The sequence below is a fragment of the Dasypus novemcinctus genome, chromosome X, assembly GCF_030445035.2.
Source record: "Dasypus novemcinctus isolate mDasNov1 chromosome X, mDasNov1.1.hap2, whole genome shotgun sequence".
NCBI lineage: Eukaryota > Metazoa > Chordata > Mammalia > Cingulata > Dasypodidae > Dasypus > Dasypus novemcinctus.
This window is the reverse complement of record NC_080704.1, coordinates 162,673,383-162,961,740: the sequence shown is the minus strand read 5'-3', so window position 1 is coordinate 162,961,740 and position 288,358 is coordinate 162,673,383. Positions and strand designations below refer to the sequence as shown.

The 288,358-nt window shown below is 39.8% G+C and overlaps 1 protein-coding gene across 1 annotated transcript; it reads right to left on the bottom strand.

Annotated features, from left to right (window-relative positions):
- Positions 1-106,338: 106,338 nt before the first annotated feature.
- Positions 106,339-264,932, bottom strand: LOC101438175 (melanoma-associated antigen 10-like). The gene is made up of 21 exons (XM_071213154.1): positions 264,886-264,932; positions 262,986-263,021; positions 262,545-262,649; positions 262,123-262,188; positions 258,017-258,186; positions 239,471-239,595; positions 231,019-231,075; positions 196,864-199,243; positions 196,012-196,767; positions 188,173-189,562; positions 186,859-186,927; positions 170,011-170,161; positions 163,475-163,558; positions 151,686-151,851; positions 129,499-129,703; positions 116,199-116,307; positions 113,167-113,434; positions 108,982-109,067; positions 108,303-108,396; positions 108,076-108,140; positions 106,339-107,998 (listed from the first exon to the last, which is right to left on the bottom strand). The coding sequence occupies exon 21, from the start codon at positions 107,928-107,930 to the stop codon at positions 106,920-106,922; it is 1,011 nt and encodes a 336-aa protein (XP_071069255.1). The 5' UTR covers positions 107,931-107,998; positions 108,076-108,140; positions 108,303-108,396; positions 108,982-109,067; positions 113,167-113,434; positions 116,199-116,307; positions 129,499-129,703; positions 151,686-151,851; positions 163,475-163,558; positions 170,011-170,161; positions 186,859-186,927; positions 188,173-189,562; positions 196,012-196,767; positions 196,864-199,243; positions 231,019-231,075; positions 239,471-239,595; positions 258,017-258,186; positions 262,123-262,188; positions 262,545-262,649; positions 262,986-263,021; positions 264,886-264,932; the 3' UTR covers positions 106,339-106,919.
- Between the last annotated feature and the right edge of the window lie 23,426 nt (positions 264,933-288,358).

Below are 288,358 nucleotides of genomic sequence, written 5' to 3'. Positions count from 1 at the left end.
TTTAAATAAGAAATAATTATCAATATTTAAACATAGCCAAACCATCCATACAGGTACCTCTATTTTTTTAAATATAAGGATGAAGAAGTTGGCAAGGCAATACAACTCTTTCTATAGTATTTTAATACTGCATGCAAAATTAATATTTTTTCCAAAGAGCATAAAGAATAGACAAAATAGCAAGTCAGTAAGGTTAAGTTCAAGGAACTGCCTAATTGCCTCTGCTCCCACAAACTTCCACTATTCCTTGCAGAGAAGATATAGAAAAAGAACAACTCAGGGTTGAATCCAGGATAACAATTTGGAAGAAGAGGCCATAAAATGAGAATTTTATAATAATGTTTGATGCTGAAGCCAGACTCCCTCCCAGAACATTTCTTGCTTGGAGGAATTAATGTGGGGACTCATTTTGGAGTAGAATCATGTGCAAGGAAAATCAGTCATTATATATGTATGTATGTATGTGTGTATGCACGTATGCATGTATGCATGTATGTATGTAGTACATACACGTATATCTGTTTTATATATATTCTTATACTTAATTCATTATTTCTTTCACTTAATTCTCATTTCTGAAATGTGGCTTGTATTAGTCAGGGTTCCCCAGGGAAACAGAATAGGATACACACACACACACACACACACACACACACACACAAATATGTTTTAATTTACTAAAAGCCACCAAAAGTAACATCACAGAAATGGCTTTTACAATGGGAGAATACTGGCTTACAAGCTTACAGTTAAAGAGCTGATAAAAGTATCCAAATCAAGGCATCATCAGTCTATGCTTTCTCCCCAAAGAAGAGCTGCTGGCCATCCTGGGCTCCTCTGTCACATGGCAAGGCACATGGCAGCATCTGCCAGTCTCTGCCTTCTCCTCCAGGCTCCATTGCTTATAGTTTATAGCTTTGTGGCTTTCTATCAGCTTCTGTGGATTTCTCTCTCTGCATTCATCCTATTTATAAAAGATTCCAGTAAGAGGATTAAGACTCACCCTGGGTCACACATACTGAACTAATCTAAGCAAAAGGTCCCACCTCCAATAAATAGGTTTACACCCACAGAATGGATTAGCTCTAAAGACATGATTTTCTGGGGTCCATAATAGCCTCAAACTACTACAGTATATATGTAAATATTAAGAGATTTATTATAGGGCTTGGCTGATGCAACTGTGGGGGATTAGCAAGTACAAATTTTACAGGGCAGTCTGCAAGTTGGGAACTCCAATGAAAATTTAGATGAATTTCCCAGGAGAAGCTGGCTGGTTTTTTTCTGACTGCTGAAATCATCAGGTCTCCCTTTAAGGTCTTCAAGTGATTGGACAAGACTTCTCTCATAGCTGAAGGCAATCTCCTTTGTTGAGTATAGGTATAATCAACCATAGATGCCATCAATTGACTAATGATTTAAATCCACAAAGTACAGTCACAGAATCGTCATAGTAGCTATCAAGCCAGTGCTTGCTTGACGAAACAACTGGACACCATAACCTAGGCCAGTTGACACATGAGCTTAACTATCATTTGGGTTTATTAGGCTGCAATATTCACCAACATTTATAGAATCTAACTTTGTAATTTCTCTTCCATTTTCAAATACAGCCATTTTGAAAATATTCTTGGACCTTGGGCACATGCAAGAAACTATCTTTTGGGTTCACACAAACAGTCAGTGGTAAAGACATAGTTCCTCAGTAAAAATCCCATGGTTTTCAAGTGATGGACCCCACTCCCAAGACTGTGCATATTTAACAGAATCACCTTCTCCCCTCCACTTTTGCAAATGGTTTCTAACCAAGATTTCTCAAACTTGCTTGCTAATAAGAATTACTTGGGATGCTTACTAAACATACAAATAATCAGGCTGATTCCTTAGCTTGAGTCAGGACAAAGAAATCTGAGTTTATAACAGGCACCCAGGTAACTGTTATGGTCACACTACCTGAGACCAACACTTTGAAAAACACTTTTAAGGAAACCATCATTCATTCCAAAAGTGAGGGATACAATTTAAGGACCGCTTTCAGCATTAACCCTTACTAAACAGAATCAGTATAAATAATTATTTATCACCCTTTCATAGGTGGTTCAAGAGGAAATATTTTCAGTGAAACACTTCTTGCCTATTGAAATATGCTGCATATTTGACAGCAGTTGATATAAAGTGTGGGATTAGATACTGTTGTCAACTCTAGACAGCTGTGGCTTATACCAGAATTTTCACTAATACTATCTTGCCTGCCATAGGTAGCCTTATCCCAATTTTACTTATCTCCATTACAAAAATCTCACAGGATCTAGCCTGATTAGAAATCATTGCTTCAAAAAAAGGTCAGGTTTCACTTTGACTTAAATTAGAATCATTGAGGCATTTCTAGGTTCATAGTGGTTTGTTTGAACAAATCAGGTATGAAAGAGGACCAGGCAATAAGAATCTCTTCCAGTGCTGCAAGCTAGGTGATAGAGAAATCAATAAATGAAGTTCAGCTCTTTCTTGCAGCGGAGGTGGATCTGTTGAAAGGAACCATAAGACTGAGTCAGAATGGCTAGATGTATTTTGTACTACATGTAGGAGAAGGAAATGTCTATCCTAATGGTATGAAAAGAACTCAGATTAGTATAAAAAGATAAGCATATGCTGTAGATGCCTGGCTTTATTAATAGTTGCAAAACATATGAAAATAAAAGTATTATACGAGAGTCTCAAAACAACTGTGTGCCATCGATGGCTTCTCTAACGCCATCATCCCCTCCATATTATTTTTTTTTTACCAAACCTTCTCACACTGCAGCAGAAATAGTGAGCTATCCCTGACCACATGCTTAACAGTTTTCTCAGATAAGCTCTGCATCAGGGAGGTAGTTACCAGTGTAGCCAAATCAGATTAGAAAAGTCATAGTGAAGAGAAAAATTGTTATAGCACAGTTGGCACTATAAATATTATTCTTATCTCTAGAGATGAAACTGATTTTTAAAGAACTAGAGGTTGCAAATTGGTTAGCTGACAGATAACAGGTGATAGGAAAGCTCCTGCAGAATAACAAATCATAGCAAATCATGGAACAGCCTAACTTTTTAACCTCTTGCCATGTATGTGTTTCTTTAATTCGTCATTTATATTATTTTTGCACAATTATAAAAGCAACATGTGAGTTTGGTAAGAAACTTGGAAAATAAGGAAAATTCAAAGGGAAAAATAGCACTACCTTAATAAAACTATGGACAAACTGCTAACCCTAGTGTGTTCAGGAAAGTGAGGTGGGAAAGATCCGTCACAATTCAAGAGCTGGAGGAAAGAGTAGAGGTTGAGAAAGCAGTCTGAAGGGATATATGTGTCTTCATCTTTCTGCTGCTCTGTTCAACCTCTTTGTTCACTCAACCTTCCCTGCCTCATTTCCCACCACCAAACCCTTCCAATATGTCCTTTGGAACTCCCAATTTATGCTAATGCTTCTCCAACATTGATGTGTATCCAAAGCATATGGCCATCTTTTTAAACTTCAGACTCTAATGCAATAGGTCTGAGGTAGGCCCTGAAATTCTGCATTTCTGACTCATTCGCAAGTAATGCCCATACTCCTGGTCCCTAGCACAGATTTTGAGCAAAAGTTCCTAGTCCACTTCTCAACTGATCCTTTCATCACCTGAACTTCACAGGAATTTGGCTGTCCTCTGAGGACAATGTCATCCCTGGAGTCTATTCAGGTGGGAGCTATTTTGTGTCTCACACCCCATATACCTCAAGGGCTACTTCAAGACAATTATCTTCATCTACCTGTCCTGTGGATAATAGTAAAATCCTCTCCCTTTGAGGCTAATGTCTTCAAGTTATACCAGCCCTTCACCCTCTTCATGGAACTCATTCCCCAATTCCTGGTCATTTTTGCTTATTCATCGAAGACTTTGACACTTAGCATGAGGTGAAGTAGAGAACAAGGACAATGAGGAATTTCACAAGATCAGGTGAGTGTTACTGGAGAAATTCACCAAACCTGCCTACCAGGTATATATCACTATAAATCTTAATAATTATGTAAGAGATAAATAGCTGTTCACAGAAATGTGTCTGCCTTTACAGTGTAGAATTTGAGAAAGAGAAAAGCATCTCCAGAAATAGGGAGGTGGCCTGGTACTATCAGCAGGGATGTAGCCTCGCCCTCACAGCTGGGCCTTGGTGTTTTCCTAACATAATTTCATAGAACATCAACATAAGACAAGACCACTCTGACTGTGATGGATCAATCTTCATAATCATGTCTGAACATGGACAAAACAGGAATATTGTCCAAGCAACAAAAATGAGCAAATAGTCCCCTATTCTGGCTAATGTCAGTGGCTAGAGTGACTGCTGGTGTTTTTATTTATTACAGCTTTACCTTCATTCTAGTATTTACTCCTTTCAGATAAGAGTTACTAAAACACCTAATCATAAAATGATCCACTCCCTTACAGAATCCAATATAGAGCAAAGCAACTCTTCCATAACCTTTCCTGCAAATAGCCTAATTCAAGCCCAAGTCCAATTATGTCTTTTCTAACCCCTTCTCCCTGAGAGGTCCCATGTTCCCCCATGGTGTGAGTTCTCTCTCTCACTGCAATCAGTAATAAAAACCAATTTTGTCAAATGCAGGTATGTTCCAGTGGTCTTTGGCACTAGCAAGTTTTATATGAGAAGCTGCTCCTTTGTAACTAAGTGTGGCCATGTGACTAGATCTTGCCATCAGAATGTGAGTGGAAATAATTAGTGCCACTTTTAAGTCAAGGATTTTAAGAAGCGTGTATGCCACTCCATGCTCTTCTTTCCATTTTTCCTGGCTAGACTTTATGAAAACCACGAAACTCTAGGGAATGGCAGAGCCATAGACAGAAAAAGAGGCCATGTAGAAGAGAGCTGCCTCCTAACTGGGACACCTGACATGAGCTAGAAATAAATGGCTATAATCTTTGAGTCACTATACATTTTTGGCTCTGTTACAGCAGTTCAACCCACCTTACTGGATATAATCGCCCTACATAAATGAGTCCCAGGCGGAGGGGCAAGATGGCATCAGATTAAGTGCACTGACATCATCTCTCCTACAAAAAATGGCTGAGGGGGGCAAAATTCTGCCTGAATGAGCTGTTTTGGAAATCCACAAAGCAGGAGGCTTCAGGGCATTGATCTGGAGAGAGTGCAAAAAGAAAGAGTGATTGCTCAAGGTAAAACTGTGAGTTTCTGGTGCTTGAGGCTGGAGCTGTGGGACAGCTAAGCCCCTCCCTGAGGGCAGGAAGCCAGGGTGTTCCCTGACCTTGCTGGTCACCAAGCTGGAGGAGATAAACTCCAAGAGTGGGAGGGTTCTGATGAAGAGTGGAAAGGGGTCCCCTGAGAGTGAGTTCAAATGTCTGGGCCCCCGTTTTTGAGCTTTGAGGAGCAAGCATACCAGCTGGCTTGAGGAGAAACAAGGAGAGGGGAGAGATGAATTTGCTGAGGCAGCCTGATTTAACTAACCTCCCTGGGATAGGGAAATTGGTCTGGGAGAAGGTGGAGTCAGGCAATTAACTAGCCCTGTGCAACTCACCTAAGGTAGGAGGACTGTAGGAAGCCCTTAATAAGCTTCTAAGAGCATATTTAGGGTTCCCGGCAAGGTGTGGTTGTTCTCTCTCAAAGAGACTGAGAGTCATTATTTCCTGTGGGGAGTTAAGTCGCCAGGATCCTATTTTGAATTTCAAAAGGGAACTCTTGTTAGGGGTTTAAGATATATTTAGGGGATTTGAATCTCTGGACTGACAATGTGATAGCCAGGTCCTGAGCCTCAACAGTCTCCAGCACCTACAATCTGACTTATTGGGCTCACCACACTCAGCTAAGATGGAGTTGAAGAAGGACAACCACCACACCATGGAGCCTAGAGTGATTACAACTGAAAGTGGGAGGATTGCATCCAGCATCCATGTGGAATCTGAGCCTCCTCTTGACATAGAGGTGCAATGGACACAACCAATCCAATGTCCACATAAAAAAGGTGGCATTGGATTGAGAAAAGTGGACATGATGGCTGATGGGTATGGGGAAAGGCAGGAAGAGATGAGAGGTGGAGGCGTCTTTGGGACATGGAGCTGCCTGGATGGTGCTTCAGGGGCAATCACCGGACATTGTAAATCCTCACAGGGCCCACTGGATGGAATGGGGGAGAGTGTGGGCCATGGTGTGGACCGTTGACCATGGGGTGCGGGGGTGCCCAGAGATGTACTTGCCAAATGCAATGGATGTGTCATGATGATGGGAGGGAGTGTTGCTGGGGGGGGGGGGGGGGGAGGAGGTGGGGTGGGGGTGGTAGGGTTCAATGGGAATTCATATATATATATTTTTAATGTAATATTATTACAAAGTCAATAAAAAAATTTATTACTAAAAATAAAAATAATAAATAAATACAGCAAAGTATCAGGGTAAAAGATAAAAAAAATAAAATAAATAAAATACTACATGCTGTTTGCCTCTATTTATATAAAATGTAAAACCAAAGAAATATACAGACAGGAATAGATTAGAAGTGACATATGGCAGGAGAAGGATAGAGAGATTGAGAGATGACTACTCAGGTGTATGGATTTAGGTTTTCATTTGTTTCTGTTTTGTTATTTTTCTTCTTTCTGTTTATTTGTGCTGTAATGTAAATGCTCTAATCAGGGTAAAAGTGATGTATGCACAAGTCTGAAGTTATACTAAATGTCACTGATTGTACAATTTAGATGGATTGTATTGTTTATGAATATGTTTTCTTATCAATACAGTTAAAAAAACAAAACACCAAAAAAAAAAAATGCAATAGAAAATACTAGGTGGGATCTAATAATGGAGGAGAAAAGACTCAAAGAGACTGTATTGGGGACATATTAAAAAACTGGAATATAGGAAAAAAAAAAAGGGAACTCTTACACAGGCTATTGTTTCCTGCTGCCCTGGGAGAGAAAACAGTTAAAAAAAAAAAAAAAGCGGGGTGGGGGGGGCAGGCAGATTCCTAATCAGCAGTTTATCCGATTGCAAAGACTCAATCCTGCCCCAGGGAAAGAGACTCTTTCTTTTTTTTTTTTTTTAATTATTTATTTATTTTTTAAAATTACATTCAAAAAATATGAGGTCCCATTCAACCCCACCGCCCCCACCCCCCACTCCCCGCACAGCAACACTCTCTCCCATCATCGTGACACATCCATTGCACCTGGTAAGTATATCTCTGAGCATCACTGCACCCCATAGTCAATGGTCCACATCATAGCCCACACTCTCCCACGTTCCATCAGTGGGCCCTGGGGGGATATACAATGTCCTGTAATTGTCCGTGAAGCACCACCCAGGACAACTCCACGTGCCGAAAACGCCTCCACATCTCATCTCTTCCTCCCATTCCCCAAACCCAGCAGCCACCATGGCTACCCTTCCCACACCCATTCCACATTTTCTCTGTGGGCATCGGATTGGTTGTGTCCATTGCACATCTATGTCAAGTGGGGGCTTAGATTCCACATGGATACTGGATGCACTCCTCCTGCTTTCAGTTGTAGTCACTCTAGGCTCCATGGTGTGGTGGTTGACCTTCTTCAACTCCATGTTAGCTGAGTGGGGTAAGTCCAATAAATCAAAGTGTAGGAGCTGAAGTCTGTTGAGGCTCTGGGCCTGGGTGTCATATTATCAGTCCAGAGGAACTAATCAACCCAACAAGAAAGTTTAACTCAGTAGAGGAGTTTCACACTTGAATATACGAGGTCTCTACTTCCATTCCAGGCTCCTCTTAGAGTAGTGACCCACTGGGATATTAGACATCTAACTGATACTACAGGACAGGGAAAACATAGACATTATCCTTCTATTAGCTTCCCTAGGGTCTGTCACTTTTCCTTAAAAAAAAAAAAGGTTATGTTTGTTATATAATTTCACTTAGTCTACTCACTAAAACCCACTTCAAAATCTGCAGTGAGAAAATTGCACAGTAATTGATGAACACTGGCACCCTGACAAGCTACACAGGGGCTTAAGAAGGAAGTCTGTTTTTTCTTAGTGTCTGGTTGACTTCTTGCTTGTGGGTTTGTCTATTTTATTGTTTTCCTGTCTTTCCTTCCTCTTCACCCCCCCCCCAATTATTTATTAATTAGGTGCTGCCAGCTTGATTCTGGTTTGTTGTGTTTCCTCTTCCTCGATTTCCTCTTTTCTGTGTGTACTGATTATGGCTACCAATACTATCTCTTTTCCTTCCTACATCTTTCTATCTTCCACCTTCTGTTCTTGCTCTTACTTCGCCCTCTCTTTGTTTAACCCCCAATTTTGCTGGCTTTTTTTTTTCTAATACTTCTATTCTGTTTTCTATCTTTTATTAAATCTTTCTTATTGTCCTTCTTTTCTCTTGACCTCTCTCCTGATCATACTGGCCATACTATATTCTTCTCCATCTTCAGTTTCCCATTTCATTGTACATACTCCATTTTTTTATTCCTATAACTCTACACTCCCAACATGAGTTTAATATTCATTCTCAGAGGTCTTATATATATCTTCTGCTAAATTTTACTATCAATATTACTATTATACATGTTCTTTTCTTACCGCTTTTGCTTTTCCTGGCCCTAATCTTTTTCTTAAAGGGAACTTAGACAACAACAAGGAAATAGAATAAGAAGAACAAAGTGTCAAAGAGAAAACTTAACAAACATGCAAAAAAGAGCAACTAAGTAAAATCGGAGACTAGATGGAGAAGCTAATCAACTGAACAAATACATCAAGATAAAATGATGACCAGATAGCAACAAAAAAATTACAAACCATATCAATAATCATGAAGACATGGCCCAGTCCCATGAATAAACTAAAAATAATGAATAGGAGCAAAACATCAAACAACTAAACAAAGCTGCCCAAACAAATATTATGAAAATACTTGGAGACCATACTGAAGAAATTGTAAATATATGCAAAAAGATAATATATATGATGGTGATGAATAACACAATCCGAGAAATCAAAAATACACTCTGAGCAAATAATAACAGATTTGAATAGGCAGAGGAAAGAATTAGTGATGTGGAAGACAGTACATCTGAAATCAAACAGATAGTAGAATTGATAGATAAAAAGAGAGAAAAAATCTAGCAGGGACTTAGGGATTTGAATAACAAAACAAAACACACAAACATATATCTTATAAGATATAAGACACTGAGGAAGAAATGGAAGAGACTGCTTTCCCACTATAAGTACAGGACAACACCTGTTACAGTGATGAAAGGAAAAAGGTAAAAAAAAAGTTTATGATATTTTTCATTTTTTAATATCCCTGTTTATTTTCTACTTTATTTTAGTTTTTCTAAATTATTATGTATTTTATTTCTAATCTTTAAACATATCATTACTATTTCATTTTCCTATTAATTGAAATTGCAATATATTAGGCTTTATTTTTTTTTATTTATTTTTCATTTATTCCCCCACCCCTTGCAGCTTGTTTGCTGTCTGCTCTCTGTGTCCATTTGCTGCGTGTTCTTCTGTGTCTGATTCTCTCCCCTTGTTGTGTCATCTTGCTGCACGTGGCCCAACAGTTCTCCACATGGTACAGGCTGTCAGCCGAAGGCCAGCTTGCCTTCACAAGGAGATCCTGAGATGTGAACTCAGGGACTCCCATATGGTAGATGGGAGCCCAATCAATTGAGCCACAGCCACTTCCCTTAGGCTTTATTTTTTAAGAAGTTTTGGATCACAAAGGGGTTCAACTATGGCAAGAGAGGAACACTGGTGTGGGGTGTCATTGATGAGGGATGCATGTGTGGGAATTCTCCAGGGCATGCATATAGGGTATATAGACATGTTCAGATATTCATTGGGTATTGTCACAGTGGATAGAGTTACACACAACTGAGGGAGTGCTGAGTTCCCATTCTGGAAAACTCTGTTGTATTCCCCAATGGAATAGCAACAATCGCCCAAGTGCAAGGGTAAAGACCAGTGAAGAAGGATGGTCCAATGATGGGCCATTGATACTGATGACTATGCTTGTGAGCCTGTGTGCTTGAAATTTCAACTAGGCCTAGAGATGTAGGGTACCTAACAATTACCTCCTGAGAGCCTCCATGTTGCTCAAATTTGGCCACTCTCTAAACTAAACTCAGCATATAAATTTATTAACTCCCCCCACACACACGTGGGACCATCGCCTTGCTGGCGATGAGGGATTACTATGAAGGTGATGCAACTAGAAAAAGACCTTGAATAAAAGGGAGAAATGGTAAAGACAAATTAGTTTATATGGCTAAGAGACTTCAAAATGAGTCAGGAGGTCATTGGAGGGGTCAAGCATATGCACATCTCAGCTGGATCTCAGAGGGAGCCAAAGTAGATACAACCCCACTTAGTGGTGCCCCTGAAGGCTACAGAGTCACCCAGGTCCTAGGGTAATGGCAGATGGTTCTGGAGTTCAGTGCCTTGCCAGTGGGTCCTACTTTGGAACATGTGCTCCTGAGTGTGATTGAACTAGACTCAGATGTGACCTCTCTACACATGCCTCTTCTGTCACATTTACTGAACCTGTGGTTGGCGCTGGGGTTGGTGTATACCCAGGAGACTTGAATCTCTGGATGGTCCTTGTGCCAGCTGGGCCTTGAACCTCAGCAGAGTTGCAACACCACTCTCCAGGTCATTGGACTTACCTTGGTCAGCTAACAAGGAGGTGAGATTGATCAAACACTACACCAAGTAACCGAGAGAGTCTACAACTGAAAGCAAGAGAATCTCATCCATCAGTCAAGTGGGATCTAAGCCCCCTCTCAATTTAGAGGTGGAGTGGGCATCGCCATCCAAGGATCCTCAGGATGGAGGAACAAAATATGGACTAGAGTGGACTTGCTGGTATTCTACTATAGAATTATTGTGATTCTAGCAATGGAAGAAATTATATCATTGATATGGAGACAGTGGCCACGGGAGTTGCTGAGACAGGGAGAGGGAAAAAGAGGTGTGATATGGGGGCATTTTTAGGACTTGGAGTTATCCTGAATGATATTGCAGGGACAGATGCAGGACATTATATATCCTGCCATAACCCACTGAATCAACTAGGAGAGAGTGTAAACAACAATGTAAACTATAATCCATGCTGTGTAGCAATGCTCCAAAATGTACTTATCAAATGCAATGAATGTGCCACACTAATGAAAGAAGTTGAGGGTGTGGGAGGCATGGGTGGTGTGGGAAGTGGAGTATATGGGACCCTCATATTTTTTAATGTAACATTGTCATGTGATCTATGTGTCTTTAAAAAAAAAGATAATAAAAATAATCTGTAAAAAAAAAAAAAAGAGTCCTAAACACTACTGGGCCTTCCATTATATCTCTATTAAGCCTGCTCTCTCAGACTCCAGAAGAATGATTTCATACTTTCTCTCATCTACTCCAGTCATTCACAGCTCCTCTGCCCCACTCTCTCCCATTGCCATGAGACAACACTGGTTCTTATTCCATACAGAAAATAGAAGCCTTCAAATTGGAGCTCCCTCTCCTTCTTGCTACTAAACTTATAAGCCTACCTATTATCTACAGTCATATCTTTCTCTCCTCCAATAACATCAAGAGAAATACTCCTTCACCCATCAAAAAGCACTCTTTTTTTTAATTCACTCATTTTCTCTTCAGTAGCATATAATCTCTTTTTTTCAAAGATTTATTTATTTACTTCTATCCCCTTCCCCCCTGCCCCAGTTGTCTGTTCTCTGTGTCTATTTGCTGCATATTCTTCTTTGTCCGCTTCTGCTGTTGTCAGCGGCACAGGAATTTGAGTAAGGAGCTCCTAGAGTCAGCTCCTGCTACAGGAGAGTGTAATCAGCCAGAGCTATCTAAAGCATCTGTTTGGAGACCCCAGGAAACCAGAAGAGCATCATGCAACATCCTTGAAAGAATGGAAGAAAGAGACTGCCCATTTGCAAAGAAGATTCATGAATAGAGCACTCCATACCACAGAAGATAGTGCCCATCCTCACTGATGGCGCAAGCTGCCTCAGGAGCTATTTCATAGCTGGATTTGGAAGCTCCATTTCCCAAAAACAGAGGAGGAAGGGACAGTCATGCACTGACTTCAGCTACTGATTAGTAAATTCAGCTGTTTAACATATAATATTAAAAATAGCTAAAGTTTGAACCTGTCCAAGTCAGAAAGAGGCTGGTAGTCTCCATTTTAACTCGACCTCTGGCATGAGGGGAAGCAGGAATGATTGAAAATCACAGTGACAGTAAGGATATGCTTCTTTCCACCCAGATCGAACTGTAGCCCTAGCCTAGGCCCCAGCGCCACCTGTGACAGAGATGAAGCTGGGAAGACCTGCACCAGCCTCTCAAAGAAATTGTAGGCGCTTTTAGCTGGCACAGACTGGATAGTCAGATACCTGGGGCGCCATACCCCAAACTCCAGTAGAACAGGAAGGGAGCTGTGCTTCCACAGCCTCTGCACAACTGCAGATGTTTTTGGCAAACAGGGATTGGTTTGTTGAGTGCCTTCAATGCCACCACTTCCATCCACCATAGGATAGGAGGGCTTGTTGTTTCCTAAGCCTCTCTGGGAAACTGCAGCCGCTTTCAGCCACCATGTACTGGCATGTTTAGTGACTACGGTTCCTTCCCCACCCCCCTCCCACATAGGATAGGGGTGGCTGATGTTTCTTCAGTTTCTCTGGGCAACAAGTGCTTTCAGCCTACATTGACTGGAATATTGGGTGCCTGTGCCTCCACACACACTCCCAATAGGAAAGGAGGGGAGCTATGTTTCCTTAGCCTCTCTGAGCAACTATAGGTACTTTCAGCCTGCACACACTGGTTTGTTGGGCACCTATGGTTCCATCCCCACCCCTCAAAGGGCAGAAAGGACAGTATTCCCTCAGCCTCTCAAGGCAACTGCAGGCGCTTTCAGCACACACGGATTAAATTGTGGGGTACTCCAGAAGGTCCATCCCCACCCCTGGCAGGGGAAGAGGGGGGCCAGTGCTACGTCAGTCTACCTGGGCAACTACAGTCAGTTTTGACCTGCATGGCTTAGTTTCCTGCCCACACCTGTAGCACCATTCCCACCCAAGTCAGGGAAGGAAGGGGGGTGAAGACTTCATCAGTCTCTCCAGGCAATTATGGGCAATGTTGGCATTCATGGCTTGGATTGCTGCACACAGCTGCAGCTCTGTCCCTAGCCCTGACAGAGTAGAAAGGTGGGAGAAGGTTCATTGGTTCCTGGGGCAACAAGGGCAGCTTCAGCCTCCACAGCTTACAACACCAACTACATCCTCAGCTCCTACAACACAACCAACAAGGGAGAAAGGGCAAGAAAGCCCTAAATTAAAGAGAGAAACTGTGGCTGGAATAAATACATCCAGTAAGCCAGATACAAAAAGACCAACAAAAAATTACAACACATACCAAGAAACAGGAAAATACAGCCCAAGCAAAGGAACAAGATAAGTTTCCAAATGACACACAGGATTTGAGACAACTAATCATAGATGTTCAAACAAATCTCCTTAATAAATTTAATGAGATGGCCAAAGAAATTAAGGATATTAAGAAGACACTAGGGGAGCACAAAGAAGAATTTTAAAGCATACATAGAAAAATAAAAGATCATATGGGAATGAAAGGCACAATAAGTGAAATTAAAAATAGACTGCTTGAAGACATGGCCTCAAAAAGTAAACACACAAAAGAATAGATAAAGAATGGGAAAAAGTTAACAGGGTCTCAGGGAACTAAATGATGGGAAGAAACCTGCAAGCATACATGTCATGGGTGTCCCAGAAGTAGAAGAGAAGGGAAAAGGGACAGAAGGAACACTTTAAGAAATGATGGCAGAAAATTTCCCAACCCTATTGAAGGACATAGATATCTATGTCCAAGAAGCACATTGTATTCCCATCTGAATAAATATGAATACTAAACAGAATGTCAAATGCCAAACACAAAGAGAGAATTCTGAGAGCAGCAAGCGAAAATGGTGCATCACATACAATGGATACCTAATAAGATTAAGTGCTTATTTCTCATCAGAAACCATGGAGGCAAAAAGGTAGTGTTATGATACATTTAAGATACTATAAGGAAACACTGACAGCCGCAAATTTTATATCCAGCAAGACAGTCTTTCAGGGGAGTGGGTGTCGCTCAGTGGTTGAGCACCTGCTTCCCATGTACAAGGTCCTAGGTTCAAACTCCAAAACCTCCTGAAAAAAAAGAAACTAAATAAATACTGTAGTTCTAAAATTAGGTGAAATTTAGGATATTCACAGATAAAGAGAAACAGAGTGAGTTTGTAACCAAGAGACCAGTTTTGCAGGAAATACTAAAGTGGTCTACAGCCTGAAAAGAAAAGATAGGAGAGAGGCTTGGAAGAGAGTCTAGAATGAAAATTATATCAGTAAAAGTAACTAAAACTGTAAAAAATGTGGTGAAAATAAAATATGAAAGATAAAGCTCAAAGGTCAAAAGTAAGAATTACGTTTACAGTAATAACATTAAAAGGAAGGCATTGGATTGGGAAAAGTGGACATGGTGGACGATGGGTATGGGGAAGGGCAGGAAGAGATGAGAGGTGGGGGCGTATTTGGGACGTGGAGCTGCCCTGGATGGCGCCTCGGGGGTGATCACCGGACATCGTGGATCCTCACAGGGCCCACTGGATGGAATGGAGGAGAGTATGGGCCATGATGTGGACCATTGTCTATGAGGTGCAGAGGTGCCCAAAGATGTACTTACCAAATCCAATGGATGTGTCATGATGATGGGAACGAGTGTTGTTGGGGGGGGAGAGGGGGGGTGGGGGGGTGGGGTTGAATGGGACCTCACATATATATTTTTAATGTAATATTATTACAAAGTCAATTAAAAAAAAAAAAAAAGCTAATGGATTAAACTCCCCAATCAAAAGACACAGACTGGCAGAAAGGATTTTTAAAAATCTGAGCCTTCTATATGCTGTCTACAAGAGACTCACCTTAGATCCAAGGATACAAATAGATAGAAAGTGAAAGGCTGGAAAAGGTTATTCCGCTCATGCAATAACCCCCAAAAAACCTGGGGTAGCTATACTTATATTGGATGAAATAGACTTTAAAAGCAAAACTTATCAGAAACAAGGACTTTATATATTCATATGAAGAATAAACACATGGCACTAAAACCTAGAGTATAGGTTATTAGGAGATAGAATAAGGCTTAAAAGGGGTACTGATGTTTAACGTATGTAGCAAGTTTAATTAGCTTGACCACAAAAGTGTGTTAGTGGATAGAGTAGGTAACACATCATAGTGAGTTAAACTAACACAGCTGGTTTATAAATAGGATGTCGCTTTAAAGGGTAGTGTAGGGATGTAAATGTCAATTGAAGGAAAGCTAGAGAATAATCTAGAGACTGAATAACATAGTAAACTGAGAGGTAGGTGAGAATTGTGGTTAATTGTACAAAAGCAAGAATGTCTTTTTGTGAAATAGAATGGATGTACATCACTATTGCAGGTTGGTGGGAATATGGAGAAGCATGGGAAAATACAATTAATGTAACCTGTGGACTATAGTTAATAGTAATACTGTAATATTCTTGCATCAAAGCCAAAGATGCACTGTGTTAATAATAGGGGATATGGAAAAAGTATACCAAATGTATGCTATAGGCCATAGTTAGTGGTAATAGTCTGATGATACTATCTCATAATATGTAACAAATGTTCTGCAATAATGTAGTATATTGGTAGAGAGGTGTCTATGGAAGTTTCACACATGTACATAATTGTTTTTTAAGTTAAAATCTTCTCAAAAATACATTTTTAAAAAAGGAGTGTTTCCACATGTGTTGAAGGTCCTATCCCATCCTGTCTTCTCACATACTGTCTGGGCCCCATCTGTTATCCCCTGTCTCTCGTGCCTCTTTATTCTATGTTCCACCACCACCCTTACCCTCCAATATTTAAACACACTCTAGTATCTTCCATTTATAAAAACTTTCCATCTGGTTACCACCCTATCTCTCAGATCCACTTTAAAGGAAAAGTTTCTGACCTGATTTATCTATAATTGCTGTCATTTTCTTTCAGTCCACGTTCTAACCTTCTCTAGTTTTTTTTTTCCTCCACCGCTCCATTGCAACAGCTCTTATGTGTGTCATCAGCTGCTTTATTTTGGCCAAATCCAGTGACTGCTTCTCTGTTCTCACTTTATTTGTTCTCTCAGAAGCATTCCATGTAGACCAGTTCCTCTGTTTTGAAACACTTTCATTATTTGACTTCCTTGATACCACACCCTCCTTCTCACTGCTCATTGCTTCTCAGTATCCTTTGCTGATTCTTCATTATCATCTTCTCAATTTCTAAGTATAGGAATACACCAGAGATTAGTCCTGGGTCTTCTCTCTTTTATTATCTACACTGTCTCCCTTCTCTCCCTGAATGACCTCATTTCTTACATGGATTTAAATATCATCTATATTCATTGTTAAGACATACTGATTCTACTTAGATTATAAAAATGATAGATTATAAGAAGGTAGGTACATATAAGATAAAGATAGATGATTGATAGAGAGCAAAAGATGGAATTGAGCTACTTCTCCCTGCCCAACTGCCACCATCATGGTCTAGGCCATCATCATCTCTCAGCTGTACTCTTCTGTCTCCATTCCTGCCCCCACTCTAATCAATTATCTCTGCAACAGTAGAAGTGGTCTTTTTAAATATAAATTCTACTTCCACTCATGACAGAGTGGTAAATTTAATACTCCCATGAGCCTACAGTTAGCCCTTGCATAAAATGATATTTCTAATGTGTTTCTGGAATAATGGGAAGTAAGGAATATTGTCCAAAATCTCAAAAAATAAAACAAAAAAAGCAAAAGAAAAGGCAAAATTTGAGCTGAAATCAAAAAGAAGCAGGAGGTCTTAAGCAAGAGAAATTCACAGTTATCCTGGTGGCAAATATCTATGCCAGTGCTGGGGTCTAGGTACTAAACCCTGATGCACTACAAAATTGGCAGTGGGGAGGGTGCTAAACTTAAGAATACCTTAAAAACACCTTAAAATCCAGTACTTTTGAAAAGGGCTAAAGAGGTCCCTCTTAATCGACACCCCTTGGCTCACAATAGAAGCAAATACAAGCATTCTCTGGAGGAAAGTGTCCCCAATATAGACCATGTTCATTCCCACAGAAGAGATAACTAAATATGATATTAATCAAATATAACTAAACACACAACAAAATAAGCATCCATAAGTGAGAGTCATAAAAAGCAACACACTATAGATTTAGATGCCACTCTATATTACAAATGGAGAAGAGTAATAAAAAATAATTATGACTGAATTGTTTAAATAAATAAGAGATAGAAGTAAAAGTTAAAAATCATGAAATGGCCAGGCAAATATGAACTAGAAATAAGATTTTAAATGAAAAATATACATAATCATTGAAGTTAAAACTCATTGGGGGAAGGCGGATTTGACCCAGTAGTTAGGGCATCCGTCTACCACATGGGAGGTCCATGGTTCAAACCCCAGGCCTCCTTGACCTGTGTGGAGCTAGGCCACGTGCAGTGCTGATGCGCACAAGGAGTGCCCTGCCATGCAGCGGTGTCCCCCGTGTAGGGGAGCTCCACACGCAAGGAGCGCTCCCTGTAAGGAGAGCCGCCCAGCACGAAAGAAAGTGCAGCCTGCCCAGGAATGGCACCCCACACACAGAGAACTGATGCAGCAAGATGATGCAACTAAAAGAGACACAGATTCCCGTGCCACTGACAACAACAGAGGCGGACAAAGAAGAACACACAGCAAATGGACACAGAGAACAGACAACTGGGGAGGGGGGAGAGGAGAGAAATAAATCTTAAAAAAAAAACTCATTGGGAGAGGAAGCAGATGTGGTTCAAGCGACTGAGCTCCTGCCTACCACATGGGAGGTCCCAGGTTCAGTTCCCACTGCCTCCTAAAGAGAACATGAGCAGACACAGAGAAAAGACAGCAAGTGCAAATAACAAAAAATTGATTGGGAGAAATAAATAACAGATTAGACCAACTTGAATGAAGATTTTTCAGTGAGCTGGATGATACATCTGAAAAATGCATATAATGGAAGCCAAGAAAAGATAATAAGTAGAAAATATAAAATACAAGTTAAGAGGCATAGAGACCATAATAAGACCTAATATACATCCCTCTCAAAAGGTCCATGGAAAAGAGGAAATATTTGAAGGGATGATGACTGAAACTTTCCATAATTGTTGAAAGATATGAATTTATAGATGCAAGAACAAGTTATTCCAAAAGAAAATATACTTTCAAAAATCCACACCTAGATACTTAGTAGTGAAATTGTAGAGCACCAAGGAAAAGACAAGAGTTTAAAAGCAGCCAGGAGGCGGCAGACTTGGCCCAGTGGTTAGGGCATCCGTCTACCACATGGGAGGTTCACGGTTCAAACCCTGTGCCTCCTTGACCCGTTTGGAGCTGGCCCATGCGCAGTGCTGATGCACGCAAGGAGTGCCCTGCCACGCAGGGGTGTCCCCCACGTAGGCGAGCCCCACGTGCAAGGAATGCACCCATAAGGAGAGCCACTCAGCCTGAAAGAAAGTGCAGCCTACCCAGGAATGGTGCCACACACACGGAGAGCTGACACAACAAGATGACACAACAAAAAGAAAACACAGATTCCGGTGCCGCTGACAACAACAGAAGTGGACAAAGAAGACGCAGCAAATAGACACAAGAACAGACAACCGGGGGGGGAAGGGAAGAGAAATTAATTAACTAATTAATTAATTAATTTAAAAAGCAGCCAGGAAAAAAATATTGATGAACTACAAGGTTAAAAAAAATCAGGGGAAACGGACTTGGCCCAGTGGTTAGGGCAGCCGTCTACCACATGGGAGGTCCACAGTTCAAACCCCGGGCCTCCTGGACCCGTGTGGAGCTGGCCCATGCAGTGCTGATGCGTGCAAGGAGTACCGCGCCACGCAGGGGTGTCCCCCGTGTAGGGGAGCCCCATGTGCAAGGAGTACACCCCATAAAGAGAGCCACCCAGCGTGAAAGAAAGTGCAGCCTGCCCAGGAATGGCGCCGCCCACACTTCCCGTGCCGCTGACGACAACAGAAGCGGACAAAGAAACAAGACACAGCAAATAGACACAGAGAACAGACAACCGGGGGAGGGGGGGAATTAAATAAATAAATAAATCATTTTTTTTTAAAAATCAGAATGCTTCTTTCTCAGCATCAGAAGCAGAAACCAGAAAACAGTGGAATAATACTTTCAGAGTCTTGAAAGAAAATACCAATCAACCTAGAATTGTGTACTCACCCAGTGCAATCATCATTCAAAAATGAAAGTGAGGGAGTGGTTCAAGTGGTTGAGTGCCTGCTTTCTACATGGGTGGTCCCAGGTTCAGTTCCTGGTGCCTCCTAAAAACAAAAACAAACAAACAAACATAAAAAAAAGCAAACAAACAAAAAATCCAACTCAGGGGACCAATGTGGTTCAGTGGTTGGGCACTGACTTCCCACATACAAGGTCCAGGGTTCAATCCCCAGCCCCAGTACCCCCCCCCAAAAAAAGGAAGGTGATACCTTCAGATTTATTTTATTTTATTTTTAAGATTTATTTATTTATTATTTCTCTCCCCTTCCCCCCCACCCTGGTTGTCTGTTCTCTGTGTCTATTTGCTGTGTCTTCTTTGTCTGCTTCTGTTGTCGTCAGCGGCACGGGAATCTCTGTTTCTTTTTGTTGCGTCATCTTGTGTCAGCTCTCCGTGTGTGTGGCACCATTCCTGGACAGGCTGCACTTTCTTTCACGCTGGGCAGCTCTCCTTACGGGGCGTACTCCTTGTGTGTGGGGCTCCCCCATGCAGGGTACACTCTTGCGTGGCAGGACACTCCTTGCATGCATCAGCACTGCGCATGGGCCAGCTCCACACAGGTCAAGTAGGCCTGGGATTTGAACCTCAGACCTCCCATGTGGTAGATGGACGCCCTAACCACTGGGCCAAGTCCACCGCCCAGATTTATTTTATAAGAAAGAAAAAATAAACTTCACCCCTGAGCTGGAGAGAGATACAGACGAAATAATGATTATTACAAATTTTAAAAACTATTGTTTACCACCAATAGATTTTCCTTAAACTGATTACTAAACAATGAACTTAAGCTATAAGGATAATGATCACAGAAGAATGTCTGATATGTGGGAATATACATTAGCAATTGTTAAATATGTAGATAAACCTAAACACACATTATATATAATATTGATGATGTTATTAAATCATGGGGGAAAACAGTGCAGAATAAAAATACAAAATCCTGGTAATCAGTGTTGTGTAAGTTTGAAGGGGGATTGTTAAATCTAAAAATGAGCTAAAATCTATGTATTATTGTGAGAGCAGCTAACATACTGATTAAAGTTTGTGTTGGTGTGAGTCTTTTGTGGACCCCCAAAAATTTTGTTCTTAAAGGTAATCCATTCCTGTGGATGCAAATTTATTGCAGGTGTGACTTTTTGGTCATATTACTTCAGTTGAGGAACATTGATTGGATTGTAGGGCCCAGGGTGAGTCTTAATTCTCTTACTGGAGTCCTTTATAAATAGAGGAATAAAAAGTCATAGATACAGAAAAAAAAGCTACAGAGACAGGACCCCAGAAGCTAAGAGAGAAGGCCCCAGGAGTCAGAATCTGAAATCAATAGAACACAGAAGCTGTGAAGAAGCCACTTTAGCCAGAAGCTTAAAGTAAGGCGGCTGGTAGGAGAGGTGAGAGAGCATTCCTCACCACCACGTACCTGATCATCCGCAGCCACACCTCAGTGAGAAAGGATCTCCTAATGATGCCTTGATTTAGCCACCTTCAGGGCCTCAAAACTGTAAGCTTTTAACCTACCAAATCCCCATTGTAAAAGCCAACCCATTTCTGGTATATTGCTCTGAAAAATTTTTAGCAAACTAAATCAAAGTTCATCAATGATAAAATTTCCTGTGTAAACACTAAAAGAACAGAAACCACATTTTATAAATTCTCAACCCATAGAGAGAGAAATGAGAAAATAAACAAACCAGTAGAAAAACTCAATCAATTTAAGAAAGAAAAAAATTGAAGTACAAAAATGTGGGGCAAATAGAGAGCCCTAAATAAGATGGTAGGAACAAGTCAAATATATGAGTAGTTGCAATAGATGTAAATAGGCTAAAAATTCACTAGTTAAGTCAGTTTGTAAGACTGGATATTTAAAATAAATATTCCAGCTACATATCATTTACCAGAGGCACATGTGAGGCAAAGGAATATACAAAGATGAGGTCAAAAGATACACCATGCAAAATTTATTTTTAAAATACAACTGAACTAGCCAATTTAATATGAGAAAAACAATAAACAACTTTTCCCCGCAGACGGTTGCTCTGCTGCCTCCCCCACAGCTACTGCTGCCACTGGCTAGAGGCCGTGAGGCGAGCTGAGACCTCCCCTTCCCCTCCCCACCCCAGCGCCCCCAACCTGCCTGCCCCTACCTGCCTGGCCTGGAGCAGTCTGCCCCAGTGCACTCCTCCTCTCCCTCTCCTCCTGCACCGCTCCTCCTCCCCCTTTCCTCCTCCTTTGGCGCCCACCACCTTGGCAAGGTGACAGAGGGTAGCACGGCTTCGGGCCCTGCCAGTGGTGGGCGATATCCTGGAACAATACTCACGGAAACGCTGAGGAAACTATCCACAGTGAGAACAGACACCTTGTCAGCCCCAAGACCCTAGCTTTTCTAGACATACCTCTCCGAAATGACCATCAACAGAGACTGGACCACCAAGGAAGCCATGGACCGCCCATACTTCTAGCCTATGATGAAGGAGCAGTTCCAGACTTGTGCAGATAACGCTGTGCTTTCCGGTGCTCTCACAACAACGTGGTGAAGACTGGGAAGCGACGGAGTCTGTTGCAGTTTCTCCCACTTTTCCTTAAGCGGAAAAAAAAACCTAATAGGCTGCTGGGTGTGGGGAACGGGAGGAAGAGATGAGATGTAGAGGCGTTTTTGGCAGGTGGAGTTGTCCTGGATAGTGCTTCACGGACAATTACGGGACATTGTAGATCCCCCCAGGGCCCACTGGATGGAACGTGAGAGAGTCTGGGCTATGATGTGGACCATTGACTATGGGGTGCAGTGATGCTCAGAGATGAACTTACCAGGTGCAATGGATGTGTCATGATGATGGGAGAGAGTGTTGCTGTGGGGGGAGTGGGGGGCGGGGGCGGTGGGGTTGAATGGGACCTCATATTTTTTTTAATGTAATTTAAAAAAATAATAAATAAATAATTTTTAAAAAAAAAACGTCTTAAGGTGTGTAGAAAGATCATGTTCCATGAGCAGACACGAAACAGTGATATCCGATTTTATATGTGTGACCAACTGAACTAGATCAACTGAAAGGCATCCTGCTACGGTATATCAAACTCACTTTCTTTCTTTCTTTCTTTCTTTTTTACCATTTTTATTTATTTGGGGGGGCTTTTTTTAATTCATTTTTTTAAAAAATATCACATTCAAAAAATATGAGGTCCCCATTCACCTCCACCGCGCCCACCCCACCACTCCCCCCACAGCAACACTCTCCCCGATCATCATGACACATCCATTGCATCTGGTGAGTACATCTCTGGGCATCGCTGCACCCCATGTCCCGTGGTCAACACCATAGCCCACACTCTCCCACATTCCATCCAGTGGGCCATGGGAGGACATACAACGTCCGGCAATTGTCCCTGGAGCACCACCCAGGACAACTCCAAGTCCCGAGAATGCCTCCACATCTCTTCTCTTCCTCCCATTCCCCGCACCCAGCAGCCATCATGGCCACTTTTTCCACACCAATGCCACATTTTCTCGATTATTTACCACAATAGTTCATGAATAGAATATCATTAAGTCCACTCTAATCCTTACTGTATCAAACCTCACTTCCGAATGTAAATGGTTCAGAGGCCTTTGACTTCCTGCTGACTTCCTCCTGACCCAGAAACCATGGGAAATGTGAAGGGTGCGAAAAATGGTTATTGATTGCTACTGTTCACCTGATGTCCCCTGATTGTGAAATGATCACCTTTTTCTCCAGCAAACCACTTTAACTAGCGGACCACAGACTCCACAGCACAGGAGCAGGGACAATATATAGCACAACAGGCAGTTACATATAATAATTTTTAAAGTATATATTATTAAACAAAAGATTTTAAGAGAAAAACATTAGACAATGGTCAGAAAAAACAATAGAGTGATTAGGGATAAATGAGATCACCACTACACAATGATAAAAAGATAAAAAGATTAAAAAGCAAAACAATTTTAAACTTGTATACAAGTAATAACAAAGCTTCAAAATAAAAGCAAAAGCAAAATACCTACACGGAGAACATGACAGATCCACCATCATAATAGGAGATTTTAGCCCATTTTTCTCAGTGACTGAGATATAAAAGATTATCAACAAAATTTTAAATCCTGATTTAGTAGATATAAATACATAACCCTATAACCCAAAATTATATACATAATAAACAGTCTTATCAAGTACACAGAGTATATATAAAAAGCGTGCACTGAGTCGTGAAATAAATTTCACCAGATTTTAATATCATACAATCCATATTCTCTGACCATAATGCAATTAAGTTAAAAATCAGTAACTCTAAAATTTTAAAATTATTCCAAAGAAGAAATTGTAATTTAAATTTTAAAAAATCCTTGGAACCGAATAGTTCTATTACTTTCAAAGATTTGCAATCAGTAATTTAAAATGTTCTCACCAAGAAAACACCAGGCCCAGATAGTTTTACCAATAGCTCCTAACAAACTGTTAAAGAATAAATCTAATTTTTTCCACAGAACTGAAGTAACTCATTCTATATGTTATTATTATGAACATTATATAAAATCCAAAGTAGATAAGGGCATTGAATTTATAAAAATTGTATGCTACTCTCTTTCATAAACATTGATGTGTAATGTACACACACAGTACATACTGAATTTAGCAGTGTGAGACAAAAAAATAATTGGTTGTATCCAAGGAATAAAATAGTCTGATGGAGAAACACCATATCAGCACCAACAGATCCAGAAGGAAGCCTTTAAAAAAATTAAACAAAAAAAAAAACTGGCTAACTAGCAATGGAAGGGAATGTCTTAATCTAGTATAAATTGTGTCCTTAAACAGGAGCAAAACAAAAGTGCATTATCACTCCTATAATCAATAAAATACTGGAAGTCTGAGCCAGCACAATCAAAGGAAAAAAGTAAGTCTAAAGTTCTTGAAAGGAATAAACAAAGGTGTTGTTATTTACAAATAATACAATCACACCAATAAAAAAGCATAAGAATGTACGCAATAATTATTATAATTATTTTTTAATTAATTTATTTTTAATTCATTTTTTAAATATTACATTAAAAAAATATGAGGTCCCCATGTACCCCCCACCCACCTCACCCCACTCCTCCCCCCATAACAACATTCTCCTCCATCATCATGAGACATTCATTGCATTTGGTGAATACATCTCTGAGCACCGCTGCACCTCATGGTCAATGGTCCACATCATAGCCCACACTCTCCCACGTTCCATCCAGTGGGCCATGGGAGGACCTACAATGTCTGGTAATTGTCCCTGCAGCACCACCCAGGACAACTCCAAGTCCAGAAAACGCCTCCATATCTCATCTCTTCCTCCATTCCCCACACCCAGCAGCCACCATGGCCACTTTTTCCACACCAGTGCCACATTTTCTTCGATTACTAACCACAATAGTTCATGAACAGAATGTCAGTATGTCCACTCTAATCCTTACTCTATTCCTCCATCCTGTGGACCTTAGAATGGTTGTGTCCACTCCACATCTATGCCAAGGGGGGGCTTAGATTCCACATGGATGCTGGATGCAATCCTCCTGCTTTCAGTTGTAGACACTCTAGGCTCCATGGTGCGGTGGTTGACATTCTTCAACTCCATGTTAGCTGATTGGGGTAAGTCCAATAAACAAGAGTGTAGGAGCTGAAGTCTGTTGAGGCTCAGGGTCTGGCTATCATATGGTCAGTCCAGAGATTCAGATCCCCTAGATATATCTTAAACCCCAGTACCAACTACAGTTCTGATAAAGTAACAGGAAAGGCTTGTGAAAAGAGGTCACATCTGAGTCCAGCTCCATCACACAGAAACACCAACTCCAAAGAAGGGCCAACTGACATGGCAGTGAACTCCATCTGCCATGACCATAAAACCTGTGGGTCTCTGTAGACCTCAGAGGAACCAATACCTGGGGTTGTATCTACATTATCTATCTCTGAGACTCTGCTCAGGTGTGTATAAGGGCAACCCCTCTGATAACCTCCAGGCTCTTTTTTAGAGACTCATAGCCATATAAACTCATTTGTCCTTTCCATTTCCCCCTTCATTTAGTTCAAAAAGCATTTTTAACTCCTGTTATTATATGTAGACAGGGATATTCTGCTGTTCCGAGTTGAACGTTTTATTCAAGGTCATTTTCTAGTTACAGCATCAGCTGGTACTTGGTAGTGATCCCTCGGTGCCAGGGAGGCTCATCCCCGGGAGTCATGTCCCATGCTGGGGGGAAGGCAATGCATTTACATGCTGAGTTTGGCTTCCAGACAGGCAACATTTGAGCAACACGGAGGCTCTCAGGCAGGAATTCTTAGGCACACTGCTACTCTAGGCGTTTTTCTTATTTCAGGTGCACAGGCTCACAAGCATAGTCATTAGTATCAGGGGCTCATTGTTGGACCTTCATTCCTTTTTGATCTTTGCCATTGCACTTGGGGAATTGTTGCTGTTCCTTTAGGGACTGTGATAGAGTTCCCCTGGCTAGGAACTCAGCACTCCCGCAGTTGTTGTTTTTAATTGTTTCCACTATGAAAATATCCAAACATTTTTATGTACCCTGGATATATGCCCTGTAGAACTCCCTGTCAACCATATGTCCCCTGTCAATAACATCCCACACCAGTATTCCTCCACTGCCATTGTTGAACCACTCTGTGATCCAAAACTTCCTGAAAAGTGAAGCCCAATATATTGCCAGGTTCCCTTAATAGTAAAATGGAATATAGTGATGAGTTTAAAGGTTAGATACAGAATACATATTAATTTGGAAAAATTCTACATCCTGTCTTTTTCTTTTCTTTTTTCTAATTATTAAGCTTATCTTCACAAGAGTTTTAGATCACAGTAATTCATATATACAATATACAGTACTCCCACATATCCAACATAAAACCTTTTCTCTTCCACAGCAATAATCTTTTAACATATTCATACCATATTTACTGAAACTGATGTATAGATATTGAGACAATAGCTTTCAAACAAGGTAATATTTGTGTTTACATTGTGGTTTATACTTTAGGCTATGCAATTTTCTAAATTTTTAGTTATCTTATGTTTTACATTATGATTTACATTTTAGCCAATCATCCCCTATGTATCTTTGGTGTAATTTAACGTGTTTTATATTGATCCTTGCGTACTCTTGTGAAACCCTTCAATTGCCCTCACAGTTATGTTGGTTCCATCTATTAAATACCTATTTCCCCCTCCCCTTAGGGACCACAGTGACAGTCAATCTTCATTTCTTGAAGAGCCATGTTCAGAGATACTTGCAACAGTGTTGAGAGCTTGACATGCTCAACTGCCCTAATGCCCTGGGAGCCACCATTTCTCTTGAGAGATGCAATTCCCTCTATTTGAGGGCATCGGTCCTCCCCAGGATGTGGGTATACCTTCTCTATCATTATATGGGTCACTATCCAATGATATAACCTACTGTGGCAAAATGAGCATTCACATATTCCCTAGGAGTCTCTCCTGCATCTATTATCCCCTTTAAGTGTCTTAAACAGGTAACTTTCCTTATTATATTTTTGAAAAGGTTTTCTCAGCATTATACTCTCAACGAACACCTGCCAACTCCCTATGATCGTATGTTGCCCCACCCTCCCCACAATTTCCTGGGCAATATTACCCATCCACCCATCCCTAGCCCACCTCAATCCTGCAAAACCCCACCCAAATGTAACTCTATGCCCCCATTTTATCCTTTCCTTATACACATACTTACCTCCAGCTCTGTCATAGATTTCACCCATGTAGATGTCAGCTTACATCCTTCCTCTACGCCCCGATTTCCTGTAAGCCTATTATCCAGTCTCTAGCTCTCTGAGGCAGCTTGTTTTACTTATTTCATATCATTGAGGCCATGTAGTATTTGTCCTTCAATGCCTGGGTTGCTTCACTGAACATAGTGTTCTCAAGATTCATCCATGTTATCACGTGTGTTTGTAGTATATTCGTTCTTAAAGTTGGGTAGTATTCCATTGTATGTATATACCACATTTTATTGATCCATTTATCTGTTGATGGGCATTTGGGTTGATTCCAACTTTTGGCGATAGTGAACAATGCTGCTATGAACATTGGTGTGCATATATCGGTTTGTGTCCTTGTTTTCAGTTCTGCTGGGTATATATCCAGTAGTGGAATTTGCTGGGTCATATGGCAAATCTATGGTTAGTTTTTTGAGAGACCACCAAACTGTCCTCCAGAATGGTTGGATCCTTTGCATTCCCACCAGCAGTGGATGAGTGTTACCATTCCTCCACATCCTCTCCAGCATTTGTATTCTTCTGTTTTTTTCATAGCTGCCAATCTTATGGGAGTAAGGTGGTATCTCATTGTAGTTTTGATTTGCATTTCCCTGATAGCTAGAGATTTGGAGCATTTTTTCATGTGCTTTTTAGCCATTTGTATTTCTTCTTTGGAGAAGTGTCTGTTTAAATCTTTTTCCCATTTTTTAAATGGGTTGTTTACCTTTTTATTTTCAATAAATAGGAGTTCTTTATATATGCAAGTTATAAGTCTGCTATCCAATATATTGTTACCAAATATTTTCTCCCATTGTGTAGGTTCTCTTTTTACTTTCTTGACAAACTCCTTCGAGGTGCAGAAGGCTTTAATTTTGTGGAAGTGCCATTTATCTATTTGTTCTTTTGCTGCTCGTGCTTTTGGTGTGAAGTTCATGAAGCCATTTCCTATTACAAGTTCTTGTATATGCTTCCCTACACTGCTTTCCAAAGTCTTTATGGACTTGGCTCTTATATTTAGGTCTTTGATCCATCTTGAGTTGATCTTTGTATAAGGTGTGAGATGGTAATCCTCTTTCATTCTTTTACATATGGCTATCCAGTTGTCCAGGCACCATTTGTTGAATAGGCCACTCTCTCCCAGCTGAGAGGGTTTGGTGGCTTTATCAAATATTATATAGCTATATATATAAGGATCTATATCAGGACTTTCAATTTTGTTCCTTTGGTCTGGGTGTCTCAACTTATGCCAATATCTTGCTGTTTTCACTACTGTAGCTTTGTAGTATGTTTTGAAGTCAGGTAGTGTGATTCCTCCAATTTCTTTTTTCTTTTTCAATATGTCTTTGGCTATTCGGGGCCTCTTTCCTTTCCAAATAAATTTCATAGATATTTTTTCTAGTTCCTTAAAGAACACTGTGTTGATTTTTATTGGGATTGCATTGAATGTGTAGATCAGTTTTGGTAGGATAGACATCATAATAATATTTAGTCTTCCTATCCATGAACAGGGAATATTCTTCCATTTATTTAGGTCTTCTTTGATTTCCTTGAACAGTCTTGTGTAGTTCTCTGTGTATAAGTTCTTTACCTCTTTAGTTAAATTTATTCCTTGGTATTTGATTTTTTTATTTACTATTGTAAATGGTATTTGTTTCTTGGTTTCCTCCTGAGCTTGCTCATTATTGGTGTACAGAAATGCTATTGATTTTTGCACATTGATCTTATAACCTGTGACTTTACTAAACTCATTTATGAGTTCTAGAAGCTTTGTTGAAGACCTCTCAGGGTTTTCTATACACAGGATCATGTCATTTGCAAATAATGAAATTTTGACTTCTTCCTTTCCAATTTGGATGCCTTTTATATCTGGTTCTTGCCTCAGTGCTCGAGCAAGTACTTCTAAGACAATGTTAAATAGAAGATGAGAGAGTGGGCATCCTTGTCTTGTTCCTGATCTTACGGGAAGGATTTTAGGATTTCACCATTGTAAACGATGTTGGCTGTGGGTTTTTCATATATACTCTTTATCATGTTCAGAAAATTTCCTTGTATTCAAATCTTTTGCAGTGTTTTTATCAAGAAAGGGTGCTGTATTTTGTCAAATGCTTTTTCTGCATCTATAGATATAATCATGTGATTATTTTCCTTCAGTCTCTTTATATGGTGTATTACATTGATTGATTTTCTTATGTTGAACCATCCTTGCATACCTGGAATAAATCCCACTTGGTCGTGGTGTATAATTCATTTAATGTGCTGTTGAATATGGTTAGCAAGTATTTTGTTGAGGATTTTTGTGTCTAGGTTCATTAGAGAAATGGGTCTGTAATTTTCCTTTCTTGTGGTGTCTTTGTTTGGCTTTGGTACTAGGGTAATGTTGGCATCATAAAATGAGTTAGGTAATGTTCCTTCTGTTTCGACTTTTTGGAAGAGTTTCAGCAAGACTGGTGTTAGTGCTTTCCAGAATGTTTTGTAGAATTCACCTGTGCAGCCATCTGGCCCTGGGCTCTTCTTAGTTGGGATGTTTTTATGACTGATTCTATCTCTTTGCTTGTGATTGGTTTGTTGAGATCATCAATTTCATCTTTCATCAATATTGGCTGCTTATGTGTTTCTAGGAATTTGTCCATTTCCTCTGAATTGTCATTTTTGTTGAAATGTAGTTTTTCAAAGTATCCTCTTATGATAGTCTTTATTTCTGTGGGGTCAGTGGTGATATCGCCTTTCTCATTTCTTATTTTGTGTACTTGCATCTTCTCTCTTTTTTTCTTTGTTAGTCTCACTAAGGTTTTGTCAATTTTATTGATCTTCTCAAAAAACCAGCTCTTGGTCTTGTTTATCTTTTCAAGTGCTTTCTTATTTTCTATTTAATTTAGTTCTGCTCTTATCTTTGTTATTTCTTTCTTTCTTCTTCCTGTGGGGTCTCTTTGTTGTTTTTTACTAATTCCTCCAAATGTGCAGTTAGTTCTTCAATTTTTGCTCTTTCTTCTTTTTTGATATATGAATTTATGGCTATAAATTTCCCTCTCAGTACTGCTTTTGCTGCATCCCATAAGTTTTGGTATGTTGTGTTATCATTATCATTACTTTCAAGGTCGTTATTGATTTCTTTTGAGATTTCCTCTTTGACTCACTGTTTTTCTAAGAGTGTGCTGTTTAATTTCCGTATTTTGGTGTGAAATCTGGGCCTCTGGCCCTTGCAGATTTCCAGCTTCACTCCACTGTGGTCAGAGATATTATTTTGTACAATTTCAATCTTTCTGAATTCAGTAAGCCTTTCTTTGTGGCCTAGAATATGGTCTATCTTGGAGAATGATCCATGTGCACTTGAGAAAAATGTATATCCTGCTGTATTCGGGTGTAATGATCTGTATATGTCTATTAGATCCAACTCCTCTAACATACTGTTCAAATATTTTGTTTCTTTAGTGATTCTCTTTTGAGATGTTCTGTCTAGAGTTGATAGTGGTGTATTAAAATCTCCCATTATAATTGTAGAGGCATCTATTCTTTCACTTAGTTTTTCCAGTGTTTGCCTCACATATTTGGAGGTGCCCTTGTTAGGAGCATAAATATTTATGATTGTTCATTCTTCTTGAGAGATTGTCCCTTTCACTAATATGTAGTATCCTTCTTTGTCTCTCACAATTGTTTCGCATTTAAAGTCCATTTTGTCTGATATTAATATAGCTACTCCTGCCTTTTTTTGGTTATTGTTTGCTTGTAAGGTTGTTTTCCAACCATTCACTTTCAGCTTCCATGACTCTCTGGGTCTAAGATGTGTTTCTTGTAGACAGCATATAGATGGGTCATATTTCCTTATCCAATGTCCCAGCCTGAATCTTTTGATATGTGAGTTTAATCCATTGACATTCAGTGTTATTACTTTCAAGGAATTACTTACATTAGTCATACTTTCTTTGGATTCATGTTTGTCTTATGTTGTTTGATTTTTTCCCCTCTTTTTGCAGTTTTAGTTATTCTTACACTCTCCTCCCACTGTCTCTCCTGTTTTTTTCTTTCTTCCTGCAGAACTCCCTTTAGTATTTCTTGAAGGAGAGGTTTCTTGTTGGCATACTCTTTCATTTTCTGTTTATCTGTGAATATTTTGAACTCTCCATCATTTTTGAATGCTAGTTTAGTTGGGTAGAGTATTCTTGGTTGGAAATTTTTTTCTTTTAGTACCTTGACTATACTATACCACTGCCTTCTTGCCTCCATGGTTTCAGATGAGAAATCAGCACTTAATCTTATGGAGCCTCCCTTATATGTGATGGTTTTCTTTTCTCTTGCTGCTTTTATAATTTTCTCTTTGTCTTGAACATTGGATAATTTGACAAGTATATGTCTTGGGGTGGGCCTGTTGGTGTTTATGATGTTTGGGGTGTGTTGTGCTTCCTGGATATGTACATCCATCTCTCTCAGTAGATTTGAGAATTTTTCAGCCATTATTTCCTGCAACACCCGTTCTGTCCCCTTTCCCTTCTCTTCTCCTTCTGGTATGCCTGTAATACATATGTTTGTGCATTTTGCATTGTCATTCAGGTCCCTAAGTCCTAGCTGGATTTTTTCTATCTTTTTATCAATCAATTCTACTATCTGTTTGATTTCCAATGTACTGTCTTCCACATCGCTAATTCTCTCCTCTGCCTCTTCTAATCTGCTGCTATTTGCTACGAGTGTATTTTTGATTTCTTGAACTGTGGTGTTCATTCCCATCATATCTGTTATCTTTTTGCATGTGTCTGCAATTTCCTCTCCAAGTGTTTTCTTCATATTGTTAAACTCTTCCTTTACTTCATTAAGTTGCTCTCTAATATATATTCTGAGATCTTTAATTACTTGTCCGATGTTCTGCTCCCCTTCCTTGTTTTTAGTTTGTTCATTGGATTCAGCCATGTTTTCCTGATTATTGGTTTGGTTTGTAGTTTTTTTTTGCTTCTGGTCATTATTTTATCTTGACGGGTTTAATCAGTTCCTTAGCTTCTTTGTCATTTCTTGGGGATTAATTAGTTGTTGTTCTTGCATAAGTGTTATATCTTCTCTTTGTCACTTTTTTCTTCTTATTCTAATTTCTTGTTGCTGGCTTAGTTCACTTTGAAGGAAAATATTAGGGCCAGGGAAAGGAAATTGTCTAAGAAAAGAAAATGTGTTAAGTAGTATTGGTAATAAATGTTAACAGAGCAACAATATGAGATTGGGAGAATGGATATTAGGTTCATGTAAGTTGTGTAGATTTATAGCAGTAAGTAGAGTACCTATAATGGGGAGGAATATAGTATGAATTAAAAAGCCAGTGTTTTCATGAGGGATGGAAAGAGAAAAGAAAGACAATAGTATCAAGAGTGGATAAAAGACAGAAAACGGAACAAAGGTATTAGAAATTAAAAGTTAGACAATTTGGGGGTCAAGGAAAGGGAGGTGGAATGTAAGAGAGACAATAGATGATGGAGGATAGCAAGATGTGGGGGAAAGGGGATAGTGTAGGTAGACAAAATCAATTCACACAGAAACGAGGAAATGGAGGAAGAGGAAACACAGCAAATGTGAGGCATTCCATGCAGCACCTATTGTATAAATAAAATAAAATAAAATAAGAAGAAAAAGAGAGAAAAGGAAAAAAAAGAAGAAAAAAGGGGGGTGGGCAAAGAAAAGGGAGGGAAACAAGCAAGAAAAAGAAAAGAAGAAAGAAAAAAAAACTAAATAAACAAAAAAGGACCTTGGGGGATACAATGGGAGAAAAGACCAGGAGAAAATGCAATATTATCAACCAAGACAATAAAATTAAAAAAAAAAAGAAAAAAGAGAAAAAGGAAAAAAAAAAACACAAACGCCAAGGGCTAGGATAATCAAGGATCTCAGATTGCCTTCAGGGCATGGTGGATTCAGGGATGGGAAGTCTGTGATATTGCAGACTCAAGAGGTGTGAGTCTCTGGGGTGTGGGCCACCAGGGTTTAGGGGACACAGACCTGGGAACCATGAATCCAGTTATAACAGGGAGCCTGGGAGCACCACAGTGCAACACAACCTTCAGGGATCCCTGTAGCTGGGCACTAGCCCTTGGGGGAGGGGTCACACCTGCAAACTCTGACCTCTGTGTCAGAAACCCAAAATTCCCCCTCTCACAAGAGTCTCTTCTGTCACTGTCTCACCAAGTCAACTTCAGGACACCTCCCGCCCTGCAATCCCCCGAAGCAGCCTGCTGGGGGCACCACTGTACTACAGACAATTCGGGGACCGCTGCAGATGGACTGCCAGCCCTACAGGGAGGGGCTCTAGCCGAAAGCTCTGATCTCCATGTCAGAAACCCAAAATTCCATGTCTTGCAAAAATCTCCTCCGTCTCTGTCTTACCAAATCGGTTTCCAAACACCTCCTGCCCTGCAAGCCCCCAAATAGCCTGATCAGGGCTTAGTAATTCCCCAGCACAGCAGAGCCTCCAGGAATCGCCACCGCCGTGCCTCCTGCCCCAGGGGGAAGCGTCCTGTGCGCAGCCCCAATCTCCGTGACAGAGACCCAAAATTCTAACTTTTACACGAATCTTCTCTGTCACTGATCCACTAAATCGATGTCCAGACACCTCCTGCCCTGCAAACACCTGAAACAGCCTGGTCCAGAAAAATTCCAACCCTGCTCAGCTGCTTCTTTGCAGGAGAGATTATAAGGTGCACTCACTCAGACACCATCTTGCCCCACCTCCAATTATTATAATTAATAGGAGTGGTCAAACAAGATGGCTAAAGAAAACTTCAGTATGTAAAAGTCTATTATGTTTTACAATCAGTAACAGAAAGAAATTTTTAAAAAGCAAAATGTAAAGCCAATAAATACCTTAGAATAAATTTAACAAAGTTGTGTAAACTTTTAAGCAGAGAATTCTAAAACTTTTAAGAAGTCTAATTAAATAGAGAGATATACCATAGTCATAGATAGAAATACTCAGTATCAAGATGATGTTAAAACTCTGCAACTTAAGTTATTTAGTCTATTTCAATCAAAATCCCAAAAAGATTTTTTGTGAAATTTGACAAATTAATTGTAAAATTTATGTAGAAAATCAAAGATGTAAAACAAAAAGGCAAAATAATTCTCAAAAGAATAAAATAAAAGAAATGCCATCCTGACTTTAAGACTTACTATGAAACTATAGAAATTAAAACAATTTGCTGCTGCACAGAGTTATACGGGTTGACCTATGAAACACAATGGAAAAATTAGACGTACACACACACATACCTTCATTAAGGTGACTTAAATTAAGATGAACTTAAATTATAAGGAAAATGATCAGAGAAGCTCTAAATTGTGAGAAGATACAGTGAGCAATTGTTAAATGTGAGGTGGATTCAAACACATACATAAAATAGCAGTGACTAAATTTGTAGTGCAAAAAAAAGAAAAGACAAAATTACAGAATGCTGGTAAACAGTGCCATGAAGATGTATATAAACAAAATGAAAAGAAGAAGAAAGTATGGGCCTGATTGGGTGAACTTGGCAGTCACTAACCTTTCTAAATCCTGTTTTGCTTTCCTATAAGCACTCAATAAATATTTGTTTAAAAAAAATTAACCTGTAAAATGGGGAACTGTCCTTTCCAGGACTAACATTCTATGCTTTCTTAAATTGCATCATTGAAAATGCTCACCTTTTCGACAATTGACCTCAACAATATTTCCAAGTATCCTTATAGTAAAATTTATTTTCCAATATTCTTTTCTCAAAGCATATATAAAAGCACAAATGAGAACCTGTAAAGTGGGGTGGGGGTGGGAACTTGAGAAATAACAGCATAAAAAACTGAAAAATGAAGTGGGTGATAGAGGATCGCATCTTTCAAAGTTAAATTCCATCCAAATTTTAAAAGGATTTTTTCCTTCTTTAAGGAATCACCAAAGTCTTCCTTTAATGAAGAGAGTGGTAGTGCCTGGATGTTAGCTCCTGCTGCACTGCCACTTGCAAGCAATCATTTCTCTCCCCCTTTTATTGTCTTTCACCAGACACTAAGCAAGCATATCACCAGGATGGCAGTCTCCGAAATGCTTAATGAGCTCACATGCCCCATCCCCCAATTCTGAGTCAAGGGTTGGCCTGCTACTCCCTACCCATGGCCATCTTTCATAATTACCATCCCTTCTGACCAATCTGGCAGGAGCATCACTGTTTACTCCTAAGGCAGCCCTGGCCTCAGCAGAAGTACACAACTTTTTGTCTTGCATATTTCACTTTCCGTTCTCTGCAGTTAAAGACTATTACGCTATTATTGTGTCTGACAAATATAACCCAGCAGGTATCGTGACACCCCTCAGCGATGAACATTTTTGAAGGATTTATGTCATAAGAAAACACACTAACAAATATAGCTGAACAGATGGATCCTGATCACAGATTCAGAAAGGTTGAACACAGCAAGTACTGAAGATTGATACCTACCTACAAAGTAGCAATCTGGGCTCAGAGAACAGCAGGCTACCACAGGTATTTGGCATATTTATTGAAGCATTAAAAGACTTTCACAATTTTCCTAATTAATATACCTAGCTCTGGTTACAAAGAGCTAGTCTATAGTGAGTTTTCCTCTGATTTATTTAACTCTTAAATATCATAAACTCCTCAGCATATCCATGTTCATATAGAGGCATAAATTTGCTGCCATGCTATTAAACATTGTTTGCACTTTAAAAATGTCAGTGGTATTTGCAGTTCTAAACACTGCTTTGTGCCATTTCAAAGGTGTAGTTGTGAGCTCCAAATATATTCATGTTTTAAAAGCCTTGCCCATATAAATGGCTCAGGGTCAAAAGACATGAAAAATCTCTGTTTCATCTTTAGTCTTTTCAAATGCATTCTCTAAAAGAATATCAGAAAGAAAAATATGTCCTGGAAGACTTGCCTGCTTTGCAAAATGAAAGGAGGCTTTAGATTCCATTTAAAGTTTGTAAAAGTCTTTTTCCACTAACAAACTTTGATACATCAGTAAAATCACTCCATTCAATCTATTTAGCTAAACACTGAGGATAACATTGTGATTTTGATGGATGGTAAGAGGAAAAACATCCCCCTCTGTAGAAACTTGAAGATGCACATTTTTTGTGTGCCAAGACACACCCTCAACTCCTGAGTCCATGAAATCCACTTAAATCCAAGACCTTTAGAGAATTAACTGAAAATGAAAGCCTTTCAGCGAGTCAAAAAATCCAAGGTGATGACCAGAAGCCCCATTACCCAAACTTATGCATTCACAAGATGCTAAACCATTGGAGCCTAGTAGCTCATTAATGTTTACTGTATTTCACTAACCAAAACATTGTAAAAAACAAATATTAATTCATTCAATATTTGTTGAGTAACTACTCAATGCCAAATGTAGCATTAGGCACTGGAGAGAGAGCTATAAAGAAGATGTAGTTGTATAATGACCATGCACCACAGTGGTAACTGTCATTAGCCATTGTGAGCAGGGAGCCAACTACACGAGAGTTAAGCAGAATCCAATCAGATGGCATCACAAAATCTAAGAATTTCAGTTCAGGTAGAAATGTACAAAAAGAATACTTAATTCACTCAAGTAGTGAAGGAAACCTCATGGGGTCCTTCTAGATTCTTGTCCAGAACAGATGAATTGGAATCCATACCAGGTCTTGAGCAGATTTTTTAATGCCAGCAGAATGTGAGGAGACTGGGACATCTCAAATCTGCCTTCCCCAAACCAAGGGAACAAGTTTTCATGGATTCAAACAGGGGAGAGCGCAGTGGTTACCATCACAAGTATTCTTATAGTAAAATTTATTTTCCAATATTCTTTTCTCAAAGCATATATAAAAGCACAAATGAGAACCTGTAAAGTGGGGTGGGGGTGTGAACTTGAGAAATAGCAGCATAAAAAACTGAAAAATGAAGTGGGTGATAGAGGATCGCATCTTCCAAAGTTAAAATCCATCCAAATTTTAAAAGGATTTTTTTTCCTTCTTTAAGGAATCACCAAATTCTTCCTTTAATGAAGAGAGTGGTAGTGCCTGGATGTTAGCTCCTGCTACACTGCCACTTGCAAGCAATCATTTCTCTCCCCCTTTCATTGTCTTTCACCGGACACTAAGCAAGCATATCACCAGGATGGCAGTCTCCGAAATGCTTAATGAGCTCACATGCCCCATCCCCCAATTCTGAGTCAAGGGTTGGCCTGCTACTCCCTACCCATGGGAAAGGTACCCACAGGGCTCACATTCTACTGGGAAGTTAAACATTAGACCAAAATGTTAAGTGGGATGCTAAAAGAGAGATATCAAGATTACTTTGAGAGTATGTAACAGGGGGACTTGGCCTGACTTTGAACAGCTGAAAAGAATTGAAGCACCTAGGTTTTCTTTTAACTAAGGGGAATATTAGTCTGTTCAGATTGAGTTGATTTTATATTAATCAAAGTTTGTCTTGAAAGTGATTGACAAAATATATGAGATTTGAGGAGAAGACTAAGATTTTTAAGTTGAATTTACAGACCAAGAGAAAAATATATTTTAGTTTATAATTTAATAAAGTAATTTAAGCCCATCTAACTGCAAATAGTGTTTCCTGTACTCAGAAGTTACCTTTGAGACATTAAAATAGTTCACCTTGATGGAACCTAGTCATTCTCCCACAGACCATCTCAGAGAGCAATATATATTGCCTATATCAAGAACCAGACGATTAGTGGAAGATACCAAAGTCTGGCCACCCAATGTGTATTTCTCAGCATTGTCTTTCTTGTTTGTCTTCCACATAGAGGCTGGAAAAACCAAAAAGTCACTTTCTTTGTCTTCTTCACAGTGGTAGCCTGTAACTCAGGTCTGGCCAAGGAGACAGAAGCAGATGTTTTTGGGGACCCTGACAAAAGAGGAATATGCAAGAGGAGAGCTACTGATGTAGTCCTTCCCCTTCTTTCCGCCTTGGAAATCTTATGTGATATTAGGATCTGCAGCAGCCATCTTGTGACCATGAGGTAAGAAGCACGCAAACAGAAAGCCGGCACACAAAGAATGGCAGCGCAGAAAGATAACAAGAAGCTGGGTTGTTGAGCTGTCACACCAGTGTTGAGGTCAACTGCCTCTGGATTTTACTACCTATGTCCACTATGTTTTAAAGCACTGTTGGTTGGATTTCTGTTACTTTTGTGGCAGCAGATACAATCTAATGGACACACTAGAGAAGATACATTTGATAGGAGGACCTCATAGGATCAAGACAGAAGAGAATCGAGAAGAGAGATATGAGCTCCGCCAGCCAAGATCCCACAACCAGTATCACAATTCTCAGAAGCTTAAAATAAACTGCAAGGAGATATAGGGGAGATCAAGAAAACTTGAGAGAAGACGTTTTAAACCTGAATGTGGCTAAATTTTTAATTTGTATTGACTAAAACATCACAGATTTACACTGAGTTTAACTGGAAGCAACTAGATTACAATTTTTATTGGTGTTATTCTAGTGGTTGTTATTGTCTTCTGATGCCATAAGGTAGACTGAACACTTGAGAAATAGCAGGAATTCAGTAACAGGAAAATGAGGAAAGTTATATTTTTGCATATTTAAGTATGAGATTGTGAAATTCACACTGGCGATAGGTCTTCTATGGCAACTCAGATTTTAGAAGTCTACCTTACTGGTATTAAACATCAGGAGAGATGAATATGTATCTGAAAGATCCCAACGAATTAATATCAAATTAACAAAAATATTGAGTCCCTACAATGTGTCCAGCTCTACTCAAGCATGATTTTTTTTTAATTTAGTGCCTTTTAATATTTGATTAAACAGTTGCAAGCCTCTACAAACCACAAGAGGTGAGCATGACTTTGAACTAGGGGTTGCTTTCCCAAGGCTATTGGAAGTCTGAACGCTCTGAAAAGAATTAAAGCACTGATCCAAAAAGAAGGTGAAAAAGAAATATTCTCTTCCCTCCCTTTTCCATCACTAGAGTAGTTAAGATTTTGCCTCTTGCCATATTGATCTATTCAATGATTTCTTAATTGCCTGAAAGAGAATAAATGCTGTCTTTCTTTGTGACCTAATGAACATCTCTGCCTATGTTCTGTGATACATTCTTGGAATATAAGAAAAGCACTATGAAAGGAAGAGGTATTTCAGATATTGTGGGGGTGGGAGCATGAGAAATCAATTACATCAGACCTGCTTTATCAACAGGGAGTGAAAGATGGAGCTCCACAAAGTCTAGCCCAATGGGGTCTTACTCTTTTTAAATTTGATTAAAATCAAAGCATCTGGCTTAATCATCCTCATCATAGATATCATCAACTGAGAAAGAAAGCATGAAAGTTTATCTATTGATTTTGCTTTGGCTTTAAAAGTAAATTGAAATCTCTTGTTTAAGCATTTCCAAAACTGCAGAGTAAGCAAAATGGAATATAAACCATTTTGCATTTGGATTCAGTTCATTCATTAACTTTGATAAGAGCACATCTTATTTTGGTTTCTGCCAGGAATTCATTCAAGAACAGTTCAATAAATAGAGTAGATGAAGCAATGAATCGATACAGTTCATTGTAAAAATGTAGAAGTGGCTATTCACAATTATTGCAAAGCACTTTGTGTGGTCTTCCATGGGCTCAGATGCTTTTTAATTATTAACTTAACCATTCCCAAATGAGGATCTCTTTTACCGACACCACTTCTGGCCCATACTTCCCATCCTCTGCAGGCACCCTTTTCATTCCACCGATGCCTCCTATCTACTACTCCATTCACACATGATGTATTTGTTCTTCAGTAGGAATGGAGGTTGCTTTGCCTTGAATAGCTCAGCCTCATATATGTATTGTACTAATTTTCAGTCCTGCCACATCAGCCATTCCTTGAGGTGAGTGTCAGTATCTGTAAGCCCCCGACAGAGAAGAGTGACCTCAAAGAACAAAAAGCCTTCTTAATCAGTAGCACCTTGCAGTCTGCTTGTATTCCCATATCATATTTATCTTTCAAATCAACATTTAGCATTTCAAAGTACATATAAAGCATATGGCAAAATTTATTTTTTCCTTTATCCTAGGGAATAAAAGGGGTAAAATAGGGTGAGTTTCTGATATTAAAAATATATTTAGTATATAGTAAATAGAAATAGATATAGAAAGGCATATTTCACAGCATATAGACATATATACTGAGAAAAAAACTAATAGATTAACCAGGATAAATGTATAGAGAATTTTACATCTTATAAACATCTTTCAAACCTCTTATTCCTTAATTTATTTCACAACTAATTTTTGATAACCTACTATGTATCAGGCACTGTTCTTGGCATGTGGGATAAATCAGTAAGCAACAAAATGTTCGAAGATCCCTGTCCTTGTGAAGACCAGCAAGAGGAGACATATAATAAAAATAAGTATGAATTAATTAGCCTCAGTTTATACCTGTTGCCTTGGTGTAATTATTAATAGCATCCACTTTCACTCTCAAAAATTCCCGTCAGTACAAGATTTTATATGGTCACCCCGTAAATAAGCAAGGTATATATTATGTCAAACAATGAATAGTGCTCTAGAAAAGAAAAAGTAGAGCCAACAAAAGGGGCTGAGAAGGTAGCAAGTGAGCAGAGACTTGAAGGAAGTGTAGATGTTAGCCATACAGCTCTCTGGATGAAGAATATTCTTAGCAGAGGCAAGAGCAAACAAAATCCCTGTGGTGAGATTTTGAGGTTAAGTCAGGATAATGATAACACAACATACCAAAATTTATGGGATGCAGCAAAAGCACTACTGAGAGGGAAATTTATAGCCATAAATTCATATATCAAAAAAGAAGAAAGAGCAAAACTTGAAAAACTAACTGCACTTTTGAAGGAATTACAAAAACAACAACAAAGTGACCCAACAGGAAGAAGAAGGAAGGAAATAACAAAGATAAGAGCAGAACTAAATGAAATAGAAAATAAGAAAGCACTTGAAAAGATAAACAAGACCAAGAGCTGGTTTTTTGAGAAGATCAACAAAATTGACAAAACCTTTAGCGAGACTAACAAAGAAAAAAAGAGAGAAGATGCAAATACACAAAATAAGAAAGGAGAAAGGCGATATCACCACTGACCCCAAAGAAATAAAGACGATCATAAGAAGATACTTTGAAAAACTATATTCCAACAAAAATGACAATTTAGAGGAAATGGACAAATTCCTAGAAACACATAAGCAGCCCATATTGATGAAAGAAGAAATTGATGATCTTAACAAACCAATCACAAGCAAAGAGATAGAATCAGTCATTAAAAATCTCCCAACTAAGAAGAGCCCAGGGCCAGATGGCTTCACAGGTGAATTCTACAAAACATTCCGGAAAGAACTAACACCAATCCTGCTGAAACTATTCCAAAAAATCGAAACAGAAGGAACATTGCCTAACTCCTTCTATGATGCCAACATTACCCTAGTACCAAAGCCAAACAAAGACACCACAAGAAAGGAAAATTACAGACCAATTTCTCTAATGAACCTAGACGCAAAAATACTTAACAAAATACTTGCTAATCGTATTCAACAACACATTAAACAAATTATATACCACGACCAAGTGGGATTTATTCCAGGTATGCAAGGATGGTTCAACATAAGAAAATCAATCAATGTAATACGCCATATAAACAGATTGAAGGGAAAAAATCACATGATTATATCTATAGATGCAGAAAAAGCATTTGACAAAATACAGCACCCCTTCTTGATAAAAACACTCCAAAAGATTGCAATACAAGGAACCTTTTTGAACATGATAAAGAGTATATATGAAAAACCTACAGCCCACATTGTTTACAATGGAGAAATCCTGAAATCCTTCCCTCTAAACTCAGGAACAAGACAAGGATGCCCATTGTCTCCGCTACTATTTAACATTGTCTTAGAAGTACTTGCTTGAGCACTGAGGCAAGAACCAGATATAAAAGGCATTCAAATTGGAAAGGAAGAAGTCAAAATTTCATTATTTGCAGATGACATGATCCTATACATAGAAAACCATGAGAGATCTACAACAAAGCTTATAGAACTCATAAATGAGTTCAGTAAAGTCGCAGGTTATAAGATCAATGCACAAAAATCAGTAGCATTTCTGTACACCAATAATGAGCAAGGTCAGGAGAAAATCAAGAAACAAATACCATTCACAATAGTAAATAAAAAAATCAAATACTTAGGAATAAATTTAACTAAAGAGGTAAAAAACTTATACACCGAGAACTATACAAGACTGTTCAAGGAAATCAAAGAACACCTAAATAAATGGAAGAATATTCCTTGTTCATGGATAGGAAGACTGAATATTATTAAGATGTCTATCCTACCAAAACTGATCTACACATTCAATGCAATCCCAATAAAAATCAACACAGCCTTCTTTAAGGAACTAGAAAAACTAACTATGAAATTTATTTGGAAAGGAAAGAGGCCCCGAATAGCCAAAGACATATTGAAAAAGAAAAACAAAAATGTAGGAATCACACTTCCTGACTTCAAAACATACTACAAAGCTACAGTAGTGAAAACAGCATGGTATTGGCATAAGGAGAGACACACAGACCAATGGAACCGAATTGAAAGTTCTGATATAGAACCTCATATATATAGCCATATAATATTTGATAAAGCCACCAAACCCTCTCCACTGGGAGAGAATGGCCTATTCAACAAATCGTGCCTGGAGAACTGGATAGCCATATGTAGAAGAATGAAAGAGGATTACCATCTCACACCTTATACAAAGATCAACTCAAGATGGATCAAAGACCTAAATATAAGAGCCAAGACCATAAAGATCTTAGAAAGCAGTGTAGGGAAACATCTACAGGACCTTGTAATAGGAAATGGCTTCATGAATATGACACCAAAAGCACGAGCAGCAAAAGAACAAATAGATAAATGGCACTTCCACAAAATTAAAGCCTTCTGCACCTCAAAGGAGTTTGTCAAGAAAGTAAAAAGGGAACCCACACAATGGGAGAAAATATTTGGCAACCATATATCTGATAAGAGACTTATAACTTGCATATATAAAGAACTCATATATCTTGAAAATAAGAAGATAAACAACCCATTTAAAAAATGGGAAAAAGATTTAAACAGACACTTCTCCAAAGAAGAAATACAAATGGCTAAAAAGCACATGAAAAAATGCTCCAAATCTCTAGCTATCAGGGAAATGCAAATCAAAACTACAATGAGATACCAATTACTCACATAAGATTGGCAGGATGAAAAAAAACAGAAGAATACAAATGCTGGAGAGGATGTGAAGAAAGGGGAACATTCATCCATTGCTGGTGGGAATGCAGAAGGATCCAAACATTCTGGAGGATAGTTTGGTGGTTTCTCAAAAAACTAACCATAGATTTTCCATATGACCCAGCAATACCACTGCTGGGTATATACCCATCAGAAATGAAAACAAGGACACAAACCGATATATGTACACCAATGTTCATAGCAGCATTGTTCACTATCGCCAAAAGTTGGAATCAATCCAAATGCCCATCAACAGATGAGTGGATCAATAAAATGTGGTATATACACACAATGGAATACTACTTGCCTGTAAGAACAAATACACTACAAACACACGTGATAACATGGAGGAATCTTGAGAACCTTATGTTGAGTGAAGCAACCCAGGCATTGAAGGACAAATACTACATGACCTCAATGATATGAAATAAGCAACCTGTCTCAGAGAGCTAGAGACTGGAAAAGAGGCTTACAGGAAATCGGGGGGTGGAGGAAGGATGTGAGCCGACGTCTGCAGGGGTGGAATCTATGATGAGATGGCGGTAAGTATGAGCACAAAGAAGGGACAAAATGGGGGCAAGGGGTTGCCTTCGGGTGGGGCTTTGCCGGTTTGAGGGGGGCTGGGGATGGGCGGAGGGGCAATATTGTCCAAAAATTGGGGGGAGGGAGGGGCAACATACGAACATGGGAGAGTGTCAGGTGTTCATTGAGAGTAAAATGTTGAGAAAATCATATCAAAATATAATTAGGAGGGTTACCTGTTTAGGATGCTCAGGGGGGATCGTCTGATGCGGGACGGACTCCGGGGGAATAGCTGAAGGCTCATTTTGCCAGGGTGGGTTGTACCATTGGGTAGAGACCCAAGAAGTGAGAGTTGGGGTGGACCCAAATCCTGGGGAGGACTAATGCCATCAAATAGAGAGAACTGTATCTCTCGTGAGAAAGGGTGGCTCCCAGGGCGTTAGGGCAGTTGAGAAAGTCAGGCCCTGAACACTGCTGCAAGTATCTCTGGACGTGGCTTCTCAGGAAATGGCGATTGGCTGGCACTGTGGGCCCCAAGGGGAGGGGAAAATGGATGTGGAATGGATGGAACCAAGGTAAATGTGGGGGCAAGAGAGGAGTTTTGCAAGAGTACATGAGGATGAATATAAAACATATAATATTACACCAAAAACATATAGGGGACGACAGACTAATAATGTAAACCATAATGCAAAACATAGGATAACTAAAAAATTTAGAAAACTGTACATCCTAAAGTATGGACCACATTGTAAGCACAGATGTCACCTTGTTTGAGAGCTATTGTTTCGGAATATGTACATCAGTTTCAGGAAATATGATATGAATAAGTTAAAAGATTATCGCTGTGGAAGGGAAAAGGTTTTATGGTGGATCTGTGGGAGTACTGTATATTGTATATATGAATTACTGTGATCTAAGACTCTTGTGAAGAGAAGCTCAATAATTAGAAAAAAAAAGAAAGAAAAGAGAAAGATAGGATGTAGAAATTTTTCCAAATCAATATGTACTCTAGATCTAACCTTTAAACTCATCACTATATTCCATTTTACTAGTAAGGGAAACTGACATTATGTTGGGACTCACTATACAGGAAGTTTTGGATCACAGAGTGGTTCAACAATGGCGGTGGAGGAATACTGATATGGGATGTTATTGACAGGCTATATATGGTTGACAGGGAATTATACAGGGCATATGTCCAGGGTACATGGTAATGTTTAGATATACTCATAGTGGAAACAATTAAAAACAACAGCTGGGGGGGTACTGGGTTCATGGCTGGGGAGTCTCTGTCGTGGTCCCTGGGGGAGCAGCGGCAGTCCCCCAGGTGCAATGGTAAGAACCAGGAAGGAATGAGGGGGCCCAACAGTGGGCTCCTGATACTAATGGCTATGCTTGTGAGCCTATACACCTGCAATAAGAACAAGGCCTAGAGTAGCATTGTGCCTGGGAGTTTCCTCCTGACAGCCTTCATGTTACTCAAATGTGGCCACTCTCAAAGCCAAACTCAGCATATAGATGCAGTGCATTCCCCCCAGCGTGGGACATGACACCCGGGGATGAGCCTCCCTGGCACCGAGGGATCACTACCACATACCAGGTGAAGAGGCAACTAGAAAATGACCTTGAATGAAATGTTCAATGCAGATCAGAAGAATATCCCTGTCTACATATAATAATATGACTTCAAAATGCTGTTTGACCTAATGTAAGGGGGAAATGGAAAGGAGAAATGAGTTTATAAGACTACGAGTCTCTAAAAAAGAGTCTGGAGGTTGTCAGAAGGAATGCCCTTATGCACAACTGAGCAGAGTCTAAGAGACAGATAAAGTAGATACAACCCCAGGTATTGGTTCTTATGAGGGATAAAGAGACCCATGGGTTCTATGGTTATGGCAGATGGGGTTCACTGCCATGTCAGATGGCCCTTTTTTGGAGCTGGTGTTTCTGTGTGATGGAACTGGACTCAGAGGGGATCTCTTTTCACAAGACTCCCATGCTACTTTACTGAAATTGTAGATGGTGCTGGGGTTTGAGATATATTTGGGGAATTTGAATCTCTGGACTGACAATATGATGCCCGGGTCCAGAGCCTCAACAGACTTCAGCTCCTACACTCTGATTTATTGGACTTACCCCACTCAGCTAACATGGAGTTGAAGAAGGTCAACCACCACACCATGGAGCCTAGAGTGTCTACAACTGAAAGCAGGAGGAGTGCATCCAGTATCTATGTGGAATCCAACCCCCACTTGACATAGATGTGCAATGGACACAACCAATCCAATGTCCACAGAGAAAATGTGGCATGGGCGTGGGAAGGGTGGCCATGGTGGCTGCTGGGTCCAGGGAATGGGAGGAAGAGATGAGATGGGGAGGCGTTTTCGGGACTTGGAGTTGTCCTGGGTGGTGCTTCACGGTCAATTAGGGGACATTGTAGATCCCTCCAGGGTCCACTGGATGGAACGTGGGAGAGTGTGGGCTATGATGTGGACCATTGACTATGGGGTGCAGTGATGCTCAGAGATGTACTTACCAGGTGCAATGGGTGTGTCATGATGATGGAGAGAGTGTTGCTGTGGGGGGAGCGGGGGGTGGGGGCGGTGGGGTTGAATGGGACCTCATATTTTTTGAATGTAATATTTTAAAAAATAATTAAAAAAAAAAAAAGTCAGGCGAGCAGCCCGTGTAACTAGCGCAGCCACCCGGCACATTGTCGGATGAGTTAACTCTCCGGCAAGCACGAGCTTTGGGGAACATCCTAAAGATGGCGCCGAAGCCTGAGGCGAAAGCATCCGTGTCTGCCCCTGTACTTGCCTCTTGCCCCAGCAACAAAGGCAAACGAGCCTACCAGCCTTGCTGAACTAGCATAGCCAATTAGCTATAAGCACGCTTGCTAGCAGCATATAAAAGCTATAACACTTTCTGAATAAACCAGACCTGCGTCCAGAACCAGTGTCTCCGGAGCGTTTACTGAGTGGTCTCTTGTTCCATTGTCCTTACCTCTGCTAGCTTCCTGTTCTACAACAAGATTATGCCTACTGTGGTCGTGGAATAAGAAGACCAGAAAGCCTGAAGCAGAATGAGTGAGTCATAAAGATCTTTCAACATTATTATTCCTCCACTGTATATGAGGTGAATGAGGTCAGAGTGGTAACAGTCAGGGGGGCCGGCCATAGAGGAAATTGTAGGCCAATAATAGTACTTTGGGTTTAATTCCAAGTGAAATAATGAGCCACTGAAGGATCTGGAGCAGAGCCACTAAGTTCTGATTTTACCCTGGTTGTTCCTTTCGAAATGGAGCTGGGAGAAGGAAGGTATAGCAGGGTCAAGGGAGCAATAGGAAGACCAGTTGGCCTGCTGTGGCATTAATCCAGGAATAGAAATGTTGGTGGTTGGCCCAGGGTGGTGGCAATGGAGTTGGTAGTCAATTATGGGTATAATCTGAAGGTAGAGACTTTTTTTTTTAATTAGAGAAGTTGTGGGTTTACAGAAGAATCATGCATAACATATGGGATTCTCATATATCACCCTATTAACAACTTGCATTGATGTAGAACATTTGTTACTATTGAGGAAAGTATATTTGTTTAATTATACAATTAACTAGTCTATGGTTTAACTTAGGCTTTACTATTTGTGTAGTGCACTACCATAGATTTTTTTTAAATTTTATTTTAGAGGCAACATTTTAATTGGAAATTCACAACAATCCTGAGAAATAGACAATAAAGATAGAATTTTTATTCCCATTTTACAGATAAAGAAAGCAGAACTCAGGGAAGTTATATCTTGCCTAAGGTCACACAACTAAGTGTATACATAGAGCGTAAGAGCCCAAGTCTCCTATTAATCTTGGACTCTCTATGTTACATGGTGATTTCCTAAAAATACCAGAGAATATTCAACAAGCTTGGAATTTCTTCATCCCAGGTTCCAAAGGAGATTCTCCAGCAAAAAGTGGTGAGAATGCCTTCATCGCCTTCAACTTGGGGCTCAGCCCAGAAAACATGCTAAAAGGTATGTCTACTCTTAGATGGAATGATTTTAACTGAAATGATTCAATGACTTGTACATATAAGGACATGGCTTAATACCTTCTAAAGATGCAGCACAGTATAATAGAAGAGGAAAAGAGTAGACAGACCTGGGTTTCAATCCTACCCTGACACATGTAAGCTGTGAATTTATCCCAATTTACCTTGTAGATACAAACCTCTTGTGGTTATTGAGGGCATTAAATGAAAGAAAGTATCTTTTTAAAAACCACACCAGGTGTCTTCTCACCGGCTGATCCCACTGCCTGGAATTCTCCTGCCCCAGATCTTTGACTGGCTTTTTCACATCTTTTGGGTATTTGCTCTCACCACTCAGTTTCACTTTCTTCAGAGTACTTACCACTACAGGAAAGTAAACTAATATCTATATATGTAGTCATACTCTCTCTGACCAACTAGAACGTAAGGTCTGTAAAGGCAGGAAATTTGGGTTTTTCCTCTCAGTATCTGCAGTACCTAGATCAGGGGCTGGTACACAGTGGTTCTCCAGAATAATTACTGAAAGAATGAGGCTTACGTCCTTCTCCTGCTCACTCCCTAGATCAGGACATATCAGTCTCCTTTCTAGGCTCTAAGCTCTTTCCCACTTCAAGATCTTCCTACCTACTTTTCTGTCTGTCTAGAGCACTCTTCCTCCCACTCTACTGATTTTTCTAGTCTTAACCCAATGGGCACTTCTTTAGAGAGGTCTTCCCTGAGCCCAGCCTAGGTCATTTCCACCTATTATAACCTCTAAGATCACAGTATACTTTCTCTTCAGAGCATTTACCGCAATTCATGATTATTTATTCACTTGGGTGACTAATTGTTTTCAATCTGTGTCCTCCACTGGAATGTAAGCTCTGTGGGTTCCCTGCTGTTTATATCCAACACTTAACAAATAGTAGACACTTAAATAAATGTATAATAAATAAAGGAGGAAATGCATGCATGAGCAGGAAACTCAGCACATATTATAGTACCTCTGCATATTTATTAGAACCCAGAGAATTGAGTTTAGATGGAAAAAAGGATCCAGGGAATTGAGTTTAGAGGGAAAAAGGATCCATTTCCAGAAAAAAAATATAAATTGTGAAAATACAAATCAGGGCCATTCTTCCTCTTGCACAAACAAGGATTCACTTACCATCAAGGCAAAGGTGTTACAGCCACATGAGTAAATAGGTAATCCAAAGTTCATTTCAAAATATTGTCCAATGGGCACACAAGTAATTTCCCCTGAAATTGTTTTTCCTGTTCATCCCATTTTCTTTTAAATCTTTCAGAAAATTCACCAAGAGGACTTGCACTCTCCATGTAACTTCTTATAAACAGGTATGTGGTCCATTGACTTCAACTCTGAAAACAGTTCCAATTTCATTGTGAGGCTGCAGAGTGAATATAACAGCTAACTAGATAGCTATGCCTCTAGCATGAGAACAAACTCCATTAAGATTTGGAATCCCTGAGTCTTACGTCTTCCTATGGTGCTTTCTACACTTCAGTAGGAGAGGATATGGGGAACTACACAGTTCACTTGACATTTATGTGTGCACTTGACATTTTTAAGTGTACTTGACATTTAAGATTAAAATCTGGCCCTTGGCACTAAATTGACTTAAAAATGAGAGATACTACGAGACAGAAGTATTTTTCCTAAGTAAGGAGAGTCATGACAATCAAACTTTATAATCCAAGTGCTTGCTTTCGTTAGCAGAAAAAAAAGAGCAGTGTTTGCTGGATTCTGTCCTTCACGCCTAATAGTGATAGAAGCAAAATAAATCCGTTTTGTCATGGTTACTAAAATTGCTGTCCTTTGTTAGAGAATAGAAAATTTAAAAACATTGGATGTCCTACAAAATTCATATCCATGTACATTAGTCAAAATATATCAGATCATTCTATCTCCTTCAAGCACTCCCAGGAACCCTAACCTACTACTACCTCCTCTGTCCCACAAGATCCTATGGTATGCTAGCACAGTGAAGAGCAGGAGGGAAACAAAATAAAGACATTTAAGAATGCCAGAATTGTTGAAAACATAGAAGAGGCCATAATTTAGGCTGCTATTTCCCCTTCACCAGATTGGAATGACTGACTGACTTTATCTCTTTGATTTTTACAGCTTATCATCAGAAGTGAACTGGTTCAATTAAGGATTTTCTTATCCCTTAGACTAGGGTTCAAAAAACCATGGCCTACCTGTGAGCTAAATCCTGCCCTCCATCTATTTATGACAAAGTTTTATTGAAGTACAACCCACCCATTCATTTATGCAGGGTCTATGGCTGCTTTCTTGTTACAAAATCAGAATTGAGTAGCGGCAACAGATATGCAACAATATGTCCTGAAAAGCCTAAAATATTTACTCTCTGGCCATTTACAGAAAAAGTTTACCAACCCCAAAATTAGACTATGGTTACCCGACAACTGGGAAAAAATTATGGACAATTTAAAATATTAAATTGTATTTGTAAACAAAATATATTAATATCTTCTCTATTTTGGTCAGTCCTTCAACAAAGACACCTTTAACTTTTAATGACAAGTTGTTTTTAGCTTCACTTCAAATTTTTCTAAAACTTAGCCAAATTGTCCTCACTCTACTTTAAAATGTATGACACTTTAAGCAGAAGATATTAAGCATAATTTAATAATATTATTTAACAGAATAAGCCTGGGCTTTGAATTCCAAACAGAGGATTAACAGGGTGTGTGCTAATTCCATTAATTTATACCCCAATGAGAATTTAAATAACGATTTACAAGCTCTGGTGCCTGTTGGGTATTTCCTTTTTGTATTCCTCTGTTTTAAACAACTGCTGTGTTCCCAAGAACTTGTCAGACATGCGTCCTCCCTGCTAAAGGAAAACTTGAGGTCACATCCTCCATTTGGTGGCAAATTTGCTTACCTAGCCTGCTTACCAGCATTGTTTTTAATTTAGCTCAAGCCTCATGCCTCCTAGTAAAAACCAATGAACAGTGGAACCAGAAGTATTGTCCCTGCCCTGTACAACAGAAGGCCAGAAACAGAAGTTGAAAGAGACATTACAAAGAACTAAAAAGTGATTATACATCGATAGAAGAACTTTTACCAATTTATGGAAACTGTTAATGACTTTCTTTTTACATCAAGGAAACATCTAGAGTGTGGCTATTTACTGTATGAATTGGAAGGGCTGGCAAATAGAGTTGTGCCTCATTGCACTTTTACAAACAATGATAAATGAGATTTTTCATATCAGCCACAAGGAGGATCTTTTACTACTAGATTTCCTGAAACAGTTGGAATTAATGGCCTTGGCATATTTGAAAAGCTTTTCTGATTTTTCTCTACTTATGTTTGTTTCTTTCCTTGGCTTTGTTTTGGGGATAATATATGGAACAAATTGTGGTAAAGATGCATCTCTGCTGACATGAGTATTCAGAAGGTATTTGGATTTTCTGTTATCTATGGAAAACCAAAGAAAATATATTCTAGAAATTTATTTGCTCTCCTGATAAGCGCTCTTCTGCAGAAAGGCTCCCTAGATTCCTAAACTCTTCATCTAATGAAATTAGCGTCATCACTCACTCGGCCACGCCAGACCCAAGGATTTTTTGCCTCATGGGCCAGGATGAAACTGTTCTTTTGAAACCTCACACCAGGCTTCCCATAATCAAAATCCCATTGTCAAGGATGCAGTCTTCCTCTCTTCCCCTTCACCCAATGCTCAAAGAGAAAACTCTGGAGAAGGAAATCCCATCTGAGTTATGGAAGCCCACTAGGGACCACCCTGGTTTGGTCCCGAGGAAAACTTGGAATTGGAAACCAAACTCTGCCCCTGTTCTCCACAGGGTGAATCCCTGGGGACTCCAACATTCTGACTCCCTCTCAGCTCCTGTGGAGCTAGCTAGTACTTTTAAGCAGAAACCAGCATTACCCTGTTTTCAAAAAGATGAGTGTTGAAAAAGTTGGACTACTCTCTTTCCTGACAGGCAGTATGTTCAGTGGCTGCCTTTAGGCAAGTTGGTCCTTGGGCAACACCTCCACATTGCATTACCTCAGGAAGCACTATTCAAATAGTAATCTATGCGAGCAGTGTGCCCTTGGAATTGTGCCGCGCACAACTTGCACAACCAATCTGTGGTAGGCAGACTAATGGCCCCCAAAGGTTTCCCCTTCCGAATTCCAAGAATTGAGAATAAGTTAGTTTCCTTGCAATGGATGGCATGGAATTAAGGCTGGTAATCATCTGACCTTGAGATGGGGGAAGATTATCCTGGATTATCCAGGTGGACCCAATGTAATCAGCAGGACCCTTTAAATATGGAAGAGGGAGGCTGAAGAGATGATTAGAGTGAAAAAAAATAATAAAGCTAATATTACAATAAGGGAATGGAACTTGTTTAAATAATTGGGTGAAGATTTAGGCCTAGGTAATCAGACTTTGGATTCCTTTTGCATTTTATTCTTATGAATTCAGTATCATCAGCATTTAAAATTGGAGGCAGAATGCTTTTTAAATCCTAGCTCCAACCTTCTCTATATGCCGTATTTGAGGCTGGTTTCTTCATCTACAAATGATGATGAAATATAATAATGAAGTTAGGAAGTTTTGTGAGCATTGAATTAAAAAATGTAAAGCATATAGAACCCTGCCTATCATATAATAAGTACTTAATCCATACTAATTATTACCATTGCCTTCCTCATGCTCATAGCCAACATTTTCATTACTATTACATTTCTGATCTGTAATAACAAAGGGTAAATGTACAAAGAAGAAAGGACTAAAGGCTAAAAATGTTAAAAATATTTTAGGAGTAAATTCAAAATGTTTTCAAGACACAAAGTCTGGAATATGATCGTGTTCATGAAAAAGGTAGATGATCATTTATTTGGATGAAAAATAGCTCTTTAAATTGTAATGGGACTTTTGAAAGCAGGATTAGATGGTCCTTACTTTTGGAGTTGTTATAAATTACTATGATTATTTCTTCAACATTCTGTTTTAATATTTAAAAAGGGAACTATTCTGTACTACCAAATTATTTTGTAAATTTTATGTAATTTTTTAAAATGCATTAAAAAAGGCTTGATCCACTATGACTTGCTTTGAAGATGAAAAAAGGGAGTCACCAGCCAAAGAATTTGGGCAACCTCTAGAAGTGAGAAAAGACAAGGAAACAGATTCTCCCTTAGAGCCTCTAGAAGAAACAGCCCTGCTGACACCTTGATTTTAGTCCATTTAAGACATTTCGAGTTAGTGATTGGTGGTAATCCCTCGGCGCTAGGGAGGCTCATCACCAGGAGACATGTCCCACACTGGGGGGAAGGTAATGCATTTACATGCTGCGTTTGGCTTAGAGAGTGGCCACATTTGAGCAACATGGAGGCTCTCAGGAGGTAACTCTTAGGCACCCTGCAGTTCTAGGCCTAGTTCATATTTCAAGTACACAGGCTCATAAACATAGTCATTGGTATCAAGGGCTCATCACTGGACCATCCTTCTTCACTGGTCTTTGCCCTTGCACTTGAGTGATTGTTGGTGTTCCATTGGGGAAAGTGACAGAGCTCCCCTGGCTAGGAACTCAGCACTCACTCAATTGTCGTTTGTAACTGTATCTACTATGAAAATAACCAACATGTATCCAAACATTTTTATGTACCCTATCCTATATACATGCCCTGGAGAACTCCTTCTCAATCATGTGCCCCCCATCAATAACACCCCACACCAGTGTCCTCCCCTGCCATAGCTGAACCTCTCTGTGGTCCAAAACTTCTTCAATAATGAAGCCTAATATATTGTCAGTTTCCATTAACAGTAAAATGGAATAATAGTGATGGGTTTAAAGTTTAGAAATAGAATACTTAATAATTTAGAAAGACTAAAATAAAGTAAAAATAAATTGGTGTATTAATAAAATGAAAAATATTACAAAAGCTTTGTTTCAAACATTTTGCCTTTCATCACTGTAATAGGTGTTGCCCTGTATGTACAGTGGCAAGGCACTTTCTTTTCTTCCTGAGTGACTACATTGTTTCTTTCTTTTTCTGATTTTTAAGTTTGTCTTCCAAAAAGTTTTAGATCAAAGTAATTCCCATACACAATATAGGGGACTCCCATATATCCAACATCAAACCCTTTTCCCCTTTCCCCAGCAATGATCTTTTTACATGTTCACGATATATTTGCTACAGCTGATGTACAGATTTTGAAACATAAATATCAAACATGGTTCCATTTTGGTTTACATTATGGTTTATATTTCAGACTGTACAAATTTCTAAATTTTTAGCTTCCTTATGTTTTACATTATGGTTTACATTTTAGCTTATGGACTTTTATACATTTTTGGTGTAAGTTAACATGTCCTATATCCATCATTGCATGATCTTGTGGAGCACTTCCATTCCCTCCCAATTGCCCTGCTTCCATCTATTCTATACCTCTCTTCCCCTCCCCTCAGGGCCCACAGTAACAATCAATCTTCACTATTTGAGGGACCAGATTTACAGAAACTGCAACAATGCGGAGGGATTGACATACTAGACTGCCCTAACTATTGGAAGCCACTGATTCTCTTGAGAGGTACAGTGCCCTCTGTTTGAGAACGTCAGTCCTCCCCAGGATGTGAGTACACTTTCACACTCATTGTATGGGTCTCCACCCAATGATATAACACACTATGACAAAATGAGCACTCACACACTCCCTGGAAGCTTCCCCTCTACCAGATGCCTCCCTCCAAGCACCTTAAACACATAATTCTTCCTTATTATATTGTCTAAAGAGTTTTCTCAACATTATAGCTTCAAACATATACCTGACATTCTCCCATATACAACTGTTCCCCCAGCCCTTTCCCCAATTTCTTGAGCCATCTGACCCATCCTCCCCACCCTAGGCCCCCTCATGCCCACAAAGCCGCCCAAAGTTATCCCTATGTCCCCATCTTATCCCTTCCCTGTACAAATACTTACCTCCAGCTTATCATAGACTTCATCCATGTAGGCATCAGCTCGCAACCTTCCTCTCCGCCCCCAAATTCCTTTAAGCCTATCTTAATACTCCATGTAGTATTTTTCCTTCAGTGCTCGGCTTGCTTCACTCAACATAAGGTCCCCAGGATTCATCCATGTTATCACACGTGCTTGTACTGTATTCCTTCTTGTGATGCAACTAGAAAGAGATCTTGATAAAAGGGTCAACTCAGACCAGCAGAATATCTCAGTCTACATATTGGATCAAGTGTTAAAAACTTTTTGACCTTAAATAAAAGGGGGAAATGGCAAAGACAAATGAGTTTATATGACTAAGAGTCTTCCAAAAAGAGTCGGGAAGTCATCAGAGGGTTCACACTTATGCACACCTCAGCAGGACCCCAGAGAGAGCCAAAATAGATACAAGACTAGGTGCTGGTTCTCCTGAAGGCTATGGAGATCCACAGGGTGTATGGTCATGGCAGATGGATTTGGAGTTCTGTGCCATGTCATATGGCCCTGCCTTGGAATTTGTGCTCCTGAGTGTGATGAAGCTGGACTCAAATGTGACCTTCCTACACATGCCTCTTGTCACTTTTACTGAACCTGTGGTTGGTACAAAGGCTGGTGCATACTCAGGGGACTTGAATCTCTGAACTGCCCACGTGCCAGCTGAGCCCTGAGCCTCAGCCGAGTTGCGACTCCTACTCTCTGGTTCATTGGACTTACCCAGGTCAGCTAAGAGGGAGGTGAAGATGGTCAACCACCACACCAGGGAATCAAAAGTGCCAACAACTGCAAGCAGAGGAATTGTATCCATCATCCATGTGGAATCTAAGCCCCCTCTTGATCTAGAGGTGGAGTGAACATCACCATCCCAGGGTCCACACAATGAATAAAATATGGGTTAGAGTGGACTTACTGATATTCTACTATAAAACTATTGTGACTAGTAATAGAAGAAATTGTAGCATTGAGGAGGAGAAAGTGACCACAGTAGTTGCTGAGGCCAGGGAGAGTCAAGAAGAGATGTGATATGGGGGCATTTTTGGGACTTGGAGTTGTCCTAAATGATATTACAGGGTCAGATGCTGGACTTTATATATCCTGCCTTAACCCACTGAATGTACTGGGGGAGAGTGTGACCTCCAGGGTAAACTATTATCTATGTGGTGCAGCAGTGCTCCAGAATGTGTTCACCGAGTGCAATGAGTGTGCCACAATGATGGAGAAGGTTGTTGGCGTGGGAGGACTGGGGTGGCGGCATGGGGGGTATACAAGAACCTCTTATATTTTTTAATGTAACATTTTTTAGGTGATGTATATATTTTCAAAAAAATTCAATTTACAAAAATGGGGTGGGGGTGTGGGGAGCGGGGTATATGGGAACCTCTTAAGGTTTTTATTTTTTTGTTGTTTTTTAATGCAACGTTCTTTGTGATCTATTAACTTTAATAAAAAGTGTAAAAAATAAAAGACTCATTTCAGACACCTGACGTTCAGAGCTGTAAGGTAATAAATTTGTGTGATTTTAAAACACTAAGTTTGTGGCAATTTTTTTACAGCAATGATAAGAAACTAATACAGTAAGATAGTGACCCTGCTGTGGAGTCAGAAAGATAGAGGTTCCCACTAGTATCTACCACATACCACAGGCCTACAGTCCTGTATCAGCAACCCCAAAATTCAAAGAGTTTTGGAAAACAAAAGTATTTTGCAGCTTACCTGGCAGCAAAACCTGACTTGACCTGAAATACCAGGGAGCTATTTATAATGTTTTTTTTTCACTAGGTATGAATATTCATAGATTTCAGTGCATAAATATTAATGTATTTGATTATGTCGTGCTACCACCGACCCTGCTGATGATATTGTGCAATACGTGGAACATATACCATATATATTTCCAAGATCCAGCAGTTTCTAAATTCTGAAATACATCTGGCCACAAAAGCTTCAGATAGAAGACTGTACCTATATCAGAGAAACCTGAGGTAATTTACTTGACTTCTGTAAGCCTCAGTTTCCTCATCTGCATGTACCAAACATTCAATTACTATAATAAACATTAACTAATATTATCAACCCCCTTCCCTCTTTGCCCCATCCTTTTTCCTTCTTGCTTATGCTTGTACCTCATCTGCATCTAATACATTCTACATATATTTTAGGGCCCACTATGTACCAGGCATGGCTCCCTCTCTCTTCTTCTTACTGAAATATAGTACCTTCCTGATAATCATAAAGTACCCTGGTCAAAATTGTCTGCAACAGACAATCTCTGTACCCAAGAGACAAATGACATTGAGGAATATACTTGTCAAAGGATTGGGGTATCAGTATGAAGAAGAAACGTATTTTCTAAGCAGAGGCAAGAAAAAAGCATTTATTAAAAGCCCTATGCAAACTATGTAGAGCAGACAAAGAATTGTGTAGACATGGTCTCTGGTCGTAGTTGCTTACAAAAACTCATCTTACAATAAGGCAGAAACATCACAATGATCTTAGAATGTCATGAGGAAGAAAAACCTGTTAGAATAGCAGTTGTCTCAAGTAACTCAACAAACATTTCTTAGTCACCTTTCACATGCATTCTTTCATTTAGTTCACATATTGATATGACACGGCTCTTATGAGGTCAATATTCAATCAATAGGAAACTGTGTTGCATTCTTTTCATTTCCCGCAGTCTTCTTCCCATGGCATCATGCACTTAGCTAAGAGCTACATAAACTCACTTTCCCTCAAAGTAAAAATTTAAAAAATGTTCATCTTCCAATTCTTAGAAAGAAAACTCTCACTCTCCTTGGAACTAAAATGCAAAATGTTAGAAGACATTCTTTTTAACCATTAAGCAAAACTGAAAAACAAGGCAAAAGAGCCTTTCCTGTGAGTGTCACTGGCTTCCTCTTTACACATGCAGATCACACTCCTTTGAGATGCTGATCTTTTCCCATGATGCACCCAGCTGACAGAAAGACAAGCTTACTGCACAGAAATGCCAGTTGAGTTGACAAGGAAATTCCATCAGTATGCAATGTTTACCCAGTACAGTTTAGCAACAGCAGTTCACACAGTCTGCTGTCTTGGATCAGAATTCTAATTAAGCCTTAAATCTTCTGAGTTCAGATTCATTCTTATCACTGAGGTTTTAGACATTTTGTTGTACCGATCTGAAGCTTTCTTTGTCTGCAAAGAAAACAAAATATAATGCATTACCAGCTTGGTCCCGGTGATGGTTTATAAACACCCTGGTACTGTTTGTGGAATGAATATAATTTTTTTAACACATCTAGGCTTTGGTTCATTAACTGCAAGCTTTATTGTTGTGAGGATCACAGAACCGTACTTTCCTGGAGTTTCATATCTTCCAACTGACATACAAAATAAGCGGGTGTGTGAAACAAACTTTGCTTGTTGGTGGTAATGACTAATGAGCTCAAGTTACAAGCATCTCCATAGGACACCAAAAAAAGGACTATATTGGTAAGTGTAGAGCAAATTGTATCTAAATTTGAACAGTTTCTACCTATTAAAATTTCTGAAGTGTACTTCAAAAGAGACAGCTGGAAAGCCAAGTGCCAATTCCATCTCTTTGAGCTTTTATCTCTTCAACAAATTTCACCACCTCCTTCACAAAGGCACAAATGAAGCTTATGAAATACCAATTACTGAGGAGCAGCCCCATTGAAGTCAATGTTTTCCCATCCCGTCGATCAGACTAGATATCATCAACATTATCACCTAAGATGCTTTATTGGAAATTAAAAAGACATGATTAGCACTAATCCTTTTCCAGAATTAGAAGTGGCAGAAAAATAACATATTTTAGAGCTCCAGTCTTAAAAAGCAATTTTGTTTCCATTGCTATTCTTAAACAATGCACTCTGATGACAGTTCCAAAGGCATGGCGGACAAGGGGGATGGTGATTATGCAGCTCACAAAAGGCTTGTGATTTCCTCTGAGACCAAAAGGAAAGATTCCAAAGATTCAGCCCATCCACAGGACTTGGTGCCAGGGCTTGCTGGAGACATTCCACTCAAGGAGTTGTGCAAGGCCAACAGGAGCTTCTACAGTTTGAGTTCCCATTGACTGTCATGGGCATCTATTAGGACCCTCACTGCAGGGAGGCAGAAATGCTAGTTTGTTAAAGAGAGAGCAGTAGTTGAATGGTAACACATTATAATGAGTAGAACTAATGAACCAGGTTTATAAGTGAGATTGTGGCTGAAGAGAGTAGTCTAGGGATATAATGTCATTTGAAAGAAAGCTAGAGAATAATCTGGGGTCTGAATATTACAGTGAATCCAGAGGTGGATGAGAATTGTGGTTAATAGTACAAATCCAAGAATGTTCTTCTATGAACTAGAACAAATGTACATCACTATTACAAGGTGGAAAGAATGTAGAGAAGCATGGGAAAAATACAATTAATGTAATGTGTGGACTATAGTTAACAGCAGTACGGTAATACACTTGCATCAATGCCAAAGACGCACTGTATTAATAATAGAGAGGTATGGAAAAATATACCAAATGTATGCTATAGACCATAGTTAGTGGTAATAGTCTGATGATATTGTCTCATAAACTGTAACAAATGTCCTACAACAATTTAGTATGTTGGTGGAAAGGTGTTGTATGGGAAACCCACAAGTGTGCATGCATGATTGTTTTGTAAGTTTACAGCCTCTTTAATAAAAATGTAATTTTAACAAAGAGAGAGCAGCAATCAGCAAATAGGGATGGGGGAAACTGGAAGGAGACCCATTGCAGAGAGATAGAAGACTTGTGATTAAGTTTTCCTCAGACAAAAAAGCATAATTTCATACCTGCAAAGACTGAGTTAAGAGAAAATTTCAGAATCATTCCCCTTATGCTGGACACTGTGAAGCATTTCATACTAAAGCAAAAATGAGTTTGGATTCCACAGAACCAAAGTGGGAAGAGGAATATTCAAGTTATAAAAGAAGGGTTTGAGGGTTACGGACTTGGGAATTAGTTACATTCCTCAGGTAAGTGTTAGTGAGAAGAAAAGGAGGAGGTTCCTGGACCACCAGACAGATGACAGATCATAAACCATCACTGTTTTTCCAAGTGGGCCAAGCACAGATTCTTGTTTCCACCAGGAACTTGATAATAATCTGGCAAACCAAAATGTTTAAGTTTTTGTTTGTTTTATTTTGTTTTGTTTTTAGGAGGTCCTGGGGATTGATCCCAAGACCTCTTACATGTGAAGCAGGTGTTCAGCCACTCAGCTACACCCACTCCCCCAAAATATATATGTTTTTAATCAGGAAAGTGATGTGATGAGAAGTAGCTTTAGAAACATTTACCTGACAGCACTGTGCAGTATTACTTGGATCTGGAAGAAACTGGAAAAGGTAAGAACAGTCAAGAGGCAAAATGATATAAAATGGACTATAGAGAGAGATCAACAACTCAACAAAGAAGCAAGCAATTCAATTAAAAATGGACAAAAGACTTAAATAGACATTTCTCCAAAGAGGAAATACAAATGGCCAAAAAGCATTTAAAAAAAAAGTTCAATATCATTAACTATTAGGGAAATACAAATCAAAACAACAATAAGATATCATCTCACACCACATAGAATGGCAATTATTTTTTTAAAAACCAACAGTAAGTGCTGGAGAGGATGTGGAGAAATAAGAACACAACTACACTGTTGGTGGGATTGTAAAATGGAGCAGCCTCTCTAGAAGACAGTTTGGCAGCACCTCAGGAAGTCAAATATAGAACTGCCATATAATCTAGCAATTCCTCTACTAGGAATATATCCAGAAGAAATGAAAACTGTGATGCAAGCAGTCATCTTCACACCGATTTTCATAGTGGCGTTATTCACAATTGCCGAAAGATGAAACAACTCAAGTGTCCATCAAACAATGGATAGATAAACAAAATGTGGTATAGACATATGATGGAACACTAAGCTGCTGCAAGAAGAAATGAAATTGGGACTCATATGATAACATGGGGTGAACCTTGAAGACATTATGTTAAGTGAAATAAGCAGGGTATGAAAGGACAAATATTGCATCTCATTAATAAGAACTAAATACAAAGAATAAACACATAGAGATAAAACCTAGAGTAAAGATTACTGGGAGATAAGAGGAGGACTGAGAAGGTGTACTGATGCTTAATGTATGTGGAAGTTTTAATCAACTTGAATGTAAAGGTGTGAAAATGGATAAAGTTGAAGTAGGTAAAACATTATAGTGAGTAGAAGTGACACAGCTGGTTTCTAAATGGGATTACGGCTAAAAAGGGTAGCCCAGGAGTGTAAATGTCAATTGAAAGGAAGCTAGAGAATAATCTGGTGACTGAATATACAGCCACTTCAGAGGTTGATGAGAATTGTGGTTAATGTACAAATATAAGAAAGTCCTTCTATGAACTAGAACAAATATATGCCACTTTTGCAAGGTGATAAGAATGTGAAGAAGCATGAGGAAAATACATTTAATGTAATCTATGGACTATAGCTAACAGCAATACTGTAATATTCTTGCATCAATGCCAAAGATGTACTGTGTTAATAATAGAAGGTATGGAAAAAATATACCGAGTGCATGCTATAGACCATAGTTAGTGGTAATAGTCTGATGATATTATCTCATAATCTGTAACAAATGTTCCACAACAATGTAGTGTGCTGGGGGAGGGGTATTGTATGGGAATTTCACACATGTTCATGATTGTTTTGTAAGCTCACAACATCTCTAATAAAAATATATTTATAAGATGATATAGAATAGAAAATATGTGTGAAAAGGAAAGCAACAGGTCAGCCCCTTTAATAATCAGGAATATACAAATTAAAATAACAATGAGCTCATTTTTCCCTTATCAAATTTGCAATAGTTATTAATAAGAAGTCCAGCCATACCAAGTGTTGACAAAGATTTGAAGTAAGAGGCCTTGGGAGAGCAACTTGATTGTATCTCTCAAGATTTAAAAAGTTTAAGTCCTTTGGCCCACGAATTTTGCCTCTAGAAACAATAATACTTATGCACAAAGAGATGGCTGTGTAGAATATGCATAAACACAACAATATCAAAAGCCACACTGTCCTAATTTCCTGGGGCTGATAACAAATATCATTAACTGGGTGATTTCAAACAACATAAATTCATTGTCTCTCAGTTCTGGAGGACGGAAGTCCGAGATCAAGGTGTCAGCAAGCCCCTAGGGGAAGATCCTTCCTTGCCTCTCCCAGATTCTGGTAGCCCTCGGCATGCGTTGACTTGTGGCAGCATCCATTTGATACCTGCCTCTGTCCTCACATGGCGGTCTTACCTCTGTGTGTCTGAGTCTTACTGGATGTCAGGCCCACCTTATTCTTTGCAGGACCTCATCTTACCTTCATTACATCTACACAGCCCCGATGTCCATATCAAGTCATATTGACAGGTTCCAGGGATTAGATCTTGAACCTGTTTTTTCGGGGAGACAATTCAACCCACAACATCTGAAAAAAAAAACAACCTGTAAATCCATTGGTAAGAGACTGGCAAAATAATATGGCATGTCCTTCTTTTGTAACACTAAACAGCAGTTTAAAAGAATGAGGAAGCCCTATATGTACTGACATGAAATTATCTTCACAATATGTTAAGGGAAAAACAAATTTAACAGAATAATGCAAGTAGCATGATCCAATTTACATATATTTTTAAAAACCAGTACGTATAAATGTGTACAGAAAAAGGCCTGGAAGGTTATATACCAAACTATTATTGACTAAAGCTACCACTGGAGAGTGGGGGGCTAGGATCAGGGGACTCTCATCTACTGTTCTTTTAAAAATTACTGAGATGAAAAATTGTAACAAAAGTACCACACTAATGAAAAGTATTAATAGGAAAAACTGCATGTGTGAGGGAGATGTATGGGGACTCTGTATTTTCGGCATGATTTTTCTCTAAACCTACAACTTTTCTAATAAATTTTTTAAATGACTGAGATGGCAATATATCTGATATATTGTTAAGTGAAAACAGCAGGTCATAGTGAAATATGTGTAATAAGATCACTCCTGTATGTTGTGGAAAATCCATATACAGTGATATGTTTGTATGTTTCTATTTAAATAGAAAGATGATCTGGGAGGACACCTGCCATGATGCCTAGCAAGTATCAGCGATTACCTCTGGGCAAGAAGGGAGGATGGGTGGTGCAGCCTGGATGGGGTTGATTGGTTGGTTGAAGGGGTACTTCCATGGTTTACTATGTATAATTTTTTTCTATGCAAGTATTGTATTTTTTTTCATTTTTTATTATCTTTTTAAAAAAGATACATAAATAACACAAATTGCTACATTAAAAATTATAAGAAGTTTCCATATACCCCACTCCCTACATCCCCCACTGCCACCACATCTACAACTTCTTCCATGAGTGTGGTACATTTATTGCATTTGATGGATACATTTTGGAGCATTGTTACACAGCATGGATTACAGTTTATTTTATAGTTTACACTCTCTCCAAGTCCATTCAGTGGGTTATGGCAGGACATATAATGTCCTGCATCTGTCCCTGCAATATCATTCAGGACAACGCCAAGTCCTGAATGCCCCCATATCACACCTCCTTTTCCCTCTCCCTGCCTTCAGAAACTCCCGTGGCCACTGTCACCACAACAATGATAGTTTCTTTCATGGTTAGAGTCACAATAATTCTATAGTAGAATACCCGTAAACCCACTCTAATCTATATTTTATTCCTCTATCCTGAGGACCCTGGGATGGTGATGTCCACTCCACCTCTAAACCAAGAGGATGTGTATGATTGTGTACTATTTGCATTTTTAATAATAGCTGCATATAAATTTATGAAATTTTGATTGTTTTAAAAACAAATCTGAAAAGGAACAACCCCAGGTTTGTAAGTTTCCACTCTAGACCCATCTGTGGGTCATTTGCCAACCACCCCAGAGTAGGACAGCTGCAGACCTCCACTTGAAGGACAAGTTGGCTCAACCTGCCTAGGGCCAAGTCCATTCACTGAGGCAGTTCATCAGGCCCTTCTGTTGCCTTCACATGCAGAGGCTTGCAGGGAAGAATCAGTAGCTGAGGGCCTGATGATAGTTGCTGCCCAGCCACTCCCCCAAACACATGCACATGCACACAAACACACACATTCCCTGCAACAGTTTTCTGGGAGCACTAGAAATCCTTGTACAAGATCACTGTGGCTATAAGGCTTTGGTGCCTTAGTCTGCTGGCGCTTCAGATGACTAGTTAAACTGCAAATCTGTCTGCCCTCATTTAAACACATCCCTAGGCAATGTCTTGCTACAATACATACTGTAGATCAAATGGCACATTGCTTACACAGATAGCTAAGGCACAAGGTAGGGTTGCCTCCAAGCAACTGTAATTTATATCTCTTCTTCTTAAATAAAGAACCTGTGTGTTTCCTATAGGCACACAACTCATTTAAACTGGGCATACTTCTTTTGGAACTGTCCATATTTGAGGCACTTGGTGCCTCCTGGGGATAATTGTAAGTCAACAATTTGTACTCAGTGAAGACGGGTTTAGCACCACCGTTGGCTCCAGTTGTTTTATGATGTGTCACGCTTTCAGACAATACACTTCTGGGGAATTGGTATAAACAACGTAAAGCTTACACTAAATAGAGGCCAAACTTTTTAGAAGGGCACCAAAGAGTAGGCTTTCTTTATAATCCTTCATAGAATTTTAAAAATTATTTTAAGATAGAAAATTGAACCATGTGTGCTCATTCTATCAAAAGACATTCATTCGTCCAATCATGTAGCTCTTCATTCATCCATTCAGCTAATGTTTTTTGAATACCATCTATTCAACAACATTTACTAAACACCTCCTATATGCCAGGCACTGAAATGCAGTACTCTCTGTGGGTTACAGTATAAGTGATAAGTGCTGGGATGGTGGGAAATGTTTCTTCCCTGAGTCCACTGCTATCCCATTTCTTCATGCATGTCTTTATGGATCTGGATTAATTTCCAACATTTATGGCTTTCTACAGGGGCTTGGAAACCACAGAGATATCAACACCTAGCCAGCTTGTTTCAGCTAGCTTTCTTGGCTTTCCCACTATCCATTCATTCATCAACAAAATCATTTTTATATATATTGAGTTACGGACACTATGCTAGTGACTAAGGATGTAGTGGTGAGCAAAATCGAGCAAGGAGTACCATCTAGTGAAGGAAACAGCCATTGATTAAATAATCACACAAGGAATACAAATCACGACTGTAATAAGTGCCAAATGTGTGTTGTGCCACTTATCCCTACTCCTACCTTCATAAAGTATATTCAAAGCAGCTGCAATTTAATCTGTTTTATGTAAGATAATTCCAGTAAGATTTATTTAAGGGGAAGGGGGATAGGTATTTGATTTTTTTAAAGTTGTAAAACGACTACTATATGACATTTAACTTTCTTCTATTGAATCTTTACAAATAATGTCGCAAAACTGAAACGTAACTTCTTAGAAGTTATTTTTCTTAAACTTGTTAACAGATCCTTATTTCCCTAGGATCTCAGATATCACATATGTTAAAATCACTTCCTCCAAGATTTTCATTTATCATTACACCTAAATGAATTCTTTTCAATGAACAAAAATCAAGCAAGAAATAAATTCATCATGTTTACTTACCTACTTCCAACACTAGGAGTTTGTCTGCAATGCAAACCAACTTCATTTTTTAATGGATTTTTAATTTTTTTTATTTTTAAAGAAGCTTTTGATTACATAAGTGTACATAAAAAATATAGGGGATTCCCTTATACCCTTACCTCTTCCCCTCCTACACATTCCCACATTAACAACATTATTCATTAGTGTGGTACATTTGTTACAATCAATAAATGCATACTGAAGCATTGTTACTAATCATGGACTGTAGTTTACATTATAGTTTGCACTTTGCCCCACACAATTTTGTGTGTTTGGACAAAATGTATAATGGCTTTTATACGTTATTGCAATGTCCTGCAGGAAAATTCCAATGTCCCCAAAATGCCCCCATGTTACACCTATTCTTCCCTGTTTCTCCCCTCAGAACCTCTGGTTGTCACTGCCTTTATATCAATGATACAGATTCTTCCATTGCTAGAATAAGTCTACTTTAGTCCATGGCTGCATTTCCCCTTATGTTTGTTCATTCCTCAATCTTGAGGATTTGGGGATAGTGATGCCCACTCTGTTTCTGATTGAGAAGGGACTTAGATCCCATTGGGCAGATGGATGCAAATGTCTTGCTTGTAGTTGTAATTCTTGATGATGGACATATCCTGTTAAATTGCTTTAAGAGCAGACAATAAATCCCAATGGTCACCCAGTCTAGGAGCAAACCCGTTTGGTCTATAAACAAAAATGTCTTCATTTTCTACTTAGTGAGGATTCTTTGACAGAGCCCAACTACACACGTTCCTATCCCCTTTGTAAGTAGCAATGATAATTCCTTGCACTAGAATGGTATAACACAATTTATAAATCACTTGAAATGCACCATCTCATTTGATCCTTAACAACTCAGTAAAGTACAAGTAATCTTTGGAAATGACACAATGTAACTAGCTAGATACTTTCGTCCATGGTTTACTCTTTTAAATTTTGGGGGCAGTTTTCTAGAGGTGTTATCCAAATGTTAAAATTTATAAACTTCTAATGAACAAAAATGGATGGAGTATTAATATTTATTTTATTTTCAATTGTGCTGTCGCCTGACTTTCCACTTATTACATTGCTATAAATGGGATAATACTAGTTACAGGCAACCTTAAATAAGTGGATGCTGGTTGTTTATATTTCCTGTTATGACCAAACATGCTGCAATAACTAACCAAACTGCATCCATATCTTCATTATTTAAATAGGATACTGAGAAAATTCCATGTTTCCCTTAATTGTTTTAAGGTTTCTGAGAAGATAATACAACCTGACTCCTACTGAAAGTAACACTAGTAAGTTGAACAGTCCGTCCCCCCACAAAAAAGCTATGCCCATGTCCAATTCCCTGGAACCTGTGAATATTATCTTATTTGGAATAAAGGGTTCTTTGTGGATATAATTATGGTTTTTGAGTTGAAATCATCCTAGATTATCCTAGTGGGCCCTAAATGGAATGACAGGTATGTTTATAACAAAGAAAATAGAAGACACAAAGGAGAAAGTGATGGGAAGAGAGAAGAGTTTGGAGTGATGCATCACAAGTCTAGGAACACCTGGAACCACTAGAAGTCAGAAGAGACAAGGAATGGAATCTCCCCTAGAGTTTCCAGGGGGAGTGGAGCCCTAGGGACACCTTGATTTTGGATTTCTGGTCTCCAGAACTGTGAATGAATACTTTTCTGTTGTTTAAACCTTCCCAGTTGATAGCAATTTGTTACAGCAGCAATAGAAAACTAATACAACAACCAAGTGAAATTTTCAAGTCATTATGTTGAAAGAGTTGTAGACATTCTTCACATTAAAATCTGGACATTCACCCTGTGCTTACTTGTAAGACTTATCAACTCTTATCACCACTGAGCAAGGGAGAAATTTAAGTCATACCAAAGTTGTAATTCTACTTTGGAAACATTTTTCAATATTTTAAAATTCATGCTAGGAAAAGTTTAATTTTCCACTGTTAAATCACCACAAAGAAATTACGTATTTCAAAGTACTTGAATAAATCAACATTATTTTGGTTTGTTGTAGAAAAATGCAATATGTGGTGTCTGTAAACATATAAAGAAAAAAACATCTAAAATAATCACATTAAATCTTGATGCAATACCAGTTGTGTGCACTTCTGAAGTATTCTCTATTTAATCTAAATAGTTTTTATTGCTCCAGTTCAGTTAGAGTGTTTTATGTTTAGATACTGTATGGGAGGGGGAGTTATTTCAGTAGATCACTAGGTTATCCAATGTGTATGCTTCCACTGTAGCTGGGTTGCATATGCAATATTATTTACCATATTACTTGTATGTTACATAAAATAACAGTGGAAAGATAAAAATGATGTTCACTGAGCATCACTAGGATAAATTTGAAAAAAGAGCAGAAAACCTATCGAAGGTCACTAAATATTAAGCCCTTTGTCATATTTGTGCTATTAGACACTTATTCTGGGGGGGGGGGAACCCTTTTTATATTGTTTATCATTGTAATCCAGTTATTAGAAAACATTTCCTATTATGGGGAGAAATGTGAATGTAAATTTCATCTGCATAAAAAAGGTCAGTGTATTATTTTACTTCAATATTTACACAAAACATCAAGTGACTACTTTTACTTTCAAACGATGCAGCAGCTCTACTTGAATTCTTATCAATTACTCCAGTCCTTCCTATTCTTGATATGTTGGAGTTGCTGAAAGAGCAGTGGCTGTCATATTAGGAGACCTGAATACTATTCCTGGTTCTGTCACTGTGTGATATTAGTGTCTCAAAACCCAAGACTCTCAATGCAAAAACATGAAGATAAAAGTTTCCACACCACATACCTCAAAGACTTGTCACCAGAATCTCCACCTATTGAAATTCTACTCCTCCTTCACTAGTAAGATCATCACAGCTTTCTCTCTGTAAAGCAGTGGTCTTCAACCAAGGTTGCACATTGGAATCACCTGGGAAGCTGAGGACACTCCTGTATGTGAAGCTGGATCCACTCCCAAGATCGTGAATTGATTGATTTGGCATAGGCATAGGTATTAGAAAACTTCTAGTCTCCCCCCACCCACCTGTGATTTTAATATATAGCCAAGGTTTAGAACCCTGGCTGCAGAGCCTTTTTCAATCCATATTAGCAGAATCCATGCCTTGTTGATACTCTAAGACTAATCAAACTCTATTTAAGTGACTTGCCCAAACAATTGAAGCACTTCATACTCTCTGTAGAAAGTACAGGCTAATATCCTCAGGAAATTCACATCTAATAGGCTACTCTCAGAAAAACAGCAGTAATAGCTATAAAGTTTATGTAAGGTACTGTTCCAAGCACTCCACAACTCATAAGCCTCATACTAACACTTCCAATATTACCATTTTATTGATAAGAACATGGGGGCACAGAGAGGTTAAGTAAATTGCCTATAATCACAGTCTGCAAGTGGTTGAGCTGAGATTCAAACCCAGGCCACCTGGTTTCAAAACCCAACCTTTTGGTCACAAGGCAGCAAAACGATGCTGTCCCACAGTAGAAAGGTTTCCACCAAGTAAATTGTATATGCTTACGGAAACTCAGTTGGGTCTGTACCCAAACCTGTTTATGCCTATTGTATTACAATCACATAATTTATTTAAATGTACACCGTCACACCACCAACTCCAAAAAATAAAATGAAAACAGGTGAGTGCAAAAAGAAAGGATTACTATTTCTCTGAAAACTGAGATCTTTGCTTTGGAAGGGAAATCATGCAAAAATCTGATTTTAACTAAATGTGGATCAGAAAACTTTAAATTACATATGAGAAATCATTAAAATCTAAGATTCCATGCCCAGATTTCTTAGCAAATACTTTTCATTTAGTTTCTCATTCCAGTTTGAAGAAACTGATGCTGTAAGTCACAGTTGAGGATTATGGATCTGATAATGCAAGAAAAAGGAAGGAAACTTCATTCAGCAGACACATAACCAAAGAAAAGGCCTCAGACCTGTATCAAAAGATGCGCAAACTATGTGCAGTTACATATTTAAAATAAAACAAAGTGTTTCATGAATGTAATATGATTTTTATGATTCCACAATTTAATCAAACTTTTAAGCTAACTCACCACCTGCTAGTACATATCATGTTGGATAGAAATCTATAGAATAGAATATCCTTTATTGTTTGGTATTGTACCTGTCTGCCTCAAAGTCTGTTTCCCTCACCAGATGATGAGTGACTTGAGGACAGGAGCCCTGTATTAGTCATCATATTATGATCAGACCTAAAACACTATCTGGTACGGAATAGAAACTCAGTAAATGTTTGTGGAAATTAAATAAGATCATGTGTGTGGGAGCACTTTGAAGCTGCAAATTTCTGTAAAACCGTGGTTCTGCTTTGAATGGGCACAGGTGTCAGGGAGTCATGGTTTCTCTAGGTAGAAGCTCAGGAACACAACCACTGCCAGGATTAACCAGCAATTACAATCGAGCCTACTGGTTAAAAAGGCAGGCAGGCCCCCAAGTACGACAGACCTAGTTTTGCATCCTAGCTTTAAAACTTACTAGCTGGGTGAACTTGGGTAAGGTACTTAGCTGTTCTGTGCCTCCAATTTCCCATTTCTGAAATAGATAGCATTATATAAATACCCATATCAAAACATAAAAATGCCTATCAATTGGGTGTTGAAATGGAATAAACTCCATGCTATATTTTAGGTGAAAGTAAAATGTAAGTAGCTTAAAAAACACAGTATGACCCCATTACTATAATAAAGAATATCAACGTAAGCTTGAATATGCACAAGAAATTTCTAGGAATATAGGAAAGAAACTATTAAGAGTATGCTTTTTATGGCTGAATAATATTCCGTTTTGTGTATATAGCACATTTTGCTTATCCAACCATCTTTTGATGGACATTTAGGTTGCTTCAACCTTTTTCCTATTATGCATAATGCTGCTATGAACATTAGTGTACAAGTATCTGCTCAGGTCCCTGCTTTCAATTCTTTTGGGTATATACCTAGTAAGATCGTTGGGTCATATGGTAAATCTATGAAGTGCTGATATATGCTACAACTTGGATGAAACTTGAAGACACAATATTAAGTGAAATAAGCCAGACACAAAAGGAAAAATATTGTATGATTTCATTTATAGGAAATACCTATAATAAGTAAATTCATGAGGACAGGAAGTAGATTACAGGTAACCAGGGAAAAACTGAGAGTTATTGCTTGATGGGTCCAGAGTGCCTGTTTGGGTGGATGAGAAAGTTTTGGTAATGGATGCTGGTGATGGTAGTACAACATTGTGAATGTAATTAATGCCACTGATCTGTACACTTGAAAGTGGTTAAAATGGGAAATTTTAAAGGTGTACCACAACAATAAAAAGTTTTTAAAAAGATAAATCATTGACTTTCTGTCAGGGACCGTAAATAAAATAGTTCATTCTGCATTAGATAAGGAATTTTTACTTCTGAGATTGCATGATTACAAACAAAATTTCTAGCTATCTGAAGTACAGGTGCCATGAAGTCAAGGGCTATGCGTTGTCTTGGTAATCATTCTATCTCTTAAATGCAGACCAATATCTGGAACTAAAAAGGAAACACCATGAATGTTAGCTCAATGACCCCTACTTTGGAGAAGGTACTCTTTTACATATTGTGTGGTTACTCACCAATGTAGCACTTTAAGAATATAAAAATAGGGAAAAAAATACATGATTATATCTGTGGAATAGTATTAGGAGGGGGGAAGGAAGATCTTTATTTCTCATTTTCTTTATTGCTTGAAGTTTTTAACATGTATATCATGTATAAAAATGTATAACATCTGTATCTATTGTTATGTTAAAAAGCTAGTTTATTTTTTTAGTTTGTACTTCATAGGTTTGCTGTGAAGATTTTGCAAATAAGATGATGCTTATAAAGTGATAAGCACTATGCTTGACACCTCCTAAAATCTCACCAGTCATGGTGGTAGTGGCAGCAGTGTAGCATAATGGGACAATTTGAACTTGAACCAGGATCCAGTGTTCCTGACATTCAGCCAAAAGCTCTTGCATTGAATATGAATTCTATTGGTGGATGGCTGACTGGGAACAAAGCTGGTGGGGCAAATTACAGTGAATGAGAACCCATTTTGTACCCATAGAGTGGTGGGTCCTGCGGATATGTGTTAGTGAATGACCAGACACTAACTATGTGCTAGGCGCTATGCTGAGCATTTTGTTTATTGTCTTGCTGAAGATTCTTGTTTCTCAGGCCAAATACCAGGGGGTCTCCTCAACTCCACTCTTCCCCTCACTAGTCTGTTAGAAAATTTGGTCAGTTCTGCCATCAAAATATATCCAAGTTATGACCACTTTTCACCCCCTGCAATACAACGTCCCATCATCTCTCACCAGCATTATGTCAATCACTTCCTCACTTGCTGCCCTCCTGCCATCCTTTTCCCGCCTCAGTCTATCATCAGCACAGCAGTCAGATCTATCTTTTGAAACCTGAAATCACACTATGTCCCTACCGTACTCAAAAGCATGCCATGGCTCCTCATTTCACTCTGCAAAAGTGCCGAACTGTTGACGGTAAGCTATGAAGCCTACATGATCCACCATACTGCCTTCCTCGTGGTTCCTCTAATATACCAGATACCTTCCCACCTTTGGCCACCTTTGGCATGGGCTGTTCCCTCTCCCTGGGATACTCTTCTCCAATAATCTGCATGGTCTTTCCCCGAATCTCCTTCAGGTCTCTCCTCAAATGCCACCTAATCAAAGAAGCTTTCCCTAACTACCCTATTTTAAATGGTCTTCTTCTCCCTATCCCTGTGCTCCCTAATCCTCTCTGCTTTTTTCTTCTCTAACACTTAACACCATCTAACAGAGGAAACCACTTCTTACAAACTCTGGTTCTTTATGTGTTTCCCTATAAGAATTTAAGCTCCATAAGGGCATTATGGTAACCACAACACTTAGAACACTGCTTAATATAGAGGAGGTACTCGAGAACAATTAGTTGAATGATTTTTAAGTTCTTTGAAAGGAATACCATTATTTTTTCTATTTTACAGAAGATGAAATGTAGGGTCACAGAGCTTAAGTGATTTGCTTAGGGATACTCATCTAGCAAGAGGCGAGTAAGGAGTTGAACACAGGTTTATCTGCTTCTATAGAGATACCATTCTCTCTTTCCTTCTCTCTCTCTTTCTCTCTCCTCCTCCCTCTCCCTCCCTCTTGCACACCCAGAGATATGCCTAAACACACACACATGCCTACATTCTTCAAATCCTCAGTGTCACTGTAACCAAACCCCTAAAAATATAGCAAAGACAACTGGAATAAGCTCCATCAGCAGGAGAGAAAGAAACAAGAAGCTCAAGCATAATATGATGGAGAGGAAAACTAGGAGGTAATGCAAAAGAATCCAGGAGGCTTTAGAGGGTGGGACCAAGCTTTTTGTTCTACTTGTGGTAAAATATTTGACTGAGATATTATTGTGTGTTTTGTTCCTTCTGCTACAAAGTTCAGAAAGAACAAAAGGTATTTTCTCTTCCTTCTCCAGCAATGGTTCATGGTACACCATTGTGCCCTGGTACACTATTTGAGCTAAGCCAAAGGTATCTTGTGGGTAACTAGAACTGGAGAATTGGAGGGGCACTAGTGAAGCCAGACTTAAAGAGGTTAAGCAGTGGTCGCTAAGCTCCACTGTGTACTAAACACCCCATGATAATTAGCAAATGTGAATGATTTTTTTCATTTAAAAAATTTCTTGAATTATATCATTCAAAATGAACATAAAGAATAACTCTATAGTAAAACTTATGAATTTGCAAAACAAACATGCATAACATCGTACAGGGCTCCCATACATCACCCCACAACCAACACCTGCATTGCTGTTAAAACATTTGTTACAAGCTATGCAAGAGCATCTTCTAAGCATTACTACTAACTATAGTCAATATTTTACTTTTGGTGCATTTTCCCCTAACCCACCCAGTTAACACCCTGGGTATTGTATATTTGTTATGGTTTTTGAGAGAATGTTTTCATCTTTGTTCCATTAACCATGGTTCATCTTTCACCACTGGATTCCCTGTATTGTACAGTCCCGTGCATACAACCATTCAGGGCTGTATTAGTCAGTCAAAGGGATGCTGATGCAAAATACCAGAAATCTGTTGGCTTTTTAAAAGGGTATTTATTTGGAATAGAAACTTGCAGTTACCAGGCCATAAAGCATAAGTTACTTCCCTCATTGTAGTTGGCGCTGGGGTTTAAGATATATCTAGGGGATTTGAATCTCTGGACTGACAATATGACAGCCAGGCCCAGAGCCTCAACAGACTTCAGCTCCTACACTCTGGTTTATTGGACTTACCCCACTCAGCTAACATGGAGTTGAAGAATGTCAACCACCACACCATGGAGCCAAGAGTGTCTACAACTGAAAGCAGGAGGATTGCATCCAGTATCCATGTGGAATCTAAGCCCCCTCTTGACATAGATGTGCAATGGACACAACCAATCCAAGGTCCACAGAGAATATGTGGCATTGGTGTGGGAAAATTGGCCATGGTGGCTGCTGGGTGCAGGGAAGGGGAGGAAGAGATGAGATGTAGAGACGTTTTCGGGACTTGGAGTTGTCCTGGGTGGGGCTTCAGGGACAATTACTGGACATTGTAGATCCTCCCAGGGCCCACTGGATGGAACGTGGGAGAGTATGGGCTATGATGTGGACCATTGACCATGAGGTGCAGCGATGCCCAGAGATGTATCACCAAATGCAATGGATGTGTCATGATGATGGGAGAGAGTGTGGCTGTGGGGGGAGTGGGGGGGTGGGGGCGGTGGGGTTGAATGGGACCTCATATTTTTTGAATGTAATATTTTTAAAAAATGAATAATAAAAAAAAAGAAGAAAGAATAAAAAAAAAAAAAGTTACTTCCCTCACCAAAGTCTATTGCTGTGTGTTGGGGCAAGATGGTTGCCAACATCTGCCAAGAGTTCAGGCTTCCTGGATTCCTCTCTTCCTGGGGCTCATTTCTCTCCAGGCTCAGCTGCCCTGCTCTCTCCACAAGGCCAACTGTAGACTATCAGGTAACTAGTTCTGTCTCTTTCCTCACGGCTCAATTCTCTCCAGACTTAGTTGCTCAGCCCCTCTGCGTGCTTACTTCCTGAGCTCCAGCCCAAATCTCTAACTAACTCCTGTGCCTTGACTTTTTCTCTGTAAGTCCCTGCCCCCTTGGTAGGTAGGAACTCAACATTCTACTAACATGGCCCAATCAAAACCTTAATCATTATTTAATCAAGTAAAAGTGAAACCTCTGAATCTAATACAACCTACTAATATGCCCAGACTAGTTCACAGACATCATCCAATATCTATTTTTGGAACTCATAAATAATGCCCAAACTGCTACAGTGGATCTCATTTTCATCACAGAGTTGTACTGTCATCGCCTCAGTCAATTTTAGAATGTTTTCATTACTCCAAAAGTTAAAAAATCCCATACCCACTTATACCCCCTATTGTCACCTCTTAGAATTGATATATCTTCTTTACCATTGCTGCAAAAATAATACAGTATTACTGTTGGCTCTCATCAATAAGTTACATAAGTTGTAATTTCCCAAATGCTTAAGACTTTGGAAAAGAAGAGTGTTCTTATATTTATACAATTAACCACAGTCTTCACTCACTACTGAAAAAATGTGAATGATTTTTTTAAAAAGAGGAAACAAGCTCTGAGCTCAGTGAGCTCACTACACCATGACTCTTCCACTCAGGTGGAATAGGAATATGATCACAGAAATAAACGAGCTTATATTCTGAGCAGGGCAGGGTCTAGGCCAGGAGTCCACGTACTTAGTGGGAAGCCTAAACACAGTTTTGAAAGTTGTGTAACTAGACAGGTATTATGTTTGGAGAACATGAGAAATGAAGTAAATCTATTTTGTCAGACATCCGTGTTACCAACCAGATCCTTGCAAGCATTAGAATCTGCCACCATAGAGGTTCATTTTAAGCAGACTTTTGTGTCTCCATATACTCCTTATAGCTTATAATAACAATGCCTGATAGTCCTCACTTCAGTATAGGGCTTCCATCTCAGAAGGACTGTGTGCTGTGGCTGTCTCGAAATTCTTAATAATACTATCTGTGAATTTGTGCTTTGTGAGTGAAGTTTGGTGCTGCAACCTTGCATGACAAATATCCACAGGCTTAGAAGAAGTGATTAAATTTAAAGACCTTCCCATTCAATAGGAAAAACATCATCTTCATATGAAAATCCTTATGAATCGATTATTAATGAGGAAGACAATTTTTAAATTAAATTTTCCTTGCAACTGAAGATTAGGTGAAACATGTATAAACAGGCATTTTTAGTTATGTACAAATAATGAAGCTACATTCAGTTACTCATACAATCTCCACAAGTTACCAGAAAGTCAGAGAAACAATTAAAATGTCTTTGTTTAAATTTACATCTAAAATTAAACCTTGAATTACATGAAACTAATTTGTATGCAGAGTAAAATCTTTTTAGAAAAATTATTCCTGGAGGATCATCATCTCTAGATGTCCTAAATTATATATTTGGAGATAGTTTATTAGAAATTTACCCCATTGTTGTTACAGCCTATAATATATACTTAACAACTCTATTAACAATTATATTAACAGAAAGATATTTCCTAAAATTAAAAATTATCAAAATTTATATACACTTTTACATTTGCAAAGCATGAATGATGGTGCTTCAATTATATTGATCAAAAATGAAGTTGCTGAAAGTAAAAATTTTTATTGCACAACAAATGAATTTGCAAAAAGCAAAGCAGAAAATTCTTGTGATCAATCAATATATCACATTAGCAAAGCATTACTATTTACTGTTATATGCAATTATGATGCCAAAATATTTTTTAATTTTGTAAGATTATGTTGTTACCCATGCATCACTATTACCTCTAAATTTTATATAAGTAATAAACCATTTTTAAAAGGAAAAGTTTTATATTTTTAATGGTAACTTTTCCCTGCTTTGTGAACAAGGTCCCTGAAATTTCATTTTACACTGAGCCTTGCAAATTATGTAGCTGTCATTGCTTTGGGACTATTCTATCCCTTCCCCACCTCTACCACACACACACACACACACCCACCCAGTAAAACTTGTCCTTATCTTATATCTCAGTTTTCAACCAGGGACTGATCACCTGATTCATGATGAGATGTTCTAAACTATTAGTGAATAGCATTTGAAGTACAAGTAATAGATAAACATGCATATAGAATTGAGTGTGAAAATAAAATGATTCAGATTATGGTACTTCAAGAGTAGCAAGGTATAATGAAATACAAATCCCTATGATGGATCATATCTGATACCTATGGAAGTAGATTCTAGTCTATGATATTCCATGGTCCACACTTCATTGTGCACTCCAGTGTTGAAGAGGACATGCTAGGTGCTGGGTTCTGTGAGAGACAGACAGGGGTCTGCTAAGTGATTGACTGGTTGTTGGTCATTCAGTAGAGAAATAAAAGTCATTTCCTAGTGAACCTTGTATTTAATACCCAAATAAGTCAAGCTAGATTATTTTCTTTCAAAAATGGTGATCATTTATTATGTTGTAATTACATATAGAATGTTATATCATCAAGGAAACATATTTGAATCCAGGGTTACATAGTCAAAAAAAATACATGGAAAAATCACCCTAAGATGCTATTTCCCCTACCAAGTTGGATAAATGACTACTTTAACAAAAGCTCATGAAATGAATTACTGCATGAATGAGATATTTTATGTCAAGGTCTAGCCAGTAGCTGACAACACCTCCAAAGCAATGTTAACAATTTTAAATATATTGGAATAATTTTATAAATTAATACTGTAGCTATGAAATGTCTACTCCTATAATCATTCTTCTCTGGAAACACCGCATACCATCTTATTTATCTCAGCACTTTATATGGAAATAGGATATGTTGTTCCTGTTAAGCAAACTACTTTAGAAGGAAATAAATGGTTTTGTTAAATAATTAGCATGCAGATAGAGGGAAACTATGTGACTTGCAGAAGACCTAAAATTGTTATTGGGGGCAAAGTGATATTCATATTATTAAAACTATGTCAGAAATTACAGATGCCAACCACATATACAATAATGGTGCAATTCTGCCATTAATTAGATATGGCTATGGTGCTAGTATTTTAGTATGAGGATAATTTTGGGAATGTAAATGTGAGCAAATCTATGAGGATTTAGAAAGGCCAGATAAAGCATAAAATAAATCCTGGCTATGGAAGGGTAAGAGAGTCATTCTTGGAAAAAGATACACAATGTAGATTATGCATGATCTAAGAGAAGACACACAGAAGAATCTCGGTAATAAAAATGGAGATGATGATACACACATTTACTAAATGCCCAGAGGGTAGCAAGTATGATATTGGACATATAAAAAGGCCAAGTGCTTCTTTCTTGACATAAGAAATATCAGAGTGTCTCTAAAGATAGATAAAGTATAAGGCAGTGAATTTTATTTTAATAAAAGGTGTGGTTATAGAGATGATGGAAATTGATGACCAAATAAGGTTGTGACTAAATTGGCTCCTCCTCAACTACAACCACAGAGTATCTCTGTCTCTCTGGAAAAGAAAAACAAACAAACAAGCAAACAAACAAGAAATCTTTCAGGTTTGGGATGACATCAAAATTATTTTTGCTTTTATTCTCCCTCAAAATAGCCAGGAAGGAGAAAACATGAAAATTTGACAATAAGCTGAAGTTTCAGAGATGAAAGAAGGTGATTATCTCAAAGTGCTTTGCTGGTAGTAAAGAACTACAAGAAAAATAGTTAATGATTGTAATTCAGTCTTGTGATTTCCAAAGTGCTTTCAGATTCCTGTTTCAAATTGAAGTACATATCTGGCGTCTCATCTAATGCACAAAGTGTTAACCATTCCCATTGGAAACATAAGTTCCAAGAGAATAAGTCAGTTGCCAATGGTCACACGATCCAGTAAATGGGTGGAACTGGGGGTTAGTCTCAGGTACCCTGATTCCAATTCCAGGCACATGGCTATTAGGATCTCTACAAAGTTCTTCATCAATCATCTCTCTTCTCACAGAGAAACCCTTCATTTGCTCTAGTTAGTGGTCACCCCATGGTAATGGTCTACCCAGAATGTAGACACTGGCTTGAGATACAATTTTTTCAGATTCTTCTAACCAGTCATTCTTCCCCATTTAATTATTATTTTGCCCTTCTCCCAAATAGTTCAAATCTTTTTTCTTTTCTTTATTATATTTTTAAAGATACATAGATCACAAAAAAAGTTACATTAAAAAATATAAAAGGTTCCCATATGCCCCACACCCCCACTCCTCCCACATCAATTACCTTTTTCATCATTGTGGCACATTCATTGCATTTGGTGAGCACATTTTGAAGCACTGCTACACCACATGGACTGTGGTTTACATTGTAGTTTACACTCTCTCCAATCAAGTCAGTGGGTTATGGCAGGATATACAATGTCCTGCATCTGTCCCTGCAATATCATTCAGGAATATTTCAAGTTCTGAAAATGCTCCCATGTCATACCTCTTCTTCTCTCTCCCTGGCCTTAGCAATTCCTATGGCCACTGTCTCCACATCAATGATACAATTTCTTCCATTGCTAGAGTCACAATAGTTCTATAGTAGAATAACAGTAAATCCAAGCTAATCCATATTTTATTCCTCCATCCTGTGGACCCTCGGATGGTGATGTCCACTCCACCTCTAAATCGAGAGGGGGCTTAGATCCCACATGGATGATCCTTTTAATCTTTTTCTCTCAAGAACAATTAACCATTAGCATTAATTAAAATTCTGGCTTAAAAATCCAGCATAATTTCAGTCAATACAACAAACAGAAATTAGTTGATTTCTGAGACAATATGTAACTCCTAATGTGTCTTCCCCTGAGGATTCAAAACTACTCAGTGTAGAACCCAATGCAAATAAAAATGTCTCTAAGAAAAGGAGATACTTTTTACTGAATGTATGGCATGCTAAATAAAACCGCATTTTTGGTGACAACTGCTATTCAGATCTTTCCTTCAAGTAATTTAAATGCACTTAATTCCTCAACTTAAATTTTGGTACTGTGTGACTTTCTAGTTTCCACATTTCATGTTCAACTTAGTATGAAATATTAGTTATATGCAAATAGGAAGAGAGATAAATTATTATTTTAAGGCTCTTGGCATGCCACTGAAGTGTGAAAATATGCTGATTACCATAAAAAAAGTCTCCCTAGCAGCTGAAGGAAGTATCAGGTATATAGGAATATATCTCCTATCCCTGATAAGAATGAGAGTCAGCAAAACTTCAGGATTTCCCACATGTTAGTATTGGCATTCAGAAATAGTCTGGGATGAGCAAGTGACAAGTGCATTGAAAGGGGAATTCTTCCTCTTCCTCTACTGAGAAACAAAAAGCTGAATTTCTTCTTAAATGAATTAACCAATTAAATGTTTATAATACTACCAAATTTGGATCAATGGATTCTACTCCTCTTCCATGATATCCATATAAAATAACCCCATAAAAGATAATACCAAAAAATAAGATGCAAACCCAGGCATAACTTTTTCAGATATTCCAGGGAAAGTAAAGAAGAAAAAAGCTAAGAAAAATAAAACTGAAGAATATCTTGACCAACCCTTCAAATATACCGAAGGTTTATTCAATTGGTACACTTGGCTGAAGGCCCAAGTCATGGCTTTTGTCTCCACATGGGTAAATTAGGATTTACTCATTTCCCAGGTTTCCAACTACTTCTAACCCCAGATGGTTCTCTTTCAAAAGTGTGCCCAAGGCCAAAAAGGCTGAGTCAGACAGAAGGAAACGCTCACAATGAGAAAAGAAACCAGAAGCAGAAGTTATAGAGTAGCTAGAGGCATAGCCTGGAGGTATCTGTCACCCAAGTCTCATATCATCTTCTATTAAACTAATCAGAACACAAATCTAATAATAAAAAGAACGTGAAAGTATATCTTTCTGCTACAAAAATGTCAAAATGCCAAGCTTGCATCTAGAACCAAAAAATGTCTTTTTGATTCCATTAACCAAATATTTATTCAGTGTCTAGAATGGTTCTAAACTCCGTCCTCTACATTAATTATATAATTATCAATAAGTCAGAGACCCTGTCCTCAAGAAGCACACAGCCTAGTGAGAGGTAGAAGTTGTAAAATCTAAATATCTTTATTATAAAGCAGTGAGAAATGTTCTCCTAAAGGTGCAAAAGGTAGTCAGAACACAAAGGAAGGGAGATCCAGGAAGAATTTCGCCCAGAAGAGACACACACAGACTACTATTTGAAGCCAATTTCACTGTAGTAAAGACATCAATCATACACAAAATAACCCAGAGTACAGCAGGGGTTTCCCTGAATGAAAATGGAACACACTTACTGTAGCATTTTTTATACCTGTTAGCAAGATCAAGTCCAACCCTGGGGTCCCTAGACTCTGTTTGAAACTATTATGCATCACAAGTACTTCTGTGCCCTTGAACTTGCTATGCAGTTAGAACCACAGAGTGACAGGGCAGGGAATAACTTAGTGGAAATCATTTATCTGCTTAGCTATCAAAGAATTGGGTACTCACTGTCTCATGTTTAAAGGGGCAAAGTGTCAGGGAAAGTAAAACTCCCTGATGGGCAGTTGATTACATAAAAGCAAGAGGACAGTTTGCCAGAAACTTCAAATCCATCTTGAAAACCAGTAGGACAATATGTAAAACTAACACATAATAAGGACTTATCCCAGCACTTACAGAACAGTAGGGCTCCCTCGACTCATAGATCAGGATCTCTGAAAAGATCCATGATTCTTAGAGCATTGAATGAAGAACCACAAGGACATGTTCGCTTGGCCTTGAACATTTTATTGTCTCAATTTAAGTTTTTCTATATGTAAAAGAAGTTAGTAATACCAACCTCTCTGAGTTATCCCAAGCACCAAATGACTTAATAGATATTCTGAAATATTGGTTGATGTATTTAGAAATGCAATATAACTTCCCTGCCATAACACCTCTTCAAAAACTTGCCAATTTCCTCAGGGGACAGGCTTTACTGTCAGCTCTGCCTCACTAAGGAACATCACCAACAATGGAAAATCCTCCAATAAATATTGGAGCCTCTTTAAATTATTAAGTCCTTATAATCCAGTACCTTCTAGAAAGTCTGATTAGTATCCTTAAAAATTGATCCCAGTGTTCTGGATAAAACACTAACTTTTTACTTTAAAAAAGTAAGACGTATCCAGTGAATTAAGGCAGGAATAAGAAATAAAAGGCATATAGATTGGGAAATAAAAATAAAACAATCTTTATTCACAGATCAAATAATTGTCTATTTAGAAAATACTAAGGAAATTTTTTTTTAATTCCTAGAACAAATAAGCAAGTTTAACAAAGTTGCAGGGTAAAAGATGATGTAGGACAATGTACAAAAGTTTACTGCATTCCTATATATAATATCAATGAACAACAGGAATTTTGAAATTTAAAAAATTTCATTTACAATATCACCAAAAAAAGAAGTATTTTGCTATAAATCTTTTTTAAAAAGTAAAAGATCTTTATGCAGAAATGACAAAGCACTGATGAAAGAAATAAGATTAAAAACTATGTAATGGACCCCCAGATATTGGTTCCTTTGAGGGCTAAAGAGACCCATGGGAGTTATGGTCATGGCCGATGGGGTTAACTACCAGGGCAGATGGCCCCTCTTTGGAAATGGTGTTTATGTGTGATGAATCTGGACTCAGATGGGATCTCCCTTCATAAGACTTTCATGCTAATGTGCTGGAGGTGCAGTTAATGTTGGGGTTTAAGATATATTTAGGGGATTTGAATCTCTGGACTGACAATGTGATAGCCAGATCCTGAGCCTCAACAGACTCCAGCACCTACAATCTGATTTATTGGACTTACCACACTCAGCTAAGATGGAGGTGAAGAAGGACAACCACCACACCATGGAGCCTAGAGTGATTACAACTGAAAATGGGAGGATTGCATCCAGCATCCAGGTGGAATCTGAGCCTCCTCTTGACATAAAGGTGCAATGGACACAACCAATCCAGTGTCCACATAGAAGAGGTGGCATTGGATTGGGAAAAGTGGACATAATGGACAAAGGGTATGGGGAAAGGCAGGAAGAGATGAGAGGTGGAGGCGTCTTCGGGACATGGAGCTGCCCTGGATGGTGCTTCAGAGGTAATCACCGGACATTGTAAATCCTCACAGGGCCTACATGATGGAATAGAGGAGAGTATGGGCCATGATGTGAACCAATGTATATGAGGTGCAGAGGTGCCCAAAGATGTACTTACCAAATCCAATGGATGTGTCATGATGATGGGAACGAGTGTTGTTGGGGGGGCGGAGAGGGGGGGTGGGGGGGTGGGGTTGAATGGGACCTCACATATATATTTTTAATGTAATATTATTACAAAGTCAATAAAAAATAAAAAAATTAAAAAAAAAAATCAAAAAAAAAAAAAAAACTATGTAATGGAGAGATATTCTATGTTCATGGATTGGAAGACTCAATATAGTTAAGAAGTCAATTTTTCTTCAATTCTACCTATATATTCAACACAAACTCATTGAAAATCCCAGTTAACCCTTTGTAGTTATCAACAAACTGATTATAAAACTCATATAGAAATGCAAAAGATTTAGAATAGCCAAAACAACTATGAAAAAGAACAAAGTTGTAAGAGTAATATTACCTGATATCAATATTTATTAAAAATCCACTTTAATCAATGCAGCTTGGTATTGGAATAAAGATAGACAAGTAATTTAATGAAACAGAATAGAGAATTCAGCAATAAACCCATACATATTTGGGCAACTATTTTTAACAAAGACACAAAGGCAATTCAGTAGTGATAGCATCATCTTTTCCACAAATGGTGCAGGAACAATTGGATATCCATATGCAAAAGAGAGAGAGAGCAAGAGAGGAAGAGAAAGAGAGAATTTTTAAAAAGAATTTAGATCTAAGCTCACACCATGCACAAAAATTAGCTCAAAATAAATCATAAACCTAACTGCAAACACTAAATCAACGAAACTTCTAGAAGAAAGAATAGAAGAAAATCTTTGTGATTTGGGGTTATGACACCAGAACAACAAAGGTATAAGAGGAAAAAATGATAAATTGGACTTCATCAAAATTAAAAACATTCTCTCTTCAAAAGACAGTTTTAAGAGAATGGAAAGATAAGTCAAAGATTGGGGGAAATATTTTAAAATCACCTATTCAATCCAGGACATGGATCCAATGTATATAAAAAACTCTTGAAACTCAACAATAAGAAGAAAAAAAAACAATTTAAAAGGGGGAGGGAATATTTAAACAGGTTCTTCATCAAATAAGATACATGAATGGCCAATAAGTACATGAAAAGATACTGAACATAATTAAACTAAAACCATAATGATATACCACTACACACCTAGTGGAATGACTAAAATTAAAAAGAATGACCATTCTAAGTGTTGGCATTTGTACTCTAATCTTTTCACACTTCCATTCCCACAACCATCCTAGTTCAGATTGTCATGAACTCTTGCCTCTACTGTTAAAATAATTTCCTAACAGGTTTCCCTACATTTACTCCTTTCACCCTCCAATTGTTCAACACAATGCAACAGAGTCATCCTTATAAAATGCAAATCCAATGGTTTCACACTCCAGATTAATATTCTTAATTGACTCCCCATTGCTCTCACAAGAAAAGTCCATACTCCTTCATGTGGTTGTCAACACCCGTCCATAGTCTGTCACATGCCTATTTGTCCAGCCCCATCCGTGTCACTCTGCTTCTTTATCAATATGGTCGACCCACACTGACTTCTTTCTACTTGCTTTTAAAATTTTGTGTCCTAGAACACTTTCCCTTTATGTATCCTATGTAATCACCATGCAAAATCAAATATTTCCAGAACACACTATTTCATTTCAAGCCTGTGAAACTTTTAAAATCTACCCTTCCCTCTGTCTGGAATGTCCTCTCTCCTGCCAGCTTCTGACCATTTATCAAGATTCTGTAACAGCATCAATTCTTCTGTGAATCAATCCTCCAAGCATCATCTCTTCTGTGATCCTATAACACTTTCCATTTCATCTGTCTGTAGCACCTCTTTCAATGGTTTATAAGAATTAATTTACATGTCTGCCTCTTACACTATGCTGTGAGTCATTTAAAGGTGTGGATTGTGACTTTTTGTATTTTAGTGTCTACCATAGTGCTGACGTCAAGGTGGGTGTTCAGTAAATATTTGAGAAAGATGGAATTTTCTTAAAATAATTTCATTCACTTTTACTCTAAAACATTCTTCCTTTTATATGCCTAGATCGTCCTCAGCATAGAAACGATGTGCTATAACTAGTCACCAGCCTGAAGAACAAGCATAATTATCTGAGAGTTTGTTGGTTTACAAATAAGAAAGAACAATTGAGTATCATCTTGGGACATGCTCACTCTTGGTACTGTGACTTGGTACTGAGCAAAAACTGCAGATTTAATGAAAACTAAATAATTCTCAAATCTAAAGGGGAACTTTTTGACTTGTGGTTCCTTTCCATGGGAGGTGAAAGGCAAATCCAGTGATTATTTCAAGGCAAAGTTCTTGGGTTTTTGTTTTCCCTTCAATTTTCTTTTAGCCCAAACTGCTTTTATTTCTGTGGCTCCTTAACATCATTCCAGTCAGGTTCAAACAAGTGAAAAAAGAGGAATTTAAGCCACCCTTTTCCCTGCTGGGGAATTTTCATAAAGTTCTGGCTTTCAATTTCTCTTGCTATTTTCAAAAGCCACAGTCATTTATAAGATGTCTGAACATCTATGTTGAGGAAGTTACATAAGAAAGAAGGCCAAGTGCTGGAAAGTCAAGAAATTATTTTCAGATGAAGAGTAATGGTATAAAATATTTGTAGCTTGATTGTAGCTCTGAATGGATAATTGTTATCTCAAGGAGACTTCTGAGTTTTTTGGCATAGTTATATATTACCTTCAAACAATTACCTTAATAGTGCTCTGAGGAGATCCACCTCATTCTCCCGAACATTTTTGCAGTGTTTGTACAACAGTGTGATTTGTGTTGTTAACATAAGTCTGGCCCCTGTAGCATTGTACTTTAGATTTTCTTGCCTTGATGAATGGTTCTCCCTGAAGTTTATATTACTAACTTAATTGTTCCAGATGCTCCTCCCCGCCTGATTAAGAGAACACAGTTAATTGTGAATGGTTACAAGAAGTATGATCCAACCTTAGATCAATTAGACAAAATTATGTGGCCCATGCCCAAAATTGTCATTTCTTGCATGCCACACAGGTTCATTTTAAATTATTCTTTGAAACACATGTAAGAGTTGAACTTTAAAGGAGTGAAGGACTTTGAGAGTAGAAAGATCAGGTTCATTTGTGCCCAGCAACCATATTATTAAGAGTGAAGTGAGAATTGTGGGAAGATGGCACTGAACTAACAGGCAGTGCTCAATGCTTTCCCGAAACCATGCAGAAAGAGCCAAAAACTGAGTGACCTGCTGTGGAGATCAGCAGACCAGAACTGTGCTACACAGAAAGGTACAGAATAGAGAGATGAAGAAGCCAAAATAACAAATGTGAGTTACCAATCCCTAATGGCAACTAGGAAGGTCTCCCCTCCTACAACCCAAAGATATTAAGCTGGGGTAAAACCCACAGCTCACAGCAGCTGACTGAGATGGAATCAGACATTGTCCTCCCTGCCAACTCTTTCAAGAGAAAAGGGAGGGGGAGACAAGAGGCTTTTCTTCAATGAATTTGACCAGCAGAGCCTGCTTTGAATTGCTGCTCTGGAAATTCAACACAAGAACACAGGAAAGCTGGACTGAAACACCTCCAAGAAAAGCACACTGACATCTTCTACTGGCCAGTCTGGAAATTTCAGGACAAAAACTTCTTGGTTTTCTCTGTAGCCTTACCTCTGAGAGAAAATCTGTGTGGATTTGGTTGCCAGCTTACCAACTGGCTTGGGGTGACACCAGGAAGAGGGGAGAGGTGAACATGCTGAGGCAGGCCCATTTACCTAACTGCCCTGGGATAAAGAAACCTCGGATAGAATAGGACAGAGTCAGGCAATTGACTAGTTCCATGCTAAAAACTCAAAATTTTAACTCCCCTAAGGGAGGTGGGCAGTAGGTAGCACATAATAAGCTTCCAAGATCTATTTAAGACCCCCTGGGAGGAGGAGTGGTCTGGAAGAGGGTTTAGAGTCAATTTCCTGTGATAAGTTCAGTCACCAGGGTCCCATTTGAATTTCAAAAGGAAACTCAACCTGACTTGGAGAGGTGAGGGGAGATTCCCTCACACAGGCTATTGCATCCTGATGCCCTGGAAGAGAAAATAATAGAAAGGGGGCAGGGGCAGAATCCTAATCAGCAGGAATCTATCCAAATGCAAAAAGTCAAACCTTCCTAAGGGAAAGTGATTTTGTAACTTTCTGAAGAGCTAGCTGAACCAATGAGAAAGTTTAGCTCAGTGGAGGAGATTCCACCTTGAATATATGAGGTCTCTAGTTCAATTCCTGGATCCTCTTAGAGTAGTGATCCACTGGGATATCAAACATCCAGCTGATACTTTAAGACAGGGAAAACATAGACATTATTTTTTTTTGATTTTTTTTTTATTGATTTTGTAAAAATATTACATTAAAAAAATATGAGGTCCCATTCGACCCCACCACCCCCACCGCACCCCTCCCCCCCCCAGCAACACTCACTCCCATCATCATGACACATCCATTGCATTTGATAAGTACATCTCTGGGTATCTCTGCACCTCATGGTCATTGGTCCACATCATGGCCCACACTCTCCGCCATTCCATCCAGTGAGCCCTGGGAGGATTTACAATGTCCGGTGATTGCCCCTGAAGCACCATCCAGGGCAACTCCAAGTCCCAAAGGCGCCTCCACATCTCATCTCTTCCTGCCATTCCCCATACCCAACAGCCACCATGTCCACTTTTCCCAATCCATTGCCACCTTTTCTCTGAGGTCCTTGGATTGGTTGTGTCCGTTGCACCTCTATGTCAAGAGGAGGCTCAGATTCCACATGGTTACTGGATGCAATCCTCCTGCTTTCAGTTGTAGGCACTCTAGGCTCCATGGTGTGGTGGTTGCCCTTCTTCAACTCCATCTTAGCTGAGTGAGGTGAGTCCAATAATTCAGATTGTAGGAGCTGGAGTCTGTTGAGGCTCAGGGCCTGGCTATCATATTGTCAGTAAAAAGATTCAATCCCCTAAATATATCTTAAACCCCAATACCAACTACAATTCCAGTAAAGTAGCATGATAGTCTTATGAAAAGAGATCCCCTCTGGGTCCAGTTTCATCACTCAGAAACACCAGCTCCATAGAAGGGCCATCTGACATGGCAGTGAACCCTATCTGCCATGACCGTAGAACCCGTGGGTCCCTTTAGCCCTCAAAGGAACCAATACCTGGGGATTGTATCTACTTTATCTGTCTCTTAGACTCTGCTCAGTTGTGCATAAGGGAAATCCTTCTGACAGCCTCCAGACTCTTTTTTTTTTAGAGACTCATAGCCATATAAACTCATTTCTCCTTTCTATTTCCCCCTTACATTAGATAGACATTATTTTTATATTAGCTTCTCTTGGGTCTCTTATTTTTCCTAAAAAAAAGGTTACATTTTTAAAAATTTGACTTCATTTACTCACTAAAACCCACTTCAAAACCTGCTGAGGGAAGGCTGCAGGGTAATCGATTGATGAACACTGACTATCTGAGAAGCTCCATGGGGGTCTAAGAGAGAAGGCTATGCTTCCTTAGGTTTTGTTTGATTGCATGCTTGTGGTTTTGTTTTCTATTATTTTTTCTTTCCTCTTTCTCCCCCACACCTTTTTTTATTAGGTGCTCGTGGTTTGTTTCTTCTTTGTGGTGTTTCCTCTATGATGATTTCCCCTTTTCTGTGTGTACCAATTTTGTCTACCAATGCTATCTCTTTTTCTTTCTGTCTTCTGCTTTCTGTTGCTGTCCTTACATTCCACACCTATTTGTTTAATCCTCAATTTTTTTTTGGTTTTTATTTCTATCTCATTATTGTTTTCATTCTTTTATTTTTTTTCTATTGTCCTCTCTTTTCTCTCACCCTCTCTCCTCATCAGTCTGACCTTTTAATACATTCTATATATTTTTATGTAATCAGTTTCCCATTTCATTGTAGGTACTCCAGTTTTTTAATCCTATTACTCTACACTGCTTACATGAGTTGAATATTTATTTTTCCTAGGTCTTATATGGTTCCTCTTCTAACTTTTACCATTATTATTACTATTATCCTTTTTCATTTCTTACCTCTTTCACTTTCTGGCCCTAATCTTTTTTCCATTAAGAGAACATAGAAAACAATAAGGAAAAGGAACAAGAAGAACAAAGTACGAAAGACAAAACTTAACACACATTCAAAAAAAGCACTAAATAAAACCCTAGAGTAGAGAGAGAAGCTAATCAACTGAATAAACCCATCAAGATAAAAAGATGACCAGAGAGCAACAAAAAATTATGAAAAACACCAAGAAGCAGGAAGACATGGCCCAGACCATGAACAAACTAAAAACCAGGAAGAGATGCAGAACATTGAATAATTAATCAAAGCTGTCCAAACAAATATCATGGACCAATTTAATGAAGTGAAGGAAGAGATTAAGGATATTAAGAAGACACTGGGAGAACATACTGAAGAAATTGCAAATATACATAAAAAGATAATGGATATGATGATGATGAATGGCACAATCCAAGAAATTAAAAGCATGCTGGAAGCAAATAACAACAGATTTGACCAGGCAGAGGAAAGAATTAGTAATGTGTAAGACAGTACATCTGAAATCAAACAGAGAGTAGAATAGATAGATTAAAACAAAAAATCCAGCAGGGAATTAGGAAGTTGAATGACAACACAAAACACACAAACTTATGCATTATAGGCATCCCAGAAAGAGAAAAGGAGGGAAAAAGGACAGAAGGGGTGTGCTGCATTCAGCTCACAATAGGTTGGCTTGAAGGGAAGGCAATGCAGAAATAAAGGTAAAGCCACAAGAGGGGATACAAACCTGGGACCAGGGGACTCACAGCTTCTGGAACTGAGAGCCTCAACCCTAGTTTTCCCATCACATTTATTGGGAAACTACCAAAAAGCTGTTTGCTACCTGAACGGCAACATCATTTACAATAACAGGGAACAACTGCAACATCTAACAACAGCTACATTTAACAGGTGTAACATTTACAATAACAAACAGATAAGGCAGTTTCCCACAACAGGGGTGTTTGAGGAAATAATGGCTGAAAACTTCCCAAACCTATTGAAGGAGAAGGATGTACATGTCCAGGAAGTACAGCACACCCCAAATAGTATAAATCCCAACAGGCGAACTCCAAGACATATACTTTTCAAACTTTTCAATGTTCTAAACACAGCAAGAGAAAAGAGAACCATCACATATAAGGAAAGCTCAATAAGATTAAGTGCTGAATTCTTATCTGAAATCATGGAAGTAAGAAGGCAGTGGTATGATATAACTATGGTATTAAAATGACAAAACTTCCAGCCAAGAACTTTCTGTCCAGCAAATCTGGACCGTTCAAAATATTCACAGATAAACAGAAATTAAGAGAGTATGCCAATAAGAAACTTGCCCTTCAGGAAATACTAAAGGGAGTTCTGCAGGATGAAAGGAAAAAACAGGAGAGAGAGAGCTGGAGGAGAGTGTAAGAACAACTAGAAAAACTAAAAGAGAAATTAAAACAACATATGGCCTCTGGAGAATGGTAGAGACTTGAGGAGGACTCCATAAATGCTGAAATGAAGAAAGAAAAAAAAATGTGAGATCTGGTACCTTCAACCTGAAAATGGACATGTAGTGTTAAGGTAACTTTTTGGAGACATGTGGACTAATACTTTGCTCAATTTTTGCTTGCATGGTTGTGAGTGAAAATCCAGAGGAAAATAGATGCCTGCTAAAATATTGACAATGCAATCACAGGAGTTAGTGACCTTCAAGGATGTTACTGTAGACTTCACTCAAGAAGAGTGAGACCTGTCAGACACATCTCAGCAAAAGCTGTTCAGAGAAATGATGCTGGAGAATATTGATAACCTGGTCTCACTAGGATATCAAGTCTGCAAAACAGATTTGCTTTCCCAGTTGGAACAATGAGAAGTGTGGAGAGAAGGAATAAGATTTCCTCAATATGAGAATTCAGGGAAGAAAAGTGTCTTTAAAACATGTGAAATGATAGAAATGATATTCAACAACATACCTGTAGGAAAGACACTTCTAAAATCAGAGCATTGGTGAGCTTAATTTTGTGAACCCTAGTATTCCAAATAGATTGCTAGGTATGGAGTGAATTAAGTATTCAGTAAAATCATGAAATTGTATTTAATGTTGGGATTAAGTGCTAACCCAGCAAAAATCTGTGATAGTTTAAAGTAAAAATTAATCTAATCAACAAAAAAATGGCATACATAAATACAAAGAAAATATAGCTAATATGAATAATTCCTTGAGAGTAATAACACTGAATGTTAATGTATTAAACTGACCAGTCAGATACAGATTGGCAGAATGGATAAGGAAATATGACCCATCTATATGCTGTCTACATGAAATCCACCTTAGACCCAGGAATTCAAGGAAGCTGAAAGTGAATGGCTGGAAAACAAATTTACAAGCAAACAATAACCATAAAGTGGCAGGAGTAGCTATAATAATATCACAAAAATAGACTTTAAATGAAAAACAATTATAAGAGACAAAGATGGACACTATAAATTATGAATGCACCTAGCCAGGGGGCCTCAAAATACATGAGGCAAACACTGGAAAAACTTAGTGGAGAATTAGATGCCTCTAAAATTATAAAGGAGACTTTTAATATACCTTAATTACCATTAGATAGCTCAACAGAAAATCAATAAAGAAACAAGGTCTTTGATTAATACATTAGAGAATCTGGACCTAACAGACATATACAAAACACTACACTCAAATACAGCAGCATATACATTCTGCTTCAGTGCACACAGGTCATTCTCCAAGATAGACAATATGCTAAATCACAGAAAAAATTCACAAAAATCAGAAAGATTGAAATTACACAAAGTAATTTCTCTAACCACAATAGAATAAAGTTTGAAATCAGTAAGGGCCATAAAACAAGATTAGGCACAAAGATTTGGAAGTTAGGCAACATACTGTTAGACAAACAGTGGGTCAAGGAGGAAATTTCAAAAGAATTCAATAACCACCTTGAAATGAATGAAAATAACAACACAACATTTCAAAATATATGAGATGCAGCAAAAGCTGTACTGAGAAGGAAATTCATAGCCATTAATGCATATATCAATAAAGAAGAAAGAGCTAAAATTGAAGACTGAAGACCTAACTGCACACCTGGAGGAATTAGAAAAAGAACAACAAACTAACCCCAAAGGAAGTAGAAAGAAAGAAATAACAAAGATTAGATCAGAACTAAGTGAAATAGAAGATAAGAAAGCACTAGAAAAAATAACCAAAACCAAACATGGTTCTTCAAGAAGATCAATAAAATTGGCAAACCCTTAGTAAGACTAACAAAGAAAAAAAGAGAGAAGAGGCAAATGTGCAAAATAAGAAAAGAGGAAGAAGATATCACCACTGACACCACAGAAATAAATAGTACCATAAGAGGATAATTAGAAAAATTGTATGCCAATAAGAAAGATAATTTAGAAGAAAATAACAAACTCATAGAAAACACAAGCAACCTAAATTGACAAAAGAAGAAATTGATGAACTCAACAGATCAATCACAAGTAATAAGATAGTATCAGACATCAAAAACCTCCCAACTAAGAAGCGCCCAGGACCAGACAGCTTCACAGATGAATTCTACCAAAATTTCTGGAAAGAACTACCACCAATTCTGCTTAAACTTTTCCAAAATGTAGAAGTAGAAGGAACATTGCCTAACTCATTCTATGATGCCAACATTACCCTAATACCAAAGCCAAACAAAAATGCCACAAGAAAGGAAAATGACAGATCAATCTCTCTAATGAACCTAGATACTAAAATCCTCAACAAAATATTTGCTGAACATATTCAGCAACACATCAAATGAATTACACACCATGACCATGTGGGTTTTATAATGGGTATGCAAGGATGCTTCAACAAAAGAAAATCAATCAATGGATATATCGCATAAACAGATCAAAAGAAAATAAATATCACATGATTATCTATATAGATACAGAAAAGCATTTGGCAAAATACGGCACGCTTTCTTGATAAAAACACTGCAAAAGATAGGTATAGAAGGAAAATTTCTGAACATGAAAAAGGGTATATATGAAAACCCCACAGCTAACATCATATATATAATGGTGAATCCTAAAATCTTTCCCACTAAGATTGGGAAAAAGACAAGGATACCTAAAATCTTTCCCACTAAGATTGGGAGAAAGACAAGGATCACCCCTCCTATTTAACATTGTGTTAGAAGTACTTGCTTGAGCACTGTAGCAAGAAAAAGATATAAAAAGCATCCAAATGGGAAAAGAAGAAGTCAGAATTTCACTATTTGCAGATGACATGATCCTATACATAGAAAGCCTGAGAAATATGCAACAAAGCATCTGGAGCTTGTAAATGAGTTCACTAAAGTTGCAGGCTATAAGATCAATGCTCAAAAATCAATAGCATTACTGTAAACCAATATTGAGCAACCTGAGGAGAAAATCAAAGGGAAAATACCATTTATAATTGCAGCTAAAAGAATCAAATACAGAGGAAAATTTTTAACAAAAGATGTAGATGACGGCAGCGGACTTGGCCCAGTGGTTGGGGCGTCCGTTTGCCACATGGGAGGTCCGCGGTTCAAACCCTGGTCCTCCTTGACCCGTGTGGAGCTGGCCCATGCACAGTGCTGATGTGCGCAAGGAGTGCCCTGCCACGCAGGGGTGTCCCCCGTGTAGGGTAGCCCCATGCGCAAGGAGTGCACCCCATAAAAAGAGCCACCCAGCGTGAAAGAAAGTGCAGCCTGCACAGGAATGGTGCTGCACACACGGAGAGATGACCCAGCAAGATGACGCAACAAAAAGAAACAGATTCCCGTGCCGCTGACAACAACAGAAGTGGACAAAGAAGACGCAGCAAATAGACACAGGAACAGACAACCGAGGTGGGGGGGGGGGGGCGGGGAAGGGAAGAGAAATAAATAAAATAAATCTTAAAAAAAAAAAAGAACACTGGAAAAACAAAAAGGTGAAATAAAGATTTTTTTCATAAATACAAAACCTGAAAGAATTCATCACGAACAAAAGCCCACCACAAAAAATGTTAAAGGAAGTCCTCCAGGCAAACATAAAATGATACCACCAGGTAGAAATCTGAATCTACACAAAGAGCTAAAAAAAAAAAAAAAACAGAGACAAAACCACATGCATAAATATAAAAAATATTTTCCTTATTACATAAATGTCCTTAAGAGAACATTGAATGCTTAAAGTAAAAATAATAACAATGTATTTAGGGGTTTCTAACATATGTAGAAGAAAAATGAATACCAACAACATACTAAAGCCTGAGAAGGTAGAAATGGAAGCATGCTGTTGATGTTTGTGTGTCTGATTATTCTGAGTTCCAATGCCTAGGGCTGGCTATTTTCCAGTTTATATCTGAGGCCCTATTATAGCACAGTGAACTGGTTGTTTTCCACTTTATACCTGAGGTCCTAGCACAGTGACCAGGTGAACTCACCTATACAAGAAATTTTTTAAAATCTCATTATTTAAAGTGTAAACACAGGTTGATTAGAGGGTTTCTAGGAACACCAGACAAATTATTCTTCTCTCTTCCACATAAGGAACTCTTATATGACAACTTCCCCTTCTATTCTCCACAGGAATTAAACTATATATCTTTAATCAATTTGACTGAGATTAAGCAGTCTGAATATCAGTCAAGGGGGTTGTGTGTCATATCAGGGGAACAAGGGTAACAGACGAAAGTAAACTGAGTTAAGTTCCCCGCTCTAGATGAGGGGGCTTGAACATGACCTGAAAATACTTTCAAAAGAAGGAAAAATGAGTGAAAAGTCATGTAATGCCCTCCAAGTTCTTGAGTGCTGAGAAGCTATAAGGGAAAGGCGGTAGCAGAGACATCTTAGCTTTTGAAGCACAGCTAAGAAGAAAGAAAAGACAGGGATGGAGGTCAGCAGGAAGGAAGCACCTGTGCAAAGTCGTAAGGGGGTTGATGGCGGGCAGGGTTGGAGGAAAGGAAGCCAGTCCTATGCTAAGCATAGAGTATAGATTAGTAGGGAAGGACAGTATGTGTATATGCATGTCTAGGTCTGGGGCGCGGCCAGCCATGAGAATTTGAGGAGTTTGGAAAAATCAAGAAATGGGATGGAAAGGTATGCTACAAATGCAGAGGTTAGTTTGTTACAAGGTGTTGGCAGTGCTGGCAAGCCAGGCAGCATAATTGGGATTCAGTGCATTGGACGGAATGGAGTCCACAAAATATGCCCATACAAGGGCATGATGAAGTCCATGTCTAAGGAAGAGTCTTCTAGCACAGAGCTTTTACAGTGGTGCTCAAAGGTTGGTGGGGGGACTCCAGAGTTCTCTTGTTAGGTGTCAAGGCCAACTGCCCCAAGGGGGAAGAGAATGGATTGAGTGGGCAGGACTCTGGACTTAAAATCCTTGCTTCATCCAGACTCTTCTACCTTTGCCATGTTCATGGATCAGATTTCTGTGGAAGGCAGTTGGAATAGGAATTCCCACATCTAAAAATTTGACAATCACTGCCCATAAGTTAGATACAGGATGCTTGATAGAGTACTGGCCTCCAGATTCCTGGGCCCAAGATTGCTTCCAGTGCCATGCTCTGCTTGTCTTAAGAATCTTTAATTACTGCTTTAGTTACTACTTTAGCCAGCTGCCTACACTAGACGGGCTGGGTTAGAAGAGATAAGTGTTTGTGTATCATGGGTGTGAGCTCAGCCCTGGACAAAGGATGTAAGACTAGAGTCCTAAAAGTGGCCTGAGATAATACATGAGAGATTGAAAACCTCACGATATGTAACCATACATATGAGCCACAAATATAGATATATGCTTGGACACATACATATATATATATGTGTTTGTGTGTGTTTATGTATGCAGGAAGTTTAAGGAAACACAGGAAAACTTTGATTGGATTTATGGATATTTTCTGACTTTAAAGTCTTTGCTGGATTTATTAAGCTCTGTGTGGTTGCAACCATATTTGCAGGAGAAGATGGCATCCTATAGCGACTATCTACGCAACACTGAATTATACCTATATTTATAGCCTCAAATGATCTCTGACACAGCCTATCCTAATCTCCACCCCAGGCCCTTCTCCTGGATAGTCAGTCCCCCTGGACAGCTCCACCTGGGTAATGACAGAACCTCACCACCTACCATGGTCCACACTGATTTATCCTCCATACCCTTCCTCATCTCTACCCTTAACTCAAATCACCACCAACTCTTCCTACTTTATCCTCCATCTCAGCATAGAGGGACAGCTTCTACCTAGTCAGAAAACTTCAGAACTCAAAATCATTAAAGAAATCCCCATCATTTCACAATTTCTAACTTCCCTAAACACCCTAAAGTCTGTCTCCTCTTCACCTTCTCCCACCCACAGCTTGAATTAAGAGCCTTGTCATTTTCCATAGTTTTAATTGCTTGGTGTTTTTACTCAACTCATGGTCGATAAATGTTTGCAGAAGAAAGGAAGGTAGTTAGATATTATTTATGAATTCCAAAAAGTAGATATTGATTATATTTGTAAACAGGTCGCTCCTCTGGGTGTGTTAATCCTTTGATTGGATTATATTCAGCTGAGACGTCTGTTTAAATTATGTTATGATTAGGATTTTGAATCGACCGTGTCATTAGAGTGCAACACAGCATTGAGTCCCACCCCCATGGTGGGCTGATAAAACTCTCACATGGAAGTAGACACACAGAGGAAGAGAGACAGATCATTAGATATGGCAGAGGCCCCAGGAAGAGATGAGCCTGATAGTCTACAGCTGACCTTGTGGAGAGACCAGAGCAGCTGAGCCCAGAAAGAAATGAGTCCTGGGGGGAGAGAGACGAGCCTTATGCCACCCTATAGCTGAGATTGGAGAAAGCTGGGACCACGGAGCCTTAAGAGGAAGAAGGAAGGCTGAACCCTCACAGACATCACCCACCGTCTTGCTTCAACACATGGCAACATACTTTGAGTGAGGAAGTACCTCTTCACGGTGCCTTGAGCTGAACTCTTTAGGCCCTTGTGACTGTAAGCTTTTACCCCAAATATATACCCTTTATAAAAGCCAACAGATTTCTGGTGCTTTGCATCAGCACCTCTTTGGCTGACTAACACAGAATGAAAGGAGGAGAAAGGAGGGAGGAAAGAAAAAGAAAATACCAGAAGGCACATTCACTGATTGAAAATATGAAGTCTGCCCCCTGCCTGGGCCTTCTGCCTCCAACGAAGAAATCCAATCAGTTTAACAAGGAAGTGTACAATATCCACAGGTTTTCCATCCATCCTGTAAATGTCTGCAGCTGGGGCCAGCCCTATGTTCCAGACAGTATCTGGTGGCAACATAGACCAGCAATCATAGCCAGCAGATACCTACCCACTGGTGTACCAAGAGCTCAGAAACCATGGGAGGCAGTCTGAGCTGGGGACACCATTTCAATAGTTTTTGAAGACATTTCTACTTGCCCAGTACTCAGAGTCACTGGGATCATTAGTCCCAGGGCATTCTCCCTCCAATTTCCTTCTCCATATAGCTGCACACTCCCTTACACTGCTCATTGGTGTTCCTGGCCTGTCTCTACTGTAGGTTTTCAGTCACCAACCCACTCACACAGCCCTAACATCTATGGAGGATGTCCATTGTACACAGAGGGAAAATACCCTTCAGTAGACATCAAGACAGCTGCCAGCCTTGAAACACTGCCAAGAGAGCACTGGACCACTAGAGTAGTCAAGAAATGTAGCTCATCTAGAATGATGCAGGGGAGCCAGCTATAATCATCTGGAAGGGGGGATTCTAAGGTAGGGTAGGGTGTCTGGCCACTGCTCTATTCAGTAGACACGGCACTCACTTAAATCATCCTACAACTTCCAACTGGTAATGATGCTCCAGAGATTTCCCAAGTCTAATTCTTTTAAGTTGTTCTATACCTGCCTGTATTAGTTTCCTACAGCTGACATAACAAACTACCACAAACTTGGTGCTTTATAGCAATAAAAATTTATTCTATTACATTTCTGAAGGCCAGAAGTCCAAAATCAATGTATTGGCAGGGTTGGTTCCTCTTGGAATCAGCTTTATATAGGTGAAAGATTAAGTTAATAGTCTGCTTAACACAATCAGAAAACAGGGAGATGAAAATTAAAATAACAGTGAGATGATATTTTTCATTCATAATTTTGATTAACAGTAAAAGATTAATAAAATCATTTGAAAGTATAAGATATTAATATATATTGTTTTGTGAGAAATGTAATGGGTACAGCATTTTTTAAAATAAAATTTTGGCAATATTTATAAAATATTAAATATTCACACTCTTTACATTTTAACACAAATTTCCATGTTACTATGTCTTTCTTATAAGAAAATACACATTTGATGAAAAGTTCATTTTCAAATAGATTGATTTCAGTTCTGTCAATTAGAGCAATAAATGGAAAACAATATATGTGTCCATCAGGAGGAGAATGGTTTAATTTATAGCAGCACTTAAGAATTCCTAGGGAGTCGTTACACAAGTGAGGTAGATCTATAATGTGCTGTCAGAGAAAGAGCCTGCATCCATTTTATTAAGGGGCAAAGGCAAGTGGCAGATCAATACATGCATTATTACCCATGCATACATTAAAAAAATCATACAATATATTTTTATAGTGTTTCTATTTATGAAAAATCCTAGAATAAGTTTTTGAATAATATACACCAGATTGTTAATTATGGTTAACTCTGAGAAGGGTGCTGAATTATCAAGGAATTTTGTAAAGGGGAGAATTACGATTTATCTATATTTTTAGAATATTTTCAGCAAGAATATAAGCTGTCATAACAAAGTACCATAAACCAGATGGTTTAAAACAACAGCAGTTTATTGTCCACAGTTTTGGAGGCTAATTGAAGTGTTGGCAGAGCCATACTTTCTCTGCAGTCAAGAGGATTCTTGCAGTGATTTGCTGGCAATCTGTGACATAACTCAATCTCTGCCTCTGTCACATGGCTATATTCTGTCTCTGAGCCTGGGTCCAATTTTCTTCTTATTCATATTCTTATTCATATTGGATTAGGACCCACTCTAATCCACTTTGGACTCCTTTTAAGTAAAAACATCTTCAAGGATCCCGTTTCCAAATATCATCACATACACAGGACCTGCAGTTGAGACTGCAACTTATTTTTGGAGTATAAAATTCAACCCATAACATATGCAGTACTAGCTTTGTAAGTAAAATATTTAAATATGCCTTACAGCTGAAAAAGTAGCTATGTATTAGTCAGTTTAAGTAACTGCTAGTTGATGGAAAAAAAACAAACCCTGAATTTGACTGGCTTAACAGAACAAAAGTTCATTTTCTGTGTACATGAATTCAGGAGTGGATTGGCAGGGCCTCTCTGCTATCAGGTGACCTAAGGATCCAGGCTGTATCCATATTCATTCTTTAGTTCCACCATTTCAACACCAAAGTAGCCATATTTGCTGCTGTGTGGAGGAGAAATCACAGAAATGGTTTTCTGGCCCCTTCCTACCTACAAGTGGACTGCCCATGTACTCTTCTCATGTGCCCTGGAAGGAGGGGAAGACAAGATATGGATGAACACTTGTAGGGTCCTTCCATAAATTGTTACATTGTAAGTGCTCAAGAAAAAGCAACTATTACAATATGTTATGACAAAAATCCTCTTCATTTCTTGCAAGAGTTTCTAAGAGGGCTAAATTTGCCTTGAAATTCTCTGTTTTCCAGTGCTTCCTATGTGACAGGTGTTTTCAAATACAGGCCAGACCTAATTTTCAAATAATCCTTTAAATATTTACTCAATAACACTTTTATGTACTGTCCTTTTAGAATGTTCTCTTTCCTGTTGATGCAAGGTCCAATCAGTGTGTGTGTCTCATCTAACCTCCATATAATTGAACATGACTGTATAGGTGCCATCTAGTACACTGAAAACCAAGATATTCCTGTGGGGCAGTGCTTTTAGTTTGCTAAAGGCTGTTGGGAGCAATATACCAGAAATGTGTTGGCACTTATAATGGGCATTTATTTGGTTAAAAGCTTACAGTCTTGAGGCAGTGGAAGTATCCAAATCAAGGCATCATCAAGAGATGCTGTCTTACCTAGAGGCAGCTGTGGGTGATCAGGTACATGACAGGGCATAATGGTGGCTCTGCCAGTCTCTGCCGTCTCCTCCTGGCTTACCTTCTCCCTGAACTCAGCTGCAGGCAACCAGGCATATGGCTCTTCCCTCTCCTTCAGGGATCCTCTCTTTCAGCCTTTCTCTGTCCTCCTTCCATGCATCTGTGCTCTGCTGATTCCAGCCTCTGGCCTCTGGGACCTCTATCTCTCAGCCTTTCGTGGTTTTTCTGTCTCTGAAATTTTTTTTCTGTGTCTTCTGCTTTTAATCCTTCATTTACAAAGGACTCCAGTAAAAGGATTAAGACCCACCCTGAGTCACACAATCTAACCAAAGGCCTTAACAAAAGAGATTTAAGCAAAGGCTCCCACCGACAATGGCTTTAAACCCACAGGAATGGATTAGCTTTAAGGACATTATCTTCTGGGACCCACCCAGCTTCATACTGTCACAGGCACATTTATAGACAAGAAGCAGTGGAAAGATGGGTAATCATTTTTTTCCTCTTTAATCAGAGCTAGAAGATCCACTGAGGAATCATTGTTCACCTCCCAGGAGGACTCCAGTAATTTTAGGTACTCAGTCTCTGTAGATGTTTGCTTGCACAGTGATTTCTATAGTTTTTCCTTATCTTCCACTTAAAAAGGTAGCTTTAGTTTTTGACTACCTAGGTAAACTCATTCTTCTAGGTGTGCGTTCAGTGGCCAGTTTGAAAGAAATCATCCCATTAAAATCCTACTATAAGTATCAGGGTGGTTTCAAAAACACTTTATCTAACTTCAGGATTATCTACCAAGAACCACAGAATTACATGCAGAATCAAACTCTGCTTATCAGCCCATTTAGATTTCAAGAGTGTGTTAAAGATGCTCAGGGAAGGGGAAACAACCTTGTATTAATTTCCTAAGGCCGTTGTAACAAATTGCCACAAACTGGGTGGCCTAAATTAACAGAAACTTATTCTCTCACATTTCTGGAGTTTTCCATAGAGTTGGTTCCTTCCAGAGGCTCTCAGGTAGAGTCTGTTCCACGACTGCTCCTAAATTCTGGTGGTTGCCAGCAATCCTTGGCATTCCTCAGTTTACAGACACAGCACTCTAATCTCTGCTTCTATCTTCATATCTAAATCTTCCCTGGGTCTTTGTGTGTGTTAAATCTCCCATTCCTCTCTCTCTCACAAAGATACCAGTCATTAGATTTAGGTTCTACCCTAAATCCAGGATGATCTCATTTCAAAATCCTTAACTTAATTACACTCACAAAGACCCTATTTCCAAAGAAAACCACATGCACAGGTACCAGGGGATAGGACTCGAGCATAGCACAGAATGCTGGTTCCTTTTTGCTTAATAGTCTGTTGGGGATTGAATTATGTCCCCCCAAAATGGCATGTTCAGGTTCCAGTCCCACAAAAGGCATGTTCAGGTGCTGTGGATGTGAAGTTATGAGTTAAGGTGTGCATAAATTGAATGAGGGTGGGTCTTAATCCAATATGCCTGAAGTCCTTATGAGCAAAAGAAACTGGACATGGTGAGAGAAGCCACAGGAAGCAGCAAGAAGCTGGAAGTCAACAGAACTTGGAAAAGACGCCGCCACGTGCATTGCCATTTGAGAGAAAACCAAGGAACCCTAGATTGCTGCCCAGCCAGAAGATGGCTAGGCCAGGAAGAAGCAAGCCTTTCAGCCTCTAAAACTGTGAGCCAATAAATTCCTGTTGTTAAACCAACCAAATCTGTGGTATTTGTTTTAGCAGCTGGGGAACTATTATACTGTTACTTCTTCAATGTATCTCATTCCTTTCACATTTGACTATAAACAACAAAGAGAAAGCAGGTCTCACCTTCTACCTTCTGTTTGGAAATCTCTAACTAAATACCCTAGATCACTGCTTACAAGTTCTACTTTACTTTGAACAGTCAATACTTTGTCAGTCAAGATTTCTCCCACTTTGTAAGGACTGAATTTCCTCCAGTTTACAAATTTGTTCCTAATTTCCTTCTGAGCCCTCACCAGAATGACCTTTAATGTCCATATTTCTACCAATCATCACTTAAGTCAATTTAGGCTTTTTATATAATGCAACTCAACATTCTGCTGGCTTCTCTCTATTACCCAATTCCAAAGCCACTTCCACATTTTTAGATATTTGTTAAGGTAGCAGCCTACTTCCTGACACTGAAGTCAATATTCATTTCCAAAGGCTGCCATAAAAAATTACCAAATGCAGAGCAGCTTAAAACAACAGAAATGTGTTCTATCACAATTCTGGAGGGCAGTAGTCTGAAACCAAGTTGTAGGCAGAGTTGGTTCCTTTAGTAGGATTCTGAGGGAGAATCTGTTCCATGCCTCTCTCCTAGCATCTGGCGGTTGCCAACATTTCTTGGCATTCCTTGGCTTATAGACCCATCGCTAATGTCTGCTTCCATCTTCATATCCATTTCTTCTCTGTATTTGTATATGTCAAATTTCCATTTCCTATCCTTTGATTTTAGGTCTTACCCTTAATTCTTTTTTTTTTTTGAAGATACATACATCACAAAAAAATGTTACATTAAAAAAATATAAGAGGTTACCATATACCCCACACCCCTCCCCACCCTACTCCTCCCACATGAACAACCTCTTTCATTACTGTGGCACATTCATTGCATTTGGTGAATACATTTTGGAGCACTGCTGCTCCACTTGGATTATAGTTTACATTGTAGTTTACATTCTCCCCCAGTACATTCAGTGGGTTATGGCAGGATATATAATGCCCTGCATCTGTCACTGCAACATTGCAGCAGTTTGATATGGTTATGAATTCTAAAAGTAGATATTGGATTATGTTGTAATCTGGTCTGTATGTGGGCATGATTAAGTTATGATTAGGGCTTTGATTGGACTATGACATTAGGGCACTGAGTCCCCACCAAGGGGTGGGGACTCAGATAAAAGGCATGGCAAAAAACAGTTTTGGAGGGTTTTTGATGTTGGAGTTTGATGCTGAAGCTGGAGCCCTGGGAAGTGAAAAACCATGAACCCAGAGAGAAGCAAGACCCTGGAAGGGAGGAACCCTGGAAGCCTGAACCTTTGCAGACATCGGCAGTCCTCTTGCTCCAAATAGACTTTGGTGAGGGAAGTAACTTATGCTTTATGGCCTGGTATCTGTAAGCTCCTACCCAAAATAAATACCTTTATAAAATCCAACCAATTTCTGATATTTTGCATCAGTACCCCTTTGACTGACTAATACTAATATCATTTAGGACAACTCCAAGTCCCAAAATGCCTATCATCTCAGGATCCTTAATTATATGTGCAAAGGCCCTAATTCCAAATAAGGTCATATTCACAGTAACCAGGCATTAGGGCTTGTATACACCTTTGTGGAAGCCACCATGAAACCCACTACAGACCAGAGGTTTCAAAATCACCGTCCCAAGTGAACTTCTACGACAAAAGAGCTGTTGCTATCAGAGACATTCCAGGGTGAGAGATGGAAGAGCCAGAGGCCTTCTGCAGGGAGTAGGAATGCTCTAGGCCAGGCAGAGGACAGGTGATTCTGTTTTTTTCCACTGGGTGTTGCTTTCAGAGGAAGTGGCAGCAATGAAGAGCTGGTCAGCAAACTAGGTTCCAGAGTTGGATAGGAGGGACACGGGGCAAGACCAGGAGAAGGCACTGCAATGTGGGAATGTGCTGGGACTGGAGAAAGATGTTACCTGGGCTGGGACCGCTCTCCAGGAACCTCAAGGCTCAGGGAAGGAGAACTTTAGGTAAATAAAATCACAATCTCTGAGTTGTGTTTTGTTCTTGTTGTCACCTTCCTCCTTTAAGTCTGCTTTTAGTGCTTTGGTAGCAGGGTGTTTCTTCATCACTTGAAAGACGTTACAGAGTAGTGAGCAGAGAAATTAGTTAAAATACAGAACTTCGGCCTCGGGCAAGGAGGTATGGGAACTGCACATGCTCTCTATGAACTCAGACCAGGGATCCAGTCACAGACCTGTCACTTATTAACCACATGATCTTGGGCAAATTACCAAGTAGTATGAACCCTATGTTCTTCATCTATAAAACAGGTTTAATAAACCCTGTCTTGTAGGACTCTTGTAATATACATTATGTAAAGCACCTGGTACAGCAACTGGCATACACTGGATCTCTACTGTCTGTCTGGCAGTTGTTTCTAGTAATATTTTGACCCCAGAACTACCACCCTTTCCTCGGGGAAGATTTTTTGTTATCAGTGATATCTCAGAGAATATGCAGCCCAAAAATGCTGCTTGGTAAATAAAACTCAGTAAATTTTCCCTTAGAGTCTATATTATTTAATGAGGATGTGGGACAGTCTTCCCCAGCTGGCTGTAAATCAAAGCTCCTAGAATTTGAGTCTAAGACTAACTCCTTCCCTCCCTCTGCTCCAGAACACTATTTTCTTTCATTTCACCCTCACCAAAAATCTAGCCCTTGCTTAGTATTAGCCAAATTGCAAATAAGATAACCTAATTACAATATCCTTTTAATGGAGTGGAATCTGACTCCCAGGCCACGGAAAACCATGCCAGCCTAGTGGCTTCTGGGCACCACTTCAAGGGGGTATCACTGTTATTTCTCAGAGAACACTTGCAGATGTGTATAAACACCTAATTCCTGTACTTTCAACTGCACTAGGACATGAACACAGGACACGTTCTGTAGCAATTTGATGTTATTGACGTATTCCAAAAAGTATTGGATTATATTTATAAGCTGGTCTTTTCCTCTGGGCATATAAGTGTGTATTGGATTCAGAGGTTTTTACTTTCACTTGATTAAATAATGATTAAGACTTTGATTGAGCCACGTCAGTAGGATGTTGCATCCCCACCCACAAAGTGGGTGGGGACTCAGAGAACCCTAATGGCAGAGAAGGAAGGTTGGGTCTTGAGCTGGAGCCCTGGGAAGTAAGCACACAGAGGAACTTCATTGTGAGGAAAGAGAAGCAAGCCCCAGGAAGAGAGGAACCCAGTAAGTCTGAACCCTGGCAGACATCTTGCTCCAATACATGACAAAGAACTTTGGTGATGGAAGAAAATTATGTTTTATGGCCAAGTAACAGTAAATGTCTACCCCAAATAAATGAATACCCTTTCTAAAAGCCAACCAATATCTGGTATTTTGCATCAGCACCCCTTTAGCTGACTAATACACCTTCTATACTTGCCTCAGGTGGAGATTGCTCTCTGGTATAGCCATAATCCAAAGTCACTGCCAAGGGAAAGTTTTTCATTCCAGGCTTTTCTTTAAACTGTATGACACACCCTCAGAGAGTCTGCCCCCCTGCCAATATCCAGCTTAGCTGAAAACTCCCAATGAAGGAATTAGTTTCCCAAACCTGAAAACTGCCTTACCTCAGGGAATTTACACTTGACTGCTCTCATCTGGAGGTCCCAACTCCTCAGTCCTTCTTTTTACTTGTTTCTTTGAGTCTAAGAGGACATCTCATCTTCCATATCTGATTGCTGTTTCAAAACTCTACCATACTATGGACAGGAAGTGTCCTTATTCAGACCCCTGACCCACCCCCCCTTCCTCCTGCCAGGATAGGGAATTCCCTCTGCACCGGATGATCCATCCCTGAAAATAGCTACTGGCCCAGCAGCCTTGACAGGAAAGATGATTTTACTATAGAGTGTCATTTCTTTTTTTAATTTTGTGTTTTCCCTGGCAATGGAAAGTAAGCAGGCTGGTGACATGTGGCTGGGCTGGTAACTGCAAGTGCTATTTACAAGGGTAAATTACACACTGCCCCCCCCCATCCTTCACGGCCCCCCCATCAAAGGGCCGTCTTCTTCCCTCCTGCCTGCTTGCAGGCCGCATCTCTGGAACCCAGAGTGTGGAGAAAAGACCAAACCAGGAACAGCAAGTGGCACTTAGCCCTCCCCCCGTCCCCTCCAGCCCCCTACCCTGCCCACCCCCGCTACCAGGCAGTTGGCTTTGGGGCAGGTGGGCCAGCTCACAGGGCGGGAGAGGGAGGGAGACATCCTGCTCCAGCTTTCCCCTCCTGAATAAATCATTGATCCTTCAAAAAAAAAAAAGTGCCTTCTAAAGAGCAGATGCTTGATTAAGGGTGGAGGCATAAATAAGCCAATGAGCAGAAGTTCTAATTTATTAAGGTTTTATTTATCCTATATTCTCGAATAAGCCATGTTAAACCAGCTATATATCTTTAATTTTGCAAAACAGACTAAAAGCAATATAAGAATCCAAGAATTAACCAGCTTTTTACATTTTTTCACATTTCCAAGGAAATTCCTATTCCAATTCCATATTATCTTGTTTCAGATCTTAAAATACAATGGAAAATTTCCAATTTGTTTTAAAAAATAGCAAGTTTCTTTTGCTTAAATCTAATAAACAGTAATAAATGTACAATCAATGTTATATATTAATTTAGATTCTCAAGTTAATAAACCTTCTATTAAAAGGAACAACATTTTAAAAAATACCAAAAAGAAAGAAAGATGAACCTCCAAGTCGCCCATACAGAAGAGGGAAAATAGATATTATACACTGTGGTCACCTAGCTCCGCCCTGACCCTCCATGACTTAGAACAATGGCTGCCCTCTTCAAACAAAGACTGAAGAATCTGCCTCAGTCTTCATTCCTGCCAGGAGAAGCTGCTGGCCCACATAGAGCATCAAACATGGCAGGAGTACTCTCTGTGGGGACAATTCTGCCCTAGGCTCTCTCTTCCTCATCTTTTAACGCCTTCTCATACCAGGTAGAGAAAGATCTGGGGTGAGTCCCATTGACTTTGGCAAAAAACTCCAGCACTTTCATCTTGCTGATTTCCACAAGGGCTTTTGGACCCCACAGGAACTCATAGCGAGCAGGATCACTGCCAGGCACCTGCCGGTACTCCAGATACTTTTTCTTCACCAAATCTTGGGTGATGAGCTTCCTGGGCTCCCCATAGATGAAATGCTCCTTCCCTTCATACACTCCCATCATATTCAGTAAATCCCAGATCTCCTCCTCTGAAGCAGAGTTGCCCTCCATGAAGATCACACCCAGGATAATTATCAGGAGGCCATTTTTGGGTATGCCCTGGTCACCACTCACCATCTCATCACAAGTGAGGTTCAGTGAGTTGACAAAGATGTAGGAGTGGGTGGTGGGGTCCACTTCCTTCATGTCAATGCCACAGACCACCTCCATGCACTTACAAGCTTTCCTGAAGATTATAGGGAATTGGATCTTGTACCTTTTTTTGACAACTTTCAGCATTTCTTTCTTTGTAACAGGCAACCTCAGTCGATACTTGAGAAGCAGAAACTTCACCAAATCAGTCACCTTCTTCTCTATTGGGTCTTTGGATAAAGATACAGTATCTATTGTGTCCTGAGAGGTGCTTGTACTTTCATCTTCTACTTCAGTGTTGGAGCTCTCATCTGATGTTCTCAAAATGGTGGAGAAGGAGGAAGAAGAGTGTGAGGAGGTTATCTCAGGACTCTGGGGACTACTCGGTATCACATCAGTAGGCATCTCCACCTCCTCTGGGGTCTCTGGAAGCAGAGGAGAGGAAGGAGGGGAGGAGGACAGATAGGAGAAGTGGAAGGAAATGGGAGAGGAGGAGACCTCCTCCTCCTCTGCTACAGCAACCTGTGCATCTATGAGATCATGTGTTTCACTTTCGGCCTCCAGGTCTTGCTCAAACATGTAGCGTGGACACTTTGGAAAGTGAGACATGATGAAACTTGTGTGGGGACAGCACGCAGGAGTATGAACAGGAGGGCAGGTGGTTGGGATCCACAGGCCTGGGGGAGAGAGGGAGAGTGTAAGCAGCCTTGGTTGAGAAACTCAACCTTTGAGGCTCTGACATAGGCTAACTTACAGGTCTTCTCTTTCCGTGGTACTCAAGAGCCTCACAGGTTTCCTGTTCTCCTGCTTGGCCTGCCCCTAAGAAACAAAAGGAGGAAGTGAGAGAGCTCCTCAGGATGCAGCCTGCTGGAACTACCCAAAGCTTCCAGTGTTGACAGTAAGGTAAGTGGGGTCAAGTGCTATAGGGTCTGCTCTTTTCTGGGGTGGACAGTGGCCATGGTAGACAATCAGGAGTCTCACCTTGACTCTGGGCAGTGCTTGGGTCTCCTCCACTGTGCTGACCTGAGGACACGTGCCCCAGATCAATGCCCTCAGCTTCTCACTTCTTGAGTGCCTGTAAGAGGAAATGAGGGGTTACTTCAGGCTATAGACTGCAAGAACAGTCCTGGGTCTCCCAGCACTGACACAAGGGGCAGGGCCTGACTCTGTGAGGTTCCCACTGTTCTGGGGTACATGATCCTCTCAGTGTTCACTCAGGGTCCTAACCTTTCCCCTGACAGGGCCTGAGTCCCACCCCTCTGTTGACCTGAGGCAAAACTCTCAGAATAAGAGTTGACATTCCCTGAGACCCAAGAGGAGAAAGTGATGGGGATGTCACACACTGCCAACCTGTCCAGGGCCTCTCAGGGCTGAAAGGGTGGCCAAACTCTGTGGTAGCCCATCTGTCCTGGAATGGAGGATGTCTCCTAAGTCCTCACACTGATGACTGGTAGGATCTTTGACTCCTCTTTGCTGTCCTGAGTCTGGCCCCTCAGACCAAGGCCGTCAACTCCCTGAGACCACCAAGAAGGAATGACAGCACACCACATCTGAACATCATGCCCCAGAACCTCCCAGGGCTGTCAACAGGGGCAGGGTAGAAGTGGGGACCCTGCTCTCCTAAGATAAGATTCTCTCAGTCCTTCTTCAGTGTCCTTACCTTAATTCTCGATGGGCTCTGGAACTTTTCCTTCTGCTGACCTGATGTCACTTCCTCAGACCAGGGTGGTCACCTCCCCTGAGACCCTCAAGACAAAAGTAAAGAAGCACCACAATGGGTCCACCTTTGCCCAGGGCCTACTAGGGCTGACAGCAGGAATGGGCGGAAGGGGAAAGGTTTCTGTGGGGTTCCATCTGTCTGGTGTAGGGGTTAACCTCACTACTACTTAATATATTCATATTTAGACACAAGGCCTAGACCCCACCCCTTCTGCTAACCTGAGAATATGTTCCTAATTACAAGCCCCCAATCTCCCTGTGACTCCAGATGAGGAAAAGGCTCTGCTTGACAGACCTGCTCAGGGCCTTTCAGGACTAAAAGCTGGGGCACGTTTCTGTGGGCCCTTCTCTGGCTGGGTGGGAAACTCCCTCAGTTCTCTTAGGACTCCGGCAGGGCCTGGGGCCCCTCCCTCTGCTAACCTGAATCTGCCCCACTCAGACAAAGCCTCACCTCCCTCAGAGCCCAAGGCCGAAGTCAGGAAACAGCATATCTGAGGACCCTGCCCGGAGCCTCCCAGGGCTTACAGGGATGGCGGACTGTCTTCCATGGCAGCCACTGTACTGGGGGGGGGGGGGGGGGGGAGGGTTCAATTCTCTTCAAGTATGCATATTTATTTACTCCTGACAGCGCCTGGGGCTCCTCCCTTCTGAACATGCTTCCCTTTCGGGCCAGGGCCGCCATCTTGAGGAGAGGAAGGGAGCCTCTGGGAATCCTGCCCGAGCCTAGCAGGGCTGACGGTAGGGGTGCCCCTCCCTCTTTCTAAATGGGTAGTTTCCTCAGCGTCCTCACCTTGACTGCCGGGCAGGGCCTAAAGCTCCTCCCTCCGCTAAGCTGACTTCGCCTCCTCAGACCAAGCCTCGGACGCCAAGTCGGAAGTCAGAGAACAACGCTACATCCGGGGACTTTACCCAGAACCTCTCGGGGCTAACAGCAAGGAACAATGTATCTTAAGTCCCTAATTTCTGGGTGGGAAGTACTTTCAAACTTCTCTAAGTGTCCTCCCCTTGATACCTGGCAGAGTCTAGGGCCCTTCCTTCTGCTGACCTGAGGGTGCTTCCCTCAGAGGAAGCCTCACCTCCCTCAGCCCCCAAGGCGAAAGTCAGAAAACACTACATCTGGGACACTGCAGTGGGGGATGGGGTGCCCCCAGAGCTGACAGCAGGGGGCGCAAAGGAGAGCTGGATGTGACAGGGTCTCGTCGCCGAATTCTGCTGCCCTGATAATGCGTCCCTCAGGCCCAAGGCCTCCATGTCCATGAGAATCCTGAAATGGAAGTGAGGGGGGCACCTGTGCCAGAAAGTCCCAATCTGTACCTTGCAGTGCTGGCAGTAGAGTTAGGTTTCAGTGGTGCCCTTCTCTGTGTGCTAGGGGACCCTCTCAGTCCCCTGTAAGGGTTTCTCACCTTTATGCCTGGCAGGGGCTCCTACTCTTCCCTTTACTGACCAGAGTCCACCCTCCTCAGAAAAAGCCTCACCTCCCTCAGTCCCCAAGGCGGAAGTCAGGAAACACTACATTTCGGACACTGCAGTGGGGGTGGGTTGCCCCCAGAGTTGACAGCAGGGGGCGCAAAGGAGAGCTGGATGTGACAGGGTCTGGTCGCCGAATTCTGCTGCCCTGATAATGCGTCCCTCAGGCCAAGGCCTCCATGTCCATGAGAATCCTGAAATGGAAGTGAGGGGGGCACCTGTGCCAGAAAGTCCCAATCTGTACCTTGCAGTGCTGGCAGTAGAGTTAGGTTTCAGTGGTGCCCTTCTCTGTGTGCTAGGGGACCCTCTCAGTCCCCTGTAAGGGTTTCTCACCTTTATGCCTGGCAGGGGCTCCTACTCTTCCCTTTACTGACCAGAGTCCACCCTCCTCAGAAGAAGCCTCACCTCCCTCAGACCCCAAGGCGGAAGTCAGGAAACACCACATCTGGGGACAGCTTGGGCCCTCCTGGGGCTAATAGCAAGGGCCAGTTTCTCTGAGGACCTCTCTGTCTGGGTAGGAAGTCCCTTCAGTCCTCCCTAAGGGCCTTGACACCTGGCAATGCCTGGGACTCTTCCCTCTGCTGATCTGAGTCTCCCCCCTCAGATAAAGCCTGGCCTCCCTCAGACCCCAAAGCAAAAGTCAGGAAACACCATTTCGGTGGTGGGACCTCACGGGGTTGACAGCAGGGGCAGGGGCAGAACAGAGACAGAGCAAGAATCTATGGGGGATGCTGTGTTCTGGTGTGGGAGGGAGCCTAAGTCCTCAATTTATTCTTTTTTTCTCCTGACAGGGCCTAGGCCCCTCCCTTCTGAATGTGCTTCCCTTGATGCTTCCCTCCAGCCAAAGCCCTCCATTTCCAAGAAACCTCCAAATAGGAACTGAGAACAGGGGGATGCCTCTGACTGAGAATCCTTCCCAGGTCCTCCGAAGGCTAACAGCCTTGTTCTGGAAGGGACCAGACTCAGGGTATTTAAAAACACTGTATTGGGCCACCCCTGCCTGGGGCTTCGCAGTGCTAACAACTGTGGCGGGGGGGGGGCACTGCGGCCCCCCTACCTGGGATGGAAAAAATAGTATTGCTCAGGGTCTTCGCCTTGACTTATGGCTCTCCCTGGGCCCCTCCCTCTGCAGACCTGAGTGTGGTCCCTTTCAGAACAAGGTAAACACCTTCTCTGAGACCACCAGGTAGGAGTGAGGACTCAACACATCTGTAGACTTTGTCTCTGGGAATCTCTGAGCGGTCAGCAGAAGGAGGGCAGAGCCGGCCACTGGTCTCTCCTAGGATTAGAGTTCCCTCAGTTCTCACTCGGGTGCCTCACTTTGATTCCTGACAGAGCCTGGATCTGTTTCCTCCCTCTGCTGACCCGATAAAACTTTCCCTACTGAATTGACTTCACCCCCACAGACGACAGACCAAGTCCTTCACCTCTCTCAGATTCTTTTGGGGAAATTCAGGAGACACTACATAAAACCACCATACCCCAGGGCTTTCCAGAGCTGACTGCAGGGACAGAACTGGATTCTGTGGGCCTCCCTCTGTCTGGGGTGGGGAGCTCCTCAGTCCTCTCTTAGGGTCCTCCTCTTGATGCCTGACAAGACCTGAACCCTCCTCTCTCATGACCTGAAGTCGAGCCCCTTAGACCAAGGACATAGCCTCAATCTGACCCCATGTGGTGGGTATCAGGAAACACCACATTTGGCAACCATGCCGTGGGGTCTTCCAGGTTGACAGCAGGGACAGGGTGCTGTTGGTGCCTGTTTCTTCTGAGGTGGGACGTTCCCTCACTCTTCTCTCAGGGTCCTCACCTTGACACCTAGAAGGGCTGGAATTCCTCTCTCTGCTGCCCTTTGAGTCTGCAGCCCCTCAGATGAAGGCCCCCTGCGATGGCTTGTTTTGTAAATGTTCATGGCTCAGCATTTGGGACTTGGATTCCAAGGAGGAGGGCAAGCCTCGCACCTGTGCAGGGAACACAGTACCTACCGCAGGTGTGGCCATTAGATGAGATGAGACTGCACTCAATGCAGGCCTGAGTTTTTAACAGTTGGTGGGGGGTGACTAGAAATAGAAGAGAGGCAGATCTGGTAGAAGTCTCCCTGTGTAGAGTGAATGTAAACCCCCTTTGCTGCTAAGCCCCCACCCCCAAAAAGAATCTATGTAAAGATTAAACAAAACCACACACACACACAGAAACCAAAAGATTTATAAAGACACCCAGCAGCTCATGAGCCCTAGTATTGTGAAAGATGTGAATCCCAACATTCCTGAAGCTTCATTTGAAGCATGGCATCCCCCAAGTTGAAAATTAAGGGGATTGTGCTCTGCCTGTTATCCCTGCCTGCAGTCACTCCATGCTTGCCTCAGGTTTGGAAGGTATTCTATTTGGTCTCCTCTGTTTTGGGGAGAGAAGACCTCTCAGTCCTCACTGTTGAGGCTTCTCATCTTGGCTCCTGGCTCCTTGGTTAAATGCTGCCAGAGAGCTGCCCTCTTCCTTTCAGCTCTGGGCAATTGCCCAACTTCAACCTTTGCAGAAAAGGGTTTCAGGTCCAAGGCTATCTAGCTGGATGTGGGGAGGCAGGGGAGGGTATGTGCAGGATTGGCAAGCCTGAATTCCATAGGCAGGACACAAGCTGAGAACAATGAAGGTTTTGATGAATTACCTGGAAAAACTGGCTGGCTCAAGTAGAGATAAAAACTCTTCTTCTCTCCTTAGGCCTCATTGCTCCAGAGTCCTGCTGCTTCCCTGATTCTCTGGTCTCTCTTGCAGCATCTTGGGGTTTCTCTCTCTTTCTGTGGCTGTCAGAGTTCCTGGAGTCCTCTCTCACTTGGCAGGGTAAAATGGCAGTCCACAATCTGTCAGCAGCCAACTTTTATGTGACACAGCATCTCTGATGATTCTTTGATGTAGACATTTTCACAGCCTCTGAACTGTAAGATTTTACCTTAATAAAGCCCCATTATAAAAGCCAAAAACAAAACAAAACTCTTCTTCCTGACTGCTGAAATCAGCAGTTTGCCCTTTAGGGCCTTCACATGATTGAATGATCCTTTCATTGCTGAAGGAAATCTCCTTTGTTAATTATAGATGTAATCAACTAGCTAATGATTTAAATCCACAAAATACCCTCACAGTAACAATCAGGGCAGGACTTGCATGTTCAAATCACTGGAAACCATAATCTAGCCAAGATGACACATGAACTTAATTATCAAATCATGTAAGGATGGCTTGAGCTTTGAACATAAGTTCAGTTTATATTGTTTGAAAGGGACCAGTTTGGTCTCTTTTTTTTTTCCCAAAAATGTGACCCATTTCACCTAGGATTTCAAATTTAATGGCATGATATTTATAATAAAAATTGTATTATGGAAATCCTAAAATATATATACTAGTAGAGAAATTAATATAGTGAACCCAATGTGCCTGACATGCAGCATCAAGAACCATCAACAAATGGCCAATCTTGTTCCAACTATACTCCCATCCCTACTTTTGGAATAATGTAAAACAAATCCAAGACATATACCAAGACTTCATCTCCAAGAACTTCAGGGCACATTTCTAAAAGATAAGGACTCTCTTATAAATAATAAACTCTACCATATCATTACTAGAAATTTAAATAAATAAGTCATTAATACCATGAAATGTTCCATTATTTTTCATAGTTATTGGACGGTCTTTTACATTTAAAAAAAAATTAGTTTCCTTGAATTGGTGTCTAAATATAGTCTATACATTGTAATTGTTCTATGTCCCATGTAATTTTGTTTTTTGTTTTTTTAAAGATGTATTTATTTATTTTATTTCTCTCCCCTTCCCCCTCTCCCCCACCCCCACCCCCACCCCAACCCCCACCCCAGTTGTCTGTTCTCTGTGTCTATCTACTGCGTGTTCTTTCTTTGTCCACTTCTGCTGTTGTCAGCGGCACAGGAATCTGTGTTTCTTTTTGTTGCTTCATCTTGTTGTGTCAGCTCTCCATGTGTGTGGCACCATTTCTGGGCAGGCTGAACTTTCTTTCGCACTGGGCAGCTCTCCTTACAGGGTGCACTCCTTGCACACATCAGCCCTGCGCTTGGGCCAGCTCCACACGGGTCAGGGAGGCCCGGGCTTTGAACCACGGACCTCCCATGTGGTAGACGGATGCCCTAACCACTGGGTTAAGTCCACTTCCCCCATAAGTCATTTTGAATCTATAGATTTCTGCTACATCACCCTTTTTTCCTTGCTATTTTTTGTTGTTGTTGTTAAAAGTTCTTATTTCTCATAGTCTGGATTTTGCTGATTGCAACACTTTGGTGTCCTTTAACCTGTACTTTGGCCCCTTGTATTTCTTTAAATTGGTAATTAGAGGTAGAAGCTTGATCAGATTATGTTTACTTATTTGTTTTGTTGTTGTTTTGCAAGACCATTCCATAAGTGAGGCCGTGTACACCACCAGGAGGCACATAATGTCTGCTCATCATCCTTTGTGCTCATTTTGGCAGTCATTGATGATAATCACATTCATACATTAATCCATTAGAGGTTCCAGAATGGTAATTCTCTCATTCTGTCTTTCCTTCTCAGTTTATTAGCTGAGGTACCTCTACACATAGAAATCTTTGTCCACCATTTGCTTATCCTGAGGGAATGGTATATTTGTAATGTCTCTTATAAGATTTAAATCTCTGCTGCATCTGTATTTTGTAGAATACTATTTAACTTATTTTTGCATAGTTTTCCTGTTAGTAATTGATCATATTTGCAAGCATTGTCTATTAGATAAGTCTTTTCAAAGAACTAGATTTCAATATTTGGCTCCACTGTTTTCTATTTCATTATTTCTGCATTTGTCTTTTTTTTTACCTACCTATCCTGTTTTTAGGTTAATATGCTATTGATTCCCTAGTTTCTTGAATTTCTTGAATGTTTTAAGTATTTCTTCTTGTCTAATATATCTATTGAAAGCTATATATTTCCCTCTGAGTATCACTTGGGCCTTATCACTCATGTAGTGTTTTATAAGTTTATGCATATTGCTTGAATTTTTACGTTAAGTATAAATACTCTATTACTTATGTTATTAGAGTTTTTCTATATACATACAGAATATTTAGGCTGCATAAAATTCTTTTTGAGAAGGCTGTGAAGAAAATGAGAAAGATAGAAGGTTATCTGGAGGATGCTTAAGGGTCCAGTGGTATTTTCTTTTATTTTGTCTTTGTTATTAATTATAGAAGAGACTTACGCAAATTTAACTGCTTGACAGTTAACAGTGTTGGCTAATCCCAGGAATGCAAAGAGTTTTAACCCTGGAAAATCAATCAGTATATTTGGCACAGGTAGCAGTCAGGGATCATCAAAGAAAATAGAAACCACTGCAAATATTTAACACAGAGGAAATGTAGTGCAGGGAATTGATTACATAAATGATGGAGAAGCCAAGCAGGGGAGAATTTGGGCACACAGCAATTAACAACATGGGGAAGTCACTCCCACCTCTAGGCTGCAAAGACAAAGAGGGGAGATAGTGTTACTGGAGTCCAGGTGTTGAGTTCAACTGAATCTGGAGCCATGATGGAACAATTTGATGGGGGCTGGAGCCACAGAGAATATGTAGCCATTGAATGAGAAGCCAGCTAATACAGAGGAAGGAGAAAAACTCTGGCTGCTCCATACTTCTGGACTTTAATTTCATGCTACTCTCACCTGTTCACTGAAAGGAGATGGCAGCCAATGTCAACAATCCTAGAAATTGCATCCTGCAGGAATCAGTCACTGTATGTTGAGCAGAGACGGGGATGAGTGAAGGGTGGATCTGAGGGCAATGAGAAAAATCATATCTAAATTGATTTATGAAAGTATTTAATAATCTATCCTGCTCCCATTCCCACCTAGCCAAGCCCAGGCTAGGTTAGATGCCCTTCTCTCTGCTCCTACTCCCCCTCCCAACATAGCATTAATTTCCAAGCTGTGATTAATGGTTTACTTGTCTATCTCCTCCAATGGCCTATAAGTTCCACAAGTGCAAAAACACCATTATATCTGCAGTGTCTGTATATTGCTTGGAGTGTGTGTACATAGAGAAAATATTTATTGATTCATTTAATTTGCCAATGCTTTTGAGTTGTTAAATAAAATACTTAATTCTTTTAACAATATAATTTTAACTAAGTGGAGTATCAAAAGACATGATTGTACAAATGTAAACAAAGAAACTGATGATGGTAACTCCTTCCATCTAGTCATGTTACTCTCTTACATGAAGTAGTTTGCATTGACCATCATCTAACCTAGTAATTGCATCATCCTCAGTGTTGATTTGACAATATTGTCGCACATAATCTTAGAAACCCATCAAGGGTGGGAAGGGAAGGATTATGGAACATATGTTTATAGCCTCAAGGAAAAGGTCTTAAATGTTGTTTTCTTTTTTCACACAAATTACTTTAGCAATGGAATTTTCACAACTATACTGAGTAAAACAATACAGTTAACAGAACTATTAATTTCAGACACTGACAAAGTATATTTCACCTGAGATTTAACAGAAAAATGGAGACAGCCACCTAACATGGATGTCCGAAGTGACCTCAGTTTTGCATGTCTATCTAGCTGGAAATGAATTCTCTCTATGGTACCCCATTTCCAATATTTAGATAATGTAATCATAGGTTCAGATCATTAGGAAAGGGACCTTGAAGGTCATCTGAGCTAGTCACCCCTTGTACTTTTAGTTGCTCTAGCTGTTAGAAAGTTCTTTGTATAAAGTCCCAAACTGGTCCCCATGTAACCATTTATTCATTAGTTCTAGTTCTGCTTTGTGGAATCACACTGAGCATATCTAAAGAACCTATGAAAACCCTTCAGGTGTTTGAAAATAGCCAACATGCCCTTCTCAGGTCTTGCTCATCCAAGATAAACATTCTCATTGCTTTCAAGGATTCCCCACATATCATAGTGTCTAGACCATTGCTGTCTATTACGGTAGCCACATGTGGCTATTAAAATTAAATTTTAAGTTACTTAAAACTAAAAATTCACTTCCTCGGTCATACTAGCCAAATTTGAAAGTGCTAAATAACCATTTGTGGCTAATAACTACTGTATTAGTAAGCACCATCATTATCACTGCAAAAGGTACTACTGGTCAGCACTGGTCTAGACATTTCAGTATCTTGGGATCTCTCTTAGTTCTAAACCTTCTGTATTTTCCCCATAGACCATTGTATCACCCATAGTTCAACTAGAGAAGAGGGAAAACTAGTATATGAATGAAAATAGTGGTTCTTTCTGTGAAATGTGATAATCTATACATTTAATTTCTACTTCTAAGCCTATGGATATTTGCTATGTTATGTTGCAGCAGTTTTCAAAATCAGAGATTCTAAACTATTGGAAGAATTCTAATAACTTCCTGATATGCAATGCCTACATATGTGCTTTTACCTTGTAATAATTTATTGACAAAATTTGCTGCCTGAAAACAGACAGGTTCTGCATTGGTATTCAATCCAGAAAGTTAATATACGTGCAGATACTGCAGGGACAGTAACTGAGGACAGATGGGCAAGCCAATCTCCAGCCTCGGGTTTGAGCACTCTCTCCATGTGGATCACTACCTCTCTCCCTAACTGGCAGCTGCTGCCACAACCAGCACTGTCTCCAGTCTAGGCCCAGATTTAGCCCAGCCACCTCTATGGGGACTAGTAGTCCCCTGACAGCACTGGGCATGTACTTGTGTACTGGACAGCCATGTCAACTGCCCCTTGTCCTTGGAGCCTTTGTTCCTGTGCCCACACCTGGCATATCTCTACTGCTCATGCACATGCTCCATCATCCCATAGGGTTTCACTTACAGAACACAAGGTCAAAGAAAAAATTTTAAAATTCAAGTTAGCAGGAGCAGAGCATTAAAGCAAGCACAAAGGCCCTTTGAAGAGTGGGGCCCTCAGCAAGTGCCCAGGTCACATACCCATAAAGATAGCCCTGCAATAAAATTACATAAAATGAAATACCTCCTAGGTGAATATGGAAAGGTTTATCAGGAAACTATTTTAACAGTAGAGACAGAAGGTCATTAGAATATTAAATAGGGCAGTTGTGAGAGGAATGAAAAAGGGTGGATAGATTAGAGTGTTTTGGGGAGTGGATTTTTTTTAATAAGCAACAGAAACCCAAGTCTACCTTTGTACAAAAAACAAAGTTAATGGCTCACATAATGAAACAAACAGATTTATCTGGTGTCAGAAAAGTTGGAACCGAGGCCTCAATTCCCTCTCTTTCATTTCACATTCACTGTCTTGTGTACTAACCCCTGAGACCAAGACACTTGGCTACTCTACTAGGACAGCTTTCTTTGATTCCCAAGAGGGAAAGAGATGCTGGACTAATAATCGACAATATAAACTATAGAAAGATAGTCTCTAAACAAATGGAATACTCTTTCCAACATCTAAAAAATTTGGAACTAGAGAGAAGGAAACAGAATAGCAGTTATGTATAGCAGGGGAAGCATAGAGAGATTGAGAGGTGATAGGTTTTGTTTGTTTGTTTGGTTTTCATTTTTCAGTATTGTTGTTTTTGTTACTGGAATGATGAAGATGCTCTAAGAATGACTGAAGAGATGAATGTGCAACCACGTGATTATACTAAATACCATTGATTGCACACTTTGGATGGATTTATGCTTTATTAATATGTATCAATAATATTGATTTGTTAAAAAAATCATGGACCCAAAAATAAAATAAAATTTTTGGATGAGGCTTCATAAGGCAGTATCTTATTCTTGATATGTGGAAGAAGGTTAATTTATACCTTGCTCTTAATGTTCTGGGGCTGTTTTTCTGATGTGAGGAAGGGACATGTCAAGAATGATTCCCAAAGTTTAGTAAAAAGGTGTTATTATCTGACTCTTCAGTTTATCCACTATTTTGTTCACCACCATTAAAACTGATAGTTGTTAACTACAAATGCCAAAAAAAATACCCGAATAAAACAAAAAACCAATAGCAGAAAATTCCACAAAGAAAACCTACATATTTTGTACTTTCATTAATTATTAATACTTTTAAAATATATTCATAGATAAGAAAGATGAATGCTGGAACCAGAAACTTTGATTTTCCTGCTACTTTTTAAAAGATGTTTGGTCATGTTTTCCCCCTTGGACCCACAGAATCCAAATATATGAGAATCTGAAGAATGTCATAGTATATCAAACACTGGATGCGAGATAGAGCAGGGTGAGATGCTAAGGTTTTTTAATTCATCCTGATTAAACAAAATGGAGGCATTTTTGAGCCAGTAATAGGGGTAGAGGGTTACCAACAAAGGATAGGTTTCTATTATTGTCTTTTACCCAGTGGAAATCATCCGAAAGGGCTGAGCATTCTTCTGAGAACCCAGTTCTGACCAGCTCGGTCTCTGCTTTGAAAATCAAATTTCTTAGTCTGGTGAGATAATCAAGCCTCAACTTAACTTTCTGGGTCCATTACTTCCTTACCTCAGAAAGTCATATATGGTCTCTTTAACAGACCATGAGCACACATCATCCTTCAAGGCACAACTCAGATGCCACTCCCTCAGTTTCCATCCTCCAAGCTTCAGTCCCTGTTTATCCTCATTTCTTGGCAATATTTTATCCTTCTATTGCTTATTACAGTTTGCTTGGGCTTGGCATGATTTGTGAATATGTAAGTCTTCCCTTCTCAACTACATATCAGCGTTAAGAGTACAACTTGGCACATAAGTACTCAGTGGTGGAAATTAACTGAGATGGGGACACTAGTGATTGACTTCATTATCAGAATACATCTTTGTATTGAGCTCTAAGTCTGGATTGCACAGTGTTGGGCAGAGGGGACTAGGACAAGCCACCTAAGGACAGGGCAACTACAGAAAGGCGACATCCTAGTTTCATTCTAGCATTTACTAGTATTTTATTAAGAGCAACTGGATTCTTAAATGTTGTACCCACTGGTTGTTACAGCTTTTGAAGACTTCACTTCCAATTTTCTGTCTATACTAAAATGCAACATTTTTTATTTCCCTTGGAGCATCTTATAAAAATTCTGCTTTTTTCTCATGCAAATTCAGTTTCTGTGGCACATGTACATAATTATACTCTATCAATTTTCACTTGAGTGCATTTTTTTCCTCTTATTTATTTCTGATATTTTACGGAAAATTACTTAAGTGATTCAACACTCTATTTCCAAGTATATATCCAGGTGAAAAATGAAGGAGTGAATTTACAGACAGTGTATAAATCCAACATTATGAATATCTCCCAAGACGATGTTTACAATAAGCAGGCAACTTTTGCCATGCTTACAAGATGACATAAAATTCTCTAGAACCCCAAACACATCATATGGACAACAGAAAAAAACTCTGGGCAGCTGTTTTCTCATGGCAGAGAGGAAAAACAACAAACTAAATTCCCATTGGGACATCAAAGTAATTACACTAGGACAGGATATTAATTTCAAATGTAGTTCAAATGTTACAACTGTCAGAATAATGAAAAGGTTTTTATGGTAAATACTAAATAATTACCCTGTTGTCTGGGCTACTTTCTCTCTCCCATGTTATTTTCACTGTATTTTTACATAACAAAATTATAAATGCTTATTACAGAAAATGCAAAAACATGTAAAGAAAATAAAAATCCACCTGTAACACACTACTCAAGGATTAAATTCTTTAAAATATTGATATATTTATTCCCAGTCTTTTTGTCAATGCAAATACAAGAGACCCCTTATTTAATGTAATCTGTCAAAAAGTCCTTCAAAAATGGAATCCAAAGTTATTCTAAATATTTTAACATAAAACATGAAAGTGAACATTTCTTTGCCAGTTCTTTGAAGAACTAAGGTATTTTTAAAGTGCATCCAGTGAATTTCCAACAGTGAATTCTGTTGCTCTTTCTTATGAAACCCACATCCACAATGAGTTCACTAATATTTCTGATTACATTTCCTTTGAATTGGAGAAAGAGCTTAAAAAAAGCAACTACCAAACAATCTGAAACACACCTTCTAATTTTAAAAATCATTTTCCCTAAATATTTTTGTTTCCTTGCTCGTATCTAATTATACAGACTTTTTTAGGTGCTTACTTTTACTGTCTTTCCAAAGTTTTTCACTCTAGTTTTCTTACAAGAAAAAAACTTTCTTTTTACAGTTCTATATCATTGGTTTCCATGACATTTAATTAAGTCAATAATTATATAAAGCTTAACTAGTATTAAAAAGGTTTGGGAACAGATAAGAATGATTCTTAGTAAACATGTGACTCAACCAGTAGGAAAACAGACATAATGGCACACAGAGAGTTACCTACCAGCTGTGAGCTTTACATGTGCTGCAGGTATTCTAAGTTTCATAGAGGAAGCAGAGAACACTCAGAGGTCACCTAACAGAACTCCTACTACTTATTTTTATTATGAAACTGTGATCAGAATATATATATATATATATATATATATCACTTTCCTAATTGGATCCAAAGTTTGTTTTAGTCATTAAAGTCATCAAATAACATTTTAAAAGCAAAGAGTAGCAATATGATCATTGTTGAGACTTGTAAACAGAGAATAGTCATTAAAAAAAGGGAAAAGGGAACTACTTTATTCAGCATACTATTATAACTGCCAAACAAATAAGTTTTTAAAAGGACTGTTCAAAGTTTTCTTTGGGGGGGGGGATGAGGATTAGTGATGTTTATAATATGTTTTGACATATTTTGCAGTTTCTTCTTCAATTATGAAATATTTTATACATACAAAGAACATAGAGTATTAAAATGAACACCTCTGTACCCACAACCCACTTTATGAAATAAAACATTATAGATAAATATGAAATCTACTCTGCATCATTTTGTATCAGTCTGGGTCCCAAGAGCAAACACGATGACACACTCTGCATAGGGTCATTCCAAGAGGATTTGTTGAAAAAGGGTCTCTCCACAAAAGTGTGGATGTAAGAGAACCACGATGGGTCTTGCGGAAATTTGGGACTAGTAGTAACTAAGCTGTTACCACCCGTAAGCCCAAGGTGATAGGAGAGGGAGAGGTATCTGAAAACCAAAGAAGCTTTGTGTAGAATTGGCCACCTTAAGAATAGCAGAGACCTTTGTTCAAGGGACATAGCAAGCTTGAGGTGACCTCACAGAGAGGGAGCCAAGGAAATACTTTCTTTCCTCCCTCTGATGTACTGGGGATGCCCTTGTCTAAACCCAACCTGAAGTCAGAGAAATGGAAAACACATGGATACAATCCATAAAGGACAGCCTCTCCAGTCAGAGAACACAGAGGTGAAGGGAATAGAGAGCTAACTGGAGGGGCAGACACCAATTATGCAGGATTTTCATCCCACTCCATTCCCCTCTCTCCCCCTCCCCACAGAGGTATCACTCATCTGAATTTAGTGTTCATTATTTCCACGCATGTCTATATACTTTTACTACACTTATTTGTATCCATATACAGTATGCAGTATTATTTACTCTGGTAGTTATTAGAACTATTCACCAGGTATTTTGGCTGATTTTCCCTTGAAGGCTCATGGTAAGATTGAAGCCCCTAGTTTCCTTAAAGTTCAGGGTGGCTATGTGTCTTGCTCTGGCCAATGAAATGCAAGTGAAATTACTGTGCCACTTGTAGGTAGACGCTTTAAGAGCTACCATCCAAGTCATTTTATTTGCTTCCCACTTGTGGAGTGATCAGGGAAACATGTGATGAGATGAATACTTTATTATCCTGGGTCCTTGAGTGACCTATGAGCAGAGCTCTCCAGAAAATCTGTGCTGGACATACCACAGTGCTAAGCCACTGAGATTTGGGAGTGTATGTTAAGAGAGCATAACGGGAAGCGGACTTCGCCCACATGGGAGGTCCGTGGTTCAAACCCAAGGCCTCCTTGACCCATGTGGAGCTGGCCCACGCGCAGTGCCGATGCGCACAAGGAGTGCCGTGCCACGCAGGGGTGCCCCCGCATAGGGGAACCCCACGTGCAAAGGAGCGCGCCCCATAAGGAGAACCGCCCAGGTAAAAGAAAGTGCAGCCTGCCCAGGAGTGGCGCTGCACACACGGAGAGCTGACACAACAAGATGACTCAACAAAAAGAAACACAGATTCCTGGTGCCGCTGATAAGGATAGAAGCAGTCACAGAAGAACACACAGCGAATGGACACAGAGAGCAGACAACTGGGGGGGGAGGGGAGAGAAATACATTTTTAAAAAATAAATCTTAAAAAAAAAAGACAACATAACTAGCTTACCGAAACAAATATTTTGCATGGACTCAAACATTGTATAAATGGTATCCTACCATATTTACCGGCAACTTTTTGCTCGACATTTTCGAGATTCCCCCATGCAAACGCATGTGGCTATAGCATATTCCATACATGAATATACCTAATTTATTTATCTGTTCTCCCATTGGTGAACACTTAAGATGCATTTTTTTGCTATCAGTAATAGTGCTAAAATCAACATCCTGGTATATGTAGTTTGTGCAGATGTGCAAGAATTTCTCTAGGGAATGTGTCACAGAGAGAAACATTGTGCTTTTAAGCTATTCAAAGAAAGTTACAGATCTGGAGGAAACTTTGATCATCGATCATTGCGAACGAGTTTCCACAGGAGGGTTTTCAGAAATTTTTGCCCTTTAGGAGTGTGAATTCTGACTCTCTCAGAACACTAAAATACTATATTTGGGATAATTGTATTTTAAAATTAGTCTGACCTGGAGAAGACCAAAAGCATCCTTAAAAATTAAATAGACCCACCTTAGAGAAAATGACTACACAAAACAACATCAATTATTTTTTTTAAGAGAAGCCCACCAGGAAAGAAAACAAATTGAAATAAAGGGGGAAAAAAGGAGTTTAATTTGGAGTAGCTTCATGAATTTTCTTTTCATAGATGTGATGAGAAATAAAACTATATAATCAGTCACCAACTGATTCAAAACTATTATCAGAAAGGACAATTAGTAAATAAACATTAAGCTGCCAGTCATAGATCAGAGACTGAGAATATGGAAAAGGTTCTTTCACATTTTTAGTCTAGATCATTAAAACCAAACAATTGCCATCATGAATTAAAACATTTACAGATACCTCTTTCTGCACACACTCTCTCTCTCTCTCTCACACACACACACACACACAAACACATACACACATGCCAAACTTCATTTCCTATATAAAAGAGCAATCTAAACAATGAGGTTTTTTTTTAATTAAATAAATTTTTGTTCCCCTTTAATAATTCTTTAAATACACAACTTGCTTCATAACACACAGCTGCAATATTTTCCCTTCTTTGGTGTGGGGAAGGGAGGGACAGTGATACTATGTATGTTTTCAGCAGCCTCAAACAACATTTTTTAGGAGAAAAAAAACCAGAATGATTTTCTAAGCTAAACAAAACAAGAGGCCAATACTTCCTCCAAAGTGGCTTTCTCCTTCATATTATCTTCCATCACAGGAACTTAATTTAGGCTATATATATGACTTCTCAATGAAGATATATAAAATATCATCTCTAATAAATAACAGATTTGTAATGCAAATTAAGAAAGCAAAAAAAGCTGTTTTCCTAATACACAAACCATCCCCTACCCTAACTGTACTTACCATACAATGCTAGTAAAACACCCATGGTAACTTGACACCCCATCCCCACCCCAGCCTAACTGGAAAAAAAGGGTGGCTGTGTCCATTGGCCTGGTTGCATGAAAGCAGCTGCAGACCCCACCACCCCAGCCCTGGGACCTACTCCCAGTGCAGTCTTGGGAAGAAACAGATAGCTGAAACTAAAAGTCCAAGTTCCTAACTGGCAACCCACATCAGCCCCAAGCAGTCAAGGAACCACCTAAGACATTTCATTCTGTGAAGAAATTAATTTTATCTTTAAGACTTTGGATACATTAAAACCCTGCATTAGTAACACAAGTTGCTCCCAGATTTGTTCCTGGGTACTTGTTAGGAGAATAGGCAAGAGCTCCTGCTGTGTAGCCCTTGGGGAAACCAGGTGGATGACCAATTCCATTGGCATTTTCATAGGGAACTCCAGAAGATCCTGGGATTCATGATTTCAAGAACTGGTTGAGGTGGTGGCTGGAGCCTCAACCATCTACATGCACTGGTGCAGGCAGGTGGAAGCAGGGATGAGGGGGTGTCAGCTTGGTGTTGGCCCAGGTCTCAGTGAGAGCATGCAACACGGAGGCTGGCCCCACAACTGGTGCTACCAATGACCATGAGATGGGTTTCTGATGCACACAAACATGCACACACCCCACCACCACCACCACACACACACAGAACAAAGGTGAAGAGAACCAGAAACATCCTGAAAATATTTGACTGAGAAAAGAAAATTCCCCCAAAAAGTCACATAAATTTCTTTGGAACCCACCATAGAAATACTGTATTAGTCAGGCTTCTCCAGAGGAACAGAACCAACAGATTTATTATAAGAATTGGCTCATGCAAAGGCTGAGATTGGCAAGTCCCAATTCTCTAAGGCAGGTCATAGGCTGGAAACTTAGAAGAAGGTAAATTTCTATTTTCCAGGAGAAGCATGTTGGCCAAAGAAGAGGCAGAAATTCTCCTTTTTGGCTTATAAAATCCTTAGTTCTCACTTTAAGGTCTCTAACTGAATGGATGAGGATACTCTTCTTGTAGCTGAGGGCAATCTTCTTTGTTAATTGTAGATGCAATTGGCCAAAGATGCAATCAACTGAGTATAGATACTAATTCTTCTATGAGATACACTAATGGTAACAATCAGGCCAATACTTGCTTGACCAAATAACTGGACACCATTATTTAGCTAAATTGATACATAAAATTAACCATCACAAATACACTTTACTAGAGTTTGCTATTTGTGTAGTAACAAGTATTCCAGGCTGTACTGTCAAGGAGATAAATGTAGTATGCATTCCTATGGCACTCAAGACCCTAGAATTTAGTTCTGAAGATCATTGTAAAGGTTTCCTCAAATGATAAAAGCAGCTTATGACATGGTGTAACAATATGCCAGTTGCATTTTATGTATGGACATTGAAAGTTTCTGGAAAGATATACACTAAAATGTTAAGAATTGTTCTCTAAACACTAGGATTGTGGAAGCTTTTATATATATATAATAAATTTTATTTTTAAAGAGGTTTTATATTGCATAAAAGTTATATTGAAAGTGTAGGAGGAAGTGGATTTGGCTCAACTGATAGAGCATCTGCCTACCACATGGGTGGTCTAGGATTCAAATCCAGGGCCCCCTGACCCATGTGGTGAGCTGGCCCACATGCAGTGCTGATGCACACAAGGACTGCTGTGCCACCGAGGGGTGTCCCCCACGTAGGGGAGCCCCACGCACAAGGAGTGCGCCCCTTAAGGAGAGCAGCCCAGCGCGAAAAAGTGCAGCCTGCCCGGGAGTGGCGCCACACACCCAGAGAGCTGACGCAGCAAGATGACGCAACGAAAAGAGACACAGATTCCCAGTGCTGCTGACAAGAATCCAAGTGGACACAGAAGAACACACAGTGAATGGACACAGAGAGCAGACAACTGGGGGGGTGGGAGAGAAATAAATAAATAATAAATAAATAAATAATAAATCTTTTTAAAAAATAGAAAGTATAGGGGATTCTCATATACTTAGCCCTCCCCCCTCACATCTTCCAATATTGATAACATCTTACAATTGTGCAGTACATTTGTTACAATTGATGAATAAATATTGAAGCATTGCTACTAACCAAGGTCTACATTGTTTACAATAGTTTACATTGCGGTTTACACCTAATTCCAATGCCCTAAAAATGCCCTCTTTTCCACCTATTTTTCCCTAGTAACCTATCTTTATAACAATGTTAGATTCTCTTCCATTACTACAATAAGTTTCCTTTGTCCGTAGTTGCATTCTCCCCTTATGTTTTATTCCTCAGTATTGAGGATTTTGCCATGGTGATGCCTGCTCTGCCTCAGATTGAGAGACTTAGATATTATGGAAGAGATGGAAGGAACTATCCTGCCTGCAACTGCAGATACTCTGTTTTTTTTGGATGATTTTTGTCCATCATCATTATTTTGTTCATTGTCCTTTTTTTAAAGATTTATTTATTAATTTCTCTCCTCTTCCCCCCTCCGCAGTTGTCTGCTCTCTTTGTCCATTCGCTGTGTTCTTCTGTGACTGCTTCTATCCTTATCAGTGGCACAGGAATCTGTGTTTCTTTTTGTTGCGTCATCTTGTGTATCAGCTCTCCATGTGTGCGGCGCCATTCCTGGGCAGGCTGCACTTTCTTTCGTGCTGGGCAGCTCTCCTTATGGGGCGCACTCCTTGCGTGTGGGGCTCCCCTACATGGGGGACACCCCTGTGTGTCAGGGCACTCACTGCGTACATCAGCACTGTGCGTGGTCTGGCTCCACACAGGTCAAGGAGGCCCGGGGTTTGAACCACGGACCTCCCATGTGGTAGATGGACGCCCTAACCACTGGGCCAAGTCCACCACCTCTTAATAGATTTTAGAGCCAGATGGAGACCACAGACAAATCTCCTCATTTTACAGATGGAGAAATTTCCAGAGAAGGAAACTGTTCTGTCCAGTGTCACACAGTTGTAAATATCAGATCTGAGACTAAGTCCTTGTAATAGGTGAAGGGTTAGAAAATTGGACTCTGGAGTTGTATTAGCCAGGACTCTCCAGAGAAACAGAACTGAAAGGATTTTTATATATGTAGATATTAAGAGATTTATTATAGGAATTGGCTCATGTGATCGAGGATCTGTCAAGTCTGAACTCCATAGTGCAGGATGCAAACTGAGAACTCTCGTGAAGGTGTCAATGAATTACTTAGGAGAAGCTGCCTGGCTGAAGCAGAGATAGAAATTTCTTTTTTCTGACTGCTGAAATCATCAGTTCACCCTTTAAGGCCTTCAACTGATTGGGTAAGAACGCCTTCATTGCTGAAGGCAAAGTAATCAGCCATAGATGCAATCAACTGACTAATGATGTAAATCTATGAAATACCCTCACAGTCACAATCAAGACAGTGTTTGCTTGTTCAAACAACAGGACACCACAACGTGGCCAAGTTGCCACATGAAATTAACCATCACAAAAGTGCAAAAGACAGGTTCAAATCACAGCTTGAGCCTTTTCTTGCTCAGTAGTAAATGGAGTTAATAGCAGCACCCAACTCATAAGATAGCACTGAAGACAAATGAGTTAATACATGCAAATGCTTTAGTGTATGATACCTGGCACATAACATACACTAAATAAATGGCAGTTCCTCTGTTATTTTTCACACATCAGCTTCCTATAGCCTCTTTCTTTAAGAAGATCTTTTATAAGATGAACTCACATCTTTGAAGTTTCCTGGTCAATCCAGCCAGATGAAATATCACTCATTAACCTTCACTGCCCTATGTAAGACCTGTCACTTTGCAGCTGACATATTGAAACTTGATCGAATTTCAACTGTGATGCAGCCACTGCAGTTCTTCCCTTTCAAAGCATTTCATTTTAGTTACTTGAGCACATTCTGACACCCTGTGATGTCTAAAGTCAACTAAATAATTGCTTAATTTTCTCCTGAGCTTTCATGAAATGTCAAAATCACTTTAGAAATGTATGAGAATTGTGTGACGGACTTGCCATTATCACACTGCATCATTATTACCCTGAATTCCTAGTCAAACATTGGGTTGATGATATAAGGAGAATGTTTTGAACTAAATCCAGATTTTAATTATAATAGTTAGAATACAATGCTTTTCATCAAGTGTTGAATTTTTTTCAGAATTAGAGCTAATTTGGGTGACATAGTCAGTATTAATTAGGACCAGGACAACATGGAGGGGAAAATATTCTGATAATTAAAAAATACATTTTTGTCTAGTAACTTCAATTGCATCCCCAAAACATTTTTGGCAGGGTTGGTGAAAAAGGTATCACATACTAGGAAATTGATTACCTTTTTTCATTCTTGGCTACCTTCTGATGGGAATTCTGCTCATAGTGACATATACAAAGTAGGCAACAGCAGAAAAAGAAAGGAACAGCCCAGCAGAGGCCTTGGATAATCCACAATCTTGAAAATTATGAACTCACTGCTTTCAAATGGAGAAGCCCCAAGCCATGTATCACTCTGGGCATGTTCCATATACCAATTGCTCTTCCTGTTAAAAAGAAAGAGAAAATAAAGGCATCAAAGGCACAGGAATAGCCAATTGTAAAGCAGGGAATCAATAATGTTACTTGCTGAGGACTTTTGTGATTTAAAAAGTCAAATTGCTATACAACCAAAGCCGCATTTACTACCTATTAAAAAAACACCTCTTTGGTAGTAAATAGATTTCAACAGAGCTAATTACGTGTGGTGAGAAGAACCATAGACTGCAAAAATCTGCAGAACTTTGGGATAGTTCCAATAACTCTACTCCGTCGCCATGGAAAAGTCACCGTGCCCCTAGAAATCTCAGTCTTAGGGCATGTAAAAAATAGTTGACACCATGAATGTAATGCATGAGAAAGTGCTTTGGCAGCCATGAAGCACTATATAAATACAACTCATAATTGTAAAATAGTCAATATTCTAAATATTATATACTCAGCACTGTGTAGAGATCAAGAAAAAGCATTAATGTTGATCTCTGTCCTCAAGGTGCCTCCAATCATATTGCAAAGACAAGACTGCTAATGTTAATGAAACAACTAAACTTCAACACTAGATAGAATGTAGTTGACCGATGCTTTGAGTTTTCAAAATATATTTGCAAGAGTCATCTTATTTGATGTACCAAATAACCCTAAGAGGCAGGTGGGATTATTACTACTATGCTCATTTAACAGACAGTGTTCAGAATAAATAAAGCACTTGACCTTTAGGAGCACTTAAGAACAAGCCATCTCTCCTGTCTTCCAACTCTTAATAAAATACACTTTCTTTAGTCAGATCATTCAGTCTCCCCATCAAGCTCGGTTAAGTGGTGCATGTTCTATAACTTCTGTAGAAATTCCAAGAAGGGATGAATAGTTGAGGAATAAGAATAGGAAATGTTACAGAAATATTTTTGGAGGAGACACTCTGGAAAGCTAGGTAGGATTTCAGTAGGTTGAGAAGCTATGAGAGAGCATTCATATCCTAATTACCTAGGGTGGAAGTGACTGGTTCTTCAAGCCACACGGGCCCATCAGAATTGTATATGGCCTGACTTTGAGAATCTCTGTGTAGTGAGTTACCATTAGTCAGGTCTTTCAGGGTAGAAAAAGACAAAACACCTAATCATTTTCCAAATCCTTTGCCTGTCTCTCTCACATACATACCCTTCTCCACAAAATGTGTTGGTCTCCCTTTTCTTGAAATCCTGAACTTACACATTTTACAACATTGAAAACAGCATTATTTAATTGACACGTATATTAATATAAAGACAAACAAGCTTTAGTGATGGACTTTTGTGATGAATTATTTGTGTAGTATCAAATTAATGAAACCAAATGGCTTAATTTGATCACAAGCCTCCAACTTTTTAAATTCCAGCATCTCTCTTTATGGATTGATGATGAGCAAACTGGCCAGATAAAGAATATTAACAATTTGGTAAGAATTTCTGATACTCCTTCAATTTCCCCCAATTAAAAGTTGGTAAACAGAACAATTACATTTCAACTGGAGAGCAATCAGTTACTGCATTGTTTCTAGCTGCTCTGCCTGAGGTAGTTGCCAAAATGCACATCCATGTCCTGAACACTGCAGGAAAATTCCCATAAGGGCGGCGGACTTGGCCTAGTGGTTAGGGCATCCGTCTACCACATGGGAGGTCCGTGGTTCAAACCCCGGGCCTCCTTGACCTGTGTGGAGCTGGCCCATGCGCAGTGCTGATGTGCGCAAGGAGTGCCCTGCCACACAGGGGTGTCCCCCGCGTAGGGGAGCCCCACGTGCAAGAAGTGCGCCCCGTAAGGAGAGCCACCCAGCATGAAAGAAAGTGCAGCCTGCCCAGGAATGGCACCACACACACGGAGAGCTGACACAACAAGATGACGTAACAAAAAGAAACAGAGATTCCCATGCCGCTGACAACAACAGAAGCAGACAAAGAAGACACAGCAAATAGACACAGAGAACAGACAACCGGGGTGGGGTGGGGTGGGGGAGGGGAGAGAAATAAATAAATAAATAAATATTTTTAAAAAAAATTCCCATAAGGACTCATTGCTAAGCCTGGCCAGATCATAACTGCCTACCACATCACAAAGTTTGCCTACCTAAATTTGAAGTAGGTTAAAGTGAAGCATAGTGATATAGGGCCTGGATTTCAGAGTTCTACCGAACTCTTGGGCTACTTTGGGATGCTTCTAAGGTACTTACGTTTTAGATTTAATTTAATTTAACAAAAAAACTCTATGTTTTAAACTGTAGTCAACATGATATGCTCACTCTAACGTACATGTTTGAGCACATTGGAAGCCACAGATGTGTTTTCTTACACAGTACAGGAAACCATGTTTGGGGCCAGACCTCAGAATGAAGCTCCTCCTGTCAGATCTGGCATGGATTTGAACTCCTTGGGCACATGTGATTGATTAGGGAAGTTCCAGATTTTCACCCACTTTATTTTTAGGAGCTACCAGGGATTGAAACCAGGACTTTGTACATGGGAAGCAGGTGCTTAGACCACTGAGCTATACCTGCTGTCCTCACTTGCCTTTTAATTTCAAGTATATGCAGGTCTCCTTTCACAAAACTGTACAAATGAGGAGAGGATCCTGGAACACATGTGCTGGGCCTAATTAAATGCAAGGCAAGGCACAGTAGTATCTACAGTACTGCCACTCATTTCAGCATAATAGTGAGTTGTGCAATTACCAAAGTATATATAACATGTTGAATTATGAAAGTATCATCATACCATAGAGTATTGCAGCAGATGTTAATCTGTAGGGGCTTCTTATCAGACAGTTATCTTTTGGCATGTGAGTTGATAGTAAGATGTTGTTAGTGACTCTAATTTAAAATAAAGATGACCTCTCCTATTCCTCTTTCATGCTTCAGAATCAGTCAGATTGAAGTGTCCTGAGATTGCAGGCAAGCTATTTAACACTTGTTACTACTTGCAATTACTAGTGTTTTTAGGATTCACCTGGATTCTCTCATACATAATTGATTAATAAATTGGATGGGGAGGCTGATATATGACTGCCACGCCATCCAGTAGCCTGATACCTAATTTCTGTAGTCATCAAAACAATTTTCATCAGTCTCATTGACTGACATCATAATAAATGTGATGACAAAGTATAAAATAGTTATAATATATTTATAACTGAAGTTGTCTATTTTCCATATAATAAAAATAATAAAAAATATTTAGAAACAAAGCTTTCTAGTATTTGAATTTTCCTTCAAGGGAAAAAGGAAGGAAGGACAAAAGAAGAGAGAGAATTTGGGTGATCAAAGATGAAACACCCTGGCACTGTTATTAAATAAACACCTAGGTTAACAGAGGACACCCACTTTAACTCTACTTTCAATCTAGCATGGTTCTTTGGCACACAGTAAGTTCTGGTTACATTCCCCCATTTCTCCATTTCCTTAGATCCCTACAGTCTCTCAGGTATTCTGATTCTATTTATTCCTCCACTCATCTCTCCCTCTAAGCACCTTCACCTCATAACTCAAATATTGGAAGGCATCCAGGACATGCATAGCAGCCAAATTATTGGAAATGTAGGAAGTGGTGGTGAAGTCAATCTATGAGGTCTATTTGTGCTGGTGAAAAGTGCTATGCTATATTGAATATTTGGTACCTACTATTCACTTGAAAGCTCCACACAAACTTGTCGTTTACATTTTGTCTGTATAGCAGTTCGATATGATTATGAATTCCAAAAACAGATTATGTTTGTAATCTGATCTGTACCTGGGCATGATTTAGTTATGAATAGGACTTTGATTGGGCCACATCATTAGGGCATTCAGTCCCCACCACTTGGTGGGTGGAGACTCACAGATAAAAGGCAAGGCAAAGGACAGAGTTGAGGGTTTTTTGATGTTGGAGTTTTGATGTTGGAGTCTGATGCTGAAGCCTTAAGCTGGAGCCAGGAGAAGAACACAGAGGAACAGAGATGGCTCCTTAGAAATGGCAGAAGCCCTGGGGAGAAACAGAGTCATTTGCCTGATAGTCTACAGCTGACCTTGTGGAGAAAGGCAAAGCCTAGAGTGCCTCATTGTCTACAGCTGACCTCATGGAGAAACCAGAGGACCTGAGCCCAGAGAGCAGCAGGACCTGGGAAGAGAGAAACCCAGGAAGCCTGAACCCTGGCAGACATCGGCAGACATCTTACTCCAACACATGGAAATAGACTTTGGTGAGGGAAGTAACTTATGCTTCATGGCCTGGTATCTGTAAGCTCCTACCCCAAATAAAAAACCTTTATAAAAGACCACCAATTTCTGGTATTTTGCATTAGTACCCCTTTGGCTGACTAATATAGTCTGCAAAGCCTATCTTTTGCCATCTCTATTTTGCTGTTAAGTCCACCCAATGAATTTATAACTTCAGATCATTTTCAGTTTAGAATTTCCATTTGGTTCTTTTTTAAAGTTTCTATTTCTCTGCTGAAATTTCCTATCATTTAATTCATTGAGAGCATATTTTCCTTTACTTCTTAAGTCCTATTTATAGTAACTGCTTTAAAGCCTGTTTTTAATAAATTCCAATATCTGTGTAACCTTGGGATTTGTTTCCATTCTCTGTATTTTTCTTTCTTGAGACTGAGTCACGTTTTCCAGTTCTTTGAATGTTAGGTAATTTTGCATTGTGTCATAGACTTTGTAAATGTTCTATTGTGAAGACTCTGAATTCTATCATTTTTGCCCAAAATGTGTTCAGGATTTGGCTTAGCTGGCAATTAATTTGGATGGACTCTGTAGCAGTTTGATATTATTGATGAATTCCAAAAAGAAATATTGGATTATGTTTGTAAACTGATCTTTTCCTCTGGGCATATTAAATTATATTGGATTCATAGATTTATTTGATTAAGTAATTATGTAAACCTCTTGTGCCAGTAGAGCATTGAGTCCCCACGCTTTGGTGGGTGGGGACTCATAGATAAAAGGCATGGCAAAGAGCAGAGTTAAGGGTTTTGATGTTGGAGTGTTGATGGTGGAATTTGATGCTGAAGTCTTAAGCTGGGGCCCCAGGAAGTAAGCACACAGAGGAAAGAGAAGCAAGCCCCAGGAAGACAGGAAACTTGAACCTAGAGAGAAGCAAGACCCAGGAACGGAGGAACCCAGGAAGCCTGAACCTTCTCAGATGTCAGCAGCCCCACATGAAAATAGACTTTGGTGAGGGAAGTAACTTATGCTTTATGGCCTGGTATCTGTAAGCTCCTACCCCAAATAAATACTCTTTATAAAAACCAACCAATTTCTGATATTTTGTTTCAGCACCCCGTTGGCTGACTAATACAGACCCAAACTGCAAAGTCTGTCTCTTGGGCTAAAGCTCAAATTGCATTTCCTTTATTTTCTTTCCTTTGTGAAATCTTTATCTCAGCTATTTTGCATCTACCCTGCACATGTGTGAATCTGGGGTCAGTCAGAGAGCAAAAGCGTGATTATCCCAGTCTCAGCACTCTAGTTCTTTAGGTCAGAAATACCGCAGTTTTCTAGCAGAGTTTTAGCCACTGTCTGATTCTACCTTTGGCCTGCTCACAGAATAAAACCTGAAAATGGGAAACTCATTCCATACCATTCCTTCTTCCAAGCATTGACCACTCCTCTGCACATTTGTTCATTCTCCTGAGCCATCTTTTTTTCCCCAGAGTTTATAGTTGTTATAGAGGATCATGTACAGTAGGAACTACTCAGACATAGCAGAAGTAGAACACCCAGAGTGATCCTTTGAAACACAGGTCACATAGAACCTCCTTCTCAAAACCTTGCAGCAGTTCCCCAAATCACTCAGAATAAAAAACCAAGTAACCTACATAACTCTGCATAATCTGAACCTTCCTTTAACTACTCTATCTTCATCTTCTTTTACTCTCCTCCCTTATTCACTTCACTTCAATCTCATTAATTTTGTGGTTCCTTCATCACATCATGCACATTCATATCTTCAAGTATTTATTCTTGATTTTTTCCCCTTTGTGTCTGATATCCAGATAACATAACTTCTGGTTTCTATCCCTCACTACTCTAAATCTTAACTCAAATGTCACCTTTTCATTACTACAGCTTTCCATCCCCAACTTCCATCGCTCCAATTTCCTTACCCCCACACTTTGTGCTTTTTGTTGTTTGTAGCACTTATCACACTTCCACAAACTACATATTATTTATTATGTTTATTGTCATATTATCTGCAAACCTTACTAGGATTTCAACTACCTAAGGGCCGAAATCTTTGTCTTTTTTCTTGTTTATTGCTGCATCTTCAGCATCTATGTCATTGTCTGGAACAGAGAAGATCCTCTGTGTATGTTTGTAAAATGAATAAATATTCCCTATTACTTACATGGAGAAATTACACATAATATTTCAGGGAAGCAACCAATGAACAAAGTATTTTGAGAGATCTTCATTAACATTTGTATTAGTCAGCCAAAGGGGTGCTGATGCAAAGTACCAGAAATCTGTTGGTTTTTATAAAGGGTATTTATTTGGGGTAGAAGCCCACAGTTACCAAGCCATAAAGCATACATTACTTCCCCGACCAAAGTCTGTTGCAATGTGTTGGAGAAGATGGCTGCCAATGTCTGCTGTGGTTCAGGCTTCTTGGGTTTCTCTCTCGACTCAGTTCCTCTGCTCTCCACAAGGCCAGCTGTAGACTCCCAGACAAACAGCTCATCTTTCTTCCCAGGGCCTCTGCCATGTCCAATTGAGCCTTTTCCTTTCTCACATATCTGCTTCTCTATGTGTTTACTTCCCAGGCTCCAGGATCAAAACTCCAAACTCCTTTCTCTAAAGTGTGGTTTCTCTGTGAGTCCCCGCACCTTTGGTGTCCTATTCACGTGGCCCAATCAAAGCCTCGATCATTATTTAATCAAGTAAAAGGGAAACCTCTGAATCGAATATAATTTAATATGCCCAGAGGAACAAACCAGTTCACAAACATAATTCAATTTCTATTTTTGGAGTTCATAAACAATATCAAACTGCTACAGCATTGTTCTCAGGCACTAACAATATTGACCTTCTTCGGTGATGACAAATAGTCTTTAAGAATGAATTTGGCTTTTGAAAATTCCCACAAAGTCTTTCAGAGCCAAGAACAGTCAAAATAGAAGGTGAATAAATGGACAGTATCATTTTAGGTTAAAAATATGTTATAAGACTATGTCTAATTCTTCAACTTACAGGCAGACTATGAAGCAGTTCCCAAGAAGGTGTTCCAAAAACATTTCATGTGCCTGCTGCATTATTTAAATCAGTGTATGGTTTTCGGTGAAATAGGTTTGAAGCTAAGGATTCTGATTATTACTCATTTTTTGAGCTGGATTGTTTTATATTCATCTTCTGCAACATTGCTAACATAAATGTCACCATTGAATTTAGATTAGCTAGGAAAATGCAGTTATTGTTTCCGACCAGATGTAAGCAGCATAAAGCATTTTCAGAAAGTGTGGGGCTGTTGATTCTAGTGGAACTGGAAAAGAACACTTGGTCTGAAGAGTCTTGATTCTACTGATACTGATGATAATGGCATGGTCATTCATTACTAGGGAAGCACGTTTATCTGGGATTAATATTAAAGGAATTTTTATGGTTTATCTTGTTTTTATTTTGGCTCTCAGTATTCTAAATAATGTATTTTTAGTATTAATTTTCTGTATTATAATCCTACAATGTAGTTTAAGTACTTTCTAAGCATGTTCTGTTTTATTTTCATGCTTATAATCATCCTACCTTTACTTGGGATGATGGGTTTCCATATAATTGCACTTCCTAGTTCTCCTTGACTGGTCACTGTTATCAAATGGGATAATAACCAACTGATTTAACACTATGGGTGCTTATTAAGCAGGCCTTCCCAGGACTGGGTGAATTAAGAAAACACTGTCCTCATTTAGTTAATGGCTTATTATGGTCTCTGCTCCACTGCCCACACTTGGCACATCTTTTTTTTTTTTTTTTGTCTCCCAGCAATAGAATATGTAGTTACAGCTGTTTACCCTTCTACTTTGCCTGTCAGCAACCTAAGAAATGAGTGAGCAGGGGATCAAGCTTTCCCATAAATTCTTCTAATTCTTTTTCCTGATACTATATACCCAAGACATTAGTTTCATCTCAAGTAACAACACAGTACAGTATAGTAGCTACCTGGAGAACTGTGTTGAGGTAGATTGTATAGCCAGGTCTAGCTTAATGAGAAAGCATGCTGTGGTGGTTTGGAGCTATATGTACCCCAGAAAAACACGTTCTTAAATTTATTCCATTCTTGCAAGTAAGAACCCATTTTAGTAAGACTTTTTGATGTTAAGAAGGCGTGGCCCCACCTCAATCAGGATGGGTCTTAATCTTATTACTGAAGCATTTTATAAGAGGAGTGGAATTAAGACACACAGAAAGCCATGGGAAACAAGAAGCTGGGCATTAACAGAACCTGAAAGAGAGGGGAGAATTGAGGAAACACCTCCATGTGCCTTGCAATGATCACTGGCAACCAGCACCAGAATGCAAGTTTTCAGGAAAAAGGCATCACCTTAATAATGCCTTGATTTGGTCTTTCTTTTACCCTCAAAAGTGTAAGCTAATAAATTTCCATTGTTTAAGTCAACCCATTTCATTGTATTTGCTTGAGCAGCCTACAAAACTAAAATGGATTTTGATACCAAGAAAATAGGGTGCTGTTAATGCAAATACCAGAAAATGTAGAAAGGACTTTGGAATTGGGTAATGGGTAAAGGCTGAAAGCAATGTGTGGTGCTTGATAGAAAAGACTTAGACTGTTTTGAAGAGATTGTTGGTAGAAACATGTATTCCAAAGGTACTTTGGATGAAGCCTTAGATGGAAATGTTGAATGTGTCATCGGAAACTAGATGAAAAGTGCCACTTGTTTTTAAGTGGCAGAGAACTTGGAAAATTGAGTTCTGATGTCAGATGGAAGGCAGAACTCTAGAATGACAGTTTGAATGTTTAGCTGAGATTCCCAAAGTAAATGTGGAAAGTGTGGTCTGGCTTTTCCTTGCAGCTTATAGTAAAATCCAAAAGGAAAAGGATAAGCTGAGACCTGAACTCCTGGGTACAAAGAAACCAGAAATGGATGGTTTAGGAAATTCTGAGCTTCTGGAAAATGAGTCCCCAGAGAAAATTGCCCCATGTAAGGATTTAACTGAACATGGAACCAGCCAGCCATTTCAAAGTAATTCAGGATTGGAAATGCAGTTATCCAAGAAGGTTCTGCAGTCTTACTATCTAACAGTTGAGACCCTTTTGTGCTGCATGAAAATCGACATGTTTTTTTCTTTTTTGCATGTGTGAGATCTGTATGAATGGAACCACTGGCAGCTTGGACTAAAACAGAGGTTGTAGAAAAAATTTACTTTAAGGGTAGAGCCATGGAAGCTGAGGTCTAGACCGGAGACATCTTCTTGGCCAGGAAAGCAAGCCTATCCATGTGTGAGGAATGGGTAAGTATGCTCCAGCACTTGAAGAGGGTGGGCCTTGTGTCCTGTTTTTCAGGAAGAGTCATACGACCCCAGACTTCAGAGAAGGTGAGTCACATTTCCCAGGGATTTGGAGGATCTGGCCCCCCCCCCCCCCACTGTTCTAAGGTGTTTGAGCCTGTGCCCCAGAGATTGGGGTGAGTCTGACTGCCACCCCAGCATTTTTGAAGTCAGGTACCACCCAGGTGATGATGGTGGACCACAAAATATGGCCACTGGGCAAGCCCTTGGAAAGGGTGGGGCTGTTGCTCCACGAAGCCCTGAGAACAAGACACCATTCTATAGATAACTGTTAGACTTTGAAATCTAATGAAGGATGCCCTGCAGGGTTTTAGTAGTGTCTGAGACCATGACCACTGTTTTCCTTCAAATTTCTCCCTATGAAAATATATATATACTATGGTTGCCCCTCCTTTGTATATTAGAAGCAGATAACAGTCTAAGTTTCTCAAGTCTACAGCCAGAGGGGAATTTTGCCCCAGCAAAGATGATACACATACGCAATTCTGATGAGACTTTGTACTTAATATTGTTACTAAAAGGATTTAAGGCTTTGAGATAATATTGTGATGGGATGAATTATATTGGTATATGGAAGGAACATGTCTTTTTTTTTTGGTTCAGAGGGTAGAATGTGGTAGTTTGAGACTTTTATGGACACCAGAAAATCATGTCCCTAGAGCTAATCCTTTTCTGTGGGTGTAAAACTATTGTAGGTGGGAACTTCTTTTGATTAGTTTACTTTAGTAGGGCATGACCCAGGGTAGGTCTTAATCCTCTTACCAGAGTCCTTTATAAACCTAATTAATAGAGAGAGAAACACAGATAGAACTTCCCAGAAACTGAGGGAGAAAGTCCCAGAAGCCAGAAGCTGAAATCAACAGAACACAGAAGCAGAGAGAAATTTATGAAGCAGGAAGTTGAAAACAAAGAAGTCTGGAGGAGGAGAGAGAACCCCAGCAGATACTGCCATTTGCCCTACCATGTGAAAGAGGAGTCCAGGATCATGAGCAGCCAGTCTTCAGGGAGAAACCATTGCCTGATGAGGCCTTCATTTGGACATTTATTCAACCTAAAAAAATCTAAGGTTTTAAACTAATAAATTCCCATCGTAAAAGGTAACCCATTTCTGGTATATTGCATTCTGGCCTTTGCCCTGCTCTGTCAGCCTCTATAGTTTCTTACATTGTCTTTAGCTGCTTTTACCTAAAGGGTAAATTCTGGGGAGAGGGGCAGGCCAGAGAAGACTTTCCCAAGTCAGTGCTTCCCAGACAAAACAGGGCCAGGATCCCTAAAGGGGGAATTGACTGGCTCTAAAGTGCTCTATGGATGGGGATCAGAAAGGTTCCCGGAGCATCTTCCATGGCTCCCCAAAGCTGAGCTTTCATGACCAGTCCAGTCAATGCAGACTTTGAACTTGTTCCCTGAAGCCCTGAGGAAGCACTGCATCTTTAAGTCTCCTCCACTACCACCATTGTCCAAGGCAGGTTGGAACAATAGCTACCCTCAGAGCCAGGTCTCAAGCTATATGAATTCATAATCAAAAGCCATGACCAGGAATCAGCCTTGCCCATACCCCATCTTGAGGAGAAGGATTTTGATGTCCCTTTCTGTTACCTGTGAGCTATCCAGGGGCTGGACCCATGGCAACCTGCCATAAGAGTGGGGAGTGGGCACTGGTAGCTACCAAAGAGAAAAATTTATTCATCTTTACCATAATTTACAGCCTCTTCCTTCTGCTCTTCCTTGGATACAGTACAGTGTTCTATTGGCCTCTGCTGTTTCAAAATAGTTGTTTCAGACAGTTTCTGCCTAATTAATAGTTGTTCAGGTAGAAGGACTGAATCCTAGAGCTTCCTACTCCACCATCTTCCTACAATCCTCTCCTTTTATTGAAATTTTGGTGGCACCATCCTACTCTTGACTCTGCCCTAGCCTACCCTGCACTCCAAAATCTAACCACAAGGTTGGAAAGGATTCTTGTCTTCTATTGGTTCCTAGAATCAATTCCACTCCTAATTTGATTAACTCCTTAATGCCACCATGGCTTATGTTTTACTTTCTGCTAACCATTCACCATTTGGAAATGAGAGGTCAGAGTACCAGGCATTGATTACCTAGAGTTACTCATCATCTATTATTAGTGAACAATTTATTCTCAAGATGTTCTGTAAAGTTCCAGACTAGCAATGGGATCAGGCACACAAATAATTTACACATTAAGAAGTCTAAAATTGTTCTTGTTCTTTTTCCAAATATAGAACTAAACATGCTTGATAATATGAGCATACACTCTAATTAATCAGTCAAAAATTGCATTGTATAGAAATAGCAATATTTTTATCCAGAAAAAGTACTGCTGGTAGTTAATAAATAATAATTATATTCTCATTTTCAGTAATCAGAAAAAATGGTTTGAATAGAACAGATGAATGGTTTAACACAGCTGAAGAGAAATCAAAATAATTAGCATAGCTTTATAAAAGTTCATTGGAGAAATGCTATTTTTAGGCTTCTACCCTTGTAAATATACTAAGAGTTCCTAGATGAAAGAGAGAATGAAAGAGAGAAAGGAAAGTAAGAGAAAGAAAGGAAGGAAGGGAGGGAGGGAGGGAGGGAAAGAGAAAAAAGAAGGGAGAGAGGGATGGAAGGAAGGAAGGAGGAAGGAAGAAGGAAGAAGGAAGGAAGAAAGGAAGGAAGGAAGGAAGCATCCATGAACAGCTCCAACCGCATATTCTGAATGAAAATAAAAGATGCCTGGGCTTGGAAAACCAAAGTGAGAAACAGACCAAAATGTTACTCAAGCCACTATCTATGTAAAGCAAACCAGTAAAGCATACAAACTGCAAATCCATGATTTGAAGACCAGGAATTCCCTAAGTTAAAACATCATTAGGATGTCCTGGCTAATTAAAAGAGATACAGATATTCTTCACAACTTGAAAAGAACTGAGAAAAACGTGTTGTCACAGAAAGGATAGAGTTCATTAATTTCCTATCTCCTGAAGGTAGAAATCAATTGACTGTAAACAGACCATCCAAGTCTAAAGATTTATTATTTACCTACTGCTTCTAAATAGCTCAGCATCATTAAACAGAGTAACAAGGCACAAAACTCAAAGTGAAATTAAGTCAGGTAAACAAAGAGTACTTTCTGAATGTTGGTTCAAATAAATATGCATCATTTCCAAAATAGGGACATAACACTGAATCTGCTGGTGCAGTAGCATTTTTTAAATACCATCCCCAAACAACAAGAAGTCAGTATAGCCATGGACTGAACAGAAGCTCTAATGCTGAAATTTATTTTGAGCCTATTGCACATTACAAGTTTCTTTTGTGAAACATGGCCATGGTAGAAAGTATTTGAAAACACAAATTGAACTTCTGTTAACTGTGGAAAGTTCTACATTCTATTATCATATTTGAAAACAAAAAGTTGACCTAGAAAGGCATTTCCAGATGTTTGCTGAACATCTCCACTTGTATGCCCCATATACATCTTCAATTCAGTTTGTCCAGACCAGACTCATTGTCTGTCTCCTCTCTTGCTAAAAATAAAACAGAGGAAATAAAAAGCAACAACTATTATCAACAACAACAAAAACTGCTCTCTTTCTCCTCCTTTGTTTCCTGTCCTGGTGAGTGGTGTCAACCTTCTTCCAGTTGCCCATGGCAGATAGCTACCTGGGAACTGACACCTCCCTTTCCCTTCTGATTATATTCAATCCAAGACCATGTCCTCTTGATTTTGCCCACTAAATAGCTCAAATTTGCTATGTTTTCTCAATCACTGTCAGGATCAACCTAGTTCATCATCTCTCTGCTCCTCTAATGCAAAAGCCTATTAACTGGTCTCTGTCATTCATTTCAGACCCCTCCTATTTTCTCTACAGCAACCAGAGTTTTGTTTTATTTTTTTCAAAACAAACATCTGGTCATGTCAACCAGTTGTTTAAACCCTTGGGTGGTTCCCTATTGCTCTTAGGGGGAAAAATTATTCCAATATCCTTTCTTAGTCGTCTGTGCTACTATGACAAATATCACACAATGGGTTTGCTTTAACAATGGGGATTTATTGACTTATAGTTTTGAGACTAGGAGATGTTCAAAATCGAGGCAAGGTGATACTTTCTCCCCAAAGCCTATAATATTCTGGTATTTTTCTGTCATATAGCAATGCACATGTTGGTGCCTACTCCTTTCTCTTCCTGTTCCAATGACTTCCTGCTTCTGGATCCTCCCTGTGGCTTTCTCTTAACTCTGGCTCCCAGTTTCTTTCTCTTTATAAAGTTTTCAGTAATCCAGATTAAGAACCAAATTTATTCAGTTGGGTCACACCTTAACTAAAAATATCTTTAAGAGATTCTGTTTACAGTGGGTACATGCCTACAGGAATGCAGATTGAGATGAAGAACATGCTTAAATTTGGGTACATATTTGAATATACTAGGTCCTGCATGGTCAAATTAGGGAGAGGAGCTAGTAGTACAGAATTTCATCAACTCGAGACATACGATTCCATCTACTCAAATCATGTGATAAAAAGTTGAAACTAGTTACAAAAAAAATTAGGTAATGGTTATGGGAGTCCTGTATGCTATGCATTTTTTCTAAGTTCACAATTTTTACTGTACACTCATTGTTTGTTGCATATGTTCATGTATGCATGATATACTTCGGTTTAAAATTTTTAATGAAAAAAATTAGCTGATGATAATGCCTGGAAGACGATAAAAGATTCCATGATATCTAGAGCTGCAAAACTATATTCCAACTAAAATGCAATGGACTTGGAATTACTACTGACACAGAAGACCAAACTCAAGTAATGAGAAGGAGTTTAGCATGTTAAACTGTGGTTTGGTTAGAATCATCCAAGAAGTAGCACCTAGGTCTCTAATTCCTGACTAAAGCCCTAATTTGTAATCATATTATGGCTACAAATCCTTAAACAAGATAGTAACTCTTCTCTCCTAGTTGGATAAGTGATTTTGCAAACCCAGTAAGCTTACCAGATAAAATATAGGATACTCAGTCAAATTTGAATTTCAGCTTCTAAAAAATTTTCATTGCTTATCTGACATTCAAGTGTAACTGGGCATTTTATATTTTATTGGCTAAATCTGGCAACACAAAAAGCCAGTAAGTTATAGAAATAAACATATAGCAAAATTATTGAAGCAAATCAAACCCATAGTAATAACTTTTGTTTTCAGTTTAAAAATACATTTTGAATTATCATGATAATCTGTGTATGTATCTGTAATTCATGGTATTTGTAATTAGATAATAGAAACTGATCTGTTAGAGATTCTAAAATTATAAATTTTATTCAAAATATTTCATTATCATTAGACTAAATAAAAGGATAAGAAAATTTTGTTACATTCATCTGCAAGTTTTGAATGCTAACCAGAATCTGATTAATTACCTTTCTAATTTGGGTTTATTGGATTTATAAGCACTACTAAAAGGTTTAGAAACATTTTGCTTGTTAGGTTTGTAAGAATGCCCTATTGAGCATTTGATGCATTTACAAAAAATTTATTAAATTTCTAAATGCATTTGGGTAGAAATTGAAGGGGGAAATCTATTAAATGTTAATGAAAGAACACATGAATGTTATTTTTTTAATTTTTATACAGAAATAATAGATTTATAAATAGAACAAGGTTTTAAGTTGAACTTAAAGGCTTAAAGTAAAGCTTGACTTTAAATTTACAACTTTATTGATGAATATTAGCGTAATCACAAACAGCGGTAAGGAGCTTTTCTCTCACTCCACTCCAGTCACACTGGCCTACTTTCAGGTCTCTCTAGACTTCTTCCTACCACAGGTATTTGGGGTAAGTTGTTCTCTTTTCCTTCAGGCTGTCTACTTTCCCACCCTACCTGTCACTTAAGTAACTCCTTCTCTTCTTTCAGATATCAGCTAAAGCTTCAGAAATTCCTAAGTAGGTCAAATCTCTCCCTAATTCTGCAACAGTATAGTACAAGGAGTGATATAGGCTATTAGCTACTATTGTTATCATCATCATTATTATTTTTATTTTCATCTCATACTTTTTCTTCTTAGCACTTGTCACAGCTATAACTTTACATTTATTTCTGTGGTTAATTAAGGTCTCTTCACAAGGGCAAGGACTGCACTTGTCTTTATCCATCATTTTATTCTCAGTGGATGGCCAAGTCTGTAACATCCTAGCCACTCAGTAAATATTTGTGGAAGAAGAGTGGCAGGGGAAGGCAAAGTTTTGGGGAGGTAAGCTCTAAGGCTGAAAACCTACAAAAGAAGTAGATAAATGCACAGATTTCCTTTCTTTCTCTGCAAAGCCAGGCAGCCCCTGTCCTATCTAGGAAGAAAGGAAATCGAACACCTTAGGCCCCCAGGCTGAAAACAGAGGACTTAAGTGAAAGTCAAAATAATGTGGCAAGAACCACTACAGCTCCCTTCCCCTGCTTGGCTCCCAAAATGCTGTTAGCCAATTTTACATCTCCTAGGAAGAAATAAAGCTTTCTCTCTGGAGTGACAGATACTGATAACTTGTCACTTAATAATTGCCCTACAATGAAGACTACCAGTCAAAAATACCACTTATAAACAAAGAGTTTATCATAGTTTTTTGTGCCTCACCACACTGAATATAATGGAGAAGTCCAAATTTGAGGCACCAGCAAGACAAATACTTTCTCCCCAAAGCCCCAAAGTGCTCTGTGACTGGTTGCCAATGAACCTTCGTCCTTGGCTTCTCTGCCGCAAGGCAGTGCACACAGCAATGTCTTCTGCTTTCTTCTCCAGTTCCATTAGTTTCCAGCTCCTTCCCATGGCATTCTCTCTGTGTGTCTGAACTGTATTCTGCTTATAAAGAACTCTGGCAATCCAGATTAAAACCCACCCTGATTCAGTTGGGCTATACCTTAACTGAAGTAACACCTTCAAGAGATCCTATTTACAATGTGTTTGCACCCACCAGAATGTGGACCAGTACTACGCACTTGTCCAAACTGGGTTATCAATTCAGTCCACTACAACCCTTATGAAATATCCCTGCCAAAAAACTTGAACCATAATCCAATCAAGTCTCTGTATTTAACTTTCAATTTACAGGAAATATGGGGTGCCAAATTAAATGGCACCAGGAGGAGGAAACAGATAAATCTAGAATGCTGATTATTCTCTAGAGACAAATAATCTAGTTTTTCCAACAAACTAATGGCATGAAAGGCGGCTATACTAGAATAAAAGGATTTGAGAAATATAACAAGAACAAAAAATGCAGTTTGACAGCCAAAGGCACTTAAAAGTGCCTTTTTTTATTCATGTCTTGAAATTTTTTAAAGGAGGCCCATAGACACAGCACACAGCAACATGTTAGAATCTCTTTGCTCTCATATCCACTTTCCTCTCACCCTACATACACTTCTGAACATTTCTCCTTGACACCCCACCAGCATGCAGGACCAAAACATTTGCTGCAACTTCCAGCCTTAGAGCCTTCACCCCTGCACTATACCTCTCTCAGCACATGATCAATAGATTGACTGAGCTGTACTCCCAACAAGAAAGGATGCTTCCTCTCTGGGATGGGAAAGGAGTGTGGAAGGACGGTAGGCTGGTTACAGGGTGATGAGATTATACAGAGAAAGCCTTGGGTACCCCTCAACTGAAAAAAAACAACAGCCATGCCCTACTTCCTTTTTGAACTCCCTTTTGATATCTTTTGAAGTATGAAATCCCTACCAAGGCAGCTGACCTGGATAACGTGCCAAGCCCCTGGTTCATCATATTTGCACTGCATTGTTTCTTACTTATTACCAAAATAATCACCCAATGACTAGGGTTAGAAACCTGTGTTAGAATCCAGACTATGCTAGTTTCTGGCTACAGGACCTTAGGCAAGGGACTTCACTTCTCTAAGCCCCATTTTCTTCATCTGTAAAACGCAGTTAATACCACCAATTATAAAGGTTTGTTGTGATGAATTAATGAATTCTTTGGGAAAGTATGGGTAGTAATGCCATGTTCCTCCTTAAAAGAACTCAAGGGCTCTTGTTGCTTCTAAAATGAAGTCAGACTCCTTCAAAGAATGCCACAGTCTATTCTTAATTTCCTTTTCTTACTTTATGTCCCACTACAACCCTACAGGCATTTTACAATCCAGCTATATCAGATTATTTGCCATTCCCCATACACTTTTACATACCTAACTTTTGGAGTGCTGACCCTTCATCGGGAATGCCTCTTATCCCATTCTTGCCCACTCTTCCTATCCCCACCTCACCATTCTTCATAGTCCAGCTCAAACTATACTTCCTTCTGCAGACGTTCCTAAATTTCACAAATCACAAGTCATCTGCCCTTTCCCCATATTCCCTCCAGAGTCTGTAACTATTTTACCACAATCTTGGTACATCTGCTGCTCCCTCCAGATAAGTGTTTCATAGGGTGTGACTCAGAAATACCTTGGGTTCTTGGTAGCAATTCGGATTCCAGGACTCTGCCCAAGACGTATGGAATCAGAAGCTCTGGGGAGGATTGCTGAGAATCTGCATTCTTACAAGCTCTCCAGATGATTATTAAACTCACTAAAGCTCAAAAACATTTTCCCTAGAATGAAAAAAACCCAAAATGGTCACACCTCATTCTACTGCAGGTTCTTTTCCCCTCTCTCTTCCTGTTTTCTAGGATATATTAACAATTCAAAAAAGGTTTTGAACTTGAATTTAATGTGGCCACAAGGGAATCTTGGAACTGCGGTGATAGCTGCAAATCTCAAGAATTTTCCAACAACCTTCTACAACTTAGTTTTTGGTGGATATTACTTTAAAGGCAAAGGAATGTCCAAACATGCACAGTCTACAGTCCTCCACTCTACCAGCTGAGGTACTGAAGGGTGCAAGATGGTCAACCACCACACCAGGGAACCGAGAGTGCCTACAACTGTAAGCAGGAGAATCACATCCATCAACCATGTGGAATCTAATTCCCCTTTCAATATAGTGGTAGAGTGGACAACACCATCCCAGGATCCACAGGAAGGAGGAATAGAATATGGATTAGAGTGGACTTACTAGTATTTTACTATAGAACTATTGTGACTAGTAATGGAAGAAATTGTAGCATTGATGTGGAGAAGGTGGCCACATTGGTTGCTGAGGGCAGGGAAAGGGAAGAAGAGATGTGATGTGGGGGCATTTTTGGGACTTGGAGATATCCTAAATGATATTGCAGGGACAGATACTAGACATTATATAACCTGCCTTAACCCACTGGATGTACTGGGGGAGAGTGTAAACTACAATATAAACTATAATCCATGCATTGCAGCAGTGCTCCAAAAATGTGTTCACCAGATGCAATGAATGTGCCACAATGATGAAAGAGGTGGTTGAGGTGAGAGGAGTGCATGGGGTGGGGTGAGGGGTATATAGGAACCTCTTATATTTGTGTGTGTGTGTGTGTGTGTGTGTCAGAGTGAAGTTTTTTTTTTGTCTTAGTAATATATTTTAATTTTTTTAATTCATTTTTTAAAAATATTACATTAAAAAAAATATGAGGTCCCCATTCACCCCCACCGCCCCCACCCCACCACTCCCCCCACAGCAACACTCTCCCCCATCATCACGACACATCCATTGCATTTGGTGAGTACCCTCTTATATTTTTAATGTAATATTTTTTGTGATCTATGTATCTTCAAAAAATATAATAAAAAATAAATTTTAAAAAAAGGCAAGGGAAAGTGCTCAGAGAACTTAAGGATATCACAATGTGTCATTCCCCCATCTTTGTGCACTTCCTATCCACTATTGAATTTTTTCAAAGTGTATAATAAAAGGTGTAGCTTTTAACATCTCCTACCCTAAAAAAAGAATTCTGTAGTGATTCTTAATCAGAATGAGAATAATGTTCTTGCCCTTCATCCCTGCAGCTTTTAATATCTGTACACTATATTTAATCATCTGGACCCCTTAATTTACTGACATTTAAATGATCTCAAATTAGATTTCCAGGAGCACTGCTCCAAATAAGTAACTTTTGAAGATAATGCAGGGTCTTATTAGTTGCAAATTATGCCGCTGGTTACCACTTGCGGCTTCTATACCATCCTGAAAAATTACCCTATTTAAAGAATTTTCTTTCAATTTGGTCAGAGTCTGTATAACTATACAACCATCAGAGTTTTTACATTTTAGCCAGAATAACTTTAAGAAAGTGTGACAGAACAGATAAGAGACTTCTTTTCAATCCTTAGTGCAGAACAGGTTCAAATACTCTAAGCATATATAATGATATTTCTTTTTGTATTGGTACTCTATTAATTTCACATGTCATTACATTTGGTCCTCAAAATATACTTATGAGTCTAATAGAGCCACTATTACTGATTTGGTTGTATAGATGTAAAAAAAATGTGTCTCAGGGAAATCATGTGGCAAAAAGTAGACTGACATGCATTAAACCCAAATCATCTGACATTACAGGGCATATTTGATTATATTAGGAGTTCTCAAACAATTTGTACTGTCACAGTTATGACAAAATATCCATAAGGTCCAACCACCCACCTGTCCCCACCAACTCAAGTCCCCATTGATCATATATTGATCAATTATGGCCATTGCCACTCCCTCCAGGTGCTTTCAGTAATACCGAAATCACACACTAAAATCAGCACCTACTTCACACACATACAAAGCCAGGCCAGCCTAGACCTCCTATTGGAAAAGGATGGCAAAATACAAGTTCCTGTTGGTGAGATGCTAAGCCTGCAGCCTTATCCCTATTGCTACAAAGCAAGCACTCACAAACCCTGGTCTGCAGAGAAAGATGCCTCTGAGGGTGATGGTGTCCAATTATTTAAGAAATGCACTAAGATTTCATGTCCTCTCAATACTTTCAGGGGCTTCACCTAACTGACAGCTCATTAGAATCTAATGCATTGACAATTCTAAAGTAAATCTCACCCTATGCTACTCTAAGCACAGTGACCAGAACCAGGAAGGTGGTAGTTTCAGGCCAAGAAGGGAGACTTCAAGAAAACCACCTGAAGAACATGACATGAGCCCCTTGGGGTTTGGAGAACACAAAACTGATCCCTGCTATCATCTGGCCATCTAAAGATGAAATACAAGGTAGGGTAGAGTGCAAAGACTGGGCTGGGGTAGGGGAAGCAGCTGACATGATGCAGAGTTTGGAAGGCAAAGTGTTTTGAGCATGAGTTACCTTGAAAGTGCCCAGCCTAAGAGATCTGCCTGCCAGGGTGGTATCTGGCAAGAGAAAGTGTGCGTCAGTTGTGCTGCCAGAAGCAGAAGGTAAGGAGCAGGGGGAATGAAAAGAGTTCAATTCAGAGGCTATATTGCCCATAGTAGAAATGGTACAATAAGATGTTCCCATGAGAGGGGGAGTGAATCCAAAGAACCATTAAAAGTACCTCACAAGAAAAAGAGTCTGTATTGGAGCATATGCCACACCCAGAGCATGCCAATGCAAAAATAACCCTGCACCAGTCAAGCAAGGTCTTGCCAGTCTCGTCCATCCTACCTGGTGGTCCCAAGTGAAACCAGCTGTAGCATAATTGATGGGAGCAGAGGAGGGCAAGAGCTGAAAGGAATAGAGAAAAGACAGACTGCCCTTTTGATGGACTCTGTGATCTGCTGCCCAGACCTCTCTTCAGGAATGAACATCCTTCCCCATCAGCTGGTGGACAGCCAGTTGACAGCCCTCAGCTCTCAGCCCCCTTATGAGGGTTGCCTCAGCTGAAGAAAGACACCTTGCCCAATGTCATGTCCCCTTCTAAGGGTGGCCATCATCCGAGGACTGATCGATGCAGGGTATAAAGGCCTGGTCCCCTCACCCCTCTCAGCACAACTCCAAAGGGTTATCCAGCTTCAGAGCTCCCCCAAAAGCTGACCAAGATATCCGCTGAGATGCACTGTAGCTCAACGTCTACCTCCACACAATCTTGCTTCTTTCCCCTCCCTTCCTGTCCACAGGTGTTGATCCCATGAGCCCTCCTTAATAAACTTCCTGCTCACTAATCTCCATCCCAGAGTCTGCTTTCTAACCTAAAACAGCTCTACTCTCCCCACTGAATGCTTCTGAGTCTAGGCCAGGAGATGAAAGAGAGGAAAGAAGCTTTAAATTGAAAGAGACTCGAGTTCTGGTTTTTTGTTTGTTTGCATGTTTTTAATCAGACTGGCCTTTTTAATACGTAGAATTGTGTCTGTTAATTAAAAACTCAAAGTGACTGAGAAAAGCTATGGGATCTGCCACAGGTATGGTCCGGAAAAAGGAAGGGAGCTCTTATGGAATGGGCTTGAAAGTCACTATTGTGAGAAATTAAAGTGATTTCATGATTTCATTCTGCTGAGTCCAGCCTATTCAATAAACCAGTTATACAGGGCATGCCACAGTTTTCCTGGTGTCCCAGGTTCCTTCTTCTCTGCTATTCAATTACTGAAATTATTGCTTTTACCTTCAAATTAGTCTCCTTAGGAAACCATGTAGTGATTGCTGGGATACCGTCAGAACTCCAACACATGCTTATCTCTCATCTGGATGAACTTTCAGAGTCTGAGAGTTTTGTTGGCTTGTTTGTTTCTTCTCAATGGTGGCAACTTCTGTGGGCCCATTTTTGATATCTGGAAATATTTAACAGTGATTCAACAAAACACAATGAATCAGGTAGGTAATAATGTTCTCAGTCCAACATACCGTTTAACATTACAATAAAAAAGTTCTCTTTTAGGCTAGATAGCTGCCTCTAAAAGCAAGAAGAATTCTGAACATATTTGGGGCAATAGCAGGATCTTTAAGATAAGATGAATACTTTCATTTGGACAGGTAAGTTCTAGAATCCAGGCATCATCTCTGTTGAATTACCAACAGTGCTATTTGATAGATAAATCAGGAGGGTTATAAGGATGGAGGGGTGATCACCTGGTGCTACACAATGCCAATGGCCCCAGAAGAATAGCAAAGAAAGGACTGCAGGCAAAGAGTCTCATGCGAGAATTTATAACAAACAGCCCGTGTTAGTATTCAAATAGCCAAAAATAAGATTTTCAGCTATTGGAACAAGTAAAAACTTTACCCACTCGCAACCCCATCATGAGTCCTTGTATTATGAAGTATAGAATTATATTCTAAGGCACAGCAAATATTTGCTTTAGGAAGTAACAAAATGGAATTTGGGCAGGAAATCAATTTCATATGCATTAGGGAGGGTAGAGCTCAAGCCCTAACTAACCTGCAGATTTGGGTTCTGAGGATCAGAAGGATCTGGGAGAAATGAGTGCACTGCCAACAGGTTGCTTTCACACGTCTTTCTAATGAAGGACGCAGATCTAAATATCATCCATCTTACAACTGCCCTCAGATATCATCCCAGTATAGAGTGATGTTAAACAGTAAAAGGATGTACATTAATGCTCCTTTCCCCCAAGTGTCAGCAGTTTAGAATACGATGGAAACCACCGCTGAAGTCAAGGGTATGCATCTACTAGGAAGAGAAAATAAAGCATGGGGAAAGAAGCAGAGGCAAATTTTTAGCACTGTAGCCTTGATGTAGAGTTTGAAGTTTGAAAAATCTGACATCATAAAGAGAATAATCATTATGGTTCTATTTTCCTCTACAAAGTAAATAGCAAGCTTTCACAAAGCAACTACATTAGGTCTCACACTGTCTTTAGCATCCCAAGGAATAAAGAAATGAGACATGGACCATGCCCTTGAAAATCTCACACTAAGAGGGCAGGAAACACATAAATAACTACAGAACAGTGTGGCACATGGTCTAATAACGATTATCACTACAATATTTAGTAAACAATTAGTAGGACCATGTTGTAGTTACACCATTGACATCACCAATGCATAACTAGGACCGTTATCATTCTGTATCTACCCATTTCTGCCCTAAAATACCTCAAATGAGCCACTTCTGCATGCTTAAAGTATTTGGTTCATTAGAGGACTACACTGTTTTACAAAGCAACGTGTCACATCAATCTTTAAATCTCCATTATGTGTACAAGCTTCAAGCAAGAACTCAAATGTGCTCTTACATTAGCTACATATCTAAACTTCTGACACTCAAACTACAGTGGAAATGAATAACTTTTTAGAAAGGAAATAACAGGAAGGAGATGTTTGTTTCTAACTAAAATGTGGCACTGTTGCATCAACCCATCCGGTCACCCAGGGATTCCGAAAAGAAGCTAAGGTGTCATAATATGCCATTACCTCTTACTATTTCTGTCTCAATGAAATGAATTCAGAATTTCAATTATATTAGTCCCTGTGGGGCGGGATAGCTAATGTATTATTTATTAGAAAAATTATTAAACTTAAAATGCTACCATTTTCATAATCTTCTCTAATTTTTTCATCAATGAAAGTATAAAATAAATTTCATAGAAAGAGAAACACATACAGGTCTCAAACACCTCCCTCAATTCTGAGATTGTAAACTTTTGAACATAATATTCATTGGATATTTGGCTCTCAATACACTTGTTTTATTGCACAATTCCTGAAGAAAATCACAATCTTAATCAAAAGCATTGATATTTCTGAAAGAAATTTCTTACTAGATATTTCAACAGGAAAGTCTGGAGGGAGTTGGGTATCTCAAACAACTCTGTAGGTATTCTGCACATAACCTGGACAAACAACTTTAATAGAAATTCACTAGGGTAGGTGTGATGGACACACTTTACGAACTCATATAAAGTGGGATTTTTTGATGTGATAAGCAATTACTGTTTAAAAAAAATACATGAGACTTATTTCTATACCCTTAGTATGGAAGGAGATTCATGGAAAAGGTCTTCTTATGCCTACTTACACAATTCTATAGCTTAGTCTGAGGAAGATGCTAACAATGCCAACCTAGAAACCTCCCAAGCAACACAACAATCTAATGCTTCCAATGTAATCATAAAAGGTGATTAGGAGCTTGCTTGAATCAGCATCAGATTTTAGGAAACTATCTTAGTTTTGCAAGGGCCACTGTAACAAAAAGGACCATAAACTAGTTAGCTTAAGTAACAGGAATTTCCTGTCTCACAGTTCTGAAGGGTAGAAGTACAAAATCAAGGTGTTGGCAGAGTCATGCTTCCTCTGAAGTCTGTAGAGTTTCGGTGATGGCTTGCCAGCAATCAGTCTCTGCTTCTGTCATATGGCTACCTCTGCGTCTTTGTATTACTCATCTGTCTGCCCCTATTTCCTCTCTATAAAAGGAATCTGGTTATATTGGATTAGGGCCCACCTTAATACTGTTTGGCCTTATCTTAACTAATAACATCTTCAAATATCCTGTTTACAAATAAGTTCACATTCACAGTACTAGGGGTTAGTAGGACTTAAACATGTCTTTGTGAGGGACATGAGTCAATCTATAACATAATCCATTTCCTACTTAATTATGCACACACCTGGAGTAAAAAGTACTCCACACACACAGGGGAGTGTGGAAGGAGGACCTACTCTTTCTCAGGATTTTATAGAGAACATGTTATATTCATTTATATCTGGTCCCACAGAGCTCCTGTAAGCCATAAAGTCTACTGCACAGTCAGGCAACCTCACTCTACCCCCAATGTAGAGGCATCCTTGCATTGTCTCATTTTCCAGAGTCTCTGCCCTCAATTTCTTAGGCAACTTATCTTGTATTCAGTGTCCTAACTGGTTCTTATCATCCCAGCTTTGGTCCTTGTGACATGTTATTATATTTATTGTCCTGCGTATCTTAGACCTGAAACTCAGCTCTGAATTCTTGCCTTCCTTCTCAACTATGATTTAGGTATACCCCCTGGTTCTGCTACTTCAGAAACATGAGTCTCCACTAGTGGCACTAGAGAGATGAGGGCCAGGGAACCGGACTTTGGCCCAGTGGTTAGGGCGTCCGTCTACCACATGGGAGGTCCTCGGTTCAAACCCCGGGCCTCCTTGACCCATGTAGAGCTGGCCCATGCGCAGTGCTGATGCGAGCAAGGAGTGCCCTGCCATGCAGGGGAGTCCCCCGCGTAGGGGAGTCCCACGCGCAAGGAGTGCACCTGTAAGGAGAGCCGCCCAGCGCGAAAGGAAGTGCAGCCTGCCCAGGAATGGCGCCGCCCACACTTCCCGTGCTGCTGACGACAACGGAAGCGGACAAAGAAACAAGACGCAGCAAAAAGACACAGAAAACAGACAACTAGGGGAGGGGAGGGGAATTCAAGAAATAAAAAACAAATAAATCTTTAAAAAAAAAAGAGATGAGGGCCAAGAAAAGATCAATTTTTATATAGCTGCAAATAAAATACTTATATCATGGACTGATCCACATTGTGTTCAATATGTCTTTATGTAACAAAGTTTTCTAGAAAGCAGTTCTCAAACTTAATTGTCCAAAACCCGTCCCGGTTGAACAAAAGACCTTATTACGTACTTACCTCACTAATTCCCACTTCCCAATGGAAGAAAAACTCAATATAATTCTGTAACTACTGTTAGAAGGGAAATAACTTTTTCCCACTTCTGATTTCAGTTTGTTGAGATGTTACTTAAGCACTTGCTTGGTCTCTCTCTGCCTAGTTATTCAGTATTCCCTGGGCAAGGGAAAGTGACTTATTTGATTAGTAAATTTGGGAAGATCAAACTCAACTCTGGCCTCCTCTTTGCTGCTAACTGCCCTCAGCTCCTCCAGAGAGTCTGTCCATTTAAAAGAGGAAGGTGAGAACTCAGCATCATCAACATGGTGAAAAAACATCCCTTGAAAAAGACTCCCCAGAATTTTATAGAAAAACCAGACAAATTCCACTTGCTTTGAACTCTGAAGCCTAGTAGAGACTGGAAAAGTACTCCACACACACTGAATTAAAGAAACAAAAATCTCAGGTAAGAGAAGTCAATCCCAAACTGCCAGGCAGTTATGGTTTCCCCTCACCTTACTCAGTCCCATCAACTCCAGAGCCACACAGAGGCAACATGGCCCTGGGTCCCTCTCACTACAGACAGAGAATGTAGACCCAGTCAAAGCAGTGAGTTAGAACTCCATGCATATTGAGTCACAGGGGCCTAATTCCACAGAGATCCAGGATGTAACACAAGCTACTGAGGAGTACAGCTTGCAAAAGAGCCTTCAGGAGGTAAAAGAGAGAGAGAGACTACCATAGAAAGGCTGGTAAAAACTGTTAAGACTAATCCAGTTTCAGTTAGCTGGACTATCTAAAGGCAAAATGGACTCTTCTGAAGTCACTGGCCTTTCTTAATTGACTTCATCTGGTTCCCCGGGGCAAGATGCCCTAATGGGGAAGAAAGCAGATACAGGAAAGCCTCAAACAGAAAAAAAAAGGTGGAGGGAGGTCAAACTGAACTACTCTAAGACATGATCAGCCCCAGAAAATGTAAAGAAAATGGAGCAATGAGGTAGGGAGAGGATGTAAACAAATCACAGGAGCTGGGGACAAAAGTCTGCACAAAACAAACAAGTCATATCAAGATTCCTGGGGAAGGAACAGAAAAAGGAAGCTCTCTACTGGATGTGAAACAACTGCACATGTATTGCAATCTTAAAAAATTGCACCACATAACCAGGGCAAGAATCAGATGAAGAAGAACTGAGAAAATCTGATCAGTAAAACACAGGCTATTCTAACGTTCAAGAATAAGTTAGAGGCAGTGGACTTGGCCCAGTGGTTAGGGTGTCCGACTACCACATGGGAGGTCCGCGGTTCAAACCCCCGAGGCCCGCGGTTCAAACCCCGGGCCTCCTTAACCCGTGTGGAGCTGGCCATGCGCAGTGCTGATGCACCCAAGGAATGCTCTGCCATGCAGGGGTGTCCCCCACATAGGGGAGCCCCACGCGCAAGGAGTGCGCCCTGTAAGGAGAGCAGCCCAGCGTGAAAGACAGCAATGGTGCCGCAAACACAGAGAGCTGACACAGAAGATGACGCAACAAAAAAAGAAACACAGATTCCCATGCTGCTGAAAACAACAGAAGTGGACAAAGAAGACACAGCAAATAGACATAGAGAACAGATAACCGGGGTGGGGGGAAAGGGGAGAGAAATAAATAAATAAATCTTAAAAAAAAAATAAGTGAGACCAAGCATCAAAGAAGAGTCATAATACAAAGCCAATTAACAATAAAATCCTAGACAAGAGAGAGAAATGGAACTTCATCATTAACCCAAGAAAATCAGATACCAAAACCTCAGCAAAAATATCACAAGCCATACTAAGAAAGAGGAAGATGTGTTTCTGTAAAAGGAACCAATCAAAACTTTTAGAGGAGACTCAGAATTTGGGAAAAAAAAAATTAAATATGCTCAAACAAATCTCCTAAATTAATTCAAGGAGATGAAGGAAAATATGCATAAAGAGATAAAAGATATTAAGATGACAATGTGTGAGCATAAAGGGGAATTTGAGTATAAAAAGAAACATAAATTATGAAATTATGGGGATGAAAGGCACAATAGTAGAAATTTAAAATAGACTAGAGGCATATAACAGCAGATTTGTACAGGCAGAAGAAAGAATCAGTGAGCTAGAAAACAGTATAATAAAAGTCATACAGACAGAAAAATAGAGAAAAGAATAGAAAAATATTGAGCAGTGACTCAGGGATTTGAGTGACAACACAAAACGCTAAGACATGTATCATGTATGTCACAGAAGGAGAAGAAAAGGGACAAAGGGCCAAAAGAATATTTGAGGAAATAATGGCCAAAAACCTCCCAACTCTTATGAAAGACATAAACATACATATTCAAGAAGTTCAGCATACTCCAAACAGAATAGACATACTCCAAGACATGTACAGAATGTCAAATGCCAAAGATAAAGAGAGAACTCTGAAAGCAGCAAGGGGGAAGTGATTCATCACATACAAGGGATTTGCCATAAGACTAAGTGCTGAGTTCTCATCAGAAACCATAAAGAAGAGAAGGCAGTGGTATGATATACTTAAAGTACTGAAAAAGAAAAACTGCCAGCCAAAAATGGTTTATCTGGCAAAACTGTCCTTCAAAAATAAGGGATAATTTAAAGTATTCACAGATAAACAGAAACTAAGAGAGTTCATTAAAAACAGACTGGCCTTATAAGAATTACTAAAGGGAGTTCTGCAAGGTGAAAGGTAAAGACAGGAAAGAGTGGCTTGGAATAGTGTAGAGAAATGAAGATCATCAGCAACAGTAAACAAAGGGGTAAATGCAAAACCCAATATTAATGTATCCTCAATATACACCTTTACTCTTTAATTCATGTAAGAATCAGAATGCAATTGAGGTTGTTGATGTGGGAGGAATGGGGTGAGGGGGTTGGGGAGTATATGGGGACCTCTTATATTTTTTGAATGTAACATTTAAAAAAAATAAAGAGAAAAAAAGAATACAATTGAACAAGAAAATGGCGTATTTCCTGATAATGAATATGCAAAATATAAAGTGGCAAAGTGGGACAAAAATAACATAAAGAGGAGAAACAGAAGGATATGGCAGCAGAGAATATGTATGCCATTGAAGCTAAGTTGGTATCTTTTCAAAATAGTAGATTACAGATGTGTGATTTCTAATGTAAATCTCAGGGTAACCACAAAGAAAGTATTTTAAAAATATACAGAAACAGAAATGAGAAAGGGATCAGTCAGAGACATCACAAAAAATCTACTATACAGAAGAAGGAGACTGCAATAAAGGATAAGAGAAACAAAAAAAGATATGACATATAAAAACCAAAGGACAAATTGGCTGAAGTAAGTATTGCCTTTACAGTAATAACACTGAACACTAATAGATTAAACTCCCTAATAAAAGACACAGATTGGCAGAATGGATAAAAATGCATGATCCAACAATCTGTTGTTGGAGAGACTGTTCTTAAACACAAAGATACAAACAGGGTGAAAGTAAAGGGAGGGAAAACAAAATTCCATATAAATAGTAACTAAAACAGAGCTGGGGGTAGCTGTACTAATACTGGACAAAATAGACCTTAAATCAAGAGTTGCTTTAAGTTACAGAAGGACACTATATATTAAGAACAAACATCCCAGAGACTTAAATCTTTGATTCATCCATGTGCCAATTGAGCCTGGAATTGCAGCAGTGTTGGAAAACCCACTCCCCAGTTCATTAGACTGACCCAGGACAACTAACAAGGAGATGATGATGGACAACGCCCAGCCCAAGGAACAGACAGTGTCTGCAACTGCAAGCAAAATAGTTCCATCTATCTGCCTCATGGGATATAGGCTCCCTCTAAATTAGAAACAGAGTGGGCATCAACATCCCCAAATCCTCAAGACTGGGGAATTAACAATGGGCTAAAGTAGACTTATTATTCTACTATAGAAATATTGTTACTCTAGCAATGGAAGAACTCTTATCATTGATATAAAGGCAGCGGTCACCAGAGGTTCTGAGAGAGGGGAGAGGGAAGAACAGGTGTAATATGGGGCATTTTTGGGGCATTGGCATTGTCCTGCATGACAATGCCGTGATGGATACAGGCCATTGTATATTTTGCCATAACCTACAAAATTGTGCAGGATAGAGTGTAAACTATAATGTAAACTGTAATCCATAGTTAGTAGCAATGCTTCAATATGTGTTCATCAGTTGAAACAAACACAGTAATGAAGGATGTTGGTGATGTGGGAAAGTGCGGGAGGGAGAGGGACTGGGCCATATGGCAATCCCTTATATTTTTTATGTAACATTTATGTAATCTAAGGCTTCTTTAAAAATAAAAATATTAATTAAAAAAAGAACAGGGGCAATCCACAAAGAAGAAATAACAATCATAAATATTTATGCACCAAACCACAGTATCCCAAAATACAGGAGGCAAACACTGGTAAAAGACAGCTAAAGTAGGTACAACCCAAGGTAGTGGTGCTCCTGAGGGCTACAGAGACACCCAGGTCCTACAACCATGGCAGATAGCTCCGGAGTTCAGTGCCTTGACAGTGGGCCCTACTTTGGAATTTGTGCTACTGAGTGTGATAGAGTTGGACTCATATGTGACTTCTCTACACAAGCCTCTTTTGTCCCTTTTATTGAAACTGTGGTTGGCACTGGGGTTGGTGTACGCCCAGGAGACTTGAATCTCTGAGCTCTACATGTGCCAGCTGGGCCCTGAGCCTCAGCAGTGTTGCAGTACCTACACTCCAGTTTGTTGGACTTACCCCAGTCAACTGACAGGGAGGTGAGGATAGACAACCACCACACCAAGGAACCAAGAGAGTCTCAGCTGCGGGCATGAGAGTTCCATACACCAGTCATGTAGGACCAAAGTCCCCTCTCAACTGAGAGGTGGAGTGGGCATCACCACCCCACAGTCCTCAGGTTGGAGGGATAAAATATGGATTAGAGTGGACTTACTGGTATTCAACTATAGATTTATTGTGACTCTAGCAATGGAAGAAAGTATATCACTGATGTGGAGACAGTGGCCATGGGAGTTGCTGAAGGCAGGAAGAGGGAAAAGGAGGTGTGATATGGGGGCATTTTCAGGACTTGGAGTTGTCTTGAATGATATTGCAGGGACAGACACAGGACATTATATATCCTGCCATAACCCACTGAATGGATGGGGAGAGAGTGTAAATTACAATGTAAACTATAATCCATGCTGGGTAGCAGTGCTCCAAAATGTATTCATCAACTGCAATGAATCTACCCACTAATGAAATAAGTTGTTGAGATGGGAAAAGTAGGGAGTGTGGGGAGTGGGGCGTATGGGAACCTTCTATATTTTTTATGTAACATTTTGTGTGATCTAGGTATCTCTTAAAACTAAATAAGAATATATATTTTAAAACTTAAGGGAGAAATAGACACCTCTACAATAATAGTTGGAGACTTCAATATACCACTTACATCAATATATTGAACATCAGAAAGATGATCAATAAGGAAACAGAGAACTTGAATAATATGATAAATGACCTAGACTGAGCAGAACACTGCACCCTAAAACAGCAGGATATACATTCTTCTCAAGTGCATATGGATCATTCTCCAAGATTGACCATATATGTTGGGTCACAAAACAAGTCTCCATAAAAATAGAAAGACTGAAATCATACAAAGCATCTACTGTGACTTTAATGGACTGAAGCTGAAAATAAGAAATAGTTGGAGAACTGGGAAATCCACAAATACATGGAAATTAAATATCACTTCATTAAACAATCAATGGGTCAAAGAAGAAATTGCTAGGGAAATCAACAAATATCTTGAGGTGAATGAAAAATAGAACACAACATACCAAAACTTATGGGATGCAGTGAAGGCAGTGCCAAGAGGGAAAATTATAGCCCTAAATGACATTAAAAATGAAGAAAGTGCTAAAATCAAAGACTTAACTGCACACCTGAGGTAACTAGAAGATAAAGATCAAATTAACCCCAAAGCAGGCAGAAGGAAAGAAATAAAGATTAGAGCAGGGAAGTGAACTTGGCTCAGTGGTTAGGGCATCCGTCTACCACATGGGAGGTCTGCAGTTCAAACCCTGGGCCTCCTTGACCTGTGTGGAGCTGGCCCATGTGCAGTGCTGATGCACGCAAGAGTGCCCTGTCACGCAGGGGTGCCCCCGCCTAGGGGAGCCCCACGTGCAAGAAGTGCACCCTGTAAGGAGAGATGCCCAATGCGAAAGAAAGCTCAGCCTGCCCAAGAATAGCACCGCACACACGGAGAGCTGATGCAGCAAGATGACGCAACAAAAAGAAACACAGATTCCTGTGCCGCTGACAACAACAGAAGCAGACAAAAAAAGAAAAACAAGCAGCAAATGGACAATGAACAGACAACTGAGGGGGGGCAGGCAGGGGATGAGCAAGCTATATGCAAATTAATCTGTGTATAATTTTTGTTAATGCTAAAACTAATGGCTTAATTTCCTTATGTGTCATTTTATAGTCAATTAATAGAATAATTCTGCTATATTTTAAAATATCTGCATGTAATACCAGAATTGAAATATATGACATCTCATTCACAGACTAATATACTTGGAGCAAAATAGCAGAATGTTGATTCTGTGTAAGAATTGTGAAAAATGTTTTATGAAAGAAGACTGAGTAAGTTGTCATGGAAATGGTTCTAATTTGAGACATTGAATACACCAATATTTTGTTTCTGAATCTGTCATATCTCCCTAAATCTAAGAAATACAGGCTCACGGGGAGTACCAAATTTTACTTTGTAAAAGGTCATAGATTTGGTCTAGACCTTTGTAATGGCTAGGGAAAAAACAGATGCACAAAGTGAACAATATTTCTTGTTCTATCATTAACATTAGAACCTAAATTTTTAAATAGGTTGTGTTGTTTTTGAGAAGTAAGAACATAGCACCATATACCAATTTGTATCTTTAGTGCACCTTCCACTGTGTGGGGATCTTCTAAAATGGACTAGGAGAAAGTAGAGGAATAGCTTGCAACTGGAAGAGTGAACACGTTGCCCTGGACTGACTGCAGGAGGTAATCAAGACATACAGGGCTCATTAACAGGCATCTTTCTTGCTGTTGGTAAGCCCAAAGAAGAATGATATAAAACCTAAGAAAATGCTATTGATGAAAATATTCATCAAACTACAGCAAGAGTAATTTAAAATCAAAATGCAAGAAAAGAGCCTTGGCAAATCATGACCCACTCAGGACAACTTTGAAAATGGACTGGTATTCGAATGCCCTTCCTGAAATGTGTGAGAACTCTGGCAAACAGCTATGTGTGAGCTTGCATCATGGGAACTTCCCAGTCATGTTTTAGAGGTTCAACTTATGACTACCATTCACTCACTTAGTTCGTTAATAGTATAGGAAATGATTAAGCACATGGGCACTGGAGCTGAACTGCCTAGATTTGAATCCCAACTCTGCCACTTACTAGCTGTGCATCCTTGGGAAAGTTACCAGACTTCTCCATCTATATCATTTTCCTTCCAGAAAATCCAGAAAATTTAAATATTTTCTACGCAATTGTGTTGTCATCAGGTTAAATAAGTTAAATCAGTATTTGTAAATTGCTTAGAGGGAAGCGTATGTGGCTCAACCAGTTGGGCACTCGCCTACCACATGGGAGGTTCTGGGTTGGGTCCCAGTGCCTCTTGAAGAAGATGAGCAGACACCACCTCCCACCGCAATGAGCTAGACGCCATCTCCCACCACAGTGAGCTAGACACTGGTCACCCACCAAAACAAGCAGAGGCCACAGGCCAGCAGACATCACAGATGACAGAGAGCAAATGTGGCTTACCCGGTTGGGCACTCACCTCTCATGTGGGAGGTCCCGGGTTCAGTTCTGGTTCTTCCTGTAGAAGGCGAGCAAACATTGAACAGTCAGGTGAGAGAACCATCTAGTGAAGGGGAGGATAAATAAAGAAAAATAAAGTTGAAGAAAATTGTTTAGAGCAGTTCCAGGTATATAGTAAATTCTATATGAGCATTAAACAAAAAAAAAATAAGTAGGTTATCCCAGTTGTATGCTATTTCCCTGCAATAAACAAAGAATCCTTACTTTCAGAATCATTTACAACCCATCAGGTATGTATACTTATTGCCCAGCAGTGGCCTGCGATTATCATTAGGGAATCCCTTAAACACCTCTAGTCTAACCTACTTATGCTACAAATGAGGAAACTGATCCCTTGGTAAGGTAGGGACTTGTCCAAGATAACTCTCATTAAATAGTGGCAGAGTTAGAAATGGAAGCCAAGTCACCGCATGCTCTACCAGCTGCCTCTCTGTCTTCCTAAGGCTGAGAGCTTCAAATATATCTTGAAAGAAATTTACTATACATGATCTTGGAAAAAGTTCACGCTAGTAAAGATGGTATTTACACTAACAATCAAAGTAAATAGTGTGCTTGGTCAATAAAATCATGTGTTATTTGTGAGAATATGGTTATCAGTGTCATTCATATTGCTTATTTCACAACTCTTTTACCAATATGGTTCTCCCTCTCATGTAACTAAATTAAGTCACAAGGTTTGTATTTCCTCCTATCACACATTCAAAAACAATGCCTTTGTACTCAAATAAACTGAACCTGATGAAAGAAAAACCTTAAGGCAATTTTATTCCATTCATTAACACTTCAAAAGATCTCTCCCTAATGAATGACTCAGACAGTAGTTTAATAGTAATTTTGATCTCTCATATCAGGATGCCTGCATCTTTTTAGCTTTATTATACTTCAATATTAAATTATTAAGAATGTATACAGCACAAGAATTAAACATGAAAGCCAGCTTAGAAGCAATGAAGTATATAACCAGAAATTGCTTCTTAACTCCTTTGTCAATTAGAGATAAATAAAAATAAGTGAAGAGCTTTGCCTTACAGTTTCTTTTTTTGAAGGACATTTCTGAAAGTCAGGATTGTGAATTAATATGCTGTATTCTTGATACCCAGTAAACACAACTCATTCGCTGAAAAATAAAGCAGAGATTTGGCAGTACCTCCTAAACAGAAAATCTACCACTTGAAAAGTTGCATTTAATTATTATATTTCTAGCAAAGACCCATTGAGCTAATGTTTGTAAGCATGAAACATCCAATATCGAATTCATCAGTCAGGGTATTTTTACAATTCCATTACTGACCATTTATCTGTTTGAAATAAATTCTTATTAGCTTATTACAGCCATAACTGCCTCTCAGGAAGCAATGGGTGATCGGAATTTGTCCAAGTATGTGAACTGCACCAATTATACATTTTCTATTGTGAGTTTAGTCAACCTCAATATTTGACACTTAGTATATTAAGAAATAGTACAGTTCAACAATGAGTTACCAAAAGGACACTCTATAATAAATTTGTTAATATTCTCAAGAATTATTAGAATTAAACAAGTAAATGTGCCATGGTACATTATGAAACTCTTAGACTCAGTATGTCAGAACCGGAAGACCCCTTAAAATCTGTGCAGTCTAGTCCCCACAGTTCATAGGCAAGGAATCAATGGTTCCAGTCAGTGAGTTAGTCTTGAAAGGAATCTTTTGGATCCCTGCCCAGTACTCTTCCAAATTTGTGTTTGCTGTATGTGTGTGTGTATGTGAATGTGTGTTCATGTGACATCCTACAGTAAATATAGTCCCTATTTGGGATCCATGTCAATTTAGTTAATTCCATGGTTTACCCTGGAGTGAATCAGCATCTAGCCAGGTTTCATTATAATTTGCCATTTATTAATACTGATTTATGGATAATAATTCATGTTAGGTCTTCAGCCATAATGTATTCCTATTTGAAAGGAAAAGAATAAGCATTTTCCATTATTTAAGAACATGATTTTTCACATGTGACTTCTTAATTGCATATTAAAATGTGACGTACTAAGAAATCAGCTATAGAATCATGTCTGTGGTCTTCTAAAGACAATAGTACCAGCTAACTTATTTTTAGGGACCTGAGGCAAATTGTACTGAAAATGAAATTGCACCAACATTACAAGGACGGGGGTCCTTTTAGTGACTTCATAGAAGCCCATTGGCACGTTACATCTGTCTTAATAGCAAGAAATCAAAATCTGCAAGATTACATTAAAATATGCTTTTAGAAAATATTGAGGGAAGAGAGTAAGGGTGGGAGGGCAGAAGGGGGGATGTAGAGAAATGTTAAGAAAGAAGAGATGTGATCTATGGGAAATAGATATAGGAGAGTCTGTGTCTGTGTAGTAGGGATTCCAAATGGTGAAGGAGGGGGTAAGCAGATGAGGAAACATAATTAAAGGAAGAGCAGAAGATATATTTCCCTGAGCCGAAGGCTTTGTGCTGAAGCAAAATATTGAAAAATGACCTACTGTGGTATATTGCTTCTAAGAATTATTCTCCTTATTATCCACACCCTTAGCAAAGTGACTGTGCTTTAAAAAGTGGAATCTATTTCCCCACCCCCTGAATCTGGGTTGGCCTTATAACTTGTTTTGACAAATAGAATTCAGTGGAAGGAATATGCTAGTTCCAAGGTCGTTATCAGAAGTCCTTGCATGTTTCTACATGCTTGCTTGGAATCCTACGATCATTATGGGTAGAAGCCCAGGCTAGTTTGCAGATGGGTGAGAGATCATGTGGAGCAGAAACAAGTCATTACAGCTGAGGCCTTGCTAGCAGGCAATTAACCTATCAGGTGATCACAGACACATATGTGATCCCAGCTGAGACCAAGAATCACCCAACTGAGCTTAAGCCAAATTGCCAACCCACAGACCTGAGGGAGCCAGAGAAGTAGCCATGTGGATATCTACAGGAAAAGTATTCCAGGCAGATGGATCGGTGTGCACAAAGGATCGAACATGAGAGCATGCCTGCCATTTCTGAGGAACGGCAAGGAGGCCAGTTTGGCTGGAGTGGAGTGAGCAATGGGGAGAGGGATAAGAGATGAAATGAGGAGGTGTGTGGTATATTGTAAAAATGGCGATACATTCTTCCCCTTTCTGCATCCTTGCCCTTGTAATATATTGCAGATCCTCCCATCATGAAGTGGATTATGTCTCCACTCCTTGCATCTGGATTGGCCATGTGGCTCGCTTTGACCAATGGGACATTAGCAAATGTGATATAAGAAGCATGAAAAGCACTTGCACATCAAAACTTGCTCTCTTGCTGCTCTTGAAATCCCTGACTCCATGTAAATAAGCCCCGGTTAGCCTTCTGGACTTTGAGACCCACTCACTTGTCATCCCAGATGATACTCACACATAAGGACATTGACCACAGCTAAGCGTTTTCTCAGCCAATATGAGCAGTACTACCTTGTTGAGCCCAGCCTAAATCACCAACTCACAAAACTATGAGCTAAAGATATCATTATTTTAAGCCCCACAGCCTTGATGTAGCTTTTTTGACAACAAAAACTACCTGATCCATGGCTTTATAAATGTATCTGTGGCATGCTTTGTGAAGTATAAGGATAAAGAGAATATCATGTAAGACTTCAGAAAGAGGGAATAAAAGGTTAACTGCAAAGAGAATAGAATTAGACTCGCACTGAATTCTCCATCCACAATAGATGATGCTGTCAGACATAAGGATAATGTTTATAGAATTATAAACATTGATTGAGTGGAAAGGATTTTAGACATAAAATTCCATTGCAAGGAAATAGGCTTTTGGGATATGAGAAAGCTCTCACCTAGGGGAAAGAGACATTTTTCGATAACTCAGGGATTCTACTTGAAAATAATCTCTTGAATGGAAGCACATATGTTATTTTTGTATATTCTTACTGAATAGTGATATAATTCCCATGAATGAAAGGAAGACAATTCAGAAATCCTTGAGCATCTCAGGTATGGCAGAATTCTATCCTGCATGGACAATTTCAGTGGTCACTGTGCTCCTACAAGAGGATCGAGGGGCCAGTGGAAGATGGACTGATATTGACTGCATGTGCTCCTAGTTTTGGTGTCCACTTTGCTTCCAGTAAGATTCTGTATCCTTGAATAAATTAATCAGGATCACATCTAGTCTTTCCACATGCATGAGTGCTCTTGTACGTGGCATCTTCCCAATAGTCCATAATCCACCTGGAATTCTGTAGTTGATAATAGAAATAAGACTGGCATAAACAACTTCTCCACCAGCAGCACTCTCAGGTTTGGGAAGAGATGCTGGTAAACCAAAGGAAGTAATGCATTTACCTGTGTAGAAGCTCAATAGTCCAAGGAATGGGACTGCTATGTCATTGTAGATTTCTTTTTGGTATATGCATGGGGAGGTGGGGGCTATGTAGAGTTCATCAACTGTTTCCTTAACTAGAGTCAGCTGGACCCAAAAGATAATTAGAGAGGCTGAGGATTTAGAGGAGAGAAAAGGTAAGGGAATTGAGAAATGCTTTATTTCAAAAGAAAAAATTAAAGTTTGTAATTTCTTACAAACTGAATTCTCTGCTTTAACATGTTAGAGGTAATTGTTTTTCAGAAAAACAACCTGAAAGAAAGCAATGGCCTTGGAGCACTGTGATTTGGGCAAATGTATAATAAGCAATATAGCTTTTTTCAAATTCAGAAAAAGTTTTTTACAGAAGAAAGATGATTTCTAAGTGGAAAATAATCATACCAAATTGCGATGGTATTGAGACACTTCAACTCAAGCATTAAAAAAAAAGCTCCAGTGGCTCAGAGGTGCTTTTCTTTAGGAATCAGGCAACTGTGCTAGTCTGTATCCAGTTGAGATAAAAGAGGTTGACAACATACCCAGTAAATTTTTTTTTCTTTTCCAAAATTTCCCTCCAAGGTTAGATATCTTAGAGAGGATTTTTCACCTTTAACTTGTGTCACATTAAAATGTTGCCTTGAAACCTTAACTTCTGTGGGTACTGAGCCAATCACAAGGGTCATAGGGGGCAGTAGCATGTTTTCAACTCTTTTCAGCATTCTGCCTTTCTTTAAATAAAGACGTTCTTAAGAGATCAAATTTTTAAAAGTAAAAAGGTTTTCACATTTTGGGAAATTTCCCAAAAGTTATCACAAATTGTCTTTAAAACAAACACAATTGTGGAAAAGGCAATCTGAGATAGGAAAGACGGTCAGATAATATCAGATGAAAATATCTCGAGTTCCTCCTCCTCAGAATGAAAGGTATATGTCAAATGTGGGAGGGGAGGTGGATTATGGACTAAAATGAGAAACTTCCCAGAAAATCAAGTCTTAGAAAGGGAATGCCAACTGAAGCCACACCCCAAGGCAGATTGAGAATGGGGCCCAATTCTCCTGTCCTATTACAGGGGATCACATGGTGGAGGAGTGGGCATCATTCTCAAGAAGACGCTAAGAACATATTACTGACCCTGTCCAGAGCCAAGCACCAAGCCCAGTGTAAAACCGTATGTTACAGTTTATGATCTTATTGCATCTTATAGTAAATTGACTGCATCAATGATCCCCACGAATCTACAGTCTGTAATGTGACTTTGAAACTCCTCCCATCAAGAGGTGGAGTCTGTTTCCTCATCCCCTGAATCTGAGTTGACCCTGGGACTTGCTTTGGTCAATAGAATGTGGCAGAAGTGATTGAGTTCCAGTTCCATCTCTAGGTCTCGAGAGGCCGTACACCCTTCCAAAGTCTCTCAAGGTTCCCTGTTATGCCCATGAGAACAAGACTAGGCTAACCTTCTAGAGAAAGAAAAACTATGTGGAACAGAGCCAAGACCTTTAGGCAGCCTAGAGCCAGATGACTCCCAAATATGTGAGAGAGCCCAGGCAAGATCAGCACAGATCTGTAATTGAATCCCAACTGGCAGTAGATATACAAGACCACCCAGGTGAGACCATAACATGTCCCCACTTAAACCATACGCATGTGATCTGTAATAAATGCTTATTATTTTATGTCACCAAGTTTTGGATTAATTTCTTATACAGCATTAGCCAAGTGATACAGAAACTGGTAACTTATCTTGGGTGCTGCCAAAACAAAAATCTAGAATATATAGCTTTGAGACTGAATGGCAGACAGAGGATAGAAGAAATGGCAATCAAACTAACAATGATGACTGAAAAATTGGTGAAAAATATTTTATTAGAGACTGTAGACAGGCAACCTGTGTTATGTATTAGTGAAACAATTGGAAAATCTGTTACATGGGGTAACTTGGAAGATAGAAAATGTTCTTAACGAACTTTTCAGTTTGGCTAAGGAGAACTCCAGGCAGAATATTTAAAATGTCACTTGAGTATTTGACTGTGCATGCAAGCTAGAGAGGTGAGGATAATTGGAGGTAGTAGGTAGACGATGGTGAATTAACTGCACCAATGGCTCCCATTGCAGGTCTTCACATTAAAGAGTAGCGTCTATTTCCCCGTACCTTGTATATAGGATGGCATCGTGACTTGATTCGGACAACTGAATGTGGTAGAATTGATGGTGTGCCAGTTCTGTCTCTAGGTTTCAAGAAGCCTTGCACACTTCCTCTCTTCCTCTTGGGGATGTCCTGGGAACATATCTCAGCTACCCTGCTGGAGGATGACACATAATGTGGATGGAAGCCCTTTTAGCACAGTAAAACAAAAATATGTGAGAGTGCCCAGCCAAGATCAACAGAGCCTCCTACTGTACACACAGCTGACTGCAGACACATAAGTGAGTCTACCTGAGAAGAGAAGAAATTCCCAGCTGACCTAAAGGCTTATGAGCAATACTAAAAAATTAATGTTTTAGGCCATTAAATTTTGAAATGATTTGTTATGCTGCCATAGCTTAAAAATAGAGATTCTATCCTTCAAAGTAACGTGGAAGAAAGTGACTTTATATTTCTTTTCTGTGATGATCAAGTTACCACTAAACTCAGAATTGGCCTTACAGAAATGGTACATCATAGTCCATGAAAGGAGTTGGATCTTTGTACTAGAATTTCCATGGCTGTTATAGCCTGTTCATACCAGAAACCATGTAAAGAATGCTACAGAATTACCTGGATTTGATGGGAATGGGGATATGGGGCAAAAAAGGAGTAAACATCACTTGAACATTAAACTGCAATTGAAGAGTGCTATCTTAATTTTCTGGTGTTTTTATGAGTTGGTGCTTACAATAAATAAACAGGAAGCAGATGTGGCTCAACTGATAGCATGTTGGTCTACCATAAGGAGGGTCCAGGGTTCGATCCCCAGGGCCTCCTGACCCACGTGGTAAGCTGGTGCTCAGTGCTGCTGCATGCAAGGAGTGCCCCTGTGTAGGGGTGCCCCATGCACAAGGAGTGCACCCCACAAGGAAAGCCACCCCATGTGAAAAAAGCACTGTCCTCCCAGGAATGGTGCCATACTCATGGAGAGCTGACTCAGCAAGATGACAAAACAAAAAAGAGAGAGATGTTCCCAGTGCCACCTGATAATACAAGCAGATGCAGAAGAACACAGCAAATGGACACAGAGAGCAGATAATTTGGGGGGGGGGGGGAAGGGGAGAGAAATAAAATAAAATCTTTAAAAATCAATAAATAAACGATATCATGAATTACACAAGTGTACAGAAATAATCCCACTTGAACTTTCTGAATAAATATTTGACAGATTGATAATTTTTGATGTTCATGCGGCTACATTTTCTGATATTCTTAACTGCCATTTGCAAAGATGGACTGGTACACTACTGAGATACATAATATCTATCTAAAGGTCTTTAGGAAATTGGGAGTTTGAAACTAAGAACTGCAATTTAAGGGAAAAAACACTAGTTGCCAGAAAAAAACCGGAGCACTAAAGCAACTTTTAGACAATTGCATGTTATTCTATTTCAGCTACGTTATATCCTCTGCCTTTCTATTCTTTGATGGAGGGTAGGGATTCTTCTTTGCAGATAATTGGGGTTTGAGTGATAGTGATGAAAATTATCTGGACCTACACACTTTGTGTCCATTTCCTTTAAAATGATCAATAGAAAAAAAAAAGGAAAAAATGGAGGCTGCTAAATTGGGAGTGAAGAAGTACTGTAATTTGAATACACGGTTTGGTTTTATAACATGTAGCATGGTATAATAAAATCAATGAAAAGGGGAAAAACTGGTAATGTTGCAGAAGTTGAGAGAGGTTCAATTATTTGCGTATAGAAAGGCCAGGACTCAAGAATGATTTTGAGAAGGAAAAATGATTTATTGACGGCCAGTTGGACTAGGGAGCTTTCTGTTTCAAACCTGAGCCTCGAACAAGATATTCAAGTTCCTTTTATACAGGGTATGGGCTAAATCATTCTTTGTTTCAGTGCTCAACAGGCTTGAATTAGCATATATCTTCCACATCCTAGGTAAGCTTTTAGCATGGATGGCATACATTCTAGATAAGCTTTTAGCACATTTGGTGTGCATTTTCCCTGAATATGTAAAATTTACAGAGTTTGCATCGCTAAACTGTTTCTCCAGGACTGGAGTCATTGCCATGGTCACCAAGGGCAGGACTGCAACCTCTTACCTTCCCACGCCCACAAATCAGGACACAGAAAGCTTAGGTTATCTACGAAGAGATGAACAGCCTCCCACCCATAGCCCACATCAGTAACACAAAGATGCAAATAAAAGGTTGGATTAATGAGCTCTCATATTAAACCAGGTGAAAATAAATGGTGGCTTAATAAGCCACGTGAACTTTGGGTATATTTTTGAAAAAAGTAATTCCTTTGATCTGTCACAAAAGTGCATGGTGGCCTTCATGTCACCCTGTTCTACCACAAGCACTCAGGTGAAATCATTTCCACTCCTAGTATCCTGTGTTTGGGCTCTCAATATTGCCCTAAAAAGAATCGGGGGTTCTTAAATAGTAAAATACTTTAAAATTTACCTAGAACTTACTGTTGATTGTTTGTTTGTTTGTTTCATTTTTAAAACAATTTACTGAAGTATATCATTCATTACATGAACATACATAAACAATAAGTGTGTAGTAAAAGTTGTGAATTTACAAAACAACCATGCATAACATCATACAAAGTTCCCATACATCATCCCTCCAGAAACACCTTGCATTGTTGTGAAACATTTATAACAAATTATAAAAAGAGCATTATCAAAGTATTGCTACTAACTATAGTCTGTATTTTACATTCAGTGTATCATCTCCCAATAAACCCTATTATTTTTTTGTTCATAAACTATATAATTTATCTAAAATGTACGATCAATGTCATTTGGTAAAATCACCGAGTTGCACATTAATCACATCCTCAATATTAGGAATTTTCATTACTCCCCCATCAAAAAAAGAAAAACAACAAAAATAAACCACTATCATACCCATATGTTAGTACTACTAATTACAAATCCTATGGTGTGATTTCACCAATTGTATGCATTCCCAAACATTTATAAACAACATTTTTCCAATTCTGCACAGATTAAACCTCAGCTTTTCATTCTCTAACCACCTTCCTTTTCTGGTGACCTATATTCTAATTATTAATTCCATGAGTATACACAATATATTCTATTCATAATATAGCAATCATACAATATTTGCCCTTTTGTGCCTGGCTTGATTCACTCAATATAATGTCCTCCAGATCCATCCATGTTGTCATATGCTTCATGACTTCATTTCTTCTTATAGCTGAATAATATTCCATCATGTGTATACTCCACAGTTTGTTGATCCATTCCTCAGTTTATGGACCCCTGAGTTGTCTCTATCTTTTGGCAATTGCGAATAATATCACTAAGAACTTCAGTGTGCAGATGTCTGTTCATGTCTCTGCTGTCACTTCTTCTGGGTATATACCTAGGAAAGGTATTGCTGGGTCACATGACAGACCTATATTCAACTTCCTTTGGAACTGCCAAAGAGCCCTCCACAGTAGCTGTACTATTCTACATTCCCACCAGCAGTGTATAAGTGTTCCTATCCCTCCACATCCTCTCCAACACTTGTAGGGTTCTGTTTTGTTAACAGTGGCCATTCTAGTAGGTATGAAATGATATCTCATTGTAGCTTTGATTTGCATTTCCCTAATAGCCAGTGATAAATATTTTTCATGTATTTTTTCACTATTTGTATTTCTTCTTTAGAAAAATGTTTATTCAGATCTTTTACCCATTTTTAATAGCGTCATTTGTCTTTATGGTTGAGTTCTAAGATCTCTTTATATATCATGAATATTAAACCTTTGTCAGATGTGTGACTTCCAAATATTTTCTCCCATTGAGTGGGTTGCCTTTTTACCCTCTTCACAAAGTCCTTTGAGGTGCAGAAGTGTTTAATTTTGATGAGGGCCCATTTATCTATTTTCTCTTTTGTTGCTCATGTGTTGGGTTTAAAGTTTTAAATACCCCCACCTGTTACAAATCTTGTAGATGTTTCCCTACATTATCTTCTAGTAGTTTTATGGTCCTGGCTTTTATGTTTAGGTCTTTGATCTATTTTGAGTGGATTCTTTTATAGGGAGTGAGATAGGGATCCTCTTTCATTCTTTTGATTATGGATATCCCGTGCTCCCAGCACCGTTTGTTGAAGAGACTGTTCTGTCCCAGAAATGTGGACTTGGTAGGCTTATCAAAAATCAGTTGACAATGGAGGTGAGGGTCGAGTTCTGAACTCTCAGTTCGATTCCACTGATAAATGTGTCTGTCTTTATGCCTAGAAAATGTTGTTTTGACCAGTGTAGCTTTATAATACACCTCAAGGACAGGAAGCGTGAGTCCTCTAACTTTGTTCTTCTTTTTTAGGATGTTTTTGGCTATTTGGGACATCTTTCCTTTCCAAATAAGTTTGGTAACTGCCTTTTCTATTTCTGTAAAGTAAGCTGTTGGAATTTTGATTGGTATTGCATTGAATCTATAAATCAATTTGGGTAGAATTGACACCTTCACAATGTTTAGTCTTCTAATCTATGAACATGTTCCTCTTTGATTTCCTTTAGCAGTGTTTTATAGTTTTCTGAATACACATCCTTTACATCCCTGGTTAAATTAATTCCTAGATATTTGAGTTTTTATTGCTATTTTTTCTTTATTTCCTCCTCAGTTTGCTCATTACTAGTGTATAGAAATACTATTGATTTTGGCATGTTGATCTTGTATCCTGCCACTTTGCTGAACTCATTTATTAGCTCTAATAGCTTTGTTACAGATATTTTGGGATTTTCTAAATATAGGATCATATCTGCAAATAGTGAGTTTTACTACCTCTTTTTCAATTTGGATGCTTTTTTTTTTCTTGCCTAATTGCTCTGGTTAGAACATTTAGCACAATGTTGAATAACAGTGGTGACAGTGGGCATGCTTGTCTTGTTCCAGGTCTTAGTGGGGAAGCTTTCAACCTCTCCATTGAGTATGATGTTGGCTGTGGGATTTTCATACATGCATTTTATTAGGTTGAGGATCTTTCCTTCTCTTGAAGTGTTTTATCAAGAAAGATGTTGGATTTTGTCAAATAACTTTTCTGCATCAATCCAGATGATCATGTTTCCTTTTTCCCCTTCAATTAGTTAATGTGGTATATTACATTAACTGATTTTCTTATGTTGAACCACCCTTGCATACCAGGAATAAAACCCACTTGTTCGAGTTCTCTCTTTCCTTTTTGATCTTCTGTCTAGTTATATCTATTAATGAGAGTGGCATGTTGAAGTCTCCAACTATTATTGTAGAGACATCTATTTCTCTTTCAGTTTTGCCAGAGTTTGCATCATGTATTCTGGGGTATCCTGGTTATGTGCATAGATGTTTATGGCTGTTACTTCTTCCTGGTGGATTGTCCCTTTTATTACTATATAATAACCTTCTGCATCTCATCACATCTTTTGCATTTAAAGTCTGCTTTGTCTGACACCAGTATAGCTACTCCTACTCTCTTTTGGTTACTATTTGTGTGAAATATCTTTTTCAAACCTTTCACTTTTACATCCTTGGGTCTAAGGTGAGTCTCCTGCAGACAGTATATGGATGGCTCATGTTTTCTTATCCATTCTGTCAGCCTAGGTCTTTTGAGTGGGGAACTTAATCCATTTTCATGCAATGTTATTACTGTAAAGGTATTACTTACTCCAGCCATTTTATCCTTTGGCTTACATATGAAACCTTGTCTGTTTGCTCATTGTTTTTGCTTGTTTTTGTTCATTGTTTGCACTCATTGTCTGCTCATTGTTTTTTGCATGTTGTCTGCTTGTTTTTTCTTTAGGAAAAAACACTGGGAACCAAATCCAGGATCTCCCATATAGGAAGCAGATGCTCAACTGCTTGAGCCACATCCACTCCCTATTGTATTTTTAATTTCACTTATTGTCTTTCATTCCTATAAGCTGTTATTTTCTGTCCAAGATTTCAAAAAACTTTTGTGCTCACTCAGTGTCTTCTTAGTGTCTTTTATTTCTTTAGTCACGTTGTGCTTCAACTCCATGTTTTTATTTAGGAGATTTGTACCAAATGCATTGATTAGTTGTTTCAAGTTTTGTTTCTCATCTGGAGCTTTGATTTGTTCCTTCGCCTGAGTTATACCTTCCTTTTTCTTTATGTGGCTTGTAGTTTTTTTGCTGATGTCTAGCATCGGATTGCAATGCTGAGTTTACTCTGATGATCAGTTTCTCTCTTGCCTAGGGATTTACTGTTAAGTAGCTGTATGCTACCACTCTTCTTTTACTCTTGGTTCAACTTGTCCTAGATATTTAGGATTGTATATGTTTGACTGCTCAAACCAAGGCTAAGAACCTAGTAATGGGGTGTAGATCAGTTTCCAAGGGCCTTAGAGAGGGTGGCAGTAAAGTCACCTGCTGCCTATTCTATTTTTTAAATTCCTTTTTCAAGCACTTTTCTGGTCTGACCAGCAGGTGGCGCGCTTTGTCAGACCTCTCAGCTCAGTCCCCAGGTGCAAAGGCGGGAATTCACCCAGTGTTTCTCCTCAGGAGGGTGGTACAGAAACAATGTCCTCAGCGCTGTCCAAGCCTTACAAACAAACTTTCTCAGAGGCTGTTCTCCACCCTTGGCAAGTCACTCCCCCCCCATCTCCTCAGCAAATAGCCTTGGACAGTAGGGAAGGTGTTTGAGAAGGCAAATTATCTTTAGCTCCCTGCTGGTTCTCAGTACAAGCAATGTTGTAGCCTCATCAGGCCTGGAAGTGTGTGAATACTCCAGTGCAGCAGACCAAATGGCCAAAATCTGAATTTGCTGTAGGCTGTGTCCCTCCCTTTCCCCTCTCTTGGGGAAGAGGGCCCATGAAACCCTCTCAGTCCACAGCCACTGTGTCCACAGACTGCTATTTGCTCCTTAGATGGGGGAATGGGCACTCGTTGCTGCTTTTGCCACTCTACTCACAGAATTTTTCACCCAACTGAGACTCCTTTCCTTTGCCTCTCTCTTCTAGGTGACTTTCTTCCTCCTTGTGTCCTGAGCCCCAGAGCAGCCCTACAGAGAGTGTCTACCTGTCCTCCAGCTATTTTTTCTAGGAGAGAAGTCCCTCTGCTTCTCTAATCCTCCATATTCCCGGAAGTCTTATTGTACTTTTAAGGAAGCAAAGATACATTCAAAGATGTCTGACATAAGAGCCAAATTACCGTCCCCCCTCTGGCTTGTGACAAATTAAAACTTTTAAAAAGTGACTATGGACACCTGAAATCAGTAGAGTCTGTGAAAGACCAGACCAAGATGATGCTCAAAAGGGACAACATAAAGTGAATATAAAGCAAGTTATATAACATAAGTTATTAGATTGGGGCACAAGTATAGAAAATAAATCATTGTAGCTAAATATCAGCTTCCAACAAAGGGGAAGTGGCTGGATTTGTGAAAAAAAAATGCATGTGTGATTGTGATCCTCAGACAAACTCAGTATCAGGACCTCCTGACTCTTGATATTAAGTCAGAATATCTCTGTACCTTCTCAGCTACTGAGACTTTAGGGGTAGATATTACTTGGAAACCACAGAATTTTTGATTTTGCAGATGAGGATGGTACCATTTTGATGCAGAACTTGGTTAAAAATGGAGACACCTACATGGTGTAAATTCTTTCTGAGTAATGACCTAAGACCCATATATAATAAGGTGGTCATGAAGCAGCAAGTTTAGATGTGTCTGTTTACATGTGAGTTTAGATGTTTTGCCTGAACTTTGTGGAGCTATACCTCCACAGGGAGCCAAGGTACCCAAGAGAAGCTTTGTTGAGATATGAAAAACTCAGACTTTATACCACTCTTCAGGAAATAAAGTCGTAGGGATTTTATTCAGTAAAAAACAAAAATATATGCAATAAAGAAGATGACTTGGTCTATTAGAAATAGTGGGGAAACGGACTTGGCCCAGTGGTTAGGGCATCCGTCTACCACATGGGAGGTCCGCGGTTCAAACCCCGGGCCTCCTTGACCTGTGTGGAGCTGGCCCATGCGCAGTGCTGATGCATGCAAGGAGTGCCCTGCCACGCAGGGGTATCCCCCGCGTAGGGGAGCCCCACACACAAGGAGTGCACCCATAAGGAGAGCCGCCGAGTATGAAAGAAAGTACAGCCTGCCCAAAAATGGCGCCGCCCACACTTCCCATGCCACTGACGACAACAGAAGCGGACAAAGAAACAAGACGCAGCAAACAGACACAGAGAACAAACAACCGGGGGAGGGGGGGGGAATTAAAAATAAATAAATAATAAATCTAAAAAAAAAAAAAAAAGAAATAGTGGTCAGCAAAGTAACCAGGAGAAAACATTGTCGCAATAATTACTTATAATGTGGTTATGAAACTAAATAAACCATTAAGTAAAACTAAACTAGATGAGGCCTAACAGAAATAACCAAAAAGACTTTAAAATCTAGAAAAGGACAGTGGTTCACAAGTATTAAGCTTTGTCCATCCAGCAGAATGCCACCTCAGGAGGATGGCATTGCTTGCAGTTTGATTTCCTGTTGAGGACTATGGGGACAGTGGTCTGGAGGAAGAAGTAGGGGAAGTATGCTGAAGACTGTCTTACTGGGGGATAGGGGAGAGATGTAGATAACTCATTAATTCTTGACACTGAAAAGAAAATATAAGTTTTTTCAATGCCTTGAGCTTGCAGGCACCATCCCTAGCTCCACTCCACTGTAGGTAAGGCCACAGTGACAGAAATGGAAACAAAGGCACTGTTGGGGCATCAGGCTCAGAATGCTGATAGCAACTTCAGGGAACCCCAGGGTCATGGGTTGAATGCTGATGTGCCACAATCAACTCTCAAGAAAATGGGAGATTGACTTTCCTCTGCTAGAGAGGATTCAGGAACTACAAAAAATGGAGAAAATCTTAGGTTGGGGGGGGTGATGATCAGCACTGTTACTAAGAAGTGTAAGGAAACCTTGGGCTGGGGTGCAGAGTTAATATCTATCTCAAAGTTAAGTTGTTTTAAGGCTTTATGTTGAGATCAAAATGTCTCTTCAAGAAACATCAAATGCTCAAAGGTCTCAGGGTCAGAAATGAAATCTGTTCCCACAGTATTATGACCAAGATATTTCTGCTCCCTGAAGATGCAGTTGTTCCCTGAACTATTGTGATTAGTTTTCGAAGAAAATGTGGCATTGGTGTGGAGAAAGTGGCCATGGTGGCTGCTGAGGGTAGGGGGTGGGAGGAAGAGATGTGATGTGGGGGCATTTTTGGGACTTGGAGTTGTCCTGGGTGGTGCTGCAGGGACAGTTACTGGACATCGTATGTCCTCCCATGGCCCACTGGGTGGAATGTGGGAGAGTGTGGACTACGGTGTGGACCATTGACCATGAGATGCAGTGGTGCTCAGAGATGTATTCACCAAATGCAATGAATGTCTCATGATGATGGAGGAGGTTGTTGTTATGGGGGGAGGAGTGGGAGGAGGGGGGTAGGGGGTATATGGGGACCTCATTTTTTTAATGTAATATTAAAAAAATAAAGACAAAAAAATATTTCAACACTAATGCTTTTCTAGAGTATATCTTGAGGTAATGATCTCTTACTTAATGATAGTGTGCTTCCAAATTGCCATGAATCCTTATTGTTAAATGCAATATAAACAATGCATTTGCTGGACGTTAAAAAAAAAGAAAGAAAGAAAAAAAAACTATTAGGAAAAAATTACCACATCAATTAAGGAGGAAAGACTTCTGAGACAAGTGTCTCAACTCTTAGAGGTTGGGTAGGACTCTGAGAAAACATAAGAAAAAAGTATAGGAAAAAATGAGTGAAAGTCAAGGAACAAATACTAATCTGTGAGGTAACGAGGAAACCAGTCTGACTAGACTGAGGATTTTGTAAGCAGGTAGAGAATAGGGCTGGCTATGTAGGGAAGTTCATGGAAGACTTGGATATAGACATTTAGATCTAATTAGGAAACCAGAATTGTAAGTGTTTTCATGATATAAGGAAATTGATATTTTAAGGAGATTAATCTGGTAGCAATAAGCAGGATAGTCAGGAGTAGTGAGGGATGGTTAGGTTGGTGGAAGGATCTAAAATCCAGAAGATAACAGCCTGAGGAAGGGGAGAGAGACTGGTGAGAAAGGAACAAATATTAGACACTTTTAAAAGCAGGAACTTTTTCTTTATTTTTTATTACAAAGGTATTACATCTTCACTTTAAAATTTGAATAATACAGAAGTATATAAAGTAAAAATCAAAATACATATTAATGTAAGCACTATGAGAATAGAAGAGATAGTTCAAATTTCAAAATCGCTATTGGAAAAAGGAGGACATACCTACGACAAATCTAAGAAGAGAAATAAGAAAAAAATAAAATGACATTACAGAAAAAATGAATAAATATTTTGAAGCAGTAATAAATGTGAAAGGTTTAACTGTGAGTTAAAAGGCAGACATTCTCGGGTGGAGTAAAAAAAAAAGTCTCATCATGTGCTGTTTTGAAAAGATACACCTAAAAGGAAACAATAGAGAGAAGATGAATACATTAGAATGGATGAAGAAAAACAGGCAAATGCTAACCAAAAAAAACAAAATAAAATAATGAAGCAGATGTGGCAAAGAAAAGTGAAGGCACAAAGCGTTAAATGGGACAGAGAAGGTATCTTTATATTGCAAACAAATACAATCCAATGAGACAATCATGAAACTTAATTTATGGGAAAAGAGTTTAAAACATATAAAGCAAAAAGGTTAGAAATAGAGTACTATTAAAAAACAATGATGTGGGAGATTTTACATACCTTTATCAGTAGATTTAGATCAAACAGACAGAAATAAACAAGCATATAGAAAATTTGAATAATAATTAACACATTTGATTTCACATGTAGAAATACAATATATTTACCCCAACCAAAAGAAAATGCACATTTGCTTCAATTGCCCACCAAATATTTATTAAAAATTGACCATATGCAGGACTCAAAGAAAATGTTCCAAAATATATAATTCATGAAGGATATAGTCTCTATCCATGAGAAAGTAAAAGTTATAATTAAGTGGGAAAAAGGATAGAAAGTGGAAACATCAACTAAAACTGAACCACTTTGGAAGAAATATACTTCTAAGTAACTCTTGTTTTAAAAAGAAAGAAATTAAACTGAAACTAAAGATGAGGTGACAAATGAAGAAAAATGAAAATACTGAATATGAAATTATGGGATACAAAGACGTATCCAGAGGAAAATTTATAATTTCGATGAAACAAATAGAAAATAAGATTGAAAAGTAAACTAAGCATTCACCTGAAGAATCTAGAAAGAAACCAAGCAAAACCAAAGAATGTAGAGAAAAGGAGTTAACAAATAAGATCAAAGAATGATATAAAAAAGCATTGTGTTTTTACAAACTGCTTAATGAAAATAAAATATACAGATCTATGGAAAGTCCTATCAAGGAAGAGAATAAAAAGACTTATTGCCACATATACACAAATTAAGACACAGAAAATATTAGGTGCAACTTCCAATCAATACATTAGAAAATCTAGATGAAATGGATGAGATTTATAGGCAAACTGATGAAACTGACCCAAGAAGAGGTAAAAAACTGACCAGATTGATCAATGAAGAAATGGAAAGAGTTAAATGTCTACCTCCACTCCAAACAAGCACCAGGATAAAATGGTTTTATGGGTAAGAGTTACCAAGTGATCAAGGAACAGCTTTGTCTCAGTTACTTAAACTGTAGGAAAAGAAAAAAAATCAAGTTCATTCCACAAGGGTAGCATAATCCTGATATCAAATAAGGAAAAGGACATCACTCAAAGAAAAACAATAAATCAGAATTTAGCCAACAAGTGTGTCTTGGCACACTGGTGTCCCGCGGATAGATTACATGTGTTCTGTCATATTTATCACCTAAGGCCATGGGGCAGCCAGGCAGAGTCAGGGAAGCCGGTTGCCTCAGGCCTGAGCATCTTGTCTATTTACTCCAGTCTGTCATGACGTGAAAAAGGTTAAGGAGGCACTGCTATAGGTACCTGCTACTGTAGAATTCTATATCCTAAGTAAAGTATTGACATAGTTAAAACACCACTGCCAAGTAATTTCAATCCAGGAAAGCAAGAATAGTTCAAAATTCAGAAGTCATCATATTTTAGAGTGAAACAATAAGTAAGTTCTATTAAAGTAAAAAACAAGAGAAGGATGCCTGTTCTTTTTTAATCAACATAACTCTGCATTATTCTGGAAGCCATAGGTCTTTCCCAATACACTAAAAGAAAAAAATCAGATAGAAACATTAGCAAGGAAAAGACAAGCGTTTCATTATTTACAGCTGACATGGTTGTGTACCTAGTGATTCAAGATAATAAACTGAAAAAAAAAACACTGTTAGAGCTAGGAACAGAGTTTAATATGATGCCTGAAAACAAAAATAAGTATTCAAAATCAATAGGTTTTATATACACTATGATAATGATTTTTTAAATGCAATTATCATTCATAAGGGCAATAAAAACTATAAAATACCAAAGAATAAGCCTCACAATTGTTTAACATCTAAATGGGGAATACAATAAAATTAAATACATGGAGATAGACACTATGTTCCCAAAAGCAAAACCTAGTATCATAAATACATCCGTTCTTCACATGTTACTCGAAAAGATCCCAGGCAATTCAAGAATATTTTTTATGGAAGTTGACACGTTGATTCTAAAATTCATCCGGAAAAGGAAAACGCACAAGAATAGCCAAGAAAATTCTGAAAAAAAATAACGAAGAGGGAGCAGCCTTATCAGATTTCAAAATATATTATAATGCGATAGTAATTAAAGCAGTGAGGTACTAGTTTGGTAATAGACAAATATTATCAATTGTAAAGAAAAAAAACATGAGAAACACACCCATAGAGTTCAAGCTAAAAAGGGAATTCCAAATCAGTGAGAAATAATAAAATTCAATATAAAGAGTCAGGAAAACTTTTCTGGAAAAACAAACTTAGATCCCAACTTTCTACCATATATACACACAAAAACAATTCCAGCTGGATTAAAGTTCTAAGCAATGAAAATATATAAGATAACATAAAAAAATAAGAGAATATTTTTATAACCTCAGGGTGCAGAAGCCTAGCTAAGTATGAGACAAACCCAAAAAACTATAAAGGAAAGATGAAAATATTTGCCTGTTCAAATAATTAAATCTTCTTTATGGCAAATAGCACCATAAATGAATGTAAAAGACAACTAACAGATATTTTGAATATAACAGACCAAAGGATACCAGCTCTAATATCCAAAGATCTCTTACAAATCATAAGGAAAAAAGATAAATGATACAAGGAGAAAAATAGTCAAAAGATATGAACAAGCAATTTCCAAAAGAAGAAATACAAATAACTAATAAATATGTGAAAAGATGCTTAACCCTATTAGTGATAAGGGAAAAATAATTTAAAAGAAACAAGATTTTTCATTGAACATATTGTTAAAAATTAAAAAGAACGATAGTGACCAGCATTCTGAAAGGGCAATTTAGCTCAAACCCTTTGAGACAGCAGTTTTAATGCTAAGGTTTATAGCCTATAAAAATACCTGTAAAAGTGCAAAAGATAGGTAAACAAGGGTGCTTTTATAGCATTATCCGTAATAGCAAACTCTTGTTAACAACCTAAGATCTATTTTATGGAAAGAATTGAATAAATTATGTAGTACCTGTTAACAAATGCAATTCCCTATAATTAACAAATGCAAATAAAAGAATGACTTTCATTGAGGTCTGGAAGCAAGTTGTAGAATAATAGAGGATAATTTCCCTTTGAAAAACACACAAGAATACATGCACATAAACAAATTACTGGGAAGATATAAATTTTGAAAAAAAAGGATCTTGGCTACCTCTGGACAGTGGGATTGGAAGAGGGATATTTTCACTTTTTACCTAATTTTACTACTGCAGTTTTTACATTTTACAATAAGCATGTATTATTTTTGTAACAGAAAAAATACTGTAAGTTCACCCTATAAAATTTGTATATTAAAAAAACTATAAGGAAACAGAAAAAAAGTCAATTTAATGTCACCACACAGAGTCAATTATTACTAACATGTCAACACTTTTCTTTAGAGTGCCTGTTATGCATTTTTAACATATTTTAAGACTTCCTCTATCGAATTTGGGGCTTTCCCCCCAATGAATATGATACTGTATTTTCCTATATCATTAAAAACACATTAAACATGAAGTGTAAATTAAGTTTTTTTAAATTTTGAAAATCATGCATGTTCAAAATAGAAAATTTAGAAAACACAAAGGCAAAAGAAAATAAAAATCACATGTATTCCCATCATCCAGTGATTACTTAAGAAAAAACTAATGACCCTCTAGTGCACAGAACTGAATTCATAATAACCTTTAGACCATGTACACTATCACATAAATTAAGGCATGGCCGCCTTTTATTTTTCGCCCATTTGCTTGTTATTTTATTTAACTTCAATAATAATCACATGATTATTAGTCAATTATATGATTTCCATTATATAATGAACACCTAATTATCCACCAAATGTAAGCATGAGAATACAAACAATAACTTAAACCCATCTATATGATCCTCTCCTATTCCCATTCCCTGGCCCTATCCCCAATGAGAATTATCCTGACTTTTTTGTTTGATATTCCCTTGATTTTTAATAAAGTAGTTTGTCCCATATGTACATAGGCCAGAATAATATAATGCTTAGTTTTACTTATTTTGAATAATACAAAAATCATGTCCTATTATATGTAGTCATCTTAATTCCACATTATAGATGTAAAATCTACTTATATTATTATGTGCAGCTGGAGTGCATTCATTTCATTGCTGTATAATATTCCATTTTGTGAATATACCACAATTTACCCATTCTTCTTCTGGGAATTACACAGTTAACATTTTAGTGTATATTCTTCCAGTTATTTTTCTTTGAGGATACCTATCAAATTTCCTTTCTACAGAAGTTGGATACTATGCATACTTTCAAGTGACCTTTTCCTCTCAAATGATATCTTGTAAACACAGTCCCATGTCATTAATATGCTTCAATGGTATCAGTGTAAATGGCTGCATAGCATTCTATCATAGAGTCACAATAGAATTTTATTTAGCTACCCTCAGTTGTTGGATATCTGGAGCATTTGCGATTTTTGCTATGATAAATACTAGGATGAACACTGGCCCAGGAACTTTGTTTTTAGGAATTTACCCTAAGTAATATCTGAACAAATTTACATGCTAATATATACAGGGCCACCATGGAGGATGATGGAGTTTGTGTTTTGCACAAGTTGCACAACCTATGTGCTCATCACAGCAGCTTTCATAATACCAAAAATTTGGAAGGAACTTAATGTCCACCAACAAGAAATGGATTAAACAAATTACATACAAAAATTATAACATAGATGTGCAGTTACCAATATGGGAAGGTGTTCCCAAATTATTAAGCAAAAGAAATAGTCTTATCTAAAAGGCAGCATGATTCCATTTTGTATTAGAAAAATACACATATCTGGAAAAGAGTCTGGAAGAATATAAACCAAAAACTTTACAATGATTAGCTCTGGGTATTAAGATTGATTTTAATCTTTTTGCTTTGCTTACTTATATTTTGAACTATTTTCAACAGTAAACTTTGATTAACATGAACAAATAATGAACTTTTGTACACAATCATTTAAATATTTTTCTTGGTTATAAAATACTTTCACAACATAAGAAACATGGAAAAAAAGAATATAAAGAAAACAAAATTCACACATAATCCTACCTGAGACCATGAGTTCACAATCCCCAGTGTGTTTATTCCTAGGTGTTTGTCCCTGAGTACACATTTTTAAATAGTTGAAATAGCCTTTCTATGATCTGGTATCCTGATTTTTCACTCACCATTATATAATATGAATATGCCATAAATATTTGAATAGAAGAATATTCCATCACATGGACATAGCATAGCTTACTTAGTTGTTCCCTGAAAGTTAGACCCTTAGGTTTTTCTGTTTTAGAAAAGGCCAAATATCTAAGTGAAGAAGATTTTTGTAAATGATTGATCCACATCTTAGATAATTTCATTTGGGTAGACTCCTTGAAGTGAAAATACTAAGTCAAAGAGTACAAACATTTTTATATCTAGCGATATATATTTCCAAAGTGTACTTAACTATATATTTTAAGGCAGCCATGGTGCACTAGGAAAAAACAAGTCAAAGCACCTGGATCCTATGTTCATCGCTAGTTTAAGATAAGATTAACCTCTGATTAGGTAAAACTGATAGAACAATATCCACCTTACCTAAATCAAAAGGTTGTGAAAACCAAATGATACAATAGATCTTTTTGTGTCACCGTGTTACTCCTTCAGGAACACTCTCAACTCTCCAGACTCTCACAGCATCCTATACTTACTTTTTCTTCATGTCATTGACCACAATTGATAAATAGTTGTTCAACTATTTTGCATACTGTTTCCCCCAGAAGATTTTAAGCTCCATTAGAACACGTCTGGTACAGTGTGTGTTCAATAAATATTTTTTGAAGGAAGGAAGGAAGTGATAGTATGTTGTAACTGTAAGCCATGGGACATTTGGAAGACATTTTTATTTTCATTATTATTATATTAATTTTTATTTTTATTGCTATGGAGATGATTCTAAATCCTTAGATATTCCTTGACTAAACATAATTTCATTATATGGCTTTCATATTTGTCATGCCAGCCAGAAGCACGAATTGCAACATTGCTGGAGGTACCTGGTAGGAGCTGAGACTTGGAAGAACCAAGTTGTTAGTTCTCTAAGTCAGCATGCTGGGAGTTAAGGAGTTGTAGTTACCATTAGTTGGACATAAGGCAGTGGTCAGGCATCCAGAAGGTCAGGGATACTTGAAGAAGCAGGTAGATCCTGGAGGTCAGAAACAAACTAATGGTGAGTAATTGAGATAGTAAGATGCAAACCGTAGACTGGTCAGTGAAAAGGAATTAAAGTAGATGAGAGAGTTAAATTCCAAGCATCAGTCTTCGAAGTACAGAGCTGGGAATATGATTCTAAAGCAAAGGGTATTTGAAATCAGTGCTCCCTCATATTCTTCCTGCCCAAACTGAAAATGGTTATCAGGAGGTGTTTGTGTGTGCCTAGTTCCATATATGTAAGCAAAGGAATGGTAGTAGCTGTTTGAAGAATGAGATCTGTGAATACAACTATTTTCTGATAGTAGCAGGAAACAGTGGGAACATTTGTATATAAGATCTTATAATAATCTACACATAAAATTGCTACCATATAAACTGGTAGCAATTAAACTTTGTATCCCATCATTCTCACCTTGAATTTCAATGGCAAACATTATAACATAGTGGTTAGGATCATGGACTTTGGAAGCAGGCTAGCTGGGTTCAAATCCCAGGTATATAATTTACTAGTTGTGTCCTTTTGGACACATTATTTCAGCTCTGTGCACCAGTTTCCTCATCTGTAAAACGGGGATAATAATAGTGCCTACTTCAATGTGTTGTTGTGAAAATTAAATGAGTTGATGCATGTAAGGACCTTAGAACAGTGCCTGGATGAAGCAAATGCTATGTTAAGTGTTACTTATTATTATTATTATTATTCAGCCATATAAGACCGAAGAAAAATTGATATTTAAAAATAGACATATATACCATATGTTAACTTTATCTAAAATAAAAAAGTCTTTAAACAGGAGTTATCCCATTATTATTATTCCCATTATGAAAATAAAAATTTTACCCCTGCACCTAACTAAAGACAGTTGACTGAATAAAAACTATCAGCATTAACAAAGTAGCAAAATTTATTACAGCAACCCCATCTATGTGATTATTCCACAGAAATTGTATTATGTACACTACCTTAAAAAGTTGTAGAGAATAAATATACATTCTTAATATCAAACAAACAATTAGGCTGCAGTAAAGTTGGTCCATAAGATCTTTTCTACAAGAAGGGATGCCCTATTAAATTGTTTTTCAAGCTAATTCTCTTAGACACAGGAAATAGAGTTAGAAGACCTAGCTGTGGAAAGATCTGAACATGGGAAGGCTTGGATATGGGAAGACTAGATTTGAAAAAGCCTGGAACTGGGGAAAGGCTAGAAGACCTGAGCTAAGGAACATGTTAGAATACCTGGATATTGCAGATACTGGAAGACCTGAATGTTAGAAGACCGGTACACTGGAGACGTTGGAAGACGTTGGATATTGAGCCCGCTGTTGGAAGCCTGGGAAGTTGCTGGAAGACTTGAAGATGTTGGAAGACGTGGAGATGCTGGAAGACGTGGAGGTGCTGGAAGATGAGCCAATGCTGGAAGCCCTGGAGATGCTGGAAGACCTTGAGTTGTAGGAAGATGTGGATTTGTTGGAAGACTTGGCTTAGTTGGAAGACATGAATTTTCTGGAAGACGTGGCTTTGTTGGAAGACATGGGTTTTCTGGAAGATGAGAGTAGGTTGGAAGACATGGATTTGATGGAACACGTGGATTTTCTGGAAGACAAATTTTCTGGAAGACTTGGAGGTCTTTGGAAGATGTGGATTTTGTGGAAGACATAGCTTTGTTGGAAGACATGGGCAGACCAGAAGACATGGATATTCAGGAAGACATAGCTTGTTGGAAGAGGTGGATTTGATGGAAGACATGGATTTTCTGGAAGACCTGGAGGTCACTGGAAGATGTGGATTTTTCTGGAAGATGTGATTTTTTTGGAAGACGTGGATTTTCACAAAGACCCGAATTGTCCAGAAGACATATATTGTCTGGAAGACATGGATTTGCTGGAAGATACAGATCTCCAGGAAGACACATTTTTGCTGGAAGACCTGGAGGTTATTGGAAGAACATGAATTTTCTGGAAGACATGGCTTTATTGGAAGAACCGGATGTGGTGGGAGACACAGATTTTTCCAGAAGACGTGGACTGTCTGGAAGACCTGGAGGTTTGGGGAAGAAATAGATTTTCTAGAAGACATGGATTGACCAGGAGACCTGGATTTGGTGGAAGGCGTAGATTTTTCTGGAAGACATGGGCTGACTGGAAGACCTGGATTTCTTTCCAGAAGACACAGATTGACTGGAAGACCTGGCCTGGTTGGAAGACAAATTATTCCGGAAGACAGGACTGGCTGGAAGACCTGGATATGGTGGAAGATCTTGGAATTACTGGAAGATACGGATTGGCTGGAAGACTTGAATTTATTGGAAGACCTTTAAAGTACTGGAAGACATGGATTTCTGGAAGACATGGATTTTCCTGGAAGACGTGGATTTTCCTGGAAGAACTATCTTGTGGAAGATCTGTAATTGCTGGAAGACTGGATTTTCTGGAAGACTTGGACCTTGTTGGAAGACATGGATTGTCTGGAAGACGTGGATTTTCTGGAAGACTGGGTTCTGCTGGGAGACCCGGATTGGCTGGAAGACCTTGAGGTTATTGGAAGACTTGGAATTAGTTGGAAGACTTGCAGTTGCTGGAAGACCTGGAGTTGTTGGAAGACCTTGACACTGGCACCACTGGAAACCCTGGACATTGGAGACATTGGAAGCACAGCATGTTGGAGACATTGGCAGCCTTGAATTTTGGAGACATTGGTTACTCTGGACATTGGAGACTTTTGAGGCCCTGAATGTTGGAAGTCATGGACATTGGAAGCCATATAAACTGGAAGCCCTAGAAACTAAAGACACTAAAAGTTGTGTACCTTAGTAGCCCAAAAGTTTGGAAGATATAGACAATGGAAGACCTAAACAATAGAAATCCTAAAATCAGAAGTCCAGTATGTTGGAGACATTTTAAAACCTAGATATTGAAGTATTCATTTTAAAAGACACAGAATTTGGAAGAATTACCTTTTTGTGATGCTGGAAGTCAAGGATGTTGGCAGACCTGGACATTAGAAAACCTGGCCATTAAGTGATCTGGATTTGTCATTCAGACACTGGGGCTGTCAGAATACTTGAATATTGAAGACTTGCTTATAGGATATATTGAAAGACTTGGGCATTGGAGGAACCAGTGATCATAAGATACTGTTAAATCAGGATTTGAAGACTTTAAAAGATGTAGGAACTGGAAGATATAGGTATTAGAAGTTATTGGAAGAGCTTTCATTGGTCACTATGGGTTCTGGAAGACCTGCTGATATTGGAAGATTGGGACCATAGAAGACTTAGAAGTTAGGATTCTGTACCCTGAAAGATCTGGACCTTAAAGTTTCATTGTTGAGGATATTAGAAGACCTAGACATTTAATAACCCCAATCTTACAGAGATTAGAAAACTTGGGTGTTGGAGATGCTGCAAGTCAGAGATTGGAAGACATGGGCATTGTAACATTTAGATCTGGCAATTAAAGATTTTGGAAACTGTGCAGCTCAGAAAACCTGATGTTGGAGATGCTGAAGAATTGAAAGGCTTAATCACTGAGATACTGGAAGGCCTGAATATTGGAAGGCAATGTTGAAAGAAAGACATTAGCAGTGTTTAAAGAGTTTCATATTAGAGCCTAGCTATTATTTTAAAAGACACCATAAAGCTACTCTAACGGTGATTATGACTATTGCATCTATTCCACTAAAAAGGAAGAGACAGGGAAAGGATATTCCAGGAAGACGACAAAGAGGAATCAGGGAAATTTAAGTAATAGCAAGTAGTTTGATTGGGTTGGAACCTATCTTCAGAGTCTCAATGAACTGGCCTTCTGTGTCTTTATAGATTGAGAGGATGTGAGTAGGGCATTATCAAATAACAAGCAGTGTCAAGGTTATGGGAACTATTTGGCTAAGATCTGATGTCAGCAAACTTTTTCTATAAAGGGCCAGAAAGTAAATATTTAAGTCTTTGTCAGCCATACAGTTGCATAGTCTCAACTCTGTTGCTGTAGCATAGCCAAAGAAAATGAGAAAATGAGTGGGTGTGGTTCTGTTACAATAAAACTTTATCTTAAAATAACAGGTGAGACAGAATGGCCCAAGAGCCTCAGTCTGTCAAGCCCTTCTCTAGATTCCCAATCTAGGGGACCATAAATTTAATTACATTCCAGGCCAGCATTCACATCCAAGAGGATGGATAGAGCAATTTGCAGTCCAATCATAAATAACATTACATGTGATGATACTCAGGAGAGGAGCCTGAGTATCATCACATGTACCCTAAGAATGGAGTTCTGATCTCCAATTGCTTCGGAGACCCTAGCAGGGAGTATTGTGTTCAGAGTCACAATCAAGTGGGCTGCATTCAGGGCTCCAGCCAAGAAGGTTGGGGTTCAAAGAGGAAGTACTAGGCTAGAACGCTACAGGCCTAAAAAGAAAATTAAATAAGAAATCCACCCCTATAGCCTGAGCATAAATGAAAAGGAATGGGGGGAAAGATCACGGCTTGGTAGGCTCATTCCAGGCACCCTGGCTTAAGGTAATAAGTCTATATTCTGATCCTACGTACCAGAGCTTGAGTGAAAAGTTCAAGGTATCAGGGTGGTGCTGTAGGCTGAAGGTCCTTACTAATTAAATAGGAGACAAGGACTATCACAAATATTACAGGAAAGAGAGCAATGGCAGAGGTACACCAGCAATGGACCATGGTTTAAATGTCAAATATTGGAATATATTAGACAACGGGCTACCATTGAAGGATTATGAGCAAGGACATTTCAAAGTCAAAACTGTACACAAGGAAAGTCAATTGGGCAGCAAGGAAGACTAGTATATAAATACTTTTAAAGACTACTAGATATAAATACTAGATACACCAAAGACTAAGTTAAAACACTTAAAGGGTTGGGATGTGAGTTAAGAGGGCATTGCAGTCATCCAGGTGAGTGGTTAGTGGGGGCTTGAATGAAGGAAGTGCAAGTTCTGTTACTAGGCAGACACCACCTGAGAGGTTTTATGATGGATACTCCACATTCCAAATACCACATTTTATAAACATCTTTAATGCTATCACTAAATATAGAAAATACAAAGAAGTTCAGAAGCTAGTTATGAGGAATCCATCCTCACCTAAGATGATTGCTTCCACTTATCCAATTTCTCTTAAGAACAGCTGAGCTAATAACTTGGTGGCTCAAGCAAAATAGATCATACATGGCCTGATCTTTATCCACTATATCACAGAGTGGCTTAATTATCTTAAAAGTAGAACCAAGTGGATGGATTATTTTCTAAAGGCTAGGACTGCATCTGTGTCAAAAAAAATCATTGCCTTTAACAATTATATAAATATCATGCAACCTTAACCACATTTTAAATATAGCACAGAGAATCACTGCAGGTGAAGGAATGACTTAGGGACAAAGAAACTATTGTTCCAGTTATCAGTCATAAGCAAACAATATTAAGATTAATTTTTTATTCCCTCTCTCTTCTTAAAACCACTATATAACTCTTATATTGAGGGAAATTAGAAAATAGATATTAAAATATTAAATCTTCACCAAGAATAAATCATTTCTAACTCTACATTTCATTTTAATGCTAGAATAATAACAATAGCAACATTTTATTAAGCACTTACTAAGTGCCAGGCACTGTGCTAAGCTTTTCATACAATCTCATAGCAATTCTATCATGCAGGTATTTTCGACCCCGTTTTACAGATTAGAAACTAAAGCCTGGAATGGTTCAGAAATACGCCCGTAGTCACACAAGTCCTAAGTGGCACAGATAGGATTTCAAAGCAGGTCCTCCAACACCTGGGCTCCCTGCTGATTCCTCACACCCCAGTAATCTGATTCCTCACACCCCAGTAATCGCAAAGGTTATACCTCCAGGACAAAGCATCACTCACCCAGACAGAAGGAGTCCCTAGCCCAGGGCAGACAAGTAGTCAGTGGCAGAGCCCTCACTCCAAGTCCCATGTTCTTCTCCTTCAGACACTCATCACACAGCTGCCATTAATTAAGAGGCAACTCAAGTTGTTGGCAATGATAGGTTAATTATATCTTTGGCTTTATGTAGCAATGCGAAAAAATTGACATGCAGCCTCTCCAACACACTCGATTCACATTTCACTTCTCACAATTTGTTATTCAGGCTAACAAACTTATCCTTTCTTTTGTTTCTTTTCTATTAATATTTGGCTATGATTTCCAAGAACATATCCACTCCATTCATAGCACATCATATTTATTTCTGATTTCTTAGATAAACAACCAGAACACGCCGATATCAAAGGCCATTCAAAGGTAAGACTGTGTAAAGTTCAGTGACCAATGTATTTCACAGCACAAACATTGTTCACATAAGCTTTTAGACTATAAACACTGTTGAAACCCTTTATTGGCATTCAGGTTGCAGTAGCTATGTAATCCAAATGAATAGTTTAAAGAGTCTTCTCTGCATCTTGAACTTAAAAGATTCTACACAAACAAAAGATTCTTTTTAAATGTAATGCCAGTTTTCTTAATTTTTTCCCCCAAACTTCAGCAGCCTGGGCTGCCCTTATCCCCACTCCCTTTTTTTTTTTTTTTTTTTTGCACAGTGGTTAAATATGCCTGTGAAGAAGCAAGTTTCCTGCACTTCATAATATTGATCATTAAGGATTTACCTGAATAATTTGACGACAGAAAGCTTCTCTTCACTCAAACTATGCAAAAAATAAACTAAAGGAAATTTCAACTTTTCAATTTGTGGGGCCATTCCTAAATTAATAAAGACCCCAAAAAGAGCCTGTTTGCATGGCAGTGCTGTCATTAAATTTCATTTCTACCATTTAGGCTAGCCCAAACTTTTACATCTTCCTCTAAGTTCTGCTGACTTGTTAAACTCAACCACGTAAAAATGTTCTATCTTTTACCCTCATTAATGATACTACCTAAATTATTTTAAATGGTTATTTCCTTAAACAGAAATCAGATTTTTTCCAATATTTTATTTGAAATGACCTGAGCTCTAAACAGATAAAATTTCCATCTATCAACCCAAAGTTGAGGCATTCCAATGACAACTAAAATCAAACAATAGTCAGTTTCCCATTTTATTGCTTTATATTAAGAATTCCTGGTGAAGGCTGTTCAATTTATTTAAAATATTTCTCTAATTCTTGTCAAATTATGAGAATAAAAATTACCAAGGTAGTAATCTCAATGAATGGTAAAACTATCAGCAAAGCTCATTTCTTCAGAGGTATAGAGAACCACTGAGAATACAGATAAAAAGATCATTGAATTAAAGATCTTTTACTTCAAGGCATTCTTAGGAATAAACAAATTATTATGGACCCTTAAAATATTAGCCATACAGAGTTCACTGCTTTGGTTTATGGAAACAAAAGGTGCAAACTGTTGAAGCATTTTACACACAATATCTATGCATTATTATTTTCCCCAAACCTTATAATCCAGAAGAAAAACCACAATTATCACAGAAACAGACACACACAGGAGGTACTCTCTAGGTTTCCTTTCAGGAAGTTGATGCTCTGTTTCCCCTTTATTCTACAGCATCTCTGTCTAACTACCTTTTCTGCAAGGGACTGAAATGTGGTAATGCTTAAACCACAAGCCCAGTTTTTCCAAGAACAAGAACACAATATTACCACTACTACTTACCTTTGGTCTCTATGAAAGGACTTAAATGCTCTAAAAGCCAGACAATGGTCTTGCTACACCTTTTTATTCTCAAGAGAAAAAAGAGATAAAAAGACCTCAGAGACCAATTGGGCCTATCCTTTCTTTTGACAGATAAACAAGACCATCCGCTGAACTTCTGAGAGAACAGAAACTTGACATCAAGTTTTCCTAGCTCCTGGGCCCACTATCATTTGTATAGAGCAGTGATTTGCAACCATTGCTGTATAAAGAATCACTTGAGGAGCTTGAAAAATGTACAGAAGCTGGTCCCACCCCTGATTCGGCAAGGTTAGGGGTAGGGCCCAGCTAACTGGATTTCTCAAAGCTACCCATAATGACTCAGATGTGCCACCAATGTTGAGGACCACTGTGGCCCCAAGCAAGAGCAAAAGCTCGCCTGGCACTGTGGCATGTCACTAGAGCCATGGCACCCTACAATGGTTTTCAGCCCTCATCTACCTCTTTTGAACTTGTGGAGGAATATATGTCATCTCAAATGAAACCATGCAAGCAAACCCTTTTAACCTTTTATTTTATTTTTCCTTTTCCCTGATCACTTCAAACTCAGATATAAGTAGTCTATCATCCAGAACTCCAGTGGGGAGGGGTGGATTCCTGAATCCTGCCCCCCCTACACACACACATCTCAACCTGAATGGGCTTCTTCCATGCTTCCTACAAGATGAAACTTGAGTTCTTTCCTGGTGTCATTTTTGGACACTGTGGTTTAAAGACAGCATTTTCTCCTTACTGTACATAAATGGCAATTTTTCAGGTTGTCTGTATGCTTTTTCAAGCTACAGAGAGTCACTTTTTGGCAGGGAAGTATCAACAAATTATCTTTCTTCTTTCATCTAGTCAAGTTTTTTGTTTCTTTTTTTCTTTCTTTTTTTTTTTTTTTGCACATCATTATCAGTATGTGATTACAGTACCATGCTCCAATGCTGGCAAAACAGCAATTAATACAGAAGAAACAGCAATGTTATCAGGATTCCTGTCTCATATTCCCAGAATAACTATCCAGCTGTGCTCAAAATGGACATCAAAGGGGAATGTGTACATGAAACCGAAAAAAAAAAAGGCAGGTTCATCATGTCTTTGCCAAGAATTCTTAGAGCGAGATATCAGCTTCATACCTCTGGCTTTGTGATAGTTTGCCTCTGTTAATTCTGCCTAGAAAAGTTCAAACACCCTAAATTAAAACAACACCAACACAAACATTTGTAACACAATTAAGTCCAATAAAGTAAATCTATATGGAATTGTGGAGGGAATTTAAAGACCAAATCTGGGAATGAAGTCTCCACCACCTTTAGGGAATAGGAAATATCAACATCCTTTTTCTGGAGGTTATTCAACAGTTCAAAGTACTGGGAAGGCTGGATATGAGAACTGCAAGTACCTAAGGAAATGACTCTAGCAGCTTCTCCTCCTTGATCAGGTACCAAAGTAATCTCAGGAATCCATCATGTTATCAAGCGTTTTGCTTTCTGGGACTGGTCAATAGCTAATTTATACAATGGCTGCAAAACAAATTAACTTATAACAACTAGTTAAAAATGAAAGACCAGGTACCTCCTGGTAAGATAGAAAATTAGGCTTAATTAGAATTAAAATTAATTTCAGGATCCAGAGTACAAAAATTGTCAAACCAATTGGAGAAGTGCCCTCCCCTGGTGCTACAGTTGAGTCCTGAGTAGAGGAATTCATGCTGGAGGAATTGAAGATCTTTTGGAAAAATAGGAGCAGGGCAGGGAGTATTGGAAGCCCAGACAATTGGTTTGCTCACAATAAGAAAACACTAAGCAATGTCAATCTTAATGGTATTTCATAAATTTCACATTAGCAATATTGGTTACTGGGTAATTAATTTCTGTTTCTCTCAGATCTCGAGGTGAGAACAATAACACATCAATGAAGATTGTGGTTATGACAGTAGCAATAGAAGGAAAATAGAGAAAATTGGATTTTTGTCTGCAGATATGTAAGCACAGTTTTCTGCATCACTTTCATCCTCTAGCTCAAAGATCTCTTCCCCACATCATCAGGGCTGTTGGATTCTGAATCCCAGAGTTCAACCCGCTGCGCACAGGGTTTCTGCTTCTTGCTGGCAGAACGGGTTTGGATGACACGGCCCAACCATCCGGGCTCCTCTTCCCTGTTGAAGGAAGCAGAGAAAAAAGACTTATTGGCCTTCACTTGAAGGTTTCTTATCACTTCTTTACAGGGTGGTGGGTAATCATGTAAGCCTTGCCTGAATGTCAATATATAGTCCGCCAAAGGATCTCCTTCCTCTGAATCATTGCGGCGATTTGATTTGAGGAGTGGGGGCTTCAACATTCTCCGAATTCAGGGCCCTAACTGACCCTGACCTCTTTTATCAACTTTTGATGCAATCACTACTTGGAAATATATCTCAATTATCTTCTGGGGGTGAGAGTCTAACAATTAAGCAATGTCACTTAACTCGATGTCTTCAAATCCTTCACTACCCAACCGTTTTGCAAATGCTGCAATACTTTCAATTTCTTCTACCACTGGAAGGCAACCTTCAGAATCAGTTACAGCCTCATTCCGAAGTTTCTGCCAGGCTCCATTAAGGGTTGGCGGTTTCATTTCTCTCACTGATTCTTCTACTATTGTTAAAGCATTACAAAAGGAGAAATTGTGCCAAGCTACTTTAATGGTAACTTGCAGGGTCTCTTGAATAAGATCTGCAAGGTAGTCAAATATACACCAAGTGTAGTATATCACGAACATTTTCAGCACTCCCAAATGCATGGGCTGAAGGAGAGGAGCAGTGTTGGGGGGCATGGTGATAACTTGAATGCAAGGGTCATCATTTGATATGGTACTTTTGTCAGTGGGAGCAGTGTCCAGAATGAGCAAAACTTTGAATTCCAGGTTTTTTTTCACTTAAATATTCTTTAACCTCAGGAACAAAACTGTTCAAAACCCAGTATAAGAAGAGTTTCTTGGTGATCCACATTTTATGGTTTTTCTTCACGAAAACAGGAAAATGTTTCCAGCATTCTTTTTTTTTTATTATTGATTTTGTAAAAATATTACATTAAAAAAAATATGAGGTTCCATTCAACCCCACCACCCCCACCCCACCACTCCCATCATCATGGCACATCCATTGCATTTGGTAAGTACATCTCTGGGCATCTCTGCACCTCATGGTCAATGGTCCACATCATGGCCCATACTCTCCCACATTCCATCCAGTGGGCCCTGGGAGAATTTACAATGTCGGGTGATTGCCCCTGTAGCACCATCCAGGGCAACTCGAAGTCCCAAAGGTGCCTCCATATCTCATCTCTTCCTGACATTCCCCATACCCATCAGCCACCATGTCCACTTTTCCCACTCCAATGCCACCTTTTCTCTGTGGACCTTGGATTGGTTGTGTCCCTTGCACCTCTATGTCAAGAGGAGGCTCAGATTCCACATGGATACTGGATGTGGAATCTGTGAAGCAACATGGGCTCAATCAGAAAGTCACCAGAAGCATTGGAACAAGCAGAACTTCGATCTTATCTTTTCTGAGCTTGAAGCCCCAGCGTTTTTTCTCATCCTTTGCAACTGGTGTGCAAATCGACTAGTGCTTCCAGAACAGGGCCATTTCATCAGCAAGGAAAACCTGTTCAGGCAAACAGCCATTTTCCTCAATCACGTTCTTCAGGTAATCAGGATGTTCTGCAGCAGCTTTGTGATCTGCTTCCTCTACCAGCCACTTATTTTCATACAGACCATAGCATTTCTTAAATCTATGCAACCACCCATTGCTTGCCATGAATGTGATCACTTTTCGTCCCGGTCAAAATTTTAACTTACATTTCTGTGATGCTCGCTGGCAGATGGTGCTTATGGAAAGAGGCCTATTCAGCTTTCTCTGTTTTAGAAACTACAAATGCAAATCTCTCCATTTTCTCTAACTTGGCATTTAGAGTCATGCAGGATTTTCTCAATGATTCTGCTGTGCCCCTCCATGCACTGGCCTTAATGGCTTTCTCATTTTTCTTTATCATATGAATTGTTGATTCATTAACACTGAAAAAATGGCCTACAGCAGTACTGGTGTTGCCATTAGCAAGCATTTCAAGAACTCTCAGTTTGTTCACTATGGATATGACTTTTTTTGCTCTCTTCACTCTTCTTTCATTTCTGTCATCTGTCTTCTAGATCTTTTGCTTGGAGGCCATTCTGACCCTAACATACAAGCTTAGAAGTTATGGCAGGTTTATATCACTGAGCAGTACACAATCCTAATTTGCAATATTTAAGAAGCAAACGGTAACAGTCATAATACAATTTAAAAGGGCGTACAGTTTTTGTTTGATGACACATGTGTGGGGTCAATGGCTGCAGAGGGAACAAGAGGCAGAAGAATAAGGGTAGAAGTGAGTGACTCAAATGTTGGCTTCGTCACAGAAGAGAGTCATGGAGAAAAAAGGAACAGAAAATGATGGTGACTTGAATTTGTATGGACTTGTTCCCAAACTCTCAAAGGTGCAGACTAGGTAAACGCAAATTTTGTATGAGAACGACTTGCAGTTGTGAAGGGATCACGCAACTCGGGAGTCAAGGTCAGGCTACCAGTCTGAGGTCGGAAACAGATATATCACCATCTAGAAGAAAGCAGATGCAAAAATAGGAAATGGAGTCAGGAACAAAGGCAGTCCATATAAGAACCCTATAAAGTAGTGAGGAAAACAGAAATTTGGAATAATAATCAATGCTGAATTGCCTTTACAAAAGTTACACCAATTTGGATGCTCACAAACAGAATGAGAATCCTTATCCCCACATAAGCTCTCCAATAAGAAAGATTACCAACCTTTGTAATTCATATCAATCAGAGGATGAATAAAGAGTGGTCTCATTTTTTCTTTTTTTTTTTTAAAGATTTATTTATTTATTTAATCCACCCCCCTGCCCCGGTTGTCTGTTCTCTGTGTCTATCTGCTGCATCTTGTTTCTTTGTCCGCTTCTGCTGTTGTCAGCAGCACGGGAAGTGTGGGCGGCGCCATTCCTGGGCAGGCTGCACTTTCTTTCGCGCTGGGCGGCTCTCCTTACGGGTGCACTCCTTGTGCGTGGGGCTCCCCTACGCGGGGGACACCCCTGCGTGGCAGGGCACTCCTTGCGCGCATCAGCACTGCGCATGGGCCAGCTCCACATGGGTCAAGGAGGCCCAGGGTTTGAACCGTGGACCTCCCATGTGGTAGACGGACGCCCTAACCACTGGGCCAAGTCCGTTTCCCTCATTTTTGTTTTAATGTTCATTTCTTTAATCTTCTTTCCACATAGTGAGCCCTTTATATGTCCTCATCATTAAATTGCCTGTTCATATTCTTTGCACACTTTTAAATGTATTTCTTATTGATTTATAGGCATTATTAGCATGTTAGAGAACTCTTATTTTTAATCCTATACTGCAAATACTTCCTCCAAGCTTTTCATTTACTTCCAAATTCTATTTCTTTTGTATTTGTCATAAAGTTGTTTCAAATGTTTATTTCATCAAATGTTTCATGCCTAGCCTTGAAAAGTCTTCTCCTCTCTGATATAATAAAAATATATTCACATCTTTTCTTCTAGTATTTTTATAGTTTTTTGGTAGCACTCCAAGTCATGGAGGAAAGAATGGATAACTCAGGAAATGATGGTGGAACAATTGACTATTGTCTAGAGGTCCCTCTCAGTAGTACTGAGAGCCAGAGGGCTTCTGATGGAATCAGAACCTCAAAAGAACCAGGTTGGGGAGCTCAAGCTGATCCTAACAGATCCCTCAATTTCTCAAGGGGTCAGTGTAACTGATAGGAGCATTTCCAAATGAATAGATAATTACTATACATTTTTCTGGTTTACATTCTGCTCTGCTACCAAGTGGTACTTTCTATTTACATCAACTAAGTAACAGTATCAAGTCTTCAAATCACTTATCTTCTGATAATGGCTTCTAAGTTAATAAATAATATGTCACTCAGAGTTTGGGGACAACTGGAGAAACTCGAGTTGGCTATTAGATGACATTTGGTAACTCTATTAGGTACAATATGGCACTGTGGTAATAAAGGCAAATATCCTTTGGGGGGGCTAAAACAAATATATTGTGTTGGTAAAGAAAGAATATTTGTTTATGTTACCACAGTGCCATTATTGCACCTAATAGTGTCTTATCAAAATTTATTTTATGGACGGCGGACTTGGCCCAGTGGTTAGGGCGTCCGTCTACCACATGGGAGGTCCGCGGTTCAAGCCCCGGGCCTCCTTGACCCGAGTGAAGCTGGCCCATGCGCAGTGCTGATGCACGCAAGGAGTGCCGTGCCACGCAGGGGTGTCCCCCGTGTGGGGGAGCCCCACGCTCAAGAAGTGTGCCCTGTAAGGAGAGCTGCCCAGCATGAAAGAAAGTGCAGCCTGCCCAGGAATGGTGCTGCACACACGGAGAGCTGACACAACAAGATGACACAGCAAAAAGAGACACAGATTCCCGTGCCACTGACAAGAGAAGCGGACAAAGAAGACAACGCAGCAAATAGACACAGAGAACAGACAAGTGGGGTGGGGGGGGGAAGGGGAGAGAAATAAATAAATAGATAAACAAATCTTTTAAAAAAAAAGAAATTTATTTTATGGCAAAATGTTGACAATCATGGAATCTGGCTGGACGGTATGTTCATTGTACTCTTCTAATTCCCTGTAGGTTTGAAAATTGTCACAATACAAAGTTACTGTGTGTGTGTGTGTGGACACACATGCAGTAGCAATTCATGATTTGTGGCTACATTTTGGCACTATTCCACACATATCAGTGGCTTTTCAGGTTAAGTACAAAATAAAGAATTATTACTAAAAAACAGCTGATCATTGGGGGAGGGAGGAACACATCAAATGAAACATTTTCCCCTGTGTAGATACTAAAATTAAATACTAAGGCATTATGAAGCCTGAATCTCTGTATCAATTTAAAGATTAAGACTCATCATTTTCAAGCCTTCTCTTTCTCCACCTGAAAGTACTATCTTCCAAAGCCCAACGTTCAAACTCCACACTCATCCATTACAACATACTTGAAACTAAGGACCTGCTTTCCTTGTAATTCTTAACTTCTCCAAAATCAACTTAACACAAGAAGCTTCTGGTTAAATTAGAAAAGGACAACTTCAGTGTTTCTAAATAAATTAGTATTGACCCAATGGTTCAATTAAGTTTCTACAAATATTAGCCAAACATAATCAACAGATTTCAATCCTAATCTTGCTCAGAATCACATGGATTATTATTTAGGGCATTTGATTATAAAACTTTTACTGGGGAAAATCTTATTACTGTACATAAGGTCATATTTTACTGGACGTCTATAAGTAGAAAACAGAACTGTAAATTTTAAGGTGAATAATCACTCCAGGTTTTTTCATTCCTTCAAATAAAAAATATAAATTCATGTATTAATACTTTTCTCTAGGGAAGCGGACTTGGCCCAGTGGTTAGGGCGTCCGTCTATTACATGGGAGGTCCATGGTTCAAATTCCAGGCCTCCTTGACCTGTGTGGAGCTGGCCCATGTGCAGTGCTGATGTGCGTAAGGAGTGCTGTGCCACGCAGGGGTGTCCCCACGTAGGGGAGCCCCACGCGCAAGGAGTGCGCCCCGTAAGGAGAGCCACCCAGCATGAAAGAAAGTGCAGCCTGCCCAGGAATGGTGCCACACACACACGGAGAGCTGACACAGCAAGATGACGCAACAAAAAGAAACACAGATTCCCATGTGGCTGACAACAGCAGAAGCAGACAAAAAAAGGAGAACACGCAGCAAATGGACACAGAGAACAGACAACTGGGGCGGGGGGAAGGGGAGAGAAATAAAATAAATCTTTTAAAAAAATACTTTTCTCTATTTGAAAATTGTAATGTCCTATTTAGGGGGAAAGTCCTAATTGTTTGGGCCCTAATCAATTTAGAAATACAATGCTGATATTTTTTTTTACTACATTGAGTTTTCCCTCTTGCTATTTTAATCCTTGATAGCAAAGACAGTTAAGAAACATCGTCACTTTCCTTCTATGGTTCTCTAGGTCATTAATCAAAATAGACATCCGTAAGTTCTTAATAATAATCTATTTCTCACATTAAAATTTCATGGAAAATCATGCGTATTTCGTACTGCACCGAGGTATTTTTGTGGCTCTGATGGCAACATTGCCATCTTCTGGTGACTGGGTGAAACGGCTAAACCCAGGCGGCAAAGGAACGCAAAAGTAAAGGCGAAATGCGGAGCACCCAGCTGAAAAACGCCCGCTCACCTCTAATTTCTTGCCCTTTTGGGATGAGCATGATGTTGCCCTCCTTGTCCCTTAATAGAAGCAAACTCCAGGGATCAGGCAACTGCTCCGATACATTCCCTTTGCTTCCTGATCTTTTGGGAGGCTGGCGACACCCAAAGCCTCCAAAGGTTTTTGTTGTTTTCCCTTTAAGAAGAAGGGACAATCGATTTGAAAAATATTTTTCTGATCTTCTCCTCCTTCTCCTCCCTCTCCTCCCTCGTACCCGCATTTTTAACTGGCCCACAGAAGACCAAAGGAAGCATCTAGAGAGGGAGGGAACCCTGTAAGGGAATCCAGCGACACCAGACCTAGTCAGCTCAACCTGGAAGACACCCAAAACAGCTCCAACGCCTGGGCTAGACGCCCTACTTGTCCTTTAACCACAATGACAGTGAACAATACAAGACCAGCATAAAATGGCCACAGGGAATAACGAGGATTGAAAGGCCCTTTTCAGCAAGCACCATAGCCTAGTGTAAGGAGGAGGGGAAGATGCACTGTAAATTACCAAGTGCATCCTCCTTTAAGGTTTCATGTGTCTTTGCAAATTCAGACTGAATTGCAATCCCACGAAATTCAAGTGGAGGACTAGAGAAGTAGAAGGCGTTCCCTAGCACAGAAGCATCCTTGTGTACACGAAACCATTTCAAAAGCTGTTCCCTACTACTGGTGATTCCTTTAAAGCTTTCCAGTTCAACCCGATTACTGAATGGGTTCAAGGGCTCGAGTTATGCGGATGCAGCTTCCCTTCCGGCTTTAGCCCTACGGAGTTTTAGGGGATTTTGACGCAGCGATTTGAAACCTGGGGCAATCCCTTTGTCCTTGATTTAAGGACCCGGGATGAGGGTGCAGCAAGTGCGGCCAAGGCGTGCAAGTGCAGGGTAGGATCCTGTCTTTAGCATTTTGATATTTCGTTCATTGTGGAAATGTTTGCATTAATTTTGAGTTTATAGAGAGATGGCCTTAAAATCCTTACCTTGCTTATCGAGTTGTTTTGGCGCCCCCTAAAATTTTAGCCAGCAGCAAGAGCCTCATTCTATTTGCCCTAGTCCCAGCCCTGGTGACAGGAACACGATTTGGCAGCTCGAAAAGGGATAGAAGGCAGCCCAGAGGAGGCGGCGCGTCCTGGGAGAGGGAAAAGGAGGAGGCTGAATTGGCAAGCTCGGGCTGGCTGAAGACTCGGGTCTCTCGCGGCAGCCCCTGCAGGAAACCAGTTTGGTTCAAAAAGTAATCTGTCCCACAGCGTTCAGGCAAGATCTGCGCCCCCCTGAGGAGAAAGCGTCTGGTCTTTGCAGGAGCCTACTCTGCAGCAGTCAGTACTCTTCCGGGAGGCCTGGATCAACTGGCCGCAATAGGAAGAGATGGGTCCCCACAGATGGCTTGGCCAGCACCGGCGAGCCCGCCCTCCTGCCCAAAAGCTCATGGCCTGCGCTTCCGCAGGGATGGCAGGACCCTGTGCAGTCACTTTCCACCTGGTCGCCTGGTGCCAGGACACATCCTGAGTTGCATCATTCACCCCCTACCCCCACCCCAAGGCCCCTTCGTCCCGCGAGCGGCATCCCTATGAATCACCTAAAGGCCGACATGCTAAGACACTTTGCAAGGATCTCTCTGTTACACCATAGCAGTTAACAGTCACCGATCAGCCGGGTCACCTGTGCACTGACTCACAAATCTGAAGAGGATTTGGGTAGGATTAAGCAGTAGAGGTCTTTCGTGAAAAGTCACCGAGGAAATTAAACATGGGGCAACATTCAGTACCAGTAGTGCAACCTAACAGGTACCGATGTGTAGAGACCCTGCTTAAGCAGGCCCTGGCATTTGCTGCATGTGTGCACACCAAGCGTCCAACAAGGGGTATGAAAGAGCCTTAGAGAAGGGTGGGGTTTCTGGTGGGAATTGGCCCCAAGTAAGCCCCACCCACAGAACACCAGCATGGGGGCGAGGGCTGGGTTTGTCTTTCCCACTAACCCTCAGATTTCCCTGATGCTCTTTGTGAAAGGGGCAAATGCGAGTTCACTGGTTACTCTGGGTTTCTTAGGACACACTTAAAATCGCTGGCCCAGCAGTACCCTGGCAGCCCAAAATTCCAAAAAATTCTCCAGAAAAATGGATGTGAAATGCCACCCAGTGATTTTCATGTATTCGAGTACACGGAAAGCCACTGGTCACCAGGGAAGTGAAAATGTATATTTTTCTCAAATCCTTAAAGGCCTATCTCCCTAAGGTGTTCTGTTTTCAAAGTTTTAGTTATTTTTAAGGTCTAAATAACTGAGTAAAGTCAAAGTCTATAAATATGGCAAGAATGGTATTATTGCTAGGAAAACCCTGTTTACAAGAACAGATTTGCTGATGGTAGAGAGAGGGAAGAAGAGATATGATGCGGGGGCATTTTCAGGATTTGGGGTTGTCCTGGGTGGTGCTGCAGGGATAGATGCTGGACATTGTCCTGCCATAACCCACTGGGTGGACTGGGGGAGAATGTAGACTACAATGTAGACCACTGTCCATGTGGTGCAGCAGTGCTCCAAAATGTATTCACCAGGTGCAGTGAATGTGCCATAATGATGGAAGAGGTTGTTGATGTGGGAGGAGTGGGATAAGGGGGTGAAGGGTATATGGGGACCTCATATTTTTTGAATGTTAACATTTAAAAGAAAATAAAGAAAAAAAAAGCAGATTGTCAGAATTCGTAAATAAAAATACAGGACACCCAGTTACAATTAAATCTCAGATAAACAGTAAATAATTGTTTAATATAAGTATGTCCTGTGCGAAATTTGGACACACTTATACTGAACAATGACTTGCTTATATGAAATTCAAGCTATACTGGACAGCCTATTTTTTAACTGGCACCTCTAAGAACAAGGCAACAAGTACTTGAACTCCTTTTCCTATACTCTAATCAACAAGGCAAATATCTCTACTGAGAGGTAAGGCAAAAACTACCACATAAATTTGTAGTGATTTATACACAAAAGAAAAATATAATTATCTCATTGAAATACTTACTATGAAAGCAGTGAAAACCTTGAGATTGTCAATCTGATAGAAAAGACTCTAGAGTCACTGAGATATCTGCAAACTCCTCCCCATGGGTCAAATCCACTCTGCTATTCTTTTTTTTTTCTTTTTTGCTTACAGCCTTTGAGCAAAGAACGGTTTCTATGTGTTTTATTTTTGAAAAAAAAATTAAAAAGAATATTTTATGACAAGAGAAAGTTATTAAAAAATTCAAATTTCAGTGTCCATAAATAAAGGTGTATTTGGAACACAGTCTTGTCCATTTGTTTCCTTGTTATCTCATTGATGCTTTCAGCAAAGTTGAATTGTTCCAACAGAGACCGTATGATCTAAAACACTCTAAAATATTTACTATCTGTCCCTTTACAGGAGTTTCCCAATCCCTAACATAGATGAAGCCATTCCCTGTAAAGTAATGTTACAAATAATTGTTCTATCTGCAGTCTGAATGGCCTACACATTTTCCATATTTGGGAGAAATAATTCATTCTGCAGTCCTTTTTCTCATAGTCAACAGAATAAAGGCCATGTTTTCATTGATATAAAATTTTGGTAAATTCCAAGTCCATGGCATTGGAATGAGATTTGTTTTCAGGATACAGGTTCTCTGCTTTTCTTTACTTATTCACTCATTCGTCCATCACAGAATGGATGTAAGCTTGACAGTATTTTACCAAGCATCTCGCCTGCCATCTAGTGGGGAAAGATGAGTGTATTCATTCATTCACAAACTGACTAGCTAACTAAAAGCTGTAAGACATTGAATGATGATGATGATGAAAATACAAAGCATTTCCCCATATTGTATTTTAATTAATCCTCCCTCACCACAACACTGTGATGTAAACAGATCGACTGTGTCCTACTTTTGCAGATGAAGAAACTGAGTCTGAAAGAAGAGCATCGGCTTTTTCCAGATCATCCAGCAGGACTCTAACCCAAGGGCTGTGATTTGTTCGCCGAACCCAACCCCTCTGAGTTAGGTTCCCTCATTTCTACTTCACGTCTGAGACCCCCTTTAGCCTCTGAGAAAGGTTTTGAAAGTCACTATTTGCCACCAGCACATTTAGTCTAAAAAAGTTTCATAGATAGTCTTTTTAAAGAAACACAGACCCTCCCAAATATCCTGTCTCAAGAATAAAATTCTAAGGAAGAACACATGATTTTTTTTTCTGGGTAAATGTTTAACTAATGTTTGTCAGAAACAGGGTATTAGCTTAGATTCATTTTCTGATGGAAGTTGCATAAAGTGAGCAGAATACATTTCAGGCTTAAATCTCAGAGGGCTGTATGATTATTGGCAGAACACCTGCCAATGGCCACCTTTAAATCCTTTTTTGATTAAGACTTGTAATAACAATTTTTCCAATGCAATATGAGTCCTTTACTTTTCGACCTCCAAAATGATGTTTGCATAGAGCTTTGAGAGTATAAGCCACAGAAGTCTCAAAAAGAGATCCATTTTAATTGCTTGAGGTCTTGGAAACTTCCAAGGGCTTGTCATAAATTTGCAAAGGGACCTCTGAGCTCTCTGTGCAAAAGCTCATGTGAGAAGAGAGATATGTAGGCTTTTCCAATATATTCTAAGGTGCCTTTGTCATTTAAAAATGGCCTATGTGCTTTGGGATAACCTATAACCACACTGAGTGAACCAAAGGTTGCAGCTATCCGTGAGAAAGAGGTATGTTATACAATGATGTCCATCTGCTGAATCTGCCAAGTTTGGCCAACAGAAAAAAATATACCAGACCCGAGACAAGCTGCTAAATGCAGCTATGTGTTAAGTGTGTCCAAAAATGTACAGAGGAACAATGCAAGAAAGAGCTGTGTCCATAGCTTTGCAGATCAGTGCTGCCAGGTTGTGCCTTTTTCTCGTGACTATGCCCACAGTGGAACTTTAGTATTACTTGCCAACAGCTTCACTTTCATATTAAAATTGCAAGGTGAAGTAGGAGTGTGAAAACTAAGGCACCTAGGGCATGGAATAAAATTATTTTATTGCTAGACTTTAAGCAAACCTTAGGATAAACCGCAGGTTTGCAAGCTCTGCTGCTAATACAACCTGTATCAGATGGCGGCACTCTCTGAAACTCTCTTCCTGGGACATAACCTTGCACCCATTTCATTGGTTGCCTCCATTGTCTTGGTTGTGAACATTCTGGCTGGACTATTTCGATTGCTAAGGCCTGATGATTTATGTGGCTAGTATGTGACTTAACTCAGGTGTACCTCAACAATTGTTCAAAGAGGACGTTATTGATCATTTTTTTAAATAGCCCCCAAAGTTCACTCCTGGCTTTCTCAGGCAGGCTGGATCATCCTAAGATGTCTCTACAAATTCATCACACAGGAATTTATTTTCATCCTTTCATAAAATTGCTCCCTTTATATCACAACCAGTATTGGTACTACTACGTCTAACAACATCGGACATGTAGTGCTTCCTCTTGCTAGGCACTGTGCTAGCTGCTTCACACTTATGAACTAAGCCAGTCCTCACTGACTGTACCTGTGAGGTATGGTAGTAGTGCCATCCCCATTTTACAGATATGAAAAACAGAGGCCCAGAGAGGCTTGGAGACTTGATCAAGTTCACACAGCTCATAAGTGGTGGAGCCAGGATTTGAACCCAGGCAGTCTAATTCCACAGTCCTCTCTTAATTCCCATTGCTTCAATCCCAAAGCACTGTCAGAAGGACACCACTGCCTATTCAATAAAGTCCTGTGACCTGTTCAGGACCTTTTGTGATCCGGTTGCATCTTCTGTTTTCCTCACACCCTGTGACCACCAGCCTAGTCCACTCTAGCCCCTTCAAAAGAAACACCAGTAAAATGCCATGCCTCTGCTCATGCTGTTCCTTCTGTTCTAAGTCCTCCTTTCTCTTTGCGGCACTGAACTTTTACTCATCCTCTAACATATTGCTTCTATGCCCCATCCTCTGTGAATCCTTCCCCAGGGCCCTAGCTGGAAGTAAACCCAGTGACTAGACTGTAAAGGCACTAAAGAAAACCCAGTTTAACCTCTGCTTAAACTATGACCCTACCCTTGGCTTCCCTAAAGATAAAAACTCCTAGGCAACCACACCTTCGGTTCTTACCTCAATTATCTAGAGCGCATACCCTTACCCCAGGGTGTTGTCATAAGCTCCCTGAGAGCAGACAGTGTTTATTGGCCTCTGTATTCCCAGCCTAGCATGGTCCCTTGCTCATGTGCTTGTTGAATGAATCAATGAGTGAAATCCTTCCTGAAAACCCCCAGCCAGAAACTGTCACTCCCTTCTCTGAGCTCCAATAGCTCTTTGTTCTTCCTTGTGACACTTATGGGTTCAAGGATAGTTTCTGAATGAATCTCAGCACAATGAATGTAGCCTCTTAAGGCAGAGCTCATAGGTGGTCCAAAAGAATGAATGAAAAAATACTGGGCTGGGCGAGAATCCACCATCCTGGCTGAAGTGAGCTCCATGTGGTGGGAAGGGCTGTGGGCTAGGGGGCCTGTCGCACACACCCAGCCAGCCAAGCTACAATAATGTATCACTGTCAAGAGGGATATCCATAGTGGCTTTAATGACAACTAACTATTCTTTGTTTTACCACTGTAGAAATAAGAACAAGTATCAGCAACTGCCACAAACTCTACAAATTCTAGAAAAATAAACTCTGTGTTCATTTGCAGTGCAATTGTATCCCAACCACACCCACCAAAAAAATCACTCTCAGCATCTGGTAAAGTAAGAAAAGTGACGGAATAAATGGTTGTATTCTAACACAATGTTACATAGGTTTTAAAAGATCAGAAAAACATATATATGTCTAAAAGTTAATAATGGGTCTCTCTGGTGCCATCGATTGATAAGTACAAATAAAATTTCTCAGAACGAGGTGGCCTTCAAAACAGGGTTCTCTATAGAATAACCCAGGTGTAAGATTTAAGGAAGGAATGATAAAACGACATTTGCTGAGTATCTGCTATGCCTCAAGTAACTGTACTAGATGCTTGAACCCATATTACCTAATTTATCCCTCTGTGTCCTCCCCATGACTCCAACCCTCTTATTAAGAATTCACTGAGAGTATAACACTTACTGGAGTTCCTCATCAGAAGTGTTTAACCTCATCCCTCCCCACCACAAACAGCATTTCAAATGCTATCTGGGTCAGTGAATCGAATTTCTGAGATGCATCCAATACATCTAAGTTCAGGTGGTGGGTATTTCTCCCACTTAACTACCCTGTTGTTGATGCCCATCAGCGATCTTACTTTGCATATTTTAAAACTTTTAAGCTATGCAGATTAGTCTTTATTTTAATTAAATTATCTTTTTTTTTAAAGATACATAGAAGACAAAAAATGTTACATTAAAAAATATACGAAGTTCTCCCCCACCCCCCCACACACACACTCCTCCCACATCAACGACCTCTTTCAGCACTGTGGCACATTCATTGCATTTGGTGAATACATTTTGGAGCACTGCTGCACCACATGGATTATAGTTTACATTGTAATTTACGCTCTCCTCCAGTACATTCAGTGGGTTCTGGCAGGATATATAATGTCCTGCATCTGTCCCTGACACTTAGGACAACTCCAAGTCCCAAAAATGACCCCACATCCCATCTCTTCTTCCCTCTCTCTGCCCTCAGCAACTACCATGGCCACTTTCTCCAGATCAATGCTACAGTTTCTTCTTTTCAGTTTTTAAAATCCCCCCCCAAGCACGGTTTTAGTAGCCCAATGACAGGAAACCATACCTGGCAATCTAAATGAGCTGGGTTCCAATGGGTCAAAATGACTTGGTACCCTGCTGCCAAGCGGCCAAACAATCACCATCAGAAAATATGGAGCCCAGTTGGCCTCCAGCCTTCCACTGATTAAGCACTGGTTCTATGGTTAGAAACATTTTTCTGTGGCTGTGGTAACAGTTCCTTCCAAGCAATCACAGGCATGCAAGTGGGGGGTCATCCCTGCGAACGTTTATGGGCATTTTCAGATTGGAGGAAAGTTTCTAAAAAATAAATATATGTAATGAATTTAAGCAATAGGGTATTCAGAATCGGGTTTGAAAGTACCAAGCACTTGTCAAAATGGCACAGCTAAATTCTTTTCAAATTAAATGAACACGATGGAACAATCATTAGGCATGCAATTATCCATGAAAAATGTTTTAAGATTTGTAATTACACTTCGCTGCAATAAAACACCATGTTGATTTAAAAAGCTGTTAACGAAATTGAAAGCAAAGTAATGGCATTGTAAATGGGTATTTCCTTATGCCTGCCCAGGCCCCTGGGCCTGCAGCAGGCCCCACCTGGCTTGGGGACCCAGCTCAGGGCAGCACCATCTGGGCGCGCTGGGTCTTTGCCTCCCTTGCTCTAGCTGCACCTGTTTTTCTCTTTCTCACTTTGTCCCTGCAACCCGTGAGTGGGCCTATTAGTCCTTCCTCCCCTCCCCCATGCTATTCCATAGAACTGCTGAGATGCAGATGCCAAAGGAAAATGATCCCCAGGCTTACAAAATAATAGAATGAGGTTGTGGAAGTGATCTGACTTTAAAATCGTAATCACCGAATCAGGCCAGAATTGAAACTCTCTACACATGGCCCAACCTCAAAGCATGCCACTTATCGGCAATGTAGCTACAACTACCTGTAAATGCAAGAGGTTTCCAATTTTGTTCCCTCCCAACTTTCATTCAAACCTGACTTAGGTTATGACTATATAGTATGAATAGCTGTCCTGAGTAAAAAGCATGATGTTTTCTTTTCAAACTTCACCTCACATTAAAAAACAAACACACACACAAACCTATGGCTCTCTATAATGTTTCTTTGTTGAGCTAATATCGCTCTCCTCTTAAAGCTGTTCTTAGGAAGAAAAAGTTGACCCATTCGTCAAACATTTGTTCTAGTTTGTGTGTATGAGGTTATATAGTTCAGAAAATTCTACTTCTTTCTGCAAACACTTAAATGTACAACTTCCAATAATATATTATTACCAATCTCACAAAAGGTTGTCTATTTTAAGAGCTCCTTTTTTAGAATTCACTTCCACTGGACTATAAATTACCTGCATTTATCATTTTTCACATTTGAAGAGAATTTAACCCCTTAAAATATCTCTGCAGCATAAAATGTGTACTCAAACCAGAGCGAGACTCCAAGACAATTGGGCAGAAGATGCTTTCTCGAGCGCTCCATCTATATCCATCATCTATTTTATGAAAATAAAAAAATTTTTGTCGATAAACTATGTAGACTTACAGCAATTAGCTCCCCTACTAAGTCCTGGGCATTTCAGATTGACCCAAAAATGGAGCACAGAAATACTAATGTTCTTTCATTCATTCATCCATTCATTCCATAAACTTATCTTCAGCTGCTACTCTGGGCCTCACTGGGCAATGTGATGGAGGCATGCATTAAATCCTCACAAGAATATGAGGTATGTACTGGTATGATTCTTATTTTACAAGCAGGGCTTAGAGAAGTTAAGTAATTTGCCCAAGGTCACACACGTAGTAAGTGGCAGAGCTCCCACATTCACCCATACCAATAGCTCAGATAACATAGATACCTTTAACTGGGCAGTGGCATTTGATCAAAAATCCTAGGCAGAGGATTGATAAAGCCTGGGGACACAGTGGACACACCGCATCATTTACTCCAACTTTTCTCTTATCAACTCTTCTCTGCCTGGACAAGATATGCCCACCACTGGAGGTGGCATGAAATTCCCTCTAGGGCCAGGAGTTTTAGTTATTTTGCAAGCCGGTCCCAAATTCATGACCCTCCTTCGTTATCCCCAAGGGTGCCTATAATACTGACAACCAGGTGAGGAGAGAAGCAGCTTCCTTGTGCTAGGGCCCAGCTTCAAGTAACTATGAGCAGACCTTGGAAAGGGTTACCCCCAGAATCTGAGGGTGAGGTTAGCATAATGCCACCTATGCTATTAAGATTCAACAGAAAATTGATGGCCCCTTGCTCCATTCTAGAGCTCAGTCCAATTTTGTTCCATCTGCCTTCTTTATGTTCCCTTCCTCAATCCCCTTAAGAGTCAAAACAAAACAGAACAAAACAAAAAAACCTTCAAAAACAAAGCCAAAACCAAACCAAATCAACAACAAAAACCTAGTGGAAGGAATTCTTTCAGCCAAGGACATGGTCACACTCTTCAAGCCCTGTTTTCAACTCTGAAAACAGACCAAGCAAAGCCAAATGTCTCCCTGGGAGGCCCGACGGAACGCAATAAGCTGATTTTTAGAAACTCAGATAAGCAGCTAAGAGAATTAATTTGTGTTACCGTTTCCTGTGCATTTGCTTGATTTCAATGAACTGAAGCACTAAGGAAAAGGCCCTTTTGCTCTTGAGGACTGGCTGAGGGTCAGGGCTACAGCTATTGCAACATCGCATCCTCCCCCAACTTCACCCAGCAGCCGTGCAGCCTGGGGACATGAGTGTTCTGGTATGCATATAATACACTCCTATCTCTTAAAGGTCCCACCAAACAGGGCCCTGCAGATGAGCATAGAACAAAGGTCACCGAGTAGTATCAGTGAATCAAAATCATAGGGAGGAGGGGATCATTATTTTTAAACAATCCCCACATGATTCTAAAGTGCCTCCTAAGCTGAGAAGCACCAGTTTGGATGGATTCATCCTGGGGAGGTTTATGAGTAACTGTACTTCTAAACTGTAAGGAAAGGAGGAACTCTAACTGGGGCTGCCCAACAGAAACAGAAGAGAAGCCCTGGATATAATTTAAAATTTTCTAGATACCGTGTTAAAAAAAAAAAAAAAGTGAAAAGTAACAGGTAAATTAACTCTGTATTTTGTTTAACCAAATATACCCCAAATATTATCATTTCAACATGTAATCCATGTAAAACATAATGATGTAGTTTATACTTTTTATTGTACTAAGTCTTGGGAATCCAGTGTGTATTGGCACATCTCTTTGCACTGGACAACATGGCTCCAGACTCTATGGCACGTTTACAACCACTACAAGGGGAAGCACATTCAAAGGAACACCCTCCAAATGGGTATGATGTTTAGCTCTCTATTGGCCACCACTCCAAAAAGGCATGCTATACAGCAATAAAAGCAGAGCTGTTTCATAGAGACATACACTCCCAGAGCTGGGAGGGCCTATAGATATTTGGTCCAACTCCTTTATATACTAACAAGGCAACTGAGGCCCAAGGGTGGAAGACTTGCCCCAGATTATACTGATTATTAGTTGCCAGCACAAAGACTCCAGAATCCTAGACTGTTCTCACCCTCTTTCAGTGACTGCTAGTTGAAAAGATGGCATCTGTCCAATTTTTGCTTTTCATATTAGCAAGGAAGTATTTTCTCTAATGTTGAACAAAACAAAGAAACTGATCTTCCTCTAATGCCGAATAAGACACAGAAAACGAGGTCACTGGTAATTCAAATTGATATCCTTTAGCTACATTTATCAGAAACTTTTCATTTTATGTTGGAAAAAAAAGAGAAAATAACTAATTTTCTTTCTTTCTTTAGCCAGTCAGCTCTGGACAGCTTATTTGATGTGCAGTCAACTTTCCATTTCAGCACACAAAGAATTAAGCAGTTAAAGGGCCACATTAACTAAGGAGGTTCCCAGTTGAGTGAAGTGATTGACTTCTCGAACAATTCACACATTTGGTAGGAGCAATCAACCAACTCATTAACAGACTTGTGTTAAACAAAAGGATGTCTGTGGCGTTAGAGGCCACTGGTTGGCTACACAAAACTCTTTAGTCTCTCATCTGGTTTTTGTGGAGAGTGAGGTCAGTATCGGACACTTAAATACTAATAGTAACCTGCCCAATACTCAGGAGTTTGTGGTAACTGAGAAATCCTTCCACCAGACAGAAACACACACATATTTAGTAACTCTCAACATGTGCCTCCCTAACATAAAGTTATGTGTACTAGACAGAGCTGTGTGTTGATGTGTTTGGGTCCTTCTTTGCTCCCTTACTTATTCTCTTCAATCAATTGTGTTGTGGTTAACTTGGAGACAGTTCTACCCCACTCTATATTGACTTGTCCATGGCTTCTCAGTGTTACACCACACAACTGCACGAACAGCCATTACATAGACCCACGGCTTCTCTCCTTCATGCTTTCAGTCATTGACTGGGGACCCCTACACAAGGCACAGAGCTAGGCACCCCACATAATATAAAAATAAAGGACATACTGAGCACCTTTTCATGTGCTTTTTAGCCATTTGTATTTCCTCTTTGGAAAAGTGTCTATTCAAACCATTTGCCCATTTTTTAAATGGGTTGTCTTTCTATTTTCGAGATGGAAGATTTCTTTTTATATGCTGGATATTAGATCCTTATCGGATAAGTGGTTCCCAAAGGAGGCCTTTCGACTTTCTTGACAACTCTTTTGAAGCACAAGTTTTTAATTTTGAAGAGGTCCCATTTATCTATTTTTTCTCTCATTGCTCCTGCTTTGGTGAAATTTTATGAAACCATTTCCTATTACAATATCTCATAGTTTCTTCCCTACGTTATCTTCTAGGAGCTTTAAGGTCTTAGCTGTTATATTTAAATCTTTGATCCATCTTGAGGTGTGAAAGCCTCTTTGTTACTCAAATGAGGCCTCTCCTTAAGCCAAATTCAATATATAAACTCACTGTTTCCTTCCCCCACCCCACGTGCAACTTGACTCCCAGGGATAGGTCTCCCTGGCATGGAGAGATTATTACCAAGTGCCAACTAAAGATGCATTTGGAAAAAGACCTTGACCAAAGGGGGCAAATATCAAATATAAATGAGTTTTTATGACTAAGAGATTTCAAAGTGAGTCAGGAGGTCATTCCAGAGGTTACACTTATGCACTCTTAGCAGGATCTCATTAACTGCCACAGTAAATGGTGTCTCAAACAGCGGAGCTCCTGAGGGTTCTAGAGACATCTGGATACTATAGTCAAAGCAGACAACCTCAGGAAGTCAGCCCCCTGTCAGTGGGCCTTACCTTGGAATATATGATAAATCGATCTCCCCAATGTATCAGAGTTACATTCATTATGCTTTTCCTACACATGGTTCTTCTGCCCTATTTATTTGAACCTATAATTACCACTATACCCATTAAATGTATATCCCAGTGACTTAAATCTTCAGTCTGTTCATGTGTCAGTTGAGCCGTGAATCTCAGAGCATTTGAGACCAACACCTACTCTCCAGTTCATCGGCCTCACCCAGGACAACTAACAAAAGGATGATGATGAATAACCCCCATGCCAAAACACAGAGTTATCTACAACTGCAAGCATGACAGGTCCATTCATCTACTCCACAGGGTCTAAGCCCCCTCTTAAAAGGAAGCAGAGTGGATGTCACCATCCCCAAATTCTCAAGATTGGGGAATGAGCAAACATAAGGGGGGAATGCAACAACGGACCAAATTAGACTTATTATTTCTGTAGTAATGGAAGAATTTGTAACACTTATATAAAGTTAGTGGTCATCAGAGGTTCTGAGGGGAAGAGGAGGGAAGAATAAATGTAACATGAGCATTTTGGGGGACACTGGAATTGTTCTGCATGGAACTGCAATGACGTATAGGGGCTATTATACATTTTGTCAAAACCTAGAATACTGTGCAGTGCAAAGTGTAAACTATCATGTAGACCATGGTTAGTAGCAATGCTTCGATATCTGTTCATCAATTGTAACAAATGTACCACACTAATGAAAGATGGTGTTAATGGGGAAAGTGTGAGAAGGGGAGGAGATGGGGTATATGGGAATCCTCTACATTTTCAATGTAAAATCCTCTATATATTTTATGTAATCTAAAACTTCTTTAGAGGGAAGTGGACATGGCTCAACAGATAGAGCATCCACCTACGATATAGGAGGTCCAGGGTTCGGTACCCAGGACCTCCTAGCCCGTGTGGTGAGCTGGCCCACACGCAGTGCTGCCGTGCACAAGGAGTGCTGTGCCATGCAGGGGTGCCCCCCATGTAGAGGTGCCCCACGCACAAGGAACATGCCCCGCAAGGAGAGCCGCCCCGCAACAAAAAACACAGCCTGCCCAGGAGTGGCGCCGCACACACAGAGAGCTGATGTAGCAAGATGACACAAAAAAAAGAGACAGAGATTCCCAGTGCCGCCTGACAAGAATGCAAGTGGACACAGAAGAATATACAGCGAATGGGCACAGACACAGAGAGTAGAAAATTGGGGGGGGGGGAGGGGAGAGAAATAAATTTAAAAAATAAATCTTTTAAAAAACATAAAATTTCTTTAGAAACAAAGAAAAATAAGGCAACTGAATTTTTAAAGATAAAGGAGATACAACCTCTACTCTCAAGATACTTAGATACATGGAGAAAGGAACAGAAAACTAGCTGAAATATATGACAAAATCTAAGTGCTCAAAGATAGGCACTATACAATAATATGGGAGATAGCACATGTTTACAGGTATATATCGGGTAAGATGCCAGGCACTTGTTATTAGATCATTTCGACGAGATAAATATGGGAAAGGGACCAATAAAAGAAAGGGGGAGAAGAGACTGGGCAGTTTTGATAAACTCTTAACATTTGAAATTGGGGCTTCAAGATGAAAGCTACAGTTTTATCAACTTCCACAACAAAGGTTTTCTTTTCCTTGATTCTGTTTCACTTGCACAGTCTTGAGAAAATCCCAATTTGCCCAGAGCAAGAATACATTCTAGCACATCCAAGTTTATATGACCTCATATGAATTGGGTATGAATTCTTACAGAAAGAGTGAAAGACCTATGGCTTTCCCAGTCAAAGATACGTTTGCAAGATATTCAAATATCTGCAAAGAGAAAGCAAAGCAATCTCCATTCTGGGGCCTGCACAAAGCCCAGTTAATCTGGCCACAGTCATGCAGCCTATTTTGAAGATACAAACAAATGGGAAAGGGCCTTGAAAAACCAGGCAGTTGGAACAATAGATGCAGTGTAAACGGAGAAGCCCTTCTCCACTGGAAAGTCTAGGGCCATCCTTCTCTTCACCCCTTCTTGACCTTGGAGCTCATCAGGTTTTGAGGTTTTGCCACTTATGTAGAGTTGGGAATACCAGGGATCGCTGGACACTTTGTTTCTTTTGTATGGTGTAAGGAAGGAGAGGGTTGCCTTTTAACTGTGCCTTGAAGAATGGGATGAGTTTTGTGAACAGATCAGTTGAGGAAGAGGGGCATTCTAGGCAAGGGAAGCAGCACAAAGGGAGAAGGGAATAAAAAGCTCTAGAACTATTGCAATAAAACAACAAAAATCTCAGGTGCCATTGCAAGGAACTCTAGCAAACCTGTTACAGAGGCTAAGCCACAGTTCTCCTTTAGAGACAAATACAAGGCCCTGTTCCCTTGAATGAAAGATGAGCGGTTAAAGGTGAAGAAACAATGGCAAACACCTGTTTTCCCTTAGGCCAAGTTCCTCTCTTCTAAGTTGTTTCAGCTCCCAATTGTCTTTCTTAAGCACCCAAATTATTTTGGGCTGTGAGGTAGATGGGGGGGGGGGCGGACTCTGATCTTCTGCAGAGAACTGAATAATGGAACTTTGCAAACATGGTGCTTTAAAAGTCCTTAATCCCAAGAAGTTTAATAATATTCACAAACACAAGTTGAAATGAAAAACTTGAAAAGCAAAAAGAAAAGTCTGCTCCATTAATAAAGCATTAGTGCACCGTAATAAGGTTTTTATTTAATCCCTTTGGGAGGCCCTTAATACCATGCATCAAACACAAAGCAAATCTTCCTGTTTCCTCTGAAATTCCACCTCAGCAAATTGTTCATCCAGTCCATGGAAAGACATGGAAGCCTCCGAAAATAGATACTGCCCACTCGATGGGCAAACAAGTTGATGTTTTCAGGTCTTATACAGCACGCATCTCACAGTGATCGTTTCTGAGATGAAACAGTCCTCTATCAATAGTCACATTTGTAAAGTGGCACACTTAAAATTATTTTTCATATAGGTACCCAAGTGATTGCTTCCCTTCCTCCTACAGTCATTTCCTTTCTCCCTTCCCAACTTCTTCCCATAACTTGCAGAAATTGTGAGTCTACTTCACTCCTTGGGCACAAGCTGGCTACCCTGTTTCCCTCTTCTTGAGTGTCTAGAATGTGTTCAGCCTTCGATTGCTCCTGTATTCTGGCTCCTCAAGTTTTCCTTGGAGGACTAGATCTCAAACTCGTGTTTCAAGATGGGTTGTGTGCTTTAAAATCAGCCCATTTTGCTTTGCAAGTGGCAAGGTTTCTTCTGCTATTAGTCAATCTTTTACAAAGTTTGCCAATTTGCTAATCTTCAAGCGGGGAGGAGGGGGTGAAACGTATCACAACAACCCTTCCATTCCCCTATTACCCAGGATGATCAGAGAAGGATGATTTTAGAGAATTTCCCATGTCAAAAAAAGTTTTATATTCTTTAACTATAATTATTTGGGATGTATTGTCTGGACCATTGTCTCATGTATTGCAGTTTTATGGGGTTGTCATCTAAATGCTTTTTCAGAATTGGGGAAACCACCTTTTTTAATATCCATGAAAAGTGATCAATTCTAAGAAAGAGGTCAGACTCTAGTTCAGCTGAATTATCCTTAGCTTTATAAAATATATCAAAAGTTTTTTGTCCAAGGTGTCTGTTTCTATCTAAGAAGCAGCAATATACATTAAAATTTCTAGTGTTCATAAATTAGTAATGATTATTTATTATTAAAAAATTAATACTGAACATGTAAGAGATAATTTTCCATATCCGAAAAGTTACTTGTGCTTATTATTATAATTAACAACAATAATACTTCACAATTGTCTATAATGCCTATTCCCACATATTTCTGAACTTGTCCCCACAATTAATGCTGTGAGGTAGGCAGAATATGGTTGTTTTTCCCATTTTACAGGTGAGAAAGCTGGTAATGAGAGCAAGATTACACAATGAGCCAATGGTGGCATCCAAGTTTACTGTCTTCCTGTTCCAGGTGTGTGCTGCCAGTAGATAGTGATGGGTGCTTATCTGGCACTCAATAAGGTGTTTCAGAATATCATTGGAAAATCAAATGGACAGACATTATGTCAGAGAACTAACCCTTAACTGTGGAGATTGAGGAATGTGAAAGAGGCTAATAAATATAAAAAGATCTGTACCACTCCCACATCAAGTGCTGCCATTTAACATGAAATGGAATGAAATATATCTGCTACCAGATTATTTGAATTTCTCTAAATAAAAGGCCTATTTTCCTGGATATTTAAATTCATATTTAACCCTTAATGAATGTTAATAACATTTCATTAAAACAGAGAGCGAGGTTGTTTCTTCATTGGTGGAAGTTAATACTTTACTTTCTCCTATCATAATTTTTTTAATCAGTAAAGGGGCATGAAGTGAACTCATGTACCTTTAAATGCATAAGGCATTGTCATTCATCGTATACTCTGCTCCCTACAGGCAGACTGTAGGACAAAGAGAGGGAGGGCAAAGTCCAGGGTAAGGGTAGGATGTAATAAACAGGACAGGGCACCAAGATCACAGCCAGAGAGATTTTGCTATCCATGGCCGATTCTGCCTCTTCATAAAGAAGGCAACTCTTTGCAAAGGCGATTGGCCACAGCTGACCCTTCCTGCTGCACACAAAAGAAAACCGACATATGTCCAGGGTGCATGGTAATGTTTGGATATACTCATAGTGGCAACAATTAAAAACCACAGTAGGGGGGGTACTGGGTTCCTGGCCAGTGGTGCTCTGTCGTGGTCCCTAGGGGAGCAGCGACAGTCTCCCAGGTACAGTGGTGGGGACCGGGAGGGAGTGAGGGTTCAACAGTGAGCCCCTGATACTAATGACTATGCTTGTGAGCTGATAAACCCAAAATAATAACAAGGCCTAGAGCAACTTTGTGCCTGGGAATTTCCTTCTGTCAGCCTTCATGTTACTCAAATGTGGCCAGTCTCGAAGCCAAACGCAGCATGTAAATGCAATGCCTTCCCCCCAGCGTGGGACATGACACCCGGGGATGAGCCTCCCTGGCAACGAGGGACCACTATCAACTACCAACTGATGATGCAACTGGAAAATGACCTTATACGGAAGGTTCAATGCGGATCAGCAGAATATCCATGTCTACATAAAATACCATGACTTTAAAATGCTGTTTGACCTAAAGTAAGGGGGAAATGGAAAGGAGAAATGAGTTTATATGGCTACGAGTTTCTAAAAAAGAGTCTGGAGGCTGGCAGAAGGTTTGCCCTCATGCACAACTGAGCAGAGTCAGAGAGACAGATAAAGCAGATACAACCCCCAGATATTGGTTCCTTTGAGGGCTAAAGAGACCCATGGGAGTTATGGTCATGGCCGATGGGGTTAACTACCAGGGCAGATGGCCCCTCTTTGGAAATGGTGTTTATGTGTGATGAATCTGGACTCAGATGGGATCTCCCTTCATAAGACTTTCATGCTAATGTGCTGGAGGTGCAGTTAATGTTGGGGTTTAAGATATATTTAGGGGATTTGAATCTCTGGACTGACAATGTGATAGCCAGGTCCTGAGCCTCAACAGACTCCAGCACCTACAATCTGATTTATTGGACTTACCACACTCAGCTAAGATGGAGGTGAAGAAGGACAACCACCACACCATGGAGCCTAGAGTGATTACAACTGAAAATGGGAGGATTGCATCCAGCATCCAGGTGGAATCTGAGCCTCCTCTTGACATAAAGGTGCAATGGACACAACCAATCCAGTGTCCACATAGAAGAGGTGGCATTGGATTGGGAAAAGTGGACATAATGGACAAAGGGTATGGGGAAAGGCAGGAAGAGATGAGAGGTGGAGGCGTCTTCGGGACATGGAGCTGCCCTGGATGGTGCTTCAGAGGTAATCACCGGACATTGTAAATCCTCACAGGGCCTACATGATGGAATAGAGGAGAGTATGGGCCATGATGTGAACCAATGTATATGAGGTGCAGAGGTGCCCAAAGATGTACTTACCAAATCCAATGGATGTGTCATGATGATGGGAACGAGTGTTGTTGGGGGGGGGGAGAGGGGGGGTGGGGGGGTGGGGTTGAATGGGACCTCACATATATATTTTTAATGTAATATTATTACAAAGTCAATAAAAAATAAAAAAATTAATTAAAAAAAAAAAATTTGAGAAAAAAAAAAAAAAAAGAAAACCGAGTTCAAAAGCAGTACCCCTAGCCTCACTTGCACAGAATTCCTGTGCTGCTCTGCAGGAAAACAGGTATGGAAGGATGCCATGCAGCCAAGGCCTTTCTTCATTCAGTGGTCCAGAGATCTCCAAAGCTGGCAAAAATGCGAAGTTCAGCTCACCCAACCCTTTACTAAATAATGCTTTTTTACTTTTTTATTGCACTTATTAATTGTCTTATTAAGAGAACTCCTGTGTGATTACTGTGGAAATTTGGGAAAATGCAGGAAAAATGAATTTATCTTCCCTTTTTAAAACGAATTCAGTGTTGCTGAAGATGACATGCCCCCTCCTTCACAACCCCAAGGAACCAGATTTGAAACTGGCTTTGGAGTATACCAGATGTTGTGCAGGTGCGGACACAGTTGCAAGTCAAAGCCTGTAGGAAGTTCAGTCCCAAGAAAGGATATAGACAGAGCAGTGAATGTGGTATATTCCAAGGGGCAGGGAGTGAGGGGGTGATCAGGGAAACAGAATACCTAATCATCACTATGGTACAATGCAAGCTAAGTCTTCACCAGCTACTCCCAGCAACTGCATGGCTCTTCTTTCTAGAACACTCACAATTCCAAATAGCCTATCCCCTTATCACAATAAATACATTTGTAGATATCACCTCTCTTGTAATTTTCAGTTGAACCCTTGCATGAAATATTAATTGGATAATTCTAGGGGAGTTATCACCTTGATGTGTCCTGATTATATAAATCAAACAGAACTATGAACTTTATCAAAAAGTTATTTCCACCAGAACTGGCTCTCACTCAAATATATGAAGCAAGAACCCCTCAAATCTTGGGCTCCAATGGCATTTTCTTTACATTCCACTGCAAATTACTACTTAGTTACTTAGACACAGAATATATCACACATTTCAGTCCATGTAATAGACAAAATTATGAGCTAAAATCTAGAGGAAGAAAAAATTCAAATTGATAAATAGTTTAAGGCACCAGGTCCTCTTTTTCTCCTATCAAGGGTGAAGTTGTTCTTTTTTAACTCTGTAGCAGGGGAGAGGGCAGAAAAAGAGAAAGGAAGTTCCAAGCTTACTCCCTCTCCTCTATGAGCAAAGTGGATGATCAATAAAAATCCTCCATCCCATTCAAGGTTCATTTTTTTCAATTTTCTTGGGCCTGGTCTTGCAGGCACCATAGGCAATGATTTTTCTGAAAACCTACAACCTATCTAAAAAATCTATTATAATATTTCTCTGTTTATATGTGGATTTTCTCACTATTGTGCAATTGAGGCAGAATAAAGGAAGCTGATAAGACTTAGCTTTCGTCCTTAAGCCTTGATTTCGAATGTTGCAGTTTATCAAAACTGCTTATCTCTTCTCCATCTTTCACTTATATATCACTTTCCTGCACACATTGAGTCAAAATGATAATATATAGAGAAAGATAGATGATATAGACAGATGGATGTTGATGTAGATATATATATATATATATAAAAACCATAGGAGATGATATAGGGATAGAGGTAAAATTATATGATGTAGATATATAAATCCATTTATCACCTTCTACCATAAGGAGCCAGAAGCAGGTTTTCAGCTATTCACTGAGTGCTTTGTCACTTTGTCAGCTCAAAGTCACAGGAATTGCTTTTTTATGTGTATTTTAGCGGGACATCTTGTTCTCATGCATATGAACAAATATCAGGATATAGAATTCATGCTTTATCTTTGTGAGGTTTACATAACTTTCCTTGTTTTTGTTTGTTGGCTTCCTTGCAAAAGACCACATTTCAACAGGGGAGGATACAGTATAGAAGAAGAAAGCTAAGAAGAGTTCTACTTGAGTCTACCAGGTGGGATGCAAGAAAAAGAAAAGCATCATTTTCCTGCCTTTGGATAACCGGAATTTAATGTAGGGATCCAGGAGCAAATCCGAAATCATTGTCAATTTAATTATCCTCATTTGGTTAGTAGGAAAGTCACTTATTTTAAGATTTTGACTTTCATCTTTCACAGAAGTCCCACAGGTGTAGTCTACAATAAGAAAGAAAAAAGGCCTGAAGACTTAAAAATAAATAGGGTGCAATCTGTGGCTTTCCAAAATATTCAACCCAGAGCCTGTTATTAAACTCATCTAAGTAACGTACAGCATAATTCACCTTACTCAAAACTCTTCCAACACACCATCTGTTTTATAAGGTAAATTGTTCCTGTAAAAGCTTCCCTTAGGTATGATGCAAGCTTTACATTGTCTGTAGTTATTATAAAAGTAGTTTCCCAGAAGACATAAGGTGAGAAATTAAGTTGTTTGGGATAGGGAATAGGGAGTTAAGGCTTAAAATGTTCAGTTTCCATTTGTAACTATGGAAATATTTTGGTAATGGATGGTGGAGATAATAGCACAACACTGCAAATGTAATTAGCACTGAAATACAGATCTGAAGGTGGCTAAAGGGGGAAATGTCAGATAGTATATACAGTACTAGAATAAAAATTATTTAAAAATTCATGGAACTGCACAACATGAACAGTTAACCAACCATGGACTGTAGTTAACAGTACCATTATAAAACTGTGCTTTCATCAGGTGTAACAAATGTTTCACATGAATGCAAGGTGTCAATAATAAGGTAGTATATGGGATCCTATATTTTATGCATGATTGTTCTGTAAACCTACACCTTCTATAATGCAAAAAAATTAAGTTGTTTGCCCGAGACTGCTCAGGGAGGGACTCAGAGACTATCTACCAGTGAGGTAGGAGAAGGGACAATGTGAAATAAGGCAAACTACCCATCTGACAGAGGACATGATCAAGATGTTTCAAATGGCAGTGTTCTGTGGACTCATTTGAAGCACTGCTTTGACCTCTCTCCACTGCACTATAATCTTATAATCTTTTAGTCAAGACCCTCAAGATGTACCATGGAAGTAACTGATAGGCAATACATCATAATTCAAAGCCCCAAGGTATGTGCTAAGTTCCTCAAGGTCTCCTGCTTTCCATCTTTCACACCTGGGGACAAAAGTTTCCCTTCCTTACCCAGATAATAGCAGTTCTGAATACAATTCAGTTTGGGGCAATAAGAAAACTTCCAATGCAGTCACCACAGAAGGTGGTATGGCTGGCACCCTTAGGCCATTCCCTCCCCACCAAGGATGTGGCTTACCAAGACCCCAGAAAAAGGGCTCTGGGGATCTTAACAAATGGCACTTCCTCTGCCTTCTTCTCAACTCTCTAGCTCTGGCTGCATTTCCATAATTTCCTGCTAGGTGCCTTGACCCAGCCCTTTAGACAGCAGGCAGATGCTCTGGTTGAGCCCTTGCAATTTCAGGGGCACCCATCTGCTGGCTCCTGAATTCCTTGGGGGTCCCTTCCCTGAGGTCCTGGGCCAGAGCAGCCCCACTGTGGAGCCCAACTCAGCACCCCAGGGCCCCATGCAGGTTGTGGCCATCTGGACTCCATGCTACAAGGGGAACAAATAATCTCTAACATCTGTTTCAACCCATGCAGATCAGAAGACCCTTCCAGGGGAATTCTAATTTGAGTCTTGCTATTAACCTTAGTTGGGGTTAAGGAGAGCAGGTGTCATGTGACTGCCACTTCACAACTGAAAAAACAGAGACATGGCAAGATGCTCAAGGTCATAGCATGAGTAAATGGGGAGTCAATACTACTTCTACTATTATTCCTAGCAAAAACAACAATAATAGCAGCTTGTGAATACTGCGTGCATGAATGCCCACAACAAAAATTCAGTGCAGGGCGGTGGGCTTGGCCCAGTGGTTGGGGCTTCTACCACATGGGAGGTCCATGGTTCAAACTCGGGGCCTCCTTGACCCGTGTGAAGCTGGCCCGTGCGCAGTGCTGATGCGCGCAAGGAGTGCCCTGCCACCCTGGGGTGTCCCCCGCATAGGGGAGCCCCACGTGCAAGGAGTGTGCCCCATAAGGAGAGCCTCCCAGCGCGAAAGTAAGTGCAACCTGCCCAGGAATGGCGCCGCACACACGGAGAGCTGACACAACAAGATGACACAACGAAAAGAAACACAGATTCCCATGCTGCTGAGGACAACAGAAGTGGACAAAGAAGACGCAGCAAATAGACACAGAAACAGACAACCAGGGTGGAGGGGGAGGGGAGAGGAATAAATAAATAAATAAATCTTTAAAAAAAAAAGAAATGCATGAAAAAATTATTTTTAAAAATTCAGTGCATAACAAATTAGAAAAAAACAACACTTCTAATTTAATTTTCATAGGCAAGTATTTGCTTATGAATAATGATGTGGGCTATGGGTGGGAGGCTCTTTGTCTCTTCGGAGATAACCTTAACCTAAGGTGTGGGATGGTGAGAGGCTGCAGCCCTGCCCTTGGTAACCATGGCAATGACTCCAGTGCCAGCTAACAGTTTATCAATGCAAACTATATAAACTTTAAATATTCAGGGAAAATGCAAACCAAATGTGCTAAAAGCTTATCTAGAATGTATGAAGTCCATGCTAAAAGCTTACCTAGGATGTGGAAGATATATGCTAATTCAAGCCTATTGAGAACTGAAACAAAAGGACCATTTGGCCATTCCTCTCTGTATAAAAAGAACTTGAAAGTCTTGTTCGGGGCTCGGGTTCGAAACTGAAAGCTCCCGAATCTGGCCAGCCGTCAATAAACCATTTTTCCTTCTCAAAATCATTCCTGAGTCCTGGCCTTTCTATACGCAAATAATTGAACCTAGAATCAAATTCTACAACAACAGGACTGATGTGGGCTATGGGTGGGAGGCTCTTTGTCTCTTCAAAGATAACCTAAGCTGTTTGACATGTAGGTGTGAGAAGGTAAGAAGCTGCATTCCTATCCTTAGTGACCATGGCAACGACTCCAGTCCCAGGAAACTGTTTAACAATGCAAGGTCTATAAACTTTAAGTATTCAGGGAAAATGCAAACCAAATATGCTAAAAGCTTATCTAGAATGTAGGAAGTCCATGCTAAAAGCATACCTAAGATGTGGAAGATATATATGCTAATTCGAGCCTATTGAGAACTGAAACAAAGGGACCATTTAACCTTTCCTCTCTGTATAAAAGGGACTCAAAAGTCTGGTTCAGGGTTCGAGATTGAAACAGAAAGCTCCCGAGTCTGACCAGCCGTCAATAAACCATTTTTCCTTCTCAAAACCATTCCTGAGTCCTGGCCTCTCTATACGCAAATAATTGAACCTCTCTCCAATTCTACAACATTTTTGGTGACCCAGATGGGACTGCAAATGAAGGCTAGAGACGGTAGCATTTTGCTGCCCCTTCCAAATCCCCGAGGAAGCCGGGAGGACTCAGGTGAAACCCAAATCTGGGCGCCCCTGGATTAAATTTAATCCAGAAAAGATGTGGGCTCCACCAGAATCTTCCCAACAAAAATCGAGGGCAATGGAAGGTCTGAAGAGAAAGATTCTGGGAACAAAAAAGAACTCCAAACATGGAAGAAGGTAAGACCCCGGGTGAGCACAGTCTGGAAAGCCCTAGCTTTAACTGCTAGGAAGGGGAGGCTGATCACCTCCCGAGAGAACCCTAGTGGCCCCAGAAAATTGGGGGGAAGCCGTTCTCTCTAGGTCTGGAATAAGGAGAAAAACTGGGAAAAAGCCCTGCTGTTTTAGGTTTGTCTAACTGCATGTAAGAATCTGGTACTGGTCTTGTATCCACTAAAGGAGTGGAGGCTTGATTTTAATAAAAAGGATTGTTTATAGGTTTGAGTCCTAACATCCTGGAAACTAGTCTAGATTTAAAAAAAAAAAAACTTGGTTACAGGAAAATGGATCAGCTTTTCTAGTGGAGCTTGGTCTAGGTGTAAAGTTAAACAGTGGAAAAAGTCTAGCTGAAATATTTTGTTATGGTGCTAAATTTTGAATGAATTCGCTTTATACCAAATGTTAAGTGTTATAAGGTTTGTGATAGCTGTGGGGGCAGCCATGCTGAAAATATATATATAAAACTTGTGGTCCAGATTAGTGACCTTTGTGCTTCTGTCTGTGTCAGCTCAATGCTAGTATTGGAGTTGTGTGGTTATGTAAAGTAGACTTCAGTTGAGCTGAAACCGTCCCTTGCCATTGGCAAGGGGGTGAAATGATTATGGGGCAAAACTGAGGAGTCTGGATGTTTGCGGAGTCTAGATGTTTGTGCATGCTCTGCTGTCTTGTCTCTGGTCTGGCCCTTTGCCGGGGCTTGGAGGCCATCTGTGTCCGCGCCACGCACCCAAGTTTGTTGGGGCTGCCCCAGTCAGGGTGGCTGGGTCTCTGGGAGAGTTGCCAAATTTGAATAAGTTCTGTCTGCCCATTTTGGCCTGAAAGCTGGAAAGGGGGGAGTGGCTTGCCCCTTTCCAGTGAGTCCACACCTTCTATTCATAAGCCACATTCCTATTTGATTTTTGTGCACCCGACTGCCTGGAAGGGGGGAAGTGAAGAGGGTGAAAAGCAGAATCAAAATAAATGCAGTAAAGTTCCCTCCCTAGGGTGCCAAAGCCAAAATACCTTTGCATTCTGCCCAGGTTCTTAGAAGGTATTATAGTAACTTTAAGTAAAAGAATGTGCTCTGTGAAGGTAAAATTTGTCTTAAAAGTATAAATAAATATAAAAGTTTAACAAAGCATTGTTTAAATTAAGATATTTAAATGGCTAATTGCAGAAAGTCATTATTAAACAAAAACTGAATTGATAATAATAATAAAAAGTAATTTTATAACAAGAAAACTTGTCGGCCAGCCTCCCCTGCCAACTTGCTTCCAAAAAACTGTTTCCGGTATTACATGCTACTAAGTATTTAAAGTGAAGAAAAGTTCATTATTTTAACAAGCTTCTTTAGTGTTAATGGCAATTATATGTTATAAGAAGTTTGTCTGGTAACTTAGTATGAGGAATATATGGAATGTATTTTTATTGTTAAGGAAACAGGAGATAATTTTATCCTAAGATAAAATGATTGATTATTGGAAAGAGTAGAGTGTGGGACAAAACCTGAATGAATACTGAAAGTGTGGAAAGTTTGTGGAAGGAAAATTTTCATGATTAAAATTGAGTAAGATCAATATACAAAAGAAATCTGTTTTATCAAAATAGCTTCTTGTGCTTTAACCTCATCATTTCCTCAGTGTTTAAAGAAGAAAGGGTCTTATCTCTTTTAAAAGAACATTATGTTCTAAAAATCAAATCCTGAAAAGTAGCTTTTTATTTCAAACTAACTGCAAGAGATTTATTCTTTTACCTTAAAAGAAAAATTAAAGTAATAGTTAAGTTCATTTAATGTTTTAAGTCGAATGAAAGGTGTTTAAAAGTGTTATAAAATTAACAAGTTTTTAAAAAATTAATAAAACTGTAACTAAGAGTTAAAATCATTTATAAATGCATTTATATTATAAAACAGCAGAAAGATAATAACTGAAATTACAGCTGGGTGAATTTAACCTGAAACTATTATTTAAGTGTAAATTCTAAACTAACCTTTCCTTTGTTTATGGTTACTTCAAGCCTAACCTCACCCCTTGCCTTTGCCTATGGTTATTTCATAATAGCTTCTGCCCCTACAAGCCAGAAAAGAGCTGGGACATCACTGTCTCCTGTCCTGGTATTAGTAACCCTTTCTCTCATGAATTCAAGTGTAAACTAAATAAATTACTGCCTGATGGGATAAAGCTAAACGACCGCTGGAGTTTTATTATCTCCAGAAACTGAAAAAAAAAAAAGGGGGGAAGGGGGAGAAGTCTCCTGCCTTGATGGTCAGTGTTCGCCAGAGTGGCAATTCATGAAAGAAACCAGTCTGTCTCCCTGAGGCTTCAAATAGCCTCAGTAAATATATATAAAATTAATCTTGTTGCTTATCCAAAATTTTGCTAAATTCAAAGTAAAATATAAAGTTCTGAAACAAAAAATGGTGCTAAAGCATTGAGAACATTTTAGTTACAATCCATTAATTAAGAAAGAAAATTCTTGTGTAAAACTGCACGGTCATAGTGTAAAAATGCACAGTCATAGTACAAATTAAAAGTTTCAGGAGTCTTTGAAATGTTTTGCAGTCACACTTGTTTTGTAAAAATTAGAAGTTTAAAGTAACTAAAGTTATGTTTTTGTGTTAAACTATCCATGTCTGCCTATTTGCTCAAATTGTTGAAGTTAAATATGCAGTTATATAAGTAATATATATTTCTGGACCCCAAATTAAGCTAAACAGTATATAAAATAATGCAAATTATAAGTAACATCAATGAGTTGTGTTTCTGTGTCTAACTCTTTGTGCCTGCCCATTTGCTCAGTGTATGTCTTCATACATCAAGATAATATCAAATTAGCAAATGAAAATTCTTAAAAGAGCTCTATTCAAATTGTTAAAAATTAAATATGCAGTTATATATGTAAATAAATATTCTTAAAGCCCAAACTAAACTAAGCAGGATGAAAAAGTAATACAGAATTCTGATTATAGAAACAATTGGGAAAGGGCCTCCTCTGTGCAAGAGCTTTAAAGGTAAGACTAGGTGTGGCAGATTAAACCTATCTACTAGGCTAGGGAATTAAAAATCAGTTTGCCCTGTAATTTCCCAGTTTAAACCTTTTGTCGGCCATAAAATGTAAAAAACAAAGATTAGGTTAGTTTTCACATAAAGGAAAAAAAAATGTTGATTAGTGTAACCTGGCGGCCTGCTGCCTCACTCCCAAGTTGGACAGCAGCGGAAGAGATTAGTTTAGGCCAGTCCTATGGGCAGTGGAAGGATGCCCAAGAAAGAGCTAGGTCAGTGCCATTTCAGCACTAAATTCTATTCCTTATTTGACAAAGAGGAGCAGGTAAAAACTAAAATGGTTAGAATATGATAGAGGAAGCAGTTAAATCACAAACCTTTGCCCAGGAAAATTAGATCTTCTCAGATAAGCTGTAACTTCTGAAGTATCCAAGCTATAAAAAAAACAGAGGAAGAGCTTGCGTGCTAGGCTTAAGGGTATAAATTGTGTCATTTTTCTTTGTTCGGGGCGCCAGCCATATCTGGCTCTGTGCCCCTTCTTGCAAGATTGAGAATAAATTCTTTTCTTCTCCACAATCTGGTGATCCTTATTTTCTTCCAGAAGATTTCTTTCCAACAAAATAAAAATAATTAGTGGCTCTATTGACAAATTTCAGTAAGTAAAAAAAAATCCATAAAAACTATGGCGAGATCTTTCCTGGATTACGATTAAACAAATTAAGTAATTGTGTAATGTGTTTTAAAACCTGGTAGTCGGTATGCTCTTAAATTATTCATTTTCATAATTTAAACAAAGAAGTTTTTAGCTTCCTGTAAGTGAAAAAAAGAACATTCCTTGCATAAACTATAATGGTTTCAATTTTATTTAACTTGAGTGTAATCTCCCATAGTTAATTTATAAACTAAATTAACATTATATGTACGAAATCTTTAGAGTAATGAAAATTTTAAGTTCACATTGGTGAAATTAGGCTAAAGGAAAAAATTGTAGATATGCTCTCTTAAATAGAGTAAATTTCTTTAGTTGGTAATTGTAATTTAATAAGTTTATTTAAACACAAGGTGGCAAGTCAATGTGGTTATAGTCAATTATAAAGAGGTTGTAAAACATCTTCCAAACTGAAAACGTTTAAATAGTTCTAGTTCTGGAAGTCATTGTTAACTAAAAACTTAGATTGATATTAGTTGCAAAAAATAACTTCGTGATAATAAAACCTGTCTAAAGGCCACCGCAAGGTACATATTTAAATAAATGATAATAAAAAGTTATCTTGATTCTATTGAGAATCTTCTGTTTTCATTTTAACAATGAAAATAATTTTTTCCCTCTATTACTAAAGTACTTATTGTTATCTTCATGGTAAAATTGTGCAAGTAAACAGTCATTTAATATATGATGTGTTGCATTAAATTGTTTAAAAAATATATATAAAAACAAGGAATAAACTTTAACATTATCAAACGCTTTTTGTGCATTCAAACCAGGCCTTGTATACATTGCATTTTGCCTCTCCATGTGAGTTATTGGCTAGGCTGGTCACTGAACCCTCAATTAAAATATTTGCTATATCAGCCTCTGGTTCTGCTCCTGAAGTCGATGGAAACTATGTTGCAGCTTCAAGCTCCTGCAGCAGCCAATGATGACTCGGTACAGCCAAGTGTACAATGAATATTGCCTCCAGACTGGCACTGTTCCATAGTGCCAGAGAGCACTATGCACCAGGCTAGTAGAATACTGGAAAATCTCTCTAAGATCAACAATGCTGCAACTTGCTCACTGCGTGAAGAACATGCTAAGTGGAGCCATGATACCAAGATACTGTAAGTAAAACTTAAACACAATTGGCATTATGGCCTGCTCTCATGGAGAGATAACATGTAAAGTATTATAAACTTGAAACTTAAAACTAATAATTGCAACTCTGAATCCTTATGCATTAAGTAAAACATTAGTTAATATTAAGTGCTGTACTTTTATCCTGTACTAAATATATGCCTAATAATTATGCTATCTTTTCTATTTTGAATAAAGTGCAAAGGTATATTAGACATGTTAAATTCCTAGCAAATTCATTTTCTAAACAGTTAATAAACATACCTATAGAAAAGGTGGACTTATACTGTTCCCACCAGCTTTTAGAAAGGGGTGTCATCTTTATAGGCACCTAACCTTGTCTACCTCTGTAATCCAATGTCCTCTTTTAAAAACGGGTATTCCAAATTTTTAATTAAGTTTGTTTCTTTCAGAGTAAACATCTTATTAACCATATGAAAACTTCATCCCACTTCATACAGAATGCCAGATCCATCTTCCTCCAGTTAAAATAAAATAAGAGGTTTACACCTTGTTAGACAATGACTACAGCCCATGGCCAGCAGGAAGCAGTTACAGAAAAGAGAGCATCTCCCTTCAGCATCCCTTTTAGATTAAAGGTGTAAACTCTTTAAGGGTAAAACAAAATTAATAGATGGATCTAGAACCTGACTGGAAATCCACGTGAGCACTGGTGGCCCCAGGATGACTGCAGGGCGGGGGGCCCGCCCCAAGATTCTGCTGTCCAGAATAAAAACTTCTAAACTTCTAAAAACAAAGTCCTGGATGCTACGCTAAAGATTAATAAATAATCAATCAAAACAACAAACAGCCATCCACGTCATAGCTCCAACAATAATTATGCCAAAGCTTAGCAAGTTAAACTTTGGCAAAGGGGAAAAATGATGTGGGCTATGGGTGGGAGGCTCTTTGTCTCTTCAAAGATAACCTAAGCTGTTTGACATGTAGGTGTGAGAAGGTAAGAAGCTGCATTCCTATCCTTAGTGACCATGGCAACGACTCCAGTCCCAGGAAACTGTTTAACAATGCAAGGTCTATAAACTTTAAGTATTCAGGGAAAATGCAAACCAAATATGCTAAAAGCTTATCTAGAATGTAGGAAGTCCATGCTAAAAGCTTACCTAAGATGTGGAAGATATATATGCTAATTCAAGCTTATTGAGAACTGAAACAAAGGGACCATTTAACCTTTCCTATATGTATAAAAGGGACTCAACTTCTGGTTCGGGGCTCGGGATTGAAACAGAAAGCTCCCAAGTCCGGCCGGCCGTCAATAAACCATTTTTCCTTCTCAAAATCATTCCTGAGTCCTGGCCTCTCTATACGCAAATAATTGAACCTCTCTCAAATTCTACAACAGGACCAACTGCATCATTTGCGGGGTCCAGTGCAAATAGAAAATATGGGGCTCCCTTTACAAAAGTTTTTAAGAATTTCAAGATGGCAAGAACAGAGCATTAAACCAGGCACAAGTAGCAAGCCTAGGATGCTGGTCCTGCCTATGAACCCTCAAGAAATACCTAAGTCTTGGTATAATGTCTAATTATAGGGACAAGGAAGGGAACATGTTGATTCTCTTATTCTTTTCATCCCATAAAAACTTTTGTTCTTCTTAACTCTTGTAAATCTATTACACCATTGAAACAGTAGTGTTTGTATCAGAGACGGGCCACAATTCCTGAGCTTTGCTTCATCTTGCTGAACCCTTTGATCACTACATAAAGAAAGAACTAAGAAAGCAGCTCGATCTGCAGTCCTGATGTGGGCTATGTGGGAGGCTCTTTGTCTCTTAAGAGATAACCTAAGCTGTAGTGACCTGTGAGTGTGGGACAGTAAGAGGCTGCAGCCCTGCCCTTGGTAACCATGGCAACGACTGCAGTCCCAGGAAACAGTTTAGCAATGCAAACTCTATAAACTTTAAATACTCAGGGAAAATGCAAACAAAATGTGCTAAAAGCTTATCTAGAATGTATGAAGTCCATGCTAAAAGCTTACCTAGGATGTGGAAGATATATATGCTAATTCAAACCTATTGAGCACTGAAACAAAGAACAATTTAGCCCTTCCTCTGTATAAAAGGATCTCAAAATTCTTGTTCGGGGCTCAGGTTTGAAACAGAAAGCTCCCTAGTCCGGCCGGCCACCAATAAATCATTTATCCTTCTCAAAATCATTCCTGAGTCCTAGCCTTTCTATACACAAATAATTGAACCTCTCTCAAAGTCTACAACATTCTCCCCCTTCTTCAGTCCTTCAGTCATGACAAGGTACTCATATTATGTTCAGACTAAACTCAGCCATGACAAGGAAAAAGGCCCCCTCTGTTGGCCCACTTCTGGGGAATAAAAAACATTGTCATTGAAGGCACAGTCCTATGCTAAGTGGTTCTCACAACATAAATACTAGACATTTTCAGTCTGGAGGGAGCCAGTCTGTTCCCAACCACAGCCGCACCCATTAACTTTCTTCCCTAATCCTCCCATCTCCAAGTCAGGAAACAAAACAAATAAACAAATGCCAGGAAAACGATCAAACAACTATTAAGATAGGATGTAGTTTTGTCTTTGAGGTACTCCTGGATAGAATTTTAAAGGAGAGCCACATTTTGTTGTTTTGTATTGTGATAATACACCAGGAAGCAGGTTTCCCTAGGCTGATATCTTGGAATTTGCCTTTCTGCGCTCCATGATTCTTTTGTTTGACAAATGACTTAACCAATTTAATTGATTCTAAGATGCATATATTTTTTTCACATTGTCACATCTCCACAATCAGAATGCACCTTATGATCAATGGCATTTCACACTGTTGGCTAGGAGGTAGTTGAAAGAGTTGTCTTTCATGGGGTGCAGCGATGCCCAGAGATGTACTCACCAGATGCAATGGATGTGACATGATGATGGGGGAGAGTGTTGCTGTGGGGGGAGTGGTGGGGTGGGGACGGTGGGGGCGAATGGGGACCCCATATTTTTTAATGTAATATCTTTTTTAAAAATGAATAAATTGAGTAGAATTTGAAAAAGAAAAAAAAAAGAAAGAGTTGTCTTTGTGCGTGCTCCAACTTGGTCATGGCCGTGGGAGTATCATAGTATACGCTAAAAAGGTATGTCTAAATGCATTTAAAAGAGTTCATTCAGTAAGTTATAAACTTAAAATCCTAAGGATATGAAAACAGAGTTTCAGAGTTTCTCTGGAAGTATTTTTTTCTTAGTGGTATATTTTTAAAATACTTGGGAGAGAGAGAGAAAGAGATAGAAAGAAAAAGGGAGGGAAGGAGGAGCAAGGAAGAGGAAGGAGGGAGGGAGAGAGGAGGAGTTAGAGAGAGAGAGAAAGAAAATGTGACAAAATTCCAAGTGTTAGTAAATCTGGGTATCTGGGTAGGGGGTGTATTATAGTTCTAGGTATTGTTTTTGTATTATTTTTGCAATTTTCCTCTAAGTTTGAAGTTATTTCACAATAAAAAGTTTGTAAAAATCACTGTCTTAGATTCAATAAAATATTTCATACCTTCAATAGAATGCAATACCCATCACTGGCATTTTTGAAGAGTTTGTAAAACATCATATGCACCCACTGAGAAGTTACCCTAAGTTCATACTGGGACAATTTCTAGGCATCAATGCAAGACTAAGTTTCAAATATCCTTTATGGAGTTTTTTCTTTACTTTTTCCTCCTTACAACTAGAAATAATGTTAACATGGAAACCCAAACACTAGTGAAAGGTGCTGGTTACATCAGAATAGTAATATACTGGACCAATATACTGGACAAATCAGTTCTTTCTGTGGGCAATGGTTTTAAATGAAGTTAGAGAGTTCTAATATAAAGTTCTAGCACTGTCATACAATGCTTAAAATGTGAGTCAAATATAAAATTTTAAATTTTCTGGTTGTCATATTTTAAAAGGTAAAAAAACTTGAAATTAATTTTAATAATGTTATTTAATTCAATATATCCAAAATATTATAATCCTAACATGTAATCAATATAAAAATATTAGCAAAATATTTTATTTTTATCCTGCCTTCAAATCCCAGTGCGTATTTACCCTTACAGCACATCTCAGTTTGCACTCACCACATTTCAAATGCTCATGAGCTACATGTGCCATGTGGCTTGTGGCGCCAGAACTGGACAGCGCAGCTCTAGTCAATACACACACTTAGGAGCAAAACAAAGTAATCCCTTCCAGAACATTTTGCTCAATAATGGTCAGTCATGGAAGTGATGGGCAGAAATTCAAAAGTCTCAGCTACTTCCACTGCACCCTTGGGAATGTGAACTATAATCAACTGATTAACTCAACAATGGCCACAATATACTGTGTGTCCTGGAGCAAGCCTGCTGGAGACATCTAGAAGAGTGGTCTTCAAGCTAGGCTGCTGGTGTGCAAATTCTCTTCAAGAGGTATGTGAGCAGGAATAGTCTGCAGGGAATATACTTTCAGATTCTCAAATTCCCTGGGTATTCTCTCCTAAAATTGATTTGCCTAAGAATAACTTTTTTCCCACAGGCTTAAAGTATGCAGTATTTTCTAACTCTTTACAACACTAAGCATTAGAATGTGACATTAACTGGGGAAAAAGGCACCTCCTCACTAATAACTACGTGTGTGTGTTTTAGGTACTGGGGCTGGGGCTTGAACCCAGGACCACATATGTGGGATGCTGGCTCTCAACCACTGAGCCACAGGGGCTCCCCTGAATTGGTCTTTTCATTTGTTGCTTGTCGTTTGCTTTTTTTTTTTTTTTAGGAGGCACTGGGAAATGAAACCAGGACTTCCATGTGAGAAGCAAACACTCAACCACTTGAGTTACTTGAGTTACATCCACTCCCCTAACAGTATATATTTTTTATGTTGATTTTTTAAAATATAACTGGGATGTTTTCCCATACTACAGAACGTTTATAAAGGCAAAACTTAAGCATAGAAATTGTATGTGATTTCTTTTAGATAAGGTACATCATTCAATTAAACTAGGTAAAATGTGTTTTCTCATATTGTATCTGGAAATAATTTTCCCCAATTAAAATCAATCCTAATTTCACTCTATAAATAATTTTATATTTTCATCTCTATTATCAAAAATAAAATGATATGCTAGGTGCGAGATTTTTTTAAAATGTATTTTTTAAGCAATATATACTTTTCTCCTTTCATAAAATATATTTCAAAAGTTTGATACTGTGGTAAAACAAAATTAATGGATTTCTGAGTTTTATAAATGATTCTTAATTAATATCCCAGAAACCCAACACCACAGTTCTGGTAAAACAGGCACACATATTTACCCAAGGAAACAATGGCTGCTTTCAGATACTTTGTTTTAGACATGATTAATAAAGTTAGCTACGTGTTCCACGGTTTAATTTGAAAATTATATAGTTTATTATTTACTATCTCAATTGATTATGAAGTGAAAATAGCATTATCATTTTAATCTAATCGATTTCTCAGGGATTTTAATAATATTCCTCAAAATTCATATTAATACATTTATTTTCATTGATAAATGAAGTCAGACATTTTTATTGAAAATAAATCTGATTTTCCTGATTATTTTGATATGAACACTGTCTTTGCAAATTAAATTATATTTTCTATAAAATTGGATGATCTAAATTTGCAGCCTCAAGGCTTTACATTTAAAGTTCGAAATAAGTTAAAGGCATTTTTTTCAAAATGATTGTATTGGCAAGGGCATGTTAGCCAAAGTATTTTGATTTTGATTTTCCCAATATTTCCTAGGTTGGGTTAGATTTTCTAGATTGGATTAAAAATAAGATATTAAAATGAAAATGTACCAGATATAATTTTAATCAAATAATTAAAAATCATTTGATAAATCTCAGTAAAGCTATTTTATTAAACTTCCCAGAAACTGAGAAAGTAAATGACTCAGTGGTAAATCCTTTTGTAAATCAGGGAGTTTCTTTGTTTTTAAGGAATTGTCAGTTAATAGATTATTAAAAAAGTATTTTTTATGACAAGTCTGTTTGAGATTTTTGACCTATGGCTTGGAAAACCCTTCCATTTCCCTCTACTTAGTCATTGGAACAAAGTTTTCTCATTTTTTTAATCTATAAAAATGAAATATATTCTGCACTCTACCTCATCCTAGAAGTAAGTAATAGTTAACCTCAATTTCATAAAAAAATTTGGGGGGAAATAAGCAGTATTATTCACTTAAAGGATGCATTTCTAGACAAATTCTTAATTTCATTTTAAATAAATACCTTTCAAATTATTTAATAATTTATGCTATTCTGATCAATTGTATACTATTAATATTTTAATGATAAACATTTTAATACCTGGAAGCTTATAGTCTTGGGAAAATTTATTGCAATCCATACATATTTTTTCGTGGTATATAAATAATAAAAGATATATAAATATAAAAATGTATTATACTGGGATAAATTATGTAGGAGAAATGGAATGGAAGGGTGAGTTCAAGGGGACAGAAGAACCATGTCAAATTTCTGACTGTAGAGAAGACCTTGTTCATGTTTTTTGTTTGTTTGTTTTTAAATCCACAATGATGAGTATTAAATTGTTACGGCATTTTATTCCATTAAATGCATGAAAAATGTGAGGTAATCATTTTATTGTAAAAGTCTAAGCACTGACCACATGCTGGAACTTATAACTGCAAATATTTAAACTTCCAATAAAAATTTTCGATGCTAACTACAAGATGTGTGATTGGGTAGAGTTCTTGAAGACTGTTTTAGGTGGCACATACTTAGTTTGAAGACTATAGCTATAGAACACAGACTCACTGAAGCCCAGAGGGAAACTTAGGGTGGGAAAGGAAATTTTAAAAGCAAAGTTTTAACATTTTTATCACTTAAATATATATATATAGAAATATAGAGATATAGAGAAAAACAATATAACTTATGTATTCTAGCTTCAGGGTATTTACACAGCCTCGCAATGGGTGGGGTTTGGGGGATGTTTCTGAGCAATCCACAGTGACTGTACTTACTCAGTGTGGTCACTTAGGTGATGAATGTGCACTGGGCACAAAGCCCTCTTTCCCCTCTTCTGCTACATCCACTCTGCGCATACCCTTGCACGTACACACTCTTTCTGTCAATCTTCCCTCTTCTCCTATAAAAAGGAAAGGAAAGCTAACCGCGATAAAAGCAACAAGAGCATGCAATATTTGCTTCAGGTCTTCCCATTTGCCCTTACCACCTCAAAGAATTTCAGCAATGACCCAGTCTGTATACAGAATTCCAGACAATGTTATTTACAATGTAACCATGCAGATTGACCATGAAAACCAAACACTATTTAGCTAAGCACTTCAGCTCTAGCAAAAAATCAAACAAGCCAATATCACAGCAGCATCTATAATATACACATGCTAGCTTAGGTCCTTCATTTCACTGAATCTTCACATCAGCTCAGAGAGGTAGATACTAATCTTATTCCCATTTTCAGATGAGAAAGCAGGCAAATGCCTGGTCCCAATTCACTGAACTAGTAATTGCTGGAGTTAGGATGCAAACCCCGGTTTGGTTTGGTTTGGTGTGATTTTAACTTTAATGGCCAAAGACTGTGCTGTGAGATGTTTGAGAGGGGTGTGTGGGTTGGTGTGGGTGTGTCTGTCTGCCTGTCTATGGAGCTTTCTGTATTTGGCTAAGCACATTTATATTTCTGTGCTTCCATGTGATTTTGTCTGCGTCTGTGCATGTGAGTGTGTTTGTGCATGAGTGCTTACATGAGCACTCAAGAGTCATATTTTAGAGCTCTTTCTGGTCATTTCCACATCTGCTTTTCTGCTGTACAATCAACAGAAGAGTTAAAAAATGGCCATTCCCTCTCCAAAAGGCTAAGCAAAAACCACATTAAAAGTTATAGCTGATTATTTGTGTGTCATTTTCTATGTGGATGAGTCTCTGCATCTGCATATATACAAATTTGCATTTTTATACGTCTGTGCATGTCTAAATCTGTGGTTGTGTTTGTGGTAGAATTCCCAAATGCATCCAAATGTCTATGTTGGCACATGAGTACTTACATGTGCTTTTGCATATCTGATGTACATTTAAAACTTGCATACATCCATATTCATGTATATGCCATTGTGAGCATTAAGAGTACACTCGTAGATCTTTGTGTGTGTGCCAATGCATGTATCTGTTGAAATGTGAGGGTGCATGTCTATGCGTGTGTGCATTTGTGTGACTGTGGGCATCGCTGTATGAGTAGGCACAATTTTTTTTCTGATGTACCAGGGATTGAACCCAGGACCTCATACGTGGAAAGCAGGCACTCAACCACTGAGCTACACCTGCTCTCCAGGTGTACATCTTTGTGTGTTTATGTTCATGTTTTCTATAGACACGTGTTTGTCTTTTATGCATGTACATTTAGATATGTTTGTGTATTTCTGCACATATATACCTGACATCTTAGTGTTCATCTGCAGGTGCATTTATGTGTCTGCATATTCAAGTGCATTTATAGAGATCTGCAGGTTTATTCATGTGTGTTTTAGTATGAATATCTATATGAATTCTCTCTAATATAAATATCTTATCTTGTATCTATGAGCCTGTAAGAGGTTTCCTGAGTGTGTTACCACTTGAGTGGGTCTCCTTTGGGGACAATTTCCATGTCTCTGTGTACATGTGTAAATCAGTGGGGCTCTACCTATATTCCTACATGCATATTTCTGAATGACTCCATGTGTATAAGGCAGAGCCTCTGTCTTTGTGGACATTTTAAGTCCTGATGTTCACTGCTTTCAAATATTCATTCATGTGAGCCTCTGCATGTCTGTATGTATCTGTGTGTACATAATAAATGTGTATATTTGTCTGGGTGCATCTATGGGCCTATACCTGGATGTTTGTGCCTGTAATTCGCTTGATCTGTGTCTAGATGCTTCCACATCCACATGTGCATATCTTGGTGTTCATGTGCTCACCCAGCTTTGTTTTCACAAGAATATCTGTGCAACCATATGCACATCAACAGGGATGCATGTATGTGTGTATCTGTATAAGTCTGTTGACATGTGAATGAATGGCTTTGGGCGAGTGCCTCTGTGTATCCGTGCGTGGATATTATGTTGCTGTGATATTATGTTGCAGGTGAAGGTTCTAGATCATGAGGATGCTTGTGTGCCTGTGAACATCTCTGTCCCTGGGTATCTGCATGCCTACCTCTGTAGGTTGTATGCCCATCTATGCCAGCATGTATACACATGACTATACACACAAGTGTCTGTGCAAGTGTGCATCTGTGAAGGTGTGCTGCACTCTGTCAGCATGTGTGCATATATTTCTATATCTCTGTGCACATACCAAGAGACATGCATGCTTCTGAGTATATCTGTGTGCCTCTGTGTGTGTACATTCATATGTCCATGGGTCGCCACATCTACATGCCCATCCACATGGTACATTCGACTATGTTTATAACTCTGTATACATGCTTCTGCACACAGCTGCACAAGCTTCTGTATCTATCTCTCTGGGAGCCTATATAAGCCTGGGTTCATGTACCTCTCTGCCTGTACACATCTGTGTGTCACTGAGAACTTACCTGGGCTTCTGTGTTGATGGGTACCTTGGCATGCTTCTCTTGTGCATCTGAGTGAGTCTGTGTGTAAGTGCAGATGTGTTTGCCTGCATATACTTTGAGATGGGTCTCTGGGCCTATGTCTAGATATGCAGGTGTATGCTACTGTGAATGTGCATCAGCGAATGTATACATCCTTCTGCATACACATATCTCCATAAGTGTCTACACCATGTCTGCGTGTATACATGCAGAGATCCCTTCATGGGTCCATTTTTTCTTTGCCTGTGCATGCATTTACATGCACCTTTGGAGACAGGAGACATGTATAGGTTTCCCTGTGTGTGCCTGTATATGTCTCCATGTGTGCATGCATTTATGTGTGCACACCTGTGTGTATGTGTTTCCATATGTACTCCGTGCACATGAGCATTCCCTTCCCGCATGCATTATCATGTGTAATGTCATGTGTGTGCATTTGCATATTTGCATACTGGGCATGAGCCCTTCTGTTGCATGGGTGGGTATGAGCATGTGTGTTTTAATAGGAATAGCTATTATTCCTGGCATGCATATGCATGTGACCCCATGAGCATGTGAATGCCGGGATGTGTGTATTTAAAACCTTATCATTCCCCATCTGCGTATCTACCTATGAATGAATTTCTATGTCTTGGTGTTTGTGTGAACATAAACCTTTATGTTTCCATGCCTATGTCTCCACAGAGGCACATGCATGTGCATATCGATGACTTGAGGCATGTTTAGAGTGGGGTATGCCCAAGTACACATGGGGGGGTATGTGTGTGCTTGCCTACATGTATGCATAAAGGTCTAAGTGATCCTAAGATTGTGTCTGTGCCTTGTGAGCCCACATATGCCTCTAGGATTATCTGTGTCATCTGGGGTGTACAAATATTATTCCCATGGAGTCTGTGTCATTCTGCATGTGCATCTGTTTTTGCATATTGTGGTATGCATCAGTAATCCATCCCCTAGGTGCCTATGTCAGCCTGCAAATGCCTCTTCATGCTTCTCTGTGCCTGTGAGAGTCTCTGGTGTGTATTTTGCTGAGTAGATGTTGCTAAGTGCCAACATATAGATTTGTGAGCTCCTGTGTGTGCATCTGTCTGTGTGTGTACAGGGGATGGCCTATGTTGGGACTCTGAGGGTTTTTTTCATATTGGTGCAAACATGTCTTTAGTTGTGACTATGTGAATGTATGGTATTTGAGGTTAGGACTGTTTACACCTGTAGGTCTATGTATATTATGTGTTGGTGTGAACACTTGTGCCACTACCTGTGTGTGCATGTACATATCCATGATGAACATGTGTGTGCATGAGCACTGTCTTCCAGAAAGACATTTCTGGTCACTGCCACCTGCTTCTGGGGTACAGCCAGCAGAAGGCATTCAAGATTTTCTTCTTTCTCTTGAAGAAGCTAAGGAAATAAATATTAAAAGACACAGCCTCGAATGAAAACTGCTGATTCCTGAAGATGATTAACTAGGCGTTAATAACATGGGTATTTTATAATTTGACGGCAAAAAGCAGGCGGGCGCTCAGACATTCAAATCCCTCTGCTATCAGGGGTATTTCCGCCTGAGCCCTAGCCTGTACTCATGTCCTTCTTGCCTCAGGCACTAGGCAGGGCCCCTGTCCCACCTTCTGCTTCCCTGGGCTTGCCCAGGATGGAGGGCTGTGAGGACCAGTGAAGTAGGGTGTCTTGTCTGAAGTCTCATGGTCAATACGTGGCAGGGGCAGAATTTCAAACCAGGTCTGACTGACCCCAAACACATGTACCTCCTCCTGTACCACAGGACATTTTAATTGCCCAGTGCACTCAGGTCCCAGTAGCAGGAAGTGTGGCGCGGGAATTGGAACCAGTCATGTCTGCCTCCGAAGACTTGGCTCTGAATTTTGATTTTTTTTCCTGAAATTATCTCATTTAATTCCTGAAATGCCTAAAAGGAAGTATTTTATCCACGTTTACCAATGGGGAATTAGACCCATAGAAGAGATGCCCTTGCCAAAGGTTATCTGTAAGGCTGTGAGTCCTTGGTTCATATCCTGTGGAGCAAAAAGGTGTGTTGTTGGGGATTTATCTGTGATAGAGTGAGTTTGTGCCTCCTGAAGAAAACTGGAATGCTGGGAATGAGCGTACATGTTCTGCTGCTTTTCTAGGTGTTGTGAAGCTTTCTTAGTATTGTAGCAAGTCTGGATATTATGAGGAGTACCTGGGAGATCTGGGGCAAGTCTGGGTGTTTGGGGGTGAGCATGTGTGTTGTGGATTATGTCCCTCTGTGTGGGGCTCTTCTCTGCATTGTGATATGAGTCTAAGAAGTGTGGGACAAGCTTTGGGGTTGAATGGCATGCCTCTCTGTAGTGGCACAAGGCCAGATGTTTTAGTGTGAGTCGATGTGCTGCAGCATAGGTCTCCGGTTATATGGCTATATTCTGAGGTATAGTGTGAAGCTTGGTGTGGTGGGTTGAGTCTGGTGATATGAGGTGAGTCTGAGTGTAGTGGAACAAAATCTTTTGGTTACAGGGTGAGTGTCTGTATCACAGGTTGATTCTCTGCTTTTTGGGGTGAGTCTTCATGTTGTGGGATGGGTCTTTCTGACAGGACTAAGTGTTGTGGGGCAGGTCTGTGGTTTGTGTGAACTGTAGGTAAATTGCAGGTCCTATGAGTGAGTCTATTGTGGTGCCAGTCTGTGTCCAGAAGAACATGTGCATATATAATGAGGTGGCTTTCTATGTTATGGGGAGCATTTCCATGTGGTGGGAGGTGAGACTGTGCATTGGGGGTTGTCTCTATGAATTGTGGGTCTTGTGAGTCCTAGGAGACTAATTGGGGGTGATTGCTTTGTGATTCTGGGTATTGTAACTTCTATGGTGAGGATTTTTTTATGTATTTGTGTGCACTCTTGGAAGAATCCATGGACTATGAGACATGTTCTCACAGTGTAGGTGTGTCTAGGTATTGTGGGGTGATTCTGTACATTGTGGGATATGTTTTGGAGTGATGGGGTGAAACTATGTGTCATGGGTTGAATCTCGAAATTCTGTAGTAAATCCTTGTGTACCAGAACCAGTCTTTGTATTGTAGGGTGTGTCTGAGCCTTACAGGGAATCTTGTGGAATTTCTTGCGGAGGGGTTACCTCGAGTATGGGATTGTGTCTGTACATACTATGGCATTTCTGGAGACTAGGGTCCAATTCTGTGCATTGTGGGGTGGGGTGGAGGGCAAGTCTAGGACGCAACTATTCTGGATGTGATGTGGGGTGAGACTTGGTATTATAAAGAGAGGGTGGGTGATTAGGGGCAAGTATGCATGTGGGGGAGATAGTGCTTGTGCTACAGGACCACTCTGTGCACTGCAGGGCAAGTCTGCATTGTGATGCAATTCTCTGTGTTGTGGGACCTTTCTGTGTATTATTGAGCATGTCTTGAGTTGTGGGTCTTTGTGTTGGGTGATGATTTGTTTGTGGGATGAGTTGGTGTGGAAGGGCCTGAACAAATGGCAGGGTACATCCCTCAATGTTATAGGGCAAGTATGTATATAGGATTGTCTGGGTATTGTGGGACATGTATTAATATTGTGGAGTGATATGTGGTTGTAATAAGATTCTGTGTGTCATAGGAGCGTTTGAGTGTTTGGGGGCATATTGGTAGGAAGAATCTGATCTTGTTGGGTCTGTGTGTTGTGATTTTTTTTTCAGAGGTACACCATTTGAGCTACATCTCCTGCCTGTGTGTTGTGAATTTGATTCTAGATGTTTTGGAATGAGTCTGCATTCAACAGCAGGTCTGAGCACAATGTGGCAATTCAGAGCTGTAGGTAATGTTTGTGTATTTTCAAGGTATTGTGTACATTGTAGGATGTGTCTTTTCATTGGAGGGTTTTCCAAGGTCTGTGCATTGTAGACTGTCTAGTTCGTGGTCAAACATGCATTGCTGGGTGGGGAGAAGCTGTAAGATATGCCTGGGAAGAACCATATTCATGCAGTGTGGCATGTCATGTTCCTATGGGGCAAGTATGTGTATCATGGGACAACTCTTGGTGTTGAGGGACATGTGTTTGCTTTGCAGGGAGTGTTTGTATTTTGGAGTAATTATGTGCATTTTGGAATGAAGCTGAGCATCACAATGCAATTTTCCGTTTGTGGGGATAAACCTTTGTGTTATAGGGTACATCTGTCCACAGTAAGTTCTATCTAGGTATTGTGAAGCAAGTTTGTGCACTGTTTCCTGTTGTGTGGTGAGACCAAAAATTTGGGGTGAGTTTGCATGTTCTGGGTCTCTTCTTATCTTAGTGGTATGTGTGTTGTGGATTGAGGTTGTGCTTTATAGGGAGATTTTTGTATTGTGGGACTTGCCTGTTAGTTATAGGGCATGCCGTGGTGTTATGGGGTGAGTCTGGGCATTGTGGAACAAGTCTCTTCATTGTACATTGTACCTAGGTTTTGTGGGGCATTTCTGTAATGCTATGGGGCAAGACAGAATTTAGAAGCATATCTGGGTGTTATGGCAATAACAAGTATATGATGGGGCAAGTTTTGGCATTGGGTGGAGAATGTGCTCATTGTGAGGTAAATTCATGCACTGTGATGTGATTCCATGAGCTATGGTAGTCCGACGTTGTGGTGTAGGGTTAAGTTGGTATAGGTGTTGAAGGTGAAGGGTGAGTCTGTGAGTTATGGGCAAGTCTTGACATTGTGGAACTCATTGATGTGTTGTGGAATGTTTCTTGGCATTGTGGTGCATATGCATGTTTGGAAGCATATCTGGTTGTTGTGGTGCATTATGGTGCAATTCTTCATGTGGTGGGGTAAGTCTCTGCATTATGCAGTAACATCGTGTGTAGGCATAAAAGTGTGTGCATTGTAGAATGAGTTTGGAAGTTATGGTAAATTCTATGCACTAACAGGGCAAGTCTGTTTTCAGGAGGAAGAGGGTGGGCCTGTGTGTTAAAGGATACAGCAGAATGTTGTGGGGACTGAATTCATTCATTGTGGGGTTATATATGTTTTGGAACGTTTTTAAGTTGTTATGCAATTCTGTGTGTTGCTGAAGAATCTATATATTTTCAGGCATATTTGTTCATTGAGGGGTATATACAGGAATCATGGGAGAAGCTATTGGGCAGTTGAGAGGCGCGTTTGGCCAAAGTAGAGAGTTCATTTGGCGTAATGGAAGTCTGTGCATTGTGTGGGGCATGTCTAGTTGCAAAGGTTATCTGTACTTTGAAAGGTGTGTTTGGATATTGAGACAAATGTGAGTTGTGGATCGATTCCACATGAGGGCATATCTGTGTATTATGCTGTATTTTTTGTGGGGAGTTTGGGGCTGAATGTGAGTGGTGCAAATTTGGGAATTGTATGGTAAATGTCTGGTGGGATAAATTACACTAATTTTGGAGTCTGTTGTACTATGAGTTTGGGGCTCTGCAGGTCAAGTTTGTGTGCTTTGGTGTAAGCCTGGGATTTATAGAGTTAGTACGTTGTGGGGCAAAAGAGTGTGTTGGATGAATCTATGTCTTGAATTGTGAGGTGATGTGTGGAGATGTAATCCTGTGTGTTGTGAGAGGAGTCTGTATCTGGGGGCAGGTATGTGCATTGTGGGGTTGTTTCTATGTATTTTATGACGTGTGTGCACTTTGGTGCAAATCTTTGTACCATGGGGTAATTGCCTGAATTGTGAGGTGCTTCTGTGCATTGTAGGATGGATTCTGCCTTGTAATATGATTCTCTGCCTTGTAGGGAGGGAAGACCTGTTGTTGTGGATTGACCAGAAGTGTCTTGGGGTCAGCCTTTGTGCTGAAGGACAAGTGTATGTGTCTGTGTGCTTTATGGCAACTCGAAGTATCATGTGTCCTGGGTTTTAAGTCGGTCATACGTGATGTATGTGGAGTCTCTGTGCTCTGGGGCAAGTTTGTGTGTTTGCAGGTGTGTCTCTGTGTTGTGGGCAGCCTTGGTATTGTGGGGTAGCTCCAGGAGTTGTAAAAGGTGTCTGCATACCTGTGACCCAGGGGCAGAGATGCGTGGTGGAGCATGTCTCTGCATTGTAGGAGTCTTGTGACCTGAGATTTGTCTACCCACAGTGATTCCATACTGTGATTGCAGGGCACATCAGTGGCTTGTGGTGTGAACCTATGCTTTTTGTGCAAAGTCCGGGGTAGTTCATTTGCATCTGTGCATTGGGCTTTTGGTGAGTTTCTGTACTGGGCAGTGAGCCTGCAATTTGTGAGGGAAGTCTGTGTATTAATTATATGGTATATCTTGGTGTCATGGAGTGAATCTGGGCATGGTAGGGCAATTCTGCAGGCTGGGGGCATACCTGTGCATCCTGGGATATGGCTTTGGGTTTTGGCTCATGTCTAGGTGTGGAGGTGTTGGATCAGACTTGGGAGAGTCAACCAGAGCTGCAATGTGGAGGGTTAAGTGTATCATGAGGCAGGTTTGTGCTTTACCTGAGGGGTTCTGAGGCCTGCCTCTCATCGTGGAACATGTCTATGCATAATTTGGTTCATCCAGGGGTTACATGGCAAGTTTGTGGATTGAGGTGCATGGCTACGCAATATATGGCATCTTGTGTGGTGGGGAAATCGAGGGAGAATGCTTGCAGTAAGCCTGGGGGTTATGGTTCTAGGGTTTTCATTGGAGGCGGCTGTTTTGAATGTGAGGCAAATCAGCTGTGTAGAGTAAGTTTATGCACTCTGACTCCAATCTGTGCCTGGTAGGAGAGTTGGTATGTCAGGTGGCATGCACTGTGTTATCAGGACGGGCTATTCACAGCAGGATTCATCTGTGCATTTTGGGGTTTGTCCTTGGTGTTGTGGGACATGATTGTGCCGTGCAGTGTGTGCGTATTGTGTGGAAGTCCCGGTTGTGTGGGGCGCTCCTTGGCATCACATTATGATTCTGTACATGAGGGGCAGCTTGTGAATTGTGGTTGTGTTTGCTCTTTGAGAGGCTGGTCTGGATGTTTTGTGATATACTTGTGGAGTAATCTGTGTGCAATACAACTCAGTATGAATTGACATGTGCCTAGACAACACAGGGAGATCTCTACATTATAGGGGAGGTCTGTACATTATTCAGCATCGTGGGGTGAACCTGTGGTTTTAGGTTGTGTTTGAAGTTATCGGCCCTGTGTATCACTGGAGGGCACCTCTACTTTGTGGGGACAACTGAAGGTGTTTGGAGCCTTTGCATTGTGGTGTAATTCTTTTCCCTTGAACAGGCTGTGGGTTGCAGGAGGATGTGGCATTATAGGGTATGTCCAGGTATTGTGAGGCTAGTCTGTGCCTGGTGGCACAGGGTGGTGTGTGGTAATCTATCCTATACTTTGTAGAGAAAATCTTGATTATGGAGTATGTGGTAGGGCATGTTGAGGATCACGTCTGTGTATTGTAGGGTTTTCTGTATGTCGCAGAATAAGTCTTGGTAGGGTGAAATGAATGTACTTCGTGGATTGATTCCACATGTTTTCGCTTATATCTTCATTTTGTGGGGCAGGGTGTCTGTGTTGTGTGTCTGATATAGGCATCTTGTGGCCTGCTTGTTTTGCCAGACGACTCTGTACATTCTGGATCATGTTTGGGAGGTATGGGACAATCTCTGTGCTGTGGGACAAGGCTGTGTATTGTCAGGCAAGGCTGGATCCTGTGGAGTGATTATCGACATTCTGGGAGCTGTCTGCGATGTGGACAGTTTGGGGTGTCCAGGTGACCTTTGTGTGGATTTTGATAGGAATCTACATTACATTTGCACTCTGTGCTCTGGGTTAATTTGTCCACTAGAAGGCGCTTCTCAGAGTGGTAGGGTTAGCTTGTGTTGTCTGAGGAATCTGTGGATGGTACAGAATTTCTGTGCATTTAAGGGTGCAACTGTACTTTATGGTGCAGGCTTGGTGTTGTGAGGTGAAATGGTGCATTATGGGGGAAGTCTGTGTATTTGAAGGCCAGTGTGAGTGTTGTGCAACAAGAATTCGAAGTGTGGGATAAATCTGCCTCATTGCTGGGTATGCCTTGGTATCATGGGCAATCTGTGAGTGGCAGGCTGAGTCTTTGCCTTGTGAAATGAGTCTGTTAGTCTAGATAATTCGATGTACTTCTTGAAATTTGTACACGGTGGGGCAAGGTTTGTATTGTGGGGCAAGTCAGGGTGTTGTGGAGTGAGTGCATCTCAGGGTGAGTATGTTCCAGAGAGGAATGTGTGCATTGTGATATGGTTCAGTGCTTTGTGAAGAATCTGTTTGACATGAGTAGGACCTATAGGTTTTGAGGTGTCTTGGTGTGGTGAGACCACCTACACTGTGGCCCCTATCTGCACACTTTGGGGTAAGAATCTTCTTTAAGGCTGCGGGTTGAGTCTCTGCATTGCAGGGCAGACTTGAGGTTGTGTCACCAGTATTTCATTATGTGGTAAGTCAGTGTGTTATGAGGCATATCTATGCATTGTGTAGCATGACCATGTGTTACGGAACATGTTTCCATATTATGGGGCCTATCTGTGTGTTGTGGAGTGTATCCACGTGTTATGACGTATGTCTATGTGCTATGTGTTGAGACTGGGTGTCATGGGGAAAGTCTGGGTGTTATGTGGCAGGTCTTGTTTTTTGTCACAAGCCTGGATAACAAAGGGCAATTACAGGTGTCATGCCATGTGTCTGGGGAATCTGGGCCATATCTGTGCAGTGTGAAGTTTGTGTGTGTGTCATGTAGTGCACATGTGTGATGTGAGGTACCTTTTGATGGTGTGGAGGCAAGAGAGTGTTTTGTGAGGCCAGACTATGTGTGGAGAGAGTCTGTGTGTTATGGGGCTTGTTTCTATGCCTTTGATCTAGTCAGGGCATTTGGGGGTGAACCTAATTGATGCAGGGTGAGGCTGGGCATCATGGGACAAGTCTGGGTGATGTGACACATAGCTGTGTGTTGGTGGTTTGTGTTGTCCAGAATTTCTTTGCACTGTGGAGGCAAGGGGGCATTTCATGGGGCCAGTCTTTGGGTCGTGGACAGAGTCTGTGTACTGTGGGTCATGTCCATATATGCAGGACAGACCTAGCTGTTGAAAGGCAGGCCTGGCAGATGTGACATACATCTGGATGTGGTGAGACAGGTCCAGGTGCTGTCAAGGGTTCTGGGTCTTGTGGCATGAGTATCAGTCATGGACTGTGGGGGTTTTCTATGTGCTACCCAGCATTTCTGAGTGCTCTGAGTAAAGCTTTAATGTTGTGGAGGCAAAAATTATTATCTGAGGCCAGTCTGGGTTGCATGGAAAGTCTGAGTATTATAGTGTGTACACGTGTATTGGTGGGCAAGGCAGAGCATTGTGGGGCGACGCTCGATGGGAGTATTGTCTCTGTGTCATCCAGCATTTCTTTCAGCTATGAGGACAGTCTTGGTATGGTCGAGGCAATATACTTTGAGGAACGAGTCTGTGTGTGAGAAGGCACACCCATATAGGGTACACCAGGAGTTGCGGAACACACTGTGGCATTGTAGGGATAATCCGGGCTTTGTAGGGCAAGTCTGGGTACTCTAAGGCAAGTCTGCATATTCTGGGGCTGATCCGTATACTCTGGGGTTTGTTCAGCCTCTATAGTTGGTGTGAGGCCAGTGTTTGTGTGGTGAAGGCAAGAGGTGTTTGTGGAGCCAGGTAGCAGGTTGTGGGAGCACTTGTATACTGGCGTGTACTGCAAAGCCAGTCCATATATTGTGGAGGATATCTGTGCATTTGGAGGCACGCTCAGGTCTCGGGAATCCAGCAGGTTGAGTCTCCGAGTTGTGTGGCACGTCCGGTGTTGCTGGTCGAGGCTGGGCAATATGGGGTGAGTCCCAGCGTGATGTGGAGGGAGGCTGGTGGTGTTGAGCCCACCTGGGTTTTGTAGGATGGTACTTGGGTTTGCACCATGAGTCTGGAAGATGTAGGGTGACTCCAAATGCTACTGATCTTGGGGTGAGTCTGGGCGCTTGGTAGCAAGCCTACCTGTTGTGGAGCTTATGGGTACATTGTGAGCATTGTCTATGTGTTGCCCAGTACTTCTGTGCATGGTGAGGGAACTCTTGGTGTTCCGAAGGCAAGAAAGGTGTTTGTGGGTCTGTTCCGGGGCTGTGAGGAAAGTCTGCGTGTCGCACAAACCCTGCAAGGCACAGGTACATTCCAGAACACCTAGACTTGCTCTCCTAAATGCTCATCTCATTCATCCCACAGCATCCAGTTGTATCCCGTGACACGCAGACACATTTAGCCACATAGGCCTGCCTCCAAATGCACCATCATCCACCTAGATCTGCCCCAGAGCCCAGAAAGATGATGACAGCACACACAAAAAGCCCCTCATATGCAGGTATGGCCCACCACACTGCATATGAGGGGCTAGATGGGTCTGTGTGTCACGGGATACAAGTGGATGCTGTGGGATGAATGAGATGAACATTTAGGAGAGCAAGTCTAGGTGTTCTGGAATGTACCTGTGCCTCGCAGGGTTTATGTGTCTTGTATAGCATTACAGGCCAAGTATGGGTGTTGTAGGGAGAGTCCAGGTATGGTTTGGAATGTCCCTGTGTTATAGATCACATACAGGTATGCTTCAGAGGTTTGTTGAGTGAATCTGAATGATACTAGAGCTGTATGTTGGGAGTTTTGTCTGAGTGTTCTCCAGAGCTTCTGTGTACTCTGAGGTAAGTCTTGGTGTTGTGGAACCAAGAAGTGGGGTAGATACATGTGATGTATGTCATGGGTACCTCCTGTTATTATGGACAAATATGGGTGGTGAATTCTCTGTCTGTGAGGTGTTTTATTGCGTGTGCACTGTCCAGTGTTTCTCTGTTCTGTGAAGTAATCTTTTTGTCATAGAGTGGTTTATGGTGTGAGTCTGCATGTTGTGGGATGAATCTGTGTATTTTGGGGGGGACATCTGTTTATTGTGGGCATTATATCTGTGTTGTTATGTCTGGGTCTTATGTGGTGAGTCTGGGTGTTACAATGCATATTAGTGCACAGTGGGGTCTGCTGTGTGTATCTGTATGTTTTGTCTGCTGTGTGGCAAGCTTTGATTGGAAGGCAAGAAAATATTTTGTGTGGCCAATCTGTGGGTTGTGAGGGTAATTTAGCTGTGGACATCATCATCTGCCACAGTGCCAGTCTGGCTAACGGGAAGCATTTGAGCGACATAGGGTGCATCTGGGTTGGTGGGTCAAGTCCAGGTGTAATGGAGTAGGTTTACATGTTGTGTAGCGAGTCTGCCTGTCGTGGGGTGAATTGGAACACTGCAAGGTGAGTCTGGGTGTTGTGGGGCCTATCAGGACAATCTGTGTGTTTGAGCGTGTGCATCATCCCACATTTCCAGGGGAAGCCGTGATGTTGCTCGCAGGCATATCTTGATGTTGAGGCAAGTAACTGTTTGTGGGGTCAGCCAATGCCATAGGGAGAGTTTGCATATTACGAGGCTGCCGAGCAATATAAGCTAAGCCCTGGTGTTATAAGGCACGTGCATTTGTTGAGATGCATGTTTGGGTTTTGCAGGGACAGGCCGGGTATTGTGTGGCAGATCTGGTATTGAGGGGGCATATCTAGGTATTGCAGGTCTTGTCAGTGTGTTGTGTAGCATTTCTGTGTGCTGTGAGAAAAGTCTCAGTGTTGTGGAGATAGGCAAATATTTTGAACATTTTGGGGACCTCTCTATGTGTCGATTTTGGCATGCCAGTCTGGTTGTTATGGGGCCTGTCTGGCTGTTGCAGAGCAAGGCTGGGTGGTGGTATTGGGTGGGGGATTAGGGATTTGTGAGGTATCCCTGGATCCCACGTGTTAGTCTGGGTGTCATAGGGTGAGTCTCTGGGTTGGTGTGTCATAGTGAGACTGTGTGTAACGGGGTGAGTTTGGGTGTCATGGGGTATGTCTGTACCTCGTAGGATTCTCTGTTTTTCTCAGCATTTCTGCATTCCCTCAGCTAAAACTTGGGGCTATGGCATCAAAAATGTAATTTGCTGCACCACATTAATGCAAGGTATTATATAGGAACTCTGAATTTTATGTATTTTATGCATGATTTTTCTGAAAACCTACAACTTCTCTAATTTTTAAAAAATGTATTTTTCAGGACCACTCTATGCTGTCCCAAGAGTATTATATTATGGAGCATGCCCGCGTATTTTGGGGGAAAGCCTAGGTATCATGGGGCGAGTTGGGCTTCCATGAGTCTGTATGACTCATGGTAAGACTGGGGGTTTTACAGCAAGTTTTAGTATTGTGAAGCATATCCATAATGGTAGGGTTTGTCTCTTTATTGTCAACCTCTTCTATGTGCTGTGAGCTAAAGTGCTGGTATTGTGGAGCAAGAACGGTTTCTAATGTTGTAGGACAAACTTGTATCTTTGCAGACATATCCATATACTTTGGCTCCTATTTGGATGTTTTGGAGCTAGTCAGGGTGACAACGGTCCATTTGGGGCATGGCGGGTTGAGCACCTGTGTTCTGGATGAGTCTGGGTGTGATAGGGCAAGTCAAGATGAAGTGGGCTGTGTCTTTGCCTTGCTGAACTCCTGTGTTTTCCATCATTTATTTCTGCTGTGGGCCTAGACTACACTGTGTAGAGGCAAGAAAGTATTTCATGGGGCCAGTCAGTGTGTTGAGGGTAAAGTGTGTGTATGTCTACGTGTTGTGAGGTATGTCTTTGTGTTGTGGGTTTTATCCTTGTATTGTGGAGCATGCCCATGTGTTGGCAGGTTAGTTTGGGGCTTATGGTGTGAGTCTTCATGACGTGGGAGTGGTATCTGGGTGTTCTGGGGCAAGAATTGGTCTTGTGCACAAGCTTGTGTGTTGCAGAACATATCCGTGCATTGTGTATTTCTGAATGTTGCCCATCTTTTCTGTGTGCTGCTGGGTTAGAAGTTGTAGTAGGAAGAGTGTGGCCACTCTGTGTTTGATAGGATAGGTTATAGACTACGGGGCATTTCCTTGTGCTTTGGGGCCATTCTAGGTGTGGAACAGGTCTGGCTGCTATGCATCAAGTTTGGGTGGTATGGGGTGTGCCTGCATGTGGTGGAGCAAGTCTGTGTCCCAGAGCACATGTGTTCATTGTGAGATTTTTTTCCATGAGTTGTCCAACATGTCTATGTTCCATGAGGCAAGTTTTAATGTTATACAAGCAAGACAGTGTTTTGTTGCTCCAGTATATGTGTTGTGGGCAGGATCTGTGTGTTCTGGAACATGTCATTGTCCCCTGTGTTGGAAGGTTAGTCTGTTCATTGTGGCCAAGTCTACATGGTGTGATACATGCCTGTATTTTGAATTGGTTCTAAGAGTTCTAAAGTGAGTTCCTTATGTTGTGGGGCCAGTGCAGTGTTCTGGGGTGAGTTTGTACATGACAGGGTGGATTTAATTGAATTGGGATGAGTCTTTGCATGTGGGATGAGTTTCTGTATCATTTACCTGTTTGTGCCTTGGAGTATGTGTCTATGTGTTGCATGGTAAGTCCAAGTGTTATGTGAAGACCTCACAGTGGATGCTTCTGGGTGCTAGGGGCTAAGTGTAGCCAGTGTGAGCACTGGAAGGAAAGAGAGGTGAGAGCGTTAGTGGTTATCTGAGTCTTCTGCTTTATGGGGGATACTTTAGGTGTTGTGGGCCAATTTTAGTTATTTTTTATTAAGTTTTAACATTGTGATCCAGTTCCATGTGTAATAGCAATGACGGTAACAACCACAACATCGGTTAACATTGATAACACTAATTCTCTGCCAGGCACTTTTCAAAGCACTTTATAGGCATTCAGTCATTTGGTCCTCATAACAGTCCTATGAAATAGGTACCATTATTATCATTCCCAATTTAAAGCTGAGAAAACTAAGGCACAAAACCTTTCCTTAACCACACAATTAGTAAATGATACAACTGGGATTGGAGCCCAGGCAATCTGAATCCTGGGTGTAAGCTCTTTAACCACTATACAATACTGCCCCTTTGTGTTAGGGTGTGATGTACTTTGTGGGGTATGTCTAGGTGTTGTGACATATGTCTTGGGTTGCATGGCACCTAGGCATTGTACAATCTATCCAAGTGTTGTGGTGCTTTTCCATGCCTTGTAGGATGGGTCTCGTTGGGAGGGAAGGTACTGCTTCGCATCCAGTCTGAAAGCTGTCATGTTACTGTTTGCATTGTGTGGCAAGACCTTCTAGTGTGGGCAGACTGCATAAGTTGTGGGTCGAGTCTCTGCTTTAAAGGATATTTTTGGGAGGGGATGAGCTTGTGCATTACAGAGTGAGGGCATATGCTATGCAATTGTGGACACTGTGAAATTTCTCTGTGCAAATTAAATTTAACTCCAGGAGTCTTGAGGCAAATAACTTGTGTTGTAGAGTGTTCTCTGTATTTCTGACACAAGTCTTGTGCTATGAGTTTAGTATGTGTTTTATAATTAGATGTGATGAATTGTATAGGATGTGTCCATACATATTGGGACTTGTGTAAGCATTATCGAACCAGTCTATGTATTGTAGAGTATGCCCAGATATTTTTGGAAGGGTCTGCTCATTGTGGTGAGTCTCTGCATGCATTGAGGGGCACGGGTACATTACTGAGTGAACCTGGGTGTTGTAGTGTGAGTCTCAGTGTTGTGGTATCAGTGTTGCATGCTGGGGTGATTCTTGGCAGTTCGTGGTCAAGGTGTGAGTGGTTGGCCAAAGTCTGTGTGTAATGGGGGAGTTAGTGTGTTGTGATGTGATTCTAGAAGCTGTGTGAGGGGAGGTACTATGTGTTTGTGTGTTGGGTCTGCTGGGCATAGCTGCTGGTGTATTTGCTTTGTACGGCAAGTTTATGTGCATGTTGTAAGATGAGTGTGGAGGTTTCGATGGGTTCCTGAGTGTTGTGGATGTGTATTATGCTGTAGGGGGAGTCTAGACATTGTGGCTCAAGTTTTGTATTATATGGGTTGCTTCTGGGCAATTTTGGGCTAGTCTTTGCCTTATGCCACCTTGGGCACTGGGGGGTGGGTGTTCACGTTGTGAGCCTGGCTTTGCCTTATGCCTGAGTGAGTGTGGGTGCTTTAATGTAAACCTGTGTTTTGTGGGATGAGCCTGCATGTGTGCCCTGCATTCGATGCTGTGCATTTAAGAGGGGTCTGTGTTTTGGGGGATACAAGTGTATATGGTAGGACTTACTGAGGTATTACAGAGCAATGTTGTGGAGCATGCGGTGTGTGTGTGGTACTTGAGTTTTGAGGTAAGCAGTATTTATGGATAAGTTGGGAGTTAGATGGTTCATTATGGGTCAAGCATGGGATGGGAGTAAGGAAATGTGTCATGGTGGGACTCTATATTGCCATGTGATGCTGTAAATTGCAGAAGGTATGAATTGAGGAGCATGTTTGTAAATTGCATGTGTATCCAAATGTTATGGGGCAAAAAATTTGCATCTAGTTGGATGTGTCTGTGTGATATAGGGCATATCTGAGTTGTAGGGAGCGTGTGTATGGGCATGTGTTGTATTGTGAGTCTCAGCCTTGGGGGGGTGAGGCTAGGTAGGTGTTGTGTGTCCAGTCTGTCCAGTCTGGGTGTTATGGGATGAGTTTGTATATTGTAGAAGAGCAAGTCTGAGAATTGCAGAGCAAATTTCTTAATTGTGGTACAATTCTGTGTGTTATGAGGGGCATTGGGTTTAGGATTCCGGCTGTGCCCTGCAGGGTGTATGCGTGTTATGTTGAGGTATCTGCTATAGAGTGTTTGCAGACGTTCTGGGGTAAGTCTATACACCTAGGGATGGAATTTTGTGCTGTCAGTTGATTTGAGGTATTTGGAACAGGCCCTTTTTGTTTTAGTAATCAGAGTGGGACACAGTGGTAGTGATATCAATTAACGATGGTACTAGTTCCTGTGGGCCAGGCATTGTATTAATCATTTCATATATTTTAATGCATTTGATCCTCACACCACCCTGTTAGCATTATCTTCGTCTTACAGAGGAGCAAACTGAAGAAGACATAAAATGTACTTACCCAAGGTGATACAATTACAGAAGTGGAACCTGGACTCCAACCCAGGTAGTCTGGTTCCAGGGGCCTTGATTATAACCATTGCACAAGCTGTGTCTTATGTCTCTGTTGTAGGTCACAGTTGTAGGTCGAAAGTGCAGTGAGGCTGGTCTGTACACCATGGGGGGAAATCTCTGTGTTGTAGAGATAATAGGTGTGTTGTGTGTCTCCATGCTGGGGAGTGTTTATGTTGCACTGTTGATGTGGGCTATGGGTGGGAGGCTCTTTGTCTCTTCGGAGATAACCTTAACCTAAGCTGTCTGTCCTGACTTGTGGGTGTGGGATGGTGAGAGGCTGCAGCCCTGCCCTTGGTAACCATGGCAACGACGACTGCAGTCCCAGGAAACATTTTAGCAATGCAAACTCTATAAGCTTTAAATATTCAGGGAAAAGGCAAACCAAATGTGCTAAAAGCTTATCTAGAATATATGAAGTCCATGCTAAAAGCTTACCTAGGATGTGGAAGATATATGCTAATTCAAACCTATTGAGCACTGAAACAAAGAAAAATTTAGCCCTTCCTCTGTATAAAAGGAACTCAAAATTCTTGTTCGGGGCTCAGGTTTGAAAAAGAAAGCTCCAGAGTCCGGCCGGCCGTCAATAAACCATTTTTCCTTCTCAAAATCATTCCTGAGTCCTGGCTTTTCTATAGGCAAATATTTGAACCTCTCTCAAATTCTACAACCCTGTAGGTTGTGCACAGTGGAGTAAGTCTGTCTTGAGATGCAATTCTGTGCATTGCAGAAGGCGTCTATGTGTCTATGGGAATGCCTATGAATTGTAAGGCACATCTATTTTGTGGGCGTGACTGAGTATGTTGCGGGCTAAGTCTGTGCACTGAAGGGTTTGTCTGGGTGTTCAGTGGTACTTGCGTGTGTTCTGGGGCAAGTATGTATTTTGATGGGAGAATCTGTGCATTTTGATGCAATTTGATGAATGGTTGGGCCTCACCTTGATTTTGTAAAACCAGTTTATGTGCTTTGGAGTAAATCTGAGAGCTATCTAGCAAACAGTTGCACATGTCTGGGGTCACAGGTTTGCATTATGTAACCCCATAATAAGTGTGTTTTTTGTGATGTGAATCTGGATGGCAAGTTTGTGTGTTGTACACAATTCTGTGCATTATAGGGGTGGAATGCCGCACCATGAGGTGAGTTTGCATGTTGAGGTTGCATGCATGTTGTGTGATGAGTGAGGATATCATGGACCACATTTCTGCGGACATGCCTGAACATTGTGGAGAAAGGTGAAGTGCTGTGGCTTGAGTGTGTCTGTTGTGGAACAAGTTTGCATACTGTAGGGCCGATTTTACAGGACCTATTTTTGTGCTTTGATGCAGAGCCTTGCATTTGAGGTGTGTCTTTGCATTGCAGGATGTGTCTGAGGAATTTGGAGTGTGGTTTGGTGATACAGGACCACAGTGTGCATTGTATGGTAACTGAGTTTGTGGCGAGTGCCTGGAGTCTTAAGGCAAATCAGCGCACCCTGGGGCAAGCAACTGCATTGTGTGGCAAGTGTGTTTGTTATGCGGTGAGTTATATTGAGTTGTTGTGAGATGTGCATTGTAGGCAAGATGGTGTGTTGTGGCACAATCCTGTGCATAATGGAGGAGTATTCATGCTGTCGATGTGCTGCTGAATCTCTACTGTGGGGTGAACTAGGCTTTGTAGTATTTGCCTACATGCTTGTGTGCGCATGTGTCCCCTGAGGGCGTGTGTCTGTGCTTTGTAGGATAACTGGGTATTATGGGGCAAGTCTGTATACTGAGGAGTATATCTGGGTGTTACAGGGCAAGTGAATCTCTTGTGATGCAACTCTGTGCAGTGTTTAGGGATGCAGTATGTGCTGAGTTGAGTTGTATTGTGCTCTGTCGGATGTGTCCATGCACTGTGGCACAAATCCATATGCTTGGAGACAGGGCTTGGTATTGTGGGGTAACTCTGTTTTCTGAGGTTTGTGGGTATAACTTGTGATGACACCAGTACTGTTGGGCGAATGGTTGTGCTGTGGGTTGATCCTGTATTGCAGGGCCAATTTGTGAATCCTGATGCAAGCCAGAGGATTGTACATAACATCTAGTGTATGGGACAGGGCTTGTCTGCATGCTTTAGGAGTCTGTGGATGTGGACAAGCATGAGTGACTCCTCGGTCACAACTCTGCATTGCCAGGTGTGGCACTGCCTTACTGCCTTGTCAGCTGATCTGTGTGTTTTTGTGGCCGATTCCATAAGTGGGTCAAGTGTTTGCTTTGTGAGTGTGAGTTTAAGTTAGAGAATGTGATGTAATTGTGTACGTCTGGGAGGGCTTTATATTTTGCACCTCGATTCTGTGCATTGACAGGTGTATCTCGGCATTGTGGAAGAGATCCGTGCATTTTGTGCAAATCAAAGTGCTTTGAGTGATTCTGGGGGCTTTAGGAAGAATCTTTAGCTTGTGTCTGCATGTCCTAGAGAGTTGCTGTGATGGACTGAGCATCTACATGCTCGTGTGAGTGTCGGTGAGACACGAGGGAAGTCTGGGTGTCATGGGGGAGAGTCTCTGCGCTATGGGGTTAGTCTGAGGGCCGTGGGGTGAGTCTGTGTAATATGGGATGAACCTGTGTTGTCTGGGGAGAATCTGCATGTCCTGGGGAATAGCTTCTATGGGCTGTGGGGTGCCTCTCCGTGCTGAGTGAGGCGGGGGTGTCTGCGTGCTGCGGGGAGAGCCTGCGTCCCAAGGGGTAAACGTTTTTGTTTTGGAGAGAATATATGTGTTCTGCGGGGTTGGCCTGTGTGTGCTGTGGGCAAGCTGTGTTGGGAGATGAGTCTTTTTACTTTGGGAAGTGTATGAGTGCCTCTGAACAGTCTCGGTAGTGAAGCGGCACGTTAGCGTGCAGCGTGCTAAGTCTTTTAACTTTGGGGTTTGTCGGCGCACCATGGGGGGTGTGTCTGCATGCCGTGCGTCGAATCTGCGCATGTGCGGTGCATCTGGGTGCCGTGGGGGCGAACATGTATTCGTCCTTTTTGGCCAGTATGACGATTAAGACGATGAGTTTGTACGTTATGGAGCAAATCTGTTTTGGGGGAAATCTCCTATAATAGCTACACAAAATAATAGCCAACACTTATGTAACAGTTACTAGGCGCCAGACAACTGTTCTCAACAGGCTTTTCTTTAGCACCACTTTACGTCCGGGGAAACTGCGACACAGAGAGATTACCATTTTCCCACAGTCACACAATTACCAAGTGGTGGGGGTTGGAAACTAGGCAAGCCGTCTCCTGTGCCCACACTATTATGAATCCCCCTTGGGGCCCTGAAGGCATCAGTCACCTCAAACATTGGGAAGGCCTCTCGCGAGCACAGGTCGACACACTGAGAGCAGTTAATTTGGGAGGAAGAAAAAGGCAGTGACACAAAGTCCTCCGAGAAATTTTTTAAAAAAAGAAAAACAAGCTCTGTATACAGCAACGGTGGCAGTTTAGCCCAGAAAAACTGACGTCATATCTGTAGAATAACTCCTTCAGCGACTGCCGCCCCAAGACCCCTAGTCCCCACCCCTCGGTCCCGGTCCCGCATCGCGACGGCCGCATTCTGCTACTGCAGAGGAGCTAATACGCATGCCCTGGTGTGCTGCCGTTGCCAGGGAAACCAGTCCCGAGCCATAAATCATACCACGAGGCGGCTACCCACCAAAGGAGCCTCTGGCAATAAGAGCAGACCAGCCAGCCTTCCACCCACGCCCCCACCTTTTTTTCCTTCGAGAATCAGTAAAGGCTAGAGGCCAAGGTCAGAAGTCAAAAGAAGGCTGTATTGGGGAAACGGGTGATTTTAATCATCAGATCTTTCTGTGAGCAACACTGAACTCATCTCCCACTGAAAGATTTAAAGGGACCCCGTGGTTAATGTCTTGAACCTTCCACCTAGAGTGAAATAAAAAGGAGGACCATCGGGCTGTGTCCCTATCTAGAAGAGATGGCGACAGTGGTGGCATTTTGGGCACCCACCCTAACACCTTTAAATTCCTAGTTCAGCCTAATACCAACAACAGGCTAACAAATATTTATTTCTGCTTCCCATACATTTCTTACATTGCCTTCTTACACCATTTTAGAATATTCCAGGAACTGAGTCCAGACAGCTTTAACTCCGAGTACCTGAGGAGTAGAAAAAGAGGTTGAAGGGAGAACCTTGTGGCTAGCACTAACCACGGAATTTTTTTTAACACACTATCAGGATGTCAGGTGTGTCCAAGAGGAAGAGCATATCTGGAAAAGCGGTTTTATATGTTTGATTCTTCAGTTTTAATTTGTAAAAAGCGTCTGCTAAAATAAAAATTTAAATATTTAAAATTAAATAATGCTGATAGAAAACCACTGCCTTAAAATGCATGTGCCTAGGATTCTTGAAAGGCATTAATAAAAGAGAATGCTTTAATACACTGCCAGGAGCTGCAAGAAGATGGGAATACTATTGAAGAATAACCAATTTGGGTGGAGGGAAAATGGCCGACCTGTGGGAAGCTACACCCTATCTAATGAGAGAACAGTTGTTGTCATTTCAAACCAGTGGAAGGAGGTTGGATTATTCAATAAATGATGCTGAAACAATTGGTGACCTATTTGGAAAAAAAACAAAATTAGATCCTACTTCATACCATATACCAAAATAGATGCTGGATGGATTAAGGAGATAATCGTAAAAAAATAAAGTAATGAAATGATTAGGGAAAAATGTATATGCTCATCAAAGGAAAGAAATCACAAAATCAAAAATTAAGAGATGCAGATACCTAAAAAATGTAAAGCTGCAAAATGTCAAAAAAAAAAAAAGCACACGATAAATGATAAAAATCAAACAACCAGTGGGAAATAATGATTTTTTTAATCACAGATGATAAAATAAATTAGGCAATATGTATGGGGGAGGGCAATAACCTTAAACCGATTCATACCATTTGATCCAGGAATTCCACGTCTACGAATTTATCCTGGGAGGGGGTGGGGGAGAAACCAGAAAAGCACACAGATTTATATGGAAGGATATTTCTTAAATTATAACAGCAAAAAAATACAACAAGCATTCAATAATTGGACATTGAGCATTTAGTGGGACAGCTAGATGGTCGAAAAGTATGCAGTCATACATGACACTTTTGTGGAATATTTTAAAATATGGGGAATTGCTCCCAATATATTGGTTAATTAAGTAAAGTATGTAAAAACCGTATATACTTATGACCCACATTTTCTATATAAAAATATGTCTATGCACTTATTTGCATATGTTCATGGAAAAAGGACTGAAAATAATTATGCTAATAGTAATTATATCTAGGTTATGGGATTATGGGTAATTTTATGATCATCTTTAGAATTTTCCAAATTTTCTACAGTAAATATGTCATATTTTTATAATAAAAGGTTAACAGCATTTTAAGCAAGATCTTTGAATACGTGCTATAAAAGCGGTGGTAGCACAGACAAGAAATTCTATGAAAAAGGATTATGAAAAACAGAATAAATGCACCAACGTATACCAAGGGTGGATCAAGCAAAACGAACTCCTTATATATTACATAAAGTCTATGGCATTATTTGGGTAGATATAGAGTTCCTTATACAAGATGGAGACCTGGAAAATTTTCTTCACTAAACCAGAGAATGATCACATGTCCTTGGATGCATCAGTCATTCTTTATGCTGCAGAACTCTTCTCCTTGTCCCCCACTCTTTGCCTTCAACCTGCTTCCCCACCTAGCCCCTGCAAAACATGCTACCAGCAGACTTGGGAAATGGACCATCTTGAGGACCATCTTCTAAGCTTCTTCATTCTTTCTTTTCCTCCCTGATTTCTGCTTTGTCATCTAACGCAAAAATAAATCAATCGATCATCTACCTACATTTTTCTCCTCTTCTTCCTGCTGAAGTGTCAAAACAATCTGAAGTTCTAAGAAATAATAATAAAAACACCACTTCACCTTTTTCCTTTTTTTCTGGCACAAACAGATCTACAAAAGCAACTTCCAAGTAAAAGGGAAACAAAAGCATACACATTTTCAGGCACATTTCAGAAACAAACAAAATCTTTGTTGATAGGAATCTTATAGCCTTCTCATACCCCTTTTCAAAGGAAAAAACACTGAGAACGTTCTGTCATTACTGTTTAAATCTATGTCCAAAAATACAAATAATTTTTTTCAAAATGAAGGCACAGTCACAATAGTCATTATTTCTTTTTCAAGAGTTTTCTTCCCAAGACCAAATTTTCATCTTTCCCATTCAACACACATTCGTTGTTCACATGAAGTAATTAATCCGACCGTAACGGGCTGTCCTATTCCTCATTTTTTCTCTATTCCAAGAATTCATGACACAATTTTCTTAATTTAAATAAGGAGGCATAGTATCCTTTTCTCCCCTGCAAAAGAACATTTTTTATGCTCTTTCCACATTCACTGAGAATAGAAACCAGCTCTGAAAGTATCTTGAATCTTAATTCATTTCAACATGTCCAATCCAAACATCGTAAATCTGAGATACCATTCTGAATGCAATTTCCCATTTCAGTAACAACTTCGTCAAATCTTATTTCGGGAAATATCTTGCCAGAATCACAAGGGGAAGTTCTATATTTCCTTCTAGCAACTCAGTCACCTTTTAAGAAACACATTTTAAACTAGAACAGTGACTGTGGGCTATTTAGAATTTAATTAATCCATTTTCCTAAGGCCACTAATTAGAATAAAAATTTCCTGCACAGGTCTCTATTATTGTGTTCCATCAAAATATGTCAATTGCTCTAAAAGGCATGGCTTGGAAATCTATTTTACAAGCAATTTCTCAGCTACTTACCAGTTGCATGTGCTTCGCCTCTCCACCAGCTCTATGGCTGCCGCACTGAAAGGGTGGGGGGGGGGGGGCGGAAACAGCAGCAGCAACCACTTGAAAACGAGCTGTGCTCCGAAGGAGGGATTAGCCTTAGGAAAGAAATGAAATGCTTTGAGCTTGCCCTCTAAAATCCTCCAAAATCATGAAATAGTACTAAACGTTAATTACTAAAAAGTGCTTGCTCATCCAAGGACAGATGTTAGTAGCTAAACGTCTGATCTGAAACACGCTTAAACAGCCTTGATTTCCAGCGGAACCCCTACAAGACGACGGTCTTTTGGCTCTCCCGTCTCCTAGCAACAGCCTCATTAATATGATTTTTTTTCTGCAGTAGTCCTACTAGGCATTGAGGAACACTGACAAGGTCTGTTCTCTGGTGATGAGCGTGACCATGTTGTTGTTCTATATGCTTTTTCTTCTTGTAAGTAATAAGGGAAGTCAGGAATTCACTAACAATGCCTCCAGAGGAAGATGCTTGATTCAAATGATAATATCTGCAGTGAAAAGCAGAGATTAGTCTCATCTCCTCCCTTGGTGCAGTGTGGTCAGCAGACTCCTGCCATAGTGATGGACCTCAAAGATGCCTAACCTTCACCAATCCCCAAATTATACATATCCCCACAACTAGAACTCTGGGCACTAAACTAGTGTTGCTATTCACTGAGCTCAGAGGAAAAAATAAAAAGATATGAGGAATTCACCTCTATCCTTTATTCTGTCATCTTCACCCCCAACCATTACCACGGCTCTTGGAAATAAATGTCAGAAAAACAGCTGATGAAAAAAAATCGTATCAAAACCAACCCATTTATCTATAATTATTGAGAAGAAAAAAACTGACTACATTTTAAGGAAATAAGAGAAAGTTAGTATTCAGTACGCATAATACTGACTTTTATATCTTATGTATATAGGAATAAATATACATAAAATAAGTCTGAAAGGGTATAAACCAAACATAATAATGATTATGTCTGGGTTATCACTGGATGGTGGAATGTGAGGGAAGTTTAAATTATTTTCTTTTTGATTATCTATTTTATAATTTGTCTGCCATTTATAGATATCCCTTAGGTTATTAAGAGAAAACTATCCATTGACTCCACATATGTGTTGAGCCTCACCACATTCAAAATACTGTGCTGGGGAATGGGACTATGAAAATGAATAAAACAGCCCATACCCCTTCTAGATGCTCATAGTCTTACAATTAATGGCACCCTTCCATATGGGTCTCTACTACACGTTATATGTAGAGTTGCTTGATTTCTGCATATGTTGCAAAATAGAGGTGTTTTTAAAACCTTTAATCAATTCTGGGTCACATTTTTAATTTGGGTTATTAAATATTCTGCCCAAAATATCAGATTCCCAGTGCATAGAGGAAGTGAAGAAATACACATTTATTTATTTATTTATTTTAATACATACATCTACTTGTACATCTCAACTGATAATATACATTTATTTTTATGGTGCAGCTTTTATAATATTTTTACTTTTATTTTTACAAATTTGTTCACTTCAGAACAGCATTAATGTTTAAACTAATTCATTCTAACCACATAGGATACTAAACTACCTGACAATTCAGTTCAATGCCAGGATTAGAAACACTCTGTATACTTAAAATCAATGCCATTTGCTAAATATATATTATTTTCCATATAGGTTTCTAAATGGTATATATATTCTAACTCATTTAATTTCATGTAATTTTATCCTCAGAATAAGAGGATGAAGTGAGTATTACCATCATTATTATACGAATGAAGAATTTAAAGAGATTAAGTGACAGACAGGAATACAAACCAAAATCTATTTTACCTAAAGTCCATGCTCCTAATCACTATATCACTGTATCTGAAACGCCGGAGTTGATTAGAATGAACTGGTGTGTTCTTTTTTAAAAAAAAATGCAAACTCCAGGAAACTACTCCCAAATATTCTGAATTAGTAGGCTTGGTGAAGAGCCCAGAAAATTTTAACAAGTGCCCCCATTTGTTTTTTTTTTCTTTAATTAATTTATTGAAGTATATTACTCATACATAAACATACATAAATAATATGTGTATAGTGATGGTTGTGAACTTACAAAACAAACATATATAGCATCATACAAGACTCATAACTCACTCTACCACCAATAACTTACATTGTTAAACCTTTTTAACTAATGGTTAAAGAACATTGTCCAAATATTACTACTAACCAAAGTATTTTCCCCCAACCAACCCTACTATTATTACCTTTATATCATTTATATATGAACATAAATAAACAATTAAGTGTACAGTAAAAGTTGTGAACTTACAAAGCAAACATACATAACATCATACAGGGGTCCCATACATCAATCCTCCACCAACACCTTGCATTGTTGTGAGCCATTTGTTACAAATTATGACAGAATATTGTCAAAATCTTACTACTAATCATAGTCCTTATCTTACAGTTAGCGTGTTTTTCCCCCAACCCACTCTATTATTTTTTAAAAATATATTTTTTATGACAGAAGTTGTAAACTTATAAAGTAATCATGCACATGTGAAGAATTCCCAAACAACACCCTCCATCAACACACCACATCATGGTGGAACATTTGCTATAGATAAGATAGTATCATCTGACTATTACCATGTCCATAGTGTAAACTTGGCTCACATTTTCCATACTGCGCCATTATCAATACAGTACATCTTTGGCATAGATGCAAGAATATTATATTATTACTACTAACCACAGTCACTCCAACTTTATTTTTCCCCTGCTTCTCCACATTCCCAACACCCTGCAGTAGTGATATACACTTGCTCTAGCTCACAAAGGACACTCTTGCATCTGTACTGTCAACCACAATTCTCATCCACCTCTTGGTTTACTGTACGTTTGCTCTAGCTCACAAAGGACATTCTTGCATCTGTACTGTCAACCACAATTCCCATCCACCTCTTGGTTTACTGTGCTATTCAGTTCCTAGATTATTCTCTAGCATTGTCAATTGGCATTTACATACCTAGACTACTATTTTCAGCCACATCCCCATTTATAAACCAGCTGTTGCTTACTATGTGTTACCATCCACTCTATATATTTCCACACTTTTACAGTAAGCCTAAATAAAACTTCTACATACATTAAATATCAGTAATCCATCTCAGTTCTCTTATCTCCTTTAAGAATCTACTATATACCACCAGGTCTTGAAGATATTTTCCTACAATTTCTTCTAGAAGTTTTATGGTTCTTGCTTTTATTTTTAGGTTTCTGATCCATTTTGAGTTAATTTTTGGATAAGGTGTGAGATAGGGGTCCTCTCTCCTTCTTTCGGCTGTGGATATCCAATTCTTTCAGCACCATTTGTTGAATGCAGTGTTCTGCCTGAGCTGTGTGGGTTTGACAGGCTAGTCAAAAATGACTTGACCATACAGGTGAGGATCTGTTTCTGAGCCATCCACTTGGTTCCATTGGTCTATGTGTCTGTTTTTATGCCAGTGCCATGCTGTTATTACCATCATAGCTAGGTAATATGATTTAAAGTCTGGAGATGAGGGTTTGCTTTTCCTTTTTAGGATGTTTCTGGCTGTTCAGGACCACTTACCCCTCCAAATAAATGTGATGATCATGTTTTCTTTTTCTTTTTTTTTTAATGCTGGTGGAATTTTTATCGGGACTACATTGTATCTGTATATCAATTTGAGTAGAATTGACATCCTAATGGTATTTAGTCTTCCAATCCATGGGCATGGAATTTTCTTCCAGTTATTTAGGCCTTTTTTGATTTCTTTTAACTTTGAGTTGCAGTTTTCTGAATACAATTGCTTTACATGACTGGTTAAGTTCATTCTTGATGATTTGAGTTTTATCTGTCATATTTTATTTGCACCACTCTTTTGACACTTTTAGTTACTTTTATTGATATAATCTTCAGTTCTAGACTCTCTTCCAGGTCTCTCTCCCCTGTCTTTTCTTTTCAGGCTCTAGCACATGCTTTAGTATTTCCTGAAAATCTGGACTCTTGCTTAGAACTTCTCTCAGTTTCTGTTTATCTATGAATATTCTAATCTCTCGTTTTTGAAAGGCAGTCTTGCTGGATATAAGAAGTTTTTCTTATATCCTGGAAGATACAAGTTTTTCTCTTGTAGTATTTAAATGTATCAGACCACTGTCTTCTTACCTTCATGATTTCTGGTGAGAAATCAGCATTTAATCTTATTGTGTATGCCTTATATATTATGCATTGCTTTTTGCTTGCTGTTCTCAGAATTCTCTTTGTCTTTGACATATGACATTCTGATGAGTATGTGTCCCAGAGTTGGTCTATTTGGATTTTTTTCAGATGGGAGTATGTTGTGCTTCTTGGACATAGATATCTATGTTCTTCAATAGATTTGGGAAATTTTCTATGATTATTTCTTCAAATATTCCTTCTGCCTCTTTTCCCTTCTCTTCTCCTTCTGGGACTCCCATGACATGTCTGTTTGCATGTCTTTGCTGTCATGTAGTTCACTGAGACCTTGTTCAATTTTTTCCATTCTTTTCTTAATCTGCTCTTTTGTATGTTCACTTTCAGAGGCCCTTTCTTCTCTCTCCTCAAATCTGCTATTATATGATTACAGTGTTTTTAAAAATTCATTTATTGTGCCTTTCATTCCCATAAGATCTGCTATTTTTCTATGTATGTTTTCAAATTCTTCTTTGTGCTCATCCAGTGTCTTCTTAATATCCATAATCTCTTTAGCCATCTCATTGAATTTATTACGGAGATTTGTTTGAACATCTACGATTAGTTGTCTCAACTCCTTTATGTCATCTGGAGGCTTATCTTGTTCCATTAAGTGGGCAATAGCTTCCTGTTTCTTGGTGTGGATTGAAATTTTTTGTTGCTGTCTTGGTATCTGGATTACTAGAGTATTTATTCTGGGTGCAGTTTCTCTAGTTTAGGGCTTCCTGCCCTTTCTCCCTTGCTGGATGTACAGAAGAAGCCAAGGCTGTAAGTGATGCTATAAACTGTGGAGGCTCAAGCTGCCCTCCTTGTACCAGGGACCAATGAAGCTTCTCCCAACTTTCTCCTTTGCCAGAGGTAAGGGCAAAGTCCCAACTGTGTGGATTAATCCAAGTGGTGCAGACCTAGTCTGAAGTTGCTCAGAAAGACTATTGAAGCTTCATGCCTCTTTTATCCCCTTCCTGGGGTGGGGATGGAGCTGCAGGTGTGGTCAGCAATCTATGCAGTGCAGGTCCAAGATGGCCACATTTGCTGGATAGACTTCCAATTTTCAGTCTGTGCCAGCCAAAGGTACCTGCAGTTACCTGGATAAACTGGTGCAGGGCACACGATCCTCTTCCTTGCCAGAGGTAGGACAGAAGCCTAGTCTAGGATCGCAGGCTGATCTGGGTGAACGAAACCGGTTCCCACTGTCTCAGTGATTTTTGGTCAGCCCAGGTTCCCCTCAGGCTGGGGGCAGACTAAAAATTGTGGCTACTGTCCTCTTTCTACTGGGGCGGAGTCACACCCCAGTTGTTCCCAAGATTATATGTTAGCCAGCTGAGTCTACCAATTAGTAGCCAAAATCAGCAACCAACCCTCTCCTCCTCTACTGTTTTTGGGAAATGGAACTTCCAATTCCAGCCACAGAATGGCTCCTGGGGTGGCTTGTGCTGCCAAAGTATGATAATCACCAACCTCCATGCTTGGCCATTAATTTCCCGGAGAGGTTGGCACAGGTCCCCACAGTCTCCTCCCCACCAGAGGTGGGGCTGGGGCTTTTGATAGAGCTTCAATCTGATCTGGATGGAAAGAAGTTCGTCCCCACAAGCACTGGGATTTTCAGTCTACTCCACTTCCCCTTGTGCCTGGCATGGAGTTAGGATGGTGGCTCCCGGCCACTTTCTGACTTGGACACGTTCAAACTTTAGCAGTTCTCAGGATTATACTTTAGCCCATTGAGTTAACTCATCAGTAGCTGTGTTGGTGCCCAACTTTCTCTTACTACCCCATTTTTGTGAAGTGGAAATTTCAATTCCAGCTGCGGAACAGCTCCCACGTGGCTTGTGCCTCCAGTGGAGAATGGGCACCAACCTCCGGGGAGTGGAGCACTCTACTTAGCGCTCTGCAGATGGGCAGTCTCCTCCTTCCATTCCTTCAAGGATGTTGCAAGATGCCCTTCTGGCCTCCTGGAGCCCCCAAACAGGTGCTTCAGCTAGCTCCGGATAGCTCTGGGTGTATACTAACTGCCCCGCAGCAGGAGCTGACTCTAGGAGTTCCTTACTCCACTGCCATCCTGCTGGTTGTCCCCCATTTGTTTTTGTTTAACAGAGTTTAGAACTTTTAATTTGTCCTAAAGTTGCTGATGCCAGAAATTGTGGTAAAACTTTCTGCTTTCCTTTACACCCCATAACACATGCAAAAAACTATTCATAGAAAAAAATGTCCATTTTTTAAATTTTGTTTCAATTTTTAAATTGTTTAATATACTTTTTTATTTTTTTAAAAAAGATACTTCAATTACATAAATGTTACATAAAAAATATAAGGGATTCCCATATGCCCCACTCCCTACCTGTCTCACATTTTCCCACATTAACAACATCATTCATTAGTATGGTACATTTGTTACACTTGATAAACACGTTTTGGAGCATTGCCACTAAGTGTGGCTTATAGTTTACATTGTAGTTTACACTCCCACACAATTTTGTAAATTATGACAAGATATATAACGGCCTGTATCTGTCATCAGAATATCATTCAGGACAATTCCCAAGTCTTGAAAATGCCCCCATATTACACCTGTTTTTCCCTCTCCCTTCCCTCATAACTTCCAGTGGCCACTGCTTCCACATCCATGATAGAAGTTCTTCCATTGCTCGAATCACAATACATCTACAGTAAAATATGAAACACTACTATAGTCCACCATTCATTCCCCAATCCTGAGGATTCTGGGGTGGTGATGCCCACTCCACCTGTTATTGAAAGTTGGTTTAGATCCCATAGAGCAAATGGATGGGACTATCTTTTTTTTTTTTTTATTGACTTTGTAATAATATTACATTAAAAATATATATGTGAGGTCCCATTCAACCCCACCCCCCCACCCCCCCTCTCCCCCCCCCAACAACACTCGTTCCCATCATCATGACACATCCATTGGATTTGGTAAGTACATCTTTGGGCACCTCTGCACCTCATAGACAATGTTCCACATCGTGGGCCATACTCTCCTCCATTCCATCCAGTGGGCCCTGTGAGGATTTACAATGTCCGGTGATTACCTCTGAAGCACCATCCAGGGCAGCTCCATGTCCCAAAGACGCCTCCACCTCTCACCTCTTCCTGCCTTTCCCCATACCCATCGTCCACCATGTCCACTTTTCCCAATCCAATGCCACCTCTTCTATGTGGACATTGGATTGGTTGTGTCCATTGCCCCTCTATGTCAAGAGGAGACTCAGATTCCACATGGATGCTGGATGCAATCCTCCCATTTTCAGTTGTATTCACTCTAGGCTCCATGGTGTGGTGGTTGTCCTTCTTCAACTCCATCTTAGCTGAGTGTGGTAAGTCCAATAGATCAGATTGTAGGTGCTGGAGTCTGTTGAGGCTCCGGACCTGGCTATCACATTGTCAGTCCAGAGATTCAAATCCCCTAAATATATCTTAAACCCCAACATTAACTGCACCTCCATCACATTAGCATGAAAGTCTTATGAAGGGAGATCCCATCTGAGTCCAGATTCATCACACATAAACACCATTGTGGATGGGACTATCTTACTTGCAGTTGCAAACTCTCTCTGTTCCTTGGGATGGTCATTATCCATTGTCTTCTCCTTGTCACTTGTCCTGGGTGACACCAATGACCTGAAGAGTGGGTATAGCAACTCTGATGAGATTTGGGGCCCAGCTGGCACACGGACAGCCCAAAGATTTAAGTGTCTTGGACATAAACCTATCAACTCTAGTACTGACCCTAGGCTCAACTAGATGAGGCAGAAGAGCCATGTGTAGGGAAATCACAGCTGAGTCCAACTTTGTCACAATGGGGAACATAAATCTCCAAGAAGGGCCCACTGGCAGGACACCAAACTCTTGAGCTATCTGCCCTGACCATAATGTCTGGATGTCTCCAGAGCCCTCAGGAGACCCACTATTTGAGGCAATATTTACTGTGGCATTTAGTGAGATCCTGCTGAGACGCACATAAGCCTAAAATCTGGAATGACCTCCTGACTCACTTTGAAGTCTTTTAGCCATAAAACCTCATTTCTCTTTACCCTTTTCCCCTTTTGGTTAAGGTCTTTTTCCAGTTGCATTGTTAGTTGGTGTTTGGTAGTAATCCCTCGGTGCCAAGGAGACTTATCCCTGAAGTTATGTTCTACACTGGGGAGTGAGTAATGCATTTATATGCTGAGTTTGGCTTAGAGAGAGGCCACATTTGAGCAACAAGGGAGCTCTCAGAAGGTAATTCTTAGGAACCCTATACTACAAGGCTAAGTTTCAATTTCAAAAGTAAACATTCATAAGTACAGTTGTCATTGGTAATGGCTTCATGAACTTTAAACCTAAAGCAAAAGCAATGAAAGAAAAATAAATAAATAAATGGGACCTACTCAAGACATAAAACTTTTGCACCTCAGAAGAGTTTGTCAAGAAAGTGAAAAAGCAGCCCACTCAATGGGAGAAAATATTTGGTAACCATATATCTTTTAGGAGGCTAATATCCAGCATATATAAAGAAATCTTATATCTTGAAAATAAAAAGGCAAACAACCCATTCAAAAAATGGGCAAGAGAATTAAACACACACTTCACCAAAGAAGAAATGCAAATGGCTAAAAGGCACATGAAAAGATGCTCAACCTCACTAGCTATTAGGGAAATGCAAATCAAAACTCTAATGAGATATCATCTTACACACATTAGACTGTCAGCTATTATAAAAACAGGACTACAAGTGCTGAGGAGAATATGGAGGAATGAGAACCCTCATCCACTGCTGGTGGGAATGCAGAATAGTGCAAACATTGTAGAGGACAGTCTGGTAGTTCCTCAGGAAGTGAACTTTATAACACAATAGATTCAGCAATCTCACTGCTCAGTATATACCCAGAAGAATCAAAAGCAGAGACATGAACAGATACATGTACACCAATGTTCATCGTGGCATTATTCACTATTGCCAAAAGTTGGAAACAACCCAAATGTCCATCAACAGATAAATGGATAAACAAATTGTGGTATATACACACAATGAAATATTACTCAGCTGTAAGAAGGAATGCAGTATTAACACACAGGATAACATGGATGAAATTTGAAGATCTTATGTTGAGTGAAGCAAGCCAGGCACTGAAGAACAAATATTACATAGTATCAATTAAGCAAATTGAGCAAACTCACAGAGCTAGGATCTGGAAGTAAGGTTTACAGGAGACAGAAAGGGAGTAGAGAATTGTGAGCCAATGCCCATATGGGCAAAACACATTTGTTCTTTTTTGTTGTTTTTTATTTATTTATTTATTTATTTTTGGTCTTTATTTTTTTAATATTACATTCAAAAAAATGAGGTCACCATATTTCCCCCACCCCCTCACCCCACTCCTCCCCCCATCGCAACAATCTCCTACATCATCATGAGACATTCATTGCATTTGGTGAATACATCTCTGAGCACCGCTGCACCTCATGGTCAATGGTCCACATCATAGCCCACACTCTCCCACGTTCCACCCAGTGGGCCATGGGAGGACAAAGTTACCTGTTTAAGATGCTTAAAGGGGATAATGTGATGCAGGACAGGCTCCTAGGGAATATGTGAATGCTCATTTTGCCATAGTGGGTTATATCATTGGATAGAGACCCATATGATGAGAGTGAAGGTATACCCACATCCTGGGGAGGACTGATGCCCTCAAATAGAGGGAATTGTATCTTTCAAGAGAAATGGTGGCTCCCAGTGCATTAGGGCAGTTGAGCATGTCAAGCCCTCAACACTGTTGCAAGTATCTCTAAACATGGCCCTTTAAGCAATGCAGATTGACTGTCACTGTGGGCCCTAAGGGGAGGGGGAAAGTGGTATTGAATAGATGGAACCAATGTAACTGTGTGGGCAATAGAAGTGTCCCGCGAGAGTACACAAGGATGGATATAAGACATGTAAAATTACACCAAAAATACATAGGGGCTGATAGGCTAAAATGTAAATCACAATGTAAAACATAAGATAACTAAAAATTTAGAAAATTGTGTAGTCTAAAATATAAACCACAATGTAAACACAAATGTTACCTTGTTTGAAAGCTATTGTCTCAATATCTGTACATCAGTTTCAGTAAATATAGTATGAATATGTAAAAAGATTATTGCTGTGGAAGGGAAAAGGGTTTTATGTTGGATATGTGGAAGTACTGTATATTGTATATATGAATTACTGTGATCTAAAACTCTCGTGAAGATAAGCTTAATAATTAGAAAAAAGAAAAGAAAAAGATAGGATGTAGACACATTTATTTTTGATGCAAGAAGACCTGGCACCACATTTGGAAAGTGCTGGCCAGGAAGCCTATATATTATGTTTGTTGTTGGTAATGTTAGCAGAGTAGTAAATTCTCAAACTATATATTGTATGATAGGCACACTCACATACACAAGTGTTGTATATGTACATACTGTATGGTTAGAGCAAATGTGTAAATGCATTTATTTTTGTAGCCAGGGTACTCAGGGGAGAAAGGAAATAATAAACATGTGACCTGACGAGTAAAGAGAATTCTGAAGAATTTTGTGATAATGAATTTGTTTTTTTGTTTGTTTGTCTTTGTTTTGTGAATGTGTGTGTGTATGGTGATGGATTTGAATTGGAGTTATTAGTATGGACTCATGATTTTCTGAAATATATAAATATATTACTATCTCTGTTCACAGAAAGGAGACAATGGCACACCAGTAGTAATGAGTATACCTAGTGCCCAAATGTTGGTTTCTAAGTACCATCACCCATTAAAAGAAATGAAAGTTTCTTGGAGAAATGATGATTCTCTATCAGGGGCAGGAAAAATACAAGGTAAACTCGGAACATATTATTTTAACATAAAGCAAGGAATCATTCAAAGAACAATGGGAGCATATCCAAAGGTCACAGGCAGGAGGAGGGGCAAAATGGCCTCAGATTAAGTGCACCCACATTGTAAAAGAACAGCTGAGTGGGGGCAAAATCCAGCCTGAGTGAGCTATTTTGGGAACCCACAAAGTAGGAGGTTTCAGGGCATCAATCTGGAGATAGCACCAAAAAAAAAAAAAGAGTGATTGCTCAATATAAAACAGTGAGATTCTGGCACTTGAGGCGGAGGTGTGGGACAGCTAAGCCCCACACTCAGGCAGCAGGCCGCTGTGCTCCCCAACTATCACCAAACACCCAGCTGGAGGAGACAAACTCTGAGAGGGAGAGTTTCTGGTGAAGGGTGGAGAGTGGTCCCCTGAGTGCAGGTTCAATTGTCTGGACCCCCTTTCTTGAGCTTTGAGGAACATACCAGTTGGCTTGAGAAGAAACCAGGAAGAGGGGAGAGGCAAATCTGCTGAGGCAGCCTGATTTACCTAACTTCCAGGGGATAGGGAAAATTGGTCTGGGAGAAGGTGGAGCCAGGCAATTAACTAGCCCTATGCAACTTACCTAAGTGAGGGGGACAGTAGGAAGTGCTTAATAAGTCTCTAAGAGCATATTAAGGGTTCCCAGCAAAGAGACATAGAGTCATTTTTTCTGTGGTGAGTTAAGTCACCAGGGTCCCATTTGAATTTCAAAAGGGAAACTTCACACATGCTATTGCTTCCTGCTGCCCAGGGAGAGAAAGCAGTTAGAAAATAAAGGGAGGGGGAGGACAGATTCCTAATCACAGGGTTGTCCAATTGCAAAGAGTCAATCCTGCCCCAGGGAAAGGGACTCTTTCTGAGGAGCTAACAATATAATCATGATAAACAGTATATATGAAAAAACCCACAGCTATCATCATTTACAATAGTGAAATCCTAAAATCTTTCCCTCTAAGCTCAGGAAAAAGACAAGGATACACTCTATCACCCCTCCTATTTAATATTGTGTTAGAAGTACTTGCTCGAGCACTGAGGTAAGAACCAGATATAAAAGGCACCCAAATTCGAAAGGAAGAATTCAAAATTTCACTGTTTGCAGGCAACATGATCCTATATATAGAAAGCCCTGAGAAATCTACAGCAAAGTTTCCAGAATATATAAATAAGTGCAAGTGCAATACAGTCTCAGGTTATAAGAGCAATGTGCAAAAATCTGTAGCATTTCTGTACACCAATAATGAGCAATCAGAAGAGAAAATCAAGAAAAAAAATACCATTTACAATAGCAAATATAAAAATCAAATACCCAGGAATACATTTAACTAAAGATGTAAAATACTTATACACAGAAAACTATGTAGCACTGTGAAAGGAAATCAAAGAACACTTAAATAAATGGAAGAATATTTCCTGTTCGTGGAAAGGAAGATTAAATATCATCAAGATGTCTATCCTACTCAAACTGATATACAGATGCAATGCAATCCCAATAAAAATAAATGCAGCATTTTTTAATGAACTGGAGAAACTAACTATGAAATTGATTTGGAAGGGAAAGAGGCCCTGAATAGCCAAAGACACATTGAAAAAGAAAAATGAAATCAGAAGAATCATACTACCTGACTTTAAAACATACTACAAAGGTATAGTGGTCAAAATGGCATGGTATTGGCATGAGGATAGACATATTGACCAATGGAACTGAATTGAGAGTTCAGATATACATCCTCACATATACAGTCATCTTATATTTGACAAGGCCACAAGCCCACTCAACTGGGAGAGAATGGCCTCTTCAACAAACGGTCCTTGGATAATTGTATATCCATAAGCAGAAGAATGAGAGAGGATTACCATCAAACACCTTATACCAAAATAAACTCAAGATGGATCAAAGATCTACATATAAGTGCTAAGACCATAAAGACCTTGGAAAACAATGTACAGAAGAACCTACAGTACCTTGTAATAGGAAATGGCTTCATGAATTTCATGCCCAAAGCAAGAGCAGTGAAAGAAAATATAGATAAATGGGACTTCCCCAAAATTAAAGCCTTTGCGCTTCAAAGGAGTTTATCAAGAAAGTGAGGGGAAGCGGGGCAAGATGGCGTCCGAGCGAGTGTATCCTCATCATCTATCCTGCAAAAAGCCAGCTGGTGGGGACAGAATCCTGCCCTAGTGAACTGTTTTGGGAACCCACAAAGGAGGAGGTTTCTGGACATTGATCTGGAGAGAGTATGACAAAAAAGAGAACTTGCTCAAGGTAAAACAGTGGGTTTTGGGCACTTGAGCCGGAAGCTGTGGGAAGTCTAAACCTTTCCCCGAGGAATGCAAGCCACAGGATTCCCTGAACACCGCCGGTAGCATGGCTACATTCCTGACCCCTTGTTCCCCAAACACATGTTCCCCAATCCCACATACCATGAACCTTGTGTTCCCCGAACCCCACATTCCATGTAACCCGCGTTCCCTGAGCCCACCTTCCACCAAGCCTGCACTCCCTGAAAGAGCACTCGTAGGAGAGCCCTGGGATTTCCCTAGCCTGCCATTCACAGACAAACTCCAAGAGGGAGGGTTCTGATGAGGGGTGCTGAGGGGCCCAAGGAGTACAGGTTCAATTGTCTGGTCCCCCTTTTTTTTGAGCTTGGAAGAGCATGCCAGTTGGCTTGGGGACAGGCCAGGAAGAGAGGAGAGGTGAATCTGCTGAGGCAGCCTGAATTACCTAATTGCCCCAGGATAGGGAAAATTGATCTGGGAGAAGTTAGAGCCAGGCAATTAACTAGTCCTATGCAACAAACCTAAGGGAGGGGACAGTAGGATGTGCCTGGTAGGTTTCCAAAAACATATTTAGGGTTCCTGGAAAGGTGTGGGTGCTCTCAAAGAGTCTAAGAGTCATTATTTTCTGTGGTGAATTGATTCACCAGGGTCCCATTTGAATCCTGCAGGGGAGCTCTCACATGGCCTTCCTGTTGCCCTGAGAGAGAGAGAAGTGAGGAAGGGAGAAGGGGGGAAGGATAAACTCCTAAGCAGTTAAATCTATTTCAAAGAGGATTCCTTGCTTGAGGCCTTGTCTGGTCTTTTTTTGTATGTTTTCTTCTCTTTATTTCCTCTATCCCTGCACACCATTTTTATTATCCATTTTCCCTTTTTTTTCTTTCTTATCTTTTTTTTTTTTTCTATTAGGTGCTGTAGAAAGTGTTTCTTGATTGCTTTGCTTCCTCATCCTCAATTTCCTCTTTTCTGTGTGTACTGATTTTGGATACCAATGCTACCCACTTTCTTTTATATCTTTCTATCTTCCATCTTCTATTGTTTCTCTTACATTCCACCTCTCTTTGTTTAGCTCCCAATTTTTCTGAAATTTTATTTCTAGCACTTCTATTCTGTTTTCTATCTTTTATTCACTCTTTATGTTATTGTCTTTTCTTTTCTCTTTCCCTCCCTCTGACCACAGTGGCCTTGGAATTCATAATATAACATTGTCCATATTCATTTTGCCATCCTCATTGTAGGTACTCCATTTTTTTGCTGTTATAACTCTACTCAGCTTACATAAGTTTAATATGCATTCTCCTAGATCTCACACGGTCTTTCTGATAAAATTTACTATCAATTCTATTATACTTACTTTTTTCTTACATGTTTTGTTTTCCCTGGCCCTAATATTTTCCTTCAAGGGAACTTGGTAAATAACAAGGAAATAGAATAAGAAGAACAAAGTGTCAAAGAAAACTTAATACACACATAAAAATGGCACCTAAACAAACCCTGAGACTAGATGGAGGAGCAAATCAACTCAATAAACCCATCAAAATAAAATAATGACCAGATAACAACAAAAAATTACAAAGCCATACCAATAATCACCAAAATATGGCCCAATCCAATGAACAAACTAAAAACCAGGAAGAGATGCAGAACATCGAACAACTAATCAGATCTCTCAAAACAACCATCATGGACCAATTAAATGAAGTGAAGGAAGAGATTAAGGACATTAGGAAAACAGTTGCAGTGCATGCAGAAGAAATTGTTAACATACTCAAAAAGATAATGGATATGATGGTGATGAATGGCAGAATCCAAGAAATAAAAAATACACTTTCAGGAAATAACAGCAGATTTGAAGAAGCAGAGGAAAGAATTAGTGATGTGGATGACAGTATATCTGAAATCAAACAGATAGTAGAATTGATAGATAAAGATAGAAAAAAATCCAACAGGGACTTAGGAACCTGAATGATAAGGCAAAAGGCACAAACATAGGCATCATAGGCTTCCCAGAAGGAGAAGAGTAGAGAAAGGGGACAGAAGTGATGTTAGAATAAATAATGGCTGAAAACTTCCCAAATCTATTGAGGGAGATGGCTGTGCATGTCCAGGAAATAAAACACACCCCAAACAGCATAAATCCCAACAATGCTACCCCAAGCCATATACTTGTCCAAAGATCTGATACTCAAGAGAAAGAAAATACTGAAGGCAACAAGAGAAAAGAGAATCATCATCTATGAGGGGTGCTTAATAAGATTAAGTGCTGATTTCTCATAGGAAACCATGGAGGCAAGAAGGCAGTGGTATGACATAGTCAAGGTACTAAAGAAAAAAATTTCCAGCCAAGAATACTCTATCCAGCAAAGCTGGCAATCAAAAAATGATGGAGAGTTCAAAATACTCACAGATAAACAGAAACTAAGACAGTATGCCAATAAGAAACCTGCCCTTCAGAAAATACTAAATGGACTTCTGCAGGTTGAAAGAAAAAAACAGGAAGGACAGAATTGGAGGAGAGTGTAAGAATGACTAAAAATACAAAAAGAGAAATAAAAAAACATATGACATACATAAATCCAAAGAAAATATGGCTAGTGTATGTAATTCCTTGAGAATAATAACACTGAGTGTTAATGGATTAAACTCACCAATCAAGAGACACAGATTGGCAGAATGGAGAAGGAAATATGACCCATCTATATTCTGTCTACAAGAAAACCATCTTAGACCCAGGCATTCAAGGAAGTTGAAATGAATGTCTGGAAAACAGTCTTACAAGCAAACAATAACCAAAGAAGGGCAGGAGTAGCTATACTAATATATGAGCAAAGTAGACTTTAAATTCAAAACTAATGTGAGAGGCAATGATGAACACAACATATTAGTAAAAGGGATAATCTTTCAAGAAGAAAGAACAATCATAAACATTTAAGCACCTAACAAGCACCTCAAAATATATGAGGCAAACACTGGAAAAACTAAGTGGAGGAATAGATGCCTCTACAATTATAGTGGGTCTTAAATACACCATTATCACCACTGGACAGAACATCTCTACAGAGAATCAATAAAGAAGCAAAGACTTTGAATAATATATTAGAGGATCTGAACCTAATGTAAATATACAGAACACAACACCCAAATACAGCAGGATATACATTCTTTTCAAGCACACATGGATCATTCTCCAAGGTAGATGACATGCTAGGCCACAGAGACAGTCTCAATGAATCAGAAAGATTGAAATCCAACAAAATAATTTCTCTGACCATATTGGAATGAAGCTGGAAATCTGCAAGGGCCAGAAAACCAGAGTAGGCCCAAAGATATGAAAGTTAAGCAAACACTCTTGGAAAAACAGTGGGTCAAGGAGGAAATCTCAAAAGAAATCAGTAACTACCTTGAAACCAATGAAAATGACAGCACAACATGTCAAACCTTAGGGAATGCAGCAAAAGCTGTACTGAGAGGGGAATTCATAGTCCTAAATTCATATGAAAAAAGCGGAAAGAGCTAAAATTAAAGACCTAACTGCACACTTGGAGGAATTAGTAAAAAAAAAAACAACAACAAACTAGCCACAAAGGAAAAAGAAAGAAAGAATTAACAAAGATCAGAGCAGAACTAAATGAAATAGAAAGTAAGAAAGCACTAGAAAAAATAAAACAAAGAGCTGGTTCTTTGAGAAGATCAATAAAATTGACAAACCCTTAGCTAGACTAACAAAGAAAAAAAGAGAGAAGATGCAAATACACAAAATAAGAAAGGAGAAAGGGGATATCACATATCACCACTGACCCCAAAGAAATAAAGACTATCATAAAAGGATACTTTGAAAAACTATATTCCAACAAGAAGGACAATTTAGAGGAAATAGACAAATTCCTAGAAACACATAAGCAGCCTACATTAACAAAAGAAGAAATTGATGATCTCAACAAACCAATCACAAGTAAAGAGATAGAATCAGTCATTAAAAACCTCCCAACTAAAAAGAACCCCGAGCCAGACTGCTTCACAGATACATTCTACTAAACATTCTGGAAAGAACTGACACCAATCTTGGTTAAACTCTTTCAAAAAATTAAAAAAGAAGGAACATTTCCTAACTCATTCTATGATGCCAACATGACCCTAATACCAAAGCCAAACAAGGACACCATGAGAAAGGAAAATTACAGGCCAATTACTCTAATGAGGCTAGATGTTAAAATCCTCAAAAAAAAAAAACTTGCTAATCATATTCAACAACACGTCATATGAATTATACACCATGACCAAGTGGATTTCATCCCTGGTATGCAAGGATGGTCCAACATAAGAAAATAAATTAATGTAATACACACCAAAAACAGATCAATGGAAAAAATCACATGATCGTATCTATAGATGCAGAAAAAGCATTTGACAAGATACAGCAAAATTTCCTGATAAAAACACTGTAAAAGAAGGAAACTTTCTGAACACGATAAAGGGTATATATGAAAAGCCCACAGCTAACATCATTTACAATGGTGAAATACTAAAATCTTTCCCTCTAAGATCAGGAACAACACAAGGATGTGCACTATCACCCCTCCTATTTAATAATGTGTTAGAAGTACTTGCTCAAACACTGAGGCAAGATCCAGATATAAAAGGCATACAAATTGGAAAGGAAGAATTCAAAATTTTGCTATTCACAGACAACATGATCTTATACATAGAAAGCTGAAAAATCTACAACAAAGCTTCTAGAACATATAAATGAATTCATAGTCACAGGTTATAATATCAATGCACAAAAATCAGTAGCATTTCTGTACACCAATAATGAGCAATCTGAGAAGGAAATCAAGAAAAAAATGTCATTTGCAATAGTAAATTAAAAAACCAGGTACCGAGGAATAAATTTAACTAAAGATGTAAAATAGTTATGCACAGAAAACTATGCAACACTGTTCAAGGAAATCAAAGAAGACTTAAATAAATGGAAGAATATTCTCTGTTCCTGGAAAGGAAGACTAAATATCATCAAGATGTCTATCCTACCCAAACTGATCTACAGATTTAATGCAATCCCACGAAAAATCAATGCAGCATTTATTAACGAACTGGAAAAACTAAGTATGAAATTGATTTGAAGGGGAAAGAGGCTCTGAATAGCCAAAGACATATTGAAAAAACAAAATGAAATTGGAGGAATCACTCTACCTAACTTCAAAACATACTACAAAACTATAGTGAATACAATGGCATGGTATTGGCGCAAGGATAGACATACTGACCAATGGAACCAAATTTAGAATTCGGATATAAATCCTCACATATACAGTCATCTTTTATTCGACAAGGCCACCTGGCCCACTCAACTGGGAGAGAATGGCCTCTTCAACAAATGGTCCTTAGAGAATTAAATATCCATATGCAAAAGAATGAGAGAGGATTACCATCTTACACTGTTGAGAAATATAAAGCATAACCTTCCAAAATATCTAACAAGTCACTCCTGCCCCCCACTTCTGTAATCTAACAAGCCACTCCTGCCCCCTGCTTCTGTAAATCATCCTGCAACACCACGACCTTGGACCTGCATTCTGCTTCTGTAACCCAGCTTGCAAAATTTCACCTAGCAATACATTAGCCAATGAGATCCCAGATAAAATCCTATATAAACCTATGAAAGCTGAAAAACTGGGCTCAGAATTTGGAGATTGACTCTCCTCTGGGCCCACATGTAATAAATCTGTTCCTCTGCCACTCCAAGTGCCATTTTGGGTTTTCCTGCCACTCAGAACTCCTGGCTTTGCTGCAACATTTGGTTCCCTGACCAGGAAACCCAACTGAACAGGCCCTTTGAGCCTTCTGTTTGGGACTGGTGGGCACAGCCAGCAGAGATCTCCACACGTGAATGAGGTGGCGCTATCTGTGCCCTTGACAGGGCCTCCTTTGGGGAAAGGATCCCTGTGGGCTGCATCCTCTGACCTGGCCTGACCCAGTGGAGAGGTGGATTGAACAACATAAAAAGATGCTAGAAAGGTAAGATCCCATGTTTCTGAGTCCCAGTCAGGCCTGTCTCCTGCTGAAAGGGGAGACTGTTCCCCTCCAAGAGATTTGAGATTCTGGGATAGGGTAGTCCCTTGGGTGGGACTGTGTAAACGCTGAATGATTGAATGAATGAATGGTGACTGCAGAGGCTTGCCTCTGCTGATCCAGTCTGTGGCTCCACAGCCTGCGCTGTGGCATCTGAGTTGCCCCAACCTGCACTCTGTGTCTAAGTCATATGGCATGATAGTTAATCCAAACTCTACATGGATGCCTTAGTTAAAATGAGCCTAAGTTCTTGCAAGAGATGCAGTCAGATGGGCATCTGAGTGGCCTCTTTGTTTGTCCTGCAACACCATTTCAGGGATGGGATCATCACAATCCAAACTCACAGTCTTAAATTGTATGTTTAAAATTTTTAAACAGACTTTTCTGGGAATTATGGTGTCCATATGTCCACCAGAAATCTCTGGACTCTACAAATTGGAGTAAACTAAGTTTGGTGTTAACTAGTCCTCAGAAGGAACCCTATAGGTGGCCAAGGTTCATGCAGTTTGGCAGACAGTCACTGGGACCCCCAGCCACCATAATCAGTTTCCCTACATCAATTCTGGGTAAAAATTGCCTAAGCCCTGCCCTCCTAGGTTCGATTCTGTGTTGAAAAGAAGGGTCAGAATAGGGTCTTAGTAACTCAAACAGCCGGATCTTGAAAATCTATTATTCTACAAAAATCTCCAGAAAAAAACCCCACTACCCTGCCATATGTTCCAGCCATTCCAGGACATCTCCCTGCCCTGGAGCTTCTCCCAGAAACTCTTCCCAGAAACTCCTCCACCTGCAGTCTCCCTGGGCCCATCATCTGCCCCCCCCAGGGGGATCCTGAAACCCCTTTGACAAAAAAAACTCTGGTCAGCACAACCTGTGCTTCAGATGCCCCTCTGTGGAACACAGGGTCCAGCCCAGATCAGTGCAGGCAGAAGAGGCCAATCTTGTTTTATCAGCCTTTCACAACTACAGATCTCTTAAACTGAAAGCACCACACTCCTTCATATTCAGAGAAACCTCAGGCTCTTGTTGACCTCATGGAGTCCATTTTCCAAACCCACCACCCCACTTGGACTAATTGCCACCAACTCCTTTTAACCCCGTTCAATATGGAAGAGAAATGCCAGATCCTCAAGGAATCAGAAAGTGGTTGCGAAAATAGGCCCCCGCAGGTGACTTGGAACCAATGGAATGGGCCCAAGAAGTGGCACCAGAAGCTCAACCAGCCTGAGACTTTAACACAGATCATGGATGCACTGCCCTTCAGTGGTATCAAAAAGCCCTCCTCAGGGGGGTATGGGAAGGAGCGAAGTGGCCAACAAACATGTCCAAAATGGTCTCCATCAAGCCTGAAAAAACCCTTGGGAAGTTTTTATGAGCAACTCTGCAAAGCCTTCAAGATTTACACCCCCTTCAACCCAGAAACCCCAGAAAGCCAGAAAATGGTCAACACAGGTTTCACCACCCAGGGAGCACTGGACATCAAACAAAAACTTCAGAAGCTAAACAGGTTCACAGAGATAAGCAACTCCCAGCTCCTCAAAGTCACAAACAAAGTGCTCATCAATCGGGACAAAACTGATGAGGGGAAAGCAAAAAAGCGAACAGCAGGTCTGCCTGTTAGCAGCAGCCTTAAAAAATCCAGACCCAACCAATTGAAAAAGGCCACCCCAAAAAGGGGGGAATACTTTGCCCTGAAACATTCTGCTGCTGCCAGTACCAACTGGGGCCACCTGGTTTACATGTCTGGATTTAAAGAACTTTTTTTCTGCCTGAAGGTAGTTCCCCAGAGCTGATCTCTATTTGCTTTTAAATGGGAGAATCCCAGGACTGAAAACTCAATTAACTTGAATTTGACTCCCACAGGGCACTCCCCTGGTGGTGGATCTGGCTTTCTACCCACAGAAAAACTTAATCTGTACTCTCCTTCAATACATAGATAACCTCTTGTTGGTCAGTGAAACAGAAAAATATATGCCAGTTGCCCCAACCTCCAGGACAGGCCACTTCCTTGCCCAGATCAAACTCTATTCACAAATGGCAGCAGTTTTATCAGAGATGGAGAGAGGCTTGCTGGATATGCAGTCACCATGGCTAAACAAGTAATAAAAGCATCTCCCCTACCTAAAGGGTAATCTGCATAGCAAGCAAAACTCTGGGCACTAATTCAAGGTCTGCAACTGGCCCCTGGGCAAATGGTAAACATTTACATTAATTCTAAATATGCATTCACTACTGTGCATATCCATAGAGCAATTTATAAAGACAGGAAAACTCCTAACTGCAGGGGGAAAAGAAATTAAAAGATTTTTTTAAAAATCCTTCAACTACTGGGGGCAGTCTGAAAGCCAAGCAGGATCACCTTCATCCACTGTCAGGGACATCAGAAGAAAACAGGTGCAGTTACTAAAGGAAATAAACTAGCCAATAAAGTTGGCTCAACAGGCAGCCAAGAAAGCCCTCAAACTTCACACCCCGCCACCAGTGCCTCACATGTCCCTTTTAGGGCAACACATTGAAGAACTAAACTATACCCAGGAGGAACAGGAGTGGGCAAAGAGAAAAGGAGGGCACCAGATCCTAGAGGGAAACCAGCTACTCCTGGATGACTGAGTCTTCATCCCTAAGGAGGCCACCTACACCCTTGTTCAACAATACCACCAGTTCACCCACCTGGAAAAGACTACTTTAAAATCCCTGCTCAGAAAATATTACTATATTGCCCAGATGGCCTCACTCTGCACCACTGTTAGCAGCTAATGCCAAACCTGCACTAAAAACAACTCCTCCCAAGGTCCACAGGCCCTGGCCGTCATCCAGCACACAGAAACTACCCCTTTTAAAAGCTTAACAATGGACTTTACAAAGATAAAACCAAGTCAAGGGCATAAAAGTACTTGCTAGTAATAATGTGCACTTACTGTGGCTGGATCAAAGCCTTTCCCATTCATACTAAAAAGCAAGAAAAATAACTAAAACTCTGCTCTGAGAAATAATTCCCCAGCACAGGATACCCTTATCCATAGCAGTGACAATGGCCAGGCTTTCATAGCAGCCATCATCCAAGAGCTAACAAAAATGTTAGGAATTAAGTGAAAGCTCCACACAGCATATAAGCCCCAGAGCTCAGGGAATGTAAAACACATAAATCAAACCCTCAAAATCACCCTAGCCAAGTTCTGTAAAAAGCAATACAAAACAAGAAAGAAAAACTGGCCTCCCATGAGTAAATCTGCTCCCATTAGCCCTCTTTAAAATCAGATGCACCCCATACCCTCAGGCAATTCATCTTTTGAAATTCTGTTTAAACAACCACCCCCAATTATTCAAACCTTCAAGGGAAATCTCAGGATCCTAGGAAATACTAGCCAGGATTTTACCCTCCAGCAGTTAAAAAACCCTAGCCGAAATAAACAAAACTGTCTTATCTCAGGATCCCATCCCATTAGGCCACCTAGTACACTCACACTTGCCCAGAGACATAGTTTGGGTAGAAGACTGAAAGAAGGAGCCCCTCCAGCTCACCTGGGGGGTCCACATACTGTTATCCTTGTAAACCCCACTGCTCTCAAAGTTTCAGGTATAGGGAAGTGGATGTGGCTCAACAGATAGTGTCTGTCTACCATATGGGAGGTCCAGGGTCCAAACCCAGGGCCTCCCAGCCCCTGTGGTGAGCTAGTCCACGCACAGTGCTGATGCAAGCAAGGAGTGCCGTGCCATGCAGGGGTGTCCCCCACATAGGGGAGCCCCACATGCAAGGAGTGCATGCCTCAAGGAAAGCCACCCCATGTGACAAAATTGCAGCCTACCCAGGTGTGGCGTCACACACACAGAGAGCTAACATAGCAAGATGACACAACAAAAAGAGACAGAGTATCCTGGTGCTGCTGACAAGAATGCAGGCAGACACAGAAGAACATGCAGCGACACAGAAGAACATGCAGCAACACAGAAGGACATGCAGCGAATGGACAGAGAGAGCAGACAATGACAATGGACAGTGGG

Coding starts and splice junctions, on each gene's coding strand:
- LOC101438175 (XM_071213154.1), bottom strand. CDS start 107,930: ATGTCTCACTTTCCAAAGTGTCCACGCTACATGTTTGAGCAAGACCTG.